This window comes from Salvelinus fontinalis, chromosome 6, assembly GCF_029448725.1.
Source record: "Salvelinus fontinalis isolate EN_2023a chromosome 6, ASM2944872v1, whole genome shotgun sequence".
Classification (NCBI taxonomy): domain Eukaryota; kingdom Metazoa; phylum Chordata; class Actinopteri; order Salmoniformes; family Salmonidae; genus Salvelinus; species Salvelinus fontinalis.
The window spans coordinates 32,256,401-32,516,400 of record NC_074670.1 but is presented as its reverse complement, the minus strand read 5'-3'; the positions used below and the strand labels follow the sequence as shown (position 1 = coordinate 32,516,400).

The following is a 260,000-nucleotide window of genomic DNA, read 5'->3' as shown; positions in this document are numbered from 1 at the left end:
ATTTTTTCACTTTCAATTACACTTACTTTGCTAGCAAATGCAGCTGGCTAGTTTAGTTACTCAAACACCCGGATCAAACAGAGGGATGATATGTTAGCTAGCTGGCTATGACTATCCAACACAACACTGGATCTCTTCCAAGTCAAAGTAAGCTTTTGGTTTCCTTAATTTATTGCCACCTGTGCCTGCCAGTGTAACTGCTGACTGACTATACCCTGTAACGTTACTCCATGATTGTAGGGGGTTTACTAACACATAATTTATATTAGCTATGTTGACTAGGACGTTACTTTAGCTAATATGGGGACAACGATGTAGGCTGTGTGTAGTGGTTATTACATGGTTTGGCTTGGAAAGGTTTTTTCTTTTGGTCACATACAGCTGATGTGTTGTTCATTGAAGTCCATAAACGAAGGGAAAATGTGAGAGGAGGAGAGTGCATAGAGGCTAGAATGAATACAATGTGGTTGCTGTGATCAGGGGTGTATTCATTCGATTCTGTTGAAAAACGTTTCTTAAACGGAAACAAACAAAACAGGGATAAAAATAATTGAATTTGTCCAATAGAAACTCATTTTTGCAACTGTTGGACTAGTGATTACACCTTAGATAAGCTAGATGAAGGCAAGAGTGTGAAAGGTGGTATTGAATGTGTCACTGTATGTCCATGTGTCAGTCATCTCAAATTTTTCTCTCAACTTGTGTGCACCTATGTTGTAAACTTTCATTAATAGGCTAGGTTATAGGAACCTCATGATGGGTATAGGGAACATTTGAGTATCATGTAGTAGCCTAAACCTATCGATGTTACATTGAACTGGGTGAATGGAATATGAATGACAGTCATCCAACATGCTGTAATAGAAATAAATCCATGCTCATGAAGAAACTAACCGTCCTGCCTCATCATGAACGGCACTGACCGCCACTGCTATAGACCCATTTCCCGGCTACGTCATGAAAAGTTGCAAGCGCAGTTCCGAATCGGAAAGCGGTTTGTTTCCATGGAAGTAAATACGTTCACATCCAAATTCAGATGCAGCTCATGGAAGTCAGAAAATACGTGATCAGATGGTTATTGTCTACACTACAACATCGCAGATGTCTTTTGAGGATTGATTGCCTAGCAAGCTAGCAAGCCAACGAGGCAAGGTAAAATATCACAAATAGAGCTAGATAAAACTAGAATAATAATATACTTGTTGAGCATAGCTATAGCCATCAGTCTTGTGTGTTTTCACGGTCATGACTCACTCACTGCTAAGTTTGTCAAGATCCCGACATCAGTGTACAGCTGTCTGCCACAGGGCGCTTTGCTGCGAGGATGCACAAACATTACTCAAACATGAATGTTTTGCTTGTAAACCAAAACTTGCTTTATATCTACAACCTAATAAACTTACTAAATGTAGGCTATCAGACACGAAGCTTCTCATCCTGTGTGTTTGTTTTTGTTTTTGTTGAAAGACATGAAATTGACATTAAAAATAACACTGGCGTACGCATTGCTAATTAGCGTTAGCATTATATTTTCATGGGCAAAGTTGGCGTCTTGCCATCATGTCAGGCAACTGTGTGAGAAGCGGAGTTAAATGATCCAGCTTGCTCCTCAATTAAACTTTCAGATCAGAACAAAACTTCATTAGCAACGAGCCATGCATATATTTCAATGGAGCAAGCTAAATTGGTCCATTTTATCTGAGCGGAACCTAATATGCGGAAGTAGGAAAAAAATAGCGACTGCCAGGAGAGAAATTCGGGGTGATAGTGGGTTGTAAAAGATACCAAAATTGACCCGTTCCTCTTGTTTAGTCCCATCAAAGTCTTCAAACGTTAGCTGATAAGATTTTCATTACTTCAAAGGAAATTGATTTTGCCCCCGTCAAGCGGTATCTTTTTCAGAGGCTGCCTTTTGCCTCAGATCAGAGAATATGGTAAGTGAGCCCATCAAAATGCCCACTCTCAAAAATAGAAATTTGGAACGAAGGGTTTAGAGTTCAACTCCCAAAGGAACTATTAAGCAATCTCCATATAATTTATAAGCTGATAAGTTAAGAAACACCAAAGAGCAAAAAATAACTGTATTTCTCTTAGATAAACTCTTTATTTTCAATCAATCGTCTCCTGGTTGTGTTTTTTGAAGAAAAAAAACGATGCTGGCTTTTCCACCTGGCTGTTTTGTTTGTGAGGAGAGGTTGATGTAAACATTATCCTTTGCTAGGGTCAGTACGAGCTAACATCAGGTTATTAATCCCTGAAAATTCTTTCTGGGTGAGTAAAACTCTCACCGCATCAATATATTCATTGATCGAGGGCTGGCAGTGACAATTTTCACTTCAGTTTGAAATGCAATTTGCACTTATTTCAAAGAACTCTATTGGGATTCGCTCAGAAAGTTCTTGGAGAATCGGGAACTACTGTATGTTAGAAGAGACCAGAGGGTCATCACTGCAATTCTCTCTCTTTTCTTCTTGGGTAGGGAGAGAAGGAGACAGGAGAGGATGTGTAGAGGGAATGTCTGACCGATAGAGTGGAGTTTCTGTCAGAGTGTTGTTGCAAGTGAACACAGTTTCAATGGTCTGGACATCTGTCCAAAGGAAACAGTCAAAGTAAGAATAAAAGTCTGCAATACCAGCCACGGGGCTGGACAGTTTCTCCTATCCTTACTCCCCCTCTCACATTATCAGGATGGTTACAGTCTCTTTCACTCCATTTTCACTCCATTTTGATTTGCATACAGGCTATTGTTAAAAAAGAGGATAGTCAAAGTTTGGAACAGTGCTAGAGTTGTCTATCAACTGTACAAATGTAGCGCAACAGAACCAGTTACAACGGAAGTATCTGATCATCAATGAATTCGAGAAAAATACATTTGTTGTTCAACACAGCAGCCGCATATCATCAGGTATATGCACTTGTATGCACCCGGGATGATCCTCAAACCAAATACTGGCCAAACTCATGTTTCTAAAAGTTAATTCAAAGGCAATGTATGGCCTTATAAGGCATTTTTTTGTTTAATTGTTATTTAACTAAGTATTTTTCTTTTTTTTCTTCTTCATTTTATAGAGCCTAAATGCTACATTTATAGGCATGTTGGTTGAAGTGCTGTTGTTGATGTGTTGTTGAAATGCTGAACACTGCTGCCAGCCTCTAGCATGTCACAAATGTTTCATAATGTATTTCTTAAATGGCAGGCTATAGCCTTGAAATAACATTAATATTAAAAGTACTGTAGCCTAAATAATACATGTTCATTCCTTCTTGGGCTACCGGGCTTGCTCCTGACTGATTTAGAGTTAGTATGTTTAATAGCCTATTGAAATAATGAACATCAATTGATAGTGACAGAATCACACATTACTTCCCAAGCAAAGTATTTTTTTTTTGTGTAGTCAGCTAGAGAAGGTTGTAGTGCAGCCTCTGAATGTCATAGAGATAAATCAAAGTTTACCCATATGCATCGGCGTCACGTCTTTCCCTGCATTTTACAGGATGTTTCTAGCATAAAGCATTGCGGACTAAAGCTTTATATAATCAGGTCCATAATTTATTATTTATCTTAAAACCTCTTAGGGATCCCTTCACTCCCATTCACGCTCGGCTCCCGTTAACGGGATTGATTTGACAACATCCAGTGAAATTGCAGCGCGCCAAATTCAAAACCAGAAATACTCATAATAAAAATTCATTAAACATACAAGTGTTATACATCTAATTACAGCTTAACTTCTTGTTAATCCAGCCACAGTGTCAGATTTCAAAAAGGCTTTACAGCGAAAGCAGACCATGTGATTATTGGAGGACAGCACCCTGGATACAAATTTCAACCAGGCAGGTGCTACACAAAAATCTGAAATAACAATATAATTCAGGCCTTACCTTTGAAGATCTTCTGTTGGCATTCCAAAATGTTCCATAAACATCACAAATGGTCCTTTTGTTCGATAAACTCCTTCATTATATCCCAAAATGTCCATTTATTTGGCGCGTTTGATTCAGAAATACACCGGTTCCAACTCGCCCAACATGCCTACAAAGTATCTAATAAGTTACCTGTAAACTTGGTCCAAACATTTCAAACAACGTTCCTAATCCAAATTTATGTATCCAAAAGTGTAAATAATCGATAACATTTAAAACTGGAAATACTGTGCTCAATACCGGACGAAAACAAAGTGAAGCACGCTCCAAAAGACTTGAGTCTCTTTGTGTGACACATGGAAAGGAATACTTCTTAATTTCTCAACCGAAAATCATCAACCAATTTCTAAAGACTGTTGACATCTAGTGGAAGTCATAGGAACTGCAAGTATATTTCTATTAAAAAGGGATTACCATAGAAAAATAATGGAAAACACATTGAGCTCAATTTTTCCCCCCCTGGATGGATTGTGCTCGGGGTTTCGCCTGCCAAATCAGTTATGTTATACTCAAAGACATTATTCAAACCGTTTTAGAAACTTCAGAGTGTTGTCTATCCAAATCTACTATAATATGCATATCATAGCTTCTGGGCCTGAGTAGCAGGCAGTTTACTCTGGGAACGCTTTTCATCCGGACGTGAAAATACTGCCCCCTAACCCAAAGAGGTTTTAAATTAACAAGCGGTAGGCCTATGCTTTTAGTCATTTTCTTTAACAAAAGGGGTGGGGGTATACTTAGCTAACATACAGAATTGTTTTAGGATGGCTATACCATGGATCATTTAGATATTTGATTTGGAATTTTAGGACCCCTGTAGACCCCTACTAAAGCCCATAGAAACACATTTAATAACATTCATCAATGGCAAAACAGTCAGTCAAAAATGTATCATAATAAATAAGGTGTCCTATATCTAGGAGATATAAGAAAGCTCTGGAAATATTTTTGTGTTTTGACACACATTTAACCCCTTTTTTTGTTGGCACAAAACTACCTCCATACTTCAATACAATTTTTCAACCGGTACCGGGTTACCTTCAGACGCATCCCTTGACACTTGTGGGGGTCGTAGAGCAAAACGGGGAACACCATCATGCTCCTGAGTCTCATATTTCCATAGAGTGGTTATATTAGTTGTAGGCCAAACCGTTTGGACGCTACAGAGGTTTTTGTGAGAAGACCAATTTTCAGGAAGTCTCCTGGTCTGTAGCTCTGCCACTTTCCACCACAGATGCGGAATGCCGACATAGGCGGATGTGGTGGATTGAGACGCAGCCCATGCAAAGAAATTATATCTCTAGCTTAAACTGACGGATTTTGATGGGGATCTTTATATTTGTTAATTAGATTGACGTACTGGTGCGTCAATAGACTCTTAATTAACACACCAACACCTTCACTGACACCGATGGAATTGGCTGACAAAATCTATGGATAGTAGACAATAATTTTGTCTGTCAAACATGTCGGGCTACCTCTTGTGTCTTGAATAGGAAGAAATAGTCTCAAACAATACGCCCTATTGTTGTTAGTAGCCTAAAGTCAAATTATAATGAAGACTGTTTAAATGAATTAGGCCTTCTCGAATTAACCTACTTTCAGCACCTATGCGCTTTCCATCTCCGTGAATGCCACTTCATGGTAATTTACATTTACATTTAAGTCATTTAGCAGACGCTCTTATCCAGAGCGACTTACAAATTCTGGTAATATAAGAATGAATGAAACATATTATTTTTATTATTGTTTTTATTCAAATCAATTATAGCGGTAGCAAGCTTACCTCCGGTCTTCCTTCTCATCTTCACACTCTCCCTCTCAAACTGAGGTTAGGGTTAAGTTCTGGCGTTAACTCCGAATGGTTAAGGTTAGGGTTAAGGTTTGGGATAGGCTTAAAACAAAAATATCTAAAACAACTTTCTACCCCTAGGATTTGAACATGCAACCTTTGGAATCAGAGGCAGATGCTCATGCCTACTTGAAGGTAGCAGCACTCACTGTTGCCCCTAGTGGCCGGTTTCCACGTCATCTCCTGACATCCTGTGTGTGTGTACATTTTTTACTATACTTGTGAGTACCAGAAGTCCACAAAAGAATAGTAAACCAACTAAAATTCAAAGAAGTGAGGACATTTTGCCTTGTAAAAAGGCTATTTTAGGCTTAGGGGTTAGTGTTAGAATTATGGTTAAGGGTAGGGGGTTAGGATAAGGTTTAGGATTAGGGGTTAGGAAAAAATGTGATTTTGAATGGGAATCAATTATTGGTCGCCAAAAAGTCCTCACAAGTATTGTAAGACATTGTGTGTGTGTGTGTGTGTGTGTGTGTGTGTGTGTGTGTGTGTGTGTGTGTGTGTGTGTGTGTGTGTGTGTGTGTGTGTGTGTGTGTGTGTGTGTGTGTGTGTGTGTGTGTGTGTGTGTGTGTGTGTGTGTGTGTGTATGTGTGTGAGAGCATGTGTGTGTGTGTGTGACAGAGTGTGAGCGTGTGTGTGTGTGAGAGCGTGTGAGCGTGTGTGTGTGTGTGAGAGCGTGTGTGTGTGCGTGCATGCGTGCACACTGTGGTCATAACATTTCCAAATGAGGTCTGGAGGCAAGACCCCCTTCAGGACAGCAGAACCACATGAATAAAGTTCCCCTCAAGTCCGGTCACCAACTTTATACTAATGAGCAATTACATCCATTCAATTATTACAAGTGATGTTTAACCTCTTCAGTTTCTCACTGCAGAAAATCTGGTGTCAAATTAGATTTCTGACACCAGGTCCGAAGTAGATTTGAGTGAATTATGTCAGGGCCCAGGAGATTTACGTTAGGACGCTTTTTAAAAAAAGGATCAGAATGAATGTGGCTGAGTTATGAAATTCCTGGAAAAGTTTCCCCCAATAGCAGCCAGCGAATTAATCTATTAGTAGTATGACACGTTTGAATGGAACATGCTGCACAGCTACTCCATGATATCATACAAATTCAGGGCCCATACTCATAATGCATCTCAGAGTAAGAGTGCTGATCTAGGATCAGCCTTTTAGATCAAAATGAACACACTATTATGGACAGAGGGACCTGATCCTAGATCAGTGCTACTACTCCGAGATGCTTTATGAATATGGGCCCTGAACTTCTCCCAATCTTACCTTTTGCCTAGTTCGACAGTTGGTTGTACAGAAACCATAACCTTGCAAATGGCAGCCACACTATACTTTGGCAGTATCAATATCCCACCAGCTGACACTTCATTGTTTCAGTCATCTAATATATATGGATGGAGGAGGACACACTGTATTCCTTTCTGAGACCTTTGCCTTGTTTGCATAAACCAACTCATGGGTTGACATAGCTGTGAGGGAGATAATTCTGAAATGTTGGGCTAAGACCTCATGACAAGGAATAACACTGCTGGTGAGCCTTTCGGTGACACAGCAGTGAAACGTCTTGTTATTCACACTGGCACTCATCTACACTAATCAATAATCTTTTTTAAAAGTAAAGAATATTCTTAGCAGTCAAGCAATTCTTAGAAAAAGCACTTGATATGTCAGCTCATCAAGACCCCCCCCAACCTCCCCTGCTCACTAATGTTACTGAAGCTCATCTTTGCTGAAGTACTTTTTGACAGCAGTGATGGATCAACCAATTCAGTAACACAATAGTTACCTTTTAATGAAAACATCAAATTCACAATCATATTAGTTATAAAAGTGACCCATATAAAAACAAATCAGTATTATACTGTACATATATGTTGAATATGTGATACACATCACAGCATCATCTAGGAATGCCTGCCAGTTTTAACAGTGTTTTAGCCTATTATTATATCAAAGTGTAGTAAACGCGTAGGCATTTTTACAGATACTACGTGCCATTTGGTGTTAGTAGCTCACCAGAGTACCATAACCACCACACCCTGGTAAAGAATTACCAACCCTTTTGTCTCCGGTCCTGTAATTTCATCACCTCAAAAGAGCAGCAAACAATGACTAGACATTATTGAGGTCACATCCTTCGAAGACAAAACACTGAACAAAGTTATTTTACACATTGCTGCCATGCTTCCCTTTTTTGTAATTCTGACAATAATATTTTAGAAATGTATACAGTGCATTCATGCGTCTAATATGAATTTCAATTGTTGCTATAAACTCATGAAAATGTCAGTCATATTTTCTTCAGCATTGTGGTGCATAGAATGTGGAACACTAACACAGATAATATGACGAACAAGAAACAATAAATAAAGAGACAAAGTACTGCTACGCTGAAATTAAAACTTTGTGCCTATGACATTGTGACATAAGAGGACTGGCTGTTTACTACCTTATGCCACCGAGCTTGAATCATGGATGTCCATTTAATTTCATCAAATGAAACAGAAACTTCACAGTCATGATTTAAATGAACATGTTAGTGTACATTAAGATGTGTGTATGTATGCACACATATATTGGTAGAACTAGCCTATTGCTGGAAACGTTGCACAATATGCAAATGAAAGAGAGCGTCACAATATAATCTATTTTACAGCATTTGATCTTATATCCTTGATCCTACATTTTACAACACTTGATCCTACGTCCTACATTAGTCATAATGTAAAAAAGTGCCAAAATTATAGCTTAGATTCAGTAGGACTCCATTGAGGGGGCCATGTGTGCTGGATACTGGAGTAGAATCACGCTCTTGTTTCTGCATCACAAGCTCCATAGCAGGCAGGAGAGGGACCGTGAAAGCCCCACTCTGCACCGCCACCAAAACCCTCTCTCTGCTCCTTCCAACTTCTCTCTGCACTTCGTGAAGACTCGCTGAGACGGAACTTGTCTCTGACGTACATTGGGGACCCAAACAGAGCGAACAGGCACAGAGGCCCTTAAGATTATTTTAGGGAACTAAAGAATTTGTACTACCCAACCTCCCAGAAAGAATTCACTGATTCTTTCATCTCCTCCTTCCGCTTCTTCCTCCTGATCAATCCAAGCCTGTTGTGGAGCATATGAGGAAATCCCCAAATGATCCTCTGCTGTTAGCCCTAGAGGGGCAAGGGGTACCCAGTTTTGTTTGTATCCAGACAAGAATGTCATTGATGAGGTCTCGCAGTCTGCAAGGTTGATGGGAGGTATGGAGTGAGATGGTGAGTCATTGGAGTTATTGAAACACATTGGAGAGATTGGGGTGTATATTGTTCTCTCCTCCTCTCTCCCTGTACCAGGGTCCAACCACTCTGTCTCCCCCGTGGTGACCAGATCAGACAATAGTGATGCACCTTGCCAGGTGCTGTCTAGGTCCCACAAAAGGGGCTGCCCCTCAGCGTCGGTAGGCAGTGCCATGTTGGCCATGGCACTCTGTGTCTCTGGCTGGAGCAGCAAAGTGGACAACTGCAGTAGGCCATCAATACGCTGCAATGTGGGCAGTACCAGGGGGTGCTCCCTTGATTCCCTGTCTCCAACACACCGGTTCGGCTCAGGTGGTGCTCCACGCGAAAACAAAACTGGGCCACCTTGAACCCAGCTGGATTTGTGGTCACTGGATTCAGATGGCCATGGAGAGTTGATGTTGTCTTCACTGTCTGGATGGCGATGGCATTCTTCCTCCACACCTTCATTGGCCACCTGCACTACGACCATGCTGTAGTTGGTGGAGGACTGGCTGCTGTTGCTGGGGTGCTCTGGGGGTGGACCCAGCTGGCCCATGTAGGTGTCACAGTGCCTGGGCTGGGCAATGGAGGAGGGTTCGTCCTGGGGGGAATAGGACCCAGACCCGCTGCTGGTGAACTTTAGCCCCATCTGGAGTTTACCAGTCTTCAGGTCACCATAGGAGTACCCTACAGGGTAATGATACGACTTGGCAGTGGAGAAGGTGATGGCTTCTGGAGGGTGCCACGATGGAGGTGGGACGCTGCTTGTTGTCAGTTTCTATGAAGAAGAGAAAGAGGATTTGGTTTGCGTAACTATTACTAAAACACCTCTATGACCCCCTCTCCGCCCCACCAAACCCTTGGAATCATTGAGTGGTTACAATGTATGTCAAACCAAAATGTATTTGATTCTTTAACTTGTTCAATAATAATTCTGAACAACTTTCATGGCAAGAATGAAATGAGCTCCACTGAAACAACACTGCTTTAATCTTTTGTAATTGCTTTCAGTTCTTGGCATGAAATGGAAATTACAGTGATGCAACTGATTAAACGGGTATGATTTATCAGCATATGAGAGGAGTTGGAATGAAACAGATACAACTTTGGGAAGATTGGTAAATGCAGCCATCTAAAGAGAAAATGAATGATGGTAAAGTGAAATCCTTTCCTCATAAATCAGTGCATGTGTAAATTGCAAAGAGATACCATTGTATTGTAACTACTGTTACACATTGTGCCCTGTTCTATGTTAGGGGTTGCTGTAGAAAAGAGATGAATGTATTGCGTGTTTGTGGCTGAGATTAAACTCAGGTTCGGTTGCACCCTTTTGAGGCCTCTCATACACGTGTTTCTGAAGGTTTTGCCTGGAGGCCTGTATTTCCAGTAACAGGAACTGGCACTCCTTCATGTATGGGGAAATCTCCAATCTACATTTCTTACCAAGGCGTCTGGCATGTTACTCTTCTTTCTCACATAGTGACGACACGCCACCACCGGTAGCAGGAAGGAACCGAGTAGCAGACACACTAAGAGGAGGAACCAGGGAAACAGCAGCCAGGAGTCACCTGGATAGGGGAAGATCGTTTCTATTACACCTCAGTAGTGGCAATACAGCTGCTTCACTCTCAGAGCCTATTGGAAACAGGCCAATAGGTAGTAAATTGCCAGCACTATAGAGCAAGCGGTTAGAGCGTGGTTTGAGCGGTTGGGCCAGTAACCGAAAGGTTGCTAGATTGAATCCTCGAGCTGACAAGGTAAAAATCTGTCGTTCTGCCCCTGAACAAGGCAGCTAACCCAGTGTCTCTAGGCCGTCATTGGAGATACGACTTTGTTCTTAACTGACTTGCCTAGTTAAATAAAGGTTAAATAAATAAAATGTGTGGGTCGTGTCTGTGAGGTCAGTCAGTACAGTAGTTTCAAGGATGCGTTAGTAAGAGGGTCCATTCAGTCTTGTCTCCAGGAAGTGAGCCTTTATATAGTCTTTGAAAAGGCTGCAGGAATACCCTTAACAATGTAAATGTAAATCCGGGACACTCAAATTAGTATGACATGTTACTTTTGGTATGGTTACAAAAGACAAGCAAAAACGAAAGTAGGGTGGTTGGTCGTGATGGATGAATGGCTCTATAACCATAGGTTGTAGGTTCACATCTCGTCACGGAAAATGTGAGCTGTTTAACTAATTAGCAACTTTTCAACTATTTACTACTTTTTAGCTACTTTGCAACTACTTAGCATGTTAGCTAACCATTCCCCTAACCCTAACCTTAACCCTTAAACCTAACTCCTAAACTTAACCCTAACCCCTAGCCTAGCTAACGGTAGCCAGCTAGCTAACATTAGCCACCTAGCTAGTTCATAACACATTGTACGTGTTTCTAATTCAGAACATATAATAGAAACTGCAATTCGTAACATATCATACGGCATGGGCGATGGACAGCCACAAATGAATACATACAATGCGAAACGTAACATATCATACTAAACGGAGCGTCTTGGATTTACATACAAAAATAACACGAAATGCTCTGAGACCAGCTTGTGCATGCATACAGAGCCTTGAGGGACACCAGAAGACCTCACCTGGTAATGCCACACAGAATGTATGGCTCTCACTGGCATTTCGGTACCTTTCTTTAGTCGGGGTGTAGACCACATAGCCACAGTACTTAACGTTGTTGTTTATTAGATGGTTGAGGACAAACTCTCCAGTTGTGTTTTTATGGACCTGTGGAAAAAAGAGTCAGCAGTTAGAACATGTTTGTGTATTTAATATGCGTGTGTGTTGGTGGGTGTGTGTCTGCATGCGTGTGGGCAGTACATGTGAGAGAATCACCTGTGCTGCCCAGCTAGGATGAGTGATGTTGAGGATATAGACGGTTGGAGGGTCATGGTAGGAAAAGCTGGTACTGTTGTAAATCTCCTCGATGGAAGTCTTATTATCCGGTCCCAACGGAAGGGTGACAGTCACTTTTAAAGATGATGTTGTGGGGGTCACAGACACATTGGGTGGCCCAAGGACAGCTGACATGTAAAAGACAAATAACGAGTGAGAATAAGACTGAGGAACATAACAAATTAGTGACAATCTGAAGAAAACAGGATAAACCCTTTTAGCATGGGCCAAATGCGCACTGGAATAATTGGTAAATAACATAAGCTTTCATGGAAACATATATTGACGTCATTAGGGAATATGAACAGACAGTTGGAGCTATGTGTATGTATCACAACTAAGGATTCTTCCCTCTGAGCCAACACATCATCAAAAAAACATCCCAATCTAGAAATAGTAGGATAAAGAGAGGTATTTGCTTACTGTCTCTCAGAGGTTTAAACAGTGCTGTACGGCCTAGTGAGTGACTGTTGGCGAAAACCTCAGCGTAGTAGGAATGTGGATAGATGTATGGTGTCTCTGCAGTGAGGTCACAAGAAAGAGTGGTGATGTCCTGGCACGCCATCTTCGGCTTGTATGGCTCTCCGTATCTATAATGAACACAACGACATGATCAAACATAAAACACACTATGTAGGGAACCCTCAGCCAAAATGTTATGTTGCACTTAGAAAAAATATTGAGTAACACTTTACTTGAAACCTGCAGTTGCAATGCTTTGTAACGTGTTATAAGCATGCATGAGCCTTTATCATGACATATCACGTGTTGTAAATGTCTTGCCTTTCAGGGCGTGCATGCGGCAGCCTAGCTGCTAGACCACAAATAGCACAACAGAGTTATGAAATAGGTGTCTTATTTAACCCCTTACTTCCTCATTTAGAAATAGCTGAAGGATAGTGTGTCAAACAGGGAACTGATATTGAGGGGGTATGATCAGGGCCAATCTTTTTCTGAACTGATTTGATGGTGACGCTATGAGGCCTTGAATAAGGACATGCAAGCAATTCCAGGTGACAGTCTCGGAGAGACAAATCAATGCGATTGGTGTGGCACTTGACATTTGCCCATCGGACGATGTCATGAGCAATTAGAGGAGCTGACGTTTCCACTTGGTAAAAGGATCTCGAAGAGGCAGTGAGTGATTGCGATGAAAACATCAGGTGAACTGAGTGTCGTTTGTAAAAGTTGAACTGTACATTTTTACAGGCAATTTTTTCCCACAGATTTATCCCTGTGGTGTGCAGAGAAACAGAGTGAGGCCTGTGGTAATGTACGGACCAGAGCCTGTCTGCTAAGGCTTGCCCCAGCCAGTAGAGCTCAACCTGCAGCATGGAGAAGTACAGTAGCACCACGCTTTCAAGTCTGATGGCAGTAGGTGGAGCGGCAAATCGAAAGAGCAACCCACCATATCCGAAACAATGGGGATAACGATGGGGACAACAATAGGGACAATGATGCTGAGGAGCATGGAGAAAAAGAAAATGACACTTTAACTTAAACACACACAACACACACACACACACGCACACACACACACACACACACACACACACACACACACACACACACACACACACACACACACACACACACACACACACACACACACACACACACACACACACACACACACACACACACACACACACACACACACACACACACACACACACACACACACACACACACACACACACACACACACACACACACACACACACACACACACACACACACACACACACACAGTCTCTTCCCGGAAGCATAGTTCTGTTTTTCAGCACACAGCTTTAAAATGTTGTTGACATAAGTCACATATCACCCTAGGTCACCCTAGCCTAGGCACATAAATATGCTGTTGGGTTGAAAGGTGAAAAGGTGACCACTGTATTCCTGTCTCACACCTTTGGTAATGGACACTGTAAAGGACCCCTTCATCTGGGCTGTCAAGCTTGTTCCAGTGGAGAACAGTCTTGAAATTCCTCGAGATGAAGTATGGCTTCCCTTCACCAATGGCTGAACAACCTATAGATAAAGACAAAGACGGTGGGGAAAGTTAACTTGAGACTGTCCATTCGCGAATAGCATTCGTAGCATAACGTCTCGCTAGTCAGCGCACAAAAAGCGTTGCTCTATTATTCAACATTGTCCCGACCCATTTGACATGCTCACAACAGCAGCCTTTGTCAAAGGATCTGCCTCACTCGAGATACGCTTGTTCCATTTTTACTCACAGCAGCTGTGGGCCAAACTCAAACAAGGCTTATGTGAGCTGGGCTTTGTTTCTTTGGCAGCAGGAACTAAAATGTGTAATTGTTCCTGGACTACAGAGGAGGGTACATAAGCAGCTGGACATATGGAAGCAAGCCAATTGTTTGATTTGAGTGAGAATAGGATGAAACAAAAGCAACAGTTTGGGTCTGTAGGGCCCATCCACAAAGGGATGTTTAATAAAAAAAATACAGTGTCCATAATAGGACAACCTTAATTCCTCAAGAGGTTTTTGCCAGTCTTATCAGGACTGTATAATAAGATAGAAACTGTAGTGGAAGAATAAGAAAAGGTGATACTCGCGACTTGCAGGTGCTGAGGCCCAGCGTGACGACTCAATCATGGTTTATGACATTGTTTGGATGGCTGACCATCTGTGGGCTATCACAGGGTTTAAACACACCTTATATGTGGATTTCTCTGGGGAGGGACGTTCCCACAGAACCCTGCGAGTACGGCGACCATTGGAGGTGTGAAGACAGATGAACACGTGAAATCGACTAAATGGATGTTATTGTGAGTTAAATTGTCATGGTTGGATTGTTTCAAGAGTTCATAAAGAGCAATGCATTTTGATATGTTTCATTGTGCTGTAAGTGCTATGGATTTCTTGTTACAGGGAAACTGGGTTATTCTGTTCATCGGACGGTTGATAGTTCAAAGAGGGAGCGACACAGTGGCGCTCTGCTATGTCCTAACTTGAGTTGATTAGATTAGAATCTGGGTGTGTTTTCCTGTCTTTTTTTTACTAGCAAAGTGCAAAGAAATGTTCCTTCAGGTTGAATGTGTGTTCATGCTTGAATTTGGCTATAGGACAGTAAATCTGTTAATAGTTTGAGAACTCTTAGAGATCATTCTGAATTGAAGACAAGTGTAGCCACGTTAAGCCTTAGCCTATTGGTGATAGTAATTTACCCTGATTAGTCTGTAGTGTATCATGTATATAATGTACACTGCAATTGTTTGAGTGTTAATTATTTCATGACTAATACATTCTACTAGTTGAATTGAGTAAATGCATTCCTCCTTTTACGGAGTAATTCTTTGATTGACTATACACTTATAATTTAGCAGGTCTACTGGTAGTTGTGATATACACAATACGCATAGCATATGCCTGGGTACAACCTTGACATCCCTGACCTGCTTGCTTCAATAAATGAATGCTAGTACATTGGTCGCCAGGATGAGCTATTTGTATCTAGTCTCTTAATAATTGAATAATGATGCAAGTTAGACATGTTCATTATAGTCCCACTGAGAGGTGATGCAAGGCTCGCTACCTTCACTATAACCTCTAGAGACGTACAGGGCCTGTTGCGTTTACTCACATATTGTTGGAGTCAAATTGATAAATGTGGTTTATTATTAGGTTTAACATCGTTTCGACATAATGTTTGGATAATTTCCATCCAACTACATAACGGGTGGGATTTCCCCTCACTACAATATAAGTACACTAGGAACAATTTATGCTTGGTTCACCTTTCCTTTTTAAAGCGTCCGTTACGTATGTACACCACTTACGTCACAGTACATCTGGTCATGTCTCGTGCAGATTACAGGTTGCGCAATTGACATTAACCAGAAAATGATACGCAGTCTCGACTCCATTCAACATTAGCATTTTGATATGCTCTATAATAATGTAGTCGATATAATAGACCACTCGTGGAGCACTCAAATGCCCGTGGATCCATTTTCCATTGATCGCTACAATTTAGAAGGAGTGAAGTCCACAAAGGGTTCACTACTCTTTTTCCACCAAGACCTTAATTAGAACTGAGGGGAAACTTCCAGAGCCTCACTACATCTAATTAATTACGACCACATATGAAACAAAGGCTATAGTCATGCGTCCCAAATGGCACCCTATTCCCTATATAGTGCAGTGCTTTTGTCCAGAGCCCAGTACACTATTTAGGAAATAGGGTTGGCATTTGGGATGTAAGTCTAGGTTTATACCTACAAAAGAGTGCACTCATCCAAATCAAACAGGAGATCAGTAGTGCCCCATTAAACTCACCATAGCAGTACAGGAGAAGCACTATGACCTTCCTAGGCCACATATCCATTGGGCTTGAGGAGTAAGAAGAGTGAGATTAAAATCCCGTTCCCACTGTCTGTACTCCTTTGTCCTGATTTCCTCAGGGAGAACCCACCATGTGATGTGTAGTAAATAGGACTCCAGTCAAACAAAAACAAATAGGAATGGTCCAGGTCCAAAATCAATGAAGACACAAGGAGAGACCAAGTCCCAATCGTCCGGGTATCGGTGAGTGGCTCTGGGCGTCATAGGATATCCTATCCACGACGTGAACCATCTCTGACCAGCTTAGGGAGAGGAGCACCCATCCCCAGGTGTGCTGCAGGTGAACTTTGGAACCGTCTTATCAACTTTGTTCCTGTTTTCGTCTCCCTATGCTCAACCTCCCTCCCACAAAGACTCTGTTACTGTGTTGACTGTCCTCTTTTTCCTCTCTCTCTCTCTCTCTCTCTCTCTCTCTTTTTCTTTCTCTTTTTCTCTCTCTCGCTCTCTCTCTTGTGTTCTTGTCTTTCAGGTTTTATCTGAAAATTGATCCTAAATAATTACAAAGGAGATAGAACACGCTATCTGGGAACACATCTCACCCCTCCATGGGAATAAACTGTATAACCTGTTTTCAGTTTCACCAGTATCTATTTCGGTGTTTAATGGTATTCAAACAATGTTATGTTACATAGCTAGTGATTCAATGGCACACCTTTCTGTGCACAACCAAGGTGTGTACAGAACGTGAATTATTGTATCGGAATGAATGAAGGAGACTCCCAAGAAATATTGCTTCAGTGGATCTTTGTATGATAATTATGAAAATCTGAATGTCTAATGTAGTCGTTCCCAAACATTTTATAGTCCCGTACCCCTTCAAACATTCAACCTCCAGCTGCGTACCCCCTCTATCATCAGGGTCAGCGCACTCTCAAATGTTGTTTTTTGCCGTCATTGTAAGCCTGCCACACACACACACTATACGATACATTTAATAAACATAAGAATGACTGTTTTTGTCACAACCGGGCTCGTGGGAAGTGACACAGAGCTCTTATAGGACCAGTGCACAAATAATAATATAATAATTATCAATCATTTTGCTCTTTATTTGACCGTCTTACACATAAAACCTTATTTGTTCATCAAAAATTGTGAATAACTCACCACAGGTTAATGAGAAGGGTGTGGTTGAAAATGTTGGGTTCGGATTTTTTGACTTCTGAATCATGAAATATACTTATTCCTTTCACTGAGGGAGAGAGGCTAATTTATAACATTTACATGATGTCAAGATGTGTTATTGTTAGCCATCAGGGATCCTATGGGAGGAGGAAAGACAGGCTGGCACGAGTCAACATGACAGCCGTGAGTTGGGGAGGAGTGAGCACTTTGGGGCAGAGGTCAGGTCAGATGAAGTGAGGAAGAACAGGTATCACTAAGGTTCTGTCTAGCAACAGAGATGCATTGGCTGTTCAGATGTGTAGGAGGAGACTCGGCCTAGGAGAAAGGTTTAAATATCAGTGCTTGTATGAATATGTCTTTTGTCGATTCAGCTGTTCAATCCTTTGGGAAGAATAAACTTGGTTTAAGCGTCCGTGGAGTTCTTACTCTGATAATTAGAACCTAACAATAGGATGCACATAACTCTGCAATGTTGGGTTGTATTGGAGAGAGTCTCAGTCTTAAATCATTTTCCACACACAGTCTGTGCCTGTATTCATGCTAGTGCAGACCGAGAATCTACTCTCACATAGGTACGTGATAGCAAAGGGCATCAGAGTCTTAACAGCTCGATTTGCCAAGGCAGGATACTCAGTGCAGCCCAACCCAGAAATCTGGCAGTGGCTTCTGATTAAATACAATTTTCACAGAACCGCTTGTTGCAATTTCGACGAGGCTCTCTTGTTCAGATATCGGTAAGTGGACTGGAGGCATGGCAGAAAACAAATAACGAATCCAGCTGTTTATGTCATCGGTTTGGGGAAAGTACCTGCGTAATTGCGTACCCAACTCATTCAGGTGCTTCGCTATATCACATTTGACATAGTCCTGTAAACTTGAGTTAATTTGCACACCAAAAAAATCATACAATGATGGAAAGACCTGTGTGTTGTCCTTGTTAATGCAGACAGAGAAGCGCTTCAACTTCTTAATCAAAGCTTACAATTTTGTCCCGCACATTGAATACCGTCCACTTTGACCTTAATGTCTCGGTAAAAATACCTGGGAAGTAGTTTAGTTTAGCTTAGTTTAGCTTGTTCCTCTACATTCTATTACAATACTAAACTCAGATTATTCAGGCGAGAAAAAACATCACCCATATAGGCCAGTCGTGTGAGAAACGTCATCATCACGCAAGCGGTCCGACAAGTAAAAAATATGGTCAGTAAATAAAACTTTAAACCCGTCTCTCAATTTAAAAAAACGTGTCAATACTTTGCCCCTTGATAACCTGTGCACTTCGGTATGTTGTAAAATCGTTACATGGTCGCTGCCCATATCATTGCATAGTGCAGAAAATATACAAGAGTTCAGGGTCCTTGCTTTAACAAGTTAACCATTTTCACTGTAGTGTCAAAAACGTCTTTCAAGCTGTCAGGCATTCCCTTGGCAGCAAGAGCCTCTCGGTGGATGCTGCAGTGTACCCAAGTGGCGTCGGGAGCAACTGCTTGCACGCACGTTACCACTCCACTATCTCTCTCTGTCATGGCTTTTGCGTCATCAGTACAGATATCAACATGAGCAGCAGCTACGTTTGGCTACATATGGACCGTTAAGTGGAATTCCCGCGAGAGAGTAATGTTTAATGTGATTGGACGTTAATTATTTGACTAAGCTACCTGTATTTGACATTGTGTTGTTATTTCGCTGAACACTAGATGGTTTAATTTTACTTTTGGCAGTGAAACGAGGCTACTCAGGCAAGAAAAAAACTCACCCAAATGTATAGCCCCGTTGGAAAATATAAATGAAAATGTGAAGGAAAAAAATGAAAAAAATAATAATAATCAAATTTTTAATTGGCGTACCCCCATCCCTATCATATAGACTTTGTTTTCAGATGGTAATAACATGGATCATCAAGCTATTTGATTCTCAATCCAGAGGGTATAATGCACACTGAATTATGCGTCTATGATCTATTTTATACACTGGTGTGAACAGTAGGTGAGCCATTTACAATAGGAGGACGTAAGAAACAGGAAGAAAAACCTGCTACAGAGGTCAAGGTGTGCAATACATACATTATCTAATGCTGCGGTTATCCCATATACCCATTAGTCTAAGATGGGAACATTCAAGGCTTTATTGATTAAATCATATATGAGGGACCTTCTGTCTCCATCGACAGTAACAGAGATAACACTTGTAGGCATAAACACTGCACTCAAATAAGCTGCTGTATTTTGTTTATCACAACAGCATGCTCGTTTATGTCTGTCTGAGTGTCGTAGGATCATATTGGTCATGAAGACTCAAGGCTGCGTGCATAACTCTACGACAAAGAGCAAATCAACATTCAGATACAGTGACTCAGATGTAATTGGACTGGATAAAAACAGAGTGTGGACCATGGTCACTGAATTGTGTTCCCAGTGGGTGTCTGCAAGTCTAGAACACGACTCTAACCCCTCATTTCCATTAGATATTCAAGGGTTATTTTGCATCAAAACAAAAAAAAATATTTGTGCAACTTCAACCCACGACCCTCGCCCTCTCTTCTGCGTATTTATGTATTTATGCCTGGGAGTGTAGCACAATAATATAAGACATTTTGCTAAGTGGAAAAATCGAATTAAATGTTATTGGTCACATATACATGGTTAGCAGATGTTATTGCGAGTGTAGCGAAATGCTTGTGCTTCTAGTTCCTACCCCGCAGCAATATCTAACAAGTAATATCTAACAATTCCACAACAAAATACCTAATACACACAAATCTAAGTATAGGAATGGAATAGGATAAATATAAATATATGGATGAGCAATGTCAGAGCGGCATATGCTAAGATGCAATAAATAGTATAGAATACAGAATATACATATGAGATGAGTAATGCAAGATATGTAAACATTATTAAAGTGGCATTATTAAAGTGACCAGTGATGAGCTTGGAGGGTAATATGGTGTTGAATGCTGGAAGGCAGTATATTCATGAATTATGAAAAGCCTTGGTATCTTTACCCTATTAAGCTGGACTGCAACACAGAGCATAAAACTAATGTAATTGTTGGTTTCTTCTGCGGTCCCGCTCACCTCTCTCATCAGGAACATATATGGATTTGACCCATGCAGGAGATAGCAAAATCCAGCACTGTAAATTATATTCCTTCAGTCAATACTTCATGACTGATGTAGCAGAGACCTGCATAGAATTCACATAAGTCCCTCTCACCTCTCATCAGGAAAATAGATGGATTTAAACAGAAGAAAAAAATCTAGGCCTAAATATTCTATTCCTTCAGTCAATACTTCATGACTGATAAATATAGGAGACTTGCAAAAAATGTTCTGTCCTTTCACAGAAGTCTAAGTGGCAATATGTGACTCACCACCTGGATTCGGTCTTATGTAGCAAAATGTGAAATAGTTTTTTTTTTTTTACCTTGGATAAAAGTAGAGGAACAATGGGAAAGTATTTTTACTTTGGAAGTTGATACACTTTTGAGAAAAGAGCCTTTGAATATTTTGTCTACACCCATTCAGCATTGTTCACATCCTCTTAAGCCAGCCCCTCCCATCTCTTTAAGGATTCACATGTGAGGTCATATGCTAGACAGTGAGTAGTGTAGTAAAGATTAAGACTAGAAGTGGTAGTAGACTGCAATAAGGAAAAATTCCAGGTAAACAGAAAGTGTCTAGATAAAAAATATTTTATAAATATTAGATGACGCTTACCCAGACACACTTTTCTAAATGTAATGGTCATGTGAAAGAAATGCTTTAACCCCCAGCCACATCCAATGTTGGAAAAAGTACTAAATTGTCATACTTGAGGAAAATAATACATCTTTACAAATTTCTTATATTAAACCAGACGGAACAATTGTATTTAAAAAAAATATTTGACAGATTTACTTAAGTTTACAATTTACTTAAGTATCAAATTCCTTATATTAAGCAAAACAGACAGCAACAAGCAATAAGAGCCAGGTGTTATGCTGATGAAGGAGGACCCAAAAGCGACGTAATAGAAACAGAGTCTTTATTCCAGTCTTAGACAAAAACGATACTCCTGATATATCTAAGGTAAAAACAAAACAGGAAAACTGAAATCCTCTCGTCAGTAGAGATGAACGACTGGAGACGCGACCACTAGACACCTGCTCACATGCAGCATCTGATGAAGGCAAAAACACGACAGGGCGGAACAAGGACACTGAACAGCAAACATCAAACAAGAATCCGACAAGGACTGAAGCGGAAAACAGAGGAAGAAATAGGAACTCTAATGAGGGCAAAAATAGGGGACAGGTGTGAAAGAGTAAATGAGGTCGTTAGGAGAATGAGAAACAGCTGGGAGCAGGAACGGAACGATAGAGAGAGAGCGGGAGAGGGAGAAAGGGAGGAGGAGAGAGAAGGATAGAAAGAGGGAAAGAACCTAATAAGACCAGCAGAGGGAAGCACAGGGACAAGACATGATGATCAAAAACATGACAGTACCCCCCCACTCACCGAGCGCCTCCTGGCGCACTCGAGGAGGAACCCTGGCGGCAACAAAGGAAATCATCAATCAACGAACGGTCCAGCACATCCCGAGATGGAACCCAACTCCTCTCCTCAGGACCGTAACCCTCCCAATCCACTAAATACTGGTGACCACGTCCCCGAGAACGCATGTCCATGATCTTCCGTACCTTGTAAATAGGTGCGCCCTCGACAAGGACGGGAGGGGGGGAGGGAAGACGAACGGGAGCGCGAAGAAAAGGCTTGACACAAGAGACATGGAAGACAGGGTGGACGCGACGAAGATGTCGCGGAAGAAGCAGTCGCACAGCGACAGGATTGACAACCTGAGAGACACGGAACGGACCAATGAACCGCGGAGTCAACTTGCGAGAAGCTGTCGTAAGGGGAAGGTTACGAGTGGAAAGCCACACTCTCTGACCGCGACAATACCTAGGACTCTTAATCCTACGTTTATTGGCGGCTCTCACAGTCTGCGCCCTGTAACGGCAAAGTGCAGACCTGACCCTCCTCCAAGTGCGCTCACAACGTTGGACAAAAGCCTGAGCGGAGGGAACGCTGGACTCGGCGAGCTGGGACGAGAACAGAGGAGGCTGGTAACCAAGACTACTCTGAAACGGAGATAGCCCGGTAGCAGACGAAGGAAGCGAGTTGTGAGCGTACTCAGCCCAGGGGAGCTGTTCTGCCCAAGACGCAGGGTTTCGAAACGAAAGGCTGCGTAAAATGCGACCAATCGACTGATTGGCCCTTTCTGCTTGACCGTTAGACTGGGGATGAAATCCGGAAGAGAGACTGACGGAAGCACCAATCAAACGACAGAACTCCCTCCAAAACTGTGACGTGAATTGCGGACCTCTGTCTGAAACGGCGTCTAACGGGAGGCCATGAATTCTGAACACATTCTCAATGATGATTTGTGCCGTCTCCTTAGCGGAAGGAAGCTTAGCGAGGGGAATGAAATGTGCCGCCTTAGAGAACCTATCGATAACCGTAAGAATCACAGTCTTCCCCGCAGACGAAGGCAGACCGGTAATAAAGTCTAAGGCGATGTGAGACCATGGTCGAGAAGGAATGGGAAGCGGTCTGAGACGACCGTCAGGAGGAGAGTTACCTGACTTAGTCTGCGCGCAGTCCGAACAAGCAGCCACGAAACGGCGCGTGTCCCGCTCCTGAGTAGGCCACCAAAACCGCTGGCGAATAGAAGCAAGCGTACCCCGAACGCCGGGGTGGCCAGCTAACTTGGCAGAATGAGCCCACTGAAGAACAGCCAGACGAGTAGAGACAGGAACAAACAGAAGGTTACTAGGACAAGCGCGCGGCGACGCAGTGTGAGTGAGTGCTTGCTTTACCTGTCTCTCAATTCCCCAGACAGTCAACCCGACAACACGCCCTTCAGGAAGAATCCCCTCGGGGTCGGTAGAAACCACAGAAGAACTAAAGAGACGGGATAAGGCATCAGGCTTGGTGTTCTTATTCCCCGGGCGATAGGAAATCACGAACTCGAAACGAGCGAAAAACAACGCCCAACGAGCTTGACGTGCATTAAGTCGTTTGGCAGAACGGATGTACTCAAGGTTCTTATGGTCAGTCCAAACGACAAAAGGAACGGTCGCCCCCTCCAACCACTGTCGCCATTCGCCTATGGCTAAGCGGATAGCGAGCAGTTCGCGGTTACCCACATCATAGTTGCGTTCCGATGGCGACAGGCGATGAGAAAAGTAAGCGCAAGGATGAACCTTATCGTCAGACTGGAAGCGCTGGGACAGAATGGCTCCCACGCCCACCTCTGAAGCGTCAACCTCGACAATGAATTGTTTAGTGACGTCAGGAGTAACAAGGATAGGGGCGGATGTAAAACGCTTCTTGAGGAGATCAAAAGCTCCCTGGGCGGAACCGGACCACTTAAAGCAAGTCTTGACAGAAGTCAGAGCTGTGAGAGGGGCAGCCACTTGACCGAAATTACGAATGAAACGCCGATAGAAATTAGCGAAACCGAGAAAGCGCTGCAACTCGACACGTGACTTAGGAACAGGCCAATCGCTGACAGCCTGGACCTTAGCGGGATCCATCTGAATGCCTTCAGCGGAAATAACAGAACCGAGAAAAGTGACAGAGGAGACATGAAAGGCGCACTTCTCAGCCTTCACGTAGAGACAATTCTCTAAAAGGCGCTGGAGTACACGTCGAACGTGCTGAACATGAATCTCGAGTGACGGTGAAAAAAATCAGGATATCGTCAAGGTAAACGAAAACAAAGATGTTCAGCATGTCTCTCAGTACATCATTAACTAATGCCTGAAAGACAGCTGGAGCATTAGAGAGACCGAACGGCAGAACCCGGTATTCAAAATGCCCTAACGGAGTGTTAAACGCCGTTTTCCACTCGTCCCCCTCTCTGATGCGTACGAGATGGTAAGCGTTACGAAGGTCCAACTTAGTAAAGAACCTGGCTCCCTGCAGCATCTCGAAGGCTGACGACATAAGGGGAAGCGGATAACGATTCTTAACCGTTATGTCATTCAGCCCTCGATAATCCACGCAGGGGCGCAGAGTACCGTCCTTCTTAACAAAGAAAAACCCCGCTCCGGCGGGAGAGGAAGAAGGCACCACAGTACCGGCGTCGAGAGAAACAGACAGATAATCCTCGAGAGCCTTACGTTCGGGAGCCGACAGAGAGAATAGTCTACCCCGAGGAGGAGTGGTCCCCGGAAGGAGATCAATACAACAATCATACGACCGGTGAGGAGGAAGAGAGCTGGCTCTGGACCGACTGAAGACCGTGCGTAGATCATGATATTCCTCCGGCACTCCTGTCAAATCACCAGGTTCCTCCTGAGTAGAGGGGACAGAAGAAACAGGAGGTATAGCAGACATTAAACACTTCACATGACAAGAAACATTCCAGGATAGGATAGAATTACTAGACCAATTAATAGAAGGATTATGACATACTAGCCAGGGATGACCCAAAACAACAGGTGTAAAAGGTGAACGAAAAATCAAAAAGGAAATGGTCTCACTGTGGTTACCAGATACTGTGAGGGTTAAAGGTAGTGTCTCACATCTGATACTGGGGAGAGAACTACCATCTAAGGCGAACATGGGCGTGGGCCTCCCTAACTGTCTGAGAGGAATCTCATGTTTCCGAGCCCATGCTTCGTCCATAAAACAACCCTCAGCCCCAGAGTCTATCAAGGCACTGCAGGAAGCAGCCGAACCGGTCCAGCGTAGATGGACCGACAAGGTAGTACAGGATCTTGATGGAGAGACCTGAGTAGTAGCGCTCACCAGTAGCCCTCCGCTTACTGATGAGCTCTGGCTTTTACTGGACATGATATGACAAAATGTCCAGCAGAACCGCAATAGAGACAAAGGCGGTTGGTGATTCTCCGTTCCCTCTCCTTAGTCGAGATGCGAATACCTCCCAGCTGCATGGGCTCAGTCTCTGAGCTGATGGGAGAAGATGGTTGAGATGCGGAGAGGGGAAACACCGTTAACGCGAGCTCTCTTCCACGAGCTCGGTGACGAAGATCTACCCGTCGTTCTATGCGGATGGCGAGTGCAATCAAAGAGTCCACGCTGGAAGGAACCTCCCGGGAGAGAATCTCATCCTTAACCTCAGCGTGAAGTCCCTCCAGAAAACGAGCGAGCAACGCCGGCTCGTTCCAGTCACTGGATGCAGCAAGAGTGCGAAACTCTATAGAGTAATCCGTTATGGATCGATCACCTTGACATAGGGAAGCCAGGACCCTGGAAGCCTCCTTCCCAAAAACAGAACGATCAAAAACGCGTATCATCTCCTCCTTAAAGTTCTGATAAACGTTAGAACACTCAGCCCTTGCCTCCCAGATAGCTGTGCCCCACTCCCGAGCCCGACCAGTCAGGAGCGATATGACGTAAGCGATCCGAGCTCTCTCTCCTGAGTATGTGTTGGGCTGGAGAGAGAACACAATATCACACTGGGTGAGAAAGGAGCGACACTCAGTGGGCTGCCCAGAGTAACAAGGTGGGTTATTAACCCTAGGTTCCGGAGACTTGGAAGACCAGGAAGTAGCTGGTGGCACGAGACGAAGACTCTGAAACTGTCCTGAGAGATCGGAGACATGAGCGGCCAGGGTCTCAACGGCATGACGAGCAGCAGACAATTCCTGCTCGTGTCTACCGAGCATTTCTCCCTGGATCTCGATGGCAGTCTTGCGAGAATCCGTAGTCGCTGGGTCCATTCTTGGTCGGATTCTTCTGTTATGCTGATGAAGGAGGACCCAAAAGCGACGTAATAGAAACAGAGTCTTTATTCCAGTCTTAGACAAAAACGATACTCCTGATATATCTAAGGTAAAAACAAAACAGGAAAACTGAAATCCTCTCGTCAGTAGAGATGAACGACTGGAGACGCGACCACTAGACACCTGCTCACATGCAGCATCTGATGAAGGCAAAAACACGACAGGGCGGAACAAGGACACTGAACAGCAAACATCAAACAAGAATCCGACAAGGACTGAAGCGGAAAACAGAGGAAGAAATAGGAACTCTAATGAGGGCAAAAATAGGGGACAGGTGTGAAAGAGTAAATGAGGTCGTTAGGAGAATGAGAAACAGCTGGGAGCAGGAACGGAACGATAGAGAGAGAGCGGGAGAGGGAGAAAGGGAGGAGGAGAGAGAAGGATAGAAAGAGGGAAAGAACCTAATAAGACCAGCAGAGGGAAGCACAGGGACAAGACATGATGATCAAAAACATGACACCAGGGGCACACTACAACACTCAGACATAATTTACAAACTAAGCATTTGTGTTTAGTGAGTCTGCCAGATCAGAGGCAGTAGGGCTGACCAGGGGTGTTCTCTTGATAAGTGTGTTTAGTGAGTCTGCCAGATCAGAGGCAGTAGGGCTGACCAGGGGTGTTCTCTTGATAAGTGTGTTTAGTGAGTCTGCCAGATCAGAGGCAGTAGGGCTGACCAGGGGTGTTCTCTTGATAAGTGTGTGAATTGGAACGAGTACTTTTGGGTGTCAAGGAAAATGTATGGATGAAAAAGTACATTATTTTCTTTACGAATGTAGTGAAGTAAAAGTTGACAAAAATATTAGTAAAGTAATGTACGGATACCACAAAAAGCTACTTAAGTAGTACTTTAAAGTATTTTTACTTAAGTACTTTACACCACTGCCCAAATGCCTTCACACCAGTACATTAGCATCCTTTATATACTGTTACACATGCACTTATCACAGTATTCCATACATAAGTTAAGGCCATGCAACCTGAGTGAGTTTTTGTTTATTTGCACATGTACAGTACATAAACAGATGAATGCATTTATATGTATGTGGTGGACACTTGATACAGTCACATGACATTGTTGTGGTATGTCACAAAATCAGGTTACGACCACACATCAATATTCATTTTACATATCAATATTTTGCAGTCTTGCTAAGTCATTGGTCTCTACAGAAGGTGTAAACGGTACAGCCGAATGGTTACTTGCATAGTAGCAATATCAGAAATCGATAGCGTCAATATAAATGAAATATAAGGTATGTACAAGAGCAATATCAATAACGATATCAGTGATAGACGAGGTAAAGAGGCTGAGCAGCGGTATAAACCCCAAAAAATAGTAGCAGCAACGAAAAGAACTTCCTGACAAAATGAGAAACGTATAATATCTGAATATGGAACTAAATTCTTACCTGTAGACATAGATGAAACATTAACGGCAGACTGCTACCCCTTTAATAAGACATCCGGTGTTGTTTCCGTTTAGTTTGCACAGCTTGTTTGGCCCGTTGTGTTCCACTGATTTCAAAGTGTTATTTTCAGAGTGAGTCAGCATTCATCGTCCAGAAAGTAGTCCATCACAACTTTTTCCCACTGACCTTAGTCGATAGCGCCTAATAAATTCAGGGCAGCAATATTATTGAGAGCAGTAGCAACATATTTGCAATTCTCCATTGCTAACCTTATATCTTTAAAAAATGTTGTAAACTACAGTAGAAAGGATTATCTAGGCATTATGAGCAGCTCATTTTATAGACACAAGATGCAACAGCGCAGACCAATCCAAACTCATCTCCTGGCATGTCCATCCCACTCATTATCTCAGACAATCATGGCTAGCGGGAAGGTTGCCGTCTTTCTCTGTGGCTAAACCAACTCGGCTCATAATTTTAACAGATATTTACAGATGACATCCAAGTTTGATATTAAGGCACATTAAAGTTCACATGTTCGAGAAGGCATTTCTGCCAAAAAAACATTTTGCGCAAAAAAATATTTTTTACGTTCAAAAGGCTCTCGTGTGAAGTCGTGACTAGCGATATACGTCTAGTTTCCTGAATACACGTAGAAAAATGGTTCAAAAAGAGTTATTCAGCTGTCCCCCATAGGAGAACCCTTTCTGGTTCCAGGTAGAACCCTTTTGGGGGTCTTCAAAGGGTTCTACGGGGACAGCCAAATAACTATTAGGTTCTAGATAATACCTTTTTCTCTAAGAGTGTACAGTGTGCACCCAATACATTGTTCTATCAAAAAGGTGAGGTTTATTGTATCTCTAAATCTGACCAGTTTCTTATTTATAACTTTGATCCAAGGCCGTTTGCCGAGAACTTTGCTATGAGATAAGGTTTATCTTCGAGAAGTGTCTCAGAGTTGTCACCATATTTTCAGGAGAGTAGTGCACACATAGATACAATAAAATGCAAGGTTTTATATTTAATTACATGAGTCCGGACACCTCTTTCATCAATTATCTTCAATAGCAAATGATAAAAAAGTAAACAATGAAGGCCTTGGAGAGACCATGGCCTTATCCGCTCCCTAGCCGATGCTTTTCACACACTTCTAGCAGTCCTCTCATCATTACATGACAAATTCATTAGTCTTTACACAATTAACTAGTTTTACCTCCCACTACCCTCGCTTGCATCTCACCCTCGTTCAAATGCAAATGAGAAAAGCCAAAGGTTGTCACGTTCCTGACCTTATTTCCTTTATTTTGTCTTTGTTTAGTATGGCCAGGACGTGAGCTGGGTGGGCATTCTATGTTATGTGTTTCTATGTTGGGTTTATGTTCAATTAGCCTGATATGGTTCTCAATCAGGGGCAGGTGTTTTACGTTTCCTCTGATTGAGAACCATATTTAGGTAGGCTGTTCACACTGTTTGTTTGTGGGTGATTGTTGCTGTGTCTATGTTGGTTGCACCACACGGTATTGTTTCGTTTCGTTTCGTTCGTTCTTTCCTGTTCGTGTGTTCATTGTTATATGTTCTCAAGTTCAGGTCTGTTTACGTCGTTTTTGTTGTTTTGTCATTTATCAAGTGTGCTTCGTGTTCGTCTTTCTTTAAATAAATCATTGTCTTCATACCTCGCTGCATATTGGTCCGATTCTTGCTCTTCCTCAGACGAGGAGGAGAACGAACGTTACAAAGGTAGACAAAGAGGATTAGGGAAAATTACACCGTACAAAATGGACGAGCGGTCCCATGGTGCAACAGTGCTTTTGCTGCCTTCATTTGGCATTCAGAAAATGAGTGTGAAAAAGAAAACCGTTTGGCGTCAAATGAATTGCTATAATGACTCATAATCATAGCCATACTGCTGCCAGTCCAGCCATGCAGTCCCACAGTACAGTGTGTGCATCTTAGTAAAAAAAACACAATTAAACAAAAACTGTTATGGCCACAAATGTACTACAAATGTACTGATCAATCATATCAAAACAGATGGCCTTAAAGCAAACGGAGGGATTGAAGGAGGAGGTCATTGCTTCAGCTGCAGAGTTAACTGTGCAGAAATGCAATAATTGCCTTTGTGAAAGAACAAATTCAGCTCAGCAAATGAATCATTGATGGGCTCCAAGCACAAATGACTTGTAGCACATAATTACAAAAGGCATCATAATGTTCTCTTTCAAATTCGCTCCATTTCATGATTCTTTGCTATCCTCACTAGTCAGACATATGGAAGTTAATAAAAATATTCTACACGAGCTACATTTTCAATGGTTTACTTTTTTTTGTTTGGTCTATAAACTCGTAAAATATACACAAACATGCTGATAACGCTTCGATCCAATAACCAAGTTTAATTAACTGCTGTTTGACTACTGTGGCAGAGCCACTGCCACCTGCATATGACAGCTGGCCACAGGCTGATAGAGGAGTTGGCCCACTTACAAGCCACTGTGTTCTAACAGAAAGATAACAGAACAGCCACCTCAACCTGGCAACAAAATGATCTGGCAGCCCAGCAACATCAAGCTCAAAATCCACAGCATCCTAAGGTACTGCAGTATGGGCTACTTAATTTAACAACACAGAGAAGCCCTATTGTTCTTCCATTATTCCTTTTCCTCAGGACTTCTCGCAACATTTGCGAAAATGTGATAATTTTTGGGGGGGACAAATTTGAGCTTTAATTGTTCGTCTGTTCGTTCTGAACTTTTCATGAGGCATGAGATGAGACATCTGCCAATTTTACTGACTCCTTTTATAGGGCCTAGTAACAAAGTAATCAATCACCAGATGAGGCTATTAATTAAAAAGAGAACGAAATAACTGTCTGGAGACCCAGAGAAGAAAAGAAAGGGGGGATGTTCTGTGTAACTACAGTATATTGGACAGTGTGTTACTATGCCCCTGTTTGACCTCAACTTCCACTCAAAGTCGTCGGACTCCCTTTGAAGCCCAAAGTTCATCCTGTCGACAAGTTTTTTGATCAGCATGTCCTCGGAGAAATCCATACGCTACTGTGATCCCTGGCTGTTTCCAATTCCTACTCCGCTGTAACAATGTGCTCGAGTGGATTCTATAGGAGAATCCATCTCCTTCCTCCTTGTCACCAAATTAATTCGCAGCCAAGGCACCCTGGAGAGAAAACAGCTTTGAAGTTGGACACAGGACTGAGTGACGAGAGAGAGAGTGAGAGCAGACCTAGCCTTGTGCTTCAGGAGCATCATCAACACCGATTCCTCCTGTCTGTTTGCCGTCACAGCCGGTCAAACATGACTCACACCTTTCACCTGTAGCTAGCTGGTCTACAGAATTAGTGGAAAGAGTCAGTACCTTTGATCTGGCCTTGGAAACGTGTGTTGGTCTGAGATAACACTGACCCTTTTAGGACCAATCATCTAGGGGTCTCAGTGCAAGAAGGAACAGAGGGAGCCGGTACTGCAGACACATTAGATATTTTTCAGTCAACTGAGGGACTTTCTAATATGGATTCTGTGAGACAAGGGGGTCTTCAAGCATGCATCACCTTACATTGCTGCATCTCGTCATGCTAGAACATGTCTTGCCTACATCAACTGACATACATAGCCACGGGCTTTCTGTACGTCTCTGACTTTGTGTGTAACAATCACACATGTTTTTCTGGGCAGAGAGCAGATCGTACTGAATGCTGATCGCAGCCGTCCTTCACATATAGAGGAATAGAGTAATACATCACGAGCAGACCACAAATGGATTCAGAAGGGAGAAATAGAAACACAAAATAGAATGGAGCCCCATTGAAATGATATGTCTTAGAATGTGTGGAGAGCATGGAACCAAGGCCTTCTCTGTCTCTGCGGGAGAAAAGCAGCTAATTACTGGCTGCTGACTGCAGCGGTCGATAGGCCCTAGTTCCCTGCAGGGCCGTATCCATTGGAAACGGGGCTGAGCTCGAGCTCCCTGCTGGAATGGGAGAAGTGATCACCCACCGCCTCCCTGGAAAAGGTCTCTGTGGTATTTTGATGCCCGGGGAGGGGGGCCATGACAAGCCTCCACTCAAACTAATGAAAGCTCACAGGTACCCTGAGCAACTCTGACAGATCCCTCTCAGGCAGAAAGAGACAGAGAGAAGGGCAGAAGGCAGCTCCACAGAGACTGGTGGACTGAGAGAGTGTACACATAGACATTGACAGTCAGACAGACACAGGAACATGAGGGCAGGCAGGCAGGCAGGCAGGCAGGCAGGCAGGCAGACAGACAGACAGACAGACAGACAGACAGACAGACAGACAATGCAAGCAAGCAGGCAGAGAGGTCAACATGCACAACAGGGGCCACATTTCAACCTGAATACACAGGAATCTAATGTACAATCTATTACAAACCGTATTACTGCCTCTATAAATGCCTCTAAGAATTTGACCTCGACACAGTCTTAAACTTTCATGCGTGTGGCTCAATGGGCAAGCGTGACAATGAAAAACTATTATTTGATTGGGGCGAGGGACGTGAAGAAAAGGTGAGCCATGTCTTATATCACAGTAACACAAGTATGGAATCATTCATCAGCGTCTTAACAATTTATTCACTAATGGCCTCATAATGACCCTCTCAGAAGAGGTGCCCTTTTTCCGACATTAATGAGAAATGATTATAACGAGACAATAACGTACTGTTTGATTCTATCATTAAAGTATGCTGCACGTAGCTGCGCTAATGGCGTGGCATTATCAAAACCAATCAATTTTGCCTCCGTCATTTTAATTTGTGGCACGACCAAGATGTGTAACTTGGCAAACAACTGGAAACTGTTTGTTACACCAACAGTCTTGTTTGGTTGTTAGGTAGGCTGAAAAATACTGTTGTATGACTAATGTGAGTTAAGCACAATGCTCCCGAGTGGCACAGCGATCTAAGGCACTACATCTCAGTGCTAGAGGCGTCACTACAGACCCTGGTTTGAACCCTGTATCACAACCAGCCGTGATTGGGAGTCCCATAGGGCGGCGCACAATTGGCCCAGCGTCGTCTGGGTTTGGTCGGGGTAGGCCGTCATTGTAAATAAGAATTAGTTCTTAACTGACTTGCCTAGTTAAATAAAGGTAAAAAAAAAACTGACTTTCTTACTCTCAAATCGTTGATGGCGCTGTTGTAGCTTTATCCAAGTACTTAACCTGCATTATTCCAGGAAATGAATAATTCAGTACACCCACCTTCTTATCCCTGATCCCCACATCAATATGAATGGGACCAGGCAGACTAGCTTTGCGATCAATGTTTCATTCTGCCAGGAGCAGTAGCATACCCAGCCAGGCACCAGAGCCCACAAACAGAAACAGCAGCCATATAAAACGCTGAGACGTTGCTCTAGACATCACCTAGCCGGTTGGCCAAAATAGAGCAAGTTGGAAGCAAGTGTATCTATGGAATGATGATGAAAATTATTCAAATGGAGAACGATCACATCGTCCGAGAAGTGCGAATCAACACAAAAAATGGCGACGTTTGAATCTTCAAAGCCAAGGCCGGCGTTACGAAAGTGAGGGATAGTGGACTGTAGTAGACACCAATGGATGATAGAGCGTCTGGTGATGATTTTTAATCGCCAGCTCCATGCGTCATCCTGGATTGACCACAACAATAGATCACCTCAGATCTTCTCATTCCTAGTGTGGCAGCCATATTGGCATTTTCATGCACAGATAAAAGACAGGCCGCTTCATTTATAAAAGAGTGAAAGAGACCCTTTGGGCATGAAACACTAACAATCAAAAGACATATATTGGGTACTAAAGATCTGGCCTCGGGCCACGTGAGTACGCACACACATTCTACACATCCAAGCACCACCTTGGGGAATGGAAAAAGTGAGAGAAAAAGGACTGTGTCCTCCAAGCCTAGAGTCCATTTGTTCTGATTCTCTGAGATGACTCTGAATTCACAATGTTGCCATTTCTTTTCTCACAAGTCAGCAGCAGCATCCACGACCATACTGTCAGCTATTTATCAGTGTTAGTGTGCAGTGCCGCTCTCCTACAGTGGGGCCATTCCTCAAAGCGTCAGACAAGGCCTGTACCAGAGGACATTACACCTTTTTTTATTTTTCAGAACTATTGCTGTGTGATCTTTTAATTAGGGGCAGTTCGATATTTTTGCTGGTCATTTCAAGAAACACACCTGACCCTCCCATTGTACTGTAAAACACATTGCACACCCTCCCCCCTCATAGGATAAACTCAAAATAATGTTTACGACCACAAATAACAAATAACAAGAGCTGTTATAAATGTGGATATCGACTTTGCCACTTCAACATGCTTTTGTGGTACAGTCGATGCCACACAGGGCTACGGGCCAGAAGGTTGAGGGTTCGACCCCCTCCATGGACGAGCGCACTCTCCCTGCCTGACTCATTACACTACGATCAGAGCCGGTGTTGTGCCAAAAATCTCCCCGCTGCCAGAATTCTCCCCCCCAACACACCTTCGAGTGAATGCGCATGCACTCAATTCTTCATCGCTGCGACTGGCTTGCTAGTTGAGATTTCTGATCACGTTAGGCTGCCTTTCATTTTATTTTTTACGTTGGTTTGATCGCGGGGAGGCACTAATAATGTCTGCAGTTTTCGGTTTGGCTATTTGTTTCAAGTATATTAGTCTATAAATAAATCTCTTTGCCAAAATTTGTCATCTCTCCCATGTCTTTTTCGACTAGTAGTTGTTCTAAAATGTTTATCGCTTGCCTACCTTTTACTCCCTCTATGTTTAATATAACACAGTTACATTAATTATTCATTTCGGTTGCCTATCCTGATGAGATGTTTTTCTATAGAAAGAATTTGACTCTGTGTGCCACAGAAATTATTTGACTCTATCCACCACAAAATTAAGGAAATTAGAGGGGGGGGGGGGATTTCGGGAAGGTTATTTTCTTTCCTGCTGAAATCCCCTCCCCCCTCTTCTATTTTGGGACTGCAAGGCCTGGCACACTTCTGAATCATTTTGGTAGCTCATGTTGACCTGTAGTGTGTGCTGCAGAAATTATTTGAGTCTAGCCACAAGATTAAGGAAATTAGAAGGGGGGGAGATTTGGGCAAGGCTATTTTCTTGCCTGCTGAATTCCCCCCCTCTTCTATTTTGGGACTGCAAGGCCTGGCACACTTCATAATCATTTTGGTAGCTCATGTTGACCAGTAGTGCGTGTCACAGAAAGCAAAATTAGAGTATAACAGAAAAATAAACATTTATTTTAGAAACGTTTTCTAATGTTTAAGAAAATAAAGATAATACACAAATATTATCCACAATAACACAAAAACATCACAGAAAGTCAAGTTTGTTAACAAACATTATATAGGAAATACAAATGTAAATATTTGCATAATAAGATATAAATGACAATAAATCAAATATAAAAACACAATAAATAACATAAATATATTGGAAAGCTGCAACAGCTCAACTGTACATTTTGTCCACTTTTTATGGAAGGTTTTCCAGGTGATACCATCGCCTGGAACTCAAGCCTAACCTAGTCCTGACAGGCAGCGCAGACATCATCCTCCAATGATGTGATGGTTTTCATACAGGACTGGTGGAACCATCGTGTGCAACGGTCACAACCAATCTGAAATTTATGATGAAAAATGTTAATATATTTAAAACATGAAATACATTTTCTTGAATTACAATTATTTCATTATCAGACAAAGCGGATAATACTACCTCGAGAAATATTACTGCTTATACAAATTCATCGTTGTAAATATGTGCCTTTCGATGTGAACAAGCAATTACCCAGTTAGTATCTTCCTCATTACTGTCCACTTCCCCACAGAAGTGGCACAGTTGGCTCAGGTCATCTAGCAAAACATAATGTCAACTAGTCTATACATCTTCACATGTATTTTTCTGAGCAAACAGGGAACAGGGAACAAGGGAATAGTATAGGTTGCTTGTGACAAAATTATTTAAATACATGTGTTTTAGTGGCCATCTAGCCAGAAGTTGGATCAAAGATAACTTTGAAAGATCCATATAAATGTTTTTTTTTAATCTACAATTATATTAAATTAGAAATTGAACATACCAGTGTTTTGGAGGAGAGTGACTGCTATTTCTTCTCTCATGATGTTAACATATTTGTCCATATTTGAAAAGACAATCGACTCCTCCTTCAGAACACATTCAGCAAACTGCGGAAAAAAATTGATGGCCATTTCAGTTTTCCCCGACAAAATGATGTTACACTTAAGATTATAATTTGCAAGTATACAACGACACAGCTATAATATAATTTGACAGTTCTGTTTTTCCTTTTAGTCAGTATACTTTCAGTATGTTAATTGTGCACTATTTATACTCGCACACTTACTTTCAAGGCAAAGACCCCACAAGAAGTAACATCTTGTTGGCATGGGTGAGGAAGGGTACCACACGCCCATTTGGAGATATACCATATCACCTCCACCCTACCTGACACCCTAGACCCACTCCAATTAGCCTACCGCCCCAATAGGTCCACAGACGACGCAATCGCAATCACACTGCACACTGCCCTAACCCATCTGGACAAGAGGGATACCTATGAAAGAATGCTGTTCATCGTTGACAGCTCAGCATTTAACACGATAGTACCCTCCAAACTTGTCATTAAGCTCGAGACCCTGGGTCTCGACCCAGCCCTGTGCAACTGGGTACTGGAATTCCTGACGGGCCGCCCCCAGGTGGTGAGGGTAGGAATCAACATCTCCACCCCGCTGATCCTCAACACTGGGGCCCCACAAGGATGCGTTCTCAGCCCTCTCCTGTACTCCTTGTTCACCCATGACTGCGTGGCCATGCACACCTCCAACTGTATCATCAAGTTTGCAGATGACACTACAGTGGTAGGTTTGATTACCAACAACGACGAGACGATCTACAGGGAGGAGGTGAGGGCCCTCGGAGTGTGGTGTCAGGAAAATAACCTCACACTCAATGTCAACAAAACAAAGGAGGTGATCGTGGACTTCCGTAAACAGCAGATGGAGCAGCCCCCTATCCACATCGACAGGACAGTAGTGGAGAAGGTGGAAAGTTTTAAGTTCCTCGGCGTACACATCTGAAATGGTCCACCCACACAGACAGTGTTGTGAAAAAGGGGCTGCAGCGCAGCAGTGCCCCTTCAACCTCAGGAGGCTGAAGAAATTTGTCTGGTCACCAAAAACACTCACAAACTTTTACAGATGCACAATCAAGAGCATCCTGTCGGGCTGTATCACCGCCTGGTACGGCAACTGCTCTGCCTTCAACCGTAAGGCTCTCCAGAGGGTAGTGAGGTCTGCACAATGCATCACCGGGGGCAAACTACCTGCCCTCCAGGACACCTACACCGCCCGATGTCACAGGAAGACCAAAAAGATCATCAAGGAGAACAACCACCCGAGCCACTGCCTGTACACCCCGCTATCATCCAGAAGGCGAGGTCAGTACAGGTGCATCAAAGCTGGGACCGAGAGACTGAAAAACAGCTTCTATCTCAAGGCCATCAGACTGTTAAACAGCCATCACTAACATTGAGTGGCTGCTGCCAACATACTGACTCAAATCTCAAGCCACTTTTTAATAATTAAAAATTGGATGTAATAAATGTATCACTAGCCACTTTAAACATTGCCACTTTATATAATGTTTACATACCGTACATTACTCATGCCATATGTATATACTGTACTCTATACCATCTACTGCATCTTGCCTATGCCGTTCGGCCATCGCTCATCCATATATATTTTTATGTACGTATTCTTATTCATTCCTTTACGCTTGTGTGTATAAGGTAGTTGTTGTGAAATTGTTAGATTACTTGTTAGATATTACTGCATGGTCAGAACTAGAAGCACAAGCGTTTCGCTACACTCACATTAACATCTGCTAACCATGTGTATTTGGCAAATATAATGTGATTTGATATTACACCTCTTCTCTCTCAGGAATGATCTGAACATATATGTTGATAAAAGTACAGCATTTTGAAACACTTTATTGATTACAATATAGAGATTAATAACAGTATAGCATTTCAAAGACTTTATTGTATTTCATTGTAATTTTTTTTATTAAAAGCAGTTTTTACCTTGTAACCCCCTGGCAACTTTTTATCTTTCTGGCACGTTCCCCCATTGGGTCGAGGAACAGAGCCCTCTTTTGGGATGGCAGCATAACCTTTCAAGTTTAGACAGACAGACAGACAGACACACACATAAATACACACATATGGCACACACACATTTTACACACGTGTATGTGTTCACAGGTATATTCTGTATTATGTATGTATTTCTTAGTTCCTAGTACTGCCTTATCGGCTCTTACCATCACAGTCCAGTGGTTGTGTTCATTGATGATGCCAATAATGTACTTGTCACGCCCTGACTGTAGAGATCCTTTTTATGTCTCTATTTTGGTTGATCAGGGCGTGAGTTTGGGAGGGCATTCTATGTCTGGTGTTCTATGTTGTCCTTGTTTTTGTATTTCTATGTGTTTGGCCTGGTATGGTTCCCAATCAGAGGCAGCTGTCTATCGTTGTCTCTGATTGAGAACCATACTTAGGTAGCCTATTCCCACCTGTGTTTGTGGGTGGTTGTTTTCTGTTTTGCGTGTATTACCTTACAGGACTGTTTCGTTTCGTTCTCTCTCTTTGTTGTATTTTGTTCATTCAGTGTTCAGTTTATTTAATATCATTAAAATGAACACTTACCACGCTGCACCCTGGTCTTCTCCTTCTCTCGACGAAGCTCGTTACAGAAATAAATCATTCTCTCTACAATTATTCTGGCATTTCACATTCTTAAAATGAAGTGGTGATCCTAACTGACCTAAGAAAGGGGCTTTTTGCTAGGATTAAATGTCAGGAATTGTGAAAAACTGAGTTTAAATGCATTTGGCTAAAGTGTATGTAAACTTCCGACTTCAACTGTATTTAACATTGAGTTAATAAAACCGCATACAAACATGGTCTCTTTTTTGTTTTCTTGAGTAAGACAGCTCCAAAATGCAGCTTAATGCTTTCTGTGGTACTTGAGCAAGCCAGCAGAAAATACGGAGTGTTTGACATGATTGGCTCAGTATTCTGTCACTCATGGGGACACTACGGCACCACCAAGTCTAAGGGTAGAGCTCTAAAATTCTAGACCCTTGGATGCTGTCATAGAGTTACATTAGAAGGGCCAATCCAATAAGGCTCAAGGTCATTGGCCACAGATAAAATGACGTCAAATCACGTTATATCTACAGTACCTTTGATTGGACTCATACTTTCAAAATTTTAGCTAGCATTCATCATCATGAATCAAGTCAACATTCTACTGACAAATCCGTTTTAATCCTTGTCATATGAAGAGAAATATTGAAGAGAAATGATTGATAAATGTATCGGTGCTCATTGGCCATTAAACATAAACATTACACAACAAGTTAGAAATTGCAAATTCAACAATGAGTGGTTTGGAAGGAATCAGTGGCTAACTGCAAGCATTGCTGCTATTCAGTGGAGTGGCTGTGTGGTCCAAAAATCTAAGATTAAGGGTCTCTTTTCCTAGTTAAAAATGACAAAACATTCAACATTGGCCATGGTGTCAATGAAGCATGATTTGTGCCGCATTCAAAACAACTGTTCATTCGGAACTGCAAAATTTGAGTTTCCATCACATTTTCAACTCTAAGACTACTGGTGGTTCTGTCACGAAAACTGTTGTGTAAGTATTGTGAAAGTGCCCACTATGGGACTGGCACGGCGCTGTAGCGCATTGTCAAATGACAGCCAAGCTTCGATCATCATATCACCACAATAAGACCCTCAATATTTATTGAAAGGAGCATCAAGCTCATCACCGTGCACTTTCACCACCCTGTGAAGTTCATCGTAACTTACTTCATCTGTAGCCTAATAAACTACATGCTTTCCTATGACGTCATTACATTTTTTCATCCAACGTATACTTCACTAGCATAAAAAGGTTGGATGGAGACCTGGTTAATGCCAAGCCATGTTGAGGATTCTGGAATTATATTTTGGACGAACGTGCGCACACCTACAGGAGATTTTTGAAGTAGACTAATCATATTAAAAAACAGTGTGACTGGTTCTGTTTATGCCACATATAGAAAGTAATACATTTGAAAAGTTAAATGATAAATATTTAGGCTTTATTGAAGCTAGGTGTGCAAGGAACAGGCACTTCGTTCGGAGAGGAGGCAGAGGTCAAGTTAAGCTTTCCTGAATCACTGGGCCTGCCCGTTGTGCGTATGGCCGCATTACTAAAGGACGACTTGGGAGAATGATGATCTGCAACAGACAGCACATCTCAGTGTCAGAAGTAAAAATACAGCCAGACTGGAATGCTACGGTGCCTTTCTAGACCTTATAAACTGTGGAGACTAGACCCACAACTGATCCCAATGGAATGAAACATTCAAATCATAGGGCTTTTACACCGTCATTCAAATGACATTTCCACTGCAGCCTAGAGTAGAGTGTTGTACCCACTTCAAAAACACTAATGCAATTATTCATTGCATTGTGGTGTTGTAGGCTAGTCTAGGTAGGATAATTGTATTGTCCCAAAGCAAGATCAATTTGAGCTGTGGCTTCTCCGCTGCCTGTCAGCTATTCCTATTTTGTTCTTGAGGATTCATATTGAACATGGATGCAGCTTTGAATGCTTTTATGTGTGGAATGATTGCAAGTTAGCCTATTGAAGATCTGGACAAATTATCCACCTACCACTATTGTCACTATGAATGGTGGATAAAGGGCAGGATAGACAGTTCGACTGGTAGAATATATTGATCTGTGGTATAGTTAAGTAATAAGGCCCAAAGGGTGTGGTATATGGCCAATATACCACGGCTAAGGGCTGTTCCTATGCACAACACAACGCGGAGTGCCTGGACACAGCCCTTAGCCGTGGTATATTAGCCATATATCACAAACCCCCGAGGTGCCTTATTGCTATTATAAACTGCTTACCAATGTAATTAGAGCACTAAAAATACATGTTTTGTCATACCCATGTCATATGGTCTGATATGCCACAGCTGTCAGCCAATCAGCATTCAGGGCTCAAACCACCCAGTTTATAATAAAAGTTAACGCGCGGAAAAGCAGATGAGGAAATTTGTCTTGGATGGAAGAAATTCTATAGTAAAACCTGCAAAAGAGTGAATGTAAACCAGGGGAAAAAACACCCTACCTTCCCCTGTGCCCAATAAAAAACCACACAACGCTCCCTAAAGAAAAAAAAGTGCATTTCGATCTGTCCCTTATATATCTTGTAATGCTACTGAACTCTGACAGTTTCAGGACATGATGGGAAACCAGGGGATTGCACTGCAACATACATCTCAGATGTGACCTGAAATATGAAATGCTTTGCTCCAAAAACATCTATACGAACACAAATCTCAGTATCTGCCAGCTAAACCAGGTCCAATGTTTTACACATTGCCTATGATGCCCAAATAAATGTTTCAACCTTTCTAAGACGTATAGCCAAACCTCCCAAGCACACTAATACACACTCATAAAAAAGAAAGCCTCTATATTTTACTACATGCTCTTTAAAAATCAAAATGTAAGCATTTTGCATCAATATTTAGGATATTTCGCCATTAAACTATAACGGCATATTTCCCAGCTAGAGATTAAGCCTAATCCTGGACTAAGTGCTCTTTCAATGGAGAATCTCCACTGAGAATGCCTTTTAGTCCTGGACTAGGCTTAATCGGTGTCTGGAAAACCATCCCTAACGGTTTGCACATGGTAAATGCAAAGGTACAGCTAAGCCCTCTCATGTCGTTATTAACTCCTCTGGTACTTTCCAAAGAAAGGAGAACTGGATGTAAATATCAGTTCCCTAATATACATACACACAATGAAATCACTTGAACAACTCTTTCCTGTTCCTTTTGGTCAGGGTTAATACAGTACAACCAACTGACACCTAATTGGAGCACCATCTGTCCACTTTTTCAGACCATATTTAAACCACAACAGCCATTTGATATTTTCCACTCCATACGTCTTTCTGAGGGAGAGGAAGAGGGACAGAGAGAGAGTGAGAGCGAGATGCACGCACGCACACACATGCACAAACACACACACACACACACGTCACCCACACACGAAGGCAGGCAGGCTTGGGGCCTGTGTTTCGCCAAATAAAGTGGCAGTGGAGTAACTTAAAATGACGGAGTCAGTGATCGGTTAACAGGGAGGCCTTCAGTGAAGTCACACCCAGCACAGTGTTTGAAAGCTAGGCTACTGGGGACTGGCTGTCCCCCTAGCATAAACAAACCCGATTGTCACCCAACCACAACAACACAACTGAAGAGGAGAGCAGGCATAGCTTAAGAGTAGCTGTAGGGTCTTAAGACTGTGTAGATGAAAGTGCCAGTTGGCTAACTCAAGTGCAATTGCTCTTATTTACTGGAGTGTCCCAAAAGTATGTTAATTTAGGGATGAATTTGGGAATTTTGTTATCTCAGAGCTTCTGCACTTCTCAAATGCCTTTCCATCAGCTCGTACATTGTACACGGAGTGTACAAAACATTAGGAGCACTTGTTCTTTCCATGACTGACCAGGTGAATCTTACAGTATGATCCCTTATTGACGTCACTTATTAAATCCACTTCAGTGTAGATAAAAGGGAGAAGGACCTTTAAGCCTGGAGACAATTGAGACGTGGACTGTGTATGTGTGCCATTCGGAGGGTGAATGTGCAAGAATATTTAAGTGCCTTTGAACGGGGTATGGTAGTAGGTGCCAGGCGCACCAGTTTGAGTGTGTCAAGAATTGCAACGCGGATGGGTTTTTCACACTAAACAGTTTCCCATGTGTATCAAGAATCATCCACCACCCAAAGGACATCCAGCCAATTTGACACAACTGTAGGAAGCATTGGAGTCAACATTGGCCAGCATCACTGTGGAATGCTTTTGACACCTTGTACAGTCCATGCCCTGATGAATTGAGGCTATTTTGAGGGCAGAAGGGGGTGCAATTCAATACTACGGTGTTCCTAATTTTTTGTACACTCTGTATATTTTTTCGTATATTAGTCCTCTGACAACTTTGAACGTGTAGATTAGGTTAAACTTGAAGGCAAGAAATCTCAATATACAATACAAAGTGAAATACTTCGTTATTTAGTTTACAGCAGTTAAGGCCAACAATGCCAATTACAATAAGTACTATCTCTACAGTACAACCCAAGTGACAGCTTTATTCTGTGTCTTCATTATGTTAACTTCCAGCTCTTACCTTCCCAGTGGGAATCATCTCTTGATAAATCCAATGGGAAATTCCAATTAGAAAATCTAATCCTTTCAACAAACACAGGGAATACAAGGTGGAATGAATGTGTAAATCATGTGAGAGCGATGCACAGTATAAACAGCCTTGTCTAGGATGCCAGTTCTAATGACTCATCTGACTAGTGAGCAGCTGTCTAACAGTGGATAGAACTTCTCAGTTTACCAGGCAAGTCCACATCCAACTCTAGTGGTTTATCTCTTTGCAGGAACTCGGCAGGGCGATGATGGACCTGAGAACAAAATCGCACGCACAGTGCAGAGTCCATGCCTTACGGTGTCCATATTAGGACATCATCACACATTCACGGCAAAGTAGAACTTTTTCAGACACTATATCAGGAAGGCTTCAAATATTTTTGTTTGTTATGTACATAGATTACAGCAGGTATAAAAGGTGCAAAGAAATGGTTATGCAGTACAACTCCCTCAACATTGCAGTACAATAATCAATATCTATAATGAAAAAGTCTAATACAAATGAACAAGTAACAGGAGAAAGTAGCATGCATAGCAATAGCTGATATGTACACAACGGGATATACAGTATAGATTATGATTGTGAAAAATGTGATCTTAATTTGACATGGACATTTTTTACAGGGGTTGATACATTTTTCGTAAAGGAAAATCAAGTGTGAAATTTCAAAGTGTTCATTCCAAACTTCAGACCTCAAAAGCACTAGAAGTTTCTCCTGTAACAGAATGATCAAATGAAGATCCTACGTCTGTAAGTCAACTATGACTGTAATTACAAATATATAAATGGGTAGTGTGCAGGTCACACTGTTGACTGTGTGTAAGGGTTGGCAGCATTGACTGTGTGTGTGTGTGTGTGTGTGTGTGTGTGTGTGTGTGTGTGTGTGTGTGTGTGTGTGTGTGTGTGTGTGTGTGTGTGTGTGTGTGTGTGTGTGTGTTTGCATATGTTTTTGTGTGTGAACTTCCAGGTCTTCCTCAGATACCGCCTGGTGTAATTGTCCCAGAGGGCAGAGAGTATGCCCCCAGTTATGTATTGGGCTGTCTGCACCACCCTCTGTAGAGCCTTGCGGTTGAGGGCGGTGTAGTTGATACAGCCGGTGATACAGCCGGTCAAGATGCTCTCAATGGTGCAGCTGATGAACTTATTGAGGATCCGAGGGCCCATGCCAAATGTATCCAGTCGCCTGAGATTGAAGAGACGCTCTGTTGGGCCTTCTTCACAACGGTGTCGGTCCATGTCAGGTCTTCTGTGATGTGCACGCTGAGGAACGTGAAGCTTTTAAACCTCTCCACTGCGATGTTGATGGGTGTGTGCTCCCCCCGTTTCATGTAGTCCACGATCAGCTCCTTGGTTTTGCTGACGTTGAAGGAGAGGCTGTTTGCCTGGCACCATTCTGCCAGGGCTCTAACCTCCTCACTATAGGCTGTCTCGTTGCCGTTGGCCATCAGGCCCACCACCGTCATGTCATCGGCAAACTTAATGATGGTGTTGGAGTCGTGCGTGGCCACGCAGTTGTGGGTGTACAGGAGGGGGCTGAGCACACACCTCTGAGGGGGCTCCATGCTGAGAGTTAAAGTGGCTGAGGTGTTGTTGCCAACCCTCACTCTGGAGGGAAACTTTCTTGATGAATCAGACAGGAATATACCTGATGGGCATGACTTCAGAAGAAGATATATTTACTTTCTCCTAATATCTATATAATACCATGTGGGTCGGACTCATTAACCTCCTTTCCTCCTTTACATATCTCATCAAAGTCATTCTCTTCGTATTGTCATGACTGCCCTGTGAGATCAAATGGCTCAGATCAGCTTGGCAATGGTTGACAATAACCAGACCCTCTCCCACCCGCAAAGGGGGTGAAGTAGGGAACTACCGGGTTGACAGCTCACACTCGGTTGTAAATTAAGCAGGAAAGGACTCTCTCTTGCTCTCCAGTATTGGCTAAAGGAATGTCCTTTGTCTCCAGAGACTTTTGCCCGCCCAAAACGTACAAAAAGTGAATACCGGAACAATATTTATAACATAAAAATGTGGGGAATGGTCAGTGGGGAACTTTGGAAAATTAATATTGGTTTTCATTTTGTGATGTCATTAAAAACTGTATGGATGAAATACTGTAACTTGGAAAGTATATCCCCTTTATCTGTCAAGTTTCCAACCAATATATTGTGCATAGATTATGAAAAATTATGAAATTATTTTTGTTAAGCTAGGACCGGGAATTTAGGAGGTTTAAGAGAATATATCTCCTATAAACTGTGCATAAGTAAGCAGCCACGCTCCGAGTGAGGTCGGAGAGCATGTCAGCATGACGGAACGCCTCTTTTGGCCAGAGCGCATAAAAAGCCTTGGTAATGAAAATAACATTAGACCAGGAAACGTGAGGCGAGAGCTACACTACCGTTCAAAAGTTTGGGGACACTTAAAAATATCCTTGTTTTTGAAAGAAAAGCACATTTTCTGTCCATTAAAATAACATCAAATTGATCAGAAATACAGTGTAGACATTGATAATATTGTAGCTGGAAATGGCAGATTTTTTATGGAATATCAACATAGGCATACAGAGGCCCATTATCAGCAACCATCATTCCTGTGTTCCAATGGTACGTTGTGTTAGCTAATCCAAGTTTATAATTTTAAAAGGCTATTTGATCATTAGAAAACCCTTTTCCAAATATGTTAGCACAGCTGAAAACTGTTGTACTGATTAAAGAAGCAATAAAACTGTCCTTCTTTAGACTAGTTGAGTATCTTAGAGCATCAGCATTTGTGGGTTCGATTACAGGCTCAAAATGGCCAGAAACAAAGTCCTTTCTTCTGAAACGTGCCAGTCTATTCTTGTTCTGAGAAATTAAGTCTATTCCATGTGAGAAATTGCCAAGAAACTGAAGATCTCTTACAACTCTGTGTACTACTCCCTTCACTGAACAGCGCAAACTGGCACTAACCAGAATAGAAAGAGGAGTGGGAGCAAGAGGACAAGTACATTAGAGTGTCTAGTTTGAGAAACAAACGCTTCAAAAATCCTCAACTGGCAGCTTCATTAAATAGTACATGCAAAACATCAGTCTCAACGTCAACAGTGAAGAGGCGACTCCAGGATTCTGGCCTTCTAGGCAGAGATGAAAAGAAAAAGCCATATCTCAGACTGTCAATAAAAAGAAAAGATTAAGATAGGCAAAAGAATACAGACACTGGACAGAGGAACTCTGCCTAGAAGGCCAGCATCGCGGAGTCGCCTCTTCACTGTTGACATTGAGACTGATGTTTTGCAGGTACTATTTAATGAAGCTGCCTGTTGAGGACTTGTGAGGCGTCTGTTTTTCAAACTAGACACTCTCATGATAATTGTATTTATTTATTTTTATTTCACCTTTATTTAACCAGGTAGGCTAGTTGAGAACAAGTTCTCATTTGCAACTGCGACCTGGCCAAGATAAAGCAAAGCAGTTCGACACATACAACAACACAGAGTTACACATGGAATAAACAAACATACAGTCAATAATACAGTAGAAAAAGTCTATATATAGCATGTGCAAATGAGGTAGGATAAGGGAGGTAAAGGCAATAAATAGGCTATGGTGGCGAAGTAATTACAATATAGCAATTAAACACTGGAATGGTAGATGTGCAGAAGATGAATGTGCAGTATGGTAATTAATGTAGAAAGCTAGGAGAATTAGGTTTAGGTTAGGAAAAGTGTTAGGGTTAGCGAAAATGCGTCCCAAAAAATACTTTTTACGTTAAATTTGACAAAAGCTATATCCCATCTAGACATAACCATCTAACAGTCATGTCGCACTGAACTGCGCATGTGCAGGCCATCAATTGAAAGGCACTCTATCGATTTGTCACTTTCACACCGTGCCAGGCTTCTTTCGCTATACTTGACCTGGGTGGGCTTGTGCTGTCCTTGAGCTTGTGTGGCAAGGGAGATCTTTGTGGGCTATACTAGGCCTTGTCTCAGGGTAGTAAGTTAGTGGCCTGCTGATATCCCTTTGATGGTGTGGGGGCTGTGCTTTGGTAAAGTGGGTGGGGTTAGTTTCTGCATGGTTGGCCCTGTCCAGGGGTAACTTTGGACAGGGCTACAGTTTCCACCGAACCCCCTGTCTCAGACTCCAGTATCTATGCTGCAATAGTCTTGGTGCCGGGGGCCGAGGGTCAGTCTGTCATATTTGGTGTAATTCTCCTGTCTTATCTGGTGTCCTGTGTGATATTAGGTATGTTCCCTCTAATTCTCCCATGTCTCTCTCTCTCTCCTCCCAGAGGACCTATTATTTGGCCCTGCTGGTCATCAATGAATGTTTGAACATCTTGAAGAACGAACTGGCATTAATGGCAATGTACTCTTAAAATCTCTCCTAGGTTATAGCCTTTCTAGGGAGTTTTTCCTAACCACCGTGCTTCTACATCGGCATTGCTTGCTCTTTGGGGTTTTAGGCTGGGTTTCTGTATAAGCCCTTTGTGACATCTGCTGATAAATACATTTTGATTGATTTGATTGATTGTAGTATGTATGACACATTTAGCTACTTAAGACATTGGCACAAATCTAGGTTTTGCCTTTAGAATTCAAGAAAAGGAACAACTAAGGATACTTTTCACTTCTCCCACTGACTTGTCAAACCCCAAACCCCGGTCTGGTCTGTCGAGTCTGTCAAGTCTGCTTCGCAACACGTTGCCGGGAGTATCGCTATGATGTGCCTCTGGGTTTGAAAACTCTGTGACTGTATTGTGTATGAATCTATCAAAGCCGTATGATCTTGGTATTAGGAAAGGAGAGCTACTATTCGAATGCTCGTCATTCTTATACCCTCTCTCTCTCCCCCCCTCTGTTCTTCCTCTCATCTGTCTATTTCTGGTCTATTTATCTTTCTCTCCTTCCCTCTCCCTCTATCTCTCTCTCCTTCCCTCTCTTTTTCTGTTCTTTTTGTTTTGTTCATGGAGAGAAAGGGGTGAAGGGGAAAGATAGCCATGACCTCTAGCTAGCAACTGACTGTAAATAACGTTCTTGTCCTATAGCATCCTATAAAATAATGATTTTCTTATTAATATCTGATCCTAAAATCTCTGCACCAGTTTCGAAATCCAAAATCGTCATACCGAGTGAACTGAACACATTGGCCCTACTCAGTGCTTCATTTTTCATTGCTGGAAGGGGAAAGAAAAGCTTTGGTGGAAATAATGCTCTGTGGCGTACTCTTTTCTTGGATTTATTGTTTTTGTCTTCACATTTTGTTTTGAATTGTGTTCAGCTTCCAAAACTCTTCAGTATGGTGGTCACAAGTTGCTAAATCATTTGTCCTTCTGGCCAGCCCCGTTCCTATACCTTTCTTACTATGTTTACAATCCTAGTACAATCATAGCTACCTTGGGGTGGAAGGTAGCCAAGCGGTTAGAGTGTTGGATTAGTAACCGGAAGGTTGCAAGATCAAATCCCTGAGCTGACAAGGTAAAAATCTGTCATTCTGCCCCTGAACAAGGCAGTTAACCCAGTTATTCCTGGGGCCGTCATTGAAAGTAAGAATTTGTTCTCAACTGACCTGCCTAATAAAATAAAGGTTAAAAATAGCCATGATCTATTTCCTCAACATGGGCAGCCTTCTGTGTGTTAAAGGTCCCACACAGTCATCCTATTTCTCAAGTCTTTGAATGACCAAAATGTCACCCATAATATTTTTACAATATTAAAACAACTCAGAATTGAAGACAACTGGCAGCTTAATTTACCTTTTCTCTCATCTTTAACTATCAGGAAGCTAGAAAGAACAGACTGAACAGACTGACCTCGCCTTGATTGACAGCTCTTTGTAATGCACGTGTTGTCGTTGCCAGGTAACACGGTAAACAATGGGTCACCATGTCATTTATGATAATGGACCACATGTAATTCCAAGCCTAAATAGTATACCTCAACCCATTTTCTCTGCAAAATGCTCTCGTGGTCAACAGAGCTGATCATGGATTGTTGGATATCAGACAAACAGCAGCAATACACAATTGCATTTCTATTGTTTTGTAACTAATTACAGAGTACAGTTCAATGATACACTTCTTCACAATAATTAGTGAAGCCCGAGTCGGCTTAGAAGCTTACACATAAGGGGATGTACAGTTGAAGTTGGAAGTTTACATACATTTAGGTTGGAGTCATAAATACTAATTTTTCAACCACTCCACACATTTCTTGTTATAGTTTTGGCAAGTCGGTTAGGACATCTACTTTGTGCAAGACACAAGTCATTTTTCCAACAATTGTTTACAGACAGACATTTCACTTATAATTCACTGTATCACAATTCCAGTGGGTCAGAAGTTTACATACACTAAGTTGACTGTGCCTTTAAACAGCTTGGAAAATTCCATAAAATTATGTCATGGCTTTAGAAGCTTCTGATAGACTAATTGACATCATTTGAGTCAATTGGAGGTGTACCTGTGGATGTATTTCAAGGCCTACCTTCAAACTCAGTGCCTCTTTGTTTGACATCATGGGAAAATCTAAAGAAATCAGCCAAGACCTCAGAAAGAAAATGTAGACTTTCACAAGTCTGGTTCATCCTTGGGAGCAATTTCCAAAAGCCTGAAGGTACCACGTTCATCTGTACAAACAATAGTAGGCAAGTATAAACACCACGGGACCACGCAGCCGTCATAGCGCTCAGGAAGGAGACACGTTCTGTCTCCTAGAGATTAACGTACTTTGGTGCGAAAAGTGCAAATCAATCCCAGAACAACAGCAAAGGACCTTGTGAAGATGCTGGAGGAAACAGGTACAGCATTATCTATATCCACAGTAAAACGAGTCCTATATCGACATAACCTGAAAGGCCGCTCAGCAAGGAAGAAGCCACTGCTCCAAAACCACCATAAAAAAGACAGACTACGGTTTGCAACTGCACATGGAGACAAAGATCATACTTTTTGGAGAAATGTCCTCTATAATCTGTCAACAATTGTTGGAAAAATGAAATTTGTGGAGTGGTTGAAAAACGAGTTGTAATGACTCCAACCTAAGTGTATGTAAACTTCCAACTTCAACTGCATATGCTTTCACAGGCTTCACAGTATATCACCTCTTCTTTGGTTGGGAAGCTGTGCATACAGAGTATGTGTTGTATTTTCTAAAATGTCTATCATTACTGCTTGATGGTAGTAGAAAGACAAAAGGAGATGGAAAGTGAAATAATAATCCCAAGGGTTACATTTGAAATACTATACACACTGCAGCTGTGTGCTGGCAGTTCTCAGACTCAATGTAGGGGATGGATGGAAGAACAAAAAACATATAGTGACTATCAGGTGTGTTACAGAAAATATACAGTTCACAAGTCAAAACAGCCACAGCCACGGTTGTATTATCTAACATTAGCACCCCGATCCCCCCCAAAATGTTGGCTACTCTGATAACTCTGATACTCTGATACTGACATTCTGGTCAGCGCTTGCAAGATCCACTGTCAATGATGGTACAGCATCCATTTTCAGGATTAGTTTCCTGGCAAGACCCATCGAACGTGCTCCCCTTTTTATAAAGCACCTTCGCTTGAAGTTTGCACTGCAAACTCATGACATGATTGTAATTTTCGGTGCAGCCTGTCCACCTTGAATGAAATGTCGGATGTCTTCATTCTTCAGAAAATAGCGCAACGTTAAATCTACACTATGGTATCCAGTCACAACACAGTGTGATTTTGCCGGCATGCTGGTAAGTAGCTTGCTCGCTAAAGTCCCACCACAGATGAAAGGTTACCGGTATCTTTGATGGTACTGCTTGAGCTAGCTACTAGTAGCTAACTTACGGTTTGTAAATAAAGCCAAAGCAAGGCATGAGCGCACATGTGATTCGTAAAGACGATACCATTGGCGTATTACATTTCCAGCTTTATGTGAAGTTGCATAAAGCCGGAATTAAATCCTTGGTGATAACTGCCTCCTGAATCCAAGTGTTTGACCCGGGGAGGGGACCAGTAACTTTATGATCAGACTTGATCAATGTACCAGCAACAGTCATTTTTCATACTTGTGTCACCCTACTTTGAACTGGTTTCATCCAAATATCATCCAATTGATGAAAAACATGATTTTCACTGTTCAGGACCTTTAAGATACTGTTACATTGCAGAAAGCACTAAATTCATCAAAATACCTAACTGTTATGTATAGGTACCTGTTTACTTTAGTTAACCCATAATTGTGATGGTTTTACCAACATAATCTTTCTCAGGTAAACCACTACAACAGACTGTGATCCTTAGGTAAATGATCTTTTGGGACATTTACATTTTACATTTATATTTAAGTCATTTAGCAGACGATCTTATCCAGAGCGACTTACAAATTGGTGCATTCACCTTATGATATCCAGTGGAACAACCACTTTACAATAGTGCATCTAAATCTTTTAAGGGGAGGGGGGGGGGGGGGTTAGAAGGATTACTTTATCCTATCCTAGGTATTCCTTAAAGAGGTGGGGTTTCAGGTGTCTCCGGAAGGTGGTGATTGATTCCGCTGACCTGGCGTCGTGAGGGAGTTTGTTCCACCATTGGGGTGCCAGAGCAGCGAACAGTTTTGACTGGGCTGAGCGGGAACTGTACTTCCTCAGAGGTAGGGAGGCGAGCAGGCCAGAGGTGGATGAACGCAGTGCCCTTGTTTGGGTGTAGGGCCTGATCAGAGCCTGAAGGTACGGAGGTGCCGTTCCCCTCACAGCTCCGTAGGCAAGCACCATGGTCTTGTAGCGGATGCGAGCTTCAACTGGAAGCCAGTGGAGAGAGCGGAGGAGCGGGGTGACGTGAGAGAACTTGGGAAGGTTGAACACCAGACGGGCTGCGGCGTTCTGGATGAGTTGTAGGGGTTTAATGGCACAGGCAGGGAGCCCAGCCAACAGCGAGTTGCAGTAATCCAGACGGGAGATGACAAGTGCCTGGATTAGGACCTGCGCCGCTTCCTGTGTGAGGCAGGGTCGTACTCTGCGGATGTTGTAGAGCATGAACCTACAGGAACGGGTCACCGCCTTGATGTTAGTTGAGAACGACAGGGTGTTGTCCAGGATCACGCCAAGGTTCTTAGCACTCTGGGAGGAGGACACAATGGAGTTGTCAACCGTGATGGCGAGATCATGGAACGGGCAGTCCTTCCCCGGGATGAAGAGCAGCTCCGTCTTGCCGAGGTTCAACTTGAGGTGGTGATCCGTCATCCACACTGATATGTCTGCCAGACATGCAGAGATGCGATTCGCCACCTGGTCATCAGAAGGGGGAAAGGAGAAGATTAATTGTGTGTCGTCTGCGTAGCAATGATAGGAGAGACCATGTGAGGATATGACAGAGCCAAGTGACTTGGTGTATAGCGAGAATAGGAGAGGGCCTAGAACAGAGCCCTGGGGGACACCAGTGGTAAGAGCACGTGGTGCGGAGACAGATTCTCGCCACGCCACCTGGTAGGAGCGACCTGTCAGGTAGGACGCAATCCAAGCGTGGGCCGCGCCGGAGATGCCCAACTCGGAGAGGGTGGAGAGGAGGATCTGATGGTTCACAGTATCAAAGGCAGCCGATAGGTCTAGAAGGATGAGAGCAGAGGAGAGAGAGTTAGCTTTAGCAGTGCGGAGCGGAGCGCCTCCGTGACACAGAGAAGAGCAGTCTCAGTTGAATGACTAGTCTTGAAACATGACTGATTTGGATCAAGAAGGTCATTCTGAGAGAGATAGCAGGAGTGCTGGCCAAGCACGGCACGTTCAAGAGTTTTGGAGAGAAAAGAAAGAAGGGATACTGGTCTGTAGTTGTTGACATCGGAGGGATCGAGGGTAGGTTTTTTCAGAAGGGGTGCAACTCTCGCTCTCTTGAAGACGGAAGGGACGTAGCCAGCGGTCAAGGATGAGTTGATGAGCGAGGTGAGGTAAGGGAGAAGGTCTCCGGAAATGGTCTGGAGAAGAGAGGAGGGGATAGGGTCAAGCGGGCAGGTTGTTGGGCGGCCGGCCGTCACAAGACGCGAGATTTCATCTGGAGAGAGAGGGGAGAAAGAGGTCAAAGCACAGGGTAGGGCAGTGTGAGCAGAACCAGCGGTGTCGTTTGACTTAGCAAACGAGGATCGGATGTCGTCGACCTTCTTTTCAAAATGGTTGACGAAGTCATCCGCAGAGAGGGAGGAGGGGGGGGAAGAGGATTCAGGAGGGAGGAGAAGGTGGCAAAGAGCTTCCTAGGGTTAGAGGCAGATGCTTGGAATTTAGAGTGGTAGAAAGTGGCTTTAGCAGCATAGACAGAAGAGGAAAATGTAGAGAGGAGGGAGTGAAAGGATGCCAGGTCCGCAGGGAGGCGAGTTTCTCCATTTCTGCTCGGCTGCCCGGAGCTCTGTTCTGTGAGCTCGCAATGAGTCGTCGAGCCACGGAGCAGGAGGGGAGGACCGAGCCGGCCTGGAGGATAGGGGACATAGAGAGTCAAAGGATGCAGAAAGGGAGGAGAGGAGGGTTGAGGAGGCAGAATCAGGAGATAGGTTGGAGAAGGTTTGAGCAGAGGGAAGAGATGATAGGATGGAAGAGGAGAGAGTAGCGGGGGAGAGAGAGCGAAGGTTGGGACGGCGCGATACCATCCGAGTAGGGGCAGAGTGGGAAGTGTTGGATGAGAGCGAGAGGGAAAAGGATACAAGGTAGTTGTCGGAGACTTGGAGGGGAGTTGCAATGAGATTGGTGGAAGAACAGCATCTAGTAAAGATGAGGTCAAGCGTATTGCTTGCCTTGTGAGTAGGGGGGGAAGGTGAGAGGGTGAGGTCAAAAGAGGAGAGGAGTGGAAAGAAGGAGGCAGAGAGGAATGAGTCAAAGGTAGACGTGGGGAGGTTAAAGTCACCCAGAACTGTGAGGGGAGAGCCATCCTCAGGAAAGGAACTTATCAAGGCGTCAAGCTCATTGATGAACTCTCCAAGGGAACCTGGAGGGCGATAAATGATAAGGATGTTAAGCTTGAAAGGGCTGGTAACTGTGACAGCATGGAATTCAAAGGAAGCGATAGACAGATGGGTCAGGGGAGAAAGAGAGAATGTCCACTTGGGAGAGATGAGGATCCCAGTGCCACCACCCTGCTGACCAGAAGCTCTCGGGGTGTGCGAGAACACGTGGGCAGACGAGGAGAGAGCAGTAGGAGTAGCAGTGTTATCTGTGGTAATCCATGTTTCCGTCAGTGCCAAGAAGTCGAGGGACTGGAGGGAAGCATAGGCTGAGATGAACTCTGCCTTGTTGGCCGCAGATCGGCAGTTCCAGAGGCTGCCGGAGACCTGGAACTCCACGTGGGTCGTGCGCGCTGGGACCACCAGGTTAGAGTGGCAGCGGCCACACGGTGTGAAGCGTTTGTATGGTCTGTGCAGAGAGGAGAGAACAGGGATAGACAGACACATAGTTGACAGGCTACAGAAGAGGCTACGCTAATGCAAAGGAGATTGGAATGACAAGTGGACTACACGTCTCGAATGTTCAGAAAGTTAATCTTACGTTGCAAAAATCTTATTGACTAAAATGATTAAAATGATACAGTACTGTTGGCTGGTGAAGTAGGCTAGCTAGCAGTGGCTGCGTTGTTGACTTTGTTTGAAAGTGTAGCTGGCTAGGTAACCTCGATAACTGGCTAGGTAACCTCGATAACTTCGATAATTACTCTAAGCTACACAATTATCTTAGATACAAAGACAGCAAAGACAACTATGTATCTAGCTAACACTACACTAATCAAATCGTTCCGTTGTAATGTATTATTAGTTACTACAGTGCTGCTAGCCGGTAGAAGTTGACTAGCTAGCTAGCAGTTGTTGACTAGGTAGGAGAACGGTGGCGCGGCGACGAAAATAGCTGGCTAGCTAACCTCGATAATTTCTCTAAACTACACAATTATCTTAGATACAAATACAGCAAAGACAACTATGTAGCTAGCTAACACTACACTAATCAAATCGTTCCGTTGTAATGTATTATTAGTTTCTACAGTGCTGCTAGTCGGTAGAAGTTGACTAGCTAGCTAGCGGTTGTTGACTTAGTAGGAGAACGGTGGCGCGGCGCGGCGGACGAAAATAGCTGGCTAACCTCGATAATTACTCTAAACTACACAATTATCTTAGATACAAAGACAGCAAAGACAACTATGTAGCTAGCTAACACTACACCAATCAAATCGTTCCGTTGTAATGTATTAGTTACTACAGTGCTGCTAGCCGGTAGAAGTTGACTAGCTAGCTAGCAGTTGTTGACTAGGTAGGAGAACGGTGGCGCGGCGACGAAAATAGCTGGCTAGCTAACCTCGATAATTTTTCTAAACTACACAATTATCTTAGATACAAATACAGCAAAGACAACTATGTAGCTAGCTAACACTACACTAATCAAATCGTTCCGTTGTAATGTATTATTAGTTTCTACAGTGCTGCTAGTCGGTAGAAGTTGACTAGCTAGCTAGCGGTTGTTGACTTAGTAGGAGAACGGTGGCGCGGCGCGGCGGACGAAAATAGCTGGCTGGCTAACCTCGATAATTACTCTAAACTACACAATTATCTTAGATACAAAGACAGCAAAGACAACTATGTAGCTAGCTAACACTACACCAATCAAATCGTTCCGTTGTAATGTATTAGTTTCTACAGTGCTGCTAGTCGGTAGAAGTTGACTAGCTAGCTAGCAGTTGTTGACTAGATAGGAGAACGGTGGCGCGGCGCGGCGGACGAAAATAGCTGGCTAGCTAACCTCGATATTTACTCTAAACTACACAATTATCTTAGATACAAAGACAGCAAAGACAACTATGTAGCTAGCTAACACTACACTAATCAAGTCGTTCCGTTGTAATGTAATAGTTTCTACAGTGCTGCTATTCGGTAGAAGTTGGCTAGCTGGCTAGCTAGCATTGTTGGCTACGTTAGAAGGACGAAAATAGCTGTCTAGCTAACCTCGATAATTACTCTAAACTACACAATTATCTTTGATACAAAGACGGCTATGTAGCTAGCTAAGAAAAATTACTCAGATCAAACAAATGAAACCGTTGTACTGTAATGAAATGTAATGAAATGTAATATTACCTGTGTAGCGAAGCGAAGTTCGACTACTCGCTCCAACCCGGAAGGAGTGAAGGACAGAGTGTGACTACTCGCTCCAACCCGGAAGGAGTGAAGGACAGACACGTTTATTGATCGTTTTTCCAGAGCTCGTTGTTATCATGTGGGCTAATAATCCAACCCTTATCGTTCATGTAGAGGAAATTAGTAGGTCGGCAAGATGGTTATAAACATTTAATCCACTTCATACATGTTAGTTATTTTTTCATGTTAGTTTTTTAATGGCTTGGGGTTTGCAAGACTCTGCAGCTCTGGAGGTGGTACAGCAGTCTTGCATAAATCAATTTCTCTGAAGAATTTAAGTCCTCAGCTCGGGCTCGGCTGCATCAAATTGGTCCAAGTCCAATTCAGGCTTTGGGTGACACACATCCCTGATATTCTACTTCCACTTTGATCAATGAGAGCTGGGCTCCAGGGAGTGTAGGACACTCTTAGAAGAGCATGACAAGGGGAGAGAGAAAGAGAGAGATAGGTATACTTGAAAAGACCTTCAGTAACCCGAAAGTTGCATTAAAACTTTCTAGTCAAATCCCTGAGTGTACAAAACATTATGAACACCTTCCTAGTATTGAGTTGCACCCCCTTTCGCCCCCAGGACAACCTCAATTCATCTGGGAATCGACTCTACAAGGTCTCGAAAGCATTCCATAGGGATGCTGGCCCATGTTGACTCCAATGCTTCCCATTGTTGTTTCAAGCTGGTTAGATGTCCTTTGGGTGGTGGACCATTCTTGGTACACACAGGAAAAGGTTGAGCACAGTTTTTGACACACTCAAACCGGTGCGCCTGGCAGCTACTAGCATACCCCGTTCAAAGACACTTAAATCTTTTGTCTTTTCCATTGAGCCTCTGAATGGCACACATACAGTACACAATCGATGTCTCAAATGTCTCAATGTTCAACTTTTTTTTTTGTTGACCCGTCTCCTCCCCTTCATCTTCTCTCCTTCAATGAGGGATCATAGCTTTCACCTGGATTCACCTGGTCAGTCTGTCAATAAAATAGATGGTGCTCATGTTTTGTACACACAGTGCATATTGGAATGTGGCAGTGTATGCATCAAAGCATCTGCCAGAAATGCACACAGAAATACTCAACAGTTCCAAGGTCATTTTCAGCAATGAGGTAATATCACAGCAAAAGTCTTTTGGTTTAACATAACTTCCCCCAATCTTGGCTGGTGCAATAAAAAAAAGATATTGGATTCAAATGAGCACTTACAAGTTTTACCATCCATGCTATTAATTGGCTAATTAACAGGAATGTTACAAGAATAAGGCTTATGATTATTAAAGATTTAGTCAAATCTGATGTCTCCTTTTGAATTCTGAATTACTCGAAATAAGTCTCTCTCCGTTAACGTTCATTACAACACTCAAGGCATGATTTAGGAAACTGTCTAACCCCGTTGATCTATAAACCACAAAGTATCATTTTGGGTTCTGTCTCGTTGAGCATTTCAGTCATTTCAGAAAACACTGTAAAAGTCCTGCTGAGACTAAGGCTGTCCTAATATGGACACCGTAATGTCATACTGTTTTTAAACTGTTAAAGGGATTGAACCATGACTCCATGAAAATGAATTGGACTGAAAACACATGGGTCTTCAGTGTTCATAAATCCCTCACATGTTCATTCTCATCTGTATATCCAATATCCAATATCCAGCCTTATTCATTCAAGAGCAAAAGTTGATTTGACAAGGACATATTTTACCACTTCTGAATGTCGAGGCAGTTTACTTTCCTCTCTTATCCTTGTCACTCTTTCCTTCAAAATGTGGACATTTTGCAGGCTATCTGTGTTATTCAAGCTATCAAAACTCAGCCTAAACATTCTCTTGTAGACGTCTTATTTTATGAACGAATAACAAGATAAAGCGTGATGAATTGACTGTCAGTGTTTGGGTCGTGTGCTTATAGGTCAAAGGCATCTTTCTCCCAAAACGTCACCCGCTCACAGTGCACTGCACAGCCTCCCCATAATGAATACACACCAGATCTTTATCTTGCTCTCTTCGTACTAGCTGCCACACCTGCAGTAAATATTGATGCAAATGGACATTTTTCGGATAATAGTTTCAGTCAAGGAGGTCACAGAAATATGACTGCGCATATCAGTGAGAGTGACCATAGGGCTTTCAATAGTCAATACACACCGAAGTGGCATTCATAATCTTTAAAACAGAAAAAGTGTTTTAAAGATTATGGAAAGTATCATCACCAGGCATTATAGCGAGCAAAAGATCAAACCATGAAAAATAAGACTGAAGTTTGCAATAGGACAAATGCTGATAGTCTGGCATGTCTTAAAAGAGTGAGTTCTGTTTGGAACGGTGCCGTCAACTGTCTGGTTCAAAGGTGATGACTTGAAAGCCAGACACCTCCTCACACAATAGTTCATTTTCGAACCAAATTCTTTCAGTGAGCCTTGATATTGCAGAGGTCAGCCAGCCAAAGTGAGATCCAAAAAACGTGCCTGGGGCTCGGACTTAAAATGCCAACTCATGATCGGTGAAATCCTAACTTAAGAAAAATTGATTTGGGGTTTCATTCAATCCACATCGTGGAAATTCAGCTTTAAAGTACGCTGTAAAGCTGAACTTCCGTGAAATTTAAAGGCAATGAACTTCCATGAAAATTAAATTGCAATAAACTTCAGTTTGAAATTTAAAGGCATTATTCCCGCTTTAGCAGAGACTGCATTCACGGTAAACACTGCATATGTCGGCTCAATCGGAAATTACCTTTACATTTCTATCAAGGTATCTGTAACGCTTCAGCAATACAGATTGAATAGAGCTGTTGATCAATTGATTGGATAAGGCAGGTTCATGACTCAGTAAAGTAACAAGGTCCTAAGAGACATTGCTTTCGATCACCACCAAAGCTAGTGAGGCGATATCAATAAAGATATCAGGGCTAATGTGGATCTCCCGTTAGTCGACCGATAGTTCAGCACCCTGTTGATGTCTGACTGCTGACATTTTCGGTTGTTCTACATGTAAAATCGGGTTGCACTCGGTTCGCAAGTACTCTCGGTAGGCAAACACTGTTGGTGTGTTCGAGCCCTTACTCTGTCAACATTCTATCCACTCTTCTTAGGCAGGACCAGCCTAAATGCATCTCAAACAGCACCTGTTGAAGACATAAACTCCACTCAAAAACAATATTTTGATATTTTTTCATCAGTCTACTGTTGATACAGTCCCAAAATGGAAAATGCGTCATATGATGGAAAACGCATCATCGTGATGATGTGGCAAGTGACACTTTGTTTCTTGAAAGTCAATATCTTGAAAACTGGACTGCTGACTAATAAAAAAAAGATATATATAAATATATATTGTTTTTGAGCGGATTTTTGCTTTAAGAGATCAGGCAACAATAGCAGCCATGCCTGTGCCCTAGTCTGGATTCTCATTCTCAATTTTTGACCAGCATAAAACCCTTACTTACTCATAACTTGTGTCTTTTTGGTTTTGTTCATATCATTCTTTAGTAATTCCATCAGTATATAGCATATATCCTGTCTGGTGCAATGGTTTCAAGTGAATCATCTCACAACCAGCTGACAGGAGGAGAAATAGGAGAAAACACACATGAATAAAAGTCACTGAAGCCAGCAGAGGAAGTAACAGAACAGATCTTGACAAATATCAATACCTGTTTAAAGTGAAAAGAAGAACGCCTACACTATAGAGTGGAGGTCAGGAGAGCTAGGCTTCACGACCTTGGCAGAGGAAAAAGCTCGACGGTATGAACTTGCCAGAGACTTTTATTATTTAATGCTTGAGAATTTACATTGAAAGTGAGAGCCCCGATAAGATTAGACAGCCCTGATAGCTGCTCGCAGCGGCAGCTTTGGAAAGCACGACAGGGGCTGTTTGTCTGATGAAAAACGCTCCAACGGAGACAGACAGCAGTGGGAGATAGAGTGGGAGACTGGGAGTGGGGGGAATGAACGAACAAACAAATGCATTATGAAAATGAAACACCAGAGTGTTAGGCTGTCTGGTGTGACCTTTAGCAAATAGATTTCTGTAAACTATGAGAAAATAAAAAATAATGACTGTGACATTCTGATTAGAGAGTTATATTTGTGTGGCGTTGGGAAATGTAACTCACATACAAGCACATACACATTATCATTCAAAAGTTTGGGGTCACTTGGAAATGCCCTTGTTTTTGAAAGAAAAGCACATTTCTTGTCCATTAAAATAACGTCAAATTGATCAGAAATGCAGTGTAGACATTGTTAATGTTGTAAATGACTGTTGTAGCTGGAAACGGCAGATTTTTAATGGAATATCTACATAGGCCCATTATCAGCAACCATCACTTCTGTGTTCCAATGGCACGTTGTGTTTGCTAATCCAAGTTTATCATTCAGAAAGTCTAATTGATCATTAGAAAACCCTTTTGCAGTCGTCCTGATTAAAGAAGCAATAAAACTCGCCTTCTTTAGACTAGTGACCCAAAACCTTTGAGCGGTAGTGAACATGCACATTCCTCTTGCCTTGGTTGCCGCTTCTGATTGAAGAGGGCTCTTTTGAAGTCACACCACATTATCATGGTCACTGTCACCACATTTCCTGGTAAAGGTCAAGAAAGGATGCAGTGTTGACATTACAATTAGCCAAAACTCAACTTGACGTTCAAGACCTGCCTTCAAGTCGAAACAGTCCTAGGTCCACGGTGACGAATGAGAGATATGGCTTGAAAACGTATCTCAGTCCAATGGATGGAAGGTGTCGCTGTACTCCTAACTATCCCATTATCCAGGCCACGAAATTGAGAGGATCAAAATACTGTTTTTTATTAAACTGACTTTTTCATCAGCATGCTAGGCTATCTAATGCTTAAGCAGCCTATTGGATTCCACCACAACACTTTCAGCAGCTATTTCTTTCAAAAGATAGATATACAGATGGTGTGATGCATTTTGCATCAGATGATACTGGGTTATGCATCATATGATGTAAAATGCATCACACCGGCTGTATTTCTATATTTTGAAAGTTATATATCTTGAAAGATTGATCGCTGACATGCAGCACATTTTGGGACTATATAAACAACGGACTAATGAAACAAATACCAAAATATTGTTTTTGGTTGGAGGAGCTGGGTTTTGAAGAGCTCACGAGAGAGAGAGACAGAGATAGAGAGACAGAGACAGAGAAAGAGAGGGAGAGATGGAGAAAGAGAGAGAGTGAGTGTGAGAGATAGCGAGAGAGAGATAGAAGGCGCGAGAGATAAAGAGAAAAAGAGAGATTGCTCACAGGCACAAGACAGACAACACTTGACTGGAAACAGCGGGAGCCCTGGGGAGATGTAAATAGAACTGACATTACACAGGAGACGGCTGCCAATCTGTCTGAGACTTTCTGTCCTCCCTCGCATCTGTATGTATGATAGGGAATCTGTAATTACAAGCCATCCCAGATACAGTATATGAATAATATGAATAATCCTAAAGGCCCATAACCAGTAAATCAATAGCTCTCCAACGTAAGATCTATTACACTTGATATCTAACATCTTGCGACATGTCTCAGACCACCCCTTCGCACCCTTCGTCCCTAGCTGCCTTTACCATTTAAACTAGCCTGTCAACTCATGGTGGCATTGCTGCAGTGACCACAGTGACAGTCCCATTGACTGACGGTAGCTGTGGATTCACCAGGCTCAGTGGAGTGGACATTCTTCCACTAATGCGCCACAGCCCCTGGTCAGAGGGCGGTCTACTCCAGCCTCTCTATTACATTAAGTGGATTTAAGTGGGCTGCTCAGAGGAGCCCGTCTCGGAGCGCTCTTTACGACTTCGCCAGGACCAGGGCAGCATTCCAGCGGCTGCAAACAGGCGGAGAGAGATGTGCATAAAGAATTCTTAACAAGACCCAATTACCCTGCAAGGAAAACTTCCTCCAGACTTACCTACAACTACATGAGCTCAATGTACCCCAGCACTCCTTTATACCCACATTAGCCCCGTATTCCCAAAGAGCTTCAGAGTAACAGCGGTTTTATGGAATAAGATGTCCCCTTTACATCCTAATGAATATGATTATATGGAAAGATTGGACCTGATCCTAGATCAGCACTCCTACTCTGAGACTCCTCCTCTGTGAATAACAGGTCATTCTTCCTAGAACTGAGTTCAGTGTACACCAGCACTCCTGTATACCTTCATGCTCAGATGCTATACGGGTACAGTATACCTTATTGGGCGAAGAAGTGGGAACTGGAGAATAAGACAATCTAGGTGAACAGAGGGACATTGATGTACAGGCAAGGAAGATCAGGGAGGATATTGAAGAATATAATGTAGTAGATAGTAGATTTTCATGGTAGGCAACAAATGTGTTGTGTGTGGGGGGGAGGGGGGGGAGGGGGTCTTACAAGTGCTTGTGGGGTCATGTGTGTACCTATGTGTGTGATGTTATCACACTATGTGTCCGGAGAGGGGATCAAGTTCCTCGTCAATGCAGTAAACACTAACTTAGTCAAGCGGAATCCTAAGTATGTATGGCACGAGAGGACAAATGATGATGCTCTTTATGAATAATGCAGGTGCATTTCATCCTCCTTAGCATTTGCTTTGCTGACACCTGCTGGTGCATCAATAACAAAAGCAATTAGAGCTGTGGCCCTCTAGGACATCCTGGCACAGTCTCAAACCCAAGCAAGCAGCTTTTCGTGTGCTTTTTCTCTCTCCCTCTTCTCCTCCCAGTGCATGTCTCTCTGTCTTTCTAACTCTCACCCTTTGTTCCTCTCCCGGAGTGTCTCTCTCTCTCTTTCTATCTATCTCTCTCTCCATCTCTCACTTTCTTCTCTCTCTCCCGTTCTCTCTCTTTGTTCCTCTCACAGAGTTTCAGGGAAACAACTTTCCCCGAAAGATTTCCCTGCGGGTTTTTTGTTGTTTATTTGATTGGTGGAATCGAGAGACCACCCTGCACTCATTTCACCACTTTATTTCACCTTTATTTAACCAGGTAGGCAAATTGAGAACACGTTCTCATTTACAATTGCGACCTGGCCAAGATAAAGCAAAGCAGTTCGACACATACAACAACACATAGTTACACATGGAGTAAAACAAACATACAGTCAATAATACAGTGAAAAATAAGTCTATATACAATATGAGCAAGTGAGGTGAGATAAGGGAGGTGAAGGCAAACAAAAAATATATATAAATAAATAAAAATATAAAAAGGCCATGGTGGCGAAGTAAATACAATATAGCAAGTAAAAAAAATGTAAAAAAAGTAGAGATAGTAGAGATAGAAAAAAGTAGAGATAGAAATAATGGGGTGCAAAGGAGCAAAATAAATAAATAAATAAATACAGTAGGTAAAGAGGTAGTTGTTTGGGCTAAATTATAGATGGGCTATGTACAGGTGCAGTAATCTATGAGCTGCTCTGACAGCTGGTGCTTAAAGCTAGTGAGGGAGATAAGTGTTTCCAGTTTCAGAGATTTTTGTAGTTCGTTCCAGTCATTGGCAGCAGAGAACTGGAAGGAGAGGCGGCCAAAGGAAGAATTGGTTTTGGGGGTGACCAGAGAGATATACCTGCTGGAGCGCGTGCTACAGGTAGGTGCTGCTATGGTGACCAGCGAGCTGAGATAAGGGGGACTTTACCTAGCAGGGTCTTGTAGATGACCTGGAGCCAGTGGGTTTGACGACGAGTATGAAGCGAGGGCCAGCCAACGAGAGTGTACAGGTCGCAGTGGTGGGTAGTATATGGGGCTTTGGTGACAAAACGGATGGCACTGTGATAGACTGCATCCAATTTATTGAGTAGGGTTTTGGAGGCTATTTTGTAAATGACATCACCGAAGTCGAGGATTGGTAGGATGGTCAGTTTTACAAGGGTATGTTTGGCAGCATGAGTGAAGGATGCTTTGTTGCGGAATAGGAAGCCAATTCTAGATTTAACTTTGGATTGGAGATGTTTGATGTGAGTCTGGAAGGAGAGTTTACAGTCTAACCAGACACCTAGGTATTTGTAGTTGTCCACATATTCTAAGTCAGAGCCGTCCAGAGTAGTGATGTTGGACAGGCGGGCAGGTGCAGGCAGCGATCGGTTGAAGAGCATGTATTTCGTTTTACTTGTATTTAAGAGCAAATGGAGGCCACGGAAGGAGAGTTGTATGGCATTGAAGCTCGCCTGGAGGGTTGTTAACACAGTGTCAAAAGAAGGGCCAGAAGTATACAGAATAGTGTCGTCTGCGTAGAGATGGATCAGAGAATCACCAGCAGCAAGAGCGACATCATTGATGTATACAGAGAAGAGAGTCGGTCCAAGAATTGAACCCTGTGGCACCCCCATAGAGACTGCCAGAGGCCCGGACAACAGACCCTCCTATTTGACACACTGAACTCGATCAGAGAAGTAGTTGGTGAACCAGGCGAGGCAATCATTAGAGAAACCAAGGCTGTCGAGTCTGCCGATGAGGATGTGGTGATTGACAGAGTCAAAAGCCTTGGCCAGGTCAATGAATACGGCTGCACAGTATTGTTTCCTATCGATGGCGGTTAAGATATCGTTTATGACCTTGAGCGTGGCTGAGGTGCACCCATGGCCAGCTCTGAAACCAGATTGCATAGTGGAGAAGGTATGGTGGGATTCGAAATGGTCGGTAATCTGTTTGTTGACTTGGCTTTCGAAGACCTTAGAAAGGCAGGGTAGGATAGATATAGGTCTGTAGCTGTTAGGGTCAAGAGTGTCCCCCCCTTTGAAGAGGGGGATAACCGCAGCTGCTTTCCAATCTTTGGGAATCTCAGACGACACGAAAGAGAGGTTGAAAAGGCTAGTAATAGGGGTGGCAACAATTTCAGCAGATAGTTTTAGAAAGAAAGGGTCCAGATTATCTAGCCCGGCTGATTTGTAAGGGTCCAGATTTTGCAGCTCTTTCAGAACATCAGCTGACTGTATTTGGGAGAAAGAGAAATGGGGAAGGCTTGGGCGAGTAGCAGAGGGGAGGGCAGTGCTGTTGACCGGGGTAGGGACAGCCAGGTGGAAAGCATGGCCAGCCGTAGAAAAATGCTTATTGAAATTCTCAATTATAGTGGATTTGTCGGTGGTGACAGTGTTTCCTATCTTCAGTGCAGTTGGAAGCTGGGAGGAGGTGTTCTTATTCTCCATGGACTTTACAGTGTCCCAGAACTTTTTTGAATTTGTGTTGCAGGAAGCAAATTTCTGCTTGAAAAAGCTAGCCTTGGCTTTTCTAACTGCCTGTGTATATTGGTTTCTAGCTTCCCTGAAAAGTTGCATATCACGGGGGCTGTTCGATGCTAATGCAGAACGCCATAGGATGTTTTTCTGTTGGTTAAGGGCAGTCAGGTCAGGAGAGAACCAAGGGCTATATCTGTTCCTGGTTCTAAATTTCTTGAATGGGGCATGCTTATTCAAGATGGTGAGGAAGGCATTTTTAAAAAAATATCCAGGCATCCTCTACTGACGGGATGAGATCAATATCCTTCCAGGATACATCGGCCAGGTCGATCAGAAAGGCCTGCTCGCTGAAGTGTTTCAGGGAGCGTTTGATAGTGATGAGTGGAGGTCGTTTGACCGCTGACCCATTACGGATGCAGGCAATGAGGCAGTGATCGCTGAGATCTTGGTTGAAAACAGCAGAGGTGTATTTGGAGGGCAAGTTGGTTAGGATGATATCTATGAGGGTGCCCGTGTTTACGGAATTGGGGTGGTACCTGGTAGGTTCATTGATAATTTGTGTGAGATTGAGGGCATCAAGCTTAGATTGTAGGATGGCTGGGGTGTTAAGCATGTTCCAATTTAGGTCGCCTAGCAGCACGAGCTCTGAAGATAGATGGGGGGCAATCAGTTCACATATGGTGTCCAGAGCACAGCTGGGGGCAGAGGGTGGTCTATAGCAGGCGGCAACGGTGAGAGACTTGTTTTTAGAGAGGTGGATTTTTAAAAGTAGAAGTTCAAATTGTTTGGGAACAGACCTGGATAGTAAAACAGAACTCTGCAGGCAATCTTTGCAGTAGATTGCAACACCGCCCCCTTTGGCCGTTCTATCTTGTCTGAAAATCTTGTAGTTGGGGATGAAAATGTCAGAATTTTTGGTGGTCTTTCTAAGCCAGGATTCAGACACGGCTAAAACATCCGGGTTGGCAGAGTGAGCTAAAGCAGTGAACAAAACAAACTTAGGGAGGAGGCTTCTAATGTTAACATGCATGAAACCAAGGCTATTACGGTTACGGAAGTCATCAAAAGAGAGCGCCTGGGGAATAGGAGTGGAGCTAGGTACTGCAGGGCCTGGATTCACCTCTACATCACCAGAGGAACAGAGGAGGAGTAGGATAAGGGTACGGCTAAAAGCTATGAGAATTGGTCGTCTAGAGCATCTAGAACAGAGAGTAAAAGGACGTTTCTGGGGGCGATAAAATAGCTTCAAGGAATAATGTACAGACAAAGGAATGGTAGGATGTGAATACAGTGGAGGTAAACCTAGGTATTGAGTGATGATGAGAGAGATATTGTCTCTAGAAACATCATTGAAACCAGGTGATGTCATCGCATATGTGGGTGGTGGAAATGAAAGGTTGGATATGGTATAGTGAGCAGGGCTAGAGGCCCTACAGTGAAATAAGCCAATAAACACTAACCAGAACAGCAGTGGACAAGGCATATTTACATTAAGGAGAGGCATGCTTAATCGAGTGATCAATAAGGGTCCAGTGAGTAGAGGTTGGTTGGGGTCACGGCGATCCAGACAGCTGGCCGGGTAGATGGCTATCGGTAGCAAGATAGCATAGGATGGAGGTCTATTTTTAGACACCTTGTGCGTTTCCGTCGGTAGATTAGTGGGGTTCCGTGTCTTGTAGAGGGGATCAATCCAATTGGCAAAATAGATATAGTGACCCAAGAAAAAAAAGAAAAAAATTGTCCGAAATACTTATTAAGATAGCAGCCGATAAGACAGCTAACGATTAGCGGGCCCCAGGTGAGCGTTCAGGTAACGTCGCGACGGAGGTGCCAGTTGGATAACTCCCTCGGGCAGATAACGTCGGCAGTCAATCGTGAAGGCCCGGTGGGGCTCCGTATCTGCAGCAAAAAAAAAACCCGGGTCCGGATAGGTGACTGTAGCCCAGGAATGGCTGATGGAACTCCTCAGCTGGCTAGCTCCGGAATAATTTAAGTTTGCTCCGGGATCTACGTAAGCCAATAGTCACACGGTTTGCAGCTAGCTAGCTGCGAAATCAAGGTGCAAATGTCCAGAGCCTGACGCTGAAATCCGGGGAAACTGAGAGAAAAAAAAGGCCCGGTATGCTCCGGTCCGAGTCGCGTTGCACAAAGGTGCCGGTAGATTATCGAGCTAAAGGAATAGCTGATGACCACAAAACGTGGGCAGCTGAAACACCAACGCTAGCCAGCAAGCCGGCTAACTTCTGGGCAGCTTCAAATTAGCTTTCGGCTAGCTTTCGGCTAACTTCTGGTTAGTTTTCTGGCTAACTTCTGATTAGCCCCTGGTTAGCTTCACTGTGGATTTTCAGATTTGAGGTAAATAATACTTTTTTGTTGTAATTGGTGAGGCGGGTTGCAGGAAAGCTTTTGTAGTTGAGTTCTTGGATAATAAAAAAAATATAAAAGATATGCGAAGAAGGTGTAAATATATATATACAGGACAAGACAGTACGAGGACAAAAATGACGTCTGAACTGCTAAGCCATCTTGGAACACAATCTCTCTGTCTCTCCTAATTCAATTCCGCACTGTTTCCCCAACCCAAACATTGTCTAGAATCTTAAACTTCTCTCCTATATCCAGAATATGGTGGAATTCGTGTTCACCTTGTAGACGGGATTCCTGTAACACGAGGTCGCAGTCTGCGCTAACTACGGGCTCTTTTCGATGTATCTCAAGACTGAGTTGAGATTGGCAAAGGGCGCTCATCTTCTCTCTTCGCGCCTTCTACTAACGTCTTGTAGCCTCTCAGTCAAATGTCCTCAATACAAAAAATGTTGTAAATAAACGCGTTTCCAAGTGCATACTTGTTGTCCTTGGCCATTTAAAAACTTTGGAATAGACCGTTGGATATGACATTGCCAATTGCCAGAATAGCCAGCAAAGTTTTTCAATGGAATCTCTCCATAGGGGAAGCTGGGCAACTGAAATGTCTGACATTTTCCAACAGTCTGACTGTGAACATCTGTACAAAAACCACGTTAAGGGAGACATAGATGCTATTGAAAAACAACTGACGATGCAATATGAAAATGAATGGGTGGATGAGATGAATCATAACCCAAAATTGAGAACCTTTTGTTTGATTAAGGACAAATGATTGTGTGACTGTGAGAGATGCAGTATAGTATGCACATCCTACCTGAAAGCAAAACGTTGCTATGTACACAGGTAAGAACACGGATATTGCCCCTGCGTATTGAAACAGGTGGGTATTGAAGTGAAATGGAAAAGGAAAGACTATGTAACTATTGTGACCTTGAAGAGCTAGGGAATGACATTCATTTTATCCTCTCTTGTGGTGGTTCCCAACTCCAGTCCTTGAGTGCCCCACATTTTTGTTGTAGCCCCGGGCAAAAAACACCTGAACTCAATTGAGGGCCTAATGATTAGTTGACAAGTTGAATCAGGTGTGGTTGTCCGGGGCTACCATAAAACATTTGTTCTGTTGGGAGTCGGGAACCACTGCTCTATTGCCCTTTCTACCAAGATGTACACTTGCCCTTATTCCAGAAAGCCCACCAGATATAGCGTAGCAATATGTGGCTGAGCGATGAGGAGAAATGTAGATGCTTTTTGTGTCCATTGTGTATTTCCGTTTGCTGAATTTTTAGATCAAGGGGGACAAATATAAAAGAAGATAAATATTAAGCTCCAGAAGCATAGCAGAGTGCGTGTAATATGTACAGACAGTGTGTAGGCTATGCAGTGCATTCGGGAAGCATTCAGACCCCTTCCCTTTTTCCACATTTTGTTACATGACAGCCTTATTCTAAAATGTATTAAATTAAAAAAAGAAAATCCTCATCAATCTACACACAATACCCCATAATGACAAAGCAAAAAGAGTTTTTTTGAAATGTTGGCAAATTTATACAAAATAAAAAACAGAAATAAGAAATACCTTATTTACATAAGTATGATACATAAGACCCTTTGCAATGACACTCGAAATTGAGCTCAGGTGCATCCTGTTTCCATTGATCATCCTTGAGATGTTTCTACAACTTGATTGGAGTCCACCTGTGGTAAATTCAATTGATTGGACATGATTTGGAAAGGTTCACACCTGTCTATATAAGGTCCCACAGTTGACAATGCATGTCAGAGCAAAAACCAAGCCATTAGGTCAAAAGAATTGTCCGTAGAGCTCCGAGACATGATTTGTCGAGGCACAGACCTGGGGAAGGGTACCATTTTTAAATGGAAGAAATTTGGAACCACCAAGACTCTTCCTAGACCTGGCCGCCCGGCCAAACTGAGCAATCGAGGGAGAAGGACCTTGGTCAGGGAGGTGACCAAGAACCCGCTGGTCACTCTGAAAGAGTTCCATAGTTTCTCTGTGGAGATGGGAGAACTTCCAGAAGGACAACCATCTCTGCATCACTCCACCAATCAGGCCTTTATGGTAGTGGCCAGACGGAAGCCACTCCTCAGTAAAAGGCACATGACAGCCCACTTGGAGTTTGCCGAAAGGCAACTAAAGGACTCTCAGACAATGAGAAACAAGATTCTCTGGTCTGATGAAACCAATATAAAACTCTTTGGCCTGAATGCCAAGTGTCACGTCTGGAGGAAATCTGGCACCATTCCTATGGTGAAGCATGGTGGTGGCAGCATCCTGCTGTGGGGTTGTTTTTCAGCGGCAGGGACTGGGAGACAAGTCAGGATCAAGAAAAAGATGAACGGAGCAAAGAACAGAGAGATCCTTGATGAAAACCTGCTCCAGAGCGCTCAGGACCTCAGACTGGAACAAAGGTTCACCTTCCAACAGGACAATGATCCTAAGCACACAGCCAAGACAACGCAGAAATGGCTTTGGGACATGAATGTCCTTGAGTGGCCCATCCAGAGCCCGGACTTGAACAAGATCGAACATCTCTGGAGAGACCTGAAAATAGCTGTGCAGAGCTTGAGAGGATTTGCAGAGAAGAACGGGAGAAACTCCAGTCCTTGAAATTACAGGTGTGCCAAGCGTGTAGCGTCATACCCGAAGAAGACTCGAGGCTGTAATCGCTGCCAAAGGTGCTTCAACAAAGTACTGAGTAAAGGGTCTGAATACTTATGTAAATGTGATCTCACCAGAGATGTTCGACTCCAGTCACCCAAGTCATAGACTGTTTTCTCTGCAACAGCACGGCAAGCAGTACCGGAGGACCAAAAGGCTCATTAACAGCTTCTACCCCCAAGCCATAAGACTGTTGAACAATTAATCAAATGGCCACTGGACTATGTACATTGACCACCCCCCCACCCCCCCATTTGTTTTGTACACTGCTGCTACTCACTGTTTATTATCTAAGCATAGTCACCCCTACCTACATGTACAAATTACCTCGACTAACCTGTAACCCTGCACGTTGACTCGGTACTGGAACTCAATGCATATAGCCTCATTATTCTTATTATTTTGTGTTACTTTTTTATAATTTTTTACTTTAGTTTATTTGGTAAATATTTTCTTAACTCTTCTTGAACTGCACTGTTGGTTAAGGGCTTGTAAGTAAGCATTTCACGGTAAGGTCTACACTTGTTGTATTCAGCGCATGTGACAAAGTTTGATTTGATTTTGATTTCTGTTAAAAAAATGTATTCATTTGCAGAAATGTCTAAAAACCTGTTTTTGCTTTGTCATTATAGGGAATTGTGTATAAATTGTTAAAAACAATTGAATACATTTTAGAAGAAGGCTGTAACGTAACAAAATTTGGGAAAAGTCAAGGGGTCTGAATACTTTCCTAATGCACTGTATCTCTCACACTTGAATTTTCTCTTTGTGCCAGACCGAGTTAAATTTCTGTATTTATTCATCTGTATTGTTTATTGATTTACTGCTCTAGGGTAAGTGTTATTTTATGAATAATCTTACCTACTTTCATGTTAAAATTAATTTAATAAATTTTAGAATAAGGCTGTACCGTAACATAATGTGGAAAAGGGACGGGGTCTGAAAACTTTCCGAATGCACTGGATTTTTCATTCTTTATGCGGTGTGCACTGCACATAACATTGGAAGAATTTTCCTGTGAATTATCACTCTGAATTATTGTAATGTTTGTTTACCTATCAATTCATCCTGTAAGGGTAGGGTTGCCAACTGGCGATTTGACACAAAAATACAATTTCATTAATTAATTAATTTTACAAAGTTGCTTTCCATTGACAAATTGAGTGACACCCCTGTTCTACTTACTGACTGGTGGTATTGAAGCACAGTGGGAGGACTCTAAATATAGGACTGTATCAAGTGGCGCAGCAGACTAAGGCCTCCCGAGTGGCGCAGCGGTCTAAGGCACTGCACCGCAGACCCAGGTTCGATCCCGAGCTGTATCACAACCTGCCGTGATCTGGAGTCCCATAGGGCGGTGCACAATTGGCCCGATGTCGTACGAGTTAGGGGAGGGTTTGGCCGGGGGGGCTTTACAGGTAGGCCGTCATTGTAAATAGGAATTTGTTCTTAATTGACTTGCCTAGTTAAATAAAGGTTAAATACAAAAAAATCTGAGCTATATAACATGCTAAAAACAACAGGAACATTTTATTATTTTATACTAATACAATTGCGCAGAGAAAGAGATTTTCTCTGAGCAAGTTATAATAACTCCACGTAATCATAGTAGTGGTGCTGCAGCACCCCTGAAAAAAATATCTCTGTATATATATATATATATATATATATATATTATTATTTTTTTCTCACAAAAGTAGTGCACTGGGCCTTTAATAATTCCACCCATGAGGCCAAAGAGGGCGGTTTTTGGTCATTGACTGCAGGAAAGGGCTACAGGAAATACATCTAACATTTTAGTGACTGCAATCCACACTTTGATTTTGTTAGAAAAGTCACTGCCAAGAAACAGTTATGTTAGCATTTTGGGACTATGTTCAGATGACATGAAAATAGAGCTCTTTGACCACACACACTAGTGGATAATATGCAGAAAAGTACCTCATACCTACGGTAAAGTATGGTGGTGGTGGATTTTTGATGTTATGGTACTATTTTGATTCCACAGGACATTCCAGCCAAACAACTGGCTGCAAGTGGATCTTCCAGCAAAATAATAACTCCAAGCACTAATCAAATACGTTTGATTGACCACAAAATCCACATTTTGCAATGGCCGTCTCAGTCTCCTGACTTGAACCCCATTGAAAAGCTGTGGATGAATTGAAGAGGCCATTCTATAAGAGAAGATGAAGGATATCAAGGATCTGGAAAGATTGTGTATGGAGGAATGGTCTAAGATCCCTCCCAACGTGTTCCACAATCTCCTAAAACATTTTAGAAAAAGGCTCAGAGTCGTTATCCTCGCAAGGGGAGGGTGCTTAAGTGTTGAAAACAAGGGTGCCAATAATTTTGACCTCTGTCTTTTTTAGAATTTTTGTATTACTTGTTAAACAAATTCTCTTACTCTGATCAATTGTATTAGCATAAAATAATATAATTTCTCAATTTTTCTGACTACAATATAGCGCAGTATTTGTATTACTAATTTTAGACAGTATTTTTTGCTCATCTTTATCAAGGGTGCCAATAATTATGGACCTGACTGTATGGAATGTGCAAATCAAACTCTAGCGCTGACACAAAATTGTTGGCACTCCAGACAATTATGCCTCCCTCTTTCAGCTATTCCAAAACATTGGCTTGTAGTTGAAAGCAACGCCAATGCCAATGCGTAGGCATAGGAATCCTTCAAGTTTGGACCCCAGAGATCCTGAGCCATTCAAACTAAATGTATCCCATCCATTTGATGATACGATCTGTCTGGTATGTTTGTCCCAGCAAGCCTGATGAAGGGTTTTATTTTCTCTGCATAATTAGCTCAAAAACATCCCGTACAATCTAACCCTTAACAGCTCCCACTGCATGAGATAAATGCTTGTGTGCTGTGGGAGTAAGACTCTAATGGTTTGACCCAAAAGGGAAATACCCCATGTAGATACAGTGGTATGCCCCAGACTAAGAAAGCCTATGAGAACAGTGAAGAGAACAGCAGAGACACTGATAATTATAGTTTATAAAGCCCACTGGATTAAGTAATGGGTTTTATGTGTGTGTGTGTAGTTGGGTGGGTGGAGTGGACTAGACGTTTCCTAACAGATCATTCATCTACCCTCGCTAATGATGGGTGCTGGTTCAATTAGAATTAGTTGAATGTGTGCTTGAGTTTATTCAATTGAAATGTGACAAACTTGATACCTACCCAGTTGTGAATGATTCATGATTAATTTCGTTTTTTTCTAACCCAATGAATTAGTGTGAAAGGAAAGGACATGAAACACATCATAATTTCAGATACAGATCTGCGGTCTAATACACAATGATCTAATTTGAAACACCACTTCGACCTGATTGACCATAACATTCCTAACCTAAAGATGGTTTTACTGTTGAGCTGAAATGAACAGATATACATTGACTGCACTTGATGGCTCAATCAGACCAGAGGAGGCGTCCTTAGACTAGGGCTTGGATACAGAGCTTCAGGGCCTACCTAAGGGCACACAGTATGAGTAGAGAGACGGGAGCGGCAGGCTAGTGGGTGGCAGCCTGGTAGAAGCCTTATGTAGAGGCAGCGTGCACAGATGTAGTCCTTCAGTAGGTATTTGGGACCACAGGGCACAACGAGCACTACGGGAAAGTGTTCTCCTCACAACAGTGTCCAACATAATCAAAGGAACAGCAATTAGGCGACAAAATAGAAACCAAATCAACAAACAATCGCTCCCAACCCAAATAAAATACATCACGTTGTGTTGACGAAGTCACCATGATGGATAAGGGGACTAGACGAGTAGTCAGCAAAATAACCTTCATCCGGGTGCCTGAAAAATGTGGATTGAACAAGAAGAAGAAATCGTTAATTACTTCCCATTGGCTACACCGTGGCACTGTGCAATTTTTTCAAAGTCCTTTGATTCCCGTCCTCTCTCAGTTTCCCGGGGCCCAAGTGAGAGAGATCCTTTTCTTTGAAACGAACAACAAAAAAAGGTTACCTCCGCTCCACTCAAAGGCTCCCTGCCATTTAGATCCCCCATTGGCTGCGCGTGTATAAAAAACTGTATTGCTTGTTAATTTGAATGCTATTTGTCTTTTAAAAAATGTTAATTGCTTTTTGTCCTTAAAGGACTTGGTGGTATGACACGGTAGCTCTTCTCGCACCTACTGTGGCTTGCTTCTCTCCTGCTTTTATTCCACAAAGGCCACATCCTGTTGTCACGCTTTCGAGAGACTTACAGTACCACAAGCTGGTGTTGATTTAGCTTTCCGAACAGCAGATAAGGAACACATATCAGGGTCAGAGAACCGGTGGTGTCTGCAATATTAAAATGAATAAGTGAACAGCAGGTGGCTTTAATCAGATTAAAGGCTTGTTGAAGCCTCCTTCCGTGTGACATTTGATTGGGTTTTTGAAAAACTTCTGGAATTGGCATTTGTTTATGAAGGGTATCTTGGTTTATCAGCTGGTGCTGTTGCTAAAGGACAATATTTAGCTTTGAGAATAGTTGTCCTCTTGTTATAGGATTGTCCTGTGGCTAATTACTAGGCGAACAGTGGGTTTTTGTTCGTACTCTCTATGGTTTATTAGGGAGAACACATCATGACCATGTCTTATGAAAGTTCCCCATGCAGCTAAAACCGTAGAGCTGTGCTGTCGAGGGGGGTCTTTAAGCGTGTTTGCTATTAATACACAGATTGATTGTTGCAGGGTTTTTATAATGGTAATGAATGCTATGAAGGCTGTGAAGGCTGATGCAGTGTTGTGCCCAATACCGAAACATGCAGAGAAGTTTGTCCAGGCATTGAGGAGTACCACACTCAACTATCAATGAGAATAAAGACTTTGAAAGAAATGTCCTCTCAGTCTTGCATAAGGAGAGCAATAAGGGACCACGGTGCCTTACTGTCTCTTCCCTTGCCAATGTGCCCAGTAGGGGCCCACTGCCCAGGCTCCCTGCTGGCTTTGGGGACTTTCAGAGGGATTTGAGAGAGCCCCACTCAGGCCCGTGGGAGAGTGCCACTTTAAAGTCCACATCACAGACCGGATCCAGCCACCATCAAGCCTTTGATCAGGGTTCGGTTCTGTGGTGCTAAGTCAAGATGACACCACTCAAAGCACAGCTGGACACCCATATGAAAACCACTAAATTGATCCTTTCCCCCGTACTGATGAAAACTCAGGGCAAAGCTCAGTTTAAATAAACAGCCGAAAGGCACAGTGCTCCACCCTTAGTGTTCCACACAAGCGCTCCAAAAAACACACTCGGTTCTTTCAGGAGTATCTGATGTCCTTGTATGATATATGGTTCTTGGGAAAACAAAATAGATTTAATAATAAAGGTTGTGGATGAGGAGTTTGAAAGTGTGTGGGGGTTAATGAAGACTGTGGCACCGTGACCTGATAATTACAGATATTAAGCGAAGATTGAGCAACGCTATTAACCAAGTGTCATCAAATTCAGTCCGTTTTTTTCAGAGTTTTCTTGATAATTTTTTAAGCAATTATTTATGTATCACTGGAGTTTTGGAGATGGGGTGTGTGGACTGCTCCATCGGTTCGCATCATTGATGGAGTGCTGGGCTCATTAAATCCCCAGATGGCGCATGCACAGGCGTGGTGCAACAAATGGCATTGTCACCCAGCGGGGTGAACTAAGGACCACATGGGACCCTGGTCTAGCAGATGACCACTGATCACATGGAACCCGTTTTTGCTGGGAGCTCATCTGTTGTGACGAATCAACAGAAATAGATGGACAAAGGGCTGGCAGTATCATTATTAAGTTTCTTAAAGCAATAGCCTAATTAAGCATTGTGACAGCATAACTAAGTGATTATTTGCTGGCAGTTGGAACACATAAATGTCCAGTAAACCGACAAGCAAACACATTTGAGTGCACTATTCAAGGAGCTGTCAGATAAAACCCTTGGCTTTAAATGTAGCTGCGATTATAGAGTCAATTGTGTACCTTCGTTAGAAGGAATTTCACCCGGCATCCCGTGCTGCATGTTTTAGATGTAATGAATCAAAGAGGATGATATGATCACATTTTACAGATGTGGTCTGGTAATGACGGAATATCATCCAGAAACAAAGCCGTTTCCCTCCTGACTCACTTCCCACTTAACGCGCCCTCCTGTGAACAGACAAAGGCATCAATCCGTGATCAGTGGTCTAAAGAGAGAGATAATCAGATTATTTTCCAATATCAACTCCAAAAGCCTGCAGTTTAACTCACTTGTGGACTTACCTACTTCTTACAGTTTCCCCAGAGACAAAAGAGCCATTCTGAATGAAATCAACGGTAGGAAATATAAGATTGTTTTTCATTAAAGAGTCTCTCTCCAGCCAATGCTCATTACCGTGGGTGCTCTTATTGAAAAGAGATGTTTATTTTATGCATTGTATGCATTTATGCACTCTCTGCCGGGATAATCAAAAGACAGGAGAAAGGGGGAAGAAGAGAATAAGAGACAGAGAGAGAGCAGAGTGGGTTTTGCTTACTCCAAGACTAAACTCAGGAGAAGCTCATAAAACCAGGGGAAATGATATTTGGCTTCCTCTTTATCTGCGGCAACCAGGCAGTCTGGGAAGATTGAGAGGTTTATGGGTAATGGAAAGAAGAGAGCAGCCGTGTGGCCCGCCTTTATGAACAGGATTAAGCCTGAGTCGTCAGGCTGTAGGACAAGTGAGTGGGTCTGGTCTCACACATTTAGTAACTGTACAGCAAGAGTGGCTGTCACTGCTCTCTCTCTCTCTGGCTTTGAGTATGCTGCACAGGGAATCATCCTGATTGATGTTTGCAGCTGTCACCTCATCATCTTGGCTTGAGTGTTTTTGTGCATGTCGGATTTTGTTTAGCCTACTCTGTCTGTCTGTCTGTCTGTCTGTCTGTCTGTCTGTCTGTCTGTCTGTCTGTCTGTCTGTCTGTCTGTCTGTCTGTCTGTCTGTCTGTCTGTCTGTCTGTCTGTCTGTCTGTCTGTCTGTCTGTCTGTCTGTCTGTCTGTCTGTCTGTCTGTCTGTCTGTCTGTCTGTCTGTCTGTCTGTCTGTCTGTCTGTCTGTCTGTCTGTCTGTCTGTCTGTCTGTCTGTCTGTCTGTCTGTCTGTCTGTGTCTGTCTGTGTCTGTCTTTCTTTCTTTGTTTTCGTTGATGATCCAACCCAAATTGAATAGCATAAAAACATTCGAGAAAGTTTTATTTTCTAAAAGAATACTAAAAAGTGTAAAAAAAAGCGCTAGCATGTCGTCTATTTGCTTCTCTTGGAGGTAAGTCTTCCATAACATCTGTGGTGAGTGGGAGGGTCCCTGCCATCAGTGATCAGACACACCTCTTTCTCTTGGAGTATCACAGGGGCTGCCTGTGTGGCTGGCTCATTACAATACCAGCATGAAACACCAGGATTGAACTGGGGTGGCACTAATGTAGTCGTCAGGAACTGCAGACCTCCTGGTGACATCCACCACCATGAATACTGCCATAACACTGCCAGGCTATGACAGAATATCATATTTCCATATGAAAGATGAACTGATGAAGAATAAATGAGAAGAATGAACCGATGAGCAGTTCAGTGAATCTAAATATGCGTAAATCAGTGAACACAAACATACATTCTCAGTAATGTCCACCCAGTTCTAAGAACTGATCAAAGACAGTTTGAAAGGGACAGCTTACTATTGTCAGTAATGTCCACTCAATTATAAGAACTTCAACAACAACAAAAAACAGAGAGATGAGATAGTATTTTCCAAGGGAGGCTTCTCTTGCTTACGGTAGGTGTAGCCAAAGAGGTTTGCCCTGGCCTTTGCATGGGTGTTTGTGCGCTTGTCTTTGAAGCCAGGTTGAAAGAGCACACTGTCAGTCTACTCTCTAGGCAAGACTCCTCTGCTATTGCCTCTTTCCTTCTGAGAAATGCTTGAGGTGTTTGATCAAAAACGTTCTCCTTTCTCCAGAGGTAGCTACCATGGTTTAGTGTGTGTGCTGATGTGTGAATGTGTTGATGATGGGTGTGTCTTGGTTTTCATCCCAAAAAGTGCAGCCTCGTTCATGTGCCATAAACAAGTGGGAACATTGTTGACGTGGAAAGAAGAAAATAACACCTCGTTGTGTCCCATGAAACTTGTGAATAAAAAAATGTGCGCACATTGAATATTTGCATTTAAGGAAGGAACCTTACAAGACATGTAAGTACATGCATTCTGATTCTAGTTCTAATGGAACTAGTAAGAGAACCGTAGATGCACAAAAGGGTTGTGAAAAATCCTCATTATCATACTAATCGTATTCATAGCAGTGCATAGCAAGAACATGATCTATAGAAGTAGTCCTCAAGAACAGTGGGAGGTATGTAAGAAGCAGTGCACTAGACCGACATAATTAAGTCTTGGGCTGGTTGGTTTAGCTAGCTCGATTGATGACGGAACATCATTTGATTGACTGTACCACACTATTCTACATTCTTCATCTAGGTCTTAAGTGAAAGGAGTCTGACTTTGAGATGTTGCCGCCGAATGTGTTTCCTTTAAACGCTGGATAACACTGTGAACACCTGGTGACAGGAGCGATGTAATTAGTGGTGGCAGCTCATCTACTGTTTCCCTTTCGCTCTCTGGCAACGTCACTATATCTGCATTCCTGTCATGCACCTGATGAGACAGGAGTTACTAGGAAACAAAGAGAGACGGGCTGCCATATTAATGAACCAAGTAGATGGATGAACTTTGTCAAATCAAATCCGTTACATAAGCGCTCCGTCTTCATTAGCTTGTTGCTGATGTTGGATAATGATGGAAGTGAATGAGCAACACAATATTGTTATGGAAAAGCAGCTGAATGTATATCAACTCTGGTTACACAAAAGAACATTGAACAATGTCATAAGTGATCAATAGGCTCAAATTGTACTGGTATGATTGAAATGTAAACTAGACTGTGCGTTATTTGAATATATCAGTTTAGTCCTTCATCATTTGTCTTGGCATATTGTGAAACTCAGTGTCTGCTGAATGTTCCTCTAATGATAGGAAGAGAATGTGATCAGGTAATAAAGAACTCTACAGCGTTTGTGCACAATGTGTATTGTTCTTTGAATCCAGTGTGTTCTGCCTGTTGCCTCAGTTCTGTCTTCTAAACTGCGCCAAGCCTGCAACCACACACATACACACACTAACATACCAAGCCCTCAACCACACACACGCGGGAACCACCTGCTGTAAAACTGATTAGTAAAGCATTGTCCTCCTGGTCCTGGAATAAATGGCTGATTGGATGCTTAATGAGAAAGGGAGGGAGGGCATGTAGAGGTTAGACAACTGTTTCTATTGATACTTTTCCTTTTATGAACTAATTTGCACGTTTTCTCAGTTTAAAGATACATTTCCCTTCCCTGGAATAAAGACAATGGAACATTATGGAGAAATGATCATTATCATATGCCTTCTGTTACCAGAATGTTTGATTGTGGAAATCTTCTCTGCTTCTGTTTGTGTGCTAGCCAGTTTTCGCTGTTCCTGTGCTGCAATAGAAAATGCAAGCCTCTTCACGTATCAAGTAATAGCTCATAATATATGTAGGTGTGGACCTCCGCTTTTAGTTGGCTCCGCCAGGTATGTCCCTGTCCAGGTGTCAACCTGTTTGAGTTGGCTTTGTAGGCCTACCTCTGGAGGGTGCTGATGTTGTAAAGCAAACAATCATTAAGCAACAGACTAGGAAGAGGTAGACTAAATAGTAGGAACATGGTTTTCAACAGATGCTCACCATCCATCTGTTATGACAAGCGGCACTGCTAATTACGCTAGCGGAGACGTCTATTGCGTTTTAATGGCCTGCACGCAGCTGATCTTCCAGGCCCGCTCACATATGTGTTACGAATGAACCCCGAGCCTTGACTTGTGAATAAATCAGAGGAGAAGCAGCCCTGACAGCCTTGCCCTCCACTCCTTTCACAGGAAAGACAGCCCTGGGAAAAGCAGACAGCGTAGCCTCCAAAATGTAATATGGATACGAGAGTTGGCAGAGAGAAACATGAGCGAACGCAACATACTGTTAGGAGGCTAAGAAATGCAAAGAGTGGGCGGAAGAGAGAAATAGAGAGAAGTTGGAGTGGAGCTAAATGGATTGTGGGAGAAAGATAAAGTGAGAGAAGAGGGAACAGGGAATGGAAATTAGAGAGAACGTGAGGGAGAAACAAAAAAGAGAGTGAAGGAAAAGGAGAAGATAAGTGGAGAGTAGGTGAGAGACATGAGGAGAGAGGCTTGGAGCGACAGAGAAACACCCAATGCCTGTTCCACTTGGCTCCAGTTCTTCTCTCCCCACAGTGATTTAATGGTGGTGTCGCCCGCCATCCCTTCTATAAGCCCAATGCTTTATCCCAGCAGTCAGTCCAAAGGTGATGAACGACCTGTTGTGGTTGTATTGCCGACATGTCTGCAGCTGGAGCCCCTCAGAGAACAAATCATTACCTACCCAAACAACCATCCCCAACACAACACAGACAGATAGCAAAACAACCATAGTGGTCTGATAGCCAATACACCTGGCAATCATTCAACTATGAATAGTTTCTAACTGTATGTTTCACTACGTGGTCATGCGTATTCATCAAACATAAGTCAACAGCCATTTACTCTACAGCATTAGCGTTGGACTCTGACATAGCCCCTATACATTTGTTTTTCAAATGTACCAACCATGTAAAATATCTGTCAGGGTCTATTAGGCAGGAAAAGATGGCCTCCACAATCCTATTTATTACTGCAGTTGACTATACAGTCCGGTCACCACAACATGCATCCCTCTTAATTTTTTTAATATTCTATGTGTGCCTGGCAGTTCCATAACATTTTTGAGATGGGTTGTCATTTCAGTTATAGGTTCAGCCAACATTAATTCATAGCATTCATGACCCCATCAATATGAGATTCCAATGTTGAGAAGAAGAAAAAAAAAAGTACTGACTTAATGTCACGTTTCTGACCTTATTTCCTTTGTTTAGTCTTTATTTAGTTGGTCAGGACGTGAGCTGGGTGGGTATTATCTATGTTGTCTGTTTCTATGTGGGGTTTCTTGTTTGGCCTGATATGGTTCTCAATCAGAGGCAGGTGTTAGTCATTGTCTCTGATTGGGAACCATATTTAGGTAGCCTGTTTTGTAGTGTGTTTTGTGGGTGATTGTTCCTGTTTTGTCTGTGCTCACTAGTTCGGGACTGTAAGCTTCGTTGGTTTTTCGTCTGTTTATTGTTTTGTTATATATTGAAAAGTATTCAAATAAATATGGATACCTACCACGCTGCGCTTTGGTCCCCCTCTCCTTCCACCGACGAAAGCCATTACACTTAATGTTAAAATGTTTGATTCTGTTTGGCTCTTTGTGAGAAATACCTATAGTGCTCTTTTGCAAACCTTATATGCATAACCCACATGGGGTTTTATGAAAGTTTCCATACGTTGGAGACTTGTGGATAGTTTATGAAGCCCAATTCTGGACGCATCCCCATGGAGTAGCACTGTACTCATGTTTTTCAATATTTGGTCGAATTCACCGAAGCTCAAGGCTGCAGCCATAGCTTGGCAGTTTCTTGTCATTGGAAAAAGTAGCACATCTGGTGTCTGTGAAAATAATATCCCATTGTGCTCAAGGAGCCAATCCAACGTCTCTCCTGTACTCTGGAGAGATGATAATAACCATAATGAAAGATATAGCTGTAAGGTCTTTTAACAGCATCTCCATCGAGGAAGCAGCACAGGCCTGGACTACTGCTTTACAACTGTTTTCCAGTTAGAGCAACAGTCAAAAGAGAAAATATCAGCTTTCTGTCAGATAAACAAGAACATGCAAACAGCGGAGTCACTGGAGAAGCCAGGATTTCCCAATGCTTTTAGAACACAAGGATAAACTTCACGTAACACAAACAGTACTCTAAAACTTGGGCAAAGTGCTTGTTTGATTTGGTATATTCTATCAGACTCCCCACAGGGCAAACACTGGTTGAATCAACGTCGTTTCCACGCTGAACCAATGTGGAATAGACGTTGAATTGGCATTTGTGTCCAGTGGGTCTTGTGTGATAAAATGTACAATAATTACTACTCGTAAAAAGAAAAACTAGTTTCATCGAAAAAACAAATCAAGGCATAATAATCATAATCAAGGAACACACTTATGTGGGTTAATGAAGCCTGAAATGTAAGACTATTATTGCGGGATTAATACATCTGGGATTTGAGTGTGTTTGTGTCGGTGCTCATAACTTCACATTGTGTGCACAGTCTCTCAGAACAAAAACAAATCCTTGATTTGAACAACCAGACGTTCATCATTACAGCACTCTGACAATCTGTCTATTGAGCTGAAACAATGTCTCTATAAAGCTCATCGAAGGCCTGTGGAGTCCATTTATTCAATAAGTCAGGGGTAGGCAACCCTGTTCCTGGAGTGGCACAGGTGCTGCAGGATTTTGTCCCAACTAGGCACCACACCTGATCAACTGAGCTAATTGATCAGTTCAGTGATTGCCTAATTCAACACACCTGGTCTTCCAGCTTGGTTAAATCAAAAACATGAAGTGCCTGCTGCACTCTAGAAGCCGCGTTGCCCTAAGTCATCCTTAACACGATGCAATATCAGAATATTAGTACCAAAGACATCCTTGACTGGAAATGCATACCAATTTGTCTCTGACCCGACTGGGCTTCAACTATGAAAATGCGAGACACTGAAGCAGAAAACAATAGGATACAACAAGGTCAGAGCTCCAATTGAGCACGTCATTGCTTAATTGACTTTGCTTAATGTCTTCGTAACTGTCCATTCCAACTCACCCAAGTGCTTTTTAGCCAGCTACTGTGAAGCCAGAATTTGCCAAAAGTGGCCTATGGAAGTTTGAGACTTTAGGAAATATCTTACCTTCACTTTATTGTTGCAAATTTCAGGATATAATATTTCACTGTAATTTTCTGTTTTGAAGATCTGTGACAATAAAATATGCATATGAGCTACCTGTTTGCCATAAGATACTAGTTTTATGAAGCATTGAATTCACCACACGTCTGTCCTCACTTTGGCCCCTGGGTGCAATTACTCAAAGACACTGTGCTCATTTGATTAGTCCTGTGTGACAGATGGGGCCTACTCAGTGAACGGGGCCACATTATTTATGGAAATGACTTCACGGGCAATTAACATCAGAAATTTGAATGTGGGCTGCAAGTCATCACAATAATTTTTGTTTTTGTGATTCATAACAACAAAAAAATTCTAATATCTAATAAAAACATGGTTGTTTGTTTGTTCTAACAAGCGGGAAAAAACAGGGATAATTAACACTCTTGATGTGATAATGATGTATGGTTTGCATATGCTTTTAAAAGTGCCAATCAATCAACTTTAAAGACTCATTCTTTCATATGGAACTTCTAAACAATTACTTTTACATGTTTGACGCCAGAAAGCTCGGCCATTAACTAGGTCTACGTGCCAAATGGCATCATTTTAGTGCACTACCGGGTCAAAAGCAGTGCACTATAAAGGAAATAGGACATCAAAATACTCTGTATGATTTTATTACAAGTATGCAACGCTAGCTGTCATTATATTTTACTTAACCTTGTGAAATATGTTGTGTTATACATTCCTTTACAATTCATGAGATGAGACGAAGTACTCCAGCTGTGGAACAACATGCAATCACAAGCTTTAGTGCAACCACCATAGAGACATCAGATTTAGTGCAACCACCATAGAGACATCAGCATTAATACAACCACCATAGAGACAGCAGATTTAGTGCAACCACCATAGAGACATCAGCATTAATACAACCACCATAGAGACAGCAGATTTAGTGCAACCACCATAGAGACATCAGATTTAGTGCAATCACCATAGAGACATCAGCATTAATACAACCACCATAGAGACATCAGCATTAATACAACCACCATAGAGACATCAGATTTAGTGCAACCACCATAGAGACATCAGCATTAATACAACCACCATAGAGACAGCAGATTTAGTACAACCACCATAGAGACATCAGCATTAATACAACCACCATAGAGACATCAGCATTAATACAACCACCATAGAGACATCAGCATTAATACAACCACCATAGAGACATCAGCATTAATACAACCACCATAGAGACAGCAGATTTAGTGCAACCACCATAGAGACATCAGCATTAATACAACCACCATAGAGACATCAGCATTAATACAACCACCATAGAGACATCAGAGTTAGTACAACCACCATAGAGACATCAGATTTAGTGCAACCACCATAGAGACATCAGATTTAGTGCAACCACCATAGAGACATCAGCATTAATACAACCACCATAGAGACATCAGAGTTAGTACAACCACCATAGAGACATCAGATTTAGTGCAACCACCATAGAGACATCAGCATTAATACAACCACCATAGAGACATCAGAGTTAGTACAACCACCATAGAGACATCAGCATTAATACAACCACCATAGAGACATCAGAGTTAGTACAACCACCATAGAGACATCAGATTTAGTGCAATCACCATAGAGACATCAGATTTAGTGCAATCACCATAGAGACATCAGATTTAGTGCAACCACCATAGAGACATCAGCATTAATACAACCACCATAGAGACATCAGCATTAATACAACCACCATAGAGACAGCAGATTTAGTACAACCACCATAGAGACATCAGATTTAGTACAATCACCATAGAGACATCAGATTTAGTGCAACCACCATAGAGACATCAGATTTAGTACAACCACCATAGAGACATCAGATTTAGTACAACCACCATAGAGACAGCAGATTTAGTGCAACCACCATAGAGACATCAGCATTAATACAACCACCATAGAGACATCAGCATTAATACAACCACCATAGAGACATCAGATTTAGTGCAACCACCATAGAGACATCAGATTTAGTGCAACCACCATAGAGACATCAGATTTAGTGCAACCACCATAGAGACATCAGATTTAGTACAATCACCATAGAGACATCAGATTTAGTGCAACCACCATAGAGACATCAGCATTAATACAACCACCATAGAGACATCAGATTTAGTACAATCACCATAGAGACATCAGATTTAGTACAATCACCATAGAGACATCAGATTTAATACAACCACCATAGAGACATCAGAGTTAGTACAACCACCATAGAGACATCAGATTTAGTGCAACCACCATAGAGACATCAGATTTAGTGCAACCACCATAGAGACATCAGATTTAGTACAACCACCATAGAGACATCAGCATTAATACAACCACCATAGAGACATCAGATTTAGTGCAACCACCATAGAGACATCAGCATTAATACAACCACCATAGAGACATCAGCATTAATACAACCACCATAGAGACATCAGATTTAGTGCAACCACCATAGAGACATCAGATTTAGTGCAACCACCATAGAGACATCAGATTTAGTGCAACCACCATAGAGACATCAGCATTAATACAACCACCATAGAGACATCAGATTTAGTACAATCACCATAGAGACATCAGATTTAGTACAATCACCATAGAGACATCAGATTTAATACAACCACCATAGAGACATCAGAGTTAGTACAACCACCATAGAGACATCAGATTTAGTGCAACCACCATAGAGACATCAGATTTAGTGCAACCACCATAGAGACATCAGATTTAGTACAACCACCATAGAGACATCAGCATTAATACAACCACCATAGAGACATCAGATTTAGTGCAACCACCATAGAGACATCAGCATTAATACAACCACCATAGAGACATCAGCATTAATACAACCACCATAGAGACATCAGATTTAGTGCAACCACCATAGAGACATCAGATTTAGTGCAACCACCATAGAGACATCAGATTTAGTGCAACCACCATAGAGACATCAGCATTAATACAACCACCATAGAGACATCAGATTTAGTGCAACCACCATAGAGACATCAGATTTAGTACAACCACCATAGAGACATCAGCATTAATACAACCACCATAGAGACATCAGATTTAGTGCAACCACCATAGAGACATCAGATTTAGTGCAACCACCATAGAGACATCAGCATTAATACAACCACCATAGAGACATCAGCATTAATACAACCACCATAGAGACATCAGCATTAATACAACCACCATAGAGACATCAGCATTAATACAACCACCATAGAGACATCAGAGTTAGTACAACCACCATAGAGACATCAGATTTAGTGCAACCACCATAGAGACATCAGATTTAGTGCAACCACCATAGAGACATCAGCATTAATACAACCACCATAGAGACATCAGAGTTAGTACAACCACCATAGAGACATCAGATTTAGTGCAACCACCATAGAGACAGCAGATTTAGTGCAACCACCATAGAGACATCAGATTTAGTGCAATCACCATAGAGACATCAGCATTAATACAACCACCATAGAGACATCAGATTTAGTACAACCACCATAGAGACAGCAGATTTAGTGCAACCACCATAGAGACATCAGCATTAATACAACCACCATAGAGACATCAGCATTAATACAACCACCATAGAGACATCAGATTTAGTGCAACCACCATAGAGACATCAGATTTAGTGCAACCACCATAGAGACATCAGATTTAGTGCAACCACCATAGAGACATCAGATTTAGTACAATCACCATAGAGACATCAGATTTAGTGCAACCACCATAGAGACATCAGCATTAATACAACCACCATAGAGACATCAGATTTAGTACAATCACCATAGAGACATCAGATTTAGTACAATCACCATAGAGACATCAGATTTAATACAACCACCATAGAGACATCAGAGTTAGTACAACCACCATAGAGACATCAGATTTAGTGCAACCACCATAGAGACATCAGATTTAGTGCAACCACCATAGAGACATCAGATTTAGTACAACCACCATAGAGACATCAGCATTAATACAACCACCATAGAGACATCAGATTTAGTGCAACCACCATAGAGACATCAGCATTAATACAACCACCATAGAGACATCAGCATTAATACAACCACCATAGAGACATCAGATTTAGTGCAACCACCATAGAGACATCAGATTTAGTGCAACCACCATAGAGACATCAGATTTAGTGCAACCACCATAGAGACATCAGCATTAATACAACCACCATAGAGACATCAGATTTAGTACAATCACCATAGAGACATCAGATTTAGTACAATCACCATAGAGACATCAGATTTAATACAACCACCATAGAGACATCAGAGTTAGTACAACCACCATAGAGACATCAGATTTAGTGCAACCACCATAGAGACATCAGATTTAGTGCAACCACCATAGAGACATCAGATTTAGTACAACCACCATAGAGACATCAGCATTAATACAACCACCATAGAGACATCAGATTTAGTGCAACCACCATAGAGACATCAGCATTAATACAACCACCATAGAGACATCAGCATTAATACAACCACCATAGAGACATCAGATTTAGTGCAACCACCATAGAGACATCAGATTTAGTGCAACCACCATAGAGACATCAGATTTAGTGCAACCACCATAGAGACATCAGCATTAATACAACCACCATAGAGACATCAGATTTAGTGCAACCACCATAGAGACATCAGATTTAGTACAACCACCATAGAGACATCAGCATTAATACAACCACCATAGAGACATCAGATTTAGTGCAACCACCATAGAGACATCAGATTTAGTGCAACCACCATAGAGACATCAGCATTAATACAACCACCATAGAGACATCAGCATTAATACAACCACCATAGAGACATCAGCATTAATACAACCACCATAGAGACATCAGCATTAATACAACCACCATAGAGACATCAGAGTTAGTACAACCACCATAGAGACATCAGATTTAGTGCAACCACCATAGAGACATCAGATTTAGTGCAACCACCATAGAGACATCAGCATTAATACAACCACCATAGAGACATCAGAGTTAGTACAACCACCATAGAGACATCAGATTTAGTGCAACCACCATAGAGACAGCAGATTTAGTGCAACCACCATAGAGACATCAGATTTAGTGCAATCACCATAGAGACATCAGCATTAATACAACCACCATAGAGACATCAGATTTAGTGCAATCACCATAGAGACATCAGATTTAGTGCAACCACCATAGAGACATCAGCATTAATACAACCACCATAGAGACATCAGCATTAATACAACCACCATAGAGACATCAGATTTAGTGCAACCACCATAGAGACATCAGCATTAATACAACCACCATAGAGACATCAGATTTAGTACAACCACCATAGAGACATCAGATTTAGTGCAACCACCATAGAGACATCAGAGTTAGTACAACCACCATAGAGACATCAGAGTTAGTACAACCACCATAGAGACATCAGCATTAATACAACCACCATAGAGACATCAGCATTAATACAACCACCATAGAGACATCAGATTTAATACAACCACCATAGAGACATCAGCATTAATACAACCACCATAGAGACATCAGATTTAGTGCAACCACCATAGAGACATCAGATTTAGTGCAACCACCATAGAGACATCAGATTTAGTGCAACCACCATAGAGACATCAGCATTAATACAACCACCATAGAGACATCAGCATTAATACAACCACCATAGAGACATCAGATTTAGTGCAACCACCATAGAGATATCAGATTTAGTACAACCACCATAGAGACATCAGATTTAGTGCAACCACCATAGAGACATCAGATTTAGTGCAACCACCATAGAGACATCAGCATTAATACAACCACCATAGAGACATCAGATTTAGTGCAACCACCATAGAGACATCAGATTTAGTGCAACCACCATAGAGACATCAGCATTAATACAACCACCATAGAGACATCAGCATTAATACAACCACCATAGAGACATCAGATTTAGTGCAACCACCATAGAGACATCAGATTTAGTGCAACCACCATAGAGACATCAGCATTAATACAACCACCATAGAGACATCAGCATTAATACAACCACCATAGAGACATCAGCATTAATACAACCACCATAGAGACATCAGATTTAGTGCAACCACCATAGAGACATCAGCATTAATACAACCACCATAGAGACATCAGCATTAATACAACCACCATAGAGACATCAGCATTAATACAACCACAATAGAGACATCAGCATTAATACAACCACCATAGAGACATCAGATTTAGTGCAACCACCATAGAGACATCAGCATTAGTACAACCACCATAGAGACATCAGCATTAATACAACCACCATAGAGACATCAGATTTAGTGCAACCACCATAGAGACATCAGATTTAGTGCAACCACCATAGAGACATCAGATTTAGTGCAACCACCATAGAGACATCAGCATTAATACAACCACCATAGAGACATCAGCATTAATACAACCACCATAGAGACATCAGATTTAATACAACCACCATAGAGACATCAGCATTAATACAACCACCATAGAGACATCAGATTTAATACAACCACCATAGAGACATCAGCATTAATACAACCACCATAGAGACATCAGATTTAGTGCAACCACCATAGAGACATCAGCATTAATACAACCACCATAGAGACATCAGATTTAGTGCAACCACCATAGAGACATCAGCATTAATACAACCACCATAGAGACATCAGCATTAATACAACCACCATAGAGACATCAGCATTAATACAACCACCATAGAGATATCAGCATTAATACAACCACCATAGAGACATCAGATTTAGTGCAACCACCATAGAGACATCAGATTTAGTGCAACCACCATAGAGACATCAGATTTAGTGCAACCACCATAGAGACATCAGATTTAGTGCAATCACCATAGAGACATCAGATTTAGTGCAATCACCATAGAGACATCAGATTTAGTGCAACCACCATAGAGATATCAGCATTAATACAACCACCATAGAGACATCAGATTTAGTGCAACCACCATAGAGACATCAGATTTAATACAACCACCATAGAGACATCAGATTTAGTGCAATCACCATAGAGACATCAGATTTAGTACAACCACCATAGAGACATCAGCATTAATACAATCACCATAGAGACATCAGCATTAATACAACCACCATAGAGACATCAGATTTAGTGCAACCACCATAGAGACATCAGCATTAATACAACCACCATAGAGACAGCAGATTTAGTGCAATCACCATAGAGACATCAGATTTAGTACAACCACCATAGAGACATCAGATTTAGTGCAACCACCATAGAGACATCAGATTTAATACAACCACCATAGAGACATCAGATTTAGTGCAATCACCATAGAGACATCAGATTTAGTACAACCACCATAGAGACATCAGCATTAATACAACCACCATAGAGACAGCAGATTTAGTGCAACCACCATAGAGACATCAGCATTAATACAACCACCATAGAGACATCAGATTTAGTACAACCACCATAGAGACATCAGATTTAGTGCAATCACCATAGAGACATCAGATTTAGTGCAACCACCATAGAGATATCAGCATTAATACAACCACCATAGAGACATCAGATTTAGTGCAACCACCATAGAGACATCAGCATTAATACAACCACCATAGAGACATCAGATTTAGTGCAACCACCATAGAGACATCAGATTTAATACAACCACCATAGAGACATCAGATTTAGTGCAATCACCATAGAGACATCAGATTTAGTGCAACCACCATAGAGACATCAGCATTAATACAACCACCATAGAGACATCAGCATTAATACAACCACCATAGAGACATCAGATTTAGTGCAACCACCATAGAGACATCAGCATTAATACAACCACCATAGAGACATCAGATTTAGTGCAACCACCATAGAGACATCAGCATTAATACAACCACCATAGAGACATCAGCATTAGTGCAACCACCATAGAGACAGCAGATTTAGTGCAACCACCATAGAGACATCAGATTTAGTGCAACCACCATAGAGACATCAGATTTAGTACAACCACCATAGAGACATCAGCATTAATACAACCACCATAGAGACATCAGCATTAATACAACCACCATAGAGACATCAGATTTAGTGCAACCACCATAGAGACATCAGATTTAGTGCAACCACCATAGAGACATCAGATTTAGTGCAATCACCATAGAGACATCAGATTTAGTACAACCACCATAGAGACATCAGCATTAATACAACCACCATAGAGACATCAGCATTAATACAACCACCATAGAGACATCAGATTTAGTGTAACCACCATAGAGACATCAGATTTAGTGCAACCACCATAGAGACATCAGCATTAATACAACCACCATAGAGACAGCAGATTTAGTGCAACCACCATAGAGACATCAGCATTAATACAACCACCATAGAGACATCAGATTTAGTACAACCACCATAGAGACATCAGATTTAGTACAACCACCATAGAGACATCAGATTTAGTGCAATCACCATAGAGACATCAGATTTAGTGCAACCACCATAGAGATATCAGCATTAATACAACCACCATAGAGACATCAGATTTAGTGCAACCACCATAGAGACATCAGCATTAATACAACCACCATAGAGACATCAGCATTAATACAACCACCATAGAGACATCAGATTTAGTGCAACCACCATAGAGACATCAGCATTAATACAACCACCATAGAGACATCAGATTTAGTGCAACCACCATAGAGACATCAGCATTAATACAACCACCATAGAGACATCAGCATTAGTGCAACCACCATAGAGACAGCAGATTTAGTGCAACCACCATAGAGACATCAGATTTAGTGCAACCACCATAGAGACATCAGCATTAATACAACCACCATAGAGACATCAGCATTAATACAACCACCATAGAGACAGCAGATTTAGTACAACCACCATAGAGACATCAGCATTAATACAACCACCATAGAGACATCAGCATTAATACAACCACCATAGAGACATCAGATTTAGTGCAACCACCATAGAGACATCAGATTTAGTGCAACCACCATAGAGACATCAGATTTAGTGCAATCACCATAGAGACATCAGATTTAGTACAACCACCATAGAGACATCAGCATTAATACAACCACCATAGAGACATCAGCATTAATACAACCACCATAGAGACATCAGATTTAGTGCAACCACCATAGAGACATCAGATTTAGTGCAACCACCATAGAGACATCAGATTTAGTGCAACCACCATAGAGACATCAGATTTAGTGCAACCACCATAGAGACATCAGCATTAATACAACCACCATAGAGACATCAGAGTTAGTACAACCACCATAGAGACATCAGATTTAGTGCAACCACCATAGAGACATCAGCATTAATACAACCACCATAGAGACATCAGATTTAGTGCAACCACCATAGAGACATCAGCATTAATACAACCACCATAGAGACATCAGATTTAGTGCAACCACCATAGAGACATCAGATTTAGTGCAACCACCATAGAGACATCAGCATTAATACAACCACCATAGAGACATCAGCATTAATACAACCACCATAGAGACATCAGATATTTAGATGTAAATTAGTCATACAAGTTTATCATTACTGTCCTTACCAGGTGTCATGCAACACGACATGCTTCATCAATATTAGAGGATATGGTTTTCTATGCTCATTGAACTTGTGTGTCCAACATCAGACGCTGCAGTTACTATACTCAGGAGCAACCGCAGAGCACATGGCTTACTGAGGTCAAACAAAGGAAGAAAATATCTAATAGTCTAATAGGGAATCAAATATGTACTTCTAATGTGTAATAAAACATTTTATGTAGTAAGCTATAGGACAATATTTCACAGCATAAACATCCCCCTATTGGTTAGGTCCTTAATTATTCGCACAATAAAAAACAACTAGTCAGTCCCATTTTGTTGGCATAGTCTGGATTTTCAATCTCTAGATGCTCCACAGATGGTCATACTACCAACAAACTATCTGTTGATAAGCAACTGCTTGCTAAGGTTACGGTTATGGTTAGGTTTAGAATAAGGGTTAGGATTAAGGTTAGAGCTAGAGTTAGGGTTAGTACATAGTTGAAATGTTACTGATAGTCTGTAGAGCATCTACAGATGGAGAATCCAAATAGTGTTAGCCTACCAAATAGTCTGTCAAAAAATTGGTCAGCATGTCTTAACTTGCATTATACATCATTTAGTTATTTGTTAATAGACAGATTGATAATTAAAATGAATCAGGAAGGCGCACAAGAGAAAAAGCTGTTAAAGGGGTATAAAACGTATTTGTGCAATACGACTTTGTTTGGAACGGTACCCAGCTGCCTCTCAATTACAATTAGCTTAATTGAGGCCCATTTTGTTTTATGAATTGAGGGTTTCAATCACTCCAAAGTGCGACGATTGAAAGAGCCCAACTGTCAATCAACAGTGGCGGCCCATAATTGCCGTCTGCTTTCGCACAGAAGAGTTTTCCTATTATTATTCCCCTTCATCAGGAATATACTGCTTTCAAAGCACTACCTGGCTCTTTCGATTAGCACACTCTTGTTTTTCAAACCGTGCCTGCCTTCTCCACCCACTTCTGCAACTAACTCCCAGAGTTGCGATCGTTAATGACCTAGAAAGTCCCTGAGACTTACTGTATACGCAAAAGTGCATGCAACTGCACTAGCACCGGAAGATTACTTCGAAGCCACTTGAAGCTAAACATCGAGGAAAACGCTCTAAGGTATACATTTGGTCTTACTTCGTTTCATACCAGTGACTTCATAATCTGCCTTGCAATCTGCTGTATACAGTTAGCCATCTAGAAATCAACGATAACGATGCGAAAAGGATGGGAAAACATAAAATCCCAGCTATGATTCAGATCTGAAGAAGGATAGTCCTCATTACGCTTTGGCCATTGCGATATGCAAAAGTGGCTCAAGTAACATTAAAAAGCAATAATGCCAGCTCTTTGGCTTTGCATCATATATTCATTATGGACTTTAATGATAAGGAAGGAGAGTGGAAAAAAAAGAAGTCCTGCAAATCCTAGGCTCACCATAGAGCAGCAAGTATTTCCCAGTCATCATCTAGCTTTAGTTAATCAGTGGTATCACTTACAAATGAACAAAGCACAATAGCAATCAGTCTTGATGTTATAACACCACAGAACATAATGGAGCAATAAGCAGAACATTACTTTAGCATATTGCTACAGACGGGCTTGATAACACCACACTGAAAGTAAATTGCAAGCATATCATGTACATAATCAACGGGAATCCCTTTGTGAATCCTACTGATTTGGATTTTGAATTAAAAATAATATGTAAAATAAACACAAAAGTAGACATGGTAACATTCCGTTCACCTGATCCATCATAAAGGTGTCTAGTGCAGAATTAATTCTCCGTGTATCACGGTGTCCGTACAAGGACGCCACGTTCATGGAAGTTGTGACTCTGTCTTAATATGGACACCGTAGAGGAATAACCTCTGACCGATGCTCTGAATAACCTCTGACAGGTGATGACAGAGCCAGAGAGGTTCTGCCTACCAACCTGCTCATCAATAGGGCTCTTGCATTCTGACTATAAAATGTTCTGCCCCCCCCCCTCCCCTCTGTTCACTAAACACTAAATCAAGCCATTCCGAAGGTTTTTCCTCCAGGTGTGAATCAGCTATTCATACTGTAGCACACAAGTGCAAAAATAACTATTACACCTGCTGATGCAGGTGAAATGATGATCTGCCAAATGAATAACTAATTAATAAAAACTGCTCTCAGGTGGCTGCTATTGGACGGTAACGGAAGCAGGTGGAGGGCCATTGGTCAAATACCAGGGGGAAGGAGTCCTTGGAAAAGAACCCAGACATGAATCATGCAAATGTTTCTTTCATCAAATTGCCACCGAAGAGAGCAGGGGAGTCCCAGGCACAGGACAGCTTGGAGGCTCAGAAAGGCTGGCGGCAGGCCCAATGTCCACAACTAACTCTATGTATCTCATCTCTGGAGTCGTCTGGTTAGTCCAACAAAAATTGGGATGCAGAACTGATATTATTATGGTCGCAGTGGGAATTTGTGTTTGAATGGGAGTTCACTGACTGTTTGGGTTGAGATTCATTGCATGGTGGCTGATTTTTGGTACAGGGACTGGGCAACAGATGTACAATTACAGATCCAGAATGAAAACCATTGAAAATGCAGTGCAATGGTCTCCCATGTGTCAATTGTTGTATGAATGTATTTTTTAGGTACCGCACAACTGATTTCTGGATGACCGTGGGTATTGAGGTGTAACTTCACTACAGAAACAGACTGCACCCCTTTGGAGGTAACTCAAAACAAAAGGTTTCAACTCTAGACCAACCTTGGCATTTATACTTCTGTAGAACTCTTTGACATTTTGTGGGGGAACTTTTAACCTTCAAACTACCAAGAATAAACTATTAGATAAAGCAACAATCATTGCAAAATATCTACTTAATTCTTATCAAAGCATCATTAGACATCAGAGCAGCCTCAATTCGTCGGGCATGGACTCTACAAGGTGTCGAAAGCGTTCGACAGGGATGGTGGCCTATCCAATGCTTCACACAGTGTCAAGTTGGCTGGATGTCCTTTGGGTGGTGGACCATTCTTGATACACACGGGAAAATGTTCAGCATGAAAAACCCGGCAGCGTTGCAGTTCTTGACACACTCAAACCGGTGCACCTGGCAACTACTACTATACATCGTTCAAAGGCACTTCAATATTTTGTCTTGGCCATTAACACTCTGAATGGCACACATACAGTACACAATCCGTGTCTCAAGGCTTAAACATCCTTCTTTAACCGGTCTCCTCCCCTTCAGCTACACTGATTGAAGTGGATTTAATAAGTGACATGAATAAGGGATCATAGCTTTCACCTGGATTCACCTGGTCAGTCTATGTCATGGAAAGAGCAGCTGTTCATAACGTCTTGTACACTCAGTGTATGTTATCTGAAATAAAAAATTAGACAAAAGGAAAATAAAATGTTTTCCCTTATGCAACCCAGCATTTTTCCAAAGTATAATCCCCATTAGTACTAAAAACCTGATTTACAGAGCCTCCAGGGTGGCGCAGTGGTCTAAGGCACTGTATCGCAGTGCCACCAGAGATTCTGGGTTCGAGCCCAGGCTCTGTTGCAGCCGGCCGTGACCGGGAGGTCCATGGGGCGACGCACAATTGGCCCAGCGTCGTCTGGGTTTGGGAGGGTTTGGCCGGCATATCCTTGTCTCATTGTGCACTAGTGACTCCTGTGTTGGGCTGAGCGCAGTGCACTCTGACCAGGTGTATGGTGTTTCCTCCAACACATTGGTGTGGCTGGCTTCCGGGTTGGATGTGCATTGTGTCAAGAAGCAGTGTGGCTAGGTTAGGTTGTTTTTCGAAGGACGCATGGCTCTCGACCTTTGCCTCTCCCGAGTCCGTACGGGTGTTGCAGCGATGAGACAAGACTGTAAAAATACTACCAATTGGATACCATGAAAAAGGGGTAAAAAAAAGCTGATTTACCATCATTTGATTGTATTATCATTTCATTTTGTGAATTTCCAAATAAATGTGAATTTATATTTAAATTGCACATATTGAATTTTGGAGGGTATTGTAGGAATTCAGGTATATAACATTTTCCATTGAATAAATATTTACTCGTAAGTTGTTTGGATCCTGGATGCTGATTGGTTCATAGCAGGGCATTATATCACCATAATCCCCGTTTTCTCTGGCTAATGCCTGCCACAGATCCAGCAGTACCAGCACTTCAGGTGAATATAATTTTCATTGCATTGTATGAGGTTATTCTTCTTATCTAAACTTGGGAGGTGAATTGATGTTGTAATGTCTTCAAATTGTTTTGTGTTATTTCCTGTTTTACAGCTTCAACGCTCTGGAGCCTGGTGTTGTTGTCACCAAGGAGCGTTCGGACTCAGTCGGGAGTCAGCTGCTGTGCAACGCTGACATCCTTCCTCCTGGTATGCCTGTACAAGCACCACCTGGACTGGACACATCTAGACAAACGTATCGTTTTGAGAAGATCAGGGAGTTTTGTGACAAAGAAGCCACGAACATCACATGCCCTGCAACAAAGTCGAGGGCAGGACAGAAACAGGCTCTCCGAATATAGATTCACTTGTTCATGCGTGGTTATAGTGCCTCTATTCACATTACTCTCTCCTAACACACACGCCATATTTTTTTACATTTTTTCTATTTCACCTTTATTTAACCAGGTAGGCCAGTTGAGAACAAGTTCTCATTTAAAACTGCGACCTGGCCAAGATAAAGCAAGGCAGTGCGACATAAACAACAACACAGAGTTACACATGGAATAAACAAATGCACAGTCAATAACACAATAGAAAAGCCTATATACAGTGTGTGCAAATGAAGTAAGATTAGGGAAGGCAAGAAGTAAGCCGTAGTGGCAAAATAATTACAATTTAGCAAATAAACACTGGAGTGATAGATGTGCAGAAGATGAATGTGCAAGTAGAGATACTGGTGTGCAAAGGAGCAAAAGATCGAAATAAAATAAGTAACAATATGGGGATGAGGTAGTTGGATGGGCTATTTACAGATGGGTTATGTACAGGTGCAATGATCTGTAAGCTGCTCTGATATCTCATGCTTAAGGTTAGTGTGGGAGATATGAGTCTGCAGCTTCAGTAATTTTTGCAATTCGTTCCAGTCATTGGCAGCAGAGAACTGTAAGGAAAGGCGGCCAAAGTCGGAATTGGCTATGGGAATGACCAGTGAAATATACCTGCTGGAGTGCGTGCTACGGGTGAGTGCTGCTATGGTGAACAGTGAGCTGAGATAAGGCTGGGCTTTACCTAGTAAAGACTTGTAGATGACCTGGAGCCAGGGGGTTTGGCAACGAATATGAAGTGAGGGCCAGCCAACGAGAGCGTACAGGTCGCAGTGGTGGGTAGTATATGGGGCTTTGGTGATGAAACGGATGGCACTGTGATAGACTGCATCCAATTTGCTGAGTAGAGTGTTGGAAGCTATTTTGTAAATGACATCACCGAAGTCAAGGATCGGTAGGATGGTCAGTTTTACGAGGGTATGTTAGACAGCATGAGTGAAGAATGCTTTGTTGCAAAATAGGAAGCTGATTCTAGATTTAATTTTGGATTGGAGATGCTTAATATGAGTCTGGAAGGAGAGTTTACAGTCTAACCAGACACCTAGGTATTTGTAGTTGTCCACATATTCTAAGTCGGAACCGTCCAGTGTAGTGATGCTAGTCGGGCGGGCAGGTGCGGGCAGCGATCGGTTGAAGAGCATGCATTTAGTTTTACTTGCATTTAAGAGCAGTTGGAGACCACAGAAGGAGAGTTGTATGGCATTGAAGCTTGTCTGGAGGTTTGATAACACAGTGTCTAAAGAAGGGCCAGAAGTATACAGAATGGTGTCGTCTGCATAGAGGTGGATCAGAGAATCACCAGCCGCAAGCGCAACATCATTGGTGTATACAGAGAAAAGAGTCGGCCCGGGAATTCAACCCTGTGCCACCCCCATAGAGACCGCCAAAGGTCCGGACAACAGGCCCTCCGATTTGACACACTGAACTCTGTCTGAGAAGTAGTTGGTGAACCAGGCGAGGCAGTCATTTGAGAAACCAAGGCTGTTGAGTCTGCCAATAAGACTGCAGTGATTGACAGAGTCGAAAGCCTTGGCCAGGTCGATGAATACGGCTGCACAGTATTGTCTTTTGTCGATGGTTGTTATGATATCGTTTAGGACCTTGAGCGTGACTGAGGTGCACCCGTGACCAGCTCGGAAACCAGAGTACATAGTGAGAAGGTACGGTGGGATTCGAAATGGTCGGTGATCTGTTTGTTAACTTGGCTTTCGAAGGCCTTAGTAAGGCAGGGTAGGATGGATATAGGTCTGTAACAGTTTGGGTCTATAGTGTCTCCCCTTTGAAGAGGGGGATGACCGCAGCAGCTTTCCAATCTTTGGGGATCTCAGACGATACAAAAGAGAGGTTGAACAGGCTAGTAATAGTAATTGCAACAATTGCGGCAGATCATTTTAGAAAGAGAGGGTCCAGATCGTCTAGCCCAGCTGATTTGCAGGGGTCCAGATTTTGCAGCTCTTTCAGAACATCAGCTATCTGGATCTGGGTGAAGGAGAAATGGGGGAGGTTTGGGCAAGTTGCTGTGAGGGGTGCAGACCGGGGTAGGGGTAGCCAGGTGGAAAGCAAAGTGAGATTAAGATATATATACGAAAAAAGACTGGCTATTTACAAGGGATAAGACACGGGATAAGATAAAGACAGATATACACATCCTACTGTGCAGCCATCTTGGATTGATCAAATATGTTGCTGCTACTATTTTTTTTTATCTTGCTGCTCAGCCACTTTACCCCTGATTGTATGCATATAACTACCTTGTCTACCACTATTGTTATTGTTCCTGTTCGTGTACATACTGTATGTTATTTTATTTATATTGACACTGTCTATTTCTGATATTGTACTATGCAAGTAACCATTTGGCTGCACCATTTACACCTTCTGTAGAGACCCATCCACTTAGCAAGACTTAGTAAAATATAATATAAAAAATGAATATAGATACAGTATGTGTGGTTGTAACATGACTTTGTGACATACCACACAGACTCACTAAACACAAATGCTTTGTTTGTAAATGATGTCTCTGATTGGGAGTGTTGGAGTGTGCCCCTGGCTATCCGTCAACTTTACTAGTTTAAGTTTACTTTTACTAGTCTTTTTTAGTCTTAATCTTTACTACACTACTCAATGTTCTAAACATGACCTTACATGTGAATCCTTAAAGAGATGGGTGGGGCTGACTTAAGAGGGTGTGAACAGTGCTGAATCGGTGTAAGGAGCGCTCTCCAGTAGGTACCAAAAATATTCAAAGGCCCTTTTCTCAAAAGAGATTTTACAAGTGTATCAACTTTCAAAGTAGGATTACTTTCCCATTGTTCCTCAAAAATGCAGTGTATGATATATATTTTTGTAGCTCTGAGTCTCTACTTTTAACCAATGTAGAAAAAACTATTTCAAATTTTGCTACATAAGACCGAGTCCAGGTGGTGGGTCACATATCTCTATAGATGATCTGTCTACCTGGTCAAAATCATTGCTTCAGATCCCCCCCAGAGAAACCTAGATTTAAGTAAAGGTCCTATCTATACCATTTCTATAGGCAGAATTATGTATTTTTGGTTGGGGTCAAAATGGCCACAAAGGAGTTACGTTTTTAAAAACAAAGTTCACAGTGATACAGAAACACACAAAAAAACACACATGATTTAGATGTATTATGAACAAGTTGATTGACAAAGTCATGAAAAAAAATGAAAAAATGTAATAAACCACCTTTGGGCTATGAAATCTACAATATGCCTCTTGGGTCAAAATGATCCTAGTCGATAGTTTGAGGGTTACAAAGATGATAAGATTTCTCCAGAGCTCCACTCAGGGCTTAGCATCTGTACAACAGATTACTGCTGCTCCTCAGTTGAAGAGGTCCATGTAACTAGACATAATACCAGAACACAATGCAAACTAACCCTGCAAATGCTCCTGTAAAACCATGGTTAAGTGTTATTCTTCTCAAGGATGTGGTGCTCAATGCTGTTCGACCCTGGTTGAATCGTTAGAAATGCAATAAGTGATTACAACAACCTTTAAATCAGGCATAGCCTGCCTATTATCCTGTAAAACACAACAGAATCTCTGAGCAATGAGTTTCATTTCAATCAATATTGTGAGACAGCCAGGAAACACTGCACAGACAAAAACACCTTTCAGTTTAAACAATTACCCTGTTAACATATTTTGTATTCTAGAGCGTCGTCAGTCTATGTGTGTTCCAAAAAGCTTTTGCACATACCCATCAGAACAGACACAATTGAGATGTCTTAATAGCATAATGCAGGTTTTCCTTTAACAAAATTGTTATGGCTTGGAATAAACTAGGCAAAACTCCCACCCATGTTGATTTTAGGATACTGCTGTTAAAACAAAATGATGGTATGAAGCCCATTCAAATGCACCTGCACAATAACAAGAGAAAACAATCTCCTATATGAAAATACATCATATCGAAAGAGAGCGCTAGAGAGCCCTCAAACCATTGTCAGAACACCACCTGCTGAGAAAACAGGGCTCGTTCCAAAGTTTTTAAAGCCAAAAATCTCTCAACCGCAGTCACTGTAATGTAACAGAGAGGGCGGTATGCATAGTATACAGCGCTGTGAGTGACAACTGCATATTGATTACAATGAACTTGGTAGAACATTTGCGTTAGATTAATCAGGACAGACATTCTGAAATAGGCTCTCTGATTATTCAAAGCCTCAGGAGAAAAAAATAAAACATTAATTGGCATAAGAGCCTGCTTCACTCTGGCAACTGCTGACAGACTGCAAATCACCAGCTCCAAAAACAGCATAAACAGTCATTGACGTTTACTGAGGCAGAATAATTCGCCATTGTTGTTTTGCTCACATTGTCTTCTCTGTAATTTTAACCCTGAACCGTGTGACCTTGAATTACCATGTAATCCTGCAAACTACAGTACGAATCATACAATAGTTCACTGAATAGACTTTTGAACAAATTCCTTTACTGGATGTCTTCTTCTGTTGAACTCGGTGTTCATGAGGGTTGTGTTCAGTAGTAATGCAACGGAAGGAAACGTTACGAAACGAGGAGGTACTATCTGGAATTGTCCAATAAGAAAGGTATATTTCTGTTTCCGTTGTAAAATATTTTGCTACAGTGTTCTCTAATGAACTTGAGGTCCCAGTGCTATTGTGGACGTCTGTGTTAGCAGCTGAGGATGCAGCTGTGATTCCTCCTTCTCCCTAACAATGTGTTGGTAGCTGGGGGACCCAGGACTATTCGACCTTGAGAAATGCTGGCGATGTAGTTTTCTGACAGACCAATCAGTACGCCTTTATTCTGGGGAATCTGCTCAACACACACCCACATGCACCCAGACTCACGAGCGTTGGGCCAGGTAACTGAAAAGTTGCTGGTTCAAATCCCAGAGCCGGCATGGTGGAAAATCTGCTGTTCTGCCCTTGACTACGGCAGTTAACCCCCAACAACAGCTGCTCCCCGGGTGCCAATGAGGTGGACGTCGATTAAGGCAGCCCCCCACACCTCTCTGATTCAGAGACACACTTCGGTTGAATGCATTCAGTTGAGCAACTGATTAGGTATCCCCTTTCACGTGCACACAGTTTGAGAAAACATAAATCCTTGTCTCCTCTCACAAGCTGGGTGACTTGGAAGACACCATGGACAATTCCAGAATTAGGCCTCTATTATGATAATGTTGAACAGCAATGTGAGTATGCCTGTATGCCCTGGAAAAATAGGACCATTTCCTAACATCATACAATCTTGACATTAAGATTTGATAGTCATGAAATTGGACAAAAACACATCAGTTTTCATATAGATTGGATTAGCAACGTATTCCAATGATGAAACCTTTAAACTCATCAAATAAAGTGAAATGATCTCCTAAAGGTATGTATTTCAATCCTCTTGGCAATGCTTTCAAATCAATATCATTCTCACTGAATGTAGTCCTGTCTTCCAAGCAACAGCAAGCATCAGTTTTCCCCACCCAAATAAAGCAGAGTTAGCGTAAAACAACGCTTGCATCCAATACATCAAATGTTGTGCTCCATTTTCATCGCACTGAAACAAAAGCAGCCATTAAACTGCTATATCTCCAACTGAGGGAAACATAAGAATAAAATTGAGCGAGGACAGAGATGAATTGAATCTGAAAGGAAAGAGATTCATTAGAATTTGATCATGCTGAATGTTTTTGCCTCCATTATTTGACCTTCAGTCTGTCATAATCCGGTCTGCTATTTTTTAATTTGCCTTTATTTAACTAGGCATGTCAGTTAAGAACACATCCTTATTTTCAATGACAACCTAGGAACAGTGGGTTAACTGCCTTGTTCAGGGGAAGAACGTCAGATTTCTTTTATACCTTGACAGCTCAGGGATTTGATCTTGCAACCTTTTGGTTGCTAGTCCAATGCTCTAACCACTAGGCTACCTGCTGCCCATGCTCAAAAGAGGACTTTATGAAACATGAAAGTCTATCACAACATACAGTAAGGAATAAAACAGGTTGAATGTGTTTTTCACCTTTACTTTCCCCCTATGTTTCTTCCATCCTTTTCCATCAAACAAGGACACAGAATTGTCTGGCAGAGTCCGCCTTTGGAAAATTGTCTGGCAGAGTCCGCCTTTCACCGCAAAGAGCTGTCAAAAACAAACCCGTCCTTTCACGAGATTAGATATGGGCAGTTTCTTCTTTTTTGCTGAAATATTATCCTGAAAATCGTTCAATTCTTTCTCGTTTTTTACTCTTCAAAACCCTGAGAGAAAAGAACCACTTAACAAACCATGAAAGTGTACACAGACAAGACACAAGGAGAGAGAGGGGGCAGGGGTAAAAGCCATTGAGCATGAAGTCAAATCTTGATCTTAATTTCATCCCTTGAACAGGGAGGTTATAAGGAAATGAATTATTGAGTCTGTCTCGCTGCACATCCCTGGTCACCAGAAGAGACAGAGAGAAGTGAGCAGGCATATGCTAGTACAACACATCTCCCTCCCCTCTTCTTTACAGTACACACTGACGATAATATAATTCCCCTGCCATTCCCCTTTGTTGTCCGCACACACACCAGGTCCACGCCAAGCGTTGTCAGACCTTCCTCTGCGAGGCGGCCATATTGATCGCAGTACATGCACATAGGGCCCCAACACGGGGAGAGCTATGGAGGCCGTAAGTGAGCCGTGTGGGGGCTCCGAGACCAAGCTGTGAGAGGAAGATAACAATGGCCGCCCACTAAGCACCGGTGACTGGCCCCCACCGTCTCCTCTGCTCTGTTTCACCAGAATTATTACGGGGGGAAAAAGACAGGAGGGATTATCTGTCTCAGTCCCAGGTGCATTCAAATGGACCGTAATCCCCCCCCATCCGTAGCCCCCAACACCGAACAGGGCTGCTCATGGATGCACACCATGCTCCCTTGCTCTCACCTTCTTTCTTTCTAAGAATTTAAAGCTAAGGCATCTCTTAGTATGTCAGCATGTCTTTGTCTCTGTTTGACTCAAAAAACATTGTGGAAAGGGAAGAAAGTGGGACGTTTTCGGGCATTTCTAAGAAAATACTATTGTCTGTTTGTTTTTGTCTGCTTGACTTAAAACATTACCTAAGCAATGGACATTTGCTCTGTTGACAAAATGTGCCAAATATAATCTATTTTGTATTCATATAATACAATTCTAATAATTTGATTTGGATGAGGCATTCTGGTTACATGTGCAGGTATACTATTTGGAGCAGAATGAAATGAAATTGTCCCTTCTGTGATCCATTGGTGTGATGACTAAACCCACATTATTAATTTTCTATTCCTAATTGCTGGAACCTTACCTATCCTGGAGACTTCCCCCCATCAATTAAATCTGTAATGAACTTCCCCTGTGCAAACAATGAAACAAATTTCATCACTCAGTGAGCACCTCATCTCCTCTCATGAAAATCAATGAGGAAAGATTACATTAAAACGCAAACTGATATACTAGCAATGAATCCAAGCAGCACAAAACCAGTGTTGGGGAAGCTATTCTGAAAATATAGTTTACCAAGCTACCAATTACTTCACACTGGAAGAAGTTAAGCTACACTCAAGCTACCCTGAAGAACATGCAGTTTACTCAAATAAAGTTACTTTGAAAGAGTAGTTCACTACATCCACTACAACTCTTTTGTGATAAATTATCATATGTAAATCTGAAATGTCATAGACAACAAATGGCAAGAACCGATCACTTTGGGGTTATATGTTAACAGAATGTGTAATTTAGCCTATTAAACACAAAAACAATTTTTCACGTGAACATTTTCCAGGTCTAATGCCGAAAAAAAAAGGGAATTATTTCCTACTTCACCCATATTTGTTTTTTGCCAAAAAAGTAGTGTGTAGTTCCAGTAGTTAGCTACACCGCTAAATGGTAAAAAAGTAGTGTGTAGTTCCAGTAGTTGGCTACACTGCTAAATGGTAAAAAAGTAGTGTGTAGTTCCAGTAGTTAGCTACACCGCTACATTGTGAAAAAGTTAACTACTGAAAACACTACCTAGATTTTAAATTAGTTAATCTACCACTAAGCTACTGCAAAATGTAGTTAAATTACTAGTTAAACTAAACTCAGCAAAAAATGAAATGTCCGCTCACTGTCAACTGCGTTTATTTTCAGCAAACTTAACATGTGTAAATATTTGTATGAACATAACAAGATTCAACAACTGAGACATAAACTGAACAAGTTCCACAGACATGTGACTAACAGAAATTGAATAATGTGTCCCTGAACAAAGGGGGGGTCAAAATCAAAAGTAACAGTCAGTATCTGGTGTGGCCACCAGCTGCATTAAGTACTGCAATGCAAACCCTCCGCACCAGATTTGCCAGTTCTTGCTATAAGATGTTACCCCACTCTTCCACCAAGGCACCTGCAAGTTTACGGAAATTTCTGGGGGGAATGGCCCTAGCCCTCACCCTCACCCTCCGATCCAACAGGTCCCAGACGTGCTCAATGGGATTGAGATCCAGGCTCTTCGCTGGCCATGGCAGAACACTGACATTCCTGTCTTGCAGGAAATCACACACAGCAGTATGGCTGGTGGCATTGTCATGCTGGAGGGTTGCAAAGCTTTGAGATTGCCTGCAATGACAACAAGCTCAGTCCGATGATGCTGTGACACACCGCCCCGGACCATGACAGACCCTCCACCTCCAAATTGAACCCGCTCCAGAGTACAGGCCTTGTTGTAACGCTCATTCCTTCGACGATAAACGCGAATCCGACCATCACCCCTGGTGAGACAAAACCGCGACTCGTCAGTGAAGAGCACTTTTTGCCAGTCCTGTCTGGTCCAGCGACGGTGGGTTTGTGCCCGTAGGCGACATTGTTGTCTGTCATGTCTGGTGAGGACCTGCCTTACAACTGGCCTACAAGCCCTCAGTTCAGCCTCTCTCAGCCTATTGCGGACATTCTGAGCACTGATGGAGGGATTGTGCGTCCCTGGTGTAACTCAGACAGTTGTTGTTGCCATCCTGTACCTGTCCCGCAGGAGTGATGTTCGGATGTACCGATCCTGTGCAGGTGTTGTTACACATGGTCTGCCACTGCGAGGACGATCAGCTGTCTGTCCTGTCTCCCTGCAGTGCTGTCTTAGGCGTCTCACAGTACGGACATTGCAATTTATTGCCCTGGCCACATCTGCAGTCCTCGTGCCTCCTTGCAGCATGCCTATGGCACGTTCACGCAGATGAGCAGGGAACCTGGGCATCTTCCTTTTGGTGTTTTTCAGAGTCAGTAGAAAGGCCTCTTTAGTGTCCTAAGTTTTCATAACTGTGACCTTAATTGCCTACCGTCTGTAAGCTGTTAGTGTCTTAACGATCGTTCCACAGGTTCATTAATTGTTTATGGTTCATTGAACAAGCATGGGAAACAGTGTTTAAATCATTTACAATGAAGATCTGTGAAGTTATTTGGATTTGTACGAATTATCTTTGAAAGACAGGGTCCTGAAAAAGGGAGTTTACATGTAGTTCATTACTCCCCAACACCGCGCAAAACTATGCATTTATGATATTGAATAAGTTGTTGAGTTTTTGAGACATAGATGGCATAAAGTATGTTCTAGATGTTATGCAAAGAACTACCTTCACAAGAGTTGTGCTCAATGTACAGACTGTTTGAAGGCTTAGCTGGTGTGCCCTTCTATGTTTGGATCACTCTTTCACACTATACCTTCTGGCTTCACTTAACCAAACACCCACTGGCTTCACTCAACCAAACACCCACTCCCCAGCAGTGTTCAGTGTACCTGGGCCCAGATTCACAAACCACTTCTTAAACAAAAACATAAAAAGCTTCTTAAGAAGGTTTTGTGAATCTGGGCCCTGAACTACAACGTGAACAAGAGCCAAGAGCCATGTAAATATTTCTAACCTTGATGTCATGGAGAATGATCTTTTCTGATATTGATGTTGACAGCCTTGGTTGCTAAGGTATAGGAAACGGTGTACTGGTAGACCTGGAGCACAAAGCTACAGAGAGCAGAGCTTAGGAGCTTTGCAAATTTGCAGCATTGGTGGTACAGATACGTGATGAGGTTTCATATGTGAAGTATGGCGAAGCTCTTAGGGCTTCCATATCAATAGGTTAAGTTGACAGTTGTGTATTCTGGAAATACACTTAGTCAATGTGTTGGAAGGTGAGGTCAAACATAGATTTTACACTCCATACAGTAAAAACCATAAACAGTAATATTAGGGACAGACAAAAGAAAATCCAGACAAATCGAATGAAGTTGCTTTAAATGTACAAAGTTGCACAGGTCTTTTATCAGTATTTGAAAATATTCAACAATGAAAGATAAGTAATAACAATAATTAATATCAACCAGAACTATAATTAAAGTCAAACGTTTTTTTCTTCTTTTACAGAAACACCTGAGGGAAGCAAATTAAAAAGAAATGAACATAATTATGCAATTAGGTGAAATAAATCACAAAAGAAACTGAAGATAAGCTAATACAGGGGTCCATTACATTCATCCAGGTATGTACAGCACATTCTCTCCACAACTGTATTGGACAGCAGTGATGATACGAATAAGGATGAAATAGGAAAGCGCCGTTCACATTCCCCTCGACGGTGTACATTTTAGCAAACGCTTAGCCTCAAGCCTAACTTTCCCCACTGTGGATTTGAGAGCGCTGGAGCTCTCGATGAGGGCTGTTAACTTTGGCAAGCATATTTGAGCCCAGTCATACTAGGCAACTAGGACTAGCTGTGGTGATATTGCCTCTTGGGTGGTTGTGAGTGCTTGTGTTACAGTAACAGGACTGACATTCGTTCTATAGTGTTGCAGTAATATGACTGACACTTGTGTTACGATGTCGGTCACAGGACTGACACTTCTTACAGTCACAGGACTGACACCCGTTCTACAGTGCTACAGTAACAGTAACTTGTGTCACAGTGTTACAATAACAGGACTGACACTTGTGTTAAAGTCACAGGACTGACACAATGTGAAGTTACGCCCTGAAAGGCAGTGAGGAGGATTCAACACGGACTTGGCCTGATGAAAATATGTCACCAGTATTGTACTCAAAATAAATTATAAAGAAAATCTGTATAAAAATGGTCCCTGGACATGTAAGACACTCTCTCTCTCCAACAACCTCTTCAGTTTCCAATTTTCCCCCATTCCTGTTATTATTCATTTAACCTGTTTCTGCAAAGAAACTCTGAATAAACAATCATTTAAGGTGGATTTTGAGTATTACATTTCACAATTGTCTATACATTTAATATTCAACACCATTCAACACTCCATATTAGTCCGTCGTCTTACTATTGGTCAAATCTCACCACAAAAAAATAATATGTTTAGGGAATTATGAGGGGGTGAACAAAAAAACGAACAACTTTGGTCAAAGAGACAGAGAAAAAAGCCAGAAAAAAAAGCAATGACAAGCTCAAGTGAAATCATTAATCGATTGCGGTGAAAAACAGAATCAAAGAAAAAGCTCAGTGGTTTTCTCTCTCTCTCTCTCACAATATGGCCCATAACACAGCACTCCTCCCATTACATTTGGGTCTGCAAGATACTCTTGGTTTCCTCACAGAGGAAAGAAGGAAAGAAAAAAGGTGCTCTTTTCATGAAAATCACGTTCGTCTTGATTGTCCACAGAAAGTAATGCCGGCAGGAAGTAGTCCCGGCCCGGCTCAAGGATATACAATCACAGCGTATACGACAAGATCCTTTACTGGAAAGGAATTGAAAGTCTATGACAGGGCCCAAGGGACGTTGGCCCTGCATTTTGTTGTGGTGTTGTTACCTGTGTGTAATGTTGTCATGTGTGTGTCTATGTGTGTGTTTGTATGCATGTAATGTAAGAATATGTGTTACTCTGTGTCTGTATGCAGGTGAGTTGTGCAGTGGTTGTACAGTAGGCTGCTACTCCGAGGTTGTCTTGTCGTGTGTCCCTCCCTCCCCCTGTAGGCAGCTCTTGCGGACGACGGGCAGGGGGTGAGCTTCCGTGTTGAACACCCAGTCTTCCAGAGGCAGCAGGTCATCGTCAGAGAAGAGCAGGTATAGATACCTGAGAGGGACAAACGGCGTCAGTGTCTGGGGAAACGAACGACTAGAATAAAGGATTGGCTGGCTAGTTTTCTCCTAGACTACGGGTATCTAAACAAATACATCATGGCTATAATGCTACTGTATGAACCAATAAAACATGTTTTAATCATGGGTGGGCAATGATAGATGAATTGCTGATGTAACGACATTCTTTGCTTTCGTAAAACAAGTCTCTTTTGTAATTTCTCACGACTATTGACTGAATTATTGAGTTATTGACGAATACAATAAATGACGAACAACCACAAGGTGAAGCGTGTGCTTTATTTTCCCACCAACGTTTTTAAAGGTTCTTTATCTACGGGGGCCCAGACGGCACTCACAAGTTCCTCATGGCTCTATTAGGTCTGATACATCATCACAATGTGGATTGTCCACATCACCTAACCAGCCCAGAGCAAACTCTGAGTCTGAGAGGGGGCTAGATGGAGTCTTTCAGCTGAATCAGAATGGGAATTCCTCAATTTCTTTTCCTTTCGTGATAAACCCCCCCCCACCTTAGAAAGGGTTTGTCTGTAAATGTCGAAATGAAGATACTGTGCTTGAGTGCACTCAACATATTGTGTGAATATCTTAAGACTAATGTGAGTATTCTCACGATGGACAGGAAAGTCGATAGGGCGGAAAGTGTATACCATAGCTAATGAGAAGAAAATGATTAATTTTCTGGGTGTCTCTCCAGGGCCGGTTCCCCTCTCTCCACTGGGATTCTCTGCCTCTAACCCTGTTACTGGGGCTGAGTCACTGGCTTGCTGGTGCTCTTTCATGCCGTCCCTAGGAGGGGTGCGTCACTTGAGTGGGTTGAGTTACTGACGTGAACTTCCTGTCTGGGTTGGCGCCCCCCCTTGGTTGTGCTGTAGTGGAGACCTTTGTGGGCTATACTCGGCCTTGTCTCAGGATTGTAAGTTGGTGGTTGAGGATATCCCTCTAGTGGTGTGGGGGCTGTGCTTTGGCAGAGTGGGTGGGGTTATATCCTTCCTGTTTGGCCCTGTCCGGGGGTTTCTTCGGATGGGGCCACAGTGTCTCCTGACCGCTCCTGTCTCAGCCTCCAGTATTTATGCTGCAGTAGTTTATGTGTCGGGGGGCTAGGGTCAGTTGGTTATACCTGGAGTACTTCTCCTGTCTTATCCAGTGTCCTGTGTGAATTTAAGTATGCTCTCTCTAATTCTCTCGTTCTCTCTTTCTCTCTGAGAACCTGAGCCCTAGGACCATACGTCAGGACTACCGGGCATGCTGACACCTTGCTGTCCCCAGTCCGCCCGGCCTTGCTGCTATTCCAGTTTCAACTGTTTCTGCCTGCGGTTACGAAACCCCTACCTGTCCCAGACCTGCTGTTTTCAACTCTTAATGATCGGCTATGAAAAGCCAACTGAGATTTATTCCTGATTATTATTTGACCATGCTTGTCATTTATGAACATTTTGAAAATCTTGGCTCTCTCTAATTTTCTCCTTCTCTCTTTCTCTCGGAGGACCTGAGCCCTAGGACCATACGTCGGGACTACCGGCCGTGGTGACTCCTTGCTGCCCCCAGTCCGCCTGGCCTTGCTGCTATTCCAGTTTCAACTCTTCTGCCTGCGGTTATGGAACCCCTACCTGTCCCAGACCTGCTGTTTTCAACTCTTAATGATCGGCTATGAAAAGCCAACTGAGATTTATTCCTGATTATTATTTGACCATGCTTGTCATTTATGAACATTTTGAAAATCTTGGCTCTCTCTAATTTTCTCCTTCTCTCTTTCTTTCTCTCGGAGGACCTGGGCCCTAGGACCATGCGTCGGGACTGCCGCTCGTGGTGACTCCTTGCTGTCCCCAGTCCGCCTGGCCTTGCTGCTATTCCAGTTTCAGCTGTTCTGCATGCGGTTATGGAACCGCCACCTGTCCAAGACCTGTTGTTTTTCAACTCTTAATGATCAGCTATGAAAAGCCAACTGAAAATTGTTCATGATTATTGTTTGACCATGCTTGTCACTTATGAACATTTTTGAACATCTTGGCATAGTTCTGTTATAATCTCCACCCGGCACAGCCAGAAGAGGACTGGCCACCCCTCATAGCCTGGTTCCTCTCTAGGTTTCTTCCTAGGTTTTGGCCTTTCTAGGGAGTTTTTCCTAGCCACCGTGCTTCTACACCTGCATTCTAGCTGTTTGGGGTTTTAGGCTGGGTTTCTGTACAGCACTTTGAGATATTATCTGATGTACGAAGGGCTATATAAAATAAAATTGATTGATTGATTGATTGATTAATACATTAAAACCCTATAGAGTCTAAGCCAGGGGGATGGGGGTTCTACTAAGCTAACGTATGGAATTGTTTTAAGATGGTCATACCAAGGATAATTTATCTATTTGATTTTAAGCTTTAGGATCCTTAAAGGTATACAAATAAAACTATTATTTTATGAAACATTGAATTTGTCCTTACTGCTATTAGCCCATAGAAATGCATTGAATAACAGCTTCATACATGGACAAACAAACAGATAGTCCCCCTCAAAAATCTAAAAGAACTGTCTGTCCTATATCTGAGAGATATAAGAAAGATCAGGAATTATTTTCTTTGTTCTTTTCTTGTGAGGCTTGTGGGCGTCCTAGAGCAAAACAACCGACATGTTCATGTTCGTGAGAGTCTCATCTTTCCACAGAGGGGTCAAACTACTACAGGCGTCTTCGTGAGAAGACAGATTTTTCGGGATGTCTCATGGTCTGACAAACCCCGCTCTAGCTCTGCCACCTTTCACCGCAGATGCGGAAGGGCGACATCTGTGGACGCAGTGGATTGACACGCAGCCCATGCAAAATGAAATCTCTAGCATAAACTGACGGATTTTGATGGGGATATTTGTATTATGCTAATTCGATTGACTGTAGGGGGTTTTAAACTGCATATGCCATTTACTTCATACTATATCTCAGAAACTGTATATGCCATTTACACTTAGCGGAATAAGCTCTGTAGCCGTTTACAAATCTTAAAAGCAAAGTGTTTGCTGGTATATTCTCAGTAGGGGGGGGGGGGGGGGGTGTTGACTGGCCGTGTAACACTTACTTGAGTGTCTCGGAGAGGAAAAAGCTTTGTTGCATGTTATCGTGGCTGACTGTCTGGGCGTACACGTCTCGGATCCCAGAGAAACCAGCTTCGACTCGGCAGTGTTGCTCCAGAGCCTGGGGTGAAGAATAGAAAGCAGAGCGCAGGAGGACTGTTAATGTCAAAATGGACATGTATTATAACAGTAGTTAGCCAATGGGCACAGACAGTATCTTCCTGCCTATCGACGTAATGACTGCAATTCAAATCAAATCAAACTGCAGTAGTAGGACTGCAGCTCTCAAGTACTGGAGTTGGGCAACCTCGAATAAGGAAACGTTTGTCAAGGGGGTAGTCATGTGCTAATCAACTTGGCTAGTTCTGCCCTCACGCCGCCTTGTCAGACGTAGCGTCGCAGGGCCCTAATAAGGGAACGTGGGTTGTTTATGGAGAACCAGAGAGAGATGCGTCAACCTAGTACCGTGTCCTCAAACACCCCCTTTTCCCTCACAGCACATTCACCTCATACGACACCAAACATAAAGCCTACTTATACAATATTCAACGGCATCCAGCAGCACGAGTGAGAACAAGAGGTTGGGGTTGAGGTGGTAAATGAGGGCAGAGCTAATAATGTGGCTGTAGAAAGGACACCGTAGCCATTGCAACGGGGGTTGGGAGGATAGATTTAGCATTCATTCTGTGTGATCAGACTGACAGGGTTGACACATGCATTAATTATGGGGCACAAAGGTTGGCAAAACCCACACTTTGCTTCTTCTCGTGCAGATCCAACAGTAAGAACAGGGGTCTGTGTTAATTATGGTGCATTAGTCTGCCTTTGTCAAGGGGTAAAATTATGCTAATCAGCCTGGCTAGTTCTGCCCTCACACTGCCTTGACAGATGTAGCATCGCAGGGCCTTGACCGTGTTCAATTATATGTACTGACTGTACATTAGGTCGTCGAGAGAATACGTATGGACAGAGACCAGTACAGATGTCAGATCTTAATTTGACCCCTTTTGTCACAAAAGGAAAATCCGATAAATAAATAAAATATTGTTTTATTATATGTTGAAGGCAAGCAACAGGTATAATACATTATTGGTTTTCTCAGTGCCTATGTGGTCCTACAGTTGCAGCCACTAAACCCGGCACACATATGCCAGAGTCGGCATGGCTTCGAATCCGGCCCACTACCATTTGACTCATGGATGAATGTAATTTTTGGACGCATTAATTCCGCACGTTTACAGGATTAATTGCGCAGGGTTACAGCACAGTTGTCAAACTCATTCCACGCAGGGCCGAGTGTCTGTGGGCTTTCGCTCCTCACTTGCACTTGATTGATGAATTAAGGTCACTAATTAGTAAGGAACTCCCCACACCTGGTTGTCTAGGGCTTAATTGAAAGGAAAAAACTCAAACCTGCAGGAATGAGTTGGACGCCGCTGGGTTACAGGGTTAAAACCGGAACAACTCGAAGGTTAACAGTTTGGGGTAGGCAACCCTATTCCTGGAGACCTGCAGTGTATGATGGTTTTTGATTTAACCGACCTGGAAGACCAGGTGTGTTGAATTTAGTCAATCACTGAACTGATCAATTATCTCAGTTTGTCAGTTCAGAGATTGACTATATTCAACACACACGGTTGGTACTGTAATCAGAACAACTTAGTCCTTTGTGAACAGAAGGGCAATTTATCTATTTGACAAACATTTTGTGCAATCGAAATAAAGTATTTAATCATTTACCATCAAAATTCTACTTTGGCAATTACCCATCACTGTATGAATGGAAACTGTTGGTGTAACCTATTGTTATTATTTTATTTGTTTGTTATTTATGTTATCCTAAAGTGTCTGGTATGGTCATTTCTTATCAAGAAAGGGATAAAATATCGCTGGAATAATATTTGAAATGTGTAAATAAATCAAGTCAATCGGGAGATTGATTTAAAGTTGAAGTCGGAAGTTTACATACACTTAGGTTGGAGTCATTAAAACTCGTTTTCAACCACTCCACACATTTCTTGTTTACAAACTATAGTTTTGGCAAGTCGGTTAGGACATCTACTTTGTGCATGAAACAAGTAATTTTTCCAACAATTGTTTACAGACAGATTATTTCACTTATATTTCACTGTATCACAATTCCAGTGGGTCAGAAGTTTACATACACTAAGTTGACTGTGCCTTTAAACAGCTTGGAAAATCCCAGAAAATGATGTAATGGCTTTAGAAGCTTCTGATAGGCTAATTGACATTATTTGAGTCAATTGGAGGTGTACCTGTGAATGTATTTCAAGGCCTACCTTCAAACTCAGTGCCTCCTTTGCTTGACATCATGGAAAAATCTAAAGAAATCAGCCAAGACCTCAGAAAGATAACTTTCAAATGCAAATTTCAAAATGCCTGAAGGTACCACGTTCACCTGTACAAACATTAGTAGAAACACTATGGGACCACGCAGCTGTCATACTGCTCTGGAAGGAGACGCGTTCTGTCTCCTAGAGATGAACGTACTTTGGTACGAAAAGTGCAAATCAATCCCAGAACAACAGCAAAGGACCTTGTGAAGATGCTGGAGGAAACAGGTACAAAAGTATCTATATCCACAGTAAAACAAGTCATATATCGACATAAGCTGAAAGGCCGCTCAGCAAGGAAGAAGCCACTGCTCCAAAACCACCATAAAAAAGCAACTGCACATGGGGACAAAGATCGTACTTTTTGGAGAAATGTCCTCTGGTCTGATGAAACAAAAATAGAACTGTTTGGCCATAATGACCATCGTTATGTTTGGAGGAAAATGGGGGAGGCTTGCAAGCCGAAGAACACCATCCCAACCGTGAAGCACGGGGGTGGCAGCATCATGTTGTGGGGGTGCTTTGCTGCAGGAGGGACTGGTGCACTTCACAAAATAGATGGCATCAGGAGAAGGAAAATTATGTGGATATATTGAAGCAACATCTCAAGACATCAGTCAGGGAGTTAAAGCTTGGTCGCAAATGGGTCTTCCAAATGGACAATGACCCCAAGCATACTTCCAAATTTGTGGCAAAATGGCTTAAGGACAACAAAGTCAAGGTATTGGAGTGGCCATCACAAAGCCCTGACCTCAATCCTATGGACAATGTGGGCAGAACTGAAAAAGCATGTGTGAGCAAGGTGGCCTACAAACCTAACTCAGTTACACCAGCTCTGTCAGAAGGAATGGGCCAAAATTCACCCAACCTATTGTTGGAAGCTTGTGGAAGGCTACTCAAAACGTTTGACCCAAGTTAAACAATTTAAAGGCAATGCTACCAAATACTAATTGAGTGTATGTAAACTTCTGACACACTGGGAATGTGATGAAAGAAATAAAAGCTGAAACCAATCATTCTTTCTAATTTTATTCTTACATTCTTAAAATAAAGTGGTGACCCTAACTGACCTAAGACAGGGAATTTCTACTAAGATTAAATGTCAGGAATTGTGAAAAACTGAGTTTAAATGTATTTGTCTAAGGTGTATGTAAACTTCCGACTTCATTTGTGCCAGAAAGGCGTGGTAGACCTACACGGTAGGCCTATATGTGCGCGCTGAAGGCGTGGTAGACCTACACGGTAGGCCTATATGTGTGCTGAAGGCGTGGTAGACCTACACGGTAGGCCTATATGTGCGCGCTGAAGGCGTGGTAGACCTACACGGTAGGCCTATATGTGCGCGCTGAAGGCGTGGTAGACCTACACGGTAGGCCTATATGTGAGCTGAAGGCGTGGTAGACCTACACGGTAGGCCTATATGTGCGCGCTGAAGGCGTGGTAGACCTACACGGTAGGCCTATATGTGCGCGCTGAAGGCGTGGTAGACCTACACGGTAGACCTATATGTGAGCTGAAGGCGTGGTAGACCTACACGGTAGGCCTATATGTGAGCTGAAGGCGTGGTAGACCTACACGGTAGGCCTATATGTGAGCTGAAGGCGTGGTAGACCTACACGGTAGACCTATATGTGAGCTGAAGGCGTGGTAGACCTACACGGTAGACCTATATGTGAGCTGAAGGCGTGGTAGACCTACACGGTAGGCCTATATGTGCGTGCTGAAGGTGTGGTAGACCTACACGGTAGGCCTATATGTGCGCGCTGAAGGCGTGGTAGACCTACACGGTAGGCCTATATGTGCGCGCTGAAGGCGTGGTAGACCTACACGGTAGGCCTATATGTGAGCTGAAGGCGTGGTAGACCTACACGGTAGGCCTATATGTGCGCGCTGAAGGCGTGGTAGACCTACACGGTAGGCCTATATGTGCGCGCTGAAGGCGTGGTAGACCTACACGGTAGACCTATATGTGAGCTGAAGGCGTGGTAGACCTACACGGTAGGCCTATATGTGAGCTGAAGGCGTGGTAGACCTACACGGTAGACCTATATGTGAGCTGAAGGCGTGGTAGACCTACACGGTAGACCTATATGTGAGCTGAAGGCGTGGTAGACCTACACGGTAGACCTATATGTGCGTGCTGAAGGCGTGGTAGACCTACACGGTAGACCTATATGTGCGTGCTGAAGGCGTGGTAGACCTACACGGTAGGCCTATATGTGCGCGCTGAAGGCGTGGTAGACCTACACGGTAGGCCTATATGTGCGTGCTGAAGGCGTGGTAGACCTACACGGTAGGCCTATATGTGCGTGCTGAAGGCGTGGTAGATCTACACGGTAGGCCTATATGTGCGGGCTGAAGGCGTGGTAGACCTACACGGTAGGCCTATATGTGCGTGCTGAAGGCGTGGTAGATCTACACGGTAGGCCTATATGTGCGGGCTGAAGGCGTGGTAGACCTACACGGTAGGCCTATATGTGCGTGCTGAAGGCGTGGTAGACCTACACGGTAGGCCTATATGTGCGTGCTGAAGGCGTGGTAGACCTACACGGTAGGCCTATATGTGCGCGCTGAAGGCGTGGTAGACCTACACGGTAGGCCTATATGTGCGCGCTGAAGGCGTGGTAGACCTACACGGTAGGCCTATATGTGCGCGCTGAAGGCATGGTAGACCTACACGGTAGGCCTATATGTGAGCTGAAGGCGTGGTAGACCTACACGGTAGGCCTATATGTGAGCTGAAGGCAGCAGCCCTAGCAGCTCGACCACCACAGGCCACGACTGAACTGCATTTTTACCTTTGGATCCACTTGAAACTTGTATGTAGACCAATATTTATCTTGTGTTATTAAGCTATATAAAATGATAAAACGACAGTTGATGTGTATGGCTGCATTTCAGATACATTTTTGTACATTTGAATGTAACAGTAATAGGACCGAGGCTTAGCGTTTAAGCGAGCGAGAGAGAAAATTATTTTGATAGCAAGCCCTGATCCAAATGACTCAAATGCCCCCACATGGACCAAAGAAGACACCATGGAGTACTAGAGCACCTTGAATTTCACTCAGATACAGAAAGAGTCAAAGATTAACAAAGGACAATTAATATATACATTATATACATGCAGTTTTTGTATATTTCTATTTGAGTTTTAGCTGCTATTTTTCAGGGACTCGTTTGAATTTGTTGATGCTGCAGGAAAATTCTCTGCCACAAGAGAGTTAGTTAAGTTAAGATCCGACATCTGAAAGTGTTTTCAGTCATATTTCAAAAACACATTCTAGAATCACTGTTTTATTGTTCTTTTAAACATCCTTGTTAAATGCACGTTCATGATAAGCACCAGATCTCCACTCAGTGTAAACTCATTGCTCATCAAAATGTAACAAATAAAACCAGAAGATAAAGTACCAGAGTTACAAGTCATTACTTTAGTGACATCATGGCTGCATCATGAAGACGGTGCAACGTTAACGTCTGCGTGACTCACCTCCACTGCCTCCCAGCCCCACTCCCGGTACTTTGGGTCATGGGTCAACCTCCACATGTACATGTAGCTCTCGATGACCTCCGGCCGCAGGATGTAGTATCTGTCACTCAGTCTGGTCGCCGTGGCTTCTGCCCCACCGTCGAATCGGAATGCTTCGGGCCCTAATTTCGTAGCTAAAGGGAGATTAGAGAGACACAGAGTGAACAGATTAAATTATGTACTTAAAAAATAAAAAACATGGGGGATTAGGAATTTTATTTGAGTCCATTTATATTTAAGTTAATCGTTTGTTCAATCGGTCTTCTGAGGTACTGGAAAAAATAAAAAATAAACAACATAGCTGTGGGTGAATTAGCAACGCACTATAAATAATATAGCCCTGGCACACAGTCGCGATTCTGACATTACGCTCTAAAAAGTCTTGGAAAATGAGCTCTACATTAAAGACCTGTTCCCCAGTTGGTCTACACATTCTCTCTCTGTTAGCCGGCTGCCAGTCTGGAAGGCCATAGCGACAGCATGTGAACAGGATTACCATCTACAGTAGCACAATGGTTGCTAATCTGGGCAGCAAATTCTTGTACATTAGGAGTTCAGGTTAAGACCATTGGCATGGCAACATTTCACATTTTGAACCGCAATCAGGATGAGTGTGTATTACTACGTATGTTACATGACACATGTTTCACATATTGTGTTTTTCCCCCCAAACCGTAGTGGGATATTTGCCAAATCAAAAAAACACATCACATTTGCATTTTCACATGTGAAATCACACACACATGTTAAGCTTAAATTTCACGTGAAATTATATTTCACATGTTAACACCATCTTTTCACATGAGGAGAATAACATGTTTTCACCTTACATGTGAATTGCAGTTTGTGAATACCGGATATGCAGTTATATTTCACATGTGGAATTGCAAGTTCACACGTGGGGTTGAAATAATGTTATTCCCCTCACATGCGAAAAGATGGTGTTACATGTTGCAGTAGCAAAACCTCCACTGGTGGAATTAGGGTGACCACATCTAAAAAGCCCAACTGTGGGACAAGGGAACGATTTTGTGGGACATTCACGGAACAGTGGGACAGAATTAAACAAAATTCTTACAGGACGATGGATCACGTTCAAATGGCGACATAGTTCTGTTGTATGAAGGTCACTGCCTGTTAAAGGGGCAATCCTTAGTTGCTACATCCATTTTTGGACTTTCTCACTGTAGTCACAACATCCATCTGGCAGGAGAGGAATGAGAGCAACAATGGCAGTGGTGGCATTTCACTCCTTGACATCATCTCCTTCATATTTCAGTACACACGACCGACTCCAACTTTCTCAACTCTTTTTAGAACAGAGAGCCCATCTGTCTTTTGAACTATTGACTGTTTTATGCTTCTATACATCAACTCCAATCCAACCTTCATCTCCTCCCCAACAGCGAGGCACATTAGCCAATGATGGAAAACTTTCAGACATTTTCTCTCATGTCTGAATCGATAGCCCCAATGCTGCCTGGTCTGCCTTGTCTTGGCTAGAAGACGGGGGCCAGCCGGCCCTGTTGTGTCGATGGCATAGATCCAGACTCAGAGAGGAGCGGCAGAAGGAGAAACCCTTTTAACCTCCTTTCTCACTCCAAAGGCATCCAATACAGATGCTAAGAGGCTCTGAAGTGAAATATTGAGTAGACCTCTAATGAGAAGGCGGATAAAATGAAGAATGAAAAATGAAAAAAAAAATGAAAAAAAAAGCAGAGGATGGCAATAAAAAGGAGGCGGCGCCTTTTGGGTGGGGAGATCAAACGTCTTCTAAGTATATCGAGAAACCTGTTATGCGATGAGTCACATTAGCTGTATTTTCAGGATGAAACCCTTCTGCTCACCCTGTGGTGGAAACACTCAAAATTGATTCCGAAGAATATATTTCTGTGAAGTGTCAGGGCCAAGGACGAGAAATCAAGTTCAAGTGAGTTTTTTCCCCAAAAGTGAACACAACTCTCTTTTTCTCTCAGTCTTTTAGATTCCCTCGAGTTCATTCTCCATCCAGACAGTGCACAGTAAATAAAAGATAGTTGTTATCACAGTTTAAAAAAAATGTTGGGTTGAATTGACTCTACTGGGAGTTTTCTTAACCCTCGGGAGTGATACGCTCCCTGGAGTTAGTGTTGATAACTGGAGTTGATTGGGATGGAGTACTTTTACCTCCATTAAGAGTAACCATAATGTAACACAATAAATATTTTAAAAAGGCTTTATACCATTATAACTCAAAGGAAATAAACCCGAAAGAGAAATTTACTCTGCTGGAGTTGATTATTAATTTAAAACAACATAGAAAAGTGAAAAATGCGTTAAATTTATGAAACTCTTTTGAGTTGGATATTTACTCCATTTAGTGTCGTTCATATGAACACCATGATTAGAATGGTTTTAACACAAAATGGGGGTGGGACCATATAAACCCCAAAATACTGTAAAATGAACTCTTGTGATTTTACTGTGTGTGTGTGGAACCTCATCAAGACTTGAGGATCTTGGTCTTGTTTTGATCTTCGCCCTCTCCAGGTTGAGTTGTACTACAAATCATGTGCCTGTGGTCTCTGTGAGACTCACATTCTCTGTTTATTCTACAAATGACGGACACCTTGGTATTTCTCGCCGTTCTGAATCACCACTGACTGCTTTCAAAGGAGGCCTGGTAGGACAGCATGAGTGCACATTGAAATGGCGAAAGATGATAAAGAATAATTTTGAATGACTTTTATTCCTCACACCAGAGACATGAGGTTCTGCAGCTCCCTATTAAGCCTTACATCCAGCTTTTGAGGTGTAGCTTCCAGCTAGGAGTGATTCTCTGGTTTATTCAGGGGGAAATTAAATGTAAATTGGCTGCAGATTTTTTTTATTTCCAATATGACTCAATCTCTCCCTGACAAAGGCCATGCAGACGAAACGCGTCCGTTTTTAATCTTTGTTTCCATTGGCATGGCATACAAATGGCATACAAATAAAGGCATTTTAAATAATTTTATGAAGAGTGACTTGATCCTCCATTCTTTTTGATGACCAATATACCTCTTTTACCAAAGAGCACCTTCTACGTACAAAAACCTACTATGACTCAATCTCTCTATTTTTTTTTGGGGGGGGGGGGGGTCACCAAATTCCTTCACTTAACAAGATAGTCTAACAGCAACGGAATTGTAATGACTTGATAATGTCCTGCACGAATAACAGGAAAAGCTATAATTGCTCTGAATACCCAGAGCAACATCCAGACATTGGATATCCAATATCCTTAAATACTCAACTCATACCTGTCCTTGGTCATACCGACGTCCTATACTCAATGCCTTCCCAGTCCTACTCACCAGATCTACTATAGCTCTCGTGGCAGGTGTGCGTAATCTCTGCAGCCAGGTCCAGGTAGTGCTGTCTCTTCTCTGGAGCTCCGTCGTCCGCTCCGATCACCACCATGCCCCCGGAGAAGCAGGCCAGGTGGCCCATCTTGTGGTCCAGGATGCCCCCCCTCCACTCCGCCATGTAGGTCAGCCCGCCAGGGGACTTCTGCACCAGGTTAGCCTCGATAGCCTGGGGAGGGGAGGGGGGGGGGGGGGGTGAGACGATTGACATTTATAAATGGGTGAGACAGATAAATCTAAATTAACTGGCTGCACACTAAAGCATTTTTTAAAAACTCTGTGTTGCTCTGAATCCTGCTGGGGAAACATGATTAGCTTTATACTAGACCGCGGGGGGGGGGGGGGGGGGGGAGCACACAGAAATATACACAGACAAACCTACATTCACACACAGTAGAATACAGCTTTTCTACCTTAGAAATAGCATCCAGGTTTGTTATTCTAGTCATTCTATATGTATGATTTCAACTCTGTGGGTTCTGAATGCTTCTGTTACTCTGAAACTGAGATGGGTGTTAGGTTCTTATTTTCCGAGTAAATAACTCACGGACACTAGAGAAGCTTAACCACGTTTAATTCCTCCCAAAGGGTCGACGCAGCTGTAACTCAGACAAACGACATTTCACACAAGCACTGATATTTAACCCTTTCTCCTATGCTGAGTCTACTCCTACACCTCTGAACAGCCAATGCATCTCTGTTGCTAGACAGAACCGTAGTGATATCTGTTCTTCCTCATTTCATCTAACCTGACCTCTACTCCAAAGTGCTCACTCCTCCCCAACTCAAGGCTGTCATGGTTAATGATACCAGACTGTGTCTCCTCTCCTCCCAGAGGATCCCTGATGACTAACACTAACATATCCTGACATCATGTAAACGCTATACATTACCCTCTCTCCCTCAGTGGCATTGTTAGGTTCCGAGATCTCCACCCGTCTCCCCTACACATTCCAAAGCCATCTGGCTCCTACAGATAACCATTCACTTCTGATGAAGCAACCATTCTCTATCACCCCTCAGATACCATAGTATTATCCCTGATCTACCATGTCTCCAGTATAGCAATGTTCAAAGTTTACCCAGAATCCAACACGGGGGGAAACACTGAAAATAAAAAAAAGGCTGCAATTGTCTTTCAATTTAAGTCTGATCTAAGAAGAAATACTGGAGAAGCAACTGGAAGGTCTGGAATACATTTCTATCTACAGCACAGGTGTCATGGCAGTGCTCGGAAGGCAGCTGCTTCAATTTGTGTGTACCCAAGTTGTTGTAGGGCTTCTTCTATTCACAATGTCCTGTGGATGCATGTTTTGTAGACATGCTATCTATTCACATTGCCATTGCGAATAACATGGCCATATTGGTATGTGTGTCTGCATTTATTTACGGAATTATTTATACGTCCTATAACACATGGACAGGTCTGTGGAAAACTGATGTCAAGCCTCCTTGACATTCTATTCTGACTCCAGGAGAGAGGTGGAAATCCGGTGGAAACAAAGGAGAGATAGAGGGAGGGATGGACAGAGAGAGGGAGGGAGAGAGAGAGAGTGTGTGAAACAGAGATAGAGAGCGAGAAAGCAGAGAGAGAGAGGATAGGGACAGAGGGAGACTTTAAGAGGAAATCTATTGAAGTTTCTCTCTCTCTCCCTGGTGCAATATCTCCTGCCATAGTTTGTCTTTCTTTGGAAAGTCAAGAAACAGAGTAAGGCATCTCAGGAGATCAATATCCAATGACTTGTTTTTTCTCTCTCTCTCCTTCTCTCTCCCTCTCTCATTATGTGTTTGGATATAAGAATGCAATGCATAGCATCAACTTTTATGAAATGGCCAATCCACTGCCTAAATAGCTGAAACATGTTAATCTTGCTTCTAGCGCATTAGACAATCGATCCCTGCCATTGTCATTTTTATGGGTGGCCCCTGCGGGAATCAAACCGACGATCCTAAAACCTAGCAAGCATTTCTATGAAATCTTACCCACAGATTTGACACTGCTCATTAAAACATAAACTTCCCAGTGCTCTAGTACACACTGAGTGTACAAAACATTAGGAAGACCTTCCTAATATTGAGTTGCACTCCCTTTTGCCCTGAGAACAGCCTCAATTCATCGAGGCATGGACTCTACAAAGTGTCGAAAACGTTCCACAGGGATGCTGGCCCATGTTGACTCCAATGCTTCACACAGTTGTGTCAAGTTGGCTGGATGCACTTTGGGTGATACCATTCTTGATACACAGGGGAAACTGTTGAGCATGAAAAACCAAGCGGCATTGCAGTTCTTGACACGCTCAAACCGGTGCACCTGCCACCTACTACCATACCCCGTTCAAAGGCGCTAAAATCTTTTGTCTCGAACATTCACCCTCTGAATGGCACACATACACAATCCGTGTCTCAATCGTCTCAAGGCTTAAAAATCCTTCTTTAACCCGTCTCCTCCCCTTCATCTACACCGATTAAAGTGGATTTAACAAGTGACATAAATACGGGATCATAGCTTTCACCTGCGTTCCCCTGGTGAGTCTAAGTCATGGAACGAGGTGGTCATAATGTTATGAATGCTACTGTAATTCATGGTTTTCCCATGACTGCATTCCTTACGGACAGATATGGTGAGACGTTTCTAATTAGGCGTTGTTTGCCGTTACCACGTTGTTGGGATTAATTGAAATGTGTGGCATTTCACACAGTGTCGTAATTAGCATCTAAGGGGACGTTCACTTTGTATCTATTAATTAGTATCTACCTTTGAAAGCTAATCCATTATTTGAATAGTAATGCAAATGAATACTGTACTAGCTACGCTTGAGAGCACAATACAAACACAAACAGTATGGCTATGGTGTGATACCAGAAAACTAGAACTATTTTAAATACCAGGCCACAGGAGAGAGATCGTCTATAATTCATGTATTTGCCTCTGGCTTGACCCTCCAATGAGCAAATAGTCTCATCAGCCTAAAAGACTAGCGTCAATGGTATTTAAGGAGAAGATATTGTGCTAATTGATGGCTGAGGGATTAAGTGTATGTGTGTGGAGGAGGTTGTGTGTGTCGTGCCATGTTTGTAAGGGTGTATGTGTGGTGTGTGGTGAGTGAGTGCGTGTGTGTGTGGGTGTAGGGGTGCCATATTTGCATGTGCACGTGCATGCTTGCGTGCATGAGAGCGTTTGCTCACGTACGTACTTGCGCGTATGTTTGTGACTCTGTGTGCACACTTACACACGTGTGCATGTGTCGTGCGTGTGTTTGTGCCACCCAGGATGACGATTCTCGTTATGATATACTGTAGAAGTCCGCTGAATTCTAAAACTACAGCGATAACAGACCCCAGTCCTCCCTTCCTTCGCTCCTTCCGTCCACATATCCTTCCGCGTTGCATATATCCGTTCCCTACAGTGCTTGCTGAGATAGAGGGGCCCCCTGACGGCAGCGGCAGGTCCCTCTCTGCGTGCTCTATGGGATTTCTCCTACCTCCAGAGCACTGTAGTACATCTTCTTAGCCTCCTCGTCCGTCTTGTCTGACATCAGATATGATTTGATCAGATACTCGTAGAAGCTATCCCCCAGGCCGCCAATGGAAACGTGATCTGGGAGAGGAAAAAGAGAGAAATCTGACATTATTTCCCACACCGGGAGGGTCTTTTTCACAAACTTTATTCTGTAGTCTCACAGGCAGGCGACCTTGGGTTTACTAAACCCAATAACCGACGAGTCAAATAGAATCAGAGTGTACGTGGGAATCTCTTGTGGGGTATGACAGACTGACTGATTTGTAGATTCACACTCTGAGTAACCTTAGCACAGAAAATAACATTGTCATTATGGCTAGCTTTATCACGTACCCACACAGTTGTGGTTTTAATTGAAATAACATTTGAATTGGTTGGTACAACTTCAGATATGAATACACTTGTGGTTGTTGATTTTTTCCCCCCCTCCCACTCAATTTCATGCTAATTTAACAACTCTGGATAAGATACTGGGTTGGAGATGTTTTTTTTGTGCGCTCACACAGCCACACACACATCCATGCAGGCACGCACGCACGCCCACCCACCCACCCTCCACCACCACACACCCCTACACGCTGTGAAAGGTTATCACGCAGCGTTCTGTTAGTCCTTGACAACAGAACAGCAGAGACTAGGGGAGATGTGTGTGTGAATCCATGGTTTCTGCTCTGTGCCCAATGTGCCCATGCTGACAAAAACACAGGCCGGGCTGAACACCCACAGTCCCTCTCCTTCTTATCTACCTGCTTCATTAACCATTCACCCGCAACAACAATTAGCCCCATAATCAGCCAGATTAGGACTTTCGGGCCCACATCTTCAGATGCCGTCTCAGGCATCTCCCATTCCTCTGCCTTTCAGTTGAATCTGAAAAGATTCAATTTCCCAAGGTAATTGGATTCATTATCATTTTAATAACCCAGAGCGAGGCGATTTACATCACTGCTTGAGACTGACATTGATAGTGAAAGAAAGAAAGGAAGAAAAGGGGATGGATGGATGACAAGGAGGCTCCAAAGGATTTAAATAGGAGCGCTCCTGCAAGGTCGGAGGACTGTGTAGAAGTCAGACGATCGGTTCACGGACGACTAGAGTGTAATACTATGGAATTATAGTGTTCCTGTACAGTATAAAAAAAGTCTCAGAATTGCCTTTGACTGGGTTAACCAGAGACGTTCTTTGCTGCTGTACTGCAATTACAAAGGCGGTGCTTGTATAGTGTCAAAAGCTTTCCTGTGGATACTGTAAGTGAAGTATGGTGATGGAAATTAAGCTAGCCCGCTAGCCAGATAGCACTTTTTAGACCAGGCTAGTAGAAAATGTGGAGTGAATGTTGTCTTCCCAAATATCGCTTGGCACAGATTTTGTACCTTTGGCTAGTAGAATGCCACTCAGGCTGTCTAGTAGACATTCCAGTCTACTAGTGTGGCTGGCCAGTGCCCTTATGTTCCATGATAATCATATATTCATTTGTATCTCCTTCAGTGGAGGCCAGTACTCACGTTGGACCCAGTTGCCACTGACGGGACTCAAGAAGTTAGGATAGAGACCGTGAGGCTTCTCGATTTTGTTCAACAGCTTTCGGATATTCATAACCTGCAACACCACACAGTAAAAAAATACATTAGCTCTGAACGAAAAATAACTGTGGAGAGGATTTCAACTTTGGCATCACATATGCTTCTAAATTGATTTAAATGTCCTCGTACCCTGAAGTTGACACTTACAGCCAAATTAGAAAGGAAAAGCTATTGTCCAATGAAAGTTACCATTATGTTCAGTATGCCCATTAAAAACATTCACAAATACCCATTAAATACATTGAAAGTGAAGTTCTTAAGAATATTGCCAGAGGCTGGAGTAATGACTACAGCAAGAAAAACACAAATTGATAATGACATACATACAGCATGCACTGATAAGCATACAATGTTAACAGTTTAACATATTTTACCTAGTAAAATCTGATATTCTGTAGCAGACAGTCACACATAGGGTTGCAAAATTGCAAAAACGTCCCCAAAGTTCCCAGGTTTTTGAGAAATTCCTGTTGAACGATCCTAACTGGGAAAGTTTCTGGATTTGTGCAACCCAAGTCACTCACAGTATTGTGGGTACTGTAGTATATACCTTCTCTGTGTAGATGCCATTGTTGGAGAGCTCTGACAGGTGGACGAACTCCAGGTGCAGGGTTCCAAACTCCGCCAGGATACTGCTCCCGGCTGACGCCCAGCCCCAGCTCCAACTGGTGCCACTGCAACAGAAACCATACAGCGCCAAGTGAGGACCACAGTCAACACACACTGTTATATACACTAGGAACAGAAACCATACCGTGACAAGTGAGGACCACACTTGGCACACTGTTACACACTGTTACACACTCTGGACATTACAGGTGTCACAGCACATACCACACCAAGAGAGGACCACAGTCAACACACCATTACACACTGGTTCACACTCAAGACAACAAATCCATGCTAGCATTAAAAAATCATGATGTTCTGCAACGTTTTCATTAGATTGTAATAATGGGCAAATAAACAGTATTGGAACTTGATGTGATGCTACAATTACCCGTTGTCCTTACAAAAATGTAGGCAGATTATACAGATAAACAAACACCAGTGTCAGTAATGAAAAACATTCAATTTTCACCTCAGTGTGGTGTCACTTTCAGCAGTTCCCTGGTTTGTCTTTGAGGCAATTTAGTGTCTTGGAGCCAAAGCTTTATACGGTTCTAGTGCACCGACACCTACAATATCTCCAAAATGTGTTTTCCTTTATGTCCCAGGGCAACGGCACATCATTTGTTTCTTTCTTGCTTTTCAGAGGGCACTGAGCCGAGGAGACAGATATCCAGACAGATATTACAATTGTTCATCACTCTCCAGAATGCTGCATTTTGGTGCTGAAGAAAGTACAGAAACTAAGGGCCATCCCAAATGGCACCCTATTTAAAACATAGTGCACTGCTATTGACCAAAGCCATTTGGGCCCTGATCAAAAGGCATCCACTATATAGTGAATAGGGTGCCATTTAGGGCACAGTATAACGATTAAGCTGGTCTGGATCTATTTGTCCCTCTTGTGCACCAACCCAGATGCTAGCTGATGCACCGCATCATTTGTCTGTGGATCAGAGTGGGAGGCTTTACCACCCTCTGTAGATCAATAACCAGTCTACATCTGCAGAGGCGAGGAAAGCATTAAGGTCATCTTAGAGACTAAAGCAAGAGCACTAACCAAGTCTGGAGTCAACCAGGGTCACCAATAAACCGTGTCTGCATCCAAAATGGCACCCTAGTTCCTATATAGTGCAATCATTTTGACCAGGACCCATAGGGCTCTGGTCAAAGCAGTACACTATAGTGAGTAGGACACTATATAGAGAATGGGGTGCGGTTTCGGATGCAACCCATATCCTTCTGTCTTATTTCGCTATGAAAGTAGTGCACCGTGAGGATGACATTCGCAGCCGTCTCAGAATAACAGTATGTCGATGTCTAAATTACGACTACACTATGACTAACCTAATCAGAGGAGGTGAGATGGAATGGCATTACATTATAGTACATGACCTAATCCTACATGAATAGAAAGTGATAAAGGGATGAATGGAACTGAACGTATTAGCGGAGGATGGAAAGAAAAAGAGAAACTATAGAGGGAGTGAAGCAAAGAGAGATGTAGTCCTGATGAATATGCTTCGTATTAGTTTGGGGCTCCATCATTAGCTGCTCAATCTAATGTAACATCAGGGCCCGTAGATTAGGAGTGAACGGCGTTAGTGGCTTATTGCAAACAGGATGCATGCGTTGGAATATTTGTATTCTGTACAGGCTTCCTTCTTTTCACTCTGTCATTTAGGTTAGTTTTTATGGAGTAACAACGTTGTTGATCCATCCTCAGTTTACTCCTATCACAGCTATTAAACTCTGTAACTGTTTTAAAGTCACTATTGGCCTCATGGTCAAATCACTGAGTGGTTTCCTTCCTCTCCGGCAACTGAGTTAGGAAGGACGCCTATATCTTTGCAGTGTATTGACGCGTCATCCAAAGTGTAATTAATAACTTCACCATGCTCAAAGGGATATTCAATGTCTGTTTTTGTTTTTTTTCATCTACCAATAGGTGCCCTTCTTTGTGAGGCATTGGAAAACATCCCTGGTCTTTGTGGTTGAATTTGTGTTTGAAATTCCCTGCCTGACTTAGGGACCTCACCGATAATTGTATGTGTATGGTACAGAGATGAGGTAGTCATTCAAAAATCATGTCAAATACTATTATTGCACACAGAGTGAGTCCATGCAACGTATTATGTGACATGTTAAGCAAATTTGACTCCTTAAGTTATTTAGGCTTCCACTTTGACATTATGGGATATTGTGTGTAGGCCAGAGACAAACAATTTCAATTTAATCCGTTTCAAATTCAGGCTGTAACACAACAAAATGTGGAAAAAGTCAAGGGGTGTGAATACTTTATGATGGCACTGTAAATTGGTACATTACACACTTTAGGAAACTTGCAAAAGTAATGATCAGCTTTTGCATTCAGTAACTGGCAAACAAATGTTCAATGCTTTCTCTATGCATTATTCATTGTACTCCTTGTATGAATGTGTTCGCATTGCTAATTACAAAGCATTTAGCTTGAGGTTCTTCAATGTGTTGAGGCCTTTTGGGAGCACATGCAGTATTCTATAAGTAGTCCCGGTATACTGTATGAAAGACCACATGCAGTATGCAATAAGTAGTCCCGATATACTGTATGAAAGACCACATGCAGTATTCTATAAGTAGTCCCGATATACTGTATGAAAGACCACATGCAATATGCTATAAGTAGTCCCGATAAACTGTATGAAAGACCACATGCAGTATTCTATAAGTAGTCCCGATATACTGTATGAAAGACCACATGCAGTATTCTATAAGTAGTCCCGATATACTGTATGAAAGACCACATGCAGTATGCTATAAGTAGTCCCGATATACTGTATGAAAGACCACATGCAGTATGCTATAAGTAGTCCCGATATACTGTATGAAAGACCACATGCAGTATGCTATAAGTAGTCCCGATATACTGTATGAAAGACCACATGCAGTATTCTATAAGTAGTCCCGATATACTGTATGAAAGACCACATGCAGTATTCTATAAGTAGTCCCGATATACTGTATGAAAGACCACATGCAATATGCTATAAGTAGTCCCGATATACTGTATGAAAGACCACATGCAGTATTCTATAAGTAGTCCCGATATACTGTATGAAAGACCACATGCAATATGCTATAAGTAGTCCCGATATACTGTATGAAAGACCACACGCAGTATTCTATAAGTAGTCCCGATATACTGTATGAAAGACCACATGCAGTATTCTATAAGTAGTCCCGATATACTGTATGAAAGACCACATGCAGTATGCTATAAGTAGTCCCGATATACTGTATGAAAGACCACATGCAGTATGCTATAAGTAGTCCCGATATACTGTATGAAAGACCACATGGGACACACTACATATACAACAGAGGACTTCTAAGACTTTCAAGTCAGCCCATAGGCAACATATTAATTGTGCTGTACTGAATTCCCTTGGTGTTTGTGTGTTGTGTGTGTGTGTGTGTGTGTGTGTGTGTGTGTGTGTGTGTGTGTGTGTGTGTGTGTGTGTGTGTGTGTGTTTGAGGAAATTAGAGCTCTAGTACTTGTACATCAGTGTACTACATTATGGGGCAAAATCGTTTCTCTCTGAGCTAAAATGAAATCCCTTGCTGTTTGGGTGTGTGTGTGCGTGTGTGTGTGTGTGTGTGTGCATGCGTGCGTGCGTGTATGTGTGTACAGTATGCGTTGTGTGTGTGTTTGTGTAGTTTCTGTACATATAAGTTCCTTTACTTATGTGGCTATAATTTATAATGGGGGAGTATCATTCCTCCCTGCCCATCTGCACTCAGGGTCCATGTTACCCATCTAACTGGAATTAGCTCTAGAAACAGTTAATTAAATTTGCCAGCAACTGTCTGCTTAGACAGGCGGGTTAATTGGAAGCAGGTGGCAGGCAGAGGTGCCAGAGAGATGTCTTTTTAGAATCCAAAAATTAAAAGTGTACAGTTGTCAAGCTGGCATTAATGATTCGGGAGACAGGCGCAGGAACGCGTAATTGTTTTTTAAAATTATACCCCAAATTACGGCGTGCCGTGTAAGGGCTCGGGGATGAAGACCAAACAAAGACGTAAGAAAAACACAGGGTTGGAACCCAAACAAAAGAGCGAGGAGTACCTCGAATAAATACACACGCGCACAATAACGCACAGGACGAGAGCCGTAATCATCTGCGCAATCCACAAGGGCACGAAAGCCCAAAACCCACAGCACAGGTACTCACACGCACATAGTAACAATAATCGGCAAGACCATGGAAACCAAAGGGCACATATATACAAATACTAATCAGTGGGAATAGGGGACAGGTGTGCGTGATGAAAGTTCCGGAAGGATCCGTGACAACAGTATCTTAACTATGTAGGGTGTGGGGGGTCTTGCATATGGGTATCCCGATAAAATAGCACAGGTCAGACTTGAACACGTTATCTAATTTGTGGCTCCAAGATGAGGCCGCAAATTTCAAACATTTCAAACGCAAACAGAGGTATAAAATATACACCACCTTCTTATTGCAATGTAATCCAGCTAAATGTGTTGGTAAGGTCTCATACAGTATGTGTTTATAATAGGATACTGTAGCTAGGGAGTCATGGGGACTGGTAACTAGGCTCACCTGCCCAGGTTGATGACTCCACGTGGGATACCCGTTGGTGTGTTGAAGGCCGGTAGCAGCTTCTCCCCAAGCACCATCACTTTCCTCTTGAACATCTACAACAACACGGAAGGAGGGACACTTAGTAAACTCTCACAGGAACACACAAAGACAGAAGTACACACAACTGTGCAGAAACCAGCCCCAACCCCACAGAGGTACACACCACTCCCACATTACATCAACACAGGCATATTTTCATCTTGGCCCCTGTAAGAAAAACCTTTTTACTTCCAAGTACAGAATGTTTTCACCCAACAAAGAATCATCAAATAACTCTTTCTTCAGATGAAATAGGTTTCATGTAGAACCCTTTCATGTAGTGTACAGTCAAACACAGAGAGTAGAATTAAAGTGTAGCTCCAGCCCCAATACTTTCCAGATGGCTTCCCAGCCTCTCTCAACAAAGCTAATTATGTAGAACATAACAAACCCAGGGACAACGGAGAGACGGCGCTGCTCTGAGAAGGATTAAAAGCAATCTTATTGATGTAATCCACAGCAGTTCAATTAAACCTACACTCTCTCTGCTGCCTGCCTCTTGAAAGCAGGGCCAAGAGAGGGTGAAGCACTGTCTCAAAGTAAGATTAACAGGTCAGACAAATCGGCATTACCTGCAGAGACAGAGTAAGAAGGAGAGAGAAGTAGAGAGATAGAAGAGAGAGCGTTAAATAGTGAGAGAAAGACTCGGAGTGCTGGTGTTAGAATTGAGATGCAAGGCTGCTAACAGAGAGAACTAGAAAGAGAGAGAGAGAGAGAGAGATATTGGTTGTGTGTGTGTGTGTGTGTGTGTGTGTGTGTGTGTGTGTGTGTGTGTGTGTGTGTGTGTGTGTGTGTGTGTGTGTGTATGCATACACGCGTGTATCGGACCGTTGGTGTGTGTGTGTGTGTTAGGGTTGGGCGGTAGCCAGATTTCATAACGTACCATACCGGGGTATACAGTATTACTGACAGTGCACACAAAGGATGCTATTTCTTTCCAAGCGTAGAAAAAATAATATATATACACTACCAGTCAAAAGTTTGGACACACCTACTCTTTCAATGGTTTTTCTTTATTTTTATTATTTTCTACATTGTAGAATAAAAGTGAAGACATCAAAGCTATGAAATAACACATATGGAATCATGTAGTAACCAAAAAAGTGTTAAACTGTCACGATCGTGTACTGGAGAGAATGAGGACCAAGGCGCAGCTGGATATGAATACATCTTCTCTTTTTTTATTTAAAAGACGAAGATGAACACGACACGAAACACTTTAACAAAACTATACAAAACAACAAAACGACCGTGAAGCTACAAACGTTGTGCACAAACATACAGGCTACTAACGTTCTTACATAGACAATTACCCACAACCAATGAGAGCCTATGGCTACCCTAAATAAGGCTCCCAATCAGAGACAACCGAAATCAGCTGTCTCTAATTGGGAACTCATTCAGGCAACCATAGACTCTCCTAGACAACCAAACATACATAGACAACACTAGACACATGTACTCCACACAAACCCCTATACTATATCCAACACCAACAAAACAAAAACATTCCCCATGTCACACCCTGACCTAACTAAAATAATAAAGAAAACAAAGAATACTAAGGCCAGGGCGTGACATAACCCCCCCCTTGAGGCGCGAACTCCGGGCGCACCATACACAGTCTAGGGGAGGGTCTGGGTGGGCTTCCATCCACGGTGGTGGCTCCGGCTCTGGTCGCGGTCCCCACGTCACCACAGTACCTAACCACCCCCTAGGCTTCCTCCAAACGACCCCCCTCCACATTAACCCCATTGCACGAAGGGGCAGTTCCGGACTAAGGGGCAGTACCAGGGTAAGGGGCAGTACCAGGGTCAGGGGCAGTACCAGGGTCAGGGGCAGTACCAGGGTCAGGGGCAGTACCAGGGTCAGGGGCAGCACCAGGGTAAGGGGCAGCACCAGGGTAAGGGGCAGCACCAGGGTAAGGGGCAGCACCAGGGTAAGGGGCAGCTCCGCACTGAGGAATGGCAGCTCCGGACTGAGGAATGGCAGCTCCGGACTGAGGGACTGCAGCTCCGGACTGAGGGACGGCCCATGGCTGGCTGACAGATCTGGCTGCTCATGGCTGGCTGACGGATCTGGCTGCTCATGGCTGGCTGACGGATCTGGCTGCTCATGTCTGGCTGGCGGCTCTAGCGGCTCCTGTCTGGCTGGCGGCTCTAGCGGCTCCTGTCTGGCTGGCGGCTCAGTTGGCTCATGGCAGACGGGCGGCTTTGCAGGCTCATTGCAGACGGATGGCTCAGATGGCGCTGGGGAGACGGATGGCTCAGATGGCGCTTGGCAGACTCCTGCCGGCTGAGGCGCACTGTAGGCCTGGTGCGTGGTGCCGGGACTGGTGGCACCGGGCTGGGGACACGCATCTCAGGGCTAGTGCGGGGAGCAGCAACAGGACGCACAGGACTCTGGGGACACACAGGAGGCTTGGTGCGTGGTTTAGTCACTGGTGGTAAAGGGCTGGAGACACGCACCATATAGCTAGTGCGTGGAGGAGGCACTGGTGGTACTGGGTTGGGGCGGGGAGGTGGCGCCGGAAATACCGGACCGTGCAGGCGTACTGGCTCCCTTGAACGCCGAGCCTGCCCAACCTTACCTGGTTCTATGCTCCCCGTCGCCTGACCAGTGCGGGGAGGTGGAATAACCCGCACCGGCCTATGTAGGCGAACCGGGGACACCATGCGTAAGGCTGGTGCCATGTACGCCGGCCCGAGGAGACGCACTGGTGACCAGATGCGTTGGGCCGGCTTCATGACATACGGCTCAACGCTCAGTCTAGCCCGGCCGATACGTGGAGCTGAAATGTACCGAACCGGGCTATGCACGCGTACAGGAGACACCGTGCGCTCTACTGCGTAACACGGTGTCTGCCCGTACTCTCGCTCTCCACGGTAAGTACAGGGAGTAGGCGCAGGTTTCCTACCTGACTTCGCCACACTCCCTTTAAGGCCCCCCCCAAGAAATTTTTGGGTTGTACTCACGGGCTTCCAGCCTTGTCTCCGTGCTGCCTCCTCATATCGCCTCCTCTCGGCTTTAGCTGCCTCCAGCTCTTCACGAGGAAGGCGATATTCTCCCGGTTGAGCCCATGGCCCCTTACCATCCAGTATCTCCTCCCATGTCCATGAATCCTGTGTAGGTAGATCCTGTTGCCGCTTTCCAAGGCCAGGGCGTGATATATTCTATATTTGAGATTCTTCAAAGTAGCCACCCTTTGCCTTGATGACAGCTTTGCACACTTGGCATTCTCTCAACCAGCTTCATGAGGTAGTCACCTGGAACGCATTTCAATTAACAGGTGTGCCTTGTTAAAAGTTATTTGTGGAATTTCTTTCCTTCTTAATGCGTTTGAGCTAATCAGTTGTGTCGGGACAAGGTAGGGGTGGCAAGAAAGCTCAAATAAGCAAAGAGAAACAGTCCATCATTACAGTCCATCATTACTTTGAGACATGAAGGTCAGTCAATCCGGAAAACTACAAGAACTTTGAAAGTTTCTTCAAGTGCATTCGCAAAAAGTGCATTCAAGTGCATTCGCAGCCTGCCCTCCAGCCCATTTTTCTCCGTCTTCTCTTCACGCAAATGGCGGGGATCTGGGCCTCTTCCCGGGAAAGCAGTATGTCATTTACGTCGGGCTCATCGGACTCGTCAAAGGAGAAAAAGGATTCTGCCAGTTCATGGTGAGTACCTGCAGTTCTGATGTCCAGAAGTTATTTTCGGTCATAAGAGACGGTAGCAGCAACATTATGTACAAAATAAGTAAAAAATAAGTTACAAGCAACGCAAAGAAACGAATAAAAAAACACAACATGATCATTCATGAACAGTCTATATGAACAGTCAAATGCCACGGTGATCTAGACAGACTACCAAATCGAGGCAAAGGTTTCAAATCTCTGGATTAACTACCTAATGTTATCTAAATTTAATCATGAATAAATTGGATAAAATGTCTTTAAATAGAAAATTAGGTGAACTATCTTGTGCAAGTTTTAATTGACACAATACCAGTTAGCAAAGGTGTCAGCTAGAGATGACGTGCGGGGATTTGTAGTCTTGCGTGATGTCTACTTTGATGCTAATCAGCATTTTCGAATCAGAGTAAATAGAGCTGAATATATACGTCACACCAGGGTAAGCCTATATGAAACACAGGCCTTATTTTTAGTGTGTCTAAAATTCCCTGTGGGAAAAATTAATGGTGGAAAAACGAATGGAACCATTTCCCTGTTTGACCGCTAGGTTTTACAAGTATTATGACACCTCCACTGTGGGGCTCTATACCGCCCAAGCCTAGTGTGTGTGTGTGTTTGCAAAGTGTCACAGTGCTCTTTGGCAGTCTCTCCGTCTCACTGCGTGGTGACTCAGCTAAAGAAAAGAGTGAGTGAGAAGGAGAGGAGGCGGAAGCTGGTAGAGCTAAGTGTTCATATAAGGGTGTAACCCAAATGGCACCCTATTTCCTATATTAGTGCACTACCTTTGACCAGGGCCCTGGAAAATAGGGTGCCACTTGGGACGCATCAATAAATGCATGTCAGAGTAACTAGCCATTAGAATTATGATGACCAATAATGTCAATATGAGTTGCCCGTGCCCTTGTCCTACAGTAAGTGAATGATACAATGTCTCTCCTGCCTCTGGCACTCGAACTGCTAGCTCCCACTGCAGCTGAGAGCCGAGAAATGCTCGTTATTTCCATCATCTGAGGATGCGCCTGGACACGGTCTGTCTGGGCCTTGATTCACCCTTTCTGGGTCTTTGTTTTTGTGACCAGGAGGCAGAGTGGGCTACAGAGAGATGTACTGGCACATGACTGATTTGGACACATTATGTGCATGGATACACATGTTTGACTCAGATGTATGTTCTCATGTGTCTGTGCAGATACACACGCACACAATGATCATTGTTATCGGTAACACGCGCACGCACAAACAAATCCTTCCACCTACTTACCCACCCATGCCCTTGACAAATGACCATTTACTGCCAGCTGCTACAAGATCATATTTACAATCCAATTACCTATAGTTCTCTGCATGTTACTCTAAAGCACAGTCCACACTAGTTCAAATGACTCAGATTCACAGGACATTGACACCACACAGAGACATACAAATCCCAGTGAGGTCACAGTGGCCCGAGTAGTCATCGCTCCATCTAGCAGCTGGGGGCCCAGTCCTTTGCTGGCCCACTAGCCCTCCAGAACTCCCATAATTCCCTTCCCTCTCAGCGTACTGGAAGGGCCTGGGAGACCCAGGGTGAATTTACACACAGAGGAAGCTCATTAATCCATACTGTAGGATCCACGGCAAAGATGAGTGTGTGTGCATGTGTGTGTGGTGGGAGCTGCAGATTGGCCCTCTGGTCCTCCAGCTCAATCTCTTATCATAGAGATTACAAATGGCCCTCTCCCCCATCCTTACTCAACCAACCTAGCAGTTCATGGGCATCATGTAAACACACACCCACAGTCATTTTAAAGCCTACGCACACCTACACACGTACACACGTACACACGTACACACACACGTACACACACACACACACACACACACACACACACACACACACACACACACACACACACACACACACACACACACACACACACACACACACACACACACACACACAGCCATATTAACACACATGCACACACATACTCACAAGAGTGCACAAACTCCAATTATATCACACTGTTATTAAGCCTTGTTTACGCACTTAGGAATTCCTTCTATATTAATTACAGCATGAGCCCTTTTGCGGGCAGCTGTGGTATGCTTTACCGTTGAGCACATGCAACGTTGCAGGCCCCCTTTCACATCTATCTAAATCTACCTCCCACTTCTACAGTGCAGAGCAAGACTTCAGCACAGCTCCAGCTCATCTGCATCTCACTCACGCCCTCCTCTCCTTCTTCTGCTTCGGCTCATTCATCCCCTCCCCCTCCTCTCGCCTGTAACTATTCCTCAGGTCGCTCCTGTAAATAAGAACGTGTTTTCAGTCAACTTACCTGGTAAAATAAGGGTAAGAAAAATGATACACTACGACAGAAGGGCCTTTAGAGACGGGCTACTGCTTCGTATGCAGCGCACGCTATCGTCCACCCATTCCTCCCAACCATCCCACGTGCATATCCCGGCGCTCGGCCACAATCCTTAAACCCACCCATCGGAAGACCAAACAAGGCCTCGGCACGGAGGCGCATTGATCCGTTGTAACAGGAGACGGCTCGCTTACTTCGCTTTCAGTTTGGAATTACCCCGTGGATGTTGGACACGACAGCCGCGAACTGAATGGCTTTTCTCTTTTAAGCACAAGAGACACGTAGCGGGCGACGCAGTCACCTCTCCCTGAGTTAACACTGTCAGGGACCAGTGGAGACAGACTGAGGGGTAGAACTCTGTATGTACGGCACCCTCAGTTACCATTCAAACTTCTCAATTGTGAGTCAAAGAAACACTTGACGTGTGAAAGTGGAAACGAGAGGCTGTTGCTCTTTTGGTGGAGTCGGCACGTGTTGGTTTTCGCTTCAGTGCTGTAGCTGTTGTCCCGACATTTTTGTTTTATCCCCACCCCAGTGGCTAGATTCTTGATTAAATAGCTGTCATAGCTGTCGCTTTCCTCATCCTCAGATGAGGTGAGGAGAGAAGGATCTTCTGACCAAAATGCGGAGTCAGGGAAATATGCCATCTTTATTTATTTACAACGATAACTGATGACACGAAAACAAACAAAACACTTTCAACAAACTACAAAATAAGAAAACGACGTACACGCAACCTGAACATAAACTTACATGGACAAACGTAAACTCACGAACAGGAACGGACATCGAAACGAACGAACAGCCAAACAGCTCCAAAAGTGAATACATCTAACATAACGAAGACATCACAGGAGACAATCACCCACAAACACACAGTGATAATGCCCTACCTAAATATGACTCTTGATTAGAGGAAAATGCAAACCACCTGCCTCTAATCAAGAGCCATACCAGGCAAACCGAAACCAACATAGAAACAGGTAACATAGACTGCCCACCCAAAACACATGCCCTGACCAAAAACACATAAAAACTAACATAAATAGGTCAGGACTGTTACAGTACCCCCCCCCCAAGGTGCGAACGCCGGGCGCACCAGCACAAAGTCCAGGGGAGGGTCCGGGTGGGCAGTTGACCACGGTGGTGGTTCCGGTTCCGGACGCTGTCCCCATACCACCATAGTCACTCCCCTCTTCTGTCTACCCCTACCACTGACCACCCAAACATTACCTTCCCCTAAATAATCAGCTAGCACCGGAACAAGGGGCAGCACCGGGACAAGGGGTAGCACCGGGACAAGGGGCAGCACAAAAACAAGGGGCAGCACCAGGATAAGGACCATCACTGGAATAAGGGGCAGCACCGGGACAAGGGGCAGCACCGGGACAAGGGGCAGCACCGGGACAAGGGGCAGCACCGGGACAAGGGGCAGCACCGGGACAAGGGGCAGCACCGGGACAAGGGGCAGCACCGGGACAAGGGGCAGCACCGGGACAAGGGGCAGCACCGGGACAAGGGGCAGCACCGGGACAAGGGGCAGCACCGGGACAAGGGGCAGCACCGGGACAAGGGGCAACACCGGGACAAGGGGCAGATCCCGGCTGAAGGACTCTGGCAGGTCCTGTTTGGACGGCTCTGGCAGGTCCATGCTGGCTGACGGCTCTCGACGCTCATGGCAGACTGACGGCTCTCTACGCTCATGGCAGGCTGACGGCTCTCGACGCTCATGGCAGGCTGACGGCTCTCGACGCTCATGGCAGGCTGACGGCTCTCGACGCTCATGGCAGGCTGACGGCTCTCGACGCTCATGGCAGGCTGACGGCTCTCGACGCTCATGGCAGGCTGACGGCTCACGACGCTCATGGCGCTCTGACGGCTCTGGCTGCTCATGGCTCTCTGACGGCTCTGGCTGCTCATGGCTCACTGACGGCTCTGGCTGCTCATGGCTCTTTGACGGCTCTGGCTGCTCATGGCTAGCTGACGGATCTGGCTGCTCATGGCTAGCTGACGGATCTGGCTGCTCATGGCTAGCTGACGGATCTGGCTGCTCATGGCTAGCTGACGGATCTGGCTGCTCATGGCTGGTTGGCGGCTCTGGCAGATCCTGTCTGGTTGGCGGCTCTGGCAGATCCTGTCTGGTTAGCGGCTCTGGCAGATCCTGTCTGGTTGGCGGCTCTGGCAGATCCTGTCTGGTTGGCGGCTCTGGCAGATCCTGTCTGGTTGGCGGCTCTGGCAGATCCTGTCTGGTTGGCGGCTCTGGCAGATCCTGTCTGGTTGGCGGCTCTGGCAGATCCTGTCTGGCTGACGGCTCTAGCGGCTCCTGTCTGGCTGATGGCTCTAGCGGCTCCTGTCTGGCTGACGGCTCTGTAGGCTCATGGCAGACGGGCGGCTTTGCAGGCTCATGGCAGACGGGCGGCTTTGCAGGCTCCTGGCAGACGGATGGCTCAGATGGCGCTGGGAAGACGGATGGCTCAGATGGCGCTGGGAAGACAGATGGCTCAGATGGCGCTGGGGAGACAGATGGCTCAGATGGCGCTGGGGAGACGGATGGCTCAGATGGCGCTGGGAAGACGGATGGCTCAGATGGCGCTGGGGAGACGGATGGCTCAGATGGCGCTGGGGAGACGGATGGCTCTGGCCGGATATGGCGCACTGTAGACCTGGTGCGTGGTGCCGGAACTGGAGGCACCGTGCTAATGATAAGCACCTTCCTACTAGTGCGGGGAGCAGAGACAGGGCACACTGAACTCTCAAAGCGTACTCTATACCTGGTGCGTGGTACCGGCACTGGTGGCACCTGGCTGAGGGCACGCACCTCAGGACTAGTACGGGGAGAAGTGACAGTGTGTACAGGACTTGGGAGACGCACAGGTGGCTTAGTGCGTGGGGCCGGAACTGGAGGCACCGAACTGGATACACGCACTATAAGGAGAGTGCGTGGAGGAGGAACAGGGCTCTGGAAATGCACTGGTAGCCTAGTGCGTAATATAGGCACTGTAGGTACTAGGCTGGGGCGGGGAGGTGGCGCCGGAAATACCGGACCGTGCAGGCGTACTGGCTCTCTTGAGCATTGAGCCTGCCCAACCTTACCTGGTTGAATGCTCCCGGTCGCCCTGCCAGTGCGGCGAGGTGGAATAGCCCGCACTGGGCTATGCAGGCGAACCGGGGAAACCATGCGTAAGGCAGGTGCCATGTATGCCGGCCCGAGGAGACGCACTGGAGACCAGACGCGTTGAGCCGGCCTCATGACACCTGGCTCAATGCCCAATCTAGCCCTACCAGTGCGGGGAGGTGGAATAACCCGCACTGGGCTATGCACACGTACAGGAGACACCGTGCGCTCTACTGCGTAACACGGTGTCTGCCCGTACTCCCGCTCTCCACGGTTAGCCTGGGAAGTGGGCGCAGGTCTCCTACCTGCCCTTGGCCCACAACCCCTTAGCCCCCCCCCAAGAAATTTTTGGGAGTTACTCACGGGCTTTTCGGGCTTCCGTGCAAGACGTGTCCCCTCATAATTCCGGTTACGAGCTTGAATCTCCGGCTTCCATCCACGTCTCCTAGCTGCCTCCTCATACCAGCGCTCCTGGGCTGTGGCTGCCTCACTCTTCTCACGAGAGCAGCGATTTCCTCCAGTTTGCGCCCAGGGTCCTCTACCAGACAGGATCTCCTCCCAAGTCCAAAAGTCCTTGTTGCTCCGTCGAGCATTTTTCCCATACCGCTTGGTCTCTGTATTTTGGTGGGTGATTCTGTCATAGCTGTCGCTTTCCTCATCCTCAGATGAGGTGAGGAGAGAAGGATCTTCTGACCAAAATGCGGAGTCAGGGAAATATGCCATCTTTATTTATTTACAACGATAACTGATGACACGAAAACAAACAAAACACTTTCAACAAACTACAAAATAAGAAAACGACGTACACGCAACCTGAACATAAACTTACATGGACAAACGTAAACTCACGAACAGGAACGGACATCGAAACGAACGAACAGCCAAACAGCTCCAAAAGTGAATACATCTAACATAACGAAGACATCACAGGAGACAATCACCCACAAACACACAGTGATAATGCCCTACCTAAATATGACTCTTGATTAGAGGAAAATGCAAACCACCTGCCTCTAATCAAGAGCCATACCAGGCAAACCGAAACCAACATAGAAACAGGTAACATAGACTGCCCACCCAAAACACATGCCCTGACCAAAAACACATAAAAACTAACATAAATAGGTCAGGACTGTTACAATAGCATACAGGTGTAAAAAGAACTGACATTGGCAAAAATGTACATACGACTTCTTGTACAACAGTTCTGTTTCAGTGGAATATAGACCAACCGGTAGCTCTATATCAGTGTCAATGGAACTCACAAAAACTCTCTGCACCTACCTAATGCAGTGTTTCTAGCTCCAGCCCAGTACCCCCAACATGAAACCTTTTTGTTGTAGTCCCAGACAAACTCCCCTAATTCAACTAACTGAGGACCTGATGATTAGTTGACAATTGAATCATGTGTGCTTATTTGGGGCTACAACAAAAATGTGTGCTGTCGGGGGGGTACTCAATGAATGGAGTTGGGAAACACTGGCCTAAGGATGCAGACTAGCGAACTGGGACCATTTGTGCAAAATATACGCATGTATTTCCAATGTCTTGCTGACTGTGGCTGAAAACAGCTTTTGCATGACAGGACAGAGAACAACTACAAACCGTTATCTGAGGCCTGATAATTCCAAGCTTGCCCTACGGCACTGGTCCATTATCGTTGTTTTACAACTCTAATTCTGAACCTCGTTGTGAACACTAAGCTAGAAAACATTGTATCAAGGGACAGGAGACGTGGCACCCATCTCCGCCTCCTCTCCTGCCTTGAGGACCCATTGAGCCGGACCAACGGCAGTCGGGCATGACGCACAACGGCTGTACAGCTCAGCAGCGCAGCCTCTGCGACGTGTCAGCAGCCTCTAACAACGTGCTGAGTCAACCAGGTGCGTCTCTCTCGCAATGTCGCCCACTCAATTAGAGAAATGTAACGCATTTCCAGGAGAACAAAGTCCCATCTAGTCCTGGTTGTCTTCAGAGCAGCAGAACTTGATAGTTGGAAGACAAAAAGGAAAGAGGAGTGGGTGGGAGGCGGGAATGTTGGGAACGGCATTATGTTATGCTCTTTGATGGTGAATTCTATTGGAGGAGAACGAAGTTATCTTCCTGTGTGATGCAATGTATTTTTTACCTATTTTATCCTCTGCCCTCGGAGCGACTACACGCGAAGTATGTAGCGTGTTTTGATTACTTCTCATTCAACCCTAACAGTAGGGAAGATCTGAAGGTATAGTACACTGCGAGAGAGTGTACACTACCAGTTGCGGTTGAAAAAAAGAGTTTGCTATAAGTCACCTCAGTTCCTTAAGTGATAGAAATAGCATTTAAATCCGGAAACGTTTTGGGTGACATTTGGAAAACGTCTTGATGGTGCCGTGTTTAAAAAAAACGCTGCTTTTTACGACCGCGGAAGAATGAATTATTCCTGTTCGCCAGCTGTGCGTGATGAAAACCCAAAACACCCTCTCTGACTTTCACAATCCCCCAATACCCCACCAGGACGAAAACATATCCTTTTTTTTTACCACTTTTCCTCTCCTCTCTCATCCCCTCATTCCTCCATCTGCGGTAGGCTTTTACTCAGGGTATCAGCTGACTCTAAAAGGCTGTAAAAAGGCTGAGGAGACCAAAGCTGTCCGCTCGGATGATTCACCCAGCCCAAACATCCTATAGGGCCGATCAGAATCCGACACACTATTTGTGCTTGACCTCTGTGTGATCTAATGTTTAGAAACTGCCCACGTCACCACAATGTAAAGGTGGCAGGTAGCCTAACGGTTAAGAGCGTATGACCAGTAACCCAAAGGTTGCTGGTTCAAATCCCCGAGCTGACTAGGGGAAAAATCTGTTGATGTCCCCTTGAGCAAAGCACTTAACGCTAATTGCTCCCGTAAGTTGCTCAGGATAAGAGCGTCTACTAAAATGTTGAAGTGGATGACAGCTGACAATCTCTTTCTTGAGAAATACACAAGTTCATCTGAGCTCTGCTAGTTGGAATTGCACAGCTGAGTAAGACCCTTGAGGCCAGGGTATAAGGAGAAGTGTCAGTACGTGGCGAACCACTGAATTGGAGCATGTACACCAGGGCTATGAGACATGTAGCTTGATTAGCTAGAAAGAAAATAGCCAGAGGGAAAGATACTGGCATGTGCTACCCATCTTCGAAACTCAACATTAGGCATCAGACGACATCCTGGGCAGAATTAGCACAGTGCTCTCAGCAGCCTTCTCTCATCTTACATGGTGAGAGAGAGAGAGAGAGAGAGAGAGAGAGAGAGAGAGAGAGAGAGAGAGAGAGAGAGAGAGAGAGAGAGAGAGAGAGAGAGAGACACACAAAGCACAGCACACATGGTTGAAAGCCTGCTGCTGGGTGCTAGCTGCCCGATATCTGGGTTGTAATACTACGGCGCTGCCCTGATAAGAACCTCATTTGCTCAGTATGATTTAACTGGAACAATCGGTCGATTCTTATAAGCAGCGGTCTGCCCTGGTTGGTTTTTGACTCTATCCCAGCGGTTTACATCATTATTAGCATCTGATGGTTTTACCATTGATTCTTATGGACAGTCTGGGAGCCTTGCAAATACTACTAGAGTCTTCAGAAGAGAAGCCACAGACCATCAGCTCGATTTACTAAGTGTTTGCACCAGGTGCAAAGAACGGCAAAAATAAAAAGCTTTGAACATGTATTTATTCACACTTTATCGCTAGATCTTATTCTTTCTACCAGCCGGTAACTTTTTGTTCTGTCCTCAATGTTCAATTCCCCCTTTTTTATTTTTTATATAGGTGCTGACTTTGCTTCACACTTAGTAAATCTCTGCCATGTGTCTTTGACTGATACACTACGACAAAGCCAGGAAAACAGAACGCGTCCTTTTATCCACGCTTCTTCTCACCCCCGTCCAAATATGAAACAGAGAGCCCTTCCGTCTCTGCCAGTTTCATGACACGAGACACACATTTCCTGCACATCGATTCCGTTCTCCATTTCAATACGGCTGACCGCAGGAGACGCGGAGGAGTGTGCAGGATAGGGAACTGGGAGGTCTCAGAGCAGGAGTTCCAATCTTTTGCCTTATTTGTCATGAGGAATACGATTACATGGACAGGAGGGACCTGAATCTAGATCAGCACTCCCACTACAGGTCGCTTCATGAATACAGGCCCTGGAATTGCATCGGAGCGTCAATGCTAGGAGGTTGAAGTTTTAGGCCGTAAGAGATGGAGCTATATACATTTGAGCTAGGTACTTGAGTTGGATCCAATCTATAAATGACCGACAGTATTGAACCACATTAGGATAATATGAACATACACTGGCTGGGTAGTTCCAGCGGAATGCTTCTGGGAAAGAATGGATAAGTGAAGCTGGTCTCCAAATCGTGATCATATCATACTTAGCTTTGAAGTAAAGCTAGTTTCTCTAAAGCGGTTATCATAGCTTGTAATGGGAATCCTGTATTTCCAAAGCATTTGGTCTACACCAAGGGACTGATTATTGCTCAAGGTGGTGTCGTCACTGACTCGATTCCCGTTTGGTTCGAATACAAAATGAAAAGTGCTTTAAAAAGTCCAGTTGTGAACATCCAAGATGTTGACAGTTATTTGCCGAACAGAGCAGAAGTAAAACCACATGTTCTTTACTTTAATGAGGTCTGCTGTAGCATTGATTAACACATGTTCCTTGAGCATGAGTGTCTGAACTGACGCAGGGGTATGTATCTCGAGCGACTGCTTACTAGCAGCATGAAAGGGGAAAGGGGGATACCTAGTCAGTTGTCCAACTGTATTCAACGGAAATGTGTCTTCCGTAATTTAGCCCAACCCCTCTGAATAAGAGAGGCGGGGGGGGGGGCTACCTTAATCGACATCCATGTCTTCGGCGCCCGGGGAACAGTGGGCTAACTGCCTTGCTCAGGGGCAGAACGACAGATTTTTAACTTGTCAGCTCGGGGATTCGTTTCAGCAACCTTCCGGTTACTGGCCCGACGCTCTAACCACTAGGTTACCTGCCTCCTCTAACCACTAGGTTACCTGCCTCCTCTAACCACTAGGTTACCTGCCTCCTCTAACCACTAGGTTACCTGCCTCCTCTAACCACTAGGTTACCTGCCTCCTCTAACCACTAGGTTACCTGCCGCCCCTCGAATCCCTCCATGCGTCTCCAATCGCCGTGACGTCGTCTGAACTAGAACACGATGTGTATAATTTATGCTGAGTGGCATCGCCTGAGACAGAGAGGCAGCTCTAAATAAGGTCATCAAATAAATAAGATATGAAGACTTCTCTGGGAAAGAAAACGGATATGTTTAAGAATTCCACACTGAACCCCAATGGAAAACAAACAAGCGGAAAGCAATCATCTGCTCTAAAATCCTCTGAACACTTTATATTATAACTTACAGTAAATTGCCCAATGTTATTCTCAGTAATGTTATTCTCGGTGACGGACATTATTCTCAGTAACGGAATCGCTGTGCCTGATGAACACGATTCCACGGTTCCACAAGTTCTACGGTTCCGCCACTCCGAGCCACATAGCGGAGGTAATCTAAATAGCTTCACAGTTTGTTGACAGGGTGTAATGCGGCTGTCATGCCTTGTTTTTGTTGCTCCGCCATGATGCAATTACAGATGTTTCGGTTGCAGCGTTATCCCGAGGAAGCCGACAGTGAGCTCTTTACGTTCCCTATGGTCTAATTACCTAGCCATGGTAGGCATACTGTGCCTATGAAAAGATGCCAGGCTAAAGAACTTAACAGTCTCTGGAGGGGGATTGGAGAGTTTAAGGGGACAGACGCTTCAACTGTTTGAAGCTTGCGGAGATGATCAATCATCACTAAGAGTAGATATAGTATTGTAGATGTAGATTGAGCTCAGTTATAGCCTCAGCCACCAAGTGGCACTGTATACCGCCTTATGTCTTGTGTCTTGAGAAGGGCGGTTTGAAAGTGAGTGTTAGTTACAATGCTGACTGTTACCATGCTTGCGTTCCCCACCAATATGGACACGTAACAGTTAAATGTGTTTGAATTCCCATATCGGTTTATGTGTGTATAATAGTTTTGGCGGTTGCAGGAATGAAGACTAAATCACTTTTTTTTTTACTACTACACCTCAACTACACCTGAAAGGAATGTGTTATTTCTCCTGAAGTGAGCCAGCAGTCACATCGAATCAACTCCTACCATCCACGCGAAGGTTCCTGGAGAACTCAAACTGAGTGTGTCACTATTTCACAGACAGGAGGTTATATCTATTCAGTTACCACAGTTACTAGTACCATGCTCTATCACCAGCCACCGACCGTTATATGAAGGTCTAACAATATCAGGACAACCGATGAATCCGTATCAGCCTGCGCGGTGACCTCCTTACATAAGATGAACCGTCACGCACCACCGGTCGCCCAGACTTCCGATCCATCAATAATACAACTGTGAGCTCCATCCATCCGCCGGCTGGGTCGTCTAGCTCGGCTCCATCGCTGTGGTTACAGTGGTGTTGGTAGGGGAACAGGGAGTGATAGTGCTGGGGGGGGTGGTGATGGGATGAGGAGCGTCCACAGCGGTTGGAGGATGTCAGGTTCATTTCTCTTTATGGATGTGACAGTTTCTCCACAGCCCTGACTGGAAGCAGGGGACACTGGGTAATGTCGGCTTGCTCCAGAGCCAGACGGAGATTGAAACTAACAGGTGTCCTCCTCCAAACCATGGGAGACGAGGAGACGAGTCACAGATAAGACACTTAAAATCTGGAGTGTCTCGTTAAAACTAAGCACGAACTAAAAGGCAAGGTGCACTAGACCTGCATGAAACTTTACAATAACACTTTCCTATTCCAAAGTTAGCAACAGCTCAATGACAAGGACAGAATACCGAACAATCGCCCCCAAAAAAAACATGTATTAACAACAGCATTTCTTTGGATTTCTGTAATGTTCCGAGTTTGCAAATAGGCTAACAGTCTAAGCCAGAGAAATGGTTATCCCTTTTGTATTTAAACACAATACCTGTACACAATGTTTCTGCATGACTACTTCGGCACATTGTAAACAGGGCAAAAAGAAAACCCGAGACCTGTTGATCATGCTGAATGAGTGTAGCCAGGGTGAGACAGAAGAACCAGGGGATTGAGTATGCTCCGTAATGAGACTGAGTAGAGCGGAGTGGTCCTGGTGCTGGTGGGAGGGTAGAGCCTGTTCTTGGACACAAAGCAGAAGAGGAGAGGAGAGGGGGAACAGAGGCGGCCTGGCCTGTCTAAGAGACCAAGCACAGGCAGATCAAATGTGATTCTCTCTGGAGCTTAGTGTCTCCCTGTGCCTGGACGACACTACGGCTGGTACAGAACCAGAGAGATACGACGGGGCTAATTTACAGTAGTACTGCCTGATGGCAGCTCTGGCTTCAAAGCACTGCCTCGTCAAAGCGGCAGGAGAGGATACGGTCACACTTATGACGGTGTGTGTGTGTGTCGGTGGGTGGTTGTTTGTTCGAATGAGAAGGTCTGACTATGTGTGCTTGTCCAAGATACATCACAGCATTAACTATGACTGTTCAAACTTTTCTTTGTGTATATAGTGTCCTCTATGAGAGTGCGTGACAGGCGCTGTAACAACAGGGTATACAGTCTGTGGCGGTCATCCACTTGATCCGAAGTGCTATATCTCTTGATTTATATATTCACGCCACTGAAGTGTGACGTGGTTGCCGTTAGCGCCAGTTTTGACTGCCAAACACTGTATGTAATCTACCCTCTAACTGTTGAGTGGGATCACTCACTCCCCATACACATTGAAACAGGCAACTTAACACACCGCTGGGGCTGCACGCCTCAGATAACAACCATTCAATCCCCTTAAAAGGCGTCCACTTCCACCCCCAAAAATGGCAAAGTGATCACTCTCAATAAACGCCATTTTCACAGCTCTTCAAAGAGAGTTGCAAACTGTGCCGCCACAATTACCACCTAAAACGACAGACAACGAGTAGGTTTCATCTGGCTGGTGGTTTATGCTATAACGTTTTGAAAGCTCTTGAAATGGATCCATCAAAACATACACATAACACAGCTATAGTTCTATTGTCATATTATACAGTTCTATTGTCATATTATACAGTCATAGATGACAAGAGCTGCGTTTTGCTTTTGCAACAAAAGCATTTAGCTGCACCTGGTTTAACATCTGCTAATCTGTGAACGGGACAAATAAACTTCGATTTTTGAATTCTTGGATGAGAAGAGCTGCATTGTCTTGGTCTGAGTGGGTGGGAACTCAGACAACGGCGCACCTGTCTGCTCGCATGGTGCAGGAAGCCATTAACAGTTGTCTTCCCCTAGCTATGAGAGTTGTGTGGACAGGCACAGATGGGGAGGAGAGAATGAGAACAAGAGGTGACGGAGAGTTTTTAACACACCGAAAGCATGCGCTCCTGTAAACTGCCATAGACACAGTAGGAGAACATCTGCGTGAACAGCTAACGGCCGGCGCGATTCCACAAAAAGACAAGAAAGGGAAGACACGGGTCATTTATGGCTCTATTACCCACGGTGTGGAACTGAAGTCTAAAAACACCAGACCTGATGTTAAACATTTACATGCACAGAATGCCTAGTGAAAATAATTACAACGGGTTCACTGCAGGTTGGAGACACGAGCATGCTGCAATCGGTTCCTTTTCCCTATCAGTGCAGCATCAGAACTTTGTATTTGACAGACCCCGTGACCTTGCTGCTTAGAGTGTTACATTAAGGTGTGTGCTCCATATCTGAATCTGATGACCATACTCTGTAACCCACTACTGGTTTTCTTTTCCAATAGCAGCCTGTCGTCTGCAGAGGTGACATGTGTTTTATCTCCACATTCTATATTACTAATAGAGACACCTGAAGGGCATTTGGGTGACATCTCGTTTGACATGCACCTGCTTTAGAGTCATGATGACATTAATAGCACATTCATAGCTCAATAATCTGTCTTCTTCACACAAAGGTAATCCGTAACAACAGACATGACTGTTGCTTAACTTCTTTGGGCTGCAGGGGCAGTATTGAGTAGCCTGGATAAAAGGTGCCCATTTCAAACGGCCTCGTACTCAATTCTTGCTCGTACAATATGCATATTATTATTACTATTGGATAGAAAACACTCTCTAGTTTCTAAAACCGTTTGAATTATATCTGTGAGTAAAACAGAACTCATTTTGCAGCAAACTTCCTGACAGGAAGTGGAAAATCTGAAATCGATGCTCTGTTCTAGGGCCTGCCTATAAATGTGCTTGATATGTATTAGTATACATGCACTTCATACGCCTTCCACTAGATGTCAATAGGGAGTAAGAGAAGAAATGGAGTGTATAACTTGATCTGAGGTCGAATAAGAGCTCTTGGCATGACGTGTCACCAATTTCCTGTTTTCAGGAAGGCGCGAGAAGTACCCGGGGATTGCCTTCTGAAAAGTTGTCGTTATAGACGGCTACTATCTCCGGCTTTGATTTTATTTGATAAATGTGACAATATCATCGTAAAGTATGTTTTTTCAATATAGTTTTTATTAGATTATTGAAATTTTTTCGGGACGTTAGGCGTGTTGCGTTGTCTGCGTTTGTTCACGAAGGAGAGCTTCTCGCCACTTTGCTAGCTTTCTGTGCTAATTGACTGGAGAAGAGGACATTCTAAAACGAAACAACGATTGTTCCCGACAAAGGACCCCTTGTACAACATTCTGATGGAAGATCATCAAAAGTAGGACCCATTTATGATGCTATTTCATATATCTGTCGGAACATGTTTACTAATAGTTTGCGCCCAGATTTTGGGCACTCTCTCGCTATAATGTAAGCTGGATGTCGTAATTAAGTAATTTTTTAGAATTCTAACGCGGCGATTGCATTAAGAACTAGTGTATCTATCATTTCCTATACAACATGTATTTTTTTGTAACGTTTATGAATAGTTATTTGGTCAGAATAGGTGAGTGTCATAAAAATATCCGGACATTCTGGGAAAAAGATGCTATGTTAACACAATGTATAACCCCTGATTTCAGCTCTAAATATGCACATTTTCGAACAAAACATAAGTGTATGTATAACCTGATGTTATAGGACTGTCATCTGATGAAGCTTATCAAGGTTAGTCAAAAATTATATATCTTTTGCTGGTTTGTTACGATCGCTAACTTTTGCTGCTGGTAAATGGCTTGTGTTTCTGGCTATTGTGGTAAGCTAATATAATGCTATATTGTGTTTTCGCTGTAAAACACTTAAGAAATCGAAAATATTGTCTGGATTCACAAGATGTTTGTCTTTCATTTGCTGTACACCATGTCTTTTTCAGAAATGTTTTATGATGAGTATTTAGGTATTTCACGTTGGTGTCTGTAATTACTCTGTCTGCTTCGGTGCTATTTGTGACGGTAGCTGTGATGGTAGCTGCAATATAAAACTGATTTATACCTCAAATATGCACATTTTTCGAACAAAACATAGATTTATTATATAACATGTTATAAGACTGTCATCTGATGAAGTTGTTTCTTGGTTAGTTTGGTTGGTTCTTGGTTAGTTAGGTTGATTTTGTGCATGCTACCTGTGCTGTGAAAAATGTCTGTCCTTTTTTTGTATTTGGTGGTGAGCTAACATAAATATACGTGGTGTTTTCGCTGTAAAACATTTAAAAAATCGGACATGTTGGCTGGATTCACAAGATGTTTATCTTTCATTTGCTGTATTGGACTTGTTAATGTGTGAAAGTTAAATATTTCAAAAAAATATCTTTTGAATTTCGCGCCCTGCAATTGGACGGGCAGTTGTCATAAGTGTACCGGCACCGCCCTGCAGCCATAACAGGTTAACAACCCTATAACAATTCAAATGATCAAACAATGGTCTCCGTTTCAGTTGGATGCACATCCCTACAGGTTAAAATACCTTCCCACGAGCACAAACACATCTCGAAGCATTTCCTTGAAGCAATTAGTGATAACCTCAACCTTTCTTGTCAGTCAAACTCCCTTTAACTAATGGTTGTTGCCAAGGAAGTGTCATGTTGCCAAGCATCTATAACTACAACAGCTCTGGGTTCTTTCACACTGTATGAAGTCATCACCCTCCAGACACAAATTAACATGTTCCACACAATGATCTATGGGAGTGATGGCTCCTCCCGGCTGGGATCCTCCTCACTCCATTACTTCCTGTGAGTGTTCCTCAGAGACAAAGCCGCCATATGTGAGAAGCATGCATCCCTCCTCCGATTGGCCTTACTAGTTTCCTGGTTTCCAGAGCACACACTGTTGCTATGGTTTCTGCTCAGGCTGCGCCAGCTCCATCTGTCTTCGATGTCGGCTGGGTAAAACGCAGCGATTCCACTCCGTTTTCTCAACGGGGAGGCCATCCATCCTGCCACTCTGTCACCGAGGCCGACACAGATCAACATAACTCCCAGCTCTCTAGAGACGATACAGAAGTCAACAATACATACCGTTTCTATAGGTGAATACCTTCCGTCAATATGCAATGCAGAGAAAAAAATGACAAAAGAAAATATACAACGAATTTGTTGCCTGAAGAAATAGCTAGGCGTAGTAAGCATCAGTTGTTACATAAATAACAAAATAAAGTATACACACACACTGAACAACTTGGATAGGCCTCATGTGCTCTATAATTTATACTGTACTGCAGGGTGACTACTGAGGCGATGCTACACCAGTGCCTTGCTTGAGATCACAGAATTGTAACTTTGACACCTGGGGTTTGAGCTGGCCAACCCGTGGTCAGTAGCCAATGGCCAATGCCTGGCATTAATTTGAAGTTGCACTACACTATTTAATACATATCTGACCCCTTTTTCACTCAGTACACAGTAGATCGCCAAGGTTACCACTGGACTGGAGGCCCGAGCAGCTCCGCAACCCTATCGTTTCACATGAATGCATAAAACTTGGCCAAAGTACAATTCTAGCTCATTCGCACTGTGCCACTCGGAGATATGTCATATAAAGGGGAAAGGCTGGAGGGGAATGGAAAAGAGAGGGTTTACTTATTCATTCGCTCCCTCTATTTTCCTGCCTGTGTGTTTTTTTTCACTCAGAGATCTCTGTGGAGTGGCTGTGGGACTGTGAGGTTGAGTAGTGTTAGCTTTAACATTAGTGTAAGGTAGCTAACATGGTATGTGGCAGAGTGGTGTTAGCATATGCTAGCTAGCTAACACGCTATTGGGCTGGCGCATGGTAGCTAATATAGTGTGACGCTAAGCAGTGTTAGCTGCTGGTGAGCAATGCTGTCTGATACTACCAGAACCCCACTGTGAAGCCCTGGGTCAACTAAGGGATGCCTGTCTCTCCATACAAATGTCACTGCTCATGGGTATTGCATCGAGCCTGGCCTTTGATGCTAATTAAATGTTACTGCTAGCCTAGCGTTTAGATAAAGAGGCACACAGGAGGGGAGAATGGGGGAGTGGAAGAGAGCAAAGGCACCCACGTCATTTAGGGAGAGGGTGGTCTCTCTGAACTCTCTCATCCACTCTTATGTGTGAGATCAATATCCTTTTCAAACAGAACACATTTGTCAGCATTGTCAGAGTAAATATCAACCATAACAGCGCTTTTCTCCATTGGAGCGGTTGTTTAATCAGTTGGTGTCCCTCCAGCATTAGCCTGATGTTACAAAGAAGCTACCCAATGTCAGGTGCACAGATGCTGGCTCACAACATCAAAGATAACATGCTAGCATTAGCATAAGGCCTCTGGCATTAGACCGATGCCACAAAGTAGCTAACCAAAGTCAGGCGGGCAGATGTTGGTCACAACATCAAAGCTAACGTTCTAGGCCTGCGCAGGCTAATAAAAGGAGAGTCTTTGTGACGTGTTCTAAAGAGGTGTTCTATGTTGTGTCTGGGTTTAGGGCAGAGAGGGCAGCGAGGGCAGTTTGTTCTCTGAGGCATTCTCTGACCCTGACAGCTAACGCTTCAGCTGAGGCCCAGTAGGACCGGACTGACAGTTGTCTGTCGTGTCGGAGGTTCTCCAACTGATATGCTCCACACTGACAGGTCAGACGAAAACATGGGCTACTCTCCAGCAGAGGTCCACACTGAAACAAGGTCAGGGTGTAACGGGGGGGGGGGTTTGGGTCGGTTACTCGGGCCTATTCGAATAAAATCATTATAACAAGGACAGAGAAGTATATCTTGATTAACTGTCATGCATATCATAACGTACTTCACTCGCACACAAAACAAGGTCCGAACGAACACATCTGCCTTCATGATCACACTGCCCCCTTTGAAAGTCACCTACTTTACCGCCATTAACAACAAAACATGCAGGAATGCCCAGGCTTAGAGGGTGCCATTAGCACTTGTCCTGTTATTCACAGAAAGAAGTCAAGCTTTGTCAGGACAATTCCTGGCGCTGTTGCCTCTGTCTTCCTGAATAAGGCTGCTGTCCCCTGTCCTGCACGCGGTGCAGGCTGTGGTCACCTTGCATTAGTTGCATCCCGCTGCTGGTACAGCACGCCCACGGTGACAACAGCAGAGCCAAGATGCCTCCCACACTGGCATTCAATCAATCCAGCCAAAGCCATGTTTATGCAATATCTGTTAGTACATAAGTTCTGCAGGGGCCCATGTTTCTACTCCATGTCTGAAAGCATCTGCCAGGAGAGTCAGTCTGCGTGTGTGTGTGTGCGTGGCCACAGTTTGGCAGCTCCCTTGTGTACCCAGCCTGTGGTGACAGACGTGCCACAATGAGACTACCTGCCCAGCAGCTGAATCTCACTTTACTATAGTCTGCACTCTCCTATATCTCCTGTCCTTCTTTACTCTCCCCTCTCCTGTCCTCCCTTACTCTCTCCTCCCTTACTCTCCTCTCATATTCTCCTCTCTTCTCCCTTTCCTCTCCCTTATTTCAGCACAGTTCTCTTAGTGCTAGTGCAAATCTGCCATTGATCCAAAGATTCCAATTAGCACACACAGATAGGAAACGACTTAGCTGGTTCCTCAAACTAAAAAGTAAAAAAAAAAAAAGAGAGAGTATGATTAGCCGTTTGGGGTAAACGGAGTGGACTAAAAAAGTTGTTGCTTTCACAATAACAACGATGTGCAGCAATTAGAGTGGCCCTTATTGTGTGGCAGCCAGACCAGCACTGTACCTGGGTATATAACTTTCCAATTAAACTTTAATACTCCACTAGCCACTTTGTCTCTCGCTCGTGTGAACACACATGCTCGGGCCCGCGCACGCACACACACACTCAATATGCAACTGCCGTGCATTTGACAAACTGCCATCCCTAAATGTGTGGGTGTGCTCGAGCATGACGTTCTTATTTCCATACATCTCATGCTGAAACTAGGGGATACACCTTGGGAATTATCAGTGCGCTTTTGACCTTTAACTACCCAGGAAGAAAGGGCAAACTACGGGGTCAAAAAGAGGCCACTGTGCAGCGACACACCTGAAAGAGGGAAACTTGGGCCGACATGAAAGCGCTTTCTCCCCAGGGCGTCCGTCACACACCGCGACCCACTCCAACCTCCACGCCAGAGCACAGAAGACAGACCAGACCGCGGTGCTCCGGCGAGGAGCCAAACCTGGCTGAGAGAGAAAGGAGCCCCATGGGTGGTGGTGGCACGGTGCCGAGTCACGCTTAGTCGCCGCCGCCATGGAGTCTCAGCTAGCACCCGGCTTTGATGCAGCAGTCTCTGTCCTCCTGTCCCCCACTGAGCTACGTACGAGGACAGGTTAACTCGATCAACGCAATCAAGCTCAGAACGTTGAGAAGAAACGATTACCCTAAAAGGGTTTCATTAAGGCTTCATTATAGCATATGCCTTCAAAACACAAGGCTCTGATTGGCTCTGATTGATATCACTAGGGGCGGAGTGGTTTTTCCAGTCAAAGTACTTATGCTGCCAAGAAAACAAAATCTATTTGGGGCGAGAAAGGAAGAGAAAGGGTGACCTTACAGAAGGATGTATCGAAACTGAAGGAAAGGGGCAGCATGTCCCTTATTTTAGGTCGTGATGGGGTTCATTCTGGTGCACAATCGGCCTCTCTACCTCCCAAAGCTGTTAGGTTGATGGGAGAGGGATCGGAGGAGAGTAAGGAGAATGAGCGTGGCGGTTGGGGGAGAAATTGGCCGCAGAGAACTGAGGTGCATTGGATTCGCTTAGTGGAGCTGATGAGAGTGTAAGTGGACGAGGGATGAAACAACGCTCATTCTCCACCAGAGGCCCCAAATGTAATTACAGGCTAACAAACCACGGTGCCCGAGGATGCCCTCCAAACCCCCCCTACCTCTTTTAAGTCAGTCCGTGCCTTGTATTTGTACTTGCCGTATAATCAGACATTTGCACTACACAAATCTATCTAGATTACACAACACATTATCCGGGAGTTCGGTCTCCGGGAGTTCCAATCATTTAGCTGTTCCAGGAGCATCTTCTACTGTTGTGTTAGAGGGGGGAGTCTGTTAACCCAGAGTAGAGGAAGTGTGTTTAAATCACTATTTCTAATATGCCGAGTGATTCATTGGAACTATGTTGTAATAGTAACTTATTTATTTTGATTGTTTATTAATGAAATGTGATAAATGTTACTTTGATGATCATTGAAAAACCCCTACCTGGTTGGTTTAGTCCGGCGAGGGCAGAATGAGCCACATTATAGAAACAGTGACGGCCACTACCAATCCTTGTTGGCGGTAGGTGGTAGGCCATGACCGCCATGATTGAAATCTGTGTATAGTCCCATGTGTCATGCGTCCCGTGTGACCCAGTTGGTATAGAGCATGGCACTTGCAACGCCAGGGTTGTGGGTTTGATTCCCACAGGGGACCCGTACGAAAAAATATATAAAAATGTATGCACTCTACTGCAAGTCACTCTCAATAAGGGCGTCAGCTAAATGACAAAAATGCAGATGTCTTGTTCATAAATGTCCTTTTGCACAAAGTTCTTTGGCACATGTAAATAAACCCAGTTCAGAGGTTAAAATGGTAGTTATGTCTCCCGCCTCCTCTCTGAATAGCTCCACCACAAGGGTGGCCTCCGTTACACAGCCTGTCACTTTAGAGGCAGACTGGGTTATTGGGTTGGGTAGCATGTCCTTCATATGTTTGTGTTAGCGACCTGTGCTAGCCCTGTGAGAAATTCCATTGGAATTCATATAGCCTGCTAGCTTGCTAAACATCAGATGTGTTCATATATATCAGCACTTTGTAACAGCTCAAGAATTCCCAGGAGACCTCTGTCTAAACAACTAGCTTTCAAAAGCCTAAAATACAGATTATTTCAAGGATATAAAAACAACAAGAGCAAATACAAACTGAAAGAGCTGCGGGTAGAATAATCATACTTCGACTTTGGTCATTTTCGATGTTCTTTTAAATGTCACCGACAGGAGAGAGGAAAGGTGGCCAAAGGCGAAAACGTGTCCCAGTGAATCATCGGTAGGCGCGCTAGACATATGTCGTCTTGTCCAAAGCATTGTGGGAAAAATCTAAACAAATATGCCACAGTTCTCTTCCTTCATCTCCAATCCCTCTCTCTCTCCCTCTTTCCAAGTTGCCATGGATACAGGTAGTCAGACAATGTGCTTCAGAACAGAGAGCTTGACCACTGGGATCACTTTGGCTTAAAATGTTAACCCTGCCATGAGCATGAACTGAATCATCCATTTCTAGGATGTAAAATACAATGGGGACTAACACAGGCCATTATGATCATTGCCTGTGAAGATATGCGTTTTCTATAATAATCGTGACAATGTGAAGTTACCATCACAATGACTATTCCCACAATCACTTTGAATACTGCAACCACATAACTAATACACCTGTTGTGGATAGAATCAGTGAAAGCCATTCAAATCATTGCTCGCTATCCCATCATGTAAGTCAAGGATTATTTTCCAATTTCCACCATCTCAGTGATGGAGCGTTCTTCAGGCTATTCGCTAAAGTAAATGTCACTGCAAGAAGGACCACGAACCTATCCACAATCTTCACAAATCCCCTCCTCGCAGGCAATAAAGCCTTGCCATTTAAACACTAGTTGATTGACATCTGCCAAATCCCTAGCTAGCACACGCCAGACCAAGCCTGTGAGGCACTTTGTGATGAGCCTGTAAGGCACTTTGTGTTTTCGTGTGTGATTGTGTGTGGGTGAGTGTGATTGTGTGCCTGTCTGTGTGTGCGTGTGAGAGGTGTGAGTGTGTGCATCTGTGCTTCCATCTGTCCATGTGTCGGTATGTGTGCATCTGTGCTATGCGTGTGCATGTGTGCTGCCTACACGGCTGTGTGTGTCTGCTAGTCAGCGCTTCTGCAACTCATCCATCACCTTGGTGAGGAGGGGGGGGGGTGAGGGGTCGTGATGGCAGCGCATCACGGCTGAGCGGGCCCAATCAGCAGAGCCCTCTGTCTCTAATGGAGTGATAGATCGGCCGGTCTGCCCCTTGTTAAACAGCCCCGCTCCAGCTGGTGCCCAAAGTCAGGGGCATCCTGCCCACCCTGTCCGCCGGGCCACTGTCTGCAGCGCAGCAGAGAGGGAGCAGAGTGGGGAGAGGGAGGAGGGTAAGAAAGGAGTCGGCTGGCAGTGCCAAAGAGATAGATGGGACACAAATTATTGATTTCTTACTTTCCTAGAACTCTGCTTGTGGGGAATGTGGTTCCTTTTTGAGCTTAAGTGAGCGAGAGAGCGAGAGAGAGAGAGAGAGAGAGTGTGTGCGTGCACCCCCGTGTGTGCGCGTCTGCATGCTCACACCTTCACACATTGCAGTGCCATTCATTTGTACCACATTTGTACACACTAAATATGACATCTACCACCTGGCTTCTGTCATTCGATGATAAAACAGCTTCCTGTTAGGGTGGCAGCTGGCCCAGTTTCTAGAAAACCAAATCCATCCATGCTAGCTGTCAGTAGAGTATTACTGAACTGTACACACATCTCCACCTCGGAACTAGCCCGGAATGACACGCTGTAGCCTAAGCCGCCACGCATATTAAACAAAATATCAACCCTCTTTGGTGCAGTAATCCTATTTTTAACAAAACCACAATGATACATTCCCTATCCGGGCCTCTAGGGGAATCGAAGGAAAACATCCCTTTTGTGAAGTCAGCAATTACTATAGCTGTCCTTGACCAAGGATGCATCACCAAATGGCAGACTTTTCCCTACATAGTGCACTACTTTAGACCTAAAGTATATGGAGGGGATAGGGTGACATTTGAGACGCAGGCCCAAGTTTTTTTATGTGGACTGAGGGAGAAGGAGAAACGGCCAGTGAATAAAACTGTACAGTACATGCAAAACCGAAGACTACGCTGAACACTAAACAAATCAATATCAGTCTGTTGGGGACATGTACTCTACAGTGTTTGGGAAAAGCATGCGAATAGCCTGACAATAAACTAGTATTCATTAGTGTATCACTTACTGTGGTGAAAATCACTTAGGAAATGTATTTTTCCAGGAGAGTAATTTGCTTCGAACATCTCTGCCTCCAGCTGTGTCAGGCTGCCTCCCGTGGTGTTCTTGTGTTGGCTGCCTTGAGTTTTCCAACCGTACCAACCAGAACGACAATATTACCCCACAAACGCACGTGAAAAATGAGGAGGCTTCAAGGGAAACCATCAATCAATAATGGACTGTGATTTAAGCCTGTCAATCACACTGGCTGGGAGCTACTTGCAGTATAATGGGGAGGCTTTAGCAGCCCTCCTAGGGACGGTAATGTCATCAAGTAGATGAATTCACCACAGTACATCTACAAAACCCACTGACGGGCTGTGAGCCATCAATCAACAGAAATCGCATTAGAAGATCTCCCTTTTTCATTTAGACCACTTTGCAATCCAACTATGGCTGATCGGAGAGAACTGAGACACGCATTCCATATACACGAAGAGTTAAAAAGACGGGGGGGCGGCAACAACTCATCCACGTTCATGAGTGGGAATCAGGACGACGGGAGCATCGAAGAATCGAATGGAGCCTTTATCCGGCAGCTTCAGAGCCGCGACATAGGTTTCCATTGGCTATTTCCTTCCACCACAGTGTCCCTACTCCGGCCCCAGGTAACACGCGTGGAGAGGAAAACTAAAGGGTGTATAAGAGATGAGAGGGGAAAGAAGGAGAAGGCTTTAACTTGGGGATTAGAAGACTTTCATTAGACTGCATCCTCTCGGACGCTGTCTATGATCTTTCAGTGCTTCCAGAGTGAGAGCGGAGAGCGAGTGAGGAGGAGAGAAAGAAAGGGTGAGAGAGATGGAGAGAATGTGTATAGTTTAGTGTGAGCCCCTTGCCCATAGGGAACATAAATCAGAGAGCGTCCACAGGTCCTATGGGACTGTGCTAAATGCGCTCTCTCCCCTAACACTACGAAGCCTTTCTGCCCTAGGAAGAGAGCTTGTGAACGGACTTCTTTATCTCACAGACATCTGGGCGGGTTAAGCTTGGTCAAGCTCACAGCAGAACCAGCTGGGAGGCCAGGGAGTGAAGGGAGAGCAAGGGAACCCATGCATTTACAGTAGCTGGGGAGGACAAGAGCAGAGTAAATAAACCAAGTGAAGAAAAGGAGAAAAAATGAAGAGAGAGAGAGAGAGATGAAGAACGAGAGAGAGAGAGATGAAGAACGAGAGAGAGATGAAGAACGAGAGAGAGGGAGATGAAGAATGAGAGAGAGAGATGAAGAACGAGAGAGAGAGATGAAGAACGAGAGAGAGATGAAAAACGAGAGAGAGAGATGAAGAACGAGAGAGAGAGAGAGAGAAATGAAGAACGAGAGAGAGAGAAATGAAGAACGAGAGAGAGAGAGAGAGAGAAATGAAGAACGAGAGCGAGAGAGAGAGAGAGAGAAATGAAGAACGAGAGAGAGAGAAATGAAGAACGAGAGAGAGAGAGATGAAGAACGAGAGAGAGAGAGATGAAGAACGAGAGAGAGAGAGATGAAGAACGAGAGAGAGAGATGAAGAACGAGAGAGAGAGAGATGAAGAACGAGAGAGAGAGAGATGAAGAACGAGAGAGAGAGAGATGAAGAACGAGAGAGAGAGATGAAGAACGAGAGAGAGAGAGAGAAATGAAGAACGAGAGAGAGAGAGAGAGAGAGAGAGAGAGAGAGAGAAATGAAGAACAAGAGAGAGAGAGAAATGAAGAACGAGAGAGAGAGAGAGAGAGAGAAATGAAGAACGAGAGAGAGAGAGAGAGAAATGAAGAACGAGAGAGAGAGAGAGAAATGAAGAACGAGAGAGAGAGAGAGAGCGAGAGAGAGAGAGAGAGAGAGAGAAATGGAGAAAAAATGAAGAACGAGAGAGAGAGAGAGAGAGAGAGAGAGAAATGGAGAAAAAATGAAGAACGAGAGAGAGAGAGAGACATAAAAGGCAGAGGAGGAAAAGAACAGAAATGGCAATTTGTGGAAAAGAAAAAGGAGGAAACCGGAAGTGGGCCGTGGTCACTGGCTGCTTTAATCCAGACGCTCCTGTCAGAGTATTTCATCATATACACTATATCACCATCAGCACATAGCAAACTCTGTACTGTGGAGTGCTGAGTGAAGGACAAGGCTCCATTAACCCACGGCTCTGTCGTAAAGCAGACACAAGCAAGCCTGCATGTACAAACACATGCACACAGGCGCACACAGACACACACACACAGCTAAACAAGGGGACGCGCCAGCGTTGCAATGATACATAAAAGTCTGGCTGGGGTTATTTGCTATTTCCAAGCTTCCCGCCTCCGCTTCGTGGTCGTTCATCCTTCCGAATCATCAATGCCGGGGGGACCACTTCCAAATCTCTCCTCGTGCTGCTTGCCTGCTGCCTGCTAAAAGGCCAGGCCATTAGCTAATTGCGTTACACTAAATTAGAAGAACCAGATCAATTACAGAGTCGGCCTGTTCTAGCTTGCCTGTGTGTGTGTGTGTGTTTGTCTGTGTGTGTTGAGGGTGGGTTGGTGTGATAGTTGCTACATACACAGAAATCCAGGTGTGGAAGCCCTAGTGGGTAATCCAATAATATACCTGAGCAATATGAACCGATGCGAGTTCTCCCGCGAGTTTTGAGTGAGATAATACGTGATCACTATTCCCCGAGCTGCAAAGCTACATGCAATATTATTCATTACTCATCCGGTCATTTATTACTGCACCCAGTCCTTCTATCTGTCTGGCAATTAATGTGTTGCTTTTATGGCGCCTAATTAATAGAGCACTGCATCTCCATTACATCCTAAAATGAATATCAGAGAACGGCTTCCGCAGTGTTTCACGACTCTAACCATCGAAAGATGAATCACAGACAGTGAGATCAGATAAGAGAGAACTACTCTCCTGTCAGCAGACACGTTCTTCTTTTGATGTGGCATGGCCTTGAAATAACTCAGCTATTCAGTTGCTGCCTATTTGTTGTTCTTGTTCAATTCCGCGAAGCATTCCTTTCATGCTGATTCGTCTTTGGGACAGTGCGCTGACGTGACTAGGTGATGTGTGTGCACCTATCGCATTGTTGTGTCCACACACACACACACACACACACACACACACACACACACACACACACACACACACACACACACACACACACACACACACACACACACACACACACACACACACACACACACACACACACACACACACACACACACACACACACACACACACACACACACACACACCATAACCAATTCCATAAAACCTTGTTTGGAATAAAGAACAACGTGACCAAACTTGTCTGAATTCACAACGCCTTCTTGACAGCACAAATTGTGATGTCTGTCGTGAGGATGAAAACAAGACGCGATCAAACTTACTTCCCCTTTGCCTCTATCTGTCTTCGACTGCGAAACAAAGGGCCAGACCTACACCGCTCTACTTCTCAGACTTTTCTCAAAATCTGCACATACAGTCAATGTAAGGGATAAACAACAAGGGGTTATGAGTTCCCTGGGAATGATGCATGATGGGGAAGGTGCGCCACGACACACAGCAGAGTTATGACAAGGCAGTTTCCCACCCAGACTGAAGACATAGTAGACATATCGAGCGGCTGAAGCTCTAAATGGGAGAAAGAGTGACTAACTGTAATTAATCCATTTAGCTGTGACCACAGAGCTCCACAAGGCTCTCTGTCCGTCTGTCTGTCCGTCCGTCCGTCCGTGTGTGTGTGTGTCTGTGACCTAACATCTTAATCTCTTCAGTCACAAATAAACCACAATCTCCCCACTATGGAGAAAGCCTTTTCCCTGGAAGACATAGATCACTAGCCAAAACCACCAGGATCAATACCATACACTGTTTAAAGCTGTGGCCTTTGACCCACAAAGACTGTTATATACTGTGGCCTATAAAAATACACTTTACAATCCTTTTTCTTAATTATGAAAGCTAAGGGGCCATACTTTGAAGGGGTTTTATTGTTGTCGTAAAACTAAACAGTGCTGTACATTTGTTTCTGTTCAGAATATACAGGGTAGCCTACAGAATATACAGGGTAGCCTACAGAATACACATGGTAGCCTACAGAATACACAGGGTAGCCTACAGAATACACATGGTAGCCTACAGAATACACAGGGTAGCCTACAGAATATACAGGGTAGCCTACAGAATACACATGGTAGCCTACAAATACACAGGGTAGCCTACAGAATACACAGGGTAGCCTACAGAATACACAGGGTAGCCTACAGAATATACAGGGTAGCCTACAGAATACACATGGTAGCCTACAGAATACACAGGGTAGCCTACAGAATATACAGGGTAGCCTACAGAATATACAGGGTAGCCTACAGAATATACAGGGTAGCCTACAGAATATACAGGGTAGCCTACAGAATATACAGGGTAGCCTACAGAATATGCAGAGTAGCCTACAGAATATTTAGGGTAGCCTACAGAATATGCAGGGTAGCCTACAGAATATGCAGGGCAGCCTACAGAATATGCAGGGTAGCCTACAGAATATGCAGGGTAGCCTACAGAATATACAGGGTAGCCTACAGAATATACAGGGTAGTCTACAGAATATACAGGGTAGCCTACAGAATATGCAGGGTAGCCTACAGAATACACATGGTAACCTACAGAATACACATGGTAGCCTACAAAATATACAGGGTAGCCTACAGAATATGCAGGGTAGCCTACAGAATATACAGGGTAGCCTACAGAATATGCAGGGTAGCCTGCAGAATATACAGGGTAGCCTACAGAATATGCAGGGTAGCCTACAGAATATACAGGGTAGCCTACAGAATATACAGGGTAGCCTACAGAATATGCAGGGTAGCCTACAGAATATACAGGGTAGCCTACAGAATATACAGGGTAGCCTACAGAATATACAGGGTAGCATACAGAATACGCAGGGTAGCCTACAGAATGTGCAGGGTAGCTTACAGGCTACAGAGGCTATATTTTCCATTGCGTCAGTTTTCTTTTTTTCTACTCCCACTCAAACACGTGTTAAAGTTGCACTCAACATGAGAAATAGATTCGCTTTCTTTTCCAGCTCTCCATCATTTGCTGTAAGGTTTAAAAAAGACTTCTCTGAACAATTCTTCCTCTGAGGAAAACCCCCCCATTTCTCCTCATTAAGCACTTTAATGTATTTTTAATTGGAGGGAATACATGGGCAGCCTGAAGGAAAGATGCCAGGCTAACTGACAAACAGAGTGGAGGATTTGTAGTCGGCCCAAAAACTACTGCTCCTCTGGAAAAAGGGGACGTGACTGGTCAATCCAAGTGTGGACTCATTACTAGCCAGTAGTTCACTTCAGCTTGATGGCCTGAGTGCTCAGCTCAAAGAGCGACAGAGATAGTAGCCGTGTCCGAATACCCATACTTGCGTCTTAAATAGTAGGCCGTTTTGAGTAAGCGGAAAAAATTAAATATTTTGGATTTCTCATTGGAAAGTGTTTCTTGTTCTCTTGGCCTTCGTCAGAGCTTTTAAACGAAACACTAAAACATATTTTCATTTCTGTATGTGTCTACACCGGGGACTCGAGATGTAGCTACATTTGTTTATGTGATGCTAATCAGGCTTTTGATTTGAACAGGGCATATGGATTGTTTTAGTGGTGTCGGCTAGGCTAACTATTTAATTATTGAGTTATTTGGATCAAGCGTTTGCAGTCATTATGATCTCGTTCCCAATGATCGGTGCTTTAGTTTATTATGTTGCTGTCCAGCGGTTCTGAATTTGCGATGAACTCGACTGTCCACGTTCTTCTGTGGAATAGCTTTTTAATTTGAACATTTTAAATGTCTTGGTGTGTACTAGGCTATTTGATGGCATTTATAAATGTTACAGCACTTTGGCTTCACTAATAAATATGTTCCAAAGGAAACAAATGTTACTTTATCCATCTTTAGTCCTTTTCTATTTAATAGGACAGATGCTATATGGCAACAGTATAGGTTGAGTGTGAGAGTCTGCCTATAACCAGCCTGAGTAGGCGTATAACTCCATTCCAATTCTATTCAGAGTAAAGAGAAATTCATCAAATTGTACATGAGCTATTATCAGGCTGGTTAATACAATGCATTTCTGTTGAATAAGGACAAATCCACCTGCACTCGGCCCCACCCCACCTACTCAGCCAGTCAGGAGCCGCTACTGTGTTGCGGCCGTGGCATACTGCATACTTACTAAATAGTATGCGGAGATGAGAACATAGTATGTGGTTTAAGTATGTATTCAGACACGGCCATTGTGTGTGTGTGTGTGTGTGTGTGTGTGTGTGTGTGTGTGTGTGTGTGTGTGTGTGTGTGTGTGTGTGTGTGTGTGTGTGTGTGTGTGTGTGTGTGTGTGTGTGTGTGTGTGTGTGTGTGTGTGTGTGTGTGTGTGTGTGTGTGTGTGTGTGTGTGTGTGTGTGTGTGTGTGTGTGCATGTGCGTGAGGGGACTATTCAACTAATGATGCTTTGAAAATGGAATGCTAGGCTGTTATGTGGGCTAGGCAGAGTCAGAAGAAAAGAGCTAGAGGCCTGGATTCCTCAAAGCTCAGCATCATTAAAGGCAGCCTAATGATCTGAAAGATTCCATTTTGTTTGCTGGTATCAATGTTGTGACTTGTAAAAACAAGGAAACAGGATTCATCAGACTCTCTCCTCAATAGGGGTTGGGGTTCATTTGGGCATGGGTGAAAACCTGGGTTGTATTCAATAGGGCACACCGTAGCAAGAAGCAGCATAACGTTTTGCAACGGAAAACGGAAATTAGTGTTTCTTATGTCAAGTAGTCCCTCCCTGCTCCAGTCCGTTTTCCTCCATTTGGTGCCTAATGACTACAACCCTGCCCCTGCTAAATCTCACTGTCCTTTAACCCTGAGCAGTGCAAAAGCTTTTGAGACCACTAAGAACTGCAAAAATACTAATTGAAAGAGAGGGGGAAAAGGGTTGTCCAAAATAAAGGGAGTGGAGGCAAATACATGATAGGGGCTGTGAAATATCAAAGGGGAAAAGAGGAAGAGAAAAGGCCCAAAGTCCTTCTTTGTATGAATTCTCTTTCTTCTCACATCAAATTGTCCAATTAAATTCTTAGCATCAATGGCAGCACAACCTCTTTTATGCTCTTCCCCAATAGTGTGTCAGTATTGATGATTGACAGAATTATTCTGGGATGTAGAAGTGGAACGGAAAGAGGTTTATAGTATCAAGCTGAGCTATTAGTCTACACAAGATTTAGCATACATAAAATGCATGCTGTAATAATGCATGGGAACATAAAATACATACTACATTTAGTAGTTATACTACAATACAGTAAGCTTCTTGGTCCAATGCTTTCCTACTATATAATGATGTAGCTCGTAAGAAGTCCCACGAATGGGATTACATGTTTGTACATATACAAACAGTAGAAGGAAGGTTTGGAGCAGTAGAATCGAGAGCTTTCTTCTACTGCTAAGCCCATAGCCCAGATCCAGAGCACAGCAGGTTACTGTGTGATTATGATGATCCACTTTGATCTGCAGGAAATGAAATGTCTTTTTAGACTTTTAAGCTGCTGAGCGAAAAAAGACACACATGCACAGATTTTGTACACGCACACACACAAACACAGGCGCAAACGCACACACACACAGGCACACACACACGCCATCCTCCACTGTAAGAGTCTTTGTAATCTGAGAATTGTGAATTAGAGGGCTTTGTCTAAATGGATTGGGATTTACAAAGACATATTGCGAGAGGAAGAGCGGCAGGATTCCTTGATTACATTGGCAAGAGGCAGAGATCTCTCTCTCTCTTTTTTTGTTGTTGTCAATACCGTAGTAAATATGGGTTGCCACAGTAGGGTTTTATTCCCAATAGGAGCTGCTAACTCTCTGAATACAACAGGTTTGGAATGTCGAGACAGGGACAGAGTCAAGGACATTAACACACCAGCTTCAATTCGGAGGAAAAACATGAACGTCTATAGATACTGTGTCAACGTGCGAATGGAATCAGGTCAGTGCCCATCAAATACATGACAGCCGAGATTAAATGATGATTTATGTCTGACCTCTCAGAAAGCCACCAATGGAAACACTCCAGCCATCTGACATATAAATTGTAGTCTAGCCGTTGCTATGTTGCCATGGACACTACTGCTACAATCACCCACAAGTGATGGCTGAGGTCTATATCCCTGTACTAGCCATGATTGTACTATACTGTACGACAGAGACATTACCATACAGCCTATGACCCTCCCAACACACTACATTACCCTACCAGTCATGTCACTGCACAATGATGTCTCTTTCAAGCTAACGTACAGTATGAAACGATTGGTCTGATTGAGGTCAAAACTCTCTCTCTATCCTCAGCTCGCATGAGTGTGTATCCTTCGCTCTCCCCCCAGGTCTGAGTAGACAGATCCCTGTATCCACGTTCTGATGGATATAAGGAGGACTCCTTGTACCACAGCGGTTGATATTAATTTGATTGCCTCCGCCAACCTTCCCTGAAAGAAAATCACCTGGAGGATATTACACACACACACACACACACAAACACACACACACACACACGCAAGATTGAATAGGCATGCCCAGGTCAGCTCCAGGAAGGTGATATATGTTCTATGGAGTGGATGGGTGAGAGACAGCAGAGAGAAGATGAATAGCAGTGAGTGTAAGACAGATACAGTGGAGAGGGTAAACTCTGAGGGGGGGAAATGAGAAAGAGCATTGTTGAGAATGAGAGGGAGAGTGAAACAGCAGTCTGCAAGAGGAGAAACCTAATTCAACACGGGGGAATTCTCAGCTTTGTGGTGATGGTGTGTGTCTTCGGCGTGGTTTGTGTGTTTGGCATGGTGCAGCATGGTGTGTTCAGCGTGGAAGCAAAAGTAAAAAAAAATAAAAAAAAATAAGGCTTTAGCTACAGACAAATTCCATCCCCTGCACTGACACTTTCTGAAATTGTGGTAATTCATTGACACTCACAGGACTGGAGGCTGGGGGACCTATTGTCCTGTGACACCACTGATGTGGAGCCCGACTGACACAGGAAGAAACTGACACTAGGTCAGTGAACCAGGAGAGGTGGAGGAGACTCTTAATCAGCACCTGTCTACTTCAGGGGCATATGAATGCTCTTTCCCCTCGGTCCTCTCCCTTTCTATCTCTCTCTGTCTCCCTCTTGCTCTCTCTTTCCATATCTTGCTTTTAATCTCTTTCTCTCTATATAATATCTCTCTCTCCTGAATAAATGAATGTACTTCCCTCCCCACTTCCTCTCATGGCTGCCACTGCCTCTGCTCCTGCTGCCTGCCTGTCCTCCACTCTGCCCACCTCAATTTTCACACAAGGTTGACTGAGGTTCTCTCCCTCCCGTTCACAGCCTACTCCTGCTAGAGCAGTGGTATTCAAAGTCGGGGTTGCGACCCCTAGTGGGTTGCTGGGGAATTGCAGTGGAGTTGCCAACATGTTAGTAACATTTCAACTATCTACTAACCCTAACCCTAGCTTTAGCCGTAACCTTAACCCTTATCCTAACCCTAAACTTAATTCAAACCCTAGCCCTAACCTTAACCCTTATTCTAACCCTAGCCTTAACAAGCAGTTGCTTAGCAACATATACACTGCTCAAAAAACTGTAAACTTAGGAAGCAACACTGATTGACAATAAATTTCACATGCTGTTGTGCAAATGGAATAGACAACAGGTGGAAATTATAGGAAATTAGCAAGACACCCCCAATAAAGGAGTGGTTCTGCAGGTGGTGACCACAGACCACTTCTCAGTTCTTATGCTTCCTGGCTGATGTTTTGGTCACTTTTGAATGCTGGCGGTGCTTTCACTCTAGTGGTAGCATGAGACGGAGTGTTCAACCTACACAAGTGGCTCAGGTAGTGCAGCTCATCCAGAATGGCACATCAATGCGAGATGTGGCAAGAAGGTTTGCTGTGTCTGTCAGCGTAGTGTCCAGAGCATGGAGGCGCTACCAGGAGACAGGCCAGTACATCAGGAGACGTGGAGGAGGCCGTAGGAGGGCAACAACCCAGCAGCAGGACCGCTACCTCCGCCTTTGTGCAAGGAGGAGCAGGAGGAGCAGTGCCAGAGCCCTGCAAAATGACCTCCAGCAGGCCACAAATGTGCATGTGTCTGCTCAAACGGTCAGAAACAGACTCCATGAGGGTGGTATGAGGGCCCAACGTCCACAGGTGGGGGTTGTGCTTACAGCCCAACACCGTGCAGGACGTTTGGCATTTGCCAGATAACACCAAGATTGACAAATGCGCCACTGGCGCCCTGTGCTCTTCACAGATGAAAGCAGGTTCACACTGAGCACATGTGACAGACGTGACAGAGTCTGGAGACGCTGTGGAGAACGTTCTGCTGCCTGCAACATCCTCCAGCATGACCGGTTTGGCGGTGAGTCAGTCATGATGTGGGGTGGCATTTCTTTGGGGGGCCGCACAGCCCTCCATGGGCTCGCCAGAGGTAGCCTGACTGCCATTAGGTACCGAGATGAGATCCTCAGACCCCTTGTGAGACCATATGCTGGTGCGGTTGGCCCTGGGTTCCTCCTAATGCAAGACAATGCTAGACCTCATGTGGCTGGAGTGTATTCAGCAGTTCCTGCAAGAGGAAGGCATTGATGCTATGGACTGGCCCGCCCGTTCCCCAGACCTGAATCCAATTGAGCACATCTGGGACATCATGTCTCGCTCCATCCACCAATGCCACATTGCACCACAGACTGTCCAGGAGTTGGTGGATGCTTTAGTCCAGGTCTGGGAGGAGATCCCTCAGGAGACCATCCGCCACCTCATCAGGAGCATGCCCAGGCGTTGTAGGGAGGTCATACAGGCACGTGGAGGCCACACACACTACTGAGCCTCATTTTGACTTGTTGTAAGGACATTACATCAAAGTTGGATCAGCCTGTAGTGTGGTTTTCCACTTTAATTTTGAGTGTGACTCCAAATCCAGACCTCCATGGGTTGATACATTTGATTTCCATTGATCATTTATGTGTGATTTTGTTGTCAGCACATTCAACTATGTAAAGAAAAAAGTATTTAATAAGAATATTTCATTCATTCAGATCTAGGATGTGTTATTTTAGTGTTTCCTTTATTTTTTTGAGTGGTGTAGTTTGCTGATAGTATGACCATCTGTTGAGCATCTACAGATACAAAAATCTGGACTATCCATTTTATGGGACAATATAAAAAGATGATTTGAAAAATAAAATTTTATTGAGTAAACGTACGTATTGGCTCTCTTAGAGCGATGCAAATGTCATGAATTGAAGGTTATTTGTTGATGTGAAAATCCAAATGTACAGATGTTAAGGTTGTGTCATTAGATTTGGGGTGGGGTGTGGTGAAAATAAATGGGGTCCCCACCGAAAACGTTTGAATACCACGGTGCGAGTGCATGGGAATAGAGCAATTCAGAATACTATCACACACACACACACACACACACACACACACACACAGACAGACACACATGCGCGCACATGCACAGATGCCACCCATTTAACAGAGCTTGGGGTTTCAGATGAAATCGCCATGTCCATGAAGAGGAGAGTAGTTGTACAGAGTTATCGGACTTACAGAATCTGCTGGCCAAAATGAATGGAATTTAGATGACTTCACCCTAGTCAAGTGACCTTGCGAAGGTTACATCTAGAACAAGCAGTACATGAAACTTTACAGCTGCATGTCGTGGACGGATGTGTACGGTAAACTCAAAGGGTTCTTCGGGCTGTCGACTATAGGATAAAACGGTTCTCCCTCGAACCAAAAGGGAACAAGAAAGGGTTATTCAAAGGGCTCTCCTATGGCGACAGCCGAAGAATCTTTTAAGGTTGTAGATTGCACCTTTTTTCTAAGAGGGTACATCAGTATACGAACAGAACAACCTAAAGGGGAAACAGAGCTTGAAGAATACAGCATATAACAGAAAACAACCATTCAGCATTGTGGTTAGAGCACTGTCCAGAGAGAGCCCTTTATGCAAGGTACTTAACCTGGGGGCGGTGGTCTAACTGTAAGCCAAGGACCCCCGTGGGTCTCTATCTGCCCAGCAACAGACACAATCATACCAACAGCATTATTAATGGTTAGGGTGTTACTCTGGCCTAATCAAAACACATCTCACTTCTCCACCTCAACCCCCAAGGAGTCATCATTGTTCTCCAACATCAATTTACCATCAGGGGCTGCAGAATGTCCTCCAGTGAAACTGGTTCTGCTGTCCCGTAATAAACTCATGCTGCAGAGACAACATTTCGAGAGCTTGTGACTATAAGGTTCCATCTGCAAAAAGCTGTTTCTGAGATAATTGGCTTTAAAGTTCCGAATGGTGTATTCTTTTGGATTTAACAACATGAATTGGTGTATTTAGAGTACTACACTCAACAAAAAAAGAAACATACCTTTTTCAGGACCCTGACTTTTAAAGATAATTCGAAAAATCCAAATAACTTCACAGATCTTCATTTTAAAGGGTTTAAACACTGTTTCCCATGCTTATACAATTAATGAACATGCACCTCTGGAACGGTCGTTAAGACACTAATAGCTTACAGACGGTAGGCAATTAAGGTCACAGATATGAAAACTTAGGACACTAAAGAGGCCTTTCTAATGACTCTGAAAAACACCAAAAGAAAGATGCCCAGGGTCCCTGCTCATCTGCGTGAACGTGCCTTAGGCATGCTGCAAGGAGGCATGACGACTGCAGATGTGGCCAGGGCAATAAATTGCAATGTCCGTACTGTGAGACGCCTAAGACAGCGTTACAGGGAGACAGGACGGACAGCTGATCGTCCTCGCAGTGGCAAACCACGTGTAACAACATGTGCACTGGATCGGTACATCCGAACATCACACCTGCGGGACAGGTACAGGATGGCAACAACAACTGCCCGAGTTACACCAGGAACGCACAATCCCTCCATCAGTGCTCAGACTGTCCGCAATAGGCTGAGAGAGGCTGGACTGAGGGCTTGTAGGCCTGTTGTAAGGCAGGTCCTCACCAGACATCACTGGCAACAACGTTACCTATGGGCACAAACCCACCGTCGCTGGACCAGACAGGACTGACAAAAAGTGCTCTACACTGACGAGTCGTGGTTTTGTCTCACCAGGGGTGATGGTCAGATTCGCGTTTATTGTCGAAGGAATGAGCATTACACCAAGGCCTGTACTCTGGAGCGGGTTTGGAGGTCGATTTGGAGGTGGAGGGTCCTTCATGGTCTGGGGCGGTGTGTGACAGCATCATCGGACTGAGCTTGTTGTCATTGCAGGCAATCTCAACGCTGTGTGTTACAGGGAAGACATCCTCCTCCCTCATGTGGTACCCTTCCTGCAGGCTCATCCTGACATGACCCTCCAGCATGACAATGCCACCAGCCATACTGCTCGTTCTGTGCATGATTTCCTGCAAGACAGGAATGTCAGTGTTCTGCCATGGCCAGCGAAGAGCCCGGATCTCAATCCCATTGAGCACATCTGGGACCTGTTGGATCGGAGGGTGAGGGCTAGGGCCATTCCCCCCAGAAATGTCCGGGAAATTGCAGGTGCCTTGGTGGAAGAGTGGAGTAACATCTCACAGCAAGAACTGGCAAATCTGGTGCAGTCTATGAGGAGGAGATGCACTGCAATACTTAATGCAGCTGGTGGCCACACCAGATACTGACTGTTAATTAAATTGCCAAAATGATATAGCCATATTAGCTTACTCCTGTCCATACAGAAATAAATAAAATAATTCAAAATAGGCTACTACACCAGAAAGCATGATTTGGCCACAGAGGATCATTAGCTTCTTTAATTAAAAAAATTGCATAGGGCATTACATTTCGGAAGAGTGCGCGGCAAATACCAAATAGATGATTATTGAGTTGCGACTGTCAGTGAAAAGCAGAGAGACCCAGGCAAGCATATCTCCAAAATTGAAAAATACAACTGTGGAAAAACTGTTTGTCTTTTAGTTTAAAAAAATCAGAATTGAATTGAGCCCACAAGTGGAGAAAATGGGCCATATCCCAGATGAGTGTGCACAATTCACTGTCTTTATCATTGGGTCAGTGCCACTTGGTTGTTTTTCTAGGACAATCCTTTTCTCCTCCAGATTAGATGGAGGTCATATTGTATTTGTCTCTGCTTTCGTAGGCCTAACATATGGATATATCTATTGATCTGTTTGTCAGTGTGAGGAGAGTTGGCTACCCTGTCATTTTAGGACACTATTCTACGGTCTCCAGTCATAAAAAGTGTAAGAGAATTGCATAAAATGTGTTTGTAAAAAGGCCAACATTTTCCTGGGCAAAGGACAAGAAATGTGGGCGACCTGATATAGCCTAGGCCTACTCTAAGCCACTCCGCGCTGCATTAAATAGTACCTTTTGAGAACAGTAATCGAGTTATATATGCTCTGCATTGAATAGTCTTTTTTGAGAACAGTGACTCGATCACTGTTCTCAAAAAAGACTATTCGATCACTGTTTTCAAAAAGTACTATTTAATGCAGTGCATAGTGCATAGTGGCTTAGAGTAGCCTAAATCTTGACTATCCGATCTAATAATCACATTAGGAATAGTAGGCTATCTTACATAAGTCTGCAAATGCGAGGATGCATGGAATGCTTTAATATACAGATGCATTTTTATGGTGAATATTAGCTTCCCCAAACTTGAAACCCACGCGGCGACTATGTTAGAATAACTGCCCACATTTACTTTTCCTCAGCCAACAAGACAAGTAACGCACAGCAAAATCAATAGCCTATGTCAATCTACTATATCCCCCATTGTAGAAACGTTTACCTATTCTATTGGTCAGATGTCATTCTGTGCTAGAAAGAATAGCCTATAGCAAACAGATTAGTATGCCTAGGCTACATTAAAAAAAACGTTAAAAAGCAATAAGGTTCATGCAACGGATCAGAAAGTTAAGCATAAAATGTTGATAAACAATTATTTCTTCAAATTATAAACGCGGCAATGCCGCTATGCGTTAATGTTCCTTCCATTATGCAATTAGCAGGAAAACACCATTGTGAGCGGTTTCATGTGACAGAGATGAAAATATCCGTTAGAAATACTGGTTTCAATAGTATATGGAAGTCTTTCTAAAACAATTGCCTGCACGTTTAGTTGGATTTTAGCTCGGCTACTTTGAAGCAAGGTAAGATATTCCTCATAATAAAAATGTTCAAGTTCCAAACAATTAAGTATCTGTGGTCTCATTGCAAAGTGATCTGTGACGTACTGAAGCCTGCCTAGTTGCCTATGCACTTAAATGGCGAATGGGAAGCCCGCTTTGATTACCAGTTGATAAATAAAAATAGTAGCTCTTTTTAATCGTGGCCATTGTTTCTTTTAATTTTTTTTTTTACACTCAATCGCCTTTAGAATTGTTGTGCAATGATTGTGTTTATTAAAGCACATGTTTCACTCCAGTAGCAACAAACAGCTGTTTGAGCTGCATCAGCATCTCTTGTGCTACATCGACTGTTATTTCAATCAATGAATATGCTAAAACGGACATTATTTCGCAATGGGATTGGCCAGTGGCAATTTTATTTAGCAGCTTTCCATTTTTTGGGGGGGCGGGGTTGGCTATTACCAGCCATCGGAAACCCTGGTACACACACACACACACACCTGTACGGATCCCTCCTGTTCATTGTCTAAAGTGATTCCTGCTAACTTTAGAATGTTTCCAGAAAAGGTGGCTTCTCAATTTGCCTCTCTTATCATGTGTGGAGGGAAAAGCAGGAGAAGAGGCGTGGCCGTTGGAGACGGATCAAATAAATATCGCTCCAGGAGACCCGTTGTCATGGGCCAGGCAGTGTGGAATGGGATGGCACAGCGTAACCCAATAGCACTACACAACCTCAAACGAAGAATGTGAGGGAGAACATACTTCTGTACTTCCCTCAACTGTATGATGTCCATATTAGGGCATCATATTACAAGACGTAGCATGTAGAGGTAACTGCCAAAATAATGGAAACACTTGAGTTAATGAGGGATACAAAACATATTGAACGCAGCTGTTTCCACACAAGTGTGTTTCCTGAGTTAATAAGTGTCATCGTGTATACAAATGCTGGGCAGGTCATTATTTTGGCTACCATGGCTATGGATAACAATGCCCCCATCCACAGGCTCGAGTGGCCACTGAATGGTTTGATGAAATGAAAACAATGACAAGCATTTGCCATGGACGTCTCAGTCACCAGATCTCAACACTTACGAGAGATTCAGGAGCGGCGCCTGAGACGGCGCTTTCCACCACCATCAACAAAACACCAAATTATAGAATTTCTTGTGGAAGAGTGGTGTCACAGCCCTCCAATAGAGTTCCAGACACTTGTAGAATCCATGCCAAGTTGCGTTGAAGCTGTTCTGGCTCATGGTGGCCCAACACCCTATTAAGACACTATGTTGGTGTTTCCTTCGTATTGGCAGCAGTGGAGGTCAGTGACGTTTAAGATGAGAGAGGACCATTTTTTTTTCGTGAGCATGGCCTTATTTCTATTACAGCCTATTAGATGACTGTCATTCATATTCCATTCACCCAGTTCAATGTAACTGCGATAGGTTGAGGCTACTACATGATACTCAAAATGTTCCTATGCCCATCATGAGGTTGCAACAACCTAGCCTATGAATGAAAGTTTACAACGTAGATGCACACAGGTCGAGAGAAACATTTGAGGAGGCATGGACAGACAGTGACACATTCAATACCGCCTTGCACACTCTTGCCTGCATCTAGTTGATATAGGGTGTAAGCATTAGTCCAACAGTTGCAAACAATAGTTTCTATTGGACAAATGTAGGTATGTTTATATCCGCTTTGTTCCGTTTAAGAAACAGAATCGGCGGAATGAATACACCCCTGATCACACGTAAACACAGTTCACTTTCATAAAATCCACTTTGTATTCCTTCTCGCATCTATGCGCTCTCCTCCTCTCATCTTTTCCCTTCGTCGCTGGTGGACGTCAATGCACAACACATCAGCTGTATGTGACCAAGCGAAAAAACCTTTCCAAACCAAATAATATCATAACTGCTACACACAGCCTACATCGTTGTCACTATATTAACAAAAGTATTGTCATAGTCAACATAGCTAATAGAACTAAGATGTTAGTAAACCTGCTACAATCATGCAGTAACGTTACAGTGTACAGTCAGTAAGCAGCTTAGCACTTACACTGGCGGACCCCGGTGGCAATACATTTGTAAAACCAAAAGCTTATCTTGACTTGGAGGAGTTCCAGTGTTGTGTTGGATAGTCATAGCCAGCTAGCTAACATAGCATCCCTCTGTTTGAGCAGGGTGTTTGAGTAGGCTAAACTAGCGAGCTGCATTTGCTAGCTTAGTAAGGGAAACTGAAAGTGAAAAAAAAAAAGGATGAAATATCTCTCTCTCACTTTCTTGCTTCTCCTTAATTTTGGAATAAATGTATTTGTTAAAAACTGTTAAACTATTGTCATTCTCTCTCTTTGAGTCAACTACTCACCACATGTTATGCACTGCAGTGCTAGCTAGCTGTATCTTATGCTTTCAGTACTAGAGTCATTCTCTGATCCTTTGATTGGGTGGACAACACGTCAATTTATGGTGCAAGAGCTCTGATAGGGTGGAGGACGTCCTCCGGAAGTTGTCAAAATGACTGTGTAAGTCTTTGGAAGGGGTGAGAACCATGAGCCTCCTAGGTTTTGTATTGAAGTCAATGTACCCAGAGGAGGGCGGAAGCTAGCTGTCCTATACCATGGTGCTACCCTACAGAGGGCTGTTGAGGCTACTGTAGACCTTCATTGCAAAATAGTATGTTTTAATCAATTATTTGGTGTCGTGATTATATTTAGTATTGTTTTATCTAAAAAGGATAACTTTTCAAATGTAAAAAAAATGTAACATCTGAAAATCACTGAGGTCCTCCCCATCCTCCACTGAGGAGCCTCCAATGATTGGCAGTTACCTTGTACAGTATGTCCTAATATGTACTTACAGCAGCGAGAAATGGCACAGAAAACAAACACAAATGCCAGTGTGATCTCCAATGCAGCTTGAGGAGTGACAGACTATGAGAAGGGATGTAAGGGCTGGATGTAAGGGCTGCCTATAGCAATTTTACTCATCTGATCGCATTTGCATTTCACAAGGTGAATTTAAAGTGCATTTGACAACGTCTTATCAGATTCTATCCTCCTCATCTCCAAACACAAGAGAGAGAAATGAAGGAAGATATGAGGAAAACTTCCTAGGCAATCAGACAATTTGTTTGCCAGCTTTTGATTAATTTGATCATGTACACTGTATGCCCTTTCAAAGAGCAATTTACTACAAGAAGTAAAACCATTAATAATTGCAATGGGTATAACCAATGATGACAGTTGTGTGTGAATTAATTTAACCTTAATAGGCAACAGGCATCCACACCAAAAATCAAAACTGAGCTTAGTGCTTTGTGGGCTGTATGGTGATATATTTTGACAATATTGATTTTACACACTGTTCTTTTCCACATATATTCATATTTCATGAACATTCCACCAAAGAGAAATGTTGTGCTTTCTCTCCCTGACTCACTCAGCCTCCAAGTCAATGTCCATTAAGCCGACTCAAGTGCTCATATGTCATTGGATTTGTTTTCCATTAATTTGGCATCAGCATGGATTGTCCCCACTTCATCTGAGCAGCCTAGAGCATCATGGCATGTACCATGCTTGGGCAGATGCTATTTTCTATCGCATGCTTTGACCTCCACTCTGTGCAGAGGATCACATGTGGGTGAGTGCAGATATGTGCCTGCGCTGTATGTCTGTGACAGTCATGTGGTCATGCTGGGAAAAGGGCATGTGGGAGTTATGTGAGCTGAGAAATGTTTTACACACTGTGCCTATGTGATGAGATTTCCTGTTTCTCTCTGTGTGTGTGTGTGTGTGTGTGTGTGTGTGTGTGTGTGTGTGTGTGTGTGTGTGTGTGTGTGTGTGTGTGTGTGTGTGTGTGTGTGTGTGTGTGTGTGTGTGTGTGTGTGTGTGTGTGTGTGTGTGTGTGTGTGTGCGTGTCTGTGTCTGTGTGTGTCTGTCTGTGTCTGTCTGTGTCTGTCTGTGTCTGTCTGTGTCTGTCTGTGTCTGTCTGTCTGTGTCTGTCTGTGTCTGTCTGTCTGTGTCTGTGTCTGTCTGTCTGTGTGTGTCTGTGTGTGTCTGTGTGTGTCTGTGTGTGTCTGTGTTTTATTCCACACAACTCCTCCATCATTCAAACCGCAGGGCCAAATCGCAATAAAGGAAGAGACATGTTCCTAAATGGAGGGGTACAATAGACATTGATGAATCTTACCTCCTCTCCCGTCAGGTAGTAAGCAGAGAGCAGCCCACCGACGTAACGGATATTCACCTCGAAGAGAGAAGCCTCGCCGTTCTGTAAGAGAGAGATCACACGGTATCAGAGGCGGAATACCCCCGTTCAGCACACAGCCCAATCTCATAAATGACAAGTCAAAAGAACTCGTATTTCTATCAACAGTCGCATGGCAACACCAACCAATCAGTCGCGTGACGATATAGAGTTTAAAAACATAGTCAATAATTAATCAACCTAAATATTTAATTGATCAATAATAATTAATGAGATTTTGATGTTTGCGCTCTTGAGCCATAGAAACACGGCAGAAATCCATATGTGACGATCTCTTCACAGTGATAAAATTGATTCAAATGAATGGTTGCGCCATTGAAACAGTGGAGTTATGCATACTGTTATACAGTAGCAGTTAGCTAGAGATTAGGCGTGTTCCATCTTAGAACTAGTATTGCTTCCCATCCATGGCCCTATAAGATTCCATTTATATACGTCAAATAAAGACTCTAGAAAGGAATATTTCAATAAAGCCAGGGAAGAGAGTCAAAGGCTTGCGATAATGTTCGCTGCATTTCACTCACTCTTATGTCTAAGGATGTTTCGAACCACGGAGAGACTGTCGATTCTCCTCTGGCAGCCTTAGAAAATATACACCGTCTAGTTCATTGATGACTCTCCACTCTTAACACTTTTTCGTGTTTTCTCATCACATCGCGGCCTTTCCTATTCTCTTTGTTGTGAGTGCCAGGATTTGAAAGTGGCGAAACGGTGCTAGGCTTTCCTTCTCCGTCTCCTGTTATGTCTGGCTCAACACAACTATCCAGGACAGGATGGTGCAACTGAGTTAAGATTAAGATGTCAGAATACACCAGCTCAGAGTGCAATTAGTGCTCTGTCAAATATATTAGTATAGCTCCTGGAGCGATTTGCTGTTCGCCAACGTCAGACAGAGTTTATCAACGCACTGCTCCATATGTTACGGGAATTAAGTTAAGAGGTGTTAAGCACTAACACGTGTCCCTGAATGAGATGGCGGTATGTCACCATAATTACAGACACTCCTTCTCGCCCGAGGTTGAGGTGACGATGGTGCTTATTGACTTGGGGACCCCTCAAGAAGGAAATTGCTATCTCAAGAAGCCACGATAAGGAACGTGTAATTGGGTGCTACTGGAGAGGGTAATTACATCCAATCTAGAACCTGAGTAAAGATGTGGAGCGACTTTCTCTGGCATCATCCCAGCTCTATCGTTTTCCACTATACATTTGTACACACTGTATGAGAAACTCACAAAGTAAAGTCATGGACTTTTAAAACGTTTTCAAGAGATGAGTGTTAGTTTGACATTCTACAAAGTTGTTCAATTCTAGTCTTACACTATGTAATTATTAGGTCATGACTACCGGGCTAATGTGCGACTGAGAATTGGCCACTTTTCTTTCAAGACAGTTTAACCAGTTCAATTCTGTAAGACAAACTGCCAATCATCTGCCATGGTGACCCAGCGGAGTCGTCTTGCCAACCCGTAGAAGAGTGGCCGTTCCACAATGGTGGTGATTAGGGACAGACTTTTAATTTGTCACCAGTGATGGTGGCACTTTGGCAAGGACAGCCATAAGGTACAATGAGGGGGATGTAACGGTGACTATGGTTCAACTGATCTGACTCATGCTACCAAATACAAGCCTTGTAAATCACTCTTCAAACGTCTCATGAAAGTTCATTTAGTACGAGTGGCTTATTCCAGAGGCTTCGATGCTGATGGGGTCCATTGATAACGGATTTATATTATATAAGCGTTTCAAAAACATTTCATTAAAACACATTTTTGTGCTTAATTTGCTGTTTGTTCTGCCAGATGTTTTCCAGTCACTTATTTCCCAATATAACACTGTTCATTTGCATCACGGGGAATTATTAGGTCTTGCATCTGCGTTCCAAGACCACACACTCTCCACTGCAAACAAAGCAGATCGCCTTGGGAAAGCTCAACGCTAAAACCCACGGTAACCACTTCAACTGAAAGAAATGGGATTAAATCGCAGCATCACACACATACAGTATTGTCATGGGAGAAACAATAAAAAACAAATACATCCAAAGTCTCCCCAGAAGGCTTTTCACGGGAATATATAAAAAGCAATGTGTGCCCATCTAATTGCTCCACTTTTCCAGTGCTGTGCAGAGTGGAAAATAAAATCAGGTGAAGGAAGGAATAAAGGCAAGCCTGTTGGTTATCATTCCCTGCCTTTCTCTCCTCCCTCTGCTCAGCAGTGCGTCTAATTAGAAGACAACACAGGGCTGTCAGAGTTAACACGCCGGCTCTAACTGCCTCGGTTTCTGCCACCCAGAAGATCTTTCTGCTTTTGATCCTCTCTCTATTGTAAGAGCACTCCCACCTCCAGTACTGTACATACTGTTTAGAAGGAGTTGCACTATTCAGATAAATGATTAGTCTGGGATCGGGCTGTGTCATTAAAAATTTGGTCAGCCGGTTATTGTCATGCAAAAGACTTCCGGTCTCACGGTAATTGATCGTTAATTAACAGAAACCCGTTTAGCATCTCCAGGCCTCCACACATACAAGGCGCTGATGAGCGCCTTCGGAATATCTACATTTTAAAAAGTCTAAATCAATTGAATATACACCCTCACAATACATCCATTATTTATTTTAGGCAGGTCTAAAGAAACATTATGATATGAAGAAAATGTATTTCAGAAGAACAGAATGCGAGTTGGACTACTGTATGTTATCTGGCTATGTGCCATGCCATAGGCAGTAGGCTTGTTCATTTAGCAGACAAAATATGCTTATAAGTCCAGTGCCATTATTTTATATTACATGATTAGGTTGCCTGAATTCATAGTAAGAAGAATATAATTGAACTTAGGTGAATTAAATAGAAAGAATATTTTGCCCAAATAATTATTTGAAACAGGACCTACAGTATACGCTAGATCTATAGTTATTTGGCAACTTTAGTTGTGAATGATACAAACCTTAGAATGCCTTAGAAATCAAAAGATAAACGCAGCAAAAAAAGAAATGTCCTCTCACTGTCAACTGCGTTTATTTTCAGAAAACTTAACATGTGTAAATATTTGTATGAACATAACAAGATTCAACAACTGAGACATAAAACTGAACAAGTTCCACAGACATGTGACTAACAGAAATTGAAAAATATTTCCCTGAACAAAGGGGGGGTCAAAATCAAAAGTAACAGTCAGTATCTGGTGTGGCCACCAGCTGCATTAAGTACTGCAGTGCATCTCCTCCTCATGTATTGCACCAGATTTGCCAGTTCTTGCTGTGAGATGTTACTCCACTCTTCCACCAAGGTACCTGCAAGTTCCCGAACATTTCTGGGGGGAATGGCCCTAGCCCTCACCCTCCGATCCAACAGGTCCCAGACGTGCTCAATGGGATTGAGATCCGGGCTCTTCGCTGGCCATGGCAGAACACTGACATTCCTGTCTTGCAGGAAATCTCGCACAGAACGAGCAGTATGGCTGGTGGCATTGTCATGCTGGAGGGTCATGTCAGGATGAGCCTGCAGGAAGGGTATCACATGAGGGAGGAGGATGTCTTCCCTGTAATGCACAGCGTTGAGATTGCCTGCAATGACAACAAGATCAGTCCGGTGATGCTGTGACACACCGCCCCAGACCATGATGGACCCTAAACCTCCAAATCGATCCCGCTCCAGAGTACAGGCCTTGGTGTAACGCTCATTCCTTCGACGATAAACGTGAATCCAACCATCACCCCTGGTGACACAAAACCGCAACTCTTCAGTGAAGAGCACTATTTGCCGGTCCAGCGACGGTGGGTTTGTGCCCATAGGCGACGTTGTTGCCGGTGATGTCTGGTGAGGACCTGCCTTACAACAGGCCTAGAAGCCCTCAGTCCAGTTTCTCTCAGTCTATTGCGGACAGTCTGAGCACGGATGGAGGCATTGTGCGTTCCTGGTGTAACTCGGGCAGTTGTGTTGCCATCCTAGGCATCTTTCTTTTGGTGTTTTTCAGAGTCAGTAGAAAGGCCTCTTTAGTGTCCTAAGTTTTCATAACTGTGACCTTAATTGCCTACCGTCTGTAAGTTCCACAGGTGCATGTTCATTAATTGTTTATGGTTCATTGAACAAACATTGGAAACCGTGTTTAAACCGTTTACAATGAAGATCTGGGAAGTTATTTGGATTTTTACGAATTATCTTTGAAAAACAGGGTCCTGAAAAAGGGACGTTTCTTTTTTTGCTGAGTTTATATGGGATACATGATGCGACTTGAGGCTATTGACGATTTGAGAAAGTTCCTTGCCTCAGGCTGCACACACTGTTTTCTCATGAAGTGATCATATTTTCACCCATCAGACTATTCTCAATTTAATCTTGTCTTTACTAATATGTCAAATTAGTTTAGATGTAGAACTACCCATTATCAAATAGGCAGGAACGGATGCAAGATTTTAAAAAATACATGTCATCCATATTCACTCGAATAGCGAATGGAGGCCACTTTCCTGCCGTTCCTTTCACTCATGACGGGTAGGCTACTCTGGTTATTTCTTGGCGTGACAGGTAATATTCAGCACAAACTCTGTATGCCATGAGCTCTCCAACCCTGTTCCTGCAGCTACCCAGTGCTTAATTTGGGAAACCAAGTGAAATCTGTTCCGGAACATTGATAGTAACCGTTGACAGTCCCTCTCTCTGCACCTGGAGAAAGGAATGAAGGAGAGACGGGAGGAGATGGAAACGCACGGTGGCGAGATATTAATATAAAAAATGCCCTATTACTTGGCTATTTAAAATCAAATACACATTTGTAGGTCAATTTGTTAAATTTAGGGTAGACCAATTATATACCAAAGATATAGTTTAAAAAAAATGTTTATCTGTCAAGCGTAATATGTGGTAGGCTATGTCTTGTATAACGGCACAATCATTACTTTAATTACATTTTCCGTTCGGGCTCGGGCTCATAATAGGCCTATGCGTATGCATAATCTATTTGTGTTTTGAACGATTCATCACTTTAGAAAGCACTGTCCATTTCGTTATGTTAGGCTTTGAAACAACATCCACAATGGTCATGTTTTCCACTCAGTTTCAACCTGCTGTTGAACTTCTTTCTTCAAATTGATCCTCACAGTGAGGTGCGTTTTAAAAGCATGATACGGTTTTGATGAAAAGTGTTTGATGTGATTTTCGATGGCATTTGCATTGATGTCAGAGTGGTTAGAGGGTCAACAGAGCCTGGAGTACCAGGCCAATAGGACCTGATGGTCTTTAGCCAGTTGGATACTACTTACCAATGCATGTCCACAGTGCATAAGAGGAGATTACCGTGACTCAACGGTCCTATAGGATTTTACTGTGGTCATGACTCATGACTGCCGGTGTGGCGGTAAAACTCTCACCGCAACAGCCCTAATCCTGGATTGGTTTAATATGGTCATGTCGAGTAGGTCTGACTCTTTGTCCCTCACTGCATATTCCACATGCAATTGGGTTATTTCATAAAGCAGCTGACCAATAATGTAGCTACACAACAGAACATGGATCCAATGTGGACTTACACTACCGTTCAAAAGTTTGGGGTCACTTAGAAATTTCCTTGCAGCTTAATTGAATAGTACCCGCAAAACACCAGTCTCAACGTCAACAGTGAAGAGGCGACTTAGGGATGCTGGCCTTCTAGGCAGAGGTCCTCTATCCAGTGTCTGTGTTCTTTTGCCCATTGTAATCTTGATTTTTATTGGCTAGTCTGAGATTTGGCTTTTTCTTTGCCATTCGGCATAGAATACCAGCAACCTGGTGTCGCCTCTTCACTGTTGATGTTGAGACTGGTGTTTTGCGGGTACTATTTAATGAAGCTGCCAGTTGAGGACTTGTGAGGTGTCTGTTTCTCAAACTAGACACTAATGTACTTGTCCTCTTGCTCAGTTGTGCACCGGGGCCTCTCACTCCTCTTTCTATTCTGGTTAGAGCCAGCTTGCACTGTTCGGTGAAGGGAGTAGAACACAGCGTTGTACAAGATCTTCAGTTTCTTGGCATTTCTCAGAACAAGAATAGACTGATGAGTTTCAGAAGAAAGTTATTTGATTCTGGCCATTTTGAGCCTGTAATCAAACCCATAAATGCTGATGCTCCAGATACTCAACTAGTCTAAAGAAGGACACTTTTATTGCTTCTTAAATAAATAAATAAACAGTTTTCAGCTGTGTTAACATAATTGCAAAAGGTTTTTCCAATGATCAATTAGCCTTGTAAAATTCTAAACTTGGATTAGCTAACACCATTGGAACACAGGAGTGATGGTTGCTGATAATGGGCCTCTGTATGCCTATGTAGATATTCCATTAAAATAAATCTGCCGTTTCCAGCTACAATAGTCATTTACAACATCAACAATGTCTGTACTGTATTTCTGATCAATTTGATGTTATTTTAATGTGCTTTTCTTTCAAAAACAAGGACATTTCTAAGTGACCTCAAACTTTTGAACGGTAGTGTAAGTACTGTGTGTGTGTGTGTTGTCAATGCTACCAGATTGGCATAAAGAAATGGTGCTATCTCCCACAGCTGTGCCAACATGCGTAAAAGGAGGTTATGAAAAAAAAAACATTGCTGTTGTGCCTTGTTTCTGTTCTGCTTCAGTGTACAGTGTACAATGTTGTTGTCTGTGTTTGATGCTTGCTTTTCGGTTGGTGAGCATTCAACAAAGCATGGCACAGATTTTGATCACTCGCTCTGCCAAGATTAGACTGGGACATAAGCCTGATTGGCACTTCCGCTGTGCTTTCGTGTGCCAGGGGGGGGCAAATGAGACTGTTATCGAGGCCTGCAATGGACTGCTCAGGCACAAATATAACATTAATGGTATGATTTAATCCTAATCCTGGGCTATCAGAGCCATTGGGTACACACCACGCTGCACGTCCAGACTCTAGGATTCAAACCGGTGGCAAAATCAGCACTCGGAAACCAAGCAAATAGATTCATAGTATTGTGGAAAGCTGAACAGACAAGCTAGTATTTAAATAAGCAATCGGGGAGTAGATCACGCCTAAATCAAAGTTGGTGTTAAACCAACAGAGCTGTGATTTAACGCAACTTCACTAATTAGCACGGATTGATTATGAAAGGGACCAATTAGGTGGTGCCACTCAGGTACTCTTTCATCCACACACTGGGAGCTGTAATTCTGCTAATACCGTTGCTGTGAACAGAAGTTCGTCAGAACTCCTTCCTTTCCTGTCACCAACAGGATGTAAAGCCAGGGCTGTTTTTGAAAATGTACAGTAATTATGGGCTTGTTTAGCATCAAGCCCATAATTAGGCTGTCCTAGACACCGGAGCTTTAATGACTGCTAACCTCTGGACCATGCTAACCAACACGGCCTGGGGAAGGAAAGCTAATGCTAATTTCTCACTACTAAAAGGGACACTTAGAGTAAGTCATGTTGGGCCTTTACATGTTGTGACAGTGGTGACATCGTCACAAATTCAAAGACTGGTGGATTAGTAGATGACATTGCTGATTAGCTAGCTGACGTTGAGATAGATTGGTTTGAAGACCTATAGAGTCTGAGCAAAGCATGAGGTAACTTCATTTCATTGAAGCACCTTTGCGCATTTACTGGATTACCATTGAAAGTGTTATATAACGGCTGCTAAAAGAGGCTTGGTGAACTGAGATCAAAACAGAGAATGTGGTCCATCATTATTAGTAGGCTGTGTTCCCAGTAGTGCATTATTCTAATAGGCATCAGTGGAGTTCAGCTTTTTGAACTGGAGCTGAGACACAACAGAAACACAACATATCAAAAAGGTCTTGGGTTGTTATGGGTGGGAGGACACGTTTAACTTTTTCTCTAGTCATCAAAACAACCCAGGTCAAGAGTTCATGACCTTCCTGTTTAGTCTAGATGTGTTTTTATCGTTTATGTAAATGCTGCCAGCCATTAGACTGTTAGCGGTGGAGTAGATGTGGGAGATCAGGTACTTTGATTTCAATGCTACACAATCACTCTGCCACCAGAGTTTCATTCTCTCCATGGTTGAGGGGGGAATAAAGAAGAATCACTAATGTCTTACAGGCCAATGGATTACATACTTTATGAAAGTATATCCTATCCAACATGCATCTCTCAATTAAAATCAGCACGCATTAAAGCCTCCTGCATCACAATATTAATTAGGGTGCGGAGGATGTAAACGCGAAATCTCTCTCTCGCTCTCTCTCTCTCCAATCAGACACAGACCGACACATACACCCCCATGACACTGTCTTGTACCACATCTTCACTGAATACATTATGGCAAAATAAGAGACTGGCTAATAATAAATTAATGTCACTAGGGTGATAACCCTGAATTACAGCCCCTCGTCCTCCTCTATCAGTCAGAATCCCTCTATCGCTCCCATTGTCTGGGGAGTAGAAGGCATCGGAGAGGGGGTAGTTATTGAGGAAAAGAAGGTTTGGCGAATGCACCTCAAAGCTGTTCTCTCTGAGTGTACACACAAAGGCACTCAGACACAAATACACACACAAACAAGAACACGACAGCAGACATGTGTCTCCAGGAGGTCACAGGCAGGGAGAACGCTCTCCTAATGCAGCTCTCTCATGGGACACTCCTCCACCCTCTCTCTCTCTCGCTCTCCGTCTCTCATTCCATCTCTCCCTCCTTGTTCAGTCCATTTCCTGTGTGTGTGTGCCAATGGTACATCAGATCAATGTTTTCATGCAAATCTCTAAATGGATTCCCGAGCCCAGTCACTATGCTGGCTGAAAGGCAAAAATACCATTCTGTAGTTGGGATTCAAATCTTATCCTTCCTCTAATCTGATGTTCAAATGAAAAACCCATAAACACATCTGTGCAGAGTATACAAGGGAAAACATTGTTTGCCATCCATCACAATTCATCTCTGATCACCAACCTAATGGCACTGAGCCAGTACCAACCTCTGCCTACCTGCGTCAAGAGCTAAGGCTAGAGAGGGAATTCCAATGTCACTGGTGTTACAGTAAATAACAGGACATAGTATCTGTAATAAACCACCCGCACATTGTTCTCCTCCAGCAGAGATAGGATGTCAGCAGGATGTCTTGACCTCATGGCTGGGGCATGGCATCTTCAGTCAAGCAGCTCCTCACATGATACATGTCCTCAGGTTTCAGTAGCCCTAATGACTGGAGCCCTGTGGAGGCACGTTTACTGTGGACATGAGGCCAGATCAGGTCAGCCATCAGGCCTACTGAGGTAAACAACAGGAGCCTGATCCAGATCTGCTCCTAGAGCCTAGACAGCTGCAAGGTCTACTAAGTTTGCACAGTGAGCTTCCAGAAATCAGATAGCAAACGCCAACCTACTTAAACCAACTGATAAACAAGGATGGAAAGACAAGTTCGTGCCCAAGGGTGGTCTTCCAGTTTAGAACAGCCGGGAGTCGCAGATGAACGAACACAAACTACTTGTCTTTGGAGCAACAACTCATGTTCTGGCAGAGTAAGGGTAGGGTACAGTAGGCGGTTGCTCGGGGAGATGACAAAGAGACAAGAAACACTTTGATCTGTTACCCAGCATTGTTAAGAATAAAAAGCTCAAAAAGGTTTATCAAAGCATACCATGGAATGATCACATCTTACTTTATACGCTACACATTATTCATCTGCATATGAGCTGTTTATCATATCTAGGCACTTACTGATGGCCAGAGACGCATTATGCAAATGTTAACTGGTGAACTGAGTCATCTCATACTGAAGCTTTTGTAATTGAAGTAACATGTCATTTCTCACAATCAAGGCATCGTTTTTGTGTGAATAGGGGTTCAATAAGGCCACTACAATATATCAATCAGTATGTAATAAATCAGGGTAATTTCTAGGGGTTTGATAAAGTGAATCCCTGCTCTCTCGGCTGACGGTCACTCTGTTTTTCAGATGAAAGTTTCAGGCCAGTTATACAACTTTACTGCACAGTTTAGGCCTGAGGTTCCAAGATTCCTCTGAAGGTGAATAGAACAGCTATACTCTTCTTCCATCATCGGCCCCACAGCAATTGGCAACATTTTTGGCGTTCAAAATATCTGAAGAAATCAATGTCTGCTTTTCTGGTCAGATAATCAGATAATGTTCTTTTGATTTTTTCTGCATGACTGGATTTGATTAACGCTCTCGTAACCGTAAACTGACCTCTGGGGACATTATGAATGATATAACGCAAGTAAGAATGGTGCCTGTAGGTTTCAATTCATAATAGATACCCCCTTTCCATCTTAATAGAGACACACGTACAGTACCAGTCAAAAGTTTGGACATACCTACTCATTCAAGGGTTTTTCTTTATTTTACTATTTTCTACATTGTAGAATAATAGTGAAGACATCAAAACGATGAAATAACACACATGGAATCATGTAGTAACCAAAAAAGTGTTAAACAAATCAACATCTATTTTATATTTGAGATTCTTCAAAGTAGCCACCCTTTGAGTTGATGACAGCTTTGCACACCCTTGGCATTCTCTCAACCAGCTTCATGAGGTAGTCACCTGGAATGCATTTCAATTAACAGGTGTGCCTTGTTAAAAGTTAATTTGTGGAACTTCTTTCCTTCTAAACTAATGTGTTTGAGCCAATCAGTTGTGTTGTGACAAGGTAGGGGTGGTATACAGAAGATAGCCCTATTTATAATAATGACAATTACAACAATAATGAATAATGAACACTTATTTTAACTTAATATAATACATAAATAAAATCTATTTAGTCTCAAATAAATAATCAAACATGCTCAATTTGGTTTAAATAATGCAAAAATAGTGTGGAGAAGAAAGTAAAAGTGCAATATGTACCATGTAAAAAAGCTAACGTTTAAGTTCCTTGCTCAGAACATATTAAAGCTGGTGGTTCAGTATTCCCAGTTCATTAATATTCCCACTTAAGAAGTTTTAGGTTGTAGTTATTACAGGAATTATGAAGTGTTGACTATTTCTCTCTATACCATTTGTATTTCATAAACCTTTGACTATTGGATGTTCTAATAGGCACGTTTGTAATGGCCGTCTTCCTCTGAAGAGGTGTAGCAGGGATCGGACCAAGACGCAGAGTGGTAAGTGTCCATGTTTTATTATAAATAAACTGAACACTACACAAATACAAAAATAATAAACGTGAACAAACCGAAACAGTCCCGTGTGGCACAAACACTGACATGGAAGACAAACACCCACAAACCAACAGTGAAAACAGGCAACCTAAATATGGTTCCCAATCAGAGACAATGCAAAACACCTGTCTCTGATTGAGAACCATATCAGGCCAATTGACAAACCTAAACATAGAAACACATAACATAGACTGCCCACCCCAACTCACGCCCTGACCATACTAACTAAAGACAAAACAAAGGAAAATAAAGGTCAGAACGTGACAACGTTAGTATTGCCAGCCTAATCTCAGGAGTTGATAGGCTTGAAGGCATAAACAGCACTGTGATTCAAGCATTGCTAAGAGCTACTGGCAAACGCAGTAAAGTCTGAATGAATGCTTATGAGCCTGCTGCTGTCTACCACCGCTCAGTCAGACTGCTCTATCAAATATCAAATCATAGACTCAATTATAATATAATAAACACAGAAATATGAGCCTTTGTCATTAATATGGTCAAATCCGGAAACTATCATTTCGAAAACAAAAAATTTAAATATGGAACCGTTCTGTATTTTTTCAAACGGGTGGCAACCCTAAGTCTAAATATTGCTGTTACATTGCACAACCTTCAATGTTATGTCATAATTATGTAAAATTCTGGCAAATTAGTTCGCAACGAGCCAGGCGGCCAAAACTGTTGCATATACCCTGACTCTGCTTGCAATGAACGCAAGAGAAGTGACACAATTTCCCTAGTTAATATTGCCTGCTAACATGAATTTCTTTCAACTTAATATGCAAGTTTAAAAAAAATATACTTCTGTGTATTGATTTTAAGAAAGGCATTGATGTTTTTAGCAAATTAGCTTTTGTTAAATCATCAACCGTTTGGCGAAGTAGGCTGTGATTCGATGATAAATTAACAGTCACCTCATTGATTATATGCAACGCGGGACAAGCTAGTTAACCTAGTAATATGATATAGTGATTATGTGAAGATTGTTTGTTAATTATAAGATAAGTTTAATGCTAGCTTGCAACTTTACCTTGGCTCCTTGCTGCACTCGTGTAACAGGTAGTCAACCTGCTATGCAGTTTCCTCGTGGAACGCAATGTAATTGGCCATAATCTGCATCCAAAAATGCAGATTACCGATTGTTATGAAAACTTGAAATCGGCCCTAATCAATCGGCCATGCCGATTAACCTCTTTCAGCTAGGGGGCAGAATTTTTATGTTTGGAAAAATAACGTTCCCAAGGTAAACAGACTATTTCTCAGGTGCAGATGCTAGAATATGCATATAGTTGACAGATTAGGATAGCAAACACTCTAAAGTTTCCAAAACTGGCAAAATATTGTCTGTGAGTAGAACAGAACTGATTTTGCAGGCGAAAACCTGAGGAAATCCAACCCGGAAGTGCCTTTTATTTGGAAAAATCCCTGTTCTGTTGCCTGCCCCTCCTCCATTTAAAGGGGTATCAACCAGATTCATTTTCCAATGCCTTCCACAGGCTGTGACCAGGCTTTAGACATAGTTTCAGGCTTTTATTTTGAAAAATTAGCGAGATTTTTCAAAAAGCGTCAGGTGTCCTTTGATTAGTTCCTGCGCGCGACAGATGTAGCTCGACATTTTCTTTCTCTGTAGTATTGAATAGGTTACCGTCCGGTTGAAATATTATCGATTATGTATGTTAAAAACAACCTGAGGATTGATTATAAAAAACCTTTGACATGTTTCTACGAACATTACGGATACTTTTTGGAATTTTCGTCTGCCCTTCAGGACCGGAACGAGCCTGTGGTTTTCTGAACATAACGCGCAAACCAAATGGCGGTTTTTGGTTATAAAACTAATCTTTATCGAACAAAAAGAACATTTATTGTGTAACTGGGAGTCTCGTGAGTACAAACATCCGAAGATTATCAAAGGTAAGCGATTCATTTTATTGCTTTTCTGACTTTCGTGACCAAGCTAATTTAAGGCTAGCTGTTCTTAGTGTTTTGTCTGGTGATTGATAAACTCACAAACGCTTGGATTGCTTTCGCTGTAAAGCATATTTTCAAAATCTGATACGATAGGTGGATTAACAACAAGCTAAGCTGTGTTTTGGTATATTTCACTTGTGATTTCATGATTATAAATAGTTTTAGTATTTGTTTTTAATTTGGCGCTCTGCAGTTTAGCGATTGTTGTTGATAAATGATCCCGGTAACGGGATATTAAATCGGTCGACCTCTAGTCAATACGGAAAATTTCAATACGGAAGGTTTGAAGGTTTCTTCAAGTGCAGTCACAAAAACTATCAAGCGTTACGATGAAAGTGTCTCTCATGAGGACCGCCACAGGAAAGGAATACCCAGAGTTACTGCTGCTGCAGAGGATAAATTCATTAGAGTTACCAGCCTCAGAAATTGCAGCCCAAATAAATGCTTCACAGAGTTCAAGTACAGACACATCTCAACATTAACTGTTCAGAGAAGACTGTGTGAATCAGGCCTTCATGCTCGAACTGCTGCAAAGATACCAGCTCTAAAGGACACCAATAAGAAGAAAATACTTTCTTGGGCCAAGAAACATGAGCAATGGACATTATACCGGTGGAAATCTGTCCTTTGGTCTGATGAGTCCCAATTTGAGATTTTTGGATCCAAACGTCGTGTCTTTGTGAGACGCAGAGTAGGTGAACGGATGATCTCCGCATGGGTAGTTCCCAACGTGAAGCATGGAGGAGGAGGAGGTGTGATGGTGCTTTGCTGGTGACACTGTCAGTGATTTATTTAGAATTCAAGGCACACTTAACCAGCATGGCTATCACAGCATTCTGCAGTGATACGCCATCCCATCTGGATTGCGCTTAGTGGGACAATCATTTGTTTTTCAACAGGACAATGACCCAACACACCTCCAGGCTGTGTAAGGGCTATTTGAACAAGAAGGAGAGTGATGTAGTGCTGCATTAGATGACCTGGCCTCCACTAGATGACCTGGCCTCCACAATCACTCGACCTCAACCCAATTGAGATGGTTTGGGATGAGTTGCACCGCAGAGTGAAGGAAAATCAGCCAACAAGTGCTCAGCATATGTGGGAACTCCTTCAAGACTGTTGGAAACACATTACAGGTGAAGCTGGTTGAAAGAATGCCAAGAGTGTGCATCAAGGCAAAGGGTGGCTACTTTGAAGAATCTAAAATATATTTTGATTTGTTTAACACTTTTTTGGTTACTACATGATTCCATATGTGTTATATCATAGTGTTGATGTCTTCACTATTCTTCTACAATGTAGAAAATAGTCAAAAATAAAGAAAACCCCTTGAATGAGTAGATGAGTCCAACATTTTGACTGGTACTGTAGAAGAACCATTACAAAACCAGAGTAACACATCGAACCTGGTGTGTTTAGGGCAACCAACCTAGCAGGATGGGTCCATGAAGTGCTTTGCCTGGTCCATTTACACATTCATCTCTTGGCCAAATCAGGAAGCACATTAAGTGTTCTCACACATCACACGTCACTCGCTTGACCTTTCAGTGTGACAACAGCCTGCGGGAACATTGCAAGGCTCCACTCTCTTGCCTCTTAGTTTTGCCCCTGTGCTTCTGGCCTGTTTACAGACACTTTGATATGCAAGCATCTGCGCTCCCTCCAGGCAGGGAAAAGCAACACGCTACACAAGAGATAAACAAAGCTCCTTCTCCTCAGCCCTCTCCAAACGACACCCACGAGAGACTCTCTAACACTGAAGGGCCTGGATGTGCTAATTATCCAGTCAGTTGATGGTCTTTGTTAAGAGCACTGGTGTTTTCTAGGGCAACTTGAATTACCATGTTAATGAATGGTTAGGTTGTAGGTGGTTGGGAACCTTTTCTATTCTAGGTAGACCTTGAGGGAGAGACTCATCTCTGTCATTGGTCTAGAAATATTAGTGTCGATTATAGGCCTATTCCATTGACGTACGAAGGAATACGCATACTGAAATGTCACAAAAAGGATAAGGATATAGCTTGTCTGTGATCACTTGCACAGTTACCCTGTTTGCCCTCTGAATATCTAAGAGAGTGAAAAACCGATGAGCTGGAGCCACAAGAGACAGCTGCTCTGTCTGGATAGATCACAGTGGCCTGTTCTCTTTGAAACACAATCACAAACCTCACTGCAACTTTTCCTCTGAGAGATGAAATCCGAGAGATGTTAGAATGACTATGATGGAGAAACGGAGAGCTGAGAAAGGCAAAAGAGAAGGATTGAAGGCGAGAGCCTCGAACGAGGGGTAATGGGGGATGGATCTGTCAATAGGGGATAAAACCTAGCCGGCAAGAGTTCATTAATCACTTTCTATTAGCCAACCATGATGAGAGACTTAGACTGGAGACCTGCAAGAGGAAAATACAATTTATCCCCCCTTTTCATCCCACAGCAGTCACTAGACTAACCAGGGGACTCGAAACCCGAAGAAAACGACCCCTTGAAAACTAATATGGGGCTATAAGAGAAGGATCTAAATCACTATCTATGGCAGCCAGGGAGCACCAAACCCCCAAAACACTAATCAACACTGACACCTCCAACTATTCATTTCATGTTCGAAACCGATAAACAGCCTGTGGAATTTTGCAAAGTTAACATTAGATGGAGGCATTCCGAAGTTGCTCTTGTCTTTCTAATTGGTTGAGTCACTGGAGGAAAGTGTTTGATCAGAGTATTGCGTCTTCATATGAAATCGTCAGGATGTGCATCAGGATTTTGGGGAGTTTGTTTTCGTTTCGGTAGCGGAGGAGAGTGACATTCTACCACCTTAATTCATTTACTCAGCAGCACAAAGACAAATACACTTAACTTTCAGTCTGCCCTCACACCTCTCTATTTCCCACAGTATTAAGTGTAGCCTTGTATTATTCACTAGTCTTTGTGGAGAAAATCAACATGGCTTCTGCTGTTTCTGTCACTCACAAAGCTCTTTAGTGGATCAATCTGAAACCCGAGGAACCATCTACACCGAACAAAAATACAAAAGCAACATGCGACAATTTCAAAGAGTGTACTGAGTTACAGTTCATATAAGGAAATGAGTCAATTGAAATACATTCCTTAGGCTCTAATCTATGGATTTCACATGACTGGGAATACAGATATGCATCTGTTGGTCACAGATACCTTATAAAAAGGTAGTGGCATGGATCAGAAAACCAGTCAGTATCTGGTGTGACCATCATTTGCCTCATGCAGCACAATACAGAAGAGTTGATCAGGTTGTTGATTGTGACCTGTGGAATGTTGTCCCACTCCTCTTCTATGGCTGTGCGAAGTTGCTGGATATTGGTGGGACATTATTACGAAAAGGTAACCGCCACACTGAAACTTTTACCTTGAACGAATAACGTCGCATCGCTTATTGATGCTGACTTGACACATGCACCGCGTCCACAGTGGTGAAACGGCTAGATGTTCCGACTCTGAGGGGTTTTGCGCTGCACACACTCACTGATCAATACAATAACATTCTCGCCCACCCCCACACACACTGATCCAATGAAATGGCAGACTTCTTGACACACACACACACACACACAGATCCAATAAAAAAATTATTCTGCAACACTGTTTTATTTTGTGTGTGAGACGTGTGAGAGTGTGAGACGTCCAATCAGATCATCTTCTGACAGCTAGCTTGATTGACAGCTAAATACGCAGATGTGTTCTGCAGGCATTGCACATGTGGATAGTTAGCTGCCATTTAAGATTTTTTAAAGGTGCAGCTTCCTCTTCATCTACTGCTGCGTCCAATGTCAATAACAAGGCAGACAACCCGGTCCCGGTCAAGAAGAGAAAATACGATCCCGACATCATCAAATGTGGTTTTAAAAATGGCGGCGGAAGAAATGGCAGCAGTTTTACGGGCGCCCAACCAATTGTGCTATTATGTGGGGGTTTTGGCGTTATTTGTAACTTATTTTGTACATAATGTTTCTGCAACCGTAACTTACGGCAAAAAAGAGCTTCTGGATATCAGGACACTCACCTCGGATTAGACAAAGATTTTTTCTTCAACAAACAAGACGCACAAGACATCCTCCAAACATCCGGCATCCACGTTGTTTGCAAGAGGATGCAACGCAGGTAGAGAGGACAAAGAGCCGGATGCCTGGTCAGGGCCCGAAAAGGCGAGTGGGAAAGCTGCCGTTACCATCTATACTACTCGCCAACGTGCAATCATTGGACAATAAACTAGACGAGGTACGATCACAAATATACTACCAACGGGACATCAAAAACTGTAATATCCTATGTTTCACGGATTCGTGGCTGAATGACGACATGGATATTCAGCTAGCGGGATACACGCTGCACCGGCAAGATAGAACAGCACACTAAGACGAGGGGCGGCGGTCTGTGCATATTTGTAAACAACAGCTGGTGCACGAAATCTAAGGAAGTCTCTAGATTTTGCTCACCTGAAGTAGAGTATATTGTGATAAATTGCAGGCCACACTACTTGCCTAGAGAGTTCTCAGCTATACTTTTCGTGGCTGTTTATTTACCACCACAGACAGATGCTGGCACCAAGACCACACTCAGTCAGATGTATAAGGAAATAAGCAAACAGGGTACCACTCACCCAGAGGTGGCGCTACTAGTGGCCGGAGACTTTAATGCAGGGAAACTTAAATCAGTTCTACCAAATTTCCATCAACATGTTAAATGTGCAACCAGAGGGAAAACAATTCTAGATCACCTGTACTCCACACACAGAGACGCGTACAAAGCTCTCCCTCGCCCTCCATTTGGTAAATCCGACCACAACTCTATCCTCCTGATTCCTGCTTACAAGCAAAAATTAAAGCAGGAAGCACCAGTGACTCGGTCTATAGAAAAGTGGTCAGATGAAGCAGATGCTAAACTACAGGACTGCTTTGCTATCACAGACTGGAACATGTTCTGGGATTCCTCCGATGGCATTGAGGAGTACACCACATCAGTCACTGGCTTTATCAATAAGTGCATCGAGGACGTCGTCCCCACAGTGACTGTACGTACATACCCCAACCAGAAGCCATGGATTGCAGGCAACATTTGCACTGAGCTAAAGGGTAGAGCTGCCGCTTTCAAGGTGCGGGACTCTAACCCAGAAGATTACAAGAAATCCTGCTATGCCCTGCGACGAAACATCAAACAGGCAAAGTGTCAATACAGGGCTAAGATTGAATCATACTACACCGGCTCCGGCGCTCGTCTTATGTGGCAGGGCTTGCAAACTATTACAGACTACAAAGGGAAGCACAGCCACAAGCTGCCCAGGGACATGAGCCTACCAGACGAGCTAAATCACTTCTATGCTCGCTTTGAGCATGAGAGCATCAGCTGTTCCAGGCGACTGTGTGATCACGCTCTCCGTAGCCAACGTGAGTAAGACCTTTAAACAGGTCAACATACACAAGGCTGCGGGGCCAGATGGATTACCAGGACGTGTGCTCCGCGCATGTGCTGACCAACTGGCAGGTGTCTTCACTGACATTTTCAACATGTCCCTGATTAAGTCTGTAATACCAACATGTTTCAAGCAGACCACCATAGTCCCTGTGCCGAAGAACACAAAGGCAACCTGCCTAAATGACTACAGACCCATAGCACTCACGTCTGTAGCCATGAAGTGCTTTGAAAGGTTGGTAATGGCTCACATCAATACCATTATCCCAGAAACCCTAGACCCACTCCAATTTGTATACCGCCCAAACAGATCCACAGATGATGCAATCTCTATTGCACTCCACACTGCCCTTTCCCACCTGGACAAAAGGAACACTTACGTGAGAATGTTATTCATTGAGTACAGCTCAGCGTTCAAAACCAGTACACTCAAAGCTCATCACTAAGCTAAGGATCCTGGGACTAAACACCTCCCTCTGCAACTGGATCCTGGACTTCCTGACAGGCCGCTCCCAGGTGGTGAGGGTAGGTAGCAACACATCTGCCATGCTGATCCTCAACACTGGAGCTCCCCAGGGGTGCGTGCTCAGTCCCCTCCTGTACTCCCTGTTCACCCACGACTGCATGGTCAGACACGACTCCAACACCATCACACCATCACTCAGACGACACAACAGTGGTAGGCCTGATCACAGACAACGACGAGACTGCCTATAGGGAGGAAGTCAGAGACCTGGCCGGGTGGTGCCAGAATAACAACCTATCCCTAAACGTAACAAAGACTAAGGATATTATTGTGGACTACAGGAAAAGGAGGACAGAGCACGCCCCCATTCTCATCGACTGGGCTGTAGTGGAGCAGGTTGAGAACTTCAAGTTCCTTGGTGTCCACATCAACAACAAACTAGAATGGTCCAAACACACCAAGACAGCCGTGAAGAGGGCACAACAAAGCCTATTCCCCCTCAGGAAACGAAAAAAATTTGGCATGGGTTCTGAGATCCTCAATAGGTTTTACAGCTGCAACATCGAGAGCATCCTGACTGGTTGCATCACTGACTGGTACGGCAACTGCTCGGCCTCTGACCGCAAGGTACTACAGAGGGTAGTGCATACGGCCCAGTACGTCACTGGGGCTAAGCTGCCTGCCATCCAGGACCTCTACACCAGGCGGTGTCAGAGGACGGCCCTAAAAATTGTCAAAGACCCCAGCCACCCCAGTCATAGACTGTTCTCTCTACTACCGCATGGCAAGCAGTACTGGAGTGCCAAGTCTAGGACAAAAAGGCTTCTCAACAGTTTAAACCCCCAAGCTATAAGACTCCTGAACAGGTAATCAAATGGCTACCCAGACTATTTGCATTGTGTGCCCCCCCCAACCCCCCCACCTCTCTTTTTACGCTGCTGCTACTCTCTGTTTATCATATATGCATAGTCACTTTAACTATACATTCATGTACATACTACCTCAATTGGGCTGACCAACCAGTGCTCCCGCACAGTGGCTAACCGGGCTTTCTGCATTGTGTCCCACCCACCACCCGCCAACCCCTCTTTTACGCTACTGCTACTCTCTGTTCATCATATATGCATAGTCACTTTAATCATATCTACATGTACATACTACCTCAATCAGCCTGACTAACCGGTGTCTGTATGTAGCCTCGCTACTGTATATAGCCTGTCTTTTTACTGTTGTTTTATTTCTTTACCTACCTATTGTTCACCTAACACCTTTTTTTGCACTATTGGTTAGAGCCTGTAAGTAAGCATTTCACTGTAAGGTCTCCACCTGTTGTATTCGGCGCACGTGACAAATAAACTTTGATTTGATTTACAAATAAGACAGACAGGGTGAGTGTAGACCGCAGTGCGTCCTATGCAATGAGCTAATGTTAGCTAATGAGAGCATGAAACCCTTCCAAAATGAAAAGGGATCTGGACACTAAGCATCCAAGACACAAAGATAAGACAGCTGACTTTAAAAAAAAGAAGGAAATGTCAATATCTGGAGGCCTCACAAGATTCATTGAAGAACGTATGCACGGTACAAGAAAAGGCGCTTCGCATCATCCTTGTGGCCCAGCGCATTGCTAAGTGCAAAGCCCACACCAGCGCAGAGGATCTCATACCCCCTGCTGCGATTGATATGTGAACTGGAATCTTGGGAGAGTTTGCTGACAAACAACTTTAAACCACATCCCTATCCAATGACACCACGAAGAGGAGAATTCGGGACAGACATCAGAGCGCATCAGTGCAAATGGCCATTACGCACTGCAGCTAGATGAATCCACTGATGTGGCTAACCATACAGTCCAATGGGATGGGATAAGAACTTTGAGGAGCAGTTCCTTTTTAGCGCGGATTTGCCCACCACCACCACTGCAGAGGCTGTCTTTAACACAATGAAAATGTACTTGGGCTCCGTGGGACTGGCCTGGGATGGGTGCGTCGGTGTGACCACTGATGGGACAGCTGCCATGATGTGAAAGCACCCCGTTGTAGTAAAGCAGATCCTGGAGAGAGCACCGAGTGCGACGTGGAACCACTGCTTCCTACATAGGGAGGCATTGGCAGCGAAGGACATGGTGCCTGAGCTCCACGCCACTCTCCAGGATGTGATCAAGCTTTCCCTAAAACTCTTTTTGATATAGTTGACACGCAGGTGTTTCAGGCCTTCTGCAGGGATATGGGGAGGGAGCACCATCAGGTGCTTTATCATGCAGAGGTCCGCTGGCTTTCCAGGTGTAAAGTGTTGGGTCGCTTTTATGAGCTTTGAGCAGAGATTGCTGCGTTTCTTTTGGTAAACAAGTCACCTCTGCCTGAACTTTCCGATTGTGAGGAAACGCTCGCGCAGGTTCCCTACCTGGTGGATATTTTTGATCTGAATTCTCTCAATGTGTCAATGCAAGGGAGGTTTGCACAATCAATTATGAACAGAGGGACAAAGTGGATGCCTTCAAGATGAAGCTTACCGTTTGGGCAAATCATGTTTCTAACGGGAGGGTTGACATGTTTCCCAATGCTGATTTCAAGATTCAGAATCCGATCAACAAAGCGCACGGCGAAACACCGTTAAATAGCATCTTGTCAAGCTGCAGGGAAAGTTTTGCAACTACTTCCCGGAAGAGAACAGGAGACAAGATGACTGGATACGGGGACCCCTATCTAGTGGAGATGGGAAGCATCACGTTGCCAAGCAACGGAGAGGATCTGCTGGTGGAGCTGTCATTTGATCGTGGACTGAGCTCCCGGAAATGACACTGCCACAGTTCTGGTGCAGCGTAATGGGAGAGTATCCTGCTCTCGCCTGTCTTGCAGTCAAAATCATACTACCGTTCAGCACTACCTATCTGTGTTAGTGAGTTATTGTTCAATGTGTTAATTATTCTGACATTCATTTGACATTTTATTGAACTGGTCCAAAACGTACACCTTAAAAACCATTTCACGGTTGTGAAACTATTCACATGGTAATTGCTGATTAAGAAATGCTTATGATTGTTGCTTTTCTATTTGAAACACTGGTATGTGTTACTTTTCCTGAACATTATTGGATTGCTTTTGATGTCATGTTGTGAGTCTGACCATTTATTACTCCCCACTCCTGAACTGGTGGCCTAATTAAATAGCTTATTCTCTTCAATTGGTAAATGTTTTCTCAGTTAATATGTCTGTGTAATGACTTTCTTTAATACCATAATAGTAGCCCGTTGAGACAGAGTCTATTTTGCAAGTGAAGCCTGCCCAAGAAGGCAGCTGCAATACAACATTACTCAATTGCCATTGTCAAATTTGGGTCCCCAGCCAAAACCGATTGAGAACCACTTGGTTAGAGCATGAATGACTGCGTTGTTAGTGGTTTAATTAGGTGCATAAGGTTCCGTAGCGTTAACGTGTGGGGAAAATATGTAATTTTAACATTCTCTTTTGCCACTTTGTAAAACTAAATGGCTGAGCCTAAAAACGGATCAAGGTTTGGAACAATCCCTATAAGTCAATTAGATCCCTGCCCCAGTTCCCAAAGTATGGTGACTTTGACCTAAAATGGCCTGGCGTCCATAACAGGACAGATATCCGTCCACTCAGACGAGGAGACCCTCTGGGACAATTGATCGGAGGAGTTGGAGAATGGTGACAGATTGACCTCGCTAGCCCAGTGACAAAGTGCGGCCGGGAGTGTAAATCCTCACTGGGTGTCTTTATGATGCTGACGAGGTTGCTGTTTGTCATGGGCTGCCGTTACTTAGTGTCTCTTGCCCTGGCTCTCTCTGCCAAGACCAGGAGCTACTGCTGCACACCCACATCGATAGTCATCTTCATATTGCCCAACTGCTGCCAGAGGGAAAGACTGAAAAACTGTGTGTGTGTGTGAACTCGTGTGTGAGTGAGCGGGTGGGAGAAGAAAGAAAAACAGAGGAAGAAAGGGCGGGAGTAGAGAGTTAGAAAGGAGAGCGAGAAAGGAGAGAGACATGGCTTGCGTTGTGTGTCTAAAATGGTATACATGTTCTGTACAAACACCGTTCTTTGCACGTCGACATCTATTGACATCTAAGTCCAGCTCATCTAAGTTCACAGCAACTACTAAGAGCACGTCAAACCCGTCACTCAGGAGGTTTGAGTAGATTTCAGTATAATTTCCCAAGAGGGACAACGCCGAAGTGCTCTAGGGAATAGCCAGATCAATGAATAGACAATAGAAAATGCTTGACCTCAGACAATGTATCACCTTAACACATTAAAGACATCTCTTAGCCAGTACATCTCAGAGAGATGATATTTGATTAGTGACTAAACCAAATTGCCTTTGGACAAAATGAACTATCCCAATGAGGGACTTACACAAAGTGTGGGAACAGAGTGGAACGGAGGGCCTATAACTAGTCCGTTAGCAACAGGGCACACAAAGCCTGGCGGCGCTTACCTTGCTGGCTGGCACCATCACTCTCACTCACTCAGTTTTCCACATCATGTCCAAACTGGCAGACCTCTCTGTTCCCGACTCCAAGAAGAAGTCTATTATCATGGAATTACTCAATGGGGAGGCCAATGACCTCCTCTCTCGCGCTCCTCTCTCTTTCTCTCCATGCTTCCACATACATTCTCTCTTACTCGCACCCTTTTTTATTCATCCAATCCCACAGCGCACAGAGTTCTGGGAGAGTTCAAATCATCCCATGGCACAGTAACAAATCGTGGTTAGAATGGATCAGTTGTTCAGGGTTGGCCACACAAGACATCTTTTACTCCATCTGGAATGCCCTATATAGCTCTGGCAAACTGCCCCACCCCCTGGACAGGACTTTGGGTCAGTAAGGGGACAATCGGCTTAAAATCAACCTGGCACACTAAGAGCACTGGTGATAACCTTATTAAGTGTATGCCATCCTAACAAGTGCCAAGTCAGACAGCCTACTTCTAGTGTTGGGGTAGTTGATTGGTACTCCAACATAAATGGCAGAGTAACTATCCAATAAGATAGGAGGGATTGAAAACTTGGTCAATCAGGGGACACCAGATGGCCTAAAATCAACCGCAGCACTAAGGCCACTACTAAGAGTGTTTGTGGTAGACGATTGGTCCTCCAACATGAATGGCAGAGATAATATCCAATGAGTGAGTCTGATCTTACCGAGTTCAGGTCCAGGCTGGTCTCCACCCACTCCTTTGCGTCATTGTATTCGTCCATTAATCCCATTATATACAGCGTGTCCAGAGAATCCACGATGGAGGCTCCCCTCAGACCACCTGCAAAACACACGGGACACAGAACAGTCAGAACCATGGGGTATAGGGACTTGCCGTGCCAGACATCACACTGCATTCTCGTTCTGGGTGAATTTAGAATGACTAGAGGTGAGGCTCAGAGACAGAAAGCAGACAGAAGTACCAAGACCGCAAAGTAAAGTTAAGCCAAGCCCTGAAATGCCAAACCCCAGCTATCACATCTGCATCTTTAATCTTGAATTATGGTATGACATTGTGTAGGCTAGATGAAAGGCATCTACCTCCAAGATGAACATTAACAGTCTAGCCTGCTGCGTTCCTAATTGCATTCAGTGCTGGAACTGTGATCCCTATGCTCCAATGGCTGGTTGTAGATGCACTTCATTTGAGCTTATTAAATTCCCTTCACAACCTTAATAAGAAATGCTCAGAGGCTTTTATTCAATCCCACAGCCCTTAAGAGCAAGATTGGACGGTCTTTTTCTTCTCATATGAAGAAATATGCGATACGCGGCTGGCTGTAATGGAAAGAGCTGTGAACAGAGGAATCGGTGTCCTCATTGTGTTACTGAGCAAAAGAGTTGCAGGAGAGACACACCAACTGGAAGCCTGAAAATGGAGTAATAACAAGAGCGGAAACTAGGCCAAGATATACCGCAGGACTGGCCATTACATGCACTGTAGGGCTTGAAAACAGAACTAGAAGGTACAGTAACTCATCCGTCTGAAAAATATGATGTGCACCTTCATGTTCACCCGTAAACAGAGCTCAACACAGATACGGTGTCTATCTGATGCAACAACACGTCAACGCAACAACACATCAACACAGCAGCCTGGCACATGAAAGCGGTGCGGTTCTTATGAGCAGTTATTGTGTGGCTCGGCAGATACGCAAATGTAAAATCGTACCTTGAGGCGACAAAACATTCACGAAGCAGAGGCAACGGAACACAGGAGGCGAGAAGGGGAGCGATAGTTTCTCTAACCCGAGTCATTTGAATTTGGCCGGACTGTGCAATGCAGTGGGCGGCTAAGACGCCAGGGTTTGGCTTGTCTGATGTGGTTTGTGTGGCGGAGACAGACGTCAAACTCTCTTATCGTCATGCAAGCCTCCTCCCTGCAAACCCCAACTCAGCTTTCCTCTGACCCTCGAATATTTCTGCCTCAGATTTCTTTTTAATCTAAATAATCATAGCCTACATGTAATAGTAGCCTACAATATGTGCTTTTCAGATTACCCAGAAAGCCTCTCACATTGTTGACCTTTCACCCTACCACATTGCCTACTGTGGTCAGCTGATAAGGTAAGAGGAGAGGGTGATGGTGCAGGGATGAGGGTTCATAGGTGACATGGCTGAGTGATTGGTATCATATACATACTATCAGCCCCATGTCATATATTAGGGCTGTTGGTCACCTGGATAGTCCAGATTTTCCATCTGTAGATGCTCTACAGATGGTCATACTATCAACAAACTATACGTTGCTAAGCAACTGCTTTCTAATGTTACGGTTAGGGTTAGAATAAGGGTAAAGGTTAGGGCTAGGGTTAAGTTTCGGGTTAGAGCTAGGGTCAGTTTTAGTAGATAGAGAGTATTACCAGGCTATTTACTCGATTTTATCCCTTGGAGGACTGCAGTGCCTTTCTCACTCATAATTCTTTACACGGCCACTTTGCTCCAAAACCTTTAAGTCTGATGTGTGGTTGCAGGGCTCAGTGACAGGGCTCTCAGTGTGTTGTCTCTCCACTGCCACGGTCAGTCGCCTCCCATCTAAAACATGCACCCACCCACCAACCAACCACGCAGCTAGTCACCTCCCATCTAACACACACCCCTACCCACCAACCACGCAGCTAGTCACCTCCCATCTAACACACACCCCTACCCACCAACCACGCAGCTAGTCACCTCCCATCTAACACACACCCCTACCCACCAACCACGCAGCTAGTCACCTCCCATCTAACACACACCCCTACCCACCAACCACGCAGCTAGTCACCTCCCATCTAACACACACCCCTACCCACCAACCACGCAGCTAGTCACCTCCCATCTAACACACATCTCAGCCCACTTCAGCTGGGTTGACCCTGACAGGGATTCACCTTACATTGAGAATGAGAGGGCACTGCTACCGTCCAGCTATAGCTAAGCACATAGCGGCCGATTCAGAGGAGAGATAAGCATGCATAACTTGGGCACTGCTACCCTACAGCTAGAGTCACTGCCCAGTCACGGGAAATCCATAGATTAGGGCCTAATTAATTAATTAAAATTGACTGATTTCCTTATATGAACTGTAACTCTTTTATATTTTTGTTCGGTAGTTTCATATACGCTATGAATGTAATGTACGTCACTGACATCTTGCCGACACTGTGAAAACTCTGTGAACCAAAGTGAACTTTTTCCTGTCTCTAGCAGGTCTCGTTGCGAAGTCCGTTGCCAGCAAACAAAGACTCTCAAAAGCATATTCTCCATTTCCGTTTGTGAAGGACTCTCACTATGCATAGTGAGCACTTGACTGTACTGTTGCAATTTGTTGACAAATCATGTTACAGAGCACACAGAGGAAAAAAACGATAGCTAATACTCCTCAATACCGATCCCGGCGGCGGCGAACGTCGGGGCGCAGTGGAGTGAGGAAAACTCCTATTGAAAACAGCAGCAACTAAGCACAGATGATTGATGGACTCAGGTGAGAGAGGTAACATATCAATCCATCACACATTACTCCCAGGGCCCCATGGCGTGGCCCAAACATAAACTTTATTTATTTCAGAGGCCCTTCACCAAGGTGCCTTGGTGGCTGTATGAGCACTTGGTGCAGGTAGGGTTACTGGGGTATTTATCAATACATTTTACACACAGGAGTGGCTTTGGTCATCACATTCAGGTAATAGTTTTTTTTATCCGTTATTTTACCAGGTAAGTTGACTGAGAACACGTTCTCATTTGCAGCAACGACCTGGGGAATAGTTACAGGGGAGAGGAGGGGGATGAATGAGCCAATTGTAAACTACCGACCATAAAATACCGACCATTAACCATCAAAGCTTAAGTGAGGAATCTATAATCTAACCTTGACAGTCAGCCACAAAAACAACAACAACATCCATCCATCTATAGATTCTCGGTGTAGTGAGTGCCACACGCGAGTGCTGGGAGACACATGAGACAGTAGAAATGATTGTGTAATAACAGCTGCTCGCCAAACTGAAATGTAATCACATATCATGTGTTTAAATTCATACCAATTAATTATAAGATAACCATTTGAAATGCTGTAATAAACTGTTTCGATATGCTCCCATATACCAAATTGATTAAAAAAAAGAGCAAACATTGCAATTGCTACGCAACCATAATTACTTTAACATTAATTTAAGCAAATATGAATTAATCTAATTTCTTCCCCCTAGCAACTCAGGAGCTCCTGTACAGGAGCATGTCACAGTAGAGTCATTCATATCATGTATTGTGTGTGTGTGAGAGAGAGAGCGAGAGAGAGAAAGAGAGAGCGTGGGTGTGTGTTTGTGTGTGTGAGAGAGAGAGAGTGTGTGTGTATGTGTTTTCCAGCATGTGTATGTGTGTGTGTGTGTGTGTACAAGCATGTGCGTGTGTGTTCATGGGTATATATTCTATGTTGGAGATGAGTGCGAGAGACTGTATGTGTGTTACTGTGCATTGTGTGTACAGAGTGCAGGGAAAACCTATTTGTGAGACATTGGCTGGTGGATGTTCATTTATCAAAGCTGTCACTGGCTAGGCAACAGGGTCAGGTTGGCTATACGAGAGAGCCTGGATATACATGATCAATCAATCACTCACTCAGGTCCACACACACACACACACACACACACACACACACACACACACACACACACACACACACACACACACACACACACACACACACACACACACACACACACACACACACACACACACACACACACACACACACACAATTGTGCACATGCAGCACACACGGCAACAAATTCCATCAGACTGAAATGGTGTTAACCATTGAGACAAACGGCATGACAGAACAACATTCCCTCTGAGTAACCTCTTACCCTATAGGGCTAATCAACAAATAAACTGTTCTGTTCATTCAAGTTAAAGAAACAAAATGGATGACTTGATCACCTCTCTGCATTGACAATATTGAAATGCTATTCAATAGGCTATAACTTAATTAGCTCTCTCAGGGACAATTTTGAAGGCCTTTTTGGAGAACCCATACTTACTGTACATTCTGTATGGAACATTAGCCACCTTTCAGTGAGGACCATCAGTAATTACCATTGACGAAGGAAGAATAACCAGAGACAAAAAAAATTATCTACATTGCTAATTTGTTCAGCCATCTTGTTCAATTAAGCTCTCAAACTTCTACCAGAAACCGTGAGAGAAATAGCCCGGTAGCATAACAAGGTGATTTGAATAGATAGAGACTCTGGTATATCATATTCATTACACCACTCTTGTATTACTGATTGCGGGTGTCCAATTACCATCACCAGGGTAATGCAAGCCTCATTAACGTCAACGCATCTGTCCATGTAGCTTCCTGTTCAGGTCCAGTGAGTGGTAGCTGGGGTACAGCTTTAGCCTTCGACGTGTCAGTGTTCAGGAATCTAATTTGTTGAACGTACTTAGAGGTGTCTGTGTAGCATGGAACTGCAATGAGTGTAAGGGGGGGGGGGGGGGGGGGTAAAATGTGTTATGAACGTGTTCCGGGAAAAAGAGAGAGGGGGGGGGGGGTCTTAACAGCAAAGAGAACGGTAAGGAGGAGGAATGTAAGAAATACCAAGGCTATCAATCAGAGTGGAGTTTTCAGCAGTATTTTATTTTTTATTTAACCTTTATTTAACTATCAGTATGGAATATCAATGTCAGAGTTTAACCTCAGATACACAACTGACAGCAGAGTCAATGAGAATCAATACAGGACGAGTGGCCAAAATTAATTTGACCTATTCGAGCTGACGATCGCTAAACCTTAACGAATGTACTTTCCCTCATGGGGTAATTGTTACAATGTTATATCCTTAGTTTCAAGAATTTCCATCAGGGATGTCCTCTTTCCTTTCATGTCATGCGGTGTCTGTCGCAAGTGTGACATTCTTCTGGATCGTCAGACCTTTGTGTCCTCGGGTTTGCCAGCTACCCCTTGGATATTTCTAATACAATCATTCTTTTTTTGTCTACAGTTCCCAGTCAGAGTAGCTGTCTGGAGCCCAGTGAGTTTTGCCCTCTCGGGAGAAACATCCACCTCCACATCCTGCTGAAACCACCTACTGTGGGCAAAACAACCACAGGCTGTAAGAGAAATGTCTGGCTCACCTTACCTTGTTTCAGTCTACTACGAATAAGTCAGAGAGATTGGTGACAACGTAAAAAAAAAGCGCCACTTTTGTCAAAACACACTGTATTACCTGAAATGGTTATTGGTACAAAATAGTTTCCGACCCACTTCAATCTCACGGAACCTCCCCAAGAGAGCATTCCACCCACACCGACCTAGATCCCTTGAGGCCAATGAACTCTCAAACCTCTCTAACTCCCTAATGGTGAACATCACACATTCTCTGGTCACTGGAAGTAAACTGTGAAATGATCAGCAGTATATAGGCAACAGCAATAGAGCCTCTGTTTGAATCAAACATAAAAGCGACATGATTGCCATGGAGACAAAGCTGCAGTGATAGGATCTGTTTACTGATGCACATGATCTAATCCATCAGCCTGAGGGGAGCTGACCCTGTTCAATGTGAAGACGTGTGTGTTTATGTGTTTGTCTGTGTGCGTGTGCGTGTGCGTCTGTGTCTGTGTCTGTGTCTGTGTGTGTGTGTGTGTGTGTGTGTGTGTGTGTGTGTGTGTGTGTGTGTGTGTGTGTGTGTGTGTGTGTGTGTGTGTCTGACAGTGATGTAGCACCGGTGTCGAGTCCCAACCGGCTGTAGCAGAGAGCTGGGAGAGGATTAGGCAGGGAGAGAGTGGGAGACAGTGTGTGTAAAGTCTGCCTCTCGATGTACAGCCACACAGAGCAGACACACACCGGCTGGTGACCTGCTCTAACGTCCAGCTGAATGCTGATTCAAACCATTTACCAGCATAGAAAATGTCATAAATGGGAATGTACTTCAGAACGGTTCAAGGCAATAATACCTGTTGACAACTTACTTGTAGACAATCTGGGCTGGGCGATAAGATGATATATATCGTGTGACGATAGAAAAACGTCTATCGTTTCATATTATGCTCTATCGTGCATTTCGTGGTGTCGCAAATCCCACTCTTTACGGCAATATTTTTTGGCAATTGGACGTCGCTTTGCGCTCTTCCACACGTGCCATGTGAAAGGAAATGTGCAACACAAACAAACATGGAGGAAAGTGAACGTGACACAGAGCACGGAGACACGGAGCTCGTACCTAAAAGAGGGGCTACTTCGGTCGCATGGACGTGGTTTGGGTATGAAAAGTCTGACACGGACCAGAAAACCGTCCTCTGCAAAATATGGCGCAGGCCTGTCTTGACAACAGGCTCAAACACCACTAACCTCTTTTACCACCTACGCTAGAATCATGTGAAACAGGTGGCCTCCCGGGTGGCGCAGTGGTCTAGGGCACTGCATCGCAGTGCTAGCTGTGCCACCAGAGACTCTGGGTTCGAGCTCAAGTCCATGGGGCGACGCACAATTGGCCTAGTGTCGTCCGGGTTAGGGAGGGTTTGGCCGGTAGGGATATCCTTGTCTCATCGCGCACCAGCGACTCCTGTGGCGGGCCGGGCGCAGTGCACGCTAACCAGGTCGCCAGGTGCACGGTGTTTCCTCCGACACATTGGTGCGGCTGGCTTCCGGGTTGGAGGCGCGCTGTGTTAAGAAGCAGTGCGGCTTGGTTGGGTTGTGTTTCGTAGGACGCATGGCTTTCGACCTTCGTCTCTCCCGAGCCCGTACGGGAGTTGTAGCGATGAGACAAGATAGTAACTACTAACAATTGGATACTACGAAATTGGGGAGATAAGTGGGTAAAATTAAAATAAAATAAAAAGATTCATGTGAAACAGTACGGCGAGAGTCTACAGATGAGACCCAAAAACGTACAGTCGAGTGCTCAAAACAAACCCCCGACTCAGACGTTACAAGAGGCTTTTTCCCGCAGCACACCATATGGCAAAGAATCACGAAGATGGAAGGAGATAACAGCTGCCGTTACAACTTACATCTGCAAAGACATGGCCCCAATTTACACGGTCGAGAAACGGGGGTTTCGTAAATTGGTGCTAACACTCGACCAAAGGTACCAAATACAAATTGATGTGAGACACGTATTAATGCCAAAATAACATGCAAAACAGGCAAGCCCCCAAAAATATATACATATTTTAGGCCTATATTTATTTTGTTTGCAACTATAGTTGAAGTGTTTTCTATTTACCTTTTTAGATTTTATACATGAATACATTTTGTTACATGCTTAATTGAAAATTTGCACAAAGGTTCTAAATAAAAGGAGAAATAATCAAACATGAGTAAGTACCTTTTATTTGTTGAGTATAATTCAAAATGTAATAAGAAATAGGCCTTTACATGTGGCCATTTTATTAAAACTATTTATTCATTGAATGTACAGAAAATGTGCTATATCGTGATATGTATCGTTATATGAAATGGGATATGAAATGACCTATATCGGGATATGAGATTTGGTCCCTTACACTATATCACCCCTAAACAAAGTACTGACTGCAGTGTGCCTGTATGGCTGTTGTTACAGTTGGTATCGTCATCATCTCAGCACAGGTGGCCACCATGGAAGTAGTACCCAGACCACAACACAACACAGAGAACCAATAACGTGACTCCCTCGCTCTTCATTTCACCTTTATAATGTTCCTCAGGGGAAAACTAACAACTTGACAAACCCTAATGACATATAAAGTAGACTATCCCTGTACCTGATTGGCCTCTTCTATTTGGTGTTATGGTTTCCATAACGCAGCCAAAAAACAAGACCCAGCCAATTAACTTAATAGGCCTAGTTCCTCAAGTTGTCCACCCTAAAAGCCCTCACCTGGGGGGAGGGAGGGGAGAGAGAGAGAGAGAGAGAGAGACGGCTTTCTCATTTACATCCTCCGCACCCTAATTAATATTTTGATGCAGGAGGCTTTAATGCGCGCTGATTTTAATTGCCCCCCTTATTCTTGTTTTTCAGTTCCTACTCCTCATGATATTCCAAACTAATTGACTTAAAGCCATCTTAACATGTGTGCTCAACCCCCCCCCCCATACACACACACACACACACTCAGATACACAAAGTAACCAAACATGATTAGAAAGGCTACAATCATGTAGCATGCGCGTACAGATGAGTCAGTCTAACTGGCATCATCTAATTAGCCACTGAGGGAGCGTGAGACAAACACAGAGCATCTCAGCCCCCCAGTCCTGTCAGATGCTACAGTATCTCCAACGAGATTACAGACTGCATACTGTGCTATCGAACCCCTCTGTCCATCCATCCACCTCCTACCACTCTCACCACGATCGATTGACACACAGCCACTGTGGGAAGAAGATTATATCCGATGCTATATTAACCACTAACCCACCACATCTGATTGGAGGTGACAACTGTGCCATGATTGGTCAGTTGTTTCAGACCAGGATGGGCCTATGGTGCCAACAATTCGACGACATTGATACCAATAGCAAGTAGCTGTAGCAGAAAGAGCCTACACCACAAATTGGAGGCACTCCGAGTCTGCAGCTCGGTAAACTAATTGACAGGTCTTCCTGTTACCAGACGGAGATGCGGAGGGCAGAGTGAAGTTTGCATTGATTCTAGCGCCCGCAGGCTGTGGCTCCAGCAGTAAGCAGGTGAAGCCGAAGTAGAAATCTCCCCCGGTCTCTCCGCCTCTCCTGGAGATTAAACAGAGCAGCCTGGCCTGTCAGCTGTGCGATGCTCAAAAGCACACACACACATGCGTGGAGACAGACACACACACAGCCACCTGAGTAATGTTTGCCTGGGCCAATTAAAATGGGTTGGAATAAGCTGGCCAACCTGTTGATGGAGAGGACCCGTCAGCTGGAGAAATGAAAGCAGAGTCGTTCAGCATCATTAGTGTAGGAGAGGAGGATACCCAGAGGGAGGAAGAGGAGGTGTGTGTGTGTGGTGTGTGTGTGTGTGGTGTGTGTGTGTGTGTGTGTGTGTGTGTGTGTGTGTGTGTGTGTGTGTGTGTGTGTGTGTGTGTGTGTGTGTGTGTGTGTGTGTGTGTGTGTGTGTGTGTGTGTTTTGATCCATCCTACTTTACAAACAAACTGCCCCAAAGTATAGACTGCCTGTGGAAATAAATGAAATAATCATCTAGTGTAATTATAGAGAGCTTTTTTGAATTGGTACTGTATGTTGTGATATGGGATATACTGCGGGAAATCATTTACATCTGTAGAACATTAGGTTATAGAGCATTTTCCGACAAACCAAACATTTTGTAAAGAGAGAAAAGTCTTTACACACGGTGTACATACAGTAGCAATCAATTAACAATTCACCAATAATTGGTTCGTTTAAAAACGCAGCAGATGCACTCACCTTTAATTTCATGCACTCACCTGCAATTTCACAACAAATTGCAAAGGTCAAAAAGCGTTCATCTCTTTTATAACATTTGTTGAACTTCAAATCCTTAACTCATCCGACAACCTTTAAAACACCAGCCAAACTCTCCTTTACTCACTCTGAGAACTCAATTCATTTCTTAAACTCCACCATTTCTCTCTCTCTCTCTCTTCTCTCACTTTCTCTCTGTTTGTAGTTTCAGGGAAGCCATGGGCTCTTGGCACAGTTATCCTGTTCCCCCCTCTCTCTGAAGTGTGGCCCAGACAGTGGTTTGAAAGTTCCCCTAACCCTTCCGGCAGGATACACCAACACAAAGCATTAATTTCACACCTTTTGATTTATTTATTCGTTCCCCCTTTCCTCTCCACACAGGGGGACAGAGGGGCAAACCACGATGCAGTATCCGCTCTCTAATCATGCTCTGTCTAGGGCACCGAGTCACACCTTTACCGCCCAATTACCAATGGATCCCTCAGATACCTGAGCAGGCGACCAATGAATAACCTGCATGCACAGACACACTAGTGGTGGAGTGTGATGAAGAAGGATTATAATTGGTTGAGGGAGAATGTGTGCACTAGGCCTATTAGTCAGGGAGGGCTCTTACTGTTGAAACTGTGTGGTGGTCACCACAGTAACAAAAAACACTTCTGCTGTGTTAATGGGTAGGGAGGAATCCAAAATGCTGTGAATGCTAGCTGTGAATGGGAACTGTGAGCTGCATTGTCAGTGTTGTTTCAAAGGGCAAAAGCCTAGATGGTAGATCAGGGGATTTAACAGAACATAAACTAAGTAAGGAGACATACATACAAAGTATTCCAGTCAAAACTCCACATAGAAAGTAGGTCTACACCGAGAATAAGGAGAGATACCGTATACAGTATACCATGGTTGTGGATATAAATGGATAATATAGTCGACTAAATAGAGGGAAGAACAGGCTGATTGGTGGATGTATGTTGGGGAAAACGCAAACACTTTGTGAGTATTCCATTGCACTCCGCATGGTACAATATTTAAAGCCGACTACTGGGATACGCAGTGGCCTATAGTGAGCCAAGGATGGGATATAAATAGAACCAAAAGTGAAAGGACCGAAAAGCTGTTTCTTAATGCGACCGTGAGCTTAAAGGCTTGAGGGAGTGACGGCTGGTGATTAAAGTGCCAAGCTGATTACTACACCCCACCGACCATGTCACGGACCATGTCACCGACCATGTCACCGACCATGCCATCGACTCAAATAGCCATGAAGACGTCATCATCTGGGTCACTGTGTCTCCGGCGTGACACATATAGCACGTCAGACGACTCGGACAAGACCGATCGGTTTACATAAACTCTGGGTCCAGGGCCAGTAGACGGGATGAGTCGTGGAAAGGAATAACAGACTGAGATATAAAGTTGTAGGCCTGGGTAAGTCAACCCCTGACTTTTGACCCAAACTATTTCTCTCTACGATAGAGTACAGTACAATCCCTTTTAATCCCCCTGCTTCGTCATACATTTTGCTACCAGTTTTTCATTATCTCGGCTGTGTAATCCCTATGGCGAGGGGCTTGTTGATGCGCTCATGTTCAGTACAGTGGGGTTTGATTTGTTTGTTTTAATCCAAGGATGGGGAGAGGGGTAGTCTGTGAGGGTGAGGTTTAATAGAAATGAATTCTTCCCCCAGTCCTATCAACTACTGTATGTCCTCACAGAGGAGCTAGAAGATATATTTGCATAGCTCAGAACAGTGTAGTTGTCACAGTAGGGACTGGCAACACAGCGAGACCATGACGAGCATCGTCAGCTGAAGATGAGCTTCCACTGGATCGCTGTCAAGCCTTGAAGTGATGACGCAACATACTCCCTGCGATCTCAATCAGCTAGCGCAATCGGGTAACACTCTTGGCTGATTCACACTTCTACTGTGAAGCAATTCATGTTGGGATTTTTTTTTTTACTTGGTTCGCTCGCTATTCCTATTTCTACTGTCTCTCGGCTAGCTCACTTTGTACCTCTTTCTGTTAGCTCTAGGCTGGCTCACTGGCTGGCTCTTTCTGCTAGCTCTAGGCTGGCTCTTTCTGCTAGCTCACTGACTGGCTCTTTCTGCTAGCTCTAGGCTGGCTCTTTCTGCTAGCTCACTGACTGGCTCTTTCTGCTAGCTCTAGGCTGGCTCACTGACTGGCTCTTTCTGCTAGCTCTAGGCTGCCTCACTGACTGGCTCTTTCTGCTAGCTCACTGACTGGCTCTTTCTGCTAGCTCTAGGCTGCCTCACTGACTGGCTCTTTCTGCTAGCTCACTGACTGGCTCTTTCTGCTAGCTCTAGGCTGCCTCACTGACTGGCTCTTTCTGCTAGCTCTAGGCTGCCTCACTGACTGGCTCTTTCTGCTAGCTCTAGGCTGCCTCACTGACTGGCTCTTTCTGCTAGCTCTAGGCTGCCTCACTGACTGGCTCTTTCTGCTAGCTCTATGGTAGCTCATTCTGTAATCGGTACCTATTCCTACCAGCTCTCGGCTAGCTCACTCAGCTAGCTACTTTTTCTAGCACACCCCACTAGCTAGTTTCCTCTGCTCCCTCTGATGTCCATGCAGGTCTGTGGACCCCAGCTGAGTCCAGAAAGGAGACTTGTGAAGCTGTATTAGAGGCTGGAGCAGTGCATAGGAACCTGTAGGGGCCTGTAGGCTCCAGGCATTTGCTCCAGTCCCAGCAGCAGCCGAGCAGTGCAGCCAGGTCTGCCATCATCCAGCGCAAGGAGAAACCTGTACTGACAGGCGGTCTTCTCCCACAGCGTACAGTCAGAGACTAGCTGTGGAGCTAATCTCTCCTTAATGTACATACTATCACTGTACCTCTTACATACTGTTATCACCTACAAGTACAGTAGAGAATGCTTACCTGTTGCACCCCTGCACCTAATATAGGAAGCAGTGAAAATATCCCTGTGTAAGACTTGGATAATGTTTCGATAAACATCATAAACATCACAGGCCGTCATTGTAAATAAGAATTTGTTCTTAACTGACTTGCCTAGTTAAATAAAGGTAAAAAAATGTTTCTATATATATCCTGATCTACTATATGGGGCATTTTTACAAAACGTGGAACACAACGTCTGTATCATCTCATACACGGACAAACAGTAAGCTTTCAGAATATGCATGTTTCCTGCCACAGATTTCCCTCCTGGAATGTACGCAAGATCTGCTAATGAGACGAGAGAAGCAGGTGGCAACTCCCATTCAATAGATGGTCCCTTGGCAATAACACATTAAATAGTAAGACACTGCACTCCAAACTGTGAAATCTGAATTTATGCATTAATTGCTGTATATAAAGTGCATTCGGAAAGTATTCAGACCTCTTGACTTTTTCCACATTTTGTTACGTTACAGCCTTATTCTAATATTGATTCAATTGGGGGGGGGGGGGGGGGGGGGTTTCTCATCAATCTACACACAATACCCAATAATGACAAAGTGAAAACAGGCATTTAGAAATGTTATTCCTACAGCTAGGCGGCCAGCTCTAGGAAGAGTCTTGGTGGTTCCAAACTTCTTCTATTTAAGAATGATGGAGGCCACTGTGTTCTTGGGGACCTTCAATGCTGTAGACATTTTTTTGGTACCCTTCCTCAGATCTGTGCCTCGACACAATCCTGTCTCGGAGCTCTACGGACAATCCTTTCGACTTTATGGCTTGGTTTTTGCTCTGACATGCACTGTCAACTATGGAACCTTATATTGACAGGTGTGTCTTGTCCTAATATTTATATATTTCTCGTCCTAATATTTATATATTTCTTTATTCTCGTCCTAATATTTTAAATTATATATTTCTTTATTCCATTGTTTTACTTTTAGATTTGTGTATTGTTGTGAATTGTTAGATACTACTGCACTATTGGAGCTAGGAACACAAGCATTTCGCTACACCCACAATACCATCTGCTAAATATCTGTATGTGGCCAATAAAATTTGATTTGGGTAAAAAATAAATGTAATCCATTTTAGAATAAAGTAACAAAATAAAATAAAGTAACAAAAATTTGAAAAAGTCAAGGGGTCTGAATACTTTCCAAATGCACCCTATATATTAAAAACTCCACTTTGTCCATGACAGCCAATAGAAGCTCATCATAACACAACCCTTCTTGCATGTGTCTCTTGGGGAAAATCTTCTCCATATGCTAGAAGCTAGGTCTTCCTATTCCCTGAGACCTAGCAAAGAAAACATTGTGTTGTGTAGAATGTCTACCTCTAAGAAGACAACTACTGAACATTCCCTTAGAAAATACAGTAGGTAGAATAATGAGAGCTATACATATCTACTGCATCTCACAACTGTCAATTGTCTGTTCACACTGCTATGCTTTATCTTGGCCAGGTCGCAGTTGCAAATGAGAACTTGTTCTCAACTAGCCTACCTGGTTAAATAAAGGTGAAATAAAAAAAATAAAAAAAATAAAAACTGGTTTGTTTAATAACCTCTACAGGATCGGTTTCCCCCGCGGGACTGTTGAGCTAATGTTGCCTAATGTGATTAGCATGAGGTTGTAAGTAACAAGAACATTTCCCAGGACATATCTGATGTGGGCAGAAAGCTTAAATTCTTGTTAATCTAACTGCATTGTCAAATTTACAGTAAATATTACAGTTAAAGAATGCCATGCTATTGTTTGAGGAGAGTGCACAGCTATGAACTTGAAAATGTATTAATAAACCAATTAGGCACATTTGGGCAGTCTTGATACAACAGTTTGAACAGAAATGCAATGGTTCATTGGATCAGTCTAAAACTTTGCACATACACTGCTGCCATCTAGTGGTCAAAATCTAAATTGTGCCTAGATTCCTAAGTTATATATTGGCCTTTCTCTTGCATTTCAAAGATAAAAAATATATATTTTTTCTTTCTATTATCTTTTACCAGATCTAATGTGTTATATTCTCCTACATTAATTTCACATTTCCACAACTTTCAAAGTGTTTCCTTTCAAATGCACCCCCCAAGAATATGCATATCCTTGCTTCAGGTCCTGAGCTACAGGCAATTAGATTTGGGCATGTCATTTTAGGCGAATAAAAAAAAAGAAGAAAAAAAGGGCCGATCCTTAAGAGGTTTCAATGGTGGGAAAAATATCACATTTGAATGACACTTTATGTGTGAAAGATCCAGTATGCCCATCCCCCAGCACACACAAGACTTTAATTATGATGACTTGTGTCTTGCTGGAGAGAACGATGGAAACCTTATTGGTTCAACATCAGATCTGTGAGATTGAAAGGAGGGTTGGGACTGGGTCTCCAGGGTGAGAGAAGTGACAGGGGGGGGGGGGGGGTTGGGAAAGTGACTTGTCACCTGGGGCTCTGTCGCTATGGAGATATACAGTAGATGATATCTTCCACACTGTATGTCACCCATAACAGTGCCTGTGGGATGAGGGGGAAGTAAGCGGGGGTGAGGCGGGTGTGAACGGGTGGGGTTGACCCTTCACGCTGCTTGTATGTATTATTTGACAGTCAGAGTAGAGGCGTCATTTGCCTAGCCCTTCATTTAACCCTGACAAAAAGGTCCTCCCACCTTGTTTACCCCTCCCTACTGGCACCTTCACCGAATGCACACTACCCCTGAGACCAGATGCACTCTGGGACATAATTGGAGAGTGGGAAAGAACTGTGTGCTCTCTGTACAGTTGGGAGGGCGGTGGATAGAATGGCAATAACGTTAGGGTGCTTCCCAGTTCAACGCCTTTAATAAAAATAAATCTCCGGATAACAGAAAAGGGAGGACTGCGAATGATGGGGCTTAAAGGTCGACTTGACCCTCGGAAACATGGTGCCAGTGTGTGTCTCCTGTATGGTTTTATTCACTGTGACAGTATCTATACAGACTGGCACTCTCCAAAGACGCCTTCAGAATCTTAGGCCTCTCTATGTCTCATAGGTTTTTCTCCTACTCACATCATAATAATTCACCCTGGCTAGCAGACATTCTTATCCATCAGAGGGAAGGGACCGGGGGGATTCACGGACCACCAACTGGTCTCTAAAAGGTTTCCACTGATCCCACCTCTGTGGAAGAGGAGGGAAGAGGACTCTTAAATAATAAATACCCTCAACTTCATCACCTGGGGGCATCGATCGGCTTCCATTGAGCTTCCAACATGGCCTTCGCCGTGCTCCATGCTGCTTTTACGACGATTGAAGTGCTTGTGGGGTTTTTCAATAAACGCCTCTGGTTTAAATGGTACCTGGGTGTGCTGTGCGCAAAAGGTCAAGGGGTATTTGGTATTTATTAGGATCCCCATTAGCCGCTGCAAAAGCATCAGTTACTCTTCCTGGGGTCCACGTAGGGGCCGAGGGGCCCGTGTCGCATTCTGGGAAGGCTGGTGCTTTTTAATTGCACCTCATGGGAGGAGAGAAAATAAGAAAAGAGGAGGAGGGGCGGCAGAGTTGTAGAGACTACCGAGGGGGGATGAAACGAGGGAAATAAAAATATATTTTGAGAAAGGACACAGCGATAAGATAAAGGGCAAGAGGAAATTGCAAAGGGGAGCGAGGAGAGAGTGGGGCGTTCCGTCTCTTTGTGTTGGGGAGAGAGAGAACTGCCAAAAAACACTGCCTGTAGACAATCCAATTACTAGCCATAAGAGATGCATTGTTTAAGGATAGAACAACTACTGGAGGACAACATTGTGCTCCACAGGGAAAAGAGATGCAGCGACTGCTAATGTTATGTTCTTTTCTGCTATACTATCATGACCGCGATGTTCTCCTCAGCATCTGGCTGCGTTGGGTTTGCTCTGTATGATACAGTGTGTGCTTAAGTTAGTGATCCACATACTCTAAAGCCGCAGTAATGACATCGCTCACAGTGGATGAACATCCCTTTAAGCCCCTATTAAAGCTCGGGGATGGTTCGCCTCGCATTAGAGAGCATGAAGAGGAAGTGATACTGTCACCATTTGTTTTAATGAGATACAGGAACGACTTGCATCATTTTCTGACCAGTCCACAACAATAAAGCTCAGGGTCGGAAGCTGGCAAAATAGGCAGAGGCTTAAAAAGAAACCTTACTTTTCAAAAAAAATGAGTCATGGTGCAGAAAACAAAAAGAATCATCAAAACTCATCAAGTGGACACCTATTGGTGTGAAAGACATTGACAAGTGACTGTACACAGTAGGTCTATGTGTGACAATCTAGAAAACTGGGACATAATCTTGGTTAGCATTTCCATCACCGTTTTTTGTCTCAGTAAGCAGAGACACAAAAGAAGGATTTACTCGTGTTTTTTTGTGGCAGTGTTGGCCTGAAGCAACGGTCTGTTTATGAGCAGTTTACAGAGAGCTTTCAGCCGACCGTTCCTGGAGCTTGCCGCCTAATCCTATTCCTTACAGCAGCCGGAGATCTCGTAGGGTGTTTGAAAGTCAGCCAATGTTTTCTCTCTTTCATTTATTCTGATGGGGGGGGGGGGGGGGGGCTGAGAGGTGAAAGAAGGCCAAGGTTTCCAAGGACACATAACGGGCAGACGGGGTTGACATGAAAAATATCCTCTCCTCTTTAGCTGCTGCTTCCCAGCCATGTACAAAGGCAAGCAAATAGCCCTGGAGTCAAAGAGCCCAAGCCTTGATTGTTATTCACAATGGAGTGGTACTGAATGAATACCTTTCTGTTGTATTTGGAAGGTTTGTTTGTTTGACCTAGAGGTTGAACAAAATGAACAATCAACTTGTCCACTGAAATTTGGTTTGAGTGATTTGGACACGGAATGATACGGTATTAGGAGTCTGGGGGAGCGAGAGAGAACAGCAACGACAACAAGAGTAGGCTATACTTCCGTCTTTAAAAATTCCAGGGAATCACTGCCTGGGTGAATTCAAGTGAATGCTAAAGGCTGTACTCCATAAACGTTAAAGAGTAAACTCATACACCTTAACGTGATACTAGGTACATGGAGCTAAAAGTATACTATTAAAAATAAGAAAAACTCCAGCACACCGGTAATCTTGATGATTCCCCAAAAACATATGGTTCTGTTTTTCTTCTTTTTAACCGTATTCAATAAACTAAAAGGAAAATAATAATACTGCCTGACCCAGGGTTTCCCAAACTCAGGGTCCCCTTTGCTAGTGTTTGTTTGCACTGCTCTTTGCTATTTCTTCCGGTGCTCATCTGTGGGGTTTGAGAGTTGATCCAGTGCATCACTTTCACCACCTGTTCGTCCTTTTACATCGTACTCCAGCTCAAGTTCTAGCTCTGCTCAAAGACAGGGAACACCTGCCGCTTGATGCTTGCTTCGAATCAGCCTCACAGATAATTAGCACGCTTGAAGAAGAATGTCACAAGATTATTTTTAGTTTAAACACTCATAAAACTAGGGCACCAGCGAGAGCGCCCGAGCCAAACTCTCAAAATTATTCAACGTGCTTAAGTGTTTTCACTGGCAATTCTCTAAATATTAACAAGTGTCCCTGCATGACTTTATGTTACCCTCCCTGCTCAGAAAGTTTCTCTCCATATCTATACATATACAAGTATTTTCCTAGCCGCAAGCCTTGGATGTTATGAAGCCTTCTCATCATCCTCTACTCCAGGCGATCTGCTTGTTCTCTCAGAAGGCAGTGACAGTTGGTGCACATGTCCTTGCCCTTGTCGACTCTCCTGTCCATCAGCTATTCCCCTGTAATGATGTGTGTTGGCTGAGGCACAACTCTCAAGCTCCAATTCAGACTACAGAAATATTCTGTCTGCCAGCCAGGGAAGCCTTAACTACCTGTCTAGCTAAATGAGCACTTCAAGCTGACCTAAGATAATCACTGCACAGTGTGTGTGCCCGCGCGCGGGCGCGTGTGTGTGTGAGAGAGAAAGAGAGAAAGGGAGAGAGAGCGAGAGAGACAAAGAAAGAAAGAGAGGGTGAGAAAGGGAATTGAAATTGAGAGAGAGAGAAAGATACATATTTCCCTCAGATTACACAGATTCACAAAGAATTCGAAAACAAACCCAATTTTGATAAACTCCCATATCTACTGGGTGAAATACCACAGTGTGCAGTCACAGCAGCAATATTTGTGACCTGTTGCCACAAGAAAAGGGCAACCAGTAAAGAAGTGTAAATAAAACCCATATTTATGTTTATTTATTTTCCCTTTTGTACTTTAACCATTCACACATCGTTACAACACTGTATATATACATAATATGACACTTGAAATGTATTTATTATTTTGGAACTTCTGTGAGTGTAATGTTTACTGTTCATTTTTATTGTTTATTTCACTTTTGTTTATTATCTAATTCACTTGATTTGGCAATGTTAACATATGTTTCCTTTGCCAATAAAGCCCCTTGAATTTAATTGAAATAGAGAAAGAGAGAGAGAGAGAGAGAGAGAGAGAGAGAGAGAGAGAGAGAGAGAGAGAGAGAGAGAGAGAGAGAGAGAGAGAGAGAGAGAGAGAGAGAGAGAGAGAGAGAGAGAGAGAGAGAAATAAAAATACATAAAAATCTAACTTTATTTGTCACGGCCTTGACGGCCTTGGACTAGTAACCAAAAGGTTGCAAGATCGAATCCCTGAGCTGACAAGGTAAAAATCTGTCGTTCTGCCCCTGAACAAGGCAGTTAGCCCACTGTTTCAAGGCCGTCATTGAAAATAAGAATTTGTTCCTAACTGACTTGCCTTGTTTAAATAAAGGTAAAATAAAGAATTTGTACTAAGCTTCAACTTCCTGACTGATGTCTTGAGATGTTGCTTCAATATATCCACATAATTTTCCTTCCTCATGATGCCATCTTTTGTGAAGTGCACCAGTCCCTCCTGTAGCAAAGCACCCCCACAACATGATGCTGCCACCCCCGTGCTTCACAGTTGGGATGGTGTTCTTCGGCTTGCAAGCCTCCCCCATTTTCCTCCAAACATAACGATGATCATCATGGCCAAAAATGTATATTCTTGTTTCATCAGACCAGAGGACATTTCAACAAAAAAATGATCTTTGTCCCCATGTGCAGTTGTGCAATTTTTTTCTGAAGTCTTGGCGGATTTCTTTAGATTTTCCCATGATGTCAAGCAAAGAGGCACTGAGTTTGAAGGTAGGCCTTGAAATACATCCACAGGTACACCTCCAATTGACTCAAATTATGTCAATTAGCCTATCAGAAGCTTCTAAAGCCATGACATAATTTTCAGTCAACTTACATACACAGTCAACTTAGTGTATGTAAACTTCTGACCCACTGGAATTGTGATACAGTGAATTATACTTGAAATAATCTGTCTGTAAACAATTGTTGGAAAATTACTTGTGTCATGCACAAAGTAGATGTCCTGGCCGACTTGCCAAAACTATAGTTTGTTAACAAGAAATTTGTGGAGTGGTTGAAAAACAAGTTTTAATGACTCCAACCTAAGTGTATGTAAACTTCCAACTTCAACTGTTTTATTAGAATGTAACTTCTCCTAAGAAACATCCAACTACATAGGTGGGTGATTGTGGCTGCGATGAATACATCACACACACACACACACACACGCACGCACGCACGCACGCACGCACGCACGCACGCACGCACGCACACACACACACTGTGTAACCTTTTACTGTAGTGGGCTAAATCAGGGTCACACAGTGTTTCTTGGTAGTCCAACAAATTTACTTTGAAACAAAAGTATACACCTCACACACATGGTTATGGGCGCAAAAAAAGAAGGCACCTGTACCATGTTAGATGTACTGTAGAGTTGAAATGTATTCAATTTTAAGTTTACATTTAAGTGCATATTACACTTTATATACATCACAGAGAACTGAAATATAACAAAACTGTTTGACATAGAAACAACAGATTTCGGCATTAAAAAAAAAAGTTTATTAATTATGAAATTATGAAAAACATTCCACCAATTAGGCCACTAGAGGGCACTTTGGTCATTCAACTGCAGGAAAGGGCTACCCTAAACCTAATTGTAACCCTAACCCTAACCCCTAAGCCTAAAATAGCCTTTTTCCTTGTGGGGACCAGCGAAATGCCCACATTTGTCTGAATTTTCCTTGTTTTACTATCCTTGTGAGGACTTCTGGTCCCCATGGACAGTAAAACCAAAAACACATACACACACACAAGCTAATCTGCCAGTGTGACGCATTATGTCTCTCCATTACCAGTCAAAGGCATTACACAGAGAACAACATTTCTCATACCACATTAAAGATTAAACCAACCTTCCATACTATCATAGGGATTTCAATTTCATAACAGATCCAGTTTCAATGAGTCATGATTGAGTATGTCAACATGATTCCTCGATTGTACTTGGCATATCAACAGCACTCGTTTAATTTCTCTAAGCATCCGGCCATGACACATTTAGAAGACTTGTTGTCCAATTTGCCTTGTCTGTGTAAATAGAAAACTGAGTAAATAGATGTCTGTCAAATATAACAAAACTAACAAAGAACCATCTGAGGATCAGAGACCAAATTAAACGTGATAGCCAATAAAGACATATTCATAAATGGCAGAAAAGACCATCAAATGTATCATACGGAATAAGGTTTTGACGTGTCTGTCCTATATCTAGGACATATAAGAAAGCTCATGAAATATTATTATTACATTTTCTACACATATTTAACCCCTAATTTTTGTTGCCACAAAACTACCTTCCTACTTCCATTAATGTGTATGGGTTACCTTCAGACGAGTCCCGTGACACTTGTAAAACAGATAACACCACTGTGTTCGTGAGAGTCTCATCTTTCCATAGAGTGGTCATGTTAGTTTGTAGGCCAAACCGTTCGGCCGCTACAGACGTTTCCGTGAGAAGACCGACTTTCAGAATATCTCCTGGTCTGACAAATAGAGCTGCAGCTCTTCCACTTTCCACCGCAGATGCGAAAGGGCAACATAGGCGGATGCAGTGGATTGAGTTGCAGCCGATGCAAAACAGATACACTATACATGCAAAAGACTGTGGACAGCCCTTCAAATGAGTGGATTTGTCTATTACCAGCCACGCCCATTGCTGACAGGAGTATAAAAGATTTTGTCGGGAGCTTCATGCTATGGGTTTCCATGGCCGAGCAGCCGCACACAAGCCTAAGATCACCATGCACAATGCCAAGCGTCGGCTGGAGTGGTGTAAAGCTTGCCGCCATTGGACTTTGGAGCAGTGAAAACGTGTTCTCTGGAGTGATGAATCCTGCTTCACCATCTGGCAGCCCGACAGACTAATCTGAGTTTGGCGGATGCCAGGAGGACACCAGCTGCCCCAATGCATAGCGCCAACTGTATAGTTTGGTGGAGGAGGAATAATGGTTTGTGGCTGTTTTTCATGGTCCCTTAGGCCCCTTAGTTCCAGTGAAGGGAAATCTTAAAGCTACCGCATACAATGACATTCTAGATAATTCTGTGCTTACAACTTTGTGGCAACAGTTTGGGGAAGGCCCTTTTCAGTTTCAGCATGACAATGCCCCGGTGCACAAAGGTAGATCCATACAGAAATGGTTTGTCGAGATCAGTGTGGAAGAACTTGACTGGCCTGCACAGAGCCCTGACATCAACCCCATCGAACACCTTTGGGATGAATTGAAACGCTGACTGACAGCCAGGTCTAATCGCCCATCACCAGTTCCCTACATCACTAATTTTCTTGTGGCTGAATGGAAGCAAGTCCCCACAGCAATGTTCCAACATCTAGTGGCAAGCCTTCCCAGAAGAGTCAATAGACTCTCAAGGATTAATCAGCAGGTCTAAGTAAACAGTGATTTAAGCTCGTACAACTACGACAACTGCTTCAGCATTCAACAATGTGATATATGACATTCATGATTCAACTTGACTTTTTTTTAAACATTAGAGCAACCTATGATACAACTAGGAGTTAGAGATTACGCTGCCACTTATCCTTCCCTATATTTCAAACTGAGCATTAGAACAACATAAAAGTGTGTATAATAAGTGTAGAATAATCATAAAATCACTTGTTCTTGCCTGGTTCCTGTCATCGGCCACTTTGTGTAAAGTGTCACCTACTTATCATTCTGAAAGTTATAGCAAATATGTGTGGGTCTTAGGAAAAAAAATGTTAACAAGGAATTATAATGATGAAATGCTTTTAAAAAGTTGTAAATGAGGTGTAGATGGTCAGAACAAATCAATGTTCTGCAAACTCCCACGTGAAGTGCACTCCCACACATAAACACAAGAGCCTTCAGCACTCACTCTAGAGTTCTGCCGTGCCATTACTCGCCCACAACTTTGTGAAAAACGGGAGAATGAACTTGCGCTTAATATTTCCGAGTAAATTCCTCAGTATTCTCTCTCTGTAGTTGTCCAGCTGTACCACGACCTTTTCATGGGCAAAGAGGGAAAAGCGGGATGTCTTAAACCGTGACTCATAGAGAGAGAGGAGGAAAACCGAGAAGAAAATTAGGAGGATGCAGAGAAAGAGGATGGAGAGAGAAGAGAGGCAAGCAGCAGATGTGTCCTACCTCTCGTTCAGGGGCTCTGACTGAGTCTGGAGTGAGAGAGAGCAGGAGGGACGTTCCAGTGACTTTCAGCATGTTTAGAACATGCGTGTGACAAGTAGGCTAACTGACGATCCAATCTCAACCCCATCTCTGTTTAGTCATGGGATTAAATTAAAGAACACGGCATCCAATTTCACACCTGGCTTACTCCAACGTAGCACTCCTCCAGCACAGTGTGACAGTCACCCACAGGACAACCTCGCGCCTCTCTTCCCTTCCCACATGTTTGTCAGTATTAGTAAACGGGGCGTGGAGAGAGAAAACCATGTCAGATTTCCAACGGAATGGAAGTTCATTTGCTTAGTGGGATTAGCGATATTGGGTTGAAGTAGTGAGCCGATTTCTTTCCCCAGACACTTGAAAGAACAGAGACAATTTTGAGAGACAAATTTACTGATTACTGATTTCGATAAGCTATCTACTCTGAGTATATCTGGCTGATCCGTATAGGGGATATTTATTTCACAGAGGATAATTACGTTACTCAGATATAGGAAGCAATTAAATGATAAACACCAGTAGGAATTTGGTGACCTCTAACCTCTAATAGCTGCTGTCTGTGTTATTTCCACATTTCACTGCATAAGGGCACCTTAAGTGGTACTGTGTAATTAGGTAGAGCAAAGTTGTCAATACTATTTAGAAGGTGTAAGATCTTCCCATGTGTTAGGTCTACAAAGCTGCTTTAAAATAGAATGTACAGATATTTCTTTAACGGATCTTTCAGGCAGCTACCGTAAAAGTTCTTTACCAGAATGATCATAATGATAACCCATACACAGATGGTTACTTACAGGTGTAAAATCTTAATTTGAGTCAATTTGCTACTGGAGGAAATCCTGCAGTAGCAAATTCTGCAGCAAAAGGAAATGTGCATTTTTTATGTGGATTGTGATGAATTGACATTTTAGCAGGGGTTGATACATTTTTCGTAAGGGAAAATCACGTTTGAACTTTCAAAATGGAAATGACTAACGTTTTAAATGTTTTAAATTTCCTGCAGGCTGATCAAATTAAAATCCTACACCTGTAGGGCTATGAAATACAACCAGATATCATGCAAAGGGTTGGATCTTAATTCCAACACATGGGGAAGAGAGAAGGCCGAGTTATCACCCTACTTGCATAATGCATGACATTTACATGAATACTAGAGTACAATCACATTTACATGCATTTTCTATTTGGAAGACACATTATCGTATTACTACTACATGATGAGAGAGAAAGAAGAGATGCCGTCAAACCTCAGACAGAAAGGTTGCATTGTCTCACATAATGGCCTCAATACTCCACAATCGAAGTAGACAGGACGTGGATGAACTCGGGCGTGTCAGACAGACAAAGGCCCACCAAACTTATCCTTATTAAAAGCTGATCACACTTCTATTAAGAGCTTTACCACAGGATATCCTGTCGCTCAGACGTGTTTGTGTGTATGCGTGTCATTAGGGACCTGAGGAACCTTCTGGTACCATGTCCGATTAATGGCCACACAATGACAAGGTGGTACAAAGGCTGCTGGGACAGATCACAGTCTGATGGACCCGGAAAGAACCATTCTGACAGGTGGGTTCATACACACCGACAGGTGGGAAATGCACATAACATGCACTGCTAGTCAGGAAGCCTATGGCAGGCCTTTTCCACCTACAGTGCAACCATATGCAACACAACAAAGATGATTAAATAATGGTAGCCAGGGGATCCGCATCCGGCATGCCTCTAAAATGTTCACGAGCGAAAGATACCTTCCACAATGAGAGCATCCTCTTCTATGAGCGATTAGCATGAATGAAAACTCTTTGACCTAGAGGTCGACTAAGACCCACAGACAATTGTGTGTCCATGACTGCAGACCATTTGACTGTTTTTGATAAAGACTGTAAGACCTTCACGGGCAGCTCCCCAGTAACCTGTGAGGGCATATGGGGCGTTTTAGCCTGGGGCCGCAAAACACCACTCACCAAACATGTTCCCAATGTGGCCATTCCTGGTCAGGGGCCGTAGCTCGTTCTTTCCCCAGGCAAAGCTCTTGTAGTTGTCCCAGGCAAACTTCATCATCTGAAACACAAAAACAGGTGACGGGGTTAAGAACACAGGTCAGTCACTAAACTGATGGCAAACCACCTGATTTACAACAACAGCCTTAATTAAACTGGAATGGTGGCCTGCAGCAATGTCAATTATGGATTATTGATTTGCTGTGGATTTAACACAGGCATGCAATTATCACACATAAACCACACAGCTAAACAATGCCATTGACAATACACCCAAGTACCCCGGTCAAATCAAATTAAAAACAAGGTGCAACGCCATTCTCATTCCAAAAACCTTCCAAGATCTCCTCAATTGAAATAAAAAACTCCCAATCACAGCCCGGATGTGATTCAGCCTGGATTCAAACCAGGGACTGTAGTGACGCCTCTTGCACTGAGATGCAGTGCCTTAGACCACTGCGCCACTCCGGAGCCCAACTTAATCATTATGGCTGGAAGAGCCCATGCTTGATCGATCATATCACTGCCTCGAGCGACACGTTTATAATTAGTTCGGTAGAATCTGAAGGGGAAGTTAGTTGACGTTCATCAAACGAATGCATAAATTCACGACTAGGCAGACACTGACAGCAGCCGAGGCAGTGTCTCAGGCAGCGTTCTTGTTTGTTCTCGCTTCTCTAGGAGGCGATGAACTTAAGAGAATTTATTTGTTAATACGTACATTTTGTTTTGATGTCGAGTAAAGGCTATGCAAGTCTGTGCTCTGTGTGGCTGTGGCTGAGCTTGTAACTTTCCTGGACTTTCTGGCAACTGTGATGCAGACCTCAGGTACAATCACCTGGATGTCTGTCATAGCTTTTTTTCTGCAGTCAAATATAGTGTACTATCAACGAGGATAAGAATATTAATAGCATATGATCTTCTGAATATGAATCAATCATAAAAACACAAAAGGAACACTTAAGCCCACTGATATACATGTAAATATTGAAACAAAGGCAGAATTCCTACTTCCTGTAAATCTCCCACCGAGGTAATTAGCTAACCACCACACCACCCCAGCATGTCAGAATTTGATGTGGTTGACTGACACACCAGGAATAGTTTTTTTCAGGGGCGCAGTAGTAATATGATGTGATTTCTATCATTAATACTGCATGAGCCTGTGGTGGTCTCCAGAGGTTAATTGAGAGCAGGCAGCATCCATCTTAGCCCAAGACACACATGCAACTTAATATACTGAACAAAAATATAAACGCAACATGTAAAACGTTGGTGCCATGTTTCATGAGCTGAAATAAAAGATCCCAGAAATGTTCATGTGCACAAAAAGCTTATTTCTCTCAAATTGTGTACACATTAGTCTATGAGAGAGTGTTCTCACATATAACAGCCGAAGAGAGGGAATACATGTTCTTCAGATCTGAAAGCTCTAGCAACTGATGAAAAAAGGGGTCAAGGTTCAAGAAAGGTTGAGAGCCGAGCTGGTGCTACCTGGGCTGGTGAGTTATGGCAGCTCAGCTCGGCTTGCATCAGTGAAGGTCGGGTTTTCAGTGACCACGAGAGCAGAGTGAACAGTAGAAACAGGCAGAAACAACAACATCCTGCCTTGTGGCCTAATGCAGGTTTACACAACACTTTCACAAACACACACGCTTGCTCACCCATCCACACACACATAGGGAGGCAACAGTTACCACAGCTGCACACTCACTGTCATTGTTGAGCCTTTGCAGAATAGTCGTCCCAGCCAATTTGAGCGGGCATCGTTTCAAAAGAAGCTTTCTCGCCTAGAGATATGCCAATATTAACACCAATAATTTATGCAGGACCGCATCCAGGGAAAGTAAAGAACTAGCTTGAGACATGATTTGGGGATTAGCATCAAGGATATTGATGGTGCAAATTTGTTTGTATGGCAATAACTCCAGCCAGGGCCAGAAAGACAAGCATAGTTTACAATATCAGACAAAATCATTTTCCTCAGAGCAAAGGATTCAGGTTTCAGATGAAATACACTTTTTAAAATAAAACGCTAGTCTTGCTCCACTCCCCAGGGATAGAAAGTATAATGGAAAAAATGACTTTGACATAAATGCTGGGGTTTTGTAAACATTTGAACTCCGTGTTCACTTTATCTGGACTGGGGAAGCTCTGAAGTTAAAGCACAAAATAACTGAGTGTTGTGAGATTGCAGAATGCAATCTGTACAGAATGAGAAACGAAAGCAGGAAATAACCCGGGAATAATGCAAACTTGCCAGAAGCTGTGGTTTCTGATATAATATCAATTTTAATATTCAGGTCCAGTGGCATAGTAATCTACACAGAAATGGTCAAATACATAGAATAATAGATAACATGCTCAGATAATTTCTCAAAAGTAGTTTGGTGCTGAATCCTCGTAGTAAATATATTTCTATGTAACGCAGCAAGATTAGAGAGCGTTCTGCTTGTTTACTCGAACGTACAGCCATCACTCAAAGCCTCTTCCCTAACTCCTACTCCCCACTGTTTCCCCAGTGGCTCTAGCAGCCAGCTGGATGTGATGCTCCACACAAACTGTAGATACAACATGCATAGAGATAATTATTGATGTCTCTACACCAGTGGGGAGGAGGAGGACACAGGCCTGTATAATTATATCCCCTGACAATGTTGTGATCAGTAGGGCGCCGTGAGATGACTAGGGTCAGAGACCGCCAGGATCACAGGCCTAACATGCCACGATCATCATCAGCCGCACACACATACACACACCTAATCGCACACACAATCAGAGACCACACCAATCGATAGCACCCACTATAGCCCTAGCACGCTTCCACCCAGACAACCTTTCTAGGAGAGCAAATGGATGGGGGCAAACTGTTGCCAGAGGTAAATACGCTAGACATTCAGCGCCAGTCGCAACTGCTCTTTGGCTCATTAATTGGCTGGTTCTTGGGGAAAGCAGTTCAATAGCAGCCAGTGATTAAAATGAATCACACATTTATCAGAATGTAATTTGCCAATTCCATTCCCTGAGGTCGGAAGTCAATTCTTTCCAACCTGACTCTCGAGGATTTTCGCACGACAACACTCGACATGAAAAACAAGATGGCTTAGAGCGCTTCAGTGAATATGCTTACACCAAACAGCTTTATCAAAATCTCCTGGGAAAGATGCAATATCACCGGTTTTCCGCGTAGCAAATACAACAACATGATGAGCAAAGAAAATCATTACAGAGACATTTGTTTTCCTTCCATTAATGAGAAAACTCACTGTCTGATCATTTGACGAAAGGTGCTGTAAGACTTTAGGTTTTCTCATCAAAACCAGCTGTAAATAAGCAGCAGCTGTAGATAAGCAGCAAATACCACAAAAACACCATGGACATGCCAAGCCTGGTATGGGGTCCATTTTAGGATACCCTCAGCCTCAAGCAGTGTTGACAATTGACACAAAAAGGGGTGAGGCTTGAGGCTGAGGGTGGCCTAAAATGGATACCGTACTCGAGGTCACAACTACCCTCTCTTCTGTAAAGGGTTAACCTGTTGGGGATGGGGGCGCTGTTTAGACTATTTATGCTAATGTGGCTAATTTTTTAAACGGCTTCCCACAAAATCCTTGATCGTACAATATGCATATTATTATTATTATTGGATAGAAAACAGTCTATAGTTTCTATAGGAGTTGAAATTTTGTCTCTAAGTGGAACAGAGCCCATTCTACAGCAATTTCCCTGACATGGAGTCAGATTTGAGAAACGTTGGCCACTTTTCTGAAGTCATTTAAACGGGCACTGTCGTTGCTATGACTATACGGACACTTCTTACGTCTTCCCCTGGATGCCTTTACGTGATGACGATTCCAACGGGCTCGATTGCTCGTTCACAGGCCCTACAAATGAAAAAAACCTTTAGCTAGCAAGTCTTTTCTTGCTGCGTAACGCGCGTGGAAGACACCGACCCTCTCCTGTTCCAAGCGTTAGTTTAGCCTGTTATATTTCTCCGGTCATCTTTTCACTCGTTATAGGAGTTACAAACATCACAAAGTAGTTAATTTAAAGCGTTTTATAGCAATTTATATCCGTTTAGTGCGATTTTGGGACATTTATTTTTGCAACGATGTGAAAAGTTGGGAACGCTTTTCAGTTCATCCCGAACGTAGTTGACATTTCCACATGGCAAGAGGACAGCTTTCCACCAAAAGACGATTTCTCCCAAGAAAGGATCCTTTGCCCAAGATACTGATGGAAGAACAGCTCAAGGTAGGACATTTTTATTATGATAAATCGTGTTTCTGTCGAAACATTTTAGTGGCTTAGGACGCCATGTTTTTTGACGTAGCTTCGCTTGGCGCAAACTGTATTGAAAAGTAAGGATAAATTAAAAAATGTAATAACGCAATTGTATTAAGAATTAAATTGTCTATCAATCCCTGTCCACCCTATATTTTTTAGTCACGTTTATGAGTATTTATGTATAAGAGTAGATCACTGTCTAAGTGGCGCAAGGACGTTTTCTTTACCAGCTTGTCTACATTTCACATTGTCTAACCATGATTTTGGTGGCTAAATATAAACATTTTCGATCAAACTGTATATGCATGTTGTAATGTGATGTTACAGGAGTGTCATCGGAAGAATTCTGAGAAGGTTAGTGAAAAAATTAATATCTTTTGGCGATGTTGACTTTTATCGCTCACTTTGGCTAGAATCAATGCTGGGCTGCTAATTGCTATGTGCTAAGCTAATATAACGATTTATTGTGTTTTCGCTGTAAGACACTTAGAAAATCTGAAATATTGTCTGTATTCACAGGATCTGTGTCTTTCGATTCGTGTATGCTGTGTATTTTTACGAAATGTTTGATGATTAGTAGTTAGGTAAACACGTTGCTCATTGTAATTATTCTAGTCCATTTGTGATGGTGGGTGCAATTGTAAACTATGCCATCTACCTGAAATATGCACTTTTTTCTAACAAAACCTATCCCATACCATAAATATGTTATCAGACTGTCATCTAATGAGTTTTTTTGTTGGTTAGAGGCTATAAATATCTTAGTTTAGCCGAATTGGTGATGGCTACTGGTGTTGGTGGACAAATAAAAGATGGTGGAATATGCTAATGTGTTTTTAGGTAATAGATGTACATCTTTACATATTGTGTCTTCCCTGTAAAACATTTTAAAAATCGGAAATGTTGACTGGATTCATAAGATCTGTGTCTTTCATTAGCTGTATTGGACTTTAATGTGTGAAAGTTAAATATTTTAAAAAAATATTTTTTTTGAATTTCGCGGCACTGGTTTTTCAGTGGGGGGGGGGGGGGAGTGCCGCTAGCGGCACGCTGATCCTAGACAGGTTAAAAGAGCAGAATATTGACCAGCAGGAAATACAATGAGCCCCTAGTGTGTAAACCACTACCCCTGGAGCAGATGAAAATAAGGGGCAGCCATTAATAACTGTCTGGTCCTCTTCAGCCTATCAGCTCAGCACGGTTTCTCAGCAGGGCACACACACTGGCCTGTCTTTACTCAGCTCTGGACAGACAGCATGGTATGCTGGGAAGAACTAGGGCTTCTAGAGCAAGGCACACGTAGAGAAGGTGACAACAGGACCTTTAACCCTATGGTTTTTCCTGAACTAAGGCTGGGCAATAGATTGAACTGGCACCGAATGTCCTTAAGGCAAAAATGATATGGTGTCCATATTAGGACAGCCTCAGTCCCAAAGACCATATACACTTTCTCTTCAATTTGTTCCAGTACACACCAATCAACAGTTTGCTGCAGAGACAACATTTCGAGAGCTTGTGACTATAAGGTTCCATCTGCAAAAAGCTGTTTCTGAGATAATTGGCTTTAAAGTCCCGAACCCTCATTGGTTTGAATAGTGTCTTTAGAGTACTACACTCAACAAAAAAAGAAACATACCCTTTTCAGGACCCTGACTTTTAAAGATAATTCGAAAAATCCAAATAACTTCACAGATCTTCATTGTAAAGGGTTTAAACACTGTTTCCCATGCTTGTTCAATGAGCCATAAACAATTAATGAACATGCACCTCTGGAACGGTCGTTAACCTTTTGCCAATAGGTGGCGCAATTAGCATTTTTTATTTCTGGGTGTCACCAAATTAAACTGCCTCGTGCTCAATTCTTGATTGTACAATATGCATATTATTAATTCTATTGGATACAAAACACTTTCTAGTTTCTATAGCCGTTGGAATTTTGTCTGTGGGTGACCCAGAACTCTTTCTACAGCGAAATCCATGACAGGTACTGCGATGGTCTGAGAGCGAAGCTCTGATTTCAGATCAGTTTTGAAAGTCTGTGAATATCCTATGGAACGACATGAACTGCACCCGCCTTCCCCTGGATGTCAGTAACCAATGAGAAGTGGAATGGGCTTGCTACGTAGCTCTCAGAGGTTATAAAAGGCCAAGGAGCGAGAGGAGCCTTCCTTTCGAAGCTGAACATTGCGCGAAGTGGACCTCAGGATGCCATTTTCAAACGCTCAATTTTAAACGTTAGATGTATCCATCTGTAATTTAATTAGACATAGGTGTTAGAAGCATCATAACGAAGCTATTTGAAACCGAGTTATATCAGATTATGCGAGTATATTGCTATTTTTCGGAATTTCAACAGTATTGCGCCTTGAGGATTTGGACACGTTGGTGCAAAATAGCTATGGCTAGCTAGTGTTAGCTGCTATATCAGAAGTTGAATGCAACGTTTTACAACCAAGCAACGATTCTTTTGGACAAAGAACCACCATGGCAAGATTCTGATGGAAGCTCGTCGAAAAGTAAGAGCTATTTATGATGTTATTCCGTTTTTATGTGGAAAAATGTAAACTCAATAATGGTGAATAGTGACGCCGTTATTGCGTCACTAGTCTGGCTGTAACGCACACTGTATGTCTAGTAACGTTAATTTTAAAAATCTAACTCTGCGGTTGCATTAATAACTAATACATCTTTCATTTCATGTCCAACCTGTATTTTTTTAGTCAAGTTTATGAATAGTTTTTGATAAAAATATTTGTATTTTCAAAATGGCGCCGGCCAGATTGCTTGAGTAGTTGAACACTATTTCCATTGTGTAAGCACGATTTGTGCCGCTAAATATGCACATTTTCGATCAAAGTCTATATGGATTGTGTAATATGATGTTACAGGAGTGTCATCTGAAGAATTCTGAGAAGGTTAGTGAAAAAATTAATATATTTTGGCGATGTTGAGTTATCGCTCTCTTTGGCTAGAATCAATGCTCTGGTAACGTTTGCATATGTGGTATGCTAATATAACGATTCATTGTGTTTTCGCCCTAAAACACTTAGAAAATCTGAAATGTTGTCTGAATTCACAAGATCTGTGTCTTTCCATTGCTATGTGCTGTGTATTTTTAAGAAATGTTTTATGATGAGTAAATTGGTAATACACGTTGCTGTCTGTAGTAATTCTAAGGGGCTTTGGTGAGATTTGTGATGCTGGCTGCAATGGCAAACTATGATTTATACCTGAAATATGCACATTTTTCTAACAAAACCTATCCTATACCATAAATATGTTATCAGACTGTCATCTGATGAGGTTTTTTCTTGGTTAGTGGCTATCAATATCTTAGTTTAGCCGAATTGGTGATAGCTACTGGTGTTGAGAAAAAATGGTGGACAAAGAAAAAGGGTGTCTTTTGCTAACATGGTTAGCTAATAGATTTACATATTTTGTCTTCCCTGTAAAACATTTTAAAAATCTGAAACGGTGACTTTATTCACAAGATCTGTATCTTTCATTTGGTGTCTTGGACTTGTGATTTAATGATATTTAGATGCTACTATTTAAATGTGACGCTATGCTAGTGATGCTAATCAGTGTGGGGGGGGTGGGGGGTGATCCCGGATCCGCGTTTCTGAGGCGGTAAAAGTTAAGACACTAATAGCTTACAGACGGTAGGCAATTAAGGTCACAGTTATGAAAACATAGGACACTAGGACTCTGAAAAACACCAAAAGAAAGATGTCCAGGGTCCCTGCTCATCTGCCTAAACGTGCCTTAGGCATGCTGGAAGGAGGCATGAGGACTGCAGATGTGGCCAGAGCAATAAATTGCTATGTCTGTACTGTGAGACGCCTAAGACAGCGTTACAGGGAGACAGGACGGACAGCTGATCGTCCTCGCAGTGGCAGACCACGTGTAACAACATGTGCACTGGATCGGTACATCCGAACATCACACCTGCGGGACAGGTACAGGATGGCAACAACAACTGCCCGAGTTACACCAGGAACGCACAATCCCTCCATCAGTGCTCAGACTGTCCGCAATAGGCTGAGAGAGGCTGGACTGAGGGCTTGTAGGCCTGTTGTAAGGCAGGTCCTCATCAGACATCACCGGCAACAACGTTGCCTATGGGCACAAACCCACCGCCGCTGGACCAGACAGGACTGGCAAAAAGTGCTCTTCACTGACAAGTCGCGGTTTTGTCTCACCAGGGGTCGGATTCGCATTTATCGTCGAAGGAATGAGCGTTACACCGAGGCCTGTACTCTGGAGCGGGATCGATTTGGAGGTGGAGGGTCCGTCATTGTCTAGGGCGGTGTGTCACAGCATCATCGGACTGAGCTTGTTGTCATTGCAGGCAATCTCAACGCTGTGTGTTAACAGGGAAGACATCCTCCTCCCTCATGTGGTACCCTTCCTGCAGACTCATCCTGACATGACCCTCCAGCATGACAATGCCACCAGCCATACTGCTCGTTCGGTGCGTGATTTCCTGCAAGACAGGAATGTCAGTGTTCTGCCATGGCCAGCGAAGAGCCCGGATCTCAATCCCATTGAGCACGTCTGGGACCTGTTGGATCGGAGGGTGAGGGCTAGGGCCATTCCCCCCAGAAATGTCCGGGAACTTGCAGGTGCCTTGGTGGAAGAGTGGGGTAACATCTCACAGCAAGAACTGGCAAATCTGGTGCAGTCCATGAGGAGATGCACTGCATTACTTAATGCAGCTGGTGGCCACACCAGATGCTGACTGTTACTTTTGACTTTGACCCCCCCTTTTGTTCAGGTACACATTATTCAATTTCTGTTAGTCACATGTCTGTGGAACTTGTTCAGTTTATGTCTCAGTTGTTGAATGTTTTTATGTTCATACAAATATTCACACATGTCAAGTTTGCTGAAAATAAACGCAGTTGACAGTGAGAGGACGTTTCTTTTTCTCCTGGGTTTATTTAGGTAGAGAACTTTGAACAGATCAAGGTTACGTCAATAACTCAATTGCCGATATAACCTTATAGTCCCAAGCTCTCGATTTGCTTAATCACCTATTTGCACAAACAAAAACTGTCAAGGTACGGACACTCACACATTATTGTTAAAAGTGGGGCATATGTGCAGTCTCCTAGGTGATTCATACCTTATCCTTATTATGAATTATTACTCATCACGGCACCAAAAAACTGCTAGCAGAAAAACAAGCTTGAACGTTTGTATTGAGAGAGCCTGTAAGGTCATGTACTATACGGAGAGGATTGAGAGACTGGGGGTCATTAATATAGACCAAGTCTGTTGTGTTAGAATGGATACGCAACAGTAGCTCTGAACAAACCCTGTGTACCCCTGTAGCAGGGATTTAACACACAGCTTAGCAGCAAACATCAGTCTTTTTTACTGGATCTAGTATAGAATGTTGCTATATATAGTAAGCCATACATTATCCGATTTTGGATAATGTATCCGAACGTATTCATTCCTAATGCTTTACTCAAAATACTCACATACATCCCATTACATAAAAAGAGATTAGGACAACCGTATCAAGCATATTTCGGCTAAAGAGAGCTTTTATTGTTGATTGGAGAAGCAGTGCGTCACGTTGGAAATGTATCAGCTGCATTGAACGTCGTTTTTAGAAACCCAAGTGGTGCTTCCAGTGTGGATCGGATCACTGAGATGTTGCATAACAAACACGCTATCGAAAACATGGCATCGGCAGCTGGGCAGGGACCAACGTGGACAGTCGGCCACCCAGAAGAGGTAGAGAGAAAGCCCGGGCTTCGACCCGGTGCAGCGCTTTGTAGCCTTTTCCGGATGCCTAATTATGACGGTCCTCGTCACAATGATATTTAATCGATACCTTCCCTGGTTATGTGAGACCCTTCAAAGTGCCTGGTATTAAATTAGAAATCCCTCTGCATCGCAAAGAGTGAAAGAGGGCACACTTTTGACAGGCATTCAGGACACAACTACAGAGAGTTAGCATGTATGGAACGGTGGAGATGGAGGGAGGGCAAAATAAATTAGCAGGATACCACTTCTTTGGCAGAGGGTAAGACTGTAGGAAAGGAAGGAAAACGTACAGTGCGGTACACCCGTCAGTATTCGTCAGCCTGAAAGCTGTATGCTGAGAGAGAGAGAGAGAGAGAGAGAGAGAGAGAGAGAGAGAGAGAGAGAGAGAGAGAGAGAGAGAGAGAGAGAGAGAGAGAGAGAGAGAGAGAGAGAGAGAGAGAGAGAGAGAGAGAGAGAGAGAGAGAGAGAGAGAGAGAGGATGGAGAGAGAGAGAGAGGAACGGCCATCCAGAAGTCAGTGAGGGGAGAGGAGTTTTTTTTAGAGAGCAGAAGGTACTGTACACCCGTGTAAACACCCTTGCTATTGCAGACAGAAAGACAGGAATATTATATGACAGAAAGCTTTCCAGATCCCTCTTTTGAAGGTTATCGACACCTTAATGGCACTGCATACGTAAGAGAATAAGGGTACAGTGGGTTAACCACTTCCACCGTGCAAGCTAAAATAGCTCCCACCTCACCTCCATGCAGTTACAATTGTGTATTGCTTCAAGGAGGGGTTTTGCCTCCACTATTAAGCCCAATATCCGAGGTGAACATTATAGTGAAGCGTAAACCCAACCTGCACTGCTCTCCTGTCTACACCATACCTTCCTCAAAACCATTCTGCCCAGCAACAGGGTTAGACTTGTCTGATATGAAAAGCAACGGTCTGTGAATGGCCAAGGTCTGAGAGCTCGAGCCTGTGCAGTCCATGTACAAGTACATACGGTCCAGAATGCTCAGTCGGTTGGAGCCTGTTGCTGGAGGAGACATCAAGGTTGTCCGTTACATTTCCACTTCACATACGTTGTAATAATACCTGCTGTGTGGTAATAAGTCGTTGAATGAGATACATGTACGTGAGATGAACACGTCGTAGTGGTAGTAGGAGTAACAAGTGGGTTCTCAGGGGATGAATAAAGGAATGAATAAGTGCTAGCCTGTTCCACCCTGACACACACACACACACGACAGCGTCAGTCAGACAATCATCTATCCAACGTCTTAATCCTCCATCTCCTACAAAGCGGTCAATTGAACCATCATCCGCTCTTCCTCCAAGTTACAACGGTACGGTTCCCATCCCATCTCATTTGGACACCCACTGCTCCCAGCGGGAATGCTGCATTATTAAAAATAAAAAAATAAACGGAGATGAGAAAAATCCCCAGACGTATCAATTCCCACTCTGACATGTTTACAATTCTCTATGTCGGGCTTCTAGCCATACATCCTCATTTGGAGGGAAAATGCGAGAAAGGGGGAAAAAAACAGTGCACGTGCATTATCGGAAGTTTGAAATAGATTAACAAAAGTGTGTGGAATATGGAGATTCATTGTGTTTCTCCGCATGCACGCACGCACGCACGCACGCACGCACGCACGCACGCACACACACACACACACACACACACACACACACACACACACACACACACACACACAGACAGATAGACAGACAGACAGACAGACAGACAGACAGACAGACAGACAGACAGACAGACAGACAGACAGACAGACAGACAGACAGCAATCCCTCACAGCGCATTGTGCAAGGCAACCATTTAGAAGTCACTTCCTTTAATCACACTCAAGTGCTGAACAGACAGTATTCAAACCCTGACAAGGCCGTGCACAATGAGAGGGACTCTGATCTCGGAAGACTCCAATGCCAAGCTACCCTGACTTCAGCAGTATCCGTCTCTCTCTGTCTGTCTGTGTATCTTTCTTTCTTTTAATCTGGCTGATTCTCTGTTTGGTTCTCCATGGTTTTATCTCTCTCTCTCTCTCATTGTGTCTCTCTTTCTCTCTATCTAATATTATCTGTTCCTCCCTCTCTCTGGTTCTCTCTCTCTAATAACTTACTTTGAGCTGGAAGATCCCTTCCTCCAAACCCCTACAACACATTGTGAGTGACAAGGAAACTGCATTCAAGATGATGTATCTAAACATTACACTTCTACTAAGAGAGGGATTGTAATAAAACAGAACAAGGAGTAAGCCAGGGGCCTCCTCTGAGTTCCAGCACAGATGGCGTGTTAACCTCTATCTCCACGGGGCCCTCGGGAGCCGAACTGTCCCACTGGGCCTAAAGAGTACCATTAAGAATGTTAGAGCTAGCCCTACAGCGTATGAGACTGAGCACACACACCCACACACTCACTCACTCACACATACTGAACACACACACAGGGCAATACCCCCTCCATTGATCAGACAGACAGACAGACAGACAGACAGACAGACAGACAGACAGACAGACAGACAGACAGACAGACAGACAGACAGACAGACAGACAGACAGACAGACAGACAGACAGACAGAGAGAGAGAGAGAGAGAGAGAGAGAGAGAGAGAGAGAGAGAGAGAGAGAGAGAGAGAGAGAGAGAGAGAGAGAGAGACCACAGCTACCAGTGGAGGCTCCTCAAAGAAGGAAGGGGAGGACCATCCTCCTCAGTGAATTTTATTTTTAAAAAGTTATCCTTTTTAGATAAAAGTATACTAAATGTATTCACGTCACAAAATAATTGATTAAAACACACTGTTTTGCAAAGGTCTACAATAGCCTCAAAAGCACTCTGTAGGGTAGCACCATGGTGTAGTCGGAGGACAGTTAGCTTCCGCCCTCCTCTTGGTACATTGACTTCAATACAAAACCTAGGAGGCTCTTGGTTCTCACCCCCTTCCATAGACTTACACAGTTATTAGGACAACTTCCTGGGGACGTCCTCCAACCTATCAGAGATCTTGCAGCATAAACTGACATGTTGTCTACCCAATCAAAGGATCAGAGAATGAATCTAGTACTGAAAGCATAAGCTGTATCTAGCTAGCACTGCAGTGCATCAAATATGGTGAGTAGTTGACTCAAAGAGAGAGAAAGACAATTGTTGAACAGTTTTCAACAAATTAATTTCTACAAAAATGAAGGAGAAGCAAGCGAGAGAGAGATTTTTTTCACCTTCAGTTTCACTTGCTAGTTTAGCCTACTGAAACACCCAGCTCAAACAGAGGGATGCTATGTTAGCTAGCTGGCTATGATTATCCAACACAACACTGGAACTCTTCCAAGTCAAGGTTTTGGTTTTATTAATTTATTGCCACCGGGGCCTGCCAGTGTAACTGCTGACTGACTGTACACTGTAACGTTACTGCATGATTGTAGCGGGTTTACTAACACATTATTTATATTAGCTATGTTGACTAGGACGTTACTTTAGCTAATATGGGGACAGAGATGTAGGCTGTGTGTAGTGGTTATGACATGGTTTGGCTTGGAAAGGATTTTTCGCCTGGTCACATACAGCTGATGTGTTGTGCATTGAAGTCCACAAACGAAGGGAAAAGGTGAGAGGAGGAGAGTGCATAGAGGAGAGAAGGAATACTATGAAAGTGAACTGTGTTTACGTGTGATCAGGGGTGTATTCATTCCGCCGATTCTGTGGAAAAACGTTTCTTAAAGAGAAGCAAACGAAACAGCGATAAAAATGCCTAAATTTGTCCATAGAAACTCTTGTTTGCAACTGTCTGTCACCTCAAATGTTTATCTCGACATATGTGCACCTACGTATAAACTTTCATTCATAGGCTAGGTTGTAGCAACCTTATGATGGGAAAAGGGAAGATTTGAGTGTTTTTTAAATGTATTTTATTTCACCTTTATTTAACCAGGAACAAGTTCTCATTTACAACTGTAATCTGGCCAAGATAAAGCAAAGTAGTAGGACAAAAACAACAACACAGAGTTACATATAAACAAACGTACAGTCAAATACACAATAGAAAAGTCAATGTACAGTGTGCGCAAATGTAGAAGAGTAGGGAGATAAGGCAATAAATAGGCCATGGAGGCGAAATAATTACAATTTAGCATTAACACTGGAGTGATAGATGTGCAGATGATGATGTGCAAGTAGAGATACTGGGGTGCAAAAGAGCAAGAGGATAAATAACAATATTGTAACGCCGTTCCTCCTCCTCTTCATCCGAAAAGGAGGAGTAGTGATTCGACCAAAATGCAGCGTGGTTATGTGACATAATGATTTATTAAAACAAGACGAAGACGAAACGAAAAACACTTGATAAACTACAAAACAAATAAACGATGTAGACAGACCTGGACACGAACTTACATATAACTTGAAGAACGCATGAACAGGAAACAGACTACATACAAAACGAACGAACGAACGATACCGAAACAGTCCCGTGTGGCGTAACATACAGACACTGACACAGGAGACAACCACCCACAAACAAACAGTGTGAAAACACCTACCTTAATATGACTCTCAATCAGAGGAAATGAAAACCACCTGCCTCTAATTGAGAGCCATGTCAGGTCACCCTTATACAAACATAGAAACATATAACATAGACTACCCACCCAAACTCACGCCCTGACCGTCAAACACATACAAAATAACAGAAAACCGGTCAGGAACGTGACAAATATGGGGATGAGGTAGTTGGCTGTGCTATTTACAGATTGGCTGTGTACAGGTACAGTGATCGGTAAGCTGCTCTGACAGCTGATGCTTAAAGTTAGAGAGGGAGATATAAGACTCCAGCTTCAGTGATTTTTGCAATTCATTCCAGTCTTTGGCAACAGAGAACTGGAAGGAAAGGCGGCCAAAGGACGTGTTGGCTATGGGGATGACGAGTGAAATATACCTGCTGGAGCGCGTGCTACGGGTGGGTGTTGCTATGGTGGCCAGTGAGTTGAGATAAGGCGGGGGTTTACCTAGCAAAGACTTATAGATGACCTGGAGCCAGTGGGTTTGGCGACAAATATGTAGCGAGGGCCAGCCAACGAGAGCGTACAGGTCTCAGTGGTGGGTAGTATATGGGGCTTTGGTGACAAAACGGATGGCACTGTGATGATAGACTACATCCAGTTTGCTGAGTAGAGTGTTGGAGGCTATTTTGTAAATGACATCGCCGAAGTCAAGGATCGGTAGGATAGTCAGTTTTACGAGGGTTTGTTTGGCAGCATGAGTGAAGGAAGCTTTGTTGCGAAATAGGAAGCCGATTCAAGATTTAATTTTGTATTGGAGATGCTTAATGTGAGTCTGGAAGGAGAGTTTACAGTCTAACCAGACACCTAGGTATTTGTAGTTGTCCACATATTCCACATATTCATAAGTCGAAACCGTCCAGAGTAGTGATGCTAGTCGGGCGGACGTGTGCGGGCAACAATCGGTTGTAGAGCATGAATTTAGTTTTACTCGCATTTAAAAGTATCATGTAGTAGCCTAAACCTATCGATGTTACATTGAACTGGGTGAATGGAATTTGAATGACAGTCATCCAACATGCTGTAATAGAAATAAAGCCATGCTCATGAAGAAAATAACCGTCCTGCCTCATCATAAACGGCACTGACCGCTACTGACAGCTACATATAGTGAGAGCAGAAGGGACACAGTACTACTGCGGTCTCTTGCTGCTAGCAATGTGTGTGTGTATGTGTGTGTGTGTGTGTGTGTGTGTCTGTGTGTGTGTGTATTGTTCATGTGTCTGTTTCTCCAAGAAATGCATTGAAGCATGTGTACCACACTATTACTGACACACGTAAGCACACTCATACAGTATATACAAATACACACACACACACACACACACACACACACACACACACACACACACACACACACACACACACACACACACACACACACACACACACACACACACACACACACACACACACACACACACACACACACACACACACTTTACAGTCCCTGTAAAGCCACACAGAAGCCGCCAAGGTGGCCTGGCCTTCCCAACACATTTCATCTCAATAAACACTGAAGCAGAATAACTCTGAATAACATTTTGTTCAAATACAGTACTAGGTATGCAGTTATAATACTAGCCTATATGCAGTAGGGGTGTGTACGTAGGTGTTTATGCAAATCCCTTCCCTCCCATGTGTCTGTGTGTGTGTCTCTATGGCTGCGTTTACACAGGCAGCCCAATTTTGATGTATTTTTTTAACTAATTGGTCTTTTGACTAATCAGATCAGCTCTGAAAAAGATCTGATGTGAAACGATCTGATGTGATTGGGTCAAAATAGTGGGGGAAAAGTTCAGAATCGGGATGCCTTTGTAAACGCAGCCAATGTGCATTTGTGCATGTTTTTTTGCATGCCATCCAGAGCCAACAAAAAATACTTCTCCTTGAAACAGTCCACAACCAAATACTATTATACTGTTCAGTGTTGACCACAAAATCTCAGAAAAAAAGGATAATTTCACACCACATCCATAAATATTCATATAGCGCGCCTCCAAGAGCTTGTTGTCTCCGCCTTCCCTCCAGACATGCTGTGTAATGCAATTGTTATGTTTGTGCCACGAGCTGGGAAGCGTCTCTTTAATCTGAGAAGGGCAGGGAGGATCATTGGTAATAAATCACCCCTCCACCCTGGCGTGGCAGCTCCAGACACCGAGGCCTTAACGAGGTGCTGTGTCATCACCTGGAGGGGGCGGAAGTGGGGGAGGAAAAGGGGGAGGAAGAGGGGGAGCCGAGGGGACCTCTGGCTGAGAAAGCACCGCATCAGCGCCACACCTCTTCACACCCTACCTCTCCCCTCCTTCTCCCCACTCCCCTCACCAATTACCACTGGCTCCTATATCGGTGAGGAGCCATTTCCACCCAGTAGAAAACACATAGGGAGCGGCTCGAGTAGCCTAGCAGGACCCTGAAGGCCACCGGAGGTGTCTACCTCAGCTGCCCGACTCAGCACAATCCTGCGGTCCATTATCACAAGCCGAAAATAATGGAGGCACCTCGACAAAGGAGAGCAGGATATACAGAGAGGTGTGCTGTAGCTAGATCATTCACTCATAGAAATAATGTCTGTCTTGCTGGCTCCACTTGGCTTGACCACTGAACACAGCCCTAATGGCAATTAGAGGGAGCGACGTGTTTGAGTCCTAGAGGTATATATTCAATGGAATAAAAACAGAGTGTCACGGAATGTTTGTTTGGGTAAGTGTATTGAAATTCGAATGATTCAGATGGCTCGGCATCTGACAAAAGGGATGCTGGGAAATGCACATCGTGCTTGGAAATCATTTGCCTTGTCAAATGGTGTCAATAGAGAACATGTATTCAATACAGAATGTTGAACACCCTGTCTCCTTCGGCCGTAATGCTATGTTTACAGTAATTGTATACCCGGAACGTAATAGATTTCTTTAGCCGTGGAAACATTGTGACATCCTTTACAAACTAATTTAAAGTACACGGCCCTTGGTTTTCGCCGTCCAATTCCGTCTAACTAGAGTACTTACTTTGAAATATCATCATTCACCTCACTAATGAAAAACGGGGTGGATCATTTCTGCAAAACATTTTTTTGTACATTTTCTAAAATATGAAATCCCTTTTAAACACCATTAAACCAGTCTGTCCACTGAGTATTTGGTCTATCTCTCTTAATCTCCCATTTTCTCTCTTTCTCTCTCTGTCTCTCTCTCAAACACACACACACACACAAGCATAAACACGACCTATCGTAGAGAATCCATTCATTTAGAGCAAATTATTGCATGTTGTATTCCTGTCCATGTAAAAAAAGATAAAACAGCCTAACGAGCAATTTGAGGATTCAAGATCGACTACGAGGCGACTCTCCTCTGTGTACCTGTGTGTGCGTGTGTGTGCCGTGCGTGTTCGCCAGCCTCTGTGTGTGTGCCAGTATGTCCACGCATGTGTTTGCTCCTGCCTGCCTGCGTGTGTTCATCTCTACCTCTCTCCAGCAGAGAACTCAACCCACTTTGCTCACCAATCGGATCATTAGGAGACTGTGCATGGCCTGTGCCGAGAGGCCTCCAGAGTCTACAGACGTTAAGACTCCATAAAATATTCATGCCGAGAGAGTAAAACACCACAAAGAGCCTATTTAAATGGCTGGTTTGGGGTCCTGGGCCCTAGTGATGGTGCTGACCCGGGTTTCGGGCCGCTTAAACGCCCCCCCCCCCCCCCCCCCCCCCCCCCCCATTAGACCTCATAGGGGTGCAATGAGGAGAAAGAGAGAGGCACAATGGAGCTCTAGCCGATATATAGAACAGCCATGCTTCCATATTTAAGACCAATAGTCATTCACTAACAAGCCATAGTATTACAGTATTAGTATTAGGTGTAACGATATCTAGTCCAATTGGTAATTGAGGCGTTTGTTATATCTCCCCTTTGATGTGATTGGCGTATATTTGCCCACTGAGCGGGCACAGGGGAGGCATAGCCAAGCTGCAAGGGTGCTTGGTGACCTTGGACAGAGATCACAACAATAGACAAACATACTGTGCTTAAACGAATAACACACAAACTATTGTCTTTTTCTTGTCTATATTGAATACATTATTTAAACATTCACAGTGTAGGTTGGAAAAAGTATGTGAACCCCTGAGCTAATGACTTCTCCAAAAGCTAATTGGGGCGGCAGGGTAGCCTAGTGGTTAGAGCGTTGGACTAGTAACTGAAAGGTTGCAAGATCGAATCCCTGAGTTAACAAGGTAAAACATCTGTTGTTCCGCCCCTGAGCAAGGCAGTTAACCCACTGTTCCTAGGCTGTCATTTGAACTAAGAATTTGTTCTTAACTGACTTGCCTAGTTAAATAAAGGTAAAAGATCAAATAAATAGGAGACAGCTAACCTGGAATCCAAACAATGAGAGCTGCCTTGCCCTATAAAAAACACAACATTTGAGTTTGCTATTCACAAGAAACATTGCCAGATGTGAACCATGCCTCGAACAAAAGAGATCTCAGAAGACCTAAGATTAAGAATGGTTGATTTGCATAAAACTGGAAAGGGTTACAAAAGTATCTCTTAAAGCCTAGATGTTCATCAGTCCACGGTAAGACAAAATTGTCTATAAATGGAGAAAGTTCAGCACTGTTGCTACTCTCCCTAGGAGTGGCCGTCCTGCAAAGATGACTGCAAGAGCACAGCGCAGCATTCTCAATGAGGGGAAGAAGAATCCTAGAGTGTCAGCTAAAGATTTACAGAAATCTCTGGAACATGCTAACATGTCTGTTGACGAGTCTATGACACGTAAAACACTAAACAAGAATGGTGTTCATGGGAGGGCACCACGGAAGAACACACTGCTGTCCCAAAAACGTTTGGGAGTCTGAAGTTCGCAAAAGAGCACCTGGATGTTTCACAGCGCTACTGGCAAAATATTCTGTGGACAGATGAAACTACAGTTGAGTTGTTTGGAAGGAACACACAACACTATGTGTGGAGAAAAAAAGGTACAGCACACCAACATCAAAAACTCATCCCAACTGTAAACTATGGTGGTGGGAGCATCGTGTTTTGGGGCAGCTTTGCTGCCTCAGGGCCTGGACAGCTTGCTATCATCGACAGAAAAAGGAATTCCCAAGTTCATTAAGACATTTTGCAGGAGAATGTTAGGCTTTCTGTCCGCCAATTGAAGGTCAACAGAAGTTGGGTGATGCAACAGGACAACAACCCAAAACACAGAAGTAAATCAACAACGCTTCAACAGAAGAAAATGCGGCTTCTGGAGTGGCCCAGTCAGAGTCCTGACCTCAACCCAATTGAGATGCTGTGGCATGACCTCAAGAGAGCAGTTCACACCAGACATCCCAAGAATATTGCTGAACTGAAACAGTTTGTAAAGAGGAATGGTCCAAAATTCCTCCTGACTACAGAAAATATTTGGTTGAGGTTATTGCTGCCAAAGGAGGGTCAACCAGTTATTAAATCCAATTGTTCACATCATTTTTCCACCCTTCACTGTGAATGTTTACCAGGTGTGTTCAATAGAGACATAAAAACGTATAATTGTTTGTGTGTTATTAGTTTCATTTTTTATTTATTTATTTCACCTTTATTTAACCAGGTAAGGTATGCCAGTTGAGAACAAGTTCTCATTTACAACTATGATCTGGCAAAGATAAAGCAAAGCAGTGCGACAAAAACAACACAAAGTTACACATACACAAACGTACAGTCAATAACACAATAGAAAAGTCAATGTACAGTGTGCGCAAATGTAGAAGAGTAGGGAGGTAAGGCAATAAATAGGCCATAGAGGCAAAATAATTACAATTTAGCATTAACACTGGAGTGATAGATGTGCAGATGATGATGTGCAAGTAGAGATACTGGGGTGCAAAAGAGCAAGAAAAAAAATAACAATATGGGGAAGATGTAGTTGGGTGTGCTATTTACAGATTGGCTGTGTACAGGTACAGTGATCGGTAAGCTGCTCTGACAACTGATGCTTAAAGAAAGAGAGGGAGATATAAGACTCCAGCTTCAGTGATTTTTGCAATTCATTCCAGTCATTGGCAGCAGAGCACTGGAAGGAAAGGCGGCCGTGGATTTATCGGTGGTGACAGTGTTTCCTAGCCTCAGTGCAGTGGGCAGCTGGGAGGAGGTGCTCTTATTCTCCATGGACTTTACAGTGTCCCAAAACGTTTAGGAATTAGTGCTACAGGATGCACATTTCTGTTTGAAAAAGCTAGCCTTTGCTTTCCTAACTGACTGTGTATATTGGTTCCTGACTCCCCTGAAAATGTGCATATCGTGGGGGCTATTCGATGCTAATGCAGAACGCCACAGGAAGTTTTTGTGCTGGTCAAGGGCAGTCAAGTCTGAGGTGAACCAAGGGCTATATCTGTTCTTAGTTCTACATTTTTTGAACAGGGCATGTTTATTTAAGATGGTGAGGAAAGCACTTTTAAAGAGCAAACAGGCATCCACTACTGATGGGATGGGGTCAATATCCTTCCAGGATACCCGGGCCAGGTCGATTAGAAAGTCCTGCTCGCTGAAGTGTTTTAGGGAGTGTTTGACAGTGATGAGGGGTGGTCGTTTGACCTCGGACCCACTACGGACCCAGGCAATGAGGCAGTGATCACTGAGATCCTGGTTGAACACAGCAGAGGTGTATTTAGAGGGCAAGTTGGTCAGGATGATTTCTAAGAGGGTGCCCATATTTACGGATTTAGGGTTGTACCTGGTAGGTTCCTTGATAATTTGTGTGAGATTGAGGGCATCTAGCTTAGATTGAAGGACGGCCGGGATGTTAAGCATATCCCAGTTTAGGTCACCTAACAGTACGAACTCTGAAGATAGATGGAGAGCAATCAATTCCCATATGGTGTCCAGGGCACTGCTGGGGGCAGAGGGGGGTCTATAACAAGCGGCAACGGTAAGAGACTTGTTTCTGGAAAATTGGATTTTTAAAAGTAGAAGCTCAAATTGTTTGGGCACAGACCTGGCTAGTATGACAGAGCTCGGCAGGCTGTCTCTGCAGTAGATTGCAACTCCGCCCCCCTTGGCAGTTCTATCTTGTCGGAAAATGTTGTAGTCGGGGATGGAATTTTCAGGATTTTTGGTGGCCTTCCTAAGCCAGGATTCAGACACGGCAAGGACATCAGGGTTGGTGGAGTGTGCTAAAGCAGTGAATAAAACAAAATTAGGGAGGAGGCTTCTAATGTTAACATGCATGGAACCAAGGCTTTTACGGTTACAGAAGTCAACAAATGAGAGCGCCTTTGGAATGGGAGTGGTGCTGGGGGCTGCAGGGCCTGGGTTAACCTCTACATCACCAGAGGAACAGAGGAGTAGGATAAGGGTACGGCTAAAGGCTATAAGAACTGGTTGTCTAGTGCGTACGGAACAGAGAGTAAAAAGAGCAGATTTCTGGGCGTGCTAGAATAGATTCAGGGTATAATGTACAGAAAATGGTATGGTAGGATGTGAGTACAGTGGAGGTAAACCTAGGCATTGAGTGACGATTGGCATTAGGGAGAGGCATATGTAGCCGAGGGATCATAGGGTCCATTGAGTAGCAGTAGATGATTCAGTAGTCGCTACTACGCTAAGCGAGCTGGAGACACGGCGATTCAGACAGCTAGCGGGCCGGTGCTAGCAGATGGGCCTCCGGCGACGTCGCAACGTTAGAGCCTGTTGAGACCCCCTCGGACGGTTACGTCGGCAGACCAGTCGTGATGGATCGGCGGGGCTCCGTGTCGACAGTAAAGGGTCCAGGCCAATTGGCAAAAGAGGTATTGTAGCCCAAGAATTGTCTGGTGGACCTCTTCGGCTAACCGGGAGATAGGCCTAGCTCCAGGCTAGCTCCAGGCTAACTGGTGCTTGCTTCGGGACAGAGACGTTAGCCAGGAGTAGCCACTCGGATTGCTGCTAGCTAGCTGCGATGATCCGGTGTAAAGGTTCAGAGCTTGCGGTAGGAATCCGGAGATTTGGTAGAGAAAAGGCAGTCCGATATGCTCTGTGTTGATATTGCGCTGTGCAGACTGGCAGGTATTGACCGAGCTGAGGCTGGCAGATATCCGAGTTAATGGTGAAGACCGCTAGCAGTGGCTAACTGACTGCTAGCTAGTAGCTAGTTAGCTGGCTAGCTTCTGATGGGGGTTCCAGTTCTAAAGTATAAAAATAGCAGATCTGTACCACATTGGGTGAGGCGGGTTGCAGGAGAATATATTCAGTCCGTAGATGGAAAGTGAGATTAAAATATATACAGAAAACAAACGAGGGGAAACTATATTTACACGGGACAATGTGCTATGCCATCTTGGAAATGCGTGTCTGTGTTTGTTGTGACCTATTGTAGATGGAGATCAGATCAAATTGTATGACCAATTTATGCAGAAATCCAGGTATTTCCAAAGGGTTTTTCTTGCCACTGTAGATAAGGGACACATAGATCAGGGATCAGCAGGATGTGTAGTGGTGAATCGCAGGGAAAGGGCTGTTGACCAGTGGGTTATGAGTGAGGCAAAATTGTATATGTGAGGGTAGAAATTCTGTAAATTCCCTGACATGACTGTATTTTCATTAACAAATGCTAGTGGGATCCCCAAACACTGATTTACATGATTTAATATGCAGAGGCATCAGCACAACATAATTCCTTTGTATCCAAGTAAGAAAGACAGTAGTGGGTAAGGTAAGCCACTTCAGAATACAGTATATCATGGTTCAAGTGAGTAATTTCTTTCTCCCACAACTTCAGTGGAGTTACATACTTTTCATTTTCTCCGGATCACTAGGCTGGCCCAATCGATAAGCGCTGTAAGAGAAGTTGATGAACTTTGAAGCAGTGGATGTCGGTGAAAGTCAAGTGCTAGCTCTCTGAAGTTCTCGGAAAAGCACTATTCACAAAAAGGCCACAGCCACCCTCTCTTCTCCCCTCCCCTCCCCTCCCCACCCCTCACCTCAACCATCTTCCTGAACACAGCTCTGAGCTCTCCCTCCCTTACGAGAACTTAATAATAAACCATAAATCAGGGGACGAGGTCCAAAATGGTGTGCTCGTGAAAATAAATATAAACCAATACCAAACTTGTATTATTTGAGTGAGGGAAGAGGAGGAGGGGAGGATGGAAAAGGTGGTGAAAGAAGGACACGCATGGAGGAGTGGAAAGTAATTTGTGAGCAAGAAATTGCCAATTTGAGTGTGCTGCCTGGGGATATGGTTCCTCTTTACGTTCCCATGGCATCGTGTTCTGTGGATAATGACAGTGAGGGGCCACGCTCATTAGAGCTGAATCCACCAACGCCCGACGCCTCCCCATAACTTCAAAAGGAGTGTTTTCATGGTGGATCCACAGGTTTCTTTCCACTCACGGTAAACATTTTTAGAGAAGGGTGAGATGCAGAGGTCTTGTTTTAAGAGAGAGAGAGAGAAGTGCAAGGAGAGCAGTTTTATGTCTGGGAGGGTGGAGGGTGAGGAAACGGGACACTGTTAATTGCCTTCCCAAATCAAGGTAATGCAGGGTGAACTGGTTCTAAAATTAGGAAGCCATCAAAATAGAACGTCTGTCTGTCTGTCTGTCAGTATGCCTGCCTGTCTGTCATTCTGTCTCTCTTTCTCTCTGTCTGTTTGCCTGAGCAACTAGCTTTCTACCCTCCATTACCTGTCTGAAAATCACATAGCACATCACTACCCCAAACTGCCTCAACAGATCCACACCATCCATTCCACTTACCAAATGACATAATTCATTGTTTCATCGTATTGACCAGCTGTCACAGTCTGACAGGCAGTCAAGTGACTGAGATCGTCAAGGGTATCGCAAAATGCCATTTTTAGATTTTGGATATAATCCACATAGGTCTTTCTATCAAACTCCAGTCAAATTGGTTGACAGATCTGAATTGGTTTAGCAATCTGTCAATCACCAGACCAGCCCATGGTGAGGTGAAAGTGTGCCCATCAGGACTTCTACCAGACACAGTTGGCATCAGTCGGCGGGCTGTTTATACCCTGCTCTGTGCCAGTCTAGCTCCTCAACCAACACGGTATGTGTCCACCATTGCTGACATCCCTAAATCAATATGAATTAGGACAGCCTTGGTACCAGGCATTGGTGTGCTTTTCCCAGACATTTAGACTATAATCAATGTGCTCTAAAAGGAATATTTGACTAATGGTTTATTACTTTAACAGTGCCATCCTCTGAACAGGCTCTCATATTCTACCTGTCGGGATATAGAGCCCTTTGGGGCTACTAGCATCAAAACACCTCCCTCCCTCACACAGTATATCAAACCCTAAGACAGCCCCTTTGAACTCTGTGGTGTTACCAGCCAAACCACTCTCTCTGGGGGGGGGTGAGAGAGAGAGAGAGAGAGAGAGAGAGAGAGAGAGAGAGAGAGAGAGAGAGAGATTGCACATGCGTATGAGTGCATCTGCGTGCGTGACTTATCCTGAGAAATGAAAGAAGGTCATGAAGACTGTCATTATCTCTCAGTTTGACCTTATTATTACTGTTGGCCCTAGATGGTATTTCCAAGGGAAACAGTGTCCTAGCTTCATCTCACATAAGAAAAGCTAGCTCGGTAAAAACACAATTTATTTTCCTGATTTCCTTTGCCATATTCTTCTTGAAAACATGACATTTGCATATCAGAAAAGTTCAAATTTGCCCAATTTAAATGAGCTCATAATAAATAATTGTAAAGAAAGGAGGAAATATATTCAGCATACTGTATTTATAAGTTGTGTTTCTCTCTGGACTCCTAATAAAACGCTAGCCGACCCTGGAACTTTTAGTAGATATTGTGATTAACTTCTTATGGCCGCAGGGGCAGTATTGAGTAGCTTGGATGAAAAGGTGCCCAGAGTAAACTGCCTGCTACTAAGTCCCAGTTGCTAATATTTGCATATTATTATTAGTATTGGATAGAAAACACTCTGAAGTTTCTAAAACTGTTTGAATGATGTCTGTGCGTATAACAGAACTCATATGGCAGGCAAAAACCTGAGAAAAAAATCCAACCAGGAAGTGGGAAATCTGAGGTTTGTAGGTTTTCAACTCAACGCCTATCGAATACACCGTGGGATATGGGTCAGTTTGCACTTCCTACGGCTTCCACTAGATGGCAACAGTCTTTAGAACCTTGTCTGATGCTTCTACTGTGAAGTGGGGCCGAAGGAGAGGGGATTGAGTAAGGTCTGCCATGACCTGAACATGCGCTGACCATGCGCATTCATGTAAGAGCCAGCTCTGTTCCATCGCACTTCTGAAGACAATGTAATTCTCCAGTTGGAACATTATTGAAGATTTATGTTAAAAACATCCTAAAGATTGATTCAATACATCGTTTGACATGTTTCTACTGACTGTTACGGAACTTTTTGACATTTCGTCTGCTTTTAGTGAACGCGCTTCGTGACTTTGGATTTGTTTACCAAACGCGCTAACAAAAGTAGCTATTTGGACATAAATGATGGACATTACCGAACAAAACAAAAATGTATTGTGGAAGTGGGAGTCCTGGGAGTGCATTCCGACGAAGATCAACAAAGGTAAGTGAAGATTTATAATGCTATTTATGACTTTTGTTGACTCCACAATTTGGCGGATAACTGTATGGCTTGCTTTTGTGGCTGAACTCTGTTCTCAGATTATTGAATATTGTGCTTTTGCCGTAAAGCTTTTTTGAAATCTGACACAGCGGTTGCATTAAAAACAAGTTTATCTTTAATTCTATGTAAAACATGTATCTTTCAACAAAGTTTATGATGAGTATTTCTGTTATTTGATGTGGCTCTCTGCAATTTCTCAGGATATTTTGGAGGCATTTCTGAACATGGCGGCAATGTAAACTGAGGTTTTTGGATATAAATATGAACTTTATCGAACAAAACATATATGTATTGTGTAACATGAAGTCCTATGAGTGTCATCTGATGAAGATCATCAAAGGTTAGTGATTCATTTTATCTCTATTTCTGCTTTTTGTGACTCCTGTATTTGGCTGGAAAAATGACTGTGTTTTTCTGTGATTTTGCGGTGACCTGACATAATCGTTTGTGTTGCTTTCGCTGTAAAGCCTTTTTGAAATCGGATACTGTGGTGGGATTAACAAGAAGTGTATCTTTAAAATGGTGTGAAATACTTGTATGCTTGAGGAATTTTAATTATGAGATTTCTGTTGTTTGAATTTGGCGCCCTGCACTTTCACTGGCTGTTGTCATATCGATCCCGTTAATGGGATTGCAGCCCTAAGAAGTTTAACCGTGATCTAGGGGGGGCACATAAACAATACAAAACAGCTAGTACCATCTCTATGCAAATCATAAACGCTACTCTTTATTAATATGATAAACGGCCCACAACGCAAGTGTCTCCTTTAGCGCGACCGAAAAGCAACAGACGCATAAATTATAATTGAATAACGGCGCTGTCGACTCCACATGAAAAGATAAGGGAAATAATCTCTCGCTGAAACAACTTTTTAATTTATGACTTCAGACACCAATAACTTAAAGTCACCGTGCATGCCATTTATTTGTCTGAGTTATGAATGGCCATGAGAAAAGTTTGGGATTTTTCGACCTGTGCTGGAGGTGGTGGGGGAACGTAAGTCTCCCTTGTTCGGTGCTGCGGTGACACCGGTGAGGCAAGTCCGTCCCCTTACCGTAATGAAACCCCCCCCAGTTGCAAATATCCAATTGTGTTGCACACACAATAAACCTCATTTTCACTCTCTCCCTCTTCATACACACGTCCTCTCTTCCTGCACCCACACATAACCTAAAAATACCATCCATAATTTGGCTGTGGAGCCCCACTGCTAAGCTTTCAAGAAGATCATGGCAGAAACTGGTTGGCAGCATGAATACATCAAGGCTTCGCTATAGAAATCACACACAAGGCAGTGATTTGTGACCTGGCTTTGCCCCTCAATGGATTCCATGATACGATTGTTAAGAGATTATCTACAGGCTAGCGATAGTTAATCATCACGGTTATTGTTCACATAATGGTTACTATAGCCTGGTCCCCAATCGGTTTGTGTTGTACAGCCAACTCCTTCGTTGTTGATCACAGGAGTTGGCAAGACAGCACAAACAGATCTGGGATCAGGGTATGGTTAAGAGTTCAGGTCCAGGTCAGCCGAGAGGGCTGCTAGTCTAAGCCTCAATCCAGGAGAAGCTTTAATAAGAGATGATGTCTTTTCTCAGTCAATGTCTCTATCAAAGAAACACAGAACCAGGTCAGTCATATTAATAAGCTGTGGTAAAAATATCTTTATGTGAATATGTATCCAATATGTATCCAACAGCCATTACAATATACAATCACATTCTGCATGCATTCCTATGGCATCTACAAATCGCAAAATGCCAGAAATAAAATCGACTCGTGATGCATACAGTGGTTTTGATGTACAATCCACAAAAATAATTGTGAATGGTTGCTGTGGAGATATTGATTGCAGATTCTACAGTTCGAAACACGAAGAGAGGGAAATAGCTTTCTCGGCCTGTTCTGGCATCTACTAAAATCAATAGACTGATGGACACTGTTCACTCTCCATTCCATAGACCTAAATGTAGAAAATCCATGCGGTTCAGTATTCCAGGAACTCTTAAACCCCAAGCTGAAAGACATGTTATTGGCTGATGAAACTGACCGTACAATGGAATATTGATCCGGTCCTAGGGATTTTTTGGGGGGTTCCAGGGTTAAGGAGCGCTAATCAGAAGCGCTAATCAGAAGCGCTAGCTGCATTTGCTCTGCTGCTACATTTATAAATGTGTGTGTGTGACCTGTGCTGATAGCATCGCTCTGAGCGGTGACCGCAGGTCATTTCTGGAGAGCAATTCAATCATATACTCTTTATAAAAAAGATAGTGAACAACAATTAACCAAGGTGACCAGGCCGCTACGTCACAACCACAGTGTTGAACCGCCGCTTTAGAAACTACGCCACACACACCCGCACTTTGGCTTTTGTGGCTGATACATGCAGTCGATCTGTAGAATTATCGATCTGACATCAACGTTTAGACCCGAACCAGATAATTGTCATCGGTTGGGCCACCGTTGGGGGTTTGGTCGCACCACTGGTTGGTGTTGGGCTACTGTAAGTTTGTCTAGCGAGCCAACTATGGCAATTGGTTATGGATAAGATGGCAGAGACAGGCGGCACTCTAACGATCTGTTGAATATTTCTATGACCTGAAGGCTCCTCCTCCACGCGGTTGCCTTGGGTAGGATGCCACCTCCCACTCACTCTGCGGTTGTTGTCATGGCATTAGATTGTTAGGATGGCTTATAACACTTTGCTCAAGGAGACAATGAGCCATTTACACTACAGTACTTGGGATACTCCGTAGAACACAAAAGCAGATTGGAGGTTGGACAAACCCTATTAAAACCTCAGACAAACACGATTACAACCTCAGACAAACCCTATTACAACCTCAGACAAACCCTATTACAACCTCAGACAAACCCTATTAAAACCTCAGACAAACACTATTACAACCTCAGCAGGTATGAGAATATATTCTTTGTCAATGTGACAAGGAAAAGTGTCGGCTCTATCCTTCCAACACATTTAATTCTACCTGTATAGCGACAGTCTCTGATGCCCACACACTGGAATGCTACAGGGAAGCAGGGAAGCAGGGAAGCAGGGAAGCTCAGAGCCCCCGAACATAACAGAGGAGTCAGGGCCGCCATGCTGTACCGCCACAAACTAAATGCGACGAGAAAGTAGTTATCTGACGATAAATAGTTCCTTGGGAAGCCACTGGGCTGTTTTTGGATCTGTCCACTCCTGGACTCCTAAAATTGTGATGTGATGGGGGAGTTACACTTTGTATAATGCCTCTCAGAGTATGTCCATTACGTCCGATCTGGAGAGACACCAAAAATAAAATGAAAATGGAAATAACGTGCAAGATCCACCATGGCAGTTTTGTAACATCACATTATTTTAGTCCCTCATGCCAGTCTCGCAACTTCAATAGAGTGTTCCCTCTCCTCTCCTCTTCGCTCCTCTCCAATCCTGTCCTTACCTCTCTGCTCTCCTCTCCCCTCCTGTCCTCTGTCGTGGCTGAATCAGATTTAGCTAGGTAACATAGATAGATAAGATGTTATTTTCATCATATGCTTGTGAGATACTGTGGGCAGTTGCATTTTCCCTTCTGAGATAGGGCTTAGTCACGTGGGTCCCAGAGAGGGGAGAGGTCAGGCTTGTCTTCATATGTCAATGTATCTGTTAAACCATGTGGTGCTATGTAGAATATCAGAGGGGGAGGAGGACAGAATGGAACATTGTCTTCTTATGGGAATGTGTCTGTAACTATTCCTAAACCATGTGAAGGGATGGCGTTATTAATGGGGAACCAGTTAGTTATCTCATACAATGTCTGTACGCCAGTCACTCCCTACTTTTTTCATGGGGGGAAGGAGTAAGGCAGTGTTTGGAACCATTGTATGTCCCCTCTGAGGGCGCCCTCATCTTGATCTGGTATATGACCTAAGAGGCTCACTGTCTTTTCTGAGCTTATCCAGGAGGGGTTGTATGTTGGATGGGAGTATCTAGACTTGACAATTGATGTATGCCATTGGATGAGGTGATGTTGTGGTACCAAGCATGAGATTGAAACCTCGTCTTGGGAGACCAAACTGAACGATGATTTATAGCTGATGCTGTCTAGCTATAGGATACTCCTCTTTTGGGTAAAGGATTCTTTGTAAGTTGAGAGGGGTGTATCTTGGCTATAAATGAAACTAAGAATTGTTTTGTAAGGACTCTCAGAGAATTCATTTATAGACACTGAATTGATCTGAGAGTCAAAAAGGGCTATGGTGAAGCTCATATATATATTAAAGATGGACTTTATAATATAACTCTGACTTGTGTGTGGTTGGCTCTCTCATCATTGAGTAATACAGGAAATGACCACGACACCTCTCAACTTAATTACTTATTTTGGCAGACAGACCTGTTACAGACCGGTTAAGGTGCATTTAGCCAAAGAGAGGTATAGAGGCCATGGGCAGTCCATAACTCTCCATCTGTTGTCTATGGGCCTGGCTCTACAGATGGCCAATGGTTCTGGCACAGGGTGAACCAAGCTCAGACCAGGGCCCGTATTCACAAAGAGTCTCAGAGTAGGAGTGCTGATCTAGGATCAGTTTTGCCTTGGAGATCATAATGACTAAGATTATATAGACAGGAAGGACCTGGTCTTAGATAAGCACTCCTACTCCTACTCTTATTAACTTATTATGGCTGGGGGCAGTATTGAGTAGCTTGGATGAATAAGGTGCCCAGAGTAAACTGCCTGATACTCATGCCCAGTTGCTAATATATGCATAGTATTAGTAGATTTGGATAGAAAACTCTGAATTTTCTAAAACTGTTTGAATGAAGTCTGTGAGTATAACAGAACTCATAAGGCAGGCAAAAACCTGAGAAAAAATCCAACCAGGAAGTGGGAAATTTGAGGTTTGTAGGT

General features: G+C 43.4%; 2 protein-coding genes across 2 annotated transcripts; both read right to left on the bottom strand.

Moving 5' to 3' along the window:
* Positions 1–7,557: 7,557 nt before the first annotated feature.
* Positions 7,558–16,659, bottom strand: LOC129857695 (uncharacterized). The gene is made up of 7 exons (XM_055926190.1): positions 16,257–16,659; positions 13,864–13,984; positions 12,380–12,546; positions 11,897–12,084; positions 11,644–11,788; positions 10,498–10,622; positions 7,558–9,832 (listed from the first exon to the last, which is right to left on the bottom strand). The coding sequence occupies exons 1-7, from the start codon at positions 16,303–16,305 to the stop codon at positions 8,810–8,812; spliced, it is 1,818 nt and encodes a 605-aa protein (XP_055782165.1). The 5' UTR covers positions 16,306–16,659; the 3' UTR covers positions 7,558–8,809.
* A 91,165-nt stretch (positions 16,660–107,824) lies between these two features.
* On the bottom strand, positions 107,825–228,968 carry LOC129857694 (mannosyl-oligosaccharide 1,2-alpha-mannosidase IC-like). Its single transcript, XM_055926189.1, has 11 exons — positions 228,851–228,968; positions 203,629–203,744; positions 179,372–179,452; positions 132,310–132,404; positions 127,647–127,770; positions 127,019–127,112; positions 125,476–125,591; positions 121,943–122,162; positions 118,569–118,741; positions 112,727–112,842; positions 107,825–109,638 (listed from the first exon to the last, which is right to left on the bottom strand). The coding sequence occupies exons 1-11, from the start codon at positions 228,945–228,947 to the stop codon at positions 109,494–109,496; spliced, it is 1,377 nt and encodes a 458-aa protein (XP_055782164.1). The 5' UTR covers positions 228,948–228,968; the 3' UTR covers positions 107,825–109,493.
* Between the last annotated feature and the right edge of the window lie 31,032 nt (positions 228,969–260,000).

Excerpts from the sequence above, each read along its gene's own strand:
- LOC129857695 (XM_055926190.1), bottom strand. The coding sequence starts at position 16,305 with ATGGATATGTGGCCTAGGAAGGTCATAGTGCTTCTCCTGTACTGCTAT. Across the intron at positions 13,985-16,256 it reads GCTTCTCCTGTACTGCTATG|GTTGTTCAGCCATTGGTGAA; the intron begins GTGAGTTTAATG and ends CTTTATCTATAG. Across the intron at positions 9,833-10,497 it reads GTAACATGCCAGACGCCTTG|AAACTGACAACAAGCAGCGT; the intron begins GTAAGAAATGTA and ends TCTTCTTCATAG.
- LOC129857694 (XM_055926189.1), bottom strand. The coding sequence starts at position 228,947 with ATGATGAAGTTTGCCTGGGACAACTACAAGAGCTTTGCCTGGGGAAAG. Across the intron at positions 203,745-228,850 it reads CCACATTGGGAACATGTTTG|GTGGTCTGAGGGGAGCCTCC; the intron begins GTGAGTGGTGTT and ends TGTGTTTTGCAG. Across the intron at positions 127,113-127,646 it reads ATGGCATCTACACAGAGAAG|GTTATGAATATCCGAAAGCT; the intron begins GTATATACTACA and ends GTGGTGTTGCAG.